The sequence below is a fragment of the Vanellus vanellus genome, assembly GCF_965231255.1.
Source record: "Vanellus vanellus genome assembly, chromosome: 1".
NCBI classification, from domain to species: Eukaryota; Metazoa; Chordata; class Aves; order Charadriiformes; family Charadriidae; genus Vanellus; species Vanellus vanellus.
Window position 1 is genome coordinate 56,237,611 of NC_138905.1, and position 230,316 is coordinate 56,467,926.

Below are 230,316 nucleotides of genomic sequence, written 5' to 3' on the forward strand. Positions count from 1 at the left end.
TGTCACCCCACAGCTCCCCAGCAGCTCTGCAATTCCCAGCCCTCCCACCTTTCTGGTCCTCTGCCCCAGGAGCCATCGGCCAGCGAATGCTCACTTGGGCAGCACTTAACCCCTCGCTCCACCGCCCCCGGAGCCCCATGCAGCAGGCGAGCTACTCTCCTCGCATGCCGCCGGCACGCCGGGCTCCACTTCAGCTTGAACGCTGGGAAAAGCAAAGGGCATAATTTTAGGAGAAGCGTGTGAAATGTGTTCTGGCAGATCAGCCGAAGAGCTCTCCAGCGAAAGGAAAGCATTAACATTTGCAAAAGGTCCTTGCAACAAAGCAAAAAAAATTCCCAGCAGGCAAATCCAGTGGTGTCCAGCAACCAGATGTGGGGATGTACAAGCTCCGGGATGCAGATGGGGATGGGACAGGTCCACTGGTTTGGGAATGATCTGGGATTGTCCCGGGAAGGAAACATCCCTGGGCAGGAGTGTTACGCTAGTGGGATGAAATGGTGGAGGCAATCGGAGTGGGAGGGACCGCCGGCTCCTGGCTGAGATCGACATCACACAGAGGTGCAAGGAGATGGGTTTAGATTTGCTTGGGACAGGATCTCCCCCAGGTCCGAGCTCCTTTTCTCCGGCCAGCCCCTCTCCCCCACATGATGGATTCGCAAAGAAAGGAGGAAAAAAAAAAACACCCTGAAGCCTGAAGCCTGTGATTCATCCTTACTATATTTGCACTTATTATTAGAAAGACGAAAATATAGCCAGAGCTGGAATTACAGATTTAGTAAGCAGGACTGCCTATTTCAGCATATACTGCTTTTCCCAATAACTCTGATGCTCCAGGAGACCAACTTACACCCTCACTGGCATTAAGGCATTGCCCCACACAGTCTGGTGATACATCTGGGTGGATATATTAAGCAAGCAAGTCCTTCAGGGATGGCAGTGTTTGGGTTCCTGGTGGTGCCCGCTCAGCACACCGCACCACCGGCCGGCACTCACAAACCTCTGCCTCAAAATTCACCTCACCCAGATTTTGGAGATATATCAGTCCATGAAAGCCATAGGCAGGAGAGATTTGTTTGCTCTCTGCTTTACAAACCTTCTCCAAGCCTGGCAGGGAGCCTGTGCCAAGGGGGAAGGCAGAGAGACCCTGAGCTTGCTGGCTCCTTGCAGTAACTCGCCCCATTGCCCTGAGCCCCGAGCTTTTTATGAACAAATTATTAAAAATAATACCCACAAAGGCTGAGTGCCACCTTCTTGAACCCAGGGGTCTTGGCGACCATGCCCGGCCCTGCCGCCAGCCCTTGTCCCTGTGCGTGACTGGTGGGCTCTGCACCCATCAGGGAGGGAAAGGGGCTGATGTCTCCCCACGACACCTCTCTACGCCACCCCATGCAAGGAGATCTGCTGCCCTCTGTGAGCCAGGGCAACTTGCCCGAAGGCCACAGCATCCTCCTGCACAGGTTTTTCCTCCCCCCTGAACTGCTAAGTTGTGGTCAAGCAGCCAGGGTATCTGCTGCAGTCTGCTTGCTTGGCTTAAGACCTTTTGGTTTGCTAAGAAACCGAGTTCATTCAATACTGTGCTGTCTGTGAAAGGCATTTTCCGAGGCTTAATAAAGCAGCAGCCAGCTGTGTGAAGCAAATGAACTTCCCAGTACCAGGTGTGGTTGCTGGTCTCCCGCATCTTGCTCGCAAAGCATCAGTGTGCTGAGCCTGCTCCAGGCGCAAAAGCTCTCAGGTACACCAGCGTGGAGGGGCTGGGAAGGAAGCACCAAATCTCCACCACCAACCTGGAAATCCAGGTGCGTTTCCCTGTGAGATGCCAATGGAATTCCAGGAGCAGCTCAGGCCGGGGAGGTGAGCAGGACCCCGGCATCTGTCCCTCTGGCCACCGCAGCCCACACAGGGATGTGACCCCAATGGGATGAGCAGTGCAGCAACATGGACATCTCGGCAGCAGTGTGGTGACCCTCATGGCCAAAGTTTGCAGGGAACATGTCCTTGCATGATGCTTTCCTCCTTTTGTTGGCAGTAAGGGAGAGCCACTGCTTGGGGTGGTGGATTTTGGGATTGCTCTGTCCCCAAGGAAGGAAAGGGAGTGTGCAAGGCAGCTGGCTCTTGGGACTGCGAGTGGCAGGAGGCTCTGAGCAGAGGAGCCCACGACGTGATCGTGTTTGCTGTGAGAGGCACCGGGGGAGTCCACCTTTGGGATTGCAAAATACTGGGTGACCCCAACCGCTCACCGGAGAGGTGATGGCACCCCTATTTCTGTCCCTGGCCTCCTTGGGAACATGTGGGAGGTATTTTTATCCTTCTGCCAGCTCCCTTAGTCACCGGCGCTTGCTTTAAATGGGTCAAGAGGGAATAAAGACGCCGCAGCCCTTGCTCCCTCACTGCCTGTCTTGGAGCACATTTACCAGCAGCAGCGGCTCTCCCTCCTCTCGCTCTCCATCCCAGTCAAGTGCTGCCATGGACCCGGAGACCCAGGAGAGATCTCCGCCACTCGGGCAGTGTCGGCTGCAATTAATTCCTCATTAAAAGCCTGGTGGCAAGGCAGCCTCGCTGCAGAGGTGCTGCACATCAGGACAGCACAGGCTCTCTCCCTGGATGGCGGGGAGGAAGCTGGCTGCCCTGACGGTGGCAGAGGCAGTATGCCGGGGCGGATGGATGCGCGGGGGAAAAGGGCAGCAGGAAAACTGCATCCATCCAGAGTCCACAGACATGTGGGTACAGGGTGGCAAGTGTGGCCCCACTGAGTCATTTCAGGAAAGGGATGAGGTGCGCTGGGAGAGCCCACAAGATTTGCATCTCTTGCCAGCAAGGCTGTACCAGTATTTGACATCAATGACCCCAAAACGACAGTGACCATCCTGGGACATGGTGCCACTCATTGCTGCAAGTCCTGGTGTGCTCTGCCACATGCTCTTGCACACCTTGTGATCATCGTGCCAGCACGGCTCAGGTTAGCCTGCCTGGGCACCATGTTTCACTGGCTACACCTCCCATTTCCACCTGGGAACCACAGGAAACCTTGGAGGTTTGGAGCCAGGGGTCTGCCTGAGTATATCCTCCTGCCATGGCTCCAGCCCCCCTGCCCTGGCAGAAGCCCGGCTGGCTCTGCGAGCAGTGCACCCCTCTTCTAGTGGCGGTACTAGCTGATCACCAGGGCAGGGGATTTTAAAGGGTTGGCTCGTGAAGGGTGACAACAGAGCTCCACATCTGCCCGCACTTGGCGTTTTGAGGATGCGATTTCCACAGCAGTTGCCGTTGCGGCTGACACCCGGTTTGGAGGGGACAGACCCAGCCTCCAAGGTGACCTCAAGAGATGAGCAAGGGGTGAGCTGCAGCACCCAGGGGAGATTTGGGCCTAATCCTTGTGACATCTTATTCCCAGAGAGAGAAAAAAACAGCAGGAGACAAGCCGGGTGCAGGGAGGGGGGGGGCAGGGAACGATGGCTGACAGAACCAGGCAGTCGCCTCCATCACGTTTAAGGGAGTTCATTTTCCTCCTGTCTCCTCAGATCTGTCCTCCCACTGCGCTTGCACAGAGCCACGCAGCATGGCCGCCCCAGGGAAGAGGCAAGGGGAGGGGGACCGGCTTGTCGGGAGACATCCCGGAGAGGAGCCACAGCTCCAGGCACATCGTGTGGATGGGGGTGCATCCCCCGGTGTGAGCTGGATGGACAGCGGGGGGATGGCAGCCTGCCCGAGACCCCTGCCGCATGCAGGGGATGTGGGATGGGTGCTGGCAGCCCGGCTCACCCACTCTGGTGGGAAAGCATCTTTGCTGTAGGAGGAGACTGCAAAGTCCTCCCAGGCCACCAGCAGCCGTCCCGGTGGGCCCCGGGAACAGTGCTACCCTCAGGCACCTCAAGGAAGGAGCCAGGCCTGCAGAAAGCCAAAAACTGGCATAAAGATGGTGAGATTAAAACAAAAACAAAAGGGAAAAAGGAAAGTTTTGGGACTTTTCTTATTTCATCTCCAGCTCCTGAGCCTCGAGGCTACGCTCGTTTTACCTTTGCAAGTCTTTTCTCTGTGAGCTGGAGGACTAGAAACCCATTTATTGCTAACGAAGGCAGAGCCCCCGGGGCACTTGTGTGGGTGGGGAACCTGGCAGGGCTTTTTGGGCTCCAGCCCCTTTGTTTTCTAAAGCCACTGGAGCCCCCTCGCATGGCCGGGGAGGGGGAAGTGGCACGAGAGCAGCAGTGCGGGCAGTGCGGCTTGCGGAGGCATCCGTCCCCCGAGGTAAAGCCGGTGCAACGGGAAAATGTCTCTGGCGATGATGTGGAGGACGGCAGAAGGGCCGTTCAGGTGTTGCTAATTTTTAAGACTGAGCTTTTTTTGTCTTTGCAATACGACTGCTCGGCACGGCATGACATTTCCCTGGCGCTGCAGTCCCGGCTGCCCCTTCTCCCACCGGTCCTGACGCTCGCCGAGGGCAGGCTCATGGTGGACACGCAGCCAGCAAGCTCTTGTTCTGGGCTGAAGGACAACCTGGAAATGTGAGCTAAACACCTAAACATGAGCTCCGTGCTAAAACATCCTCTGCTGCTCCAAAGAGCCCTTTGGTATGAGGCATCTCTGAGGCACATACGACTTTCCCGCTGCAGGCTGGTGCAACTGTCTGGGGTTTCCCCTTTCACCTAAAGCATTGGAAATATTTTAGATAGAGCAGCCTCGAGCTGTCAGCCCTCCCCATGAAACAGGGGCTCCAGTCTTCACTCAGGAGGGGCAGACTCCAGAGAGCTCTCACATTTCCAAATGCTTAGCGCTCTGCATCCTCCACAACTCCCAAAGTCAGGAGCCTGAAGTCTCATCTCAGGCTCCTAAACACCAAAGGGAACAGAAATCAGGAGGTGCTTCTGGCTGGGCTGTGCTCAGCGACATGCCTGGGATAACGTGGCAGCTCTGGGGCACAGCAGGAAGCTGTTTTCTGAGCCAGCTTTGCTCTGCCCAGGGTCAGGTTCCCCCTTCCCACCTCCCCGGCAGGATCCCAGGGAAGGGATCCTCCTGGGGAGCTCCTCTCCCGGTGCCCAGCCTGGTGCACGTCAGCCTCTCCTTCCCCAGGGATGCCAGGGCCCGCTGCTCCATCCACGCCGGCTGCTCCATCCTTAAAAAGGATGTTAGCTGGGAGGTTTTATACCTATTTCAGATCTGGCCCGAGACTGCTCTACCCCGGCGGTAGAGGGGAAACTCGCCAAGTGCTTACTTTTTACTTGGTGGATGGCAAGTGCTTACTATTTCTCCTCGCATTTGCAATTACCGCCGTTGGTTGTGACAAATATGGGCAAGCTTTTAAAATTAGCAGGGCAGTCGCAACCCTGCATTTACGCCCCTTGCTCCAGCAGCCCCAGCCTTGCAAATAAGCCCATTGCCAGCCAGGGCGTGAGCATCATCATCCTCTGCCTGCGAAAGGCCGATGGCGCACCCCAAAACACAGCATGGGGAACAGACAGCGAAGGGAGAGACCAATGCCAGCGTCACCAGGCGACCGCAGGGGGTGTCTGTGGGCTCTCGTCACAAGACAAATGTCCATCAGTGAGATCCCTGTTTGGGGGGACATCGGGGACATCTCTTTCTGCAGCAACTATTAGACTGTGAACTAGTCCTCCAAGAGGAGTGATGGGTGAGGATTAACACCTGCCCTTCACAAGGCCCTAGGAGACTCAAACGCAGCTCTCCCCCCGGGGTCGCACACCCTCCCTGCCTGCGGTACGTGAGCCAGCGCACGGGCGGCTTCACTGTCCCCTCCGCCTGCGCCCCGCTGGAGGGGTCCCACGTGCGCAGGCGCGTGCCCTGACCGCCTCAGCTGCCGCGCTCAGGAGGTTGCAGAAGTGAGAGCAGACCTGTCACATCCTCCGCCCTGAGCCCGCTCTGCTGCTTTGGCACGTTTTTAATGATGCTTGGCTTGCTCCAGCCTGAGATACTCCCATAGCCACATATGTCTCACTGCCTGGGTTTTCAGTTTTTCTCCTGTTCTTCTTAATTTAGTCCTATTCCTCCCATTGCACATTTTCCCTCTTGCCCTCCCTTGGAGCTGCAGGTAGGTACTGAGCCCTTCGTCTGGTCTCGGCACTTTGCAAACCTCGCATAGATCTTCTGAAATAACTTGTGGGGAGTCAGTCTCTTGCCTTCTTTTCCTTCCCTCCTTTTCCCCAAGATTTTCCACTGATCCTCCTGCATCCCTGGTCATGGGAGCTTCTGCTGCCACTCATTCCCCAGTCCCTTGCTACCCTGGGTGGGGGACGATGGCCTTCAAGATGTGGTTCATCTCAAAGATGCAGTTCATCTCAAAGCCGCTCACTAATGTGCTCTCCTCTCACCTCTAGACCACGCTGAGCAGTGCCAGCCTTCCCCCTTCCTCACATTATATGGGATTTTTTAATCCCCAGAAATATTTGCTTAAACTGACTGTCATCCTGCCAGCTCACAATGGCCTTATGCTCTGTACGGTGGCTCACATGTGTCAAGGGATGGTCCCTTGCCACCTGATGAGACAGGGAGGCAGGAGGGATGCAGGATCTCTGAGATGCAGGGATGACCCAGCCTCAATACTAAGGCTCTTCTGCTGTCATTAGAAATGGTGGCAACACTGGCAACAAGAAAACTGCATTTTAAAATGAGTTCCAGGAAGGTATAGTGAACATTTTGCATTTATCCGGTGCACAGCAACGAGGAGTGGGATGGAAGGGGTGGCTGAGGCTCAGCAGCAGGGACTTTACACCCCTGGCTATCACAGATGATGTGCACATACATGGGTTCAAGGGAAGCCCAGACAAGCTCAGGAAGGAGAAATCCTTTGAGAGTACCAAACCCAAGAGACAACCCCTGGGTCAGGAGTCCTCCAGCCCCAGGCTGCTGGAGGTGAGGAGATGGCTTGGGAAAGTCTCATTAAAGGCTTGCCCTCCTACTATCTCCTCCTCATCTCCCTTTGGTCATGGTCAGAGATGCTTCCTGGGGCTGGACAACCCCTTGGTCTGACCCTTCCTGCTTTCTGAGGGGCTCAAAGCCACAATGGCTTCAGCTGGCATCCCTGGGTGACAAACACAGGACTTGTTTCACCCAGAGCTCTGCTGCTGGTGGCATCTGCCCTTGTCCCCGGGCTGGGATTTGGGAGGCAGAAAGAAAATGCCATATTCAGTGGGAACACCAAGGTGACCCCCGATCGCTGCAGCGAGGCTCCTGCTGGCACGGCGCAGGGATGGTTCCTGCCGGGGGGGGGGGGGGGGGGGGGGGGGAAGCGACACACTTGTTTTTGAGCCTCCCAAAAGGCAGGGGCTTATTGCACAGCAAAATGTCAGCGGGTTAATGACAGGAGACCAGAAGCAAATCCCTGACGCTAATAGGATTGGGCCGTCTTCAGCAGGTCTCACTCACAAAGGCGGATCAGGCCAAAATGAAGCTGGCTCTGGAGCCCGAAGGCTCCCAGTGGGCGAGGGAGCTCTGCCTGCAGCCAGCCCTCTGCCTCCTCTCTAATCCAGGAAAAAGAGACATCAAAGGGCGAGCACATCCTCCCCAGGACCGCTCTCAGGAAGCCAAGGGCAAACAGAGCCCACAGTCTGCCAATGGAGAGGGGAAGAGGCAGCTCGGCACGTGCCGGAGGAAGGTGTCCCAAAGGTGGCACAATGCTCCGTGCGGAGGCGGTGCGAGGGGGGCAGCACATTCGCACCTCCGCGTTTTCTTTAGCTTCTCGCTCACCCTCCTCCTCTGCCATGTGAAAAGCAAACCTGATCTGCTGGGACCCCACTTCCCTTCCCTGGTATTAGTTAAGGACCTTTCCTGCCCAGTTCTGCTCACAAGCCTTCCCTGATGCATGCCCGAAGCCCCTCTTTCTCAGGACACATCCCTGATTGCTTTTTCACAACTTTGCACCTCAAGGAAGGGCAGGAGCGGAAAGTCTGGGGACAGCCTTTGCTGGGAAAGGGTTATTGTGAGAGGAAGAGGATGCTGTGCCCCTCCACCTCCCCTTCCGAGGAACCTGTCCCCCAGCACTGGGCAGAGCAGGCGGAGGAGTAGGTGGATGTGCTCCTGCTGCCAACATCCCACTAGCCATCCTCTGTTTCCATGTTGGAACGTTGTCCTTGAAGAAGAAAAGGAGATTTCATCTGCTTGCTGGGAGGTTTGCAGGCGCCGGGCAGCACTGCTCAGATGCCAGCCGGTCGTCTTGGCCATCCTCCCCCACACACGGGCAGATCGGCTGCTCCGGTCACTCTGGCCACCTTGCTCCCCCATCCACAGCACATCCACTCAACCTGTCTCTGAGATGGCCACCAGCACAGGGCCATGCAGCAAACCCCTGCACCCCTCTGCTACGCATTGACACATGCATGCACTGCTCCACCAGGCGCTTACATGCGTGCACGTGCCCATGCACGTGCTGCCCCGCACCCATGCATACACACGCACTCCACCATGTGCACCCACATCCCCCACTGCATACTCAGACACGCACACACCCCACACACACTCTTTCACATGGCTGCATCCCATTCCATAGATTGTATTCCCCGTGTCCGCTCCAGCTTGTCGGTACTTACATCCCGCTACAGCCGCACGCTGCCCAGCCTCCGGTGCTGGGCGGAGGGTGATGAACCCCCTTACATCCCCTGGTGCCCGGGGATGGGGAGGGGCAGCTGGTTTGCATGGAAGCATCCCACCGTGCCGGCCATGCGGTGCTGCCCTGTAGGCTCCAAGCCTCCCACGGCACCTGAGCGTACCTGGCAGCCGGCCGGCACCTGTGCCAGAGCCCGCACTTGGCACGGCCACCCTTCCCGAGGAGAGGCTCTGCCCGCTGCTGCCGGTCTGCCGCCGGGACGGCGCACTGCATGCTGCTCCCGGCCATATGGCCTCATCTCGCTGACCCTGCCTTGGCCGACGGAACAGGCACCCTAAATCTGCTCCCCCCCCCAGCAAATGCCAACAGTTCACTCTGCCGCCACCGCCATCTCGGGTTCTGAAGCGCGGGGGGGAAAGCGCTGGGTCCCTTTTGCTGTCACAGCCTGTTTTTTATTGCTCCACAGTTGGCAAAAGCACAGAATCGTAGAATCGTCTGAGTTGGAAGGGACCCCTGGGGGCCCACGAGCTGCTGGGTACCGCCTGCCTGTGCAGGGGGAGCGTTTACCAGTGCAGCCCCAGCCACCGGCACGGTCTCTGGGATTCATCCTAAATGCAAAGGCCATATGCAGCCAGCCCCACTGGGACCCTGGGGGTCACAGCCAATGCTTGGGGGCGTCCGCGGCTGTATCTGGGGGCACGGCTGCCCTCTAACAGCGGCAGCTGGGGGGAGCTCGGGCTGCCAGCCGGAGCCTGCTCGCCCGTACCATAGCATAAATGAAAAATAAGCCCTTGCTTTGAGCTGATTTTCTCCTGATTCCTCTGGATGTCATTTGGGTTAGAATCCAGCCGCCTTTGGGAAGCTGGGAGCTTGCAAATCTCGACTTTTGAATGTTTGCAATTATGATCATAATGGTAAAGGCACATATGCTTCTGTGTTTTCTATAAGCCGTTATGAGGCACAATTGCTCTTTTACAGCCATTTTACAGCCGGAGCATCAAGCACAGGCAGGGGAATAAAACCCTTGTGCACATTAGGCTGGAAATAGGGTGGCTGGGGGCCGCTACGGGCCCTGCCGCCACCGCGTCCCTGTGTCCCCCCACCAGTGCATTTAACTCTCCTCTGCTTTAGCTCTCTGTCACCGACACAAGAAGCCCACGCTCTCCTTTGGGTTCCTTCATCCATTAAGCCCATAAGGATGTGCGGAGGGGAGCAGCATCTTACTGCACATTAGCCCAGCACCCGACCCTGGGGATCCCTTATCCCAGTCCCAGACAGTGGGTCCAGGAAAACTCAGGGCATCCCAGTGGGATGTTGATGTCCAAACAAATTTCCCCCATAGTGAAGACAAATGCAAGGAGATCCTCTTCTCCAGTTCACCAGCTTCAGCAGCCAAAGTTTTGGAGGGGAGCAGGTTTCTCTGGAGTGTCCTGGGGGATGGATGGTGGGAGGGACAGGGGAGACCAGCACCCCACGTACCCCCAGGGACTGTGGCAGGAGCTCTGCTTCTCCTCTGCCTCCAGGCAGGGGATGGCATTGCAGTGCGTGCTGGAAGCTCTTCCTGACAGCCTTCCTTTGCCTTCAGCTCTTCCCAGCTGACAATGTCAGGCGTTAGCTGCTGATTTGCAAGCAGCAAAACCCACCCCAGCAGTGCTCCTCGGCACACTAGAAGGAGGTGTTGGCTGGCAGAAGCCCTCCTGCCCTGGCACAGCCCTTCAACATGGGGCATCCACCCCATACCCACATCCTTTCCTCCGTTCACCCCTTGGCCTGGGGGTCAGCTCAGTGCTGCATGCCAAAAATCACTTTTTGAGGCAAATGTCTCTGATTTCTCAGCTCTAGGAGGGGTTCCCTGGGTAGCTTTGGGGCTCCAACCACCCACCGCTGGCTTTGCCGGGGCTCTGATTGCACCCCAAAGCCTCCCACACTCAGGGAGGCTCCTGTGGCTTTGCTTCTCCTCAGTGATGGTGATGGCTCTTTCCTCCTCCTCTTCCTCCTCAGTGGGCAGGGGTCTGGCAGTTCTGCCTGGCTTTTAACCCCACGATCTGTGGAGATCTGGGTCTGTTGGGCTCTCTGGCCACAACAGATCGCTGTGGCCTGCCAGAAACGATCTGTTTATAGTGTCAGCGCTCAGCGTATCCCTCCCCACTCAGCTTTGAACCACCCGTATCCTATTTCTGCAGGCACAGAGACACCCTTCTGTAGTTTGGGTGGCGTTGTCACCGCAGGGGATATTTCCATGGCATCCTCCAAGGCTCATGGCCAAAGCCTAATGGAGCTCCTCTCCGAAATCCCCATACCCAGAAGAGCCCGTGGACATCTCAAGCACCTCCTTTGCTTTGTCTCCGGAGGTCCCTGCCAACCTGAATTTTCCTACAGGTCCTGCCACTGATTCCTGGGGATGTGAGAGGTGTGGGTGCCAAGCTATAGGATTTCCCTTGCATAGCTCCCTCTCTTTTGGGATGCGGCTAGTGGCTGGGGCGCTTATTTGACAAAGATGAGCTGACGGCTCAGCAGGGCTGATGGCTGCAGCCCCTGGTGCCAGCATCGCACAGAGCCAGCCCCTGCAGGGTCTTGCCCTGCATGCCGGGGACGTGCCGGAGGGGTGCTCCTCCACCCGCGCCCTTGGGTTCCGTTTCCTTCTGGGTTGATGCATGCAGCTAATGCCTGCGAGCAGCTTTCCCTCCCTCCCTCCCTCCCTCTTCCTCCCAGAGACCCTTCAAATCAGCTGCTTCACACTCAGTGAACATCCTCTCCCCCTTAAAACTGTTTCTTTTCTCCCAGGTCATGCCAGGCAACCATTTTCCAGCAAAGTCCCCGATTTTGGCCAGTTTTTCGTTCAGCCTGCTAACAGCCTGCTAAAGCCTCCGGGCTTCTGGGGCGGCTCTGCTCGCACGCACGTGGGGAGCGATCGCCCACTGCCTGGAAAATGATTGCTGGCATTACCTGGGCAGCCACCAAACTTTGCTTGCGCAGCTTCTCTCAAGGCCAACGCTGCTTATGGCTATTAGCGCTAACGACCCCCATGCCTGCAACTTCCAGCCGATGGGGCCTTTCATCAGAGAGCCCCTCCGAGATTTGGGGAAAGCATGGCTTTTGGAGACACGCAGTTTTCTTCCACCTCACTGGCTTTTTATCTCTTTCGGGAAGCTCTGGAGGCTGCAAGCTACCTTAGCTAATGGATCTCTATTAGGTTGTGGCACTGGGGGCCGATCAGATGTGTCCCAGGCTCCAGCTGCTCTCCTTATCCATGTTTTCAATGTCTTTGGGTTTTGCCAGCCTCCAGATGGGAAGCGGCCGGGGGCCTGCAGGGCCCAGGCTTGGTGACCGGGGAGAGGATATTTTATCCCCTAAATCAATCCCGCAGCAAAACACAGCAGTGTTTCACCCTCACTTGGGGGGCGAAGCTGTTTGTTCAAAGCTCTGGCCCGAAACATCACATCAACATGATGCACGGGGAGGATGATGACAACACTTTTCATCCCCCTGTGTGGCACATGGCCACGGCACTCTCCCATCCGAGCAGCTCGCGACGGCCAACTCTAGCCCCACGTGCCCACAGGAGGCTGTGCAAAGCCCTCAGCTGTGACAGTTGGCTCTGCAGGAGCTCCACATTGGTGTGAGACCCTCAACCTGCCACCTGTGGTGGGGCAGGTTAGGGACAGGTCCTGGGGAAAGGCTGGTTCGTCGGCCTTCAGCGTTGGGCCGAAGGAGGCACCGGTCGGAGGGAACTGAGCCTCCCCGACCCGTTTAATCTCACCTCCATCATAACAATGTCTATTTGTATCACTGCTTGCCCAGGGGCTGGGGTCTGCTGTGCTGGCACTGTGCAGCGCAGAGGCAGCCCCATCCCCCAAGCTGGGGTACCAACAGGGCATGTGCTGAGTGCAGGGACAGGATGAGGCTGTATCCAGCCTTGCTCTGCCGGACCATGGAGCGGATTTCCTGCCCTTTCCTGCAGCAGGATGCAGAACTATCCGGAGATGACGAGGCTGCAGCCACAGCTCACACATGTCGCTGCCCCTTGCCCAGACCACCCTCGTCCTGGGCTGCACAACGTGCCAGCGCTGGGTGAGGGGCTCGATGGTGCCTCAGTTTCCCCCATCCTGTTCTTTCCACAACAGTCCCAGAACAGGAAAAGCAAATCCTGCCCTTATGGGGAGAGGACCAGGCAGGGATGATTAATACCGTCCTTATGGGTGGCACCAGTCAGAGAGCAGAGCAGTGGGTGCACGTCACCCAGAGAGGCCCAGACTTTGAAGCCCAAACAAGGGGCCAGACAGTGGCTTGCTAAAAATCATCCTGGCTCTGGCAAGGACACATTTCGGGGGGTGCCCCAGTAGCCCCCCACTTCACCCATCCTGCAGCTCCCCCTGTACACAGCTCCCTGTGGAGGATGCTCTGATGGTCACACCGGGCTGCGGCTGCTGCTCTCCTCCTTTCCCCCCGTGGCCCCGAGCTGTGGGGCTGCAGGAGGGCACCCTACTACCACGGGGGCTGTGGATCCCCCCGCACATACCCGTCCTGCACTCCAAAGTGCCAGCCTGCCGCCCCGCACCTCCCATCCGGAAGGGTCTCGCAGCCGGGGCGAGGGGGAGGAGTGCTTAGGGGGCAGCGTGGGGCGGGTGCCACGCGTGTCCGGCCGCCCGCGGCGGCAGCCCGACGGGGAGGGCGGGCGTCCTGCCGCCCGGTGGCGGCGGGGAGCCTGGCAGAGGACTCGGTGAAGGACCTTCTCCGGTTTCCTCGGGAGGCTGGCAGGCGGCGGGGGAGCCGAGCCCCCCGCGCCTCGCTGGCCGCGCCGGCTCCTTCCCCCCGCCCTCCTCCTCCTCCTCCTTCTTCTCCTCCTCCTCCCGCTCCTCCCGTCCTGCTCCAAAGGGCTTTCGCTGCTTTTCTCTTTTCCTTTCCTCCCCTCTCTCCTCCGCCGAGCGCGGTGCCGGGAGGCGCGGGCAGAGGAGCGGGGATGGGGCGGCCGCCAGCCCCCCGCCCGCCCGCCCGCTCCCGCCGCCCGCCGCCGCCGCCGCGTCCCCTCCCCGGCCGGCGGGAGGCGGCGGCTCTCCCCCGCCGTCCTCCTCGCCTCCTGCTCTGAATTTCTGCCCGTCGGCCGATCTGGGGAGAAGCGGGAAGGGGGTACGTCCCCTCGCACTTCCCCCCCCCCCCCCCTAAGTTATTTCCCCCCCCTTTTTGCCTTTCCTCCATCACCCCCCCCTCCCATCCCGTTTCTCCTCCGCGGGAGATCTTCGGCGGCCATGCGGCAGGTCCCGGGCGAGCGGCTCTAACTCGCCCTCTCGCCCGGATGGCCCCCCGGAGCCGCGGGCGGATGGAGCCGAGCTACGTCGTGGGTATCTGCTGCCTGGTACTGCTGGAGCCGGGCCGGGTGTGGAGCGGGGAGCCCAGCACCGGGGCGCCCGGTGAGAGCGGGAACGGCAGCCAGGCACCGCCGGCGGAGACCACGGCCCCCGCGCCCACCGGGGCAGCACCAGCTGGGGGGGACCGCTGCCGCGGTTATTACGACGTGATGGGGCAGTGGGACCCGCCGTTCAACTGCAACGCCGGCATCTACCAGTACTGCTGCGGGACCTGCGGGTACCGCTTCTGCTGCCAGTTCAAGCCCGGGCGGCTGGACCAGAGCGGCTGCTCCAACTACGACACCCCCAATTGGGTCAACACGGGCCAGCCGCCTGCCCGAGTGGATGAGACTCCCGAGGACCCCACTCGCGACAAGACCAACATGATCGTCTACATCATCTGCGGCGTGGTGGCCATCATGGTGCTGGTGGGCATCTTCACCAAGCTGGGCCTGGAGAAGGCACAGGGTCCCCAGACGGAGATGACCGTCTCCAGGTAAAGGGGTCCGGGTCATCCCACTTGCCCCACTCAGTCCCCCCATGGGTGGCAGCCCATGTCCCCAGCCCCTTGCATAGGGTGAGCCCCGGCTTCACCCTGGAGCTGCCAAAAGGATGAGGTGATCCCCAAAATCCCCATCCCGGCATGCCGAGACACTGGGGGAGGGGGTGGGGATTAGCTGCAGCCCCCCAACCTCTCCCAGCAGGGAGGGCTGCCAGCCGGGACAGCCTCCAAGAGAAGGGGTGATCGTACACTCATCCGCTCTCAAAATGACCTGCTGCATCCATGGAGGAGGCCTGTCCCAGGCTCAGGAGAGCCATCCCCACCGGCAAGTGGGGTGGGTGATGTGTCAGCTATAGGACGTGCCTCGCCCCCAAAAAAGCGGTGGTTCCCAACGCGCGGGGGAGGCGAGACAGGGTCTGACTGTGCGTGGAGTGACTCGGGACGCAGTCCCCTTGGGTCAGCCTCGTCGGCAGTGCAGGGGGAGAGGAGACGGCAAAGACAGCTCCGCCGTGACTGCTGCGCCTCCTCGGTGTGTGAGTGCACGCGTGTGTGTGCGCGTGTGTGCATGGGTGAGCACAGGCGCCAGCCTCTCTGCGCTGGGGTGGGACATCACCCTTGCGGTGGGCGGACATGAGGCTGCATATCCCCCGAGGCTCAGCCTCCAGCGGAATTGGGCAGCCTCCCCCTGGCCCCCCGTGCCCTGCGGCTCCAGCCCCTGGGCTTTTCGGACCCCTCCCAGGGCTAACCACAGAGCTGGCAGGGGGAAGGTTTGGGGTGTTAGGCACACCTCGCCATTGGGGACCCCCTGTGCCTTCCCCTGCTCCTGCCCAGTTCCCATGGCCATCAGTGCATCTTCCCCTCTCCCTCCCGCACCAGTGCTGGCTCCAGTTACACGCTTGTCACCTTCGCTTTCTGCCCATCCCCCTCACCCCCCCCCCCCCCCGCCCCTTGCTGCACCCCCTCCCACCCTTCCAGCACTGAGGTGTCACGAGTGGTCTGGCCTCAGCCCTGTAGGGTGCACCTCCGGCTTCCCCAGGGGCAGCGGACTCGTGTGCCCAACGCTGGGGCACACGGGGACAGGCAGGAAGGGCAGGTGACACCCCACCCCACCCCCAGCCGGGGGTGGGGCGTGGCAGGGTGTGGCAGGGCGTGGCAGGGCAAGGCAGGACCAGCGGGCAAAGCCAGGCAAGGGAGGGCAGGACTGGTGGCTCTGGTCCTGGCCACAGCTCTGCCACCTCGCTTTCCCCTTGGTGTCATGTTGTACAGCGCGTCCGCTTAGGTAGATTTTTTTTTTTCCTCTCCCTCCTTTTTTTTTTTCTTTTATTTTTTTATACCAATCACATTCAATGAGTTTAACACTTCGGAGCGGCTGCCAGCAGCTCCCGCCTCCCCCGGCGCAGCTTTTGCCCCTGCGGCTCTGACTCAGAGCTGTCCCCTCCTCAGCCTCCCCCCGGTGCACGTGCAAATGCACACGGGTGCACACGCGTGTGCACGCACACACACAGGCGCATACACATGCGCGCACACACACAGAGGAGCGGAGCCAGGGCAGGTTCACCAAAGTGGTTGTGTCGTGGTTGTGCCATGGTGGCCCCAAATCAAAGGGGGAGGGATGGAGAAGGCGCCTAACAGAGAGGGGCCGGGGGCTGAGCCGAATCCAGCACCTCACGGAGAGCAGCGGTGTGCACGCTCTGCTTCGCGTCCTCCCAGCGAGGACGTTGAGCCTGGCAATAAACCCATTTATATGCCATTTTGATCAGGGATTTTAGCTTCCAAAAAATAAAAAAAAAAAAAAAGGAAAAGCAGGGCTGGAGGAAATTATTTCACAGGGACAATGAGAGAGCTGCTCTGATTGCATCCCCCCCCCTCCCCCCCAGCACAGACACCCTCTCTCCTTCCCCTGGGGTGTCCACCTCCTCATGCCTGCCTGGGGCTTGGGTGGCTGCTGGGTGCTGCACCCCAACTCTGGACCTGCTGCACTCCATTCCCAGACCCATCCTACTCCTTGCACCCACTCGGGGGGAGCAGAGGCTTACTCCCCTGCTTGGAGGGGGGTGGTAGCTGGGCATAGATGGGGGTCACAGGACCCTTCTGAGCCACGCGAGGCAGTTTTGGGAGGACCCATGCTGTAGCCCCCGCCTTGGCTGGGTGCCGCTGGGCGCCTGCGCCTCCCCAACGTGTCGCCTGAGGAAGCGCTGGCACCTTGACAGGATCAATACGGCCTCCGCCAGCCTCCCTGCCTCCCCGCTCCCCTTCCACTCCCCCGCCGACGCATCTTTTTTTGGTGTGTGCATCATCCTCCTCCCCTCTCCCCTGGGAAGGAGATACTGTGCTTGGGGAGAGCTCAGTCCCCGAGAAGCCCAGACCTGGGTCCTCATCCCCTACTAGTGGGTCTCGCCTTCTTCCATCACCAGCCGCTGGCGGGACCGCTGCCACTCACCAGGGGTTGTTTTCTGCGGGTAGCATCAATTCTGTGCCGTTGGAGCCGTGTTACCCCATGTCCCCCCTCCCTCTTGCTCAGGCAAGTCTGAATTTTCCCAGTGAGTTTGGGGAGATGGGTGCCTTTTCTCCCCAAAGCCACCCATCTTTCAGGCGCTGGCATACAGGTGGGGAGAAGGCGAATTTTCCTCGCCCGCCTTTGTGGGACAAAATCAGAAGGGCATCTCCATCATTGCAGAAGCTAGGAGAGGGCTTGCCGTCTCTCCCATGCCCCATGTCCTTCTGTGTAAGTCGTGAGCATCTCCATTTCCACGGGGACATCATCTGGCAGGGAGCAGCTTTGCCGCACGGCAAGCCAAGGCAGGGCAGGAGTGGTGCATCGGGTACGAGCCCTGGGCACCAGGCAAGGCACCAGCCCGTCATGGCCTCCTGTGTGCTGGGCTGATGGAGGTGTGCTCAGGGCTGGGTATGTGGCACGAGTATCCAAAAAGGGATGCTGTCACCTCCATCTCGCTGTGTGCCTGGTTAGACCGGGCAATAGACAGCTGGGCTATTTCTAGCTGTCTCACCCCTGTACCCACACGCAGCACAAGGCATGAGCACTGCCACTTCGCCTCCCTCCCGGCGCCTCAGGTAGGAGCTTCTCATTTGCTCCTCGGGCACCGCATCGTGGCCTTGGGCCAGCTCCCTGTTGCACGGCCGGCTTGGTTTCCATTCCCATCCCTCCCTCCCGCCGGGGTTTTTCCGCTCCTTGGAGCGCTGCCTGCTGCCCTGGGACACCTCCCGCTGCCACTGCTTGCAGGCTTCCCTCTTAGGGGGGAAGATCAACCACCTCTGCGCCTCCAGACGTCATTTGTCATGGTCCTGGTCCTGGGCTGAGCCCAGGAAGTGCAATCGGGCATAGGAACCCCACCAGCTCCCCTCAGATGCAGACACCTGAGCCCTTGTCCAGCTTGTCCTGAGACCCCAAAGCCTTGGCCACCTCCAACACGGCTTTTCCTCCCAGCTTTGGCTGCTGGTTCACCCAGGGGAGCGGGCGCCCGAGCGGCTGCAGCTACCTGGTGTGTGTCCCCCCACTCCCCATCCGCCTTCCTCCCTCAAGGCCTTATGGCGGCTCCCGCAAACCCCTCTCCTTCCTGCTCGGCTCACGCTTGGCACCCGTCCCCGGCACTCGCTCAGCCTGGCCAAACCCTGCGTTGAGTCAGAAACACCTGCCTGTGTTTTTCTTCAGGCCCCAGATCTCCGGGGACGTCGGGTCCCTGCTGGCCGCCAGAATCTGGCTGCGCCCATCACATGAGAGCAGACGTCTCCCCGAAACCCTCCTTGGAGGAAATTTCAAGTTGTGGCTGGGGTGAACATCCGTATGGGAAGAGTTGGATGAGGAGCAGCCTCCTGGGGGGCAGCGGGATGCTGGAGAGGGGCAAAACAGCCAGCGGGAGCAGGCGCCCTGGCAGCCGCAGCAGCCAAACCCCAATGCTGGCTTTTCATTCTGTGGGTCCCCCTGCACTGTTTGGGGTCTCAAAACCTGGCCCTGCTGCATGTCGGATTGTGCCGAGTGTTTCTCTGGCATCGCCCCAGTCCACAGCTGTGCCTGTGGTCGATGCCCACGTTAGCACGCAGCAGCGAAGACCTAGAAAAGGTGCTTGCAGGCATCACAGCGAATCGTCATGTGCCACCCAGGCTCTCTGGGGGACAAGAGAGGGGACCGAGCTCCAGCAGGGAGGGAGACCTGGACGCCCGTCCCAGACCGGACGCAATGTTTGTTCAGCCAGGTGGGCTCACTCCCAAAGCCCAGTGCTTTCCCCAGGCTCCATCTCCCCCTTCTACAAGTCATTTTGCAAAGGCACCTTGCTACCCCCAAGCCTTCCTGACCATCCCTGAGCATCCCAGCCCTGCCAGTTGGATGTCCCATGGTGCCTGCGCTGCTCAGTTGCACAGATGGGCACCCCTTGCCCCGAGGAGATGCACTGTAGGCCATGGGAAATGTCCGTCCCCTCCCTGGGAGGGGATGGCAACACTCTCCCTGGGTGCGGAGGTGACATGGCCGGCCAGGGTGCCAGCCCACCCGCAGCCACAGTGTGCCACGTTTCTCCTCCACCACCACGCCTCTGCTCCAAACCTCACCACCCCACTCGGCCAGCGGCTGCCACCTTCTTCTTCCCCTCCAAGGGTTCACTCCAGCTCAGGGCAATGTCATTTCGCCTGTCACTCCATCATCTCTTCTCTCCTCTCCTCGGGCGGCTGCGCTCCTGTCTCCTCCCATCGCTTCCTGTCCCCTTGCCCAGGGCTTGCAGCCACTCTCCTGTTGGGTGTGCTGGGCGTAGAGCTTGGGCCTCCCAAAAGTGGGTCAGCCCCCAGTCTGGGGTGCTCTGCCAGGCCCTGGGTCCTGCTCCCACACGGGCACCTCCATTTCATGCACCGGCAGCTTCCCCGGGGATGGCTCGGGTGCACCGAGAGCTGTGTGCCGGCTCCTGCCACGGAACTGTCAGCCTCCGTCCTCACCACTCCCAGATCTGCTGCTTTGCTCGGTCTCGGGGCTCATGCCAGGCTGGTTTGGGAGGCCTTGGTTGCACCCAGTGGCACAACCAGGCTTGCCATGGAGGTGGCTGAGTGCCCACACAGGTGAGGCTGTGCTCCGGTGAGCCAGGCGGTAGCTGGGAGCAGGATCTTGCCTCAATGACCTTCACACATGGCCCCGTGTGCTCAGCATCCATGGCCATGGTAGTGGATGGAGATCTCACTGGTGCCGCTCGTTAGTGTTTTGCTGCAGATGATCAGTGAAGGTTTAAAGCTGCATCTGCCCCATGTTCCTCACCTCCATCTGTACCCTGGAGCTGTCTCTGTGCAACGGACCACCAGGTGACCTAGGGAGATGTGGTCTGACCATCCCTGAACCCCACCCAGACATGGGACCAGGCTGGAGCTCATAAAACCCCCCCAAAAATGTACAGTGAGACAGCAGCTCCTCAACATGGTGTCACCCTCCAAGTCCACCTCCCTTGCACCCCACCACCTGGGGACGGGCAGGGAGGTGCAGCCCTGGGGGCCATGCTGGCAGCCCTGGCGAGAGACGTGGCTCGTGGTGCAAGGGAGGGAGGTGAGTGAATCTGGGTGTTGCCAGCGCTGAGGGCTCGTGTGTGCCTCCCACCTTAGCAAAATCACTCATTAAGAGCTGCTCACCCCGTTACTGTTAATTGTTATCATCCGCACCCCAGGCGGTCAGCGTGGAGGGCAGGCTTATGTGAAAGATCGCTGATGGATTTATCTGGAGAGGAAAAGTCACAGATAAAAGATTGTTCAAGCTTCATAAATAGACCCGAGGGAAAGAAAAAAAAAAACCAAAACAAAACAAAACAAAAAAAACAGGTCAAATCACATTGAACTTCCTGGTGAAACAAGCCTGTTTGAGCATTGCCCCCCCCCGGGGACATGGGAGAGCAGGCAGTGGCCCATGGGGAGGGGGCCAGGGAGCAATGCACCCCAGGGAAGGTGGGTGCTGACGGGGCGGCAGCTCCCTGGCTTGACAGCCCGTGCCCATGGCCTTGGGGGACCTGCTCCCACCCCAGCCCTGCTCAGGCATAGCCCACTGCCTGCCTGGGCTTACACCCAGAGCTTCTCTGGGTGCAGTACCCATGGCCAAAGGAGCCTGGCTGGGCCCAGAGCTGGGGTCAATTGGCTGCAGGAGGTCTCCTGCGGGGTCTGTGGGGTTTGAGTAGCTCCAGTCTGGAAGTGCCATAGCCTCCCCAGGCAGCCTGGTCCAGCGTTTGATTGCCCTCGCAGGAAAAAAGGTTATTTCTTCTGTTTCAACAGAATTTCCCGTGTTTCAATTTGCACCCATCGCGTCTTGTCAGCCTGGTGCTGTCCTCATTGCACCCTCCCTTCAGATGCTCACCTACATTGATAAGATCCCCCTGAGCCTTCTCTTCTCCAGGCTGAACAGTCTCAGCTTTCTCAGCCTCTCATAGGAGAGACACTCCAGTTCCTTCATCATCTTTGTGACCCTTTTCTGGACTCTCTCCAGTACATCCATGTTTCTCCTGTACTGGGGTGCCCAGAGCTGGACCCAGCATTCCAGGTGTGGTCTCACCAGTGCCGAGCAGAGGGGAATGATCAGCTCCCTTGGACCTGCTGGCAACGCTTTGCCTAGTGCAGGACAGGAGATCATTTGCCGCCTTTAACCCAAGGACACATTGCTGGTTCATGGTCAGCTTGGTGTCCACCAGTACCCCTAGGCCCTTTTCTGCCAAGCTGCCTTCCAGCTTGCCAGTCCCCAGTATGTATAGGTGCCGGGAGTTGTTCCTCCCTCATTTCCCTTCATGATGTTCCTCTTGGCCCACTTGGAGATTAAGTGATCCCAGGGGGGTTGTTACGCAAAGCTCCCCAAGAATGATGTGAAATGAACCCAAAGGGCAAGTGACCCTCCCATGTAGCTTTGCTCTTGCCATTGCCCTGTGATGTTGACTGGATACAAACTGGAAGGGAAAGTGTCCCAGGAACAGTCCTTGGGCCCCCCATGGGCATAACGCATTGCTTTCCCTGTTGTCCTTGCTGTCTTCCATGGCAATTCCCTGCACCAGGTTTGCTGAGCTTTTAAATGCTCTGGAGCTATGAGCTGACACATCCACCAAGTCAGGATTATTCCCCCCTCCTTCCTCTCCAATTTGCATTTATGCATGTTGAGTTTAATCTGCTGTTTTATCGTCCAGCCACTTGCTAACCATGAGCTCCTGCCGCAGCTCCTGCTGTGCGTCTATGAGCCAGCCAGAGTCTTCAAGGTGCAAGGTGTGCTGATCATAAGCCGGGGATTTAGGAGCCAGAAAAAAGCCCCAAATGGACTTCTCTGAGCCCTTGCAGTCATGCAGGGCTGGTGTCTGCAGGGGGGGAGTGGTGGGCCTCCTCCCCACGAACGCCTGCGCCAGCAGGACCATCCAGTCCTGCCCCGGGACTTGCTGCCCAAGGCCACAATGCTGCATGGGCATGCCCTGCTCCAGCACTGCTGGTATGCCCCACTCCAGCATTGCTGGTATGTCCCGCTCTGGCACTGCCGGTGCGCCACAGTGGGACTGCAGCATCTCCGTCCATGAATGTTAAACGAAACAAGGCTTTATCTTATGTAATGGTGTTTAATGTTTAATGCCGTTCCTTACAAGGAGGGTGTTGCGCACAGACAGCACGTGCACCGGAGGCTGCTGCTAGTTCATCGTCCTCCCCAAAGAGGTGCAAGCGGCCTCTCTAAGCCCTTCCTCGGGGTCTTCTCCACTTTGAAGGGACTCAAGTGGAGGTGTTGCCTCCTCTCCCTCCCTCCTCCAGGCTCTCGCTCTGGGGGAGCATCCCCGAGCTGTTGCTCCAGCTGCCATCAATTCAGCATCCTCCAGCTCGGTTTGTCGTACCCTTGCAGCCATACATCTCCCTTGCCACCTTCACCCACTGACACTCTCGATCCGAGGAGGGCTCATCCCCAGCCAGACCCCAATTTACTGTTGGGAGTGGCTCACCAGCCCCCCTGCAAAAGCTGGGTTGGGAGCCTGGGTGCACTCCTTGCTCCCAGCAGCCGTTTCCTAGCCCCAGGCTGCCTCCGAACAGAGGGGTTCAGGGCTGGGATGCATTGGTGGGGCTGGGGGAGCAGGGTATCACCCTAACAGCCCTTCCTCCCCTCCCCAGGACGCTGACAGACCTGCTGAAGCAGCCGGGCCATGGCCCCTCCGAGCACGTGGATGGCCTCATGGGGGGTGTGCAGGTCCCGCTGGGTGAGGGGCTGACCCGGGGGCCCCCCAGGAACGGCACAGGTAAGGCGCTGGGGTGGTGGGGGTGAATAAAGGCAGCGAGGAGGGCGCTGCCTGTGGCTGAGCCCCCTGCCCAACTGCCTCTGCCCCCCGCCCACCTGCCTCTGCCCCCCCCTTCCCAGACAAGCCACCCTTGAACAACGCGGTGGCCATCGCCCCGTCGCTGGGGCGGCCCCACAGCCACGGCAAGCGCTTGCCACTGGCTGGCGGCTTGGCCCTGCCGGCTCCCGCCTACACTACCTACGCCACCCTCAAGGCTGCAGGTGAGTTCCACTGCCGCGCGGGCCGGAATGGCGGCCGGGGGAGGGCAGGGGGATGCGCACCGCAGACCCCACGGGCGGGTGGGGAGGGATGGGGGGCTCGCAGAGGGGCATGGGTGGGACGAGTACCCCAGTGCCACAGGGCTCCCCGGGCAGTTGCTCATGGCAGAGGCTATGCAGCTCTCCCACTGCCAGCCAATCAGCGCCCAGGATCCCCCATGCAGCCACTGCACTCCTCAGCCAATCAGCGCCCAGGATCCCCCATGCAGCCACTGCACTCCTCATCCAATCAGAGCTCAGGGTCCTCTATGGACGCACTGCACTCCCCAGCCAATCAGAGCCCAGGATCTCCCAAAACCCTACAGCATGCCCCTACCCAATCCATGGCCAGGATTCCCTGCTGCACTCCCCAGCCAATCCATGGCCAAGATCCCCCCCACTCCCCAGCCAATCAGCACCCAGGATCCCTCCAGCAGGCCCCTCAGCCTCCCCAGCCAATCTCCACCCCCACCCCCCTGTGCCTCGCCCCATGCCAGCTGAGGGGTGTGCCCCACGGGGGTGACACCGCACCCCTGTCCCCACAGAGAGCGCCCCTGAGGACTTCTACAGGCGGTTCGGGGGGCCGGAGGTGCCCCCCGCCGGCGCCCTGCCCTTCCCACCCGCCGAGGCCCCAGCCCTGCCCGAGGGCTGCCCCCCGCCCAAGGCCAAGGGCCCCAAGCTGCCGGGGGGGCCAGCCTTCGCAGGGGGCTGGGAGGGGGTCCCCCCCCGTGGCCCCCGCCGGCCTGGCCTGGCCGCCCTGCGTTCTGAGGGGCCACCCGAGGCCTTCGGGCCTGCCACCCCGCTGTACGGCCAGCCCCCTCGGCACCTCGCCACCAACAGCAAGACCGAGGTCACCGTCTGACAGCCGGCCGGCGCCATCGGGGACCGGGGCTGGGGCTGCCCGCTCACCCGAGCACGGCCCACCAGAGCAAAGCATCATCGGTCCTAACGTAAACCACGACGGCTGGCCATGGTGGGAGATGCACCGTCCTTCTTCTCCCGGGGATGGGGGCTGCTGGATGTACTTCACCATCGAGGAGGCACTGTGGGCCAGGAGGCCATCCCTCTCATTTGGGCAACAAGTTTCAGCTGTTCTCAGCCCGCCCCATGAAGAGGCTGAGCCAGGGCCACATAGGTGGAGCAGGGGGTGGGGGGCTGATGCCGGACAGACCACAGTCCCCAAGGATGTGGGGGGGGGACACCACACATCTTGCTGGGGCCAGTCACCCCCACCTAGCCCCTGCGAGCAGGTAGGGGAAGAGCAACGGACTCAAAGCACCATCCTGGCGCTGCTGGCAGAGCCCAAGCAGCCTCTTTCCCTCCCCAGCCTCCCCTTCCCCACTACCCCAGCCTCCACCTTGTCAATAAATAATACATTAAACTGTATGGCCTTGGTATGGATTGGCTGGGGGTCCCCATGCTGCTCCCAAAAGCCCAGCCCCTTCCCCACAGGCAGCAGGGTGCCAAGCCCACTCCTCCACAGGATCTGGGGGACCTCCTCCATGGGGGACGTGGTGGGAATACAGCGTCCAGGGCCAACTGCAAAACCCTTCGAGCAGCTACACAAAAAAACAAACAGATCTTCTCTGCCTGAAGTTTAATGGTTCTGACAGTTTTACCAGGGGGAGCAGAGAAACAAAGAGAGGGAGCAGAAGGACATTGTTCCAAGCAAGGTCAGGTAAAATGCTTTCCTCCTATATAGATGCTCCTAAAATTGCAGGCTGCTGGCCCAGCTCTACCTTGCGTGGCTCTGCTCAAGCCATCAGCCTCTTGGGTTGCTTCCAAATGAGCACAGAGACACCACACTTGCTCCACCAAGGGACGATCTTTCACTGCAAGCCGTATAGCTCAATTTTCCCGGTTATCCGGACAAAGGATTTCAGCTTCCCAAAACACTTATGTGGTTAGATATCTTGGAAGAACATTTCAGGCTCACCTATGCTTAAGAGCACCTGCTGGGTGAGATGAAGAGAGTGGAGATAAACAGGTCAGGCGGGAGGTGGTGGTAACGTTCGCCTTTATTAGGTAACAGATGCTCACAAGCCCTGGAACAGGGTTTTCAGACAGCAGATATGTTCTCTGGGGAACCCCCCCACCACCAGGTGCACCTCATTTCACAAAGCATCCCTACTTCAAACTCCATGTGGATAAATAGACTTTCTTCACATAATCCATAAACCAATTTCCTTCCACCCGCAAACAAAAAAGTTACAGTATATACACACACATATAAAAAAAGTTGTAGGGACAGATAGGCAGCAAATTTATGAACAGTGTAGAAAAAACAGGGCAAAGATCCCTTGCCCTGGAGGAGAGAGGGGTACCAGCAACGCTAGGACCTTCCGTGGATCATGCCATTAGCCACCAGGGTTTCAGCCCTGCAGCCTCCCACCCCCTGCCCAGCCGGTCCTCCCTGCAGCCCAGCTCCCAGGACTCAGTCCACCGTTAACGACAAAGTGAAGCCTCAGCATCTCCATTTTCCAAAAGTCTTGCTTCCTCTTTTACTAAAGCACAAAGCTTCCCACGTGTTGGATGCCAATCTGGGGAAACACGAAATAACTGGGAGGTTGCTACAGGTAAGGAGTTTCTGTATTTTAGGAAAAACCCACGACCAGAAAGTCAGTGCAAGAACCATTAAAGAGGATAAAAAGTACAAGGATGCGATCTGCTCCCTGAAATAGGATCACTGATAAGCTAGGAAACTTGGGATGGGCAACCAAAACCCACCCAAACCCAAGAGCTGTTCTGCATGCTTAGGGTACTTGCTCATCGCAGACATGGGAGAGCAACCTCTGCCCCTCAAAGGATGAGCTCTCCTCCAATTACACAGACTGCTGGCCATTGAGCCTGGGGGTTCACCAGCTATTCCCCAAATAAAGCAGGGGAGGGAGGGAAGTGTCTTCTGGTCCCCATGCTTTTGTTTACAGCTATGGCAAAGGGTCACTGCGAATGGGATTTTCTAGGGCACAGCTTTCTCCTGGTCCAAGTTTCCAACTTGTTGAAGCCAGGCAACTCTAGTGCTAGCATTACTTGTGTTCAGTTCCTGCAGCACATGAAATCCCCAAAAGACCCCATGCAGAGCGAGACAAGAAGCCTCCATCCTTTTCCCCTCAGTTTGGAAGGAGCTCAAGCTCTCATGCCCCCCTGCAAAAGCTGGACACACATAGAAGCTTCTTGCAAAACAGCTCAAGTTCCAATTTTGCAGGAGCCGGTCAGGCTGTATGGGCCTGACTGGGACAGGACAGGATTGGGCTGATGCCTGTATCTAAGTGCTTCTAGCTGCTGACACGGAGCACACACCAGCTACACGCAGGGAGAAACAGCGATGCCTGCCCACCAAAGGCTCGTTTCCACATTTACACCTGTGAGAGGGCAACTGCTTCACACTTCTTTGGAGAGATGCAACAGGAAAGGCAGAGAGAAAGAGGGCAAACCGTTCCCTCCCTGTCCCCGATCCGCCTCCCCCTCTTGGAAAGTCACAGGCGATTCAACACCTGCAAGTCAAACTGCTCTCAATAGCCATGGTAACAGAGCTGGGAGACTCACACCCTGAGCCAGTGCCTCCCAGTCCCTGCAGGAGCTCAGGAGCTGTTGAGCAGTTGGAAAAGGGAAGGAGAAACACCTAAGACAAGTTCTGGGACTGGGAATTGAGTAAAATAAAAAACTGTTTCTAAAAATTGTTTCTGCATTAACAAAAAGGCACCAGAGAAGCAGTCACCCATCACGCAGGTTGCTGCAAGTCCACCTCTGCTGCCACCCGGCACCAGATGACCAGGGACTCACCAGCCTTCCATGAGGCTCTGCTTGTTGTAGGCTGCCCCAAACCCAACCCCCTGCCAAAAAAAAAAAAAAAAACAAAACAAACAGAGGCAGCCCTGATCACAGGAAGGAAATGCATGAAGTGAAGAAGGGAAATCTGCTGCATCGTTCCCTACGTATTTGTAAAGCCACAAACACTCCTATAAAAAACCTTTATAAAAACTGTAGAGAAATTTGCTGGGCAGTACTGGCCCCAAGCAATACTCCCAGAGCACCTCTGTAAGTTGGGTCTAGGGGGCTCCAGTTTCCTGACAGACAACTCTAGGAAAGCTGGTGCCTTCCCCCTCTCTCCCAGGAATGGCCCCAGACCCCAGCAGCCCCGTGGGGCAAGGCTTGAGCAGATTCTCTGCCCTCCCCAGAGGTTTCTTTCTGCAGAGGTGTTTGGGAAGGGAACAAGATGCCCCTGAAGACAGACATGGGATGTGCTGCTTCTCTATGCCTTGGGCTTGTGGGCTTCTCCCCCCAGCAGGGACGGGGGCTCTGGGTGGGGCAGCACTTCCCGACAGCCCCAGGCACAGTCGCAAAAACCACAATTAGACAGATTTCTGCTGCAGCGCCCGAGAATAAGTGAGGGGGCTAATAAAGCTAAACCTGGGGCAAGTTAAAAAAACAAAACAAAACAAAAACAAACCCCTCCCTCCCTCTCCCACCCCATCGCAATCCCACTGGCACAGCCCTAACCTAGCATGTTTTTTTTGTTTTAAGCTCAAGAAGGGAAGTCCAGGCTGACTGTCGACCGGGCTGTCTTTGCACAAGGCGGCCCCACACCAGCGTTAGGAGGCAGCAATGGCTGTGCCCCCGCTCAGCTTGACGATCATCTGCTGGCAGTCATTGCAGGACCGCTTGTCCCCCACCTTCTCCAGGGTGCGGGCGGCCTCAGCCAGCAGGACCGCTCGCTGGCCTGGGGAGGAGAGGAAGGAGAGGGGGAGATGGCGACAGGCTAACAGGATGGCTGTGGCTCGCTCCCTCTGGCCCGGCAGGGTGTCCAGTTCACCTATGCGCAAAGAGGAGAGAGAAACCTTATGATGAAGCTACCACCTGCATGATGAAACCCCACCATGCAGGCCCTTGACTGGCACCAGTTAGCACAGGCATCCCTGGCTGGTGTCCCCCAGGACGTGCCAAGAGCAAGGGGCACCCTGCAGAGCCCCAGACAGCTGCTTTACGCTGGCAGGGGAGAACGGTCTGAGCTGGAATCAGGCAGGAGCTGGCTATCCTGTCTTCTACATAGACGGTCCCTTTAACTTCACTTCCTAGGGCTCATCCCACCCCCACACACATCTGCCCATTTTCTTAACCCCCTCAAAGCACTTTATAGCCAGCACCATGTCTCTTTACTACGTGACATTAGGATTCCTGGCTTCTGCCTTTGCATCAACCACCCTGAACTCCAGCCTGCCAAGTTTTGCTCACACGTGGCTGCATGAAGGCAAACATTTTCCAACCTATTTGCCAACACCTCCAGTCCAGAGCTGGCAGCTCACTTCAACCAACTTGTACAGTGCATCATCACGAGCTATAGGCTGATGGGAGCTCGTTATCCTGAGCCTCAGACATGGGGAAGATGCTGTCGGCTGCAGCTATGCCCCCCCCCCCCCTTGCCCGAGCACTGCCCCCTCCCAGCCCCATGGGCTGTGGGTCACTGCCCAGGCCCCCGGACAGACCTTGCTTGCTGCTCTGGGGCGTGCGTCGCCTCAAGCTGTGCTCCAGCAGCTGGTGGGTACGGGTAGGGCTGGCACCCGCCATCAGGCGCACGGTGGCCTCGTGGAGGAAGACCTGGAAGGGAAGGCAGGACCGGGGGTGAGAGGTGAGCTGGCTCGGGGGCGATGCTGCAGCTGAACTCATGTCATCCCTCAGCCACCACATTTTGAGAGCGGAGTGCTGATGTCTCTGACAACAACAGAGACCCACTTCTCCTCCCTCACCTTACCACCTGTCTCTGGGGGATTTGCAGGTCAGGGCAACCATGAAGAGGAAAAAAAAAAAAAAAAAAAAAGCATTTATTTGACACATAACTCTGAGTGGCCCAGAAAGGTGGAAGAACGAGAGCAGGACCAGGGTGGAAAACGGGAGAGCAAACCCCGGTGCTGTGGCCTAGGCAGGCGTCTCACTCCAGGCTGCTGGTGCAGCAATCTGGTAACAGCATCCAACTTTGAAATCCAGAGTTTGGACAATAGCAGGACTACTCTCTTGTGCAAGTATTAGACTACACTTCCTCTAAAGAGGTTTAAAACTAGATAGACTAAACAGAACAGAAGGGTGGGGGGAAACCCCCAGAGAATCACCTGGTGCTCTACAGGTGCAGAAGGCATCTGACCCCCCAGCTACCCACAGAGCCAACATGGCTGAGGAAGCCTCCCTGGAGGGACCAACCCCATTTGAAGCCATGTTAAGGGACAGGATGCTATGGTATTTCCTTGGCAATACAGACATGCTGATGGTTTTCTAGGTAGAAACTGAGGTGGACACCTCCCTACACGCACCGGACTCCCATGGAGAGCCTCCCTTATCACCCACCGAGAGAAAGCATGGAGGTTGCTAGTGGCAGACCATCCCACCCAAAGTGTCCAAACCGCTCAAGCCCACACACCCCCTATGTTTCCAAGGGCCGCAGCTTTCCCATCAATCCCCCCCGGCCCCGGGAAGGGGCTATAGCTAAGCCAGAGGTGGAGTGAGCAGAGGAGCCAAGCCATCACCTTGCGATATGCGGGCCTGAAGCCGTGGGCCAGCTTGCGCAGGCTGCCGAGGTCGCGCTGGAAGCCCGTCAGCTCGGGGGCCGAGGCATGGTAGGTCTCACCCAGGGCCTGGCTGGCGTTCGCCTGCTTCTGCCACAGGCTGGTGCGGAGAGAGAGCAGCAAGTCACAGGCCAGCAGCTGGATCATCTGCAAGAGCCAGGGGGGCCCAGGCACACACGCTTATTAACACAACCCATCAGGCGAGTAACAGGCCATTTGCTACACAGCTGCCGACATGGCCCGTGGGAGGGCGGCCGTGGCACCTCCTGCCTACCCAGGGGGGCTCCCCAAGCCCTCCCAGCTGAGTTGCCCCCATCACGATGCACCCAAGGAAGAAGGACCTCGCCTTTTGCCCAAGCAGTGTCTCCAGGGCCCGGCACCGAGAGGTCCAGCCTAAGGAACAAGCACCAGGCTGTGCCCACGGAGCGGCTGTCTCCTCCGGGAGAGACGACACCTCCACAAGGATGACCCTGACCCCACCCCAGACAAGACATGCCAAGGGGATATTGCACCCGCAATGCCCCAGCGTTCTACAAAGGCTCTCTGGCCCAATCGGTGATAATAACTAGTGGGAAACAGCAAAGACTGCCTTGCTACCTGCAGAGAAAAATACAGGCAGTCTTGACAGAGCCCACAGCGGCCGCCCAAATCCCTTTTCCCCATCTGCTGCTGCCCCCTAGCATCGCTCGCCGTCCTATTTGCTCTTAGGGGACTGTACCCGCTCTGCCGAAGCGGAGAGTGCCTCTGTACTGCACTGCAGAAACATTGCACAGTTACTGCCACAACATGCAATGCAACTACAATGCACTACAGCTGCCACCCAGGAGCGACAGAAGGGACTAGAACTGTGTCCCATACGCTATGCAGGGAAGCTCCGGCTTTAGGTAATCCTGGAAAGAAGAGAAACAAGCCCCACACAAACGCAGGAATAGCACGGCACAGTCCCACTTTTGCGGTAGAGGGTTCAAACGCTCCTGAGGGCTGCCCAAAACACAGGAGACTTGACTTAATGAGGTCCTGCTTTACAGGTGTCAGCAACTTAATTTGGAGGACGGAGAGATGGATGCTTTCCATAGGCCAAATTCGAAGTGGTCAAAGCACCAGAAAGGGGTGACAGCTACTGGCAGAAGAGGAGCGAGAGCTCAGCTATCTGAGACCATGCCCAGGGAAATGATATTGTACTTGCAGCTCTGCTCTTTCATACAGCAGAGGCAGGAAGATGCCAATGCCCTTTGCAAGGAAAGGGAGAAAGTTTCCCCTCTACTCCCATCAGACACAGGATGGATGGGGAATGCAGATACAATGGGGAAGTGACACGCCTGCAGCAAGACCAACTTTACACCCAAGACAGACTATGTGTTATCCTGGGGTTTATAGCTCTTACGTTGTTGAGGACGGTGCTGGAGACGCCGCTGGTCATGTTGAGACTATTCCATAAGTGACTGCTGGCCCTCTCGCAGTGACCCAGGGAGCTCTGCTGTCCATCTGCCTTCCCAGACAGCGAGGCTTGCATGGCTTTACACACGTAGAAGGTGGCTTTCACCAGGGCATTCCTGAAAGAGAAAGCAAGTGCTGCTTTCAAGCAGTACCATGTCATGCTGCCACAGGGCAGCGCCAGGAGCTGAGCTCAAGCAGCAACTGGCATCAGCCTTCATTTTTCCATCTTCAGGAGCAGAGATATAATTTCTTAAGAGAGAAAAGATGAAAATTGTTCCTCACCTACACAGACTGCACAGAGAAATGGAAGGAAACTGGCTAAGAAGCTTTAATGCAAAAGAACCAAGATGGTCACACTAGCCTTTTCATTAGTGTGCGAGTTCTGTTGTTTGATTTTGGAAGGCAGGAGGCTGTGCACTTAGAACAAAGCTGGAAGACATCCCTAAAGAAGCAATTCTGACACTTCCAGTCCACAAATCTAGTATCAGCCTGCAAGCCTTGATCTACACATCAATTTCTGAGCACGGTGCATTACTGCATCCCAGAACACAAGAGACGTGCGACTCTAGAGCACAGGTAGGGGTAGCCCACAGGACAGGATTTGGTGGAAGAGCTGCTCCTGTTTAGAAGGAGCAGGGGTTTGAAAGTCGTACAAGGCCTACGCACTCTGACATCTCCAGGGATTTTGGCATGCGCTCCACTTCTGCGAAATGCGACCTCACAGCTGCGTCGTCCCCTCTGAGCCAACCGATTGCCATAGCCACTGCTGCTGACCACCATCGGCACACCACATCGGGGCCTGTGAAACAGAATCACAAGCTGCAACCCAGGAGAAGACACCCAGCTCTTTCCCACTCGGAGAAGCAGGCAGGTGTCACGTGTCCTTGCCAATGCCTTCTGCCAAGCTCGACGCTAACGAGCCCAAACTGATCCCATGGGAATGCAGCTGTCTGGTTGAATGCTGAAATGCGCTGCAGGAACACAAAGGGACTTGCAAACACCCTGCATCTGACTGCAGAGTTTTGGGTGCCGAGTTTGTACCTTGTCAACAAGAACTTACTCCATCTACTTGTCCAGAAATCTGTTGAATTCCTTCCTGACAAGGATGTCCACTCACCAACCCAAAGAAACAACTTTCTTTGTATAAACTGTGCCTTGGCACTAATCACCAGCAAGCTCGTAATTAAAACATCAGGTTCCCCGTAGCACCTCCTTCATTATTTAACATCCCCTCAAAAACTGCCCAAAGTCTATCCAGGGCAAAAGGACATAGGTCTGCTACTCTGAGCTGCTTTTAAATTTCATGACAATATTGACCCAAATACAGGCTTCCCCCTATACAAAAAAATAATCCCTTGAAAAAGAAGTATCTAGTTTCCCTTCTATGTTTGCTCTACGCATTTTTAGGTACAGCACAGTCTGTGTCTACAGCTCCAGCAGCATCCCAGTGAGCTGCCAGGTGCTGTCTGTACCAACACCAAGCAAGACAAATACTCCAGCAGCCTGCTACCAGCCAAGCCCAGATGAGCGCATAGCTCAGAGGGAGTCTACAGCTCCTGTTAACCCACTAAAAATACACCCCAAGGGACCAAATCAAGCGCCTCCCAATAGATGCCCAGACCTTGTCTATAGCAGAGGTTGTAGGTCTCTGGAGATTGAGGAATATACATGACAGCTGCTGTGAAAGTGAGGTCAACCTGTATTTGGTCCAATAGGTAATTAAGTGGAAAAAAAAACGCAACTTCCAGTACCTCAACTGCAACACTGCTATGCTGGTTTTATACAATGCACCCTTCCTCTCCCTTTGCATTGCCAGGAGCAACCTCTCAGGTGAGGGCACAGAGTTCACCTTGGCATGTGCCCAACAATACAAATAACAGCAGTCCCACCCGGACAGCATTACAACACACAGCTGAATTTACGAGCCTTCCCAACCACCCTCTTCCAGTCGGCGCCACCATACCACACTGTGGTGTGCCGCTTCTCATCAATCAAATCTCACTCCAAGCACCGCATTTCTCCTTGCCTGGAGTTTGAGAGATGGCAGGGAGCAAGGGTACACGTATCAGCAGTAGTTCCTGCAGCTGGGAGAGCTTCGGTTCTGCCAGACTTACCCAGGGCGGACTTGAGCACAGAACTGCTGGCAAAGGGTGGGGCTCCACTTCCCATGGAGTCCAAGAAAGAGTTGAGCAATTTCAGGTACTCCATGGCACCGGAGAACTCGCTGAAACAAGAAGCAAGGTACACCTTCGCTATGCTGTCAAACAGGAGATACGAAAGCCTAAAGGCATTTTTCGTCAGTAACAAGGCATTTTTAAACAATGTTGATCCATTAAGCCAGGAGAAAGTTCAAGCTCTACAAGTAACACAACACTACCAGACCGAAGAGATCTCCTCGAGAGCAGAAGCGCACAGACAGATGCTGAGGGAGGAGCAGCCTCACATCTCCCCATGCAAGGAGACCAGTACAGAACTAGAGTCGACCCCCAGCCATCTCACCTCACATACAGAGATACTGGACGTGACGCATGCTACACATTGATTACAGGGTCCTTTTCTATCACTGCCTCCAGAAGAGGCTGAACAACATTTCTGTGACTATTTGCATATATGCAAATACACATGAATGCAAGTGATAACACGTTCACAGTGTTGGTCAGAGAAAGCAGCATAGGCAGCAACAATCTGACTTCCTGGGGCATGCTACAGAGGAAGATCCATGAGCTCCTATCCCCGGGGGCAGGGGAAGGCTTGCTGTGTTACTAAAGCCAGTCCTTCCCACCAGGGCACAACCTTCCACAAGTATACTGACTATCCACCTCGCTTATACAAATCCTGCTACCTTCTCTCATCATCAACAGCAGCCTCTGATCACAAGCATCTGTACTGTGCAAGCAACTAGACTGAACTGCTGCTCACCCTCTGCAACAAAGCTAGAAAACAGACGTGAGATTGAAAATAAAGCTAAACGTGTACTATTTTCCTTACGTAGGTAGGGAAACTGGGTTATCTTCCCATGCGAGGCTTTTACCCACACTTTTTGGGGACAGGATCCTTACAGAGCTTCTCATGTATTTGTAGAGCATTTGCCTGGCACCAGCTTATCTGGAGATCAGCTAGAAACAGCGCAGAATTGCTGGCAAAGGCTGGGGCTCTGCTTCCTAGGGAGTCCAGGAAAGAGCTGGATCCGGTTCAGTAGAAAATGCCGCTCCAGTTCCCACCTACTGGCCCCTTTCATTTGATCACAGAGCTTAGAGGCCAATGACCATTTCGGCCAACATCACCTCTCCCCCTCTTGCCACGCGTCAGTTTGATTTTTCACTGCTGGTAAACGTGGCACTTCAGTTAAAGGACCGCTCTCATGCATAAGGCGGCAAGCCAGTGAGGTCACTCTCCAACCTGCCGGACCTTCACGCTCTTAGAACTGTGGACATAGGTTCTGGTCTATAGAAGTGTAAGGTGCACACTAATTTTCCTGTTCCTAATCATTAAATTTTGTCAGTAGAGAAAGCGCCATCCATCCTGTTCAGGAATCAACCAGAAATCCTTGTCACACCCGTTGACAGTCAAAGTTTCACCTTTGACTTCAGAGTTTTTAATAGGAAGAGGGAGAGCTCACCCATGTAATAAGCTGCGGTGGTCAGACCAATGTTGTCATTTCAAGTCCTTAATAAGGACTAATCGCTCAATTTGCCCCAGTGCACTCAGTCAACGGTTTTGAGCTCTCCCTCAGAGCCTGAAGTTGCGGCAAGCAGTCCCCAGCACAACACATAAGCTTACCATGGCTCCTCCTCCTCTTGTCCTGCTATCTCTTTCCTAGTCTGAGGCTTCACGAGTGAATCCACCGCTCGCTCTAGCAGGTTCTCACAGAACGCCTGATGAACTTGTGCAATAGGATCCGCTAGAGAGGAAGAAAAAAAACCCAAAACATTTCACTTGCATACAGTGATAAACATCTCCCAATACAACCAAAAAGGACAGTCAAAATGTAGGAGCAAGAAGAGCAGTAGAGGTAAATTCTTGAGGAATTAATGCAAAGATTTCTAAACACTAAGTTTTCAGGGCCTTTTTAACCCTTTAATCTATTTAACAAAGCTGCAGCCCTTGGCCAAACATCCCTCTGGCACTCCAGCCACAAACCTTGATTACCCCCGAAGTCACCCTCCCCAAGACATTCAGGGCCACATCCAGGTTGTGTTCCAGCATATAAAGACACAAGCAGGACGACACACAACAGTATCCAAAGGGAAGCAAGCCAGCTTCTGCAGGCTGAGGAGACATCTCTCAGCTCCACAGCCCCTCTCGCCCATCAAGACCACAAGCAGGGCAGACAGAGAAGAGTAAGCTCTCAAACAAGAGACCCGCTTTTGTCCCAGAGGTGGAGAGACCACCAGGCTTGAAGCACTGGGAAGTCACGCACTTGGGACACAAGCAGCTCTCACCAGGGTTCCTTTGGGTGCAGTACAGGCTCTCCTTCGCAGCAGACTTCACTGTCCAGCTTCGCTCCACAAAAAACTTCTGTCCCAGGGGGTGGCACAACCAACGCAACGAATCAGGAATGGCACTCCGCTCCGAGCTGCACAGGCTTTGAGCCTGACTTAGAAAGTAGCTCTGGGGAAAGGAGAGGCTAAGATTGAGAACAGCACCCAGGGAAAGAGACACACCACCGAAGACAAAGGTCATACCATAATTACAGCTCATATCATAATTGCAAGCCACATTGTAATTGCAGCGCTAGCAGATGCCCTGAGCTATGGAAATGCCAGCTTGCAGACCTTCCTAGAGTTTTGCTTGGAGGTGTGATGGGAGAGGAGACAACTCACCGCCAGGAAGCCAAGCTTGCCTCCACAGCGAGTCTTCAAGCCAACCGCAGCCGTCAGGTGGATTTCTGCCATTGTGCTGGGTGGGATCTTTTCTTCTGCACACTCAGCCAGATTCACAGCACACAGGGCCATGTGCAAGCCTGAGTAAGCTGAGCTGGAGGGAAGTTTACCTGCACCAGGAGGGAAAGGAAAAGGGTTAATTTTGAATGCAGTAGTACCAGCTACTAAATACTTCCATGATTTGCAGGGCTACTATCCTAAAGAGACAAGAAGAACCTGCTGACGTGAGAAGTTTACATTATTGTATGCCTATGATTCAGGGAACAGAACAACCCTGAGTCTTCCCTCCACAGATACCAAGGCTGGCATCCACAGCTTTGCTTCTGCGAGACAGCCTTGTATAGCTAAACCAGTTAGGATAAAATCATCAGCAAATTTTGTCTCACTATATTCATCGCTATCTTAAAACTGAACTCCTTTGCAGTCCACACCTGTACCTACACAGACAGTATTAAGGACAAGTACTTATCCCTGGTGGCATAGCAGCAATTCACACAGCATGATTAGGCAGAAGGAAGTTTAGCTTGGATTTCTGATGTGCTTGGAGCCTATTAATGTTGCAAATTGGTTTGCCAAGAAAGTGGCAAAAACAACCATTCACAAGGAACATTCAAGCACTTCCTTAGTACATGTGCACACACCCAGGTTTTCAAAGCATATCAACACCAACTGGCAATCTGTGCTCTACACAGCTTCCGAAATTTAAATTCTTCCAGCAATTAACCCCAGCCCCTGCTCCCACATCACTTTACCAAGCGATAGGGATGAAACAAGCCCTTAAGAGCAGCAAAAAGTGACTGGACTCAATCAACTGCTGTATGGGACTCTCAGCCACTTCAGCAGGCTCAGGAACACGTAACTCAATATACTGCTGTTGCTTTGACTGTTCTTACAGAGCTCTTTCATTGCACAAACCTGTTGTGTTTTAGTAAGCAGCTCCTGAAATTTGTCAGGCTAATTCCTAACAGCAACCCTCCTAGAAGAAGGAGGCCATAGTGGTCTCCCTGTATCCCCCAGGATCAGCTATGAGCCTCCTCATTCGGCAAAACGAGGACAGCAGATCTGCCACCTCTGCTCCTACCTGTTATGTGGAGCTGATGGAGCTTGTGATACGCTAGAGCTGCATCCCGAGCACTGGTTTTGGCCTCGTCCTCGAAGCCTGCAGTGGCCTCCCTTGCCCGCCACTGATGAGAAGTCCTCTTCAGCAGCCACCGCACCAGCGCCAGCTTCTGCAGGCTGTAGCGGATCACGTTCCAGGACAGGCTGCAGGCCAAGTCCAGGCGGGAAGCCGGCAGCGCTCGGCCGAGGACTGACAGGCAAGTCTGCAGGTTTGACGCAGCTGCAGTAAAATCCCCCTGCAAATAACATGGCAAAAGGTTCAACAACAAAAAGCACCATCACAGAGACACTTTGGGACCTCTTTGGCACTGGGAGCAAGACAAACTCATGTGCAAGCTAGGACAAGACCTTTACTGGGACTATGTTGACTTTACTCAGCTAAACGTGAAGGCAATTTACACCAGCTTCAAATCTGGCCCTACACATCTCCTTCCACACATAGTTCAGACCCTGCACTGCCTGGGAGACACATTTGCACTAGGTGAAAGGGGCTTCCTGCCTTCTCAAACAACATGGAAGTTTCATGGTCCCCATATCAAAAGCTAAATGTTGCCTCAACAGTGGAGAAGACTTCCAAGAAGCTGAAGGACAGCAGACAGACACAGCAGAGGCCAAATTCTGGACAAAACCCAAGACCTTGCTGCCAAAGACTGCTACAAGATGCAGCAACAAGGAACAAGGACAGAAGTTAGAAGCCTCTTCCAACGCTGACGTCCATGCCTCGCTAATTTTGGCTGAGGGAGGATGGCAATCTGCTCAAGACAACCTCGCACCAGCTCCTTTGAAATCAGACAGGATAATCCACTCAAGGAACACCTTGCTCTTGCAAGTGCCGAGCCATTGCCTCACTAGGCCACATTTACCCACTCCCCCTCCTAGAAGATGCGTTTGATGCAAAATGACAAGGCAACTTTACCCGTGCCAAATCCAGGTCTGCTTGCTTGCGATGCCTCCAGAATGTGACTGATGACCTTGAGTGCAGCCGAGTCACCGGCTCTCCATGCACAAGGAGCTTTATGAACACGCTCAGTACAATCACTCCATTCACAAGCCACAGGATCAGCGTGGGCATCATCCAGCCAAACCAACCACCTGCATCTGCAATGGGCATCCCAGAAGGAAAGTTAAAAAGTTAATCTGGACTCTGAAAGCCTAGTAACAGGATGAGCACAGACCCAAAAGGATGTCTCGCTACGGTTGCCACATGTGGTATCAACTTTTGCAAAGACTACATTTCAATCAGGAAACACCTGTATCAACAGTTCTCCATCTAACTCCAAGCTACAACATTCCCAACCAAAGAAAAACGGTTATTTTTACAAGACTGATTTATAAAAACTGAGTCAGCTCTTAAAAAAATCAGAATACAAAGCACTCCAGGAAAACTATCCAATGCACCCGCAGGTATTCAATACCTCAGTGTCATTTTTCCTGTCTTAATTAAGTTGACAAAGCAACACTGAGGAAGCATACTTACCAGTCAGGGAAATGACAGCATGCCTACAGAATCCCCTGCCCTCCCCTAAGCTACAGTACTCTAAACTATGAATATTATGGAATAAGCATATTGAACAAGCCAGTGGCAAGACCCTATAGCAACTGCATTTCTGAAGTAATTCTTCACCTATTACTTCAATAATAAGGTTTTTTTAAAAAAAAAAAACACTCACCTTAAAAACAAATATAAAGTGAACATGCCTCAAAGACCAGTGAGGACAGGAGGACCCCTTACTCTGAACTACTTTTCAAGGGTCTATCCCAAAAGCCCAGGCTGTTGGGCTACCAGCAGGTGCCCCCTCTACCGCAGCATGCTGAGCAAAGGCTGGTTTTGCTCAAGAACAACGCGGGATGTGGATGTAAACTGGAACTGTGTCAAAGCACTCAGGACTGGCTCTCCTCCCACGCCCAGCCCTGCGGTTACCACCCCTCCCCAACCATTAAACAAAGGTCGCACAACTCCCTGAACACACAAACCGATCCTACTAGATTACACCAACTGTCCACCTCGTGACCTGCAGCTGTCACAGCTGGAGATGGTCTTTAGGGAGAGCATGTAAGCCTGTCCCCTTTCTGTGGTCCAAACTATTCCAGTTCGTTACCTGACTCAATGGTCAGCACGTTCCTGCCAGAGCCATGGCGCACCAGGCTGTCAGGGTCCGGGGTTCCTCGGGCGTCCAGGAGGGATGTCAGAGGATTGAAGGAAAGGCAAAGGAATGTGAGAGCACAGAGGAGTATTCGAGAGCGATCCACCATACCAAGGGCCACAGGAGGAGAGTCAGGCTCATCTTTAACCTTCAAAGGAATACAAGTGAAAAGTAAGAGGAGAAAAAAATTGCTTACCATTCCGTAGAAAAAAAATGCTTAAGCCAAGGGAGGGGTAGGGAAGAAGGAGAAACAGAAAAGCAAATTTTAAAACATGTTAAGATCAAGATCAGCAAGAACTCCAGTGAAGCTTTCCTAGCTTAGTAAGATAAGACTGAAGTATTTGAGTGCCTACACCTTCCTTTTGCTCCCAGTCATTTCAGTTATCACTAACTGGATCCCTGGTTTAGGCTAGGATTAACCTTTAGTGCCCTTACTCTTTTGAGAATCTCCCAGAAGATCCACTACTTCGGCGATATCCACAAAACAAACCTGTCAGCTGAAGACAGCTAACAGCCTTCTGCTACTGTGGTTACTTATGGTCTTGTTAATCACAGCTGATGTCATCATCCATTTCCAAGTTCCCCTGCTTTGTTCACTGGACATATATATCCCTGGAAAGCCAAGGGCTCTTTGGGTCATGAACATGCACTGTAACTCCACAGAGACTCTACAGGGGCTGAAGGCTAAGTACAGTTCTTCTAGCAGCTAAGGTATGGCTCAGATAATCCAGCTCAGGAAGTAGTCTCAACCATTTAAGAAAAGATAACACACACCCCTGCGCCTTCCTCGTCCTTACAAAGGACCTCTGATCCCTACAGATCTGCTTGCCAGATATCCGCTGGTTCCACTCTTGAGAATTAGGAGAATTTAAGTTCTGGCCCTTACATATCCCTGAAGTAGATGCCTTGAATTTGACAACTGAAGTCACAAATACCTTTGCATCATCAAGCAGTGGGCTTCCTGGCTCTGAATCAATGGAATAGGGAGAGAAGCCAGCCTGGGACCCTGAGTCAGAGGCTGGAGGAGACATCAGCAGCACGTTCTGGTTGAAGTCATCTATCTTCAGATCCACATCATTGTCAACCAGACTGCTTAGGTCAATGCCCTTCAACAGCTCTGCAAAAATCAGAGAGCATTATGTACATGTTTCTCGATCCTGCATCCTGCCAGTGTCGCTCAGATTGGCTCTGTCACTCGGAGTAACACTGGCCACTATTGATGCAACGTGCATGTTATCTACCTCTGTTAAGGATAAGAAACTGCAAGAAGCATCCTACGTTCACACTGACTGCCTCCCCCTGGCTGCACAGTCTCCACAACTTACTGTTTTTTTGGTTAGCCAGCTTCAGAACCATGTTCTCCTGCCTCAGCTTATGGTTGGCCTGCTGTAGGTATTTAATGTAATCAATAGCTTTTCTCAGGACTCCGGACTTGTGCATCTGCAAGGAATTAAGACATACAGAAAGCAGTTTATATGAACAGCGTCAAAGGGTTACTCCTGCTTCTAGGGATACCACAACACTTTGTGTCATGTGGTGATATAAAGAAAACAGTGTAAAGGACCACTCAGCAGCTGCAGAGAAACTAATAGCAGGGCAGACTCGGGGCAAGGTGTCAGACTTTGAAAGACACACAAGGACTGGGTTCTCTCAAAGATCTTGTAAAAATATTACAATGGAAACAGATTAACATCCAAATTACAACAGAGTTCACATTTGGGTTTCAGCCAGAAATAGTCCTTTGAAAGCACCATAGTTTTGAAATGAAGTGGCTCTCTTCTGGGATGGAACAAGCTGCTGTTTGTTAACCATCGTTCACTGTTTAATTCTGAGATAAGTGGTTCTCTCTGTGCCTCAGTACCTTGGCCATCCCTATGAAAATATTTGCTTCCAGCAGAGATTACAAACATAAGCCCAAGGAACTATGAAGCCACTGCACATTACCAACACTTCTAAAATGAAAGCTTCCAGTTCCACCCAGCAACAGGAGGCGACTTCACTAGTGCACGTATTTGTATGGAGACCATGCAAGGTATCAAAAATACTATTCCCTGCTCTGCCAGCACAAGGTGAAGTGAATAGGATAACCCTGAAGACATGGTGCAAGAAAGCTTTTATTACTTGAGCGAGCAGGAGTTTTTACAACTCGTATCTGAAGGAAACACATTGGAGAGCTCTGTAAATCCTCATCCCTGCTGCAGTCACACAGAAAAGGAAACATAAATTAAGCAAGCTCTGGTTTGGCAGTTATCAAAGCATCCACTTGGATATTCTACCTAGAAAGTCCGTTTAAGTTACACCTAACATAAGTACAAACGCACAAGGTATAGCTTATTTTCAAGAAGCAATACCACTAGCATAGTAAAATAATCATTTTACAGGTGACCTTTCCTGAATACAGTTGCCCAGCTTTCCATCGCACAAGGGTTACTCAACAGTCTTATCCCAATACATATCCCAATGCGCATACAGTCACAGGTACCCAACCGCTTCATTTGGTAGAGCAATGAGCACCTGAACACAAACTATTTATGACACTAGATTTGTTCTTATTCCACATCTTTACCTTGGCATCTGTCCCCATCACAAGGTCCTTCAGCTCAATGATCTTGTCATTTATGGATGACCGGTAACGCTTTTCAATGATGTTGTGAGTTGTTCTCCTCTCTCCTTCTTTAGGTGGTTCTGGTTGCTTGACACCCCCAGGAACTTGTTTGATAGGCACCTTTTCTTGCCCCACCATCACCGGCATTGTGGTCAAAATGGTCCCATTGCTCCCAACGAGGGTCTACAAAGACCATGCGCAACAAGTGTCACAAGCAGTCAGCCAATTTACGTAAGGTTTATGATGGTCAAAGAAAAAGGAGTAAACAACGGAATTATCAGGGAAAGTTGGTACAGCTCAGAAAAAGAAGAGGCACGCCAATTTCCTCCCATCTTCCTTGGCTGGTACGGGCATTGGCACAGCAGCACAGGAAAAGTTTGCCACTCTGCCTCCAACATTGGTCAAGGCAGACTAAGATCTCTTGTTCTCCAAGAGCATCACCACTCTTCCACTGATACCATGTTCTTTTCATCCACTAAACAGAGAAACAGACCAAGGCTCTTTGTTGCTCCTACAGTCCTTACACCCCAATTGTCCAAATCCACCTTTTCCGTGGACAAGTCATCAAATCAGCAACAAGCAATGCTATTTCCAAGCTGGTAACAGCAATGTTAGAAAAGATCCAACTATGGAAAAACAAACCTTGGCTTGAGTGATGCAGTTGATTCAAATTTGATTAAATGGGGGGGGGGAGAAACTTAACCTATAAAAATGCCTTAAGATGAGGAACTAAGGCAATGAGTGATATACACTGGCATGAAAAGCTCAAACTCGGGCATCTAGGTGTACAGCAGACCACTCACACCAAACTAAAGCAGTATATACTCTGCAATCAAAGACGACGAATCCCACAAGAACAGTTGTACAAAAGGGCTTCTAAGACAGTTGGAGTAAAGAAGGTTTAGCCTGCCTAACCCAGCAAAATAAGGCTGAGAAGAGTACACATGTTCTCTAAAGCACACCAAGGATCAGGGAAGTGGTTACGGAGAGGAACAGTTATTTCTGTCCAAAGCCAGACTAACATAAATAAGAATAAACTAGCCGTGAGCAACTTTAGGAACATTTTCCACTCTGAAAGTCTTCTAATTGGGATATTATAAATTAATTTAGTTCCACTTCAAGGTGTAACTGGAAAATAAGGGAATTCAACTCCTACAAATTTCCTTGGCTAATTTCCACCAAATTTCAATGTGTTCAAAATGCTTCAGATTGTATCTCACACGGACACAATCACATAAGCCTCTGTGTGAAAGCGTCACCTAAAAGCAAGCAGATTAATTGAAGATTTTAGCGTGGCTGCTAACAAGCACATAAGAAGCCTACCGTGCTATGCAAAAGAAGTCAAAACTTAAATCCAGACTTGCAAGTTTATCTTTGCCCCAGTAAATACTTGAACAGAGATATCTGTTCAGAACGTACAAGATTGTAATAAACGCATCTTTGGGGGCAGAAGTTTCACCGAGTTGATAAGAAGTGGAGGCCATGAAGCACAGCTGCCATGTCCAATGATTATACTGAATCCTCACCACAAATGCCCTCTGAGAAGTAGCTCAATTATTTTTCACATTCAACATACTGCTAATTAGACACTGCTGAAAGGAGAAAGTAAGTTCCACAGGTATTCTGAGCGAGTTAGCTTTCAGTTTCAAGTATCTTCCAGAGGTTAAAAACCGGGTGGAATTTTTAGGTCATATTCCTCTCCTTGTAATACCAGAAAAAGGTAAATAGAAACGTGCCCTTGGTCTTTGCTTACTGACCATGGGAGGCTGCCAAAAAAGTACAATCTGTGTGTTTAGCCTTGGCAGAAACAGGGTATTACTCCCTCTGGATAAGTCTAGAGCAGCCCTCAAAACCCCTCCTGTTTGCACCACTGCAGAATACTAAAGCCCAAAACTCTTCCTTGTGTTAAGAGGAAAGGATGTCAGTGAGGAGAGGGAAAGAAGAAGAACATCCATACGGTACCTGCAGAGCTGTGGTCTGAATGGGAGCAGTGAGTGCAGTCAACGCTGGGTTCTGTACTGCAGCCATAACGGGATTACCGTCCGCTTTCAGGGTTGTCAAGACAAGGGAGTCCGTTTTTATGATCTGAGGTTGGACCAGAACCTAGGGTGAAAAGGGTTACAGGTGAAGGGGAGAGTCGGCACATATTGCTCTGCTGATCTCAGTAGCCAGAGGTAAGCGATGACAGAGTTGTAACTTTACATCGCAGTAGATAGCAAGAGAGAACGGCGAGTGTTTCCTTCACCATCCACCACCAGGATGGCTTCTGTCAGCCCCTGATGCAAACTCTGACCATGAGACAGTCTGAACAGTGCTGGAGGGAAGGGAGCAGAGGAACCACCGGGACACTGGTTTTCAAATCAGTCATCAGAAGTAAACAAGTAGGTAAAAATACAAAAGAGCTGATGGAAAAGCTCCCTCCCCCTCTCCAATTACACCTATAATTAGCTCTCTACATTAACTGGTTGAGTACTCAGTCTAACATGGCTAGGACAGCCTGCTTTGGCAGATACCTGTAGTAGCGTTCCCCTCCTCCAGTTTCACCGAAAGGATCTGTACCATGAGCATCAAGCAGATCAAAACCAACTGGAAGTTATTTTGCCATAACACAGCTTGCTCTTAGTTTTTCAAATACCTCGTTGACTCTCAAATACAGAGAGCACTATAAATAGCACAGTACAACTGAACCAGAGCAACTTTGTCATATTGAGGGAGTTCCCCCAGCCATAAATGTTTTTATCTAATACAAAGATACACAAGATTTTTTCACTCTTGTGTATGTTTTAAAACAAAATCACATGACACCGTAGCAGCAAAAAGATCAAAGAAACTGTGGCAGAAGAATTTGAAGAAAACATTCTGGTATTAGCTGGCCCTTATAAGACATGGTAGAAGTGGTGGACTTGCAAAGAAGCAGGTAGAAGTCAAAGAAAGCTCATTCAAGTAAGGTTTCCAATTCAGTCTGGCAGCACTGAGTTACAAAAATATTTTAGACCGAGTTTAGTTATGCAGGTGTTTTAGTGAAAACGGTTTCTGAACGTTGCCTGCTACTTGGAAGTCACATCATGGCCCACAACAGGAGTTCTCACGCATGACTCGCATGAAGTAAAATGCTTCTGGAACACAGGCTGGCTAGAAAGACCTCTCACATGAAAACATTTGTGCCAAAGCAATTCTAGGCAGGACCGCCAGCCCTACAAGCTTCACCACCTTTCCCTGGCAAGCCAAGAGACCAGACCCGCAAAGGCAATTTCTTCTGCTGCTGGATCCCTGTATTACTCCGCCTTTTTACTTACTGGAACTTGCTGGACCTGTGGTGCAGTGACCGTCTGGACTGTGGCTGGCGTTAAGGTCTGTATGGTGCCGTTGGCAGCCTGCGTTAGCACTCGCTGGGCCTGCACAGTCTGCACTTGCTGCTGGATGGTAACTGGCTGAACCTGGGAGGACGTCACCAGGCTCTGGACTTGAGGCTGGAGAACTGAAAAGCAGAAGAGATGTCAGGAATAGCACAGAGACACAGGTCTCCCTTCTGAAGCCTGCAAACGCTCATAGCTTCACTCCTCTTCTATCCAATGCTTCTCAGTAGGCAGCATTCATTTAACACATCCCACACGTTGGGAAGCTTCCAGCTCCTTTGGTGCCTGCTGCAAGAGGACGCTGCACCTAGAATAGCAGCTTTCCAGGAGGCACAGAGATAATAAAGTCAAAAACCTTTGGTCTGAGAGCACAGGACTCGTTACTTCAGTGACATTACGCAGTACATCCAACCAGCACTTGCCCACTCCTGCCGATCTTGGTGGACCTTAGGATCCTATTTATCATGTAAAGAATCAACACCTGCTGAAGAGGATGAAGACAACCGGCATTCACAAAGGAAGATCCGGTCATCGTTAAATATCCCTACAAGTGTCTCTACTCAGGACAAGTACTGCACTTCAGAGTTGGGTAGTTAAAATGTGCCTTCGTTCCGGACTGTCATATGGGACAGACTGGAGCTTCAGGACTGGATCTGCCTACTGCACCCATCAGTGGGAGGACAGCGTTGAGCACAACCATTTTTTAGACATACTTTTCTCAAGCCTTCCAAGATCCATAGGAGAGAAGGCCATAATAGAAGACAGATGACAACTATCGCAAGAGGTTACAAGAAGACTTAAGATCTCGTTTATGACAGTTTCTCACACCGCCCCAACTCCAACGCCGCACAGGCAGGAGAAGGGACACCCCACAGGCAACACCACAAGAAAAGGATGGTCAGGCTTGTGGAGTCTGAGGATGCTTTTGGAGTCTGAACACCAACACCATTTATTACAAGCGCACCAGGCACACCCGCAGCCTGAGGACCCTGACCACTACCTTGGAAACTCGTGGCCGCGTTCTGGTAGATCACTGGCTGCTGGATAATCCTGGTCTGGGGAGCAGAGCTGAATGTCGGCGTGATCATCACGGCCTGCTGCTGGAGCTGAGGCTGGAGCGGGGGCCGGGGCTGAAGGAGAGGGGCCGATCGCGGAGGGGCCGGAGGTGTTGCTTGCGCCGCTTTGACTGGCAGGGTCTGGAGCTGGGGGGAGGCAGGGGGCGCTGGGAAGGGCTGGAGCTGCACTTGGCCGTACGGCCGCTGCAACTGCGGCTCCAGGGTCCCACTGCTGCTGCCACCACTGCCGCTGCTGCTGCCCTGGAAAGTGCCACACAATTGATCCGAAAACAGATCTGGGAAGTCCCCTGCCTGGTTACTGACGAACTGCAGCATCTCTGTAAAACAGAAGAGAAGGCGTTCAACACTGTTTTCTTGCCCATATACTTTTTCACCCGCCATTAGGTCAGGACTCGAATGCTGGCGTGCATGCACAGAAGGGAGCTCTGAATCCTTCAAAACCTCCAGAGAAAATATCACACCAACCTATCATCTCCAGAGAGACACCCAAGAGGTGGCCAGCAGCAGGGTGCTGCTGCTCTTCAGGGGGAAAGGCAGGACCCTCCTACAAGACCTTCCCAGACTGTAAGGTCCAAGCAAAGACTAGAACTCAAAGCCATCTCCAACACATTTAAAATCAGAGTCTCATTCCAGCACTGCTCCAATCTAATCCTTGCAGAAGGAAGAAGCCAAGCACCTCCGCAATTCCAGCACTAACCGTTCTCCCACCCAACTTTTGGGGTGCTTTCAAACCCCCTATCCTTCCTGCCCCATTAAGCATCTGGAAAATAAAGAAATGGGAAAATAATTCATCTTAACTTCGTTTTGCTTTCAAGTGTTCCAGAAACTGGGAAAAACAACTAAGGAAAACAACACTTCATAGGATTGTAGCAGGAGAAATCCATATATGTGTTTAAACCACCAGAATAACTTTTTGGGTTTTTTTTGCCTATTTATCCCCTGCCTGCAATCACTGCACAGCAGTTCCTCTCCATCCCACCTTCTCCAAGATTTTATCAGCCCACATCAAGAGGCTCCTACCGCAACGCTATAGCTCTCCACCAGAGAAGAAAAAATTTCACAACCAAGAGATCATTGTTCATAAGCAAAGCTTCCTCTTCCCTCCGTCTAATCCAATTTAATCCAATTATGCACCTTAAGCTACCCGAACGCTTCCCCCAATCTGTGTGCGGGCGGTGGCATGAGGAGTCAGACATCCTTCCCAAACCCAGGATCTGCCCATGCCACACAGGCTCTTCCATGGTTTTCTGAAAGTCTTCTTTTGATTTATATTCTGGAAGCAGGAAGAAGAAACATAATGGAGGGCATATAATCAAATAATAAATTTGGGTTTAGAAAGTAGAAAATAGATTTCTGATCTATAGAAAAAAATATAGCAAAGGGCTCCTTACACCAGGAGCGCTCTCATCCACAAACCCAAAGGATGATGCTGCTGTGGTTTATGAAGGGGGTTCAAAGAAGCAAACTTTTCATGAAATGTTGCTGTGGAAATTGTCCCAGCGATAAAAGAGCTATCAATCTTCTCCGAAATGCCACCCACACACAATCCAATTAATTTGTCTGACACTCCCGAGACAGAGCAAAGGGATCATCCTCCAAGCTTGTTGCTCCCTTAAGAAATGTTTTACCAGATTTCTACGGTATTTCTATGATATTACGCCTCTTCTCTTCCCGCAGCAATCTCTCCACACCCTCACACATATTTAAGCATCGACCATGACCATTGCTCTCGAGAACTCAAGTCTGTTGGACAGAAGAGCCTGGGAGATGTGTCCTCCTGACCTATTTATAACCCAGCACTAAGTGGGGACACGCGGTTCCCCCGGCACAGAGCAGCGGCCACCCTCAGGGACCAGCTGGACCAAACCTTTGTCTCCGCTTTTAACTAGATGAATGAAAGATTTTTTTATTTTTTTATTTTTTTATGCAATGCCTCAGTAAACTTTCACAAAACATTCCCAGAGCAAGGAGGGCTGTTTAAAGATTAACACTTCTGCATAACATTTAGATGGATATTAAGCAGCTTTTCACTCTCCAACCGACTGCAGCTAAGACCATCCCAAATAACCCCCAACACTATAAAACTTGATAATCCCAACTACGTACTTCTCGGGCTCTTCATTCGATAGCACTGCCATTTCACTACTGCAAGTGGGGAATAAACATAAATTGGATGAGATTTGCTCTAGAAGAGCAAATTCCAGTGTTAAGAGCCAAATTTCAAGTACTGTGTTTTAAAGAACATTGCGTTTGACACAGCAGATTTAGTATCTTATTAAAAAAACCCTACTCTTGCTCTCAAAAGTTAAATCACATCTTTATCACAGACTTAACTTCGACTAAATGCAAAAAGTCTGAAGATTAAAGAATTAGATCAAACCCACCTCTTTTAAAGCGCCCAAGAGCTTCCCTAGTAGCAAGACAAGAAAAATAAAAAGCAGGAGAAACAGCAACGCCCAAACCCCAAAACTCTGCCTTTTAAAGCACCTTCACCTACACAGAGAACAGAGCAAGCATCTACGCTGACCGGGCAAAAGCTCGGGTGCTTTTGGAGGACAGCTCTGGGTGATAAACTCATCGTCACCAGACCACCCGCACCCCGGGTACCGAAGAGGCCACAGCCCCAAACACGGAGCGAGACATTACGGTGGAAAACTATCCCGGCCCAGCCCAAGGCTAAAAAATGTCAACAAGGCGTTACGAAACCGAGCCCACTGAGGAGGACTTCTGCTGCCTGTATCAGCCCAGCGCCCAGACCCCTGGCAGATAGGCAACGGCTGGGGCCGGGGCCGCCTCTGCCAGGCGATGGCTCAGAGCCTGCACAGCGGCTGCTCTCAGAAACACAAAGGTCCTGAGATCCCAAACTTGACAGGAACAACCCCTCCACCCCAAACCCAGATGTGCTTCGCAGCCACGACCCATTCGGACCTCGCTCTCCGGCGCTGCCCAGCCAGCAGCAAGGTGCCAGCAGAGGAGCTCCAGGGCAGGAAGCAGACGCCTTCGGCTCAGCGTCAGGAACCCCTGGACCACTGTCACACCCCGTCCTGCAGAAAGGCCCCGGTGAGCACCGACATCCCAGAGCAGTCAGTGTGCATCCTCCACCATGGAAAATCTAAAGCCATGTGGGAGGTGGTGAGGGGTCCCTCAGCCAGAATGGGAGAACGCCGAGACCCGCCAACAAGGAGACTTAAAAACTAAATCAAAAAACCCATGTGGAATTTCAAACCCCGAGATGAATCCATGTTGGAGCACAAAAAAAAAAAAAAAAAGGCAGGATTGTCATATGCCTCCCCCGCCCCCAGGAAAAGGCGAAGCTCCTTCTCCGAAGTTACTCATCGCTCTGAATCACACCTCCCTGGGCACACCTCAGTTCAGAGCCGGCTCCGGCTCCATCACAATTCGTCTCTGTTTCCGCGTGGATCCCAAGAAGTCATTACGTGGTGCTTAAACACGAGCAAACACCACTTTCGATTAGCACCGGCAACTTTATGAGTGATAACTAAGCCCTGTATGTTCTCACAAGGTATATTCTTCTTTTGCATACGATAAAGAAAAAATAAGGTATAAATCTTGCCCCTAGCTACACTGCAAATCAATCGCAATTAGAAACGTAAAAGCACTAGTTTAATTTTATCTCCCAACTGCTAAACAAGGATGCTTCAGGCACCACCTCCCAAAGCCGGGCTGTGTTTGGGATTGCAGAGCAGGGCAGCTCAGCCAGGTCCCCATCCCCAGCCTATGGCAGGGCTCATCAAGAAATTACATTTTTAATGGGTTTTCAGCAGCCGTTTGGGAAATACTAAATGAGGTGTCATGCACGGGCACTTTTTTTTTTGCTGCGCATCAGCGGAAAAAGGGGATTTTCTCGTGGGCCTGAGCGCTGGTGTCGATGCCGTGAAGTTTTAGGGTGACATGGGAGGGGTACAAAAAAAGGGGGGGTAGGATTTAAGCAGTTACACCTGTTTTAGTGGAGGAGGGCAAGGAGGCACGGCCACCTCCCACAGGCACGAGTGGCAGCAGAGCTCCGGCAATCCCTTATCATTGACTGTAAGAGAACCACGAGGAAACACGAGGGGAACCCCGAGCAGCGCTGTCTGCCCCATGAGTCTGAGGCAGGAGCAGAGGGACAAGCTAATTGCTCTCTCCAACCCTCTCCCGTGCCGGCAGCGGCCACGCGTGGGAGGAAAGGCTCGACGGCTGCGGGGGCTCGGACCCCCCACCCCACCCCCACGCAGCTTCTTGTAGTAACTGCTTCGACGCCCCCCCCCCGGGGTGGGTCAGCCCCACGAAAGCCGCTCAAAAGCGGTCCTCAGGCGGGGCTGGCCATCAGCTGCCCGCGCCGTGCGGGGAAACACGCGTGGCCGCTCACCAGGCGAGCCCTGCCCGCCGGGACGCGCCCCGCACCCCGCTTTTCACCCACCTGGGACGGGGGGGGGATTCCCCGCTCACCCCCTACAACGCGCTAAAAACCCACATCGCGTGGGAACCGCACCCCCACGCAGCAGGGCCAAGCCGGTGCGGCCACCCTGCGCTCCCACTCCCCACGCGGGGGCGGGGGGACAACACCACCCCACGCAGAGGGACCCACGAACCACCCCACCCCCCGGGCACCAACCAGCACCCCCAGACCCACGCGGGGAGGCACGACACCTTCCCCCGCCGCGCGTGGGGGAACCCACACGAGGAGCGGCCTCCCCCACCCCCGCCCCCCCTCTTCCTCCTTCCCCTCCCTTTCCGCGGCGCCCACCGTCGATGTCGCCCAGGGTGAGCTCGTCGCCCAGCTCGGTCAGGCTCTCCATGTTCTCCACGCCCAGCTCGCCGCCCTCCATTGCGCAGGGGCCCGCCGCGCCCGGGCACACCGGCGCATGAACCCCCGCCGCTGCCGCCGCCACTGCCGCCGCCTCGGGCGCTCAAGCGGAGGCTGCCGGCGATCGCCGCCGACCCCGCGCCATCTTGGGCCGCCCCGGCCGGCCGGCGGCCCCGCCCCCACCTGCCCGCCGCCGCCACGGCGGCGGCGCGCGCAACCCCCGCGGCTTGTTGTCAATGAGACCAGGTCGCCGCCGGCCAATCGGCGGCCGCGGCGGCGCGTGGTGTGATGGCGCGTCAGCGATCAGCAGCTGCGATTAGCATAGGCCGCCCCACCCCGCGCTCCCCCGCCCTCCTGATTAGAATATTCATGAGGGGGCGGTGCCGGCGCCGGCGGGGAGCGCAGCGGTGCGGTGCGGAGCGCGGCGGACACGCGTGGGACCGGGACGAGCGGTGCCGGCTCCCACTCCGCCCACAGAAAACCCGTTAAGGGCAGAGCTGGCGCTCCTGGGCCGCCTGAAGCGGGGGGAAGGCCGAGCGGAAGGCGGCTGTGGAGGTTGGAGGAAGGGGTTTGTCCTCCCCACCATTAGCGTCTCCATCCCTCCGCAGCTCCCCACAGACCCTCACCTCCGGAGGGGCCAGACCCGACGCCCGCTCCCGCCAGGAACAGCAGCAAGAGCCAGGATTCTTTTACTTAAAAAATAAAATAAAATAAAATAACGTCAATTTTATTCAAGAAAATCAAAACACGCACCCATTGCCACCCTCCCGCCGGACAGACCTGGGTCTGCAGTTAAAAATTCAGGACATTTCCCCTTTCCCGAAGGCTGCGGTGCTCCCAGCCCGGCACAGAGCACCTGCTTCTCGGGGACAGCCCCTCTGCAAGTGGCTCCTGTGGCATGAGTTCATCAGCAACCATGAGAAACGGCTGCTGTGCCAGGTTTGGGGACCACCTCCTCACCTCCGCTCCCACCGCAGCCCAGACGCCCCACAGAGGGTCGCAGCCTGTAGCTGGGTGGCCCCCTGTGAAGAGGGTTTGGGGGACTAAATTAGAGAAGATCAGCCCCACGCCAGAGGGACGGGTGCAGGACAGTGTAGGGTGCAGGACAGGCTCACAGGGGTTCAGGGCAGGTTCCCTCGCACCTCCAGCATCAGCAGTGCTTGCATTACAGGCACCCATCAGCTGCAAAGAAGGTCAAGATCTGAACTCCCTCCCACCCTGCAGCAGGCGCCCAGGAGAACAGGATGCTGTTGGGCCGGGAACAGGCGCCGTCGGCATTTTCGACTATGGCTGTCTGATGAAACACATGTTGCTTGGTAAAACAGCCGCTGGCAAGAGGGGAGGGCTGATGTGGCAGAGGTAGCAGCTGGGCAGAGACAAGGTGTAACTGGGTGAGGGGTGCCAATGGGATCACTGACTTATAAAAAAAACAACAACAACAACAAAAAACCAACTCCAAAACTGAGAGAAGCAGCATTGCTCATGAGGCTGTTTGGTGTGATGAGCTCCCCAGCCCACCCACGACGGAGGAGGCACGTTCAGCGTGGGGCACCCTGTGCTGCGGAGGGGAGGGCTCCCACGGGGCTCAGCCGCAGCGTGTCCCCCTCACCCTACCCCACCACGGGTGGCAGCGCCCCGACCAGCCAAGGAGGCAGCCCCGCTGCCTTCCCGTCTGTGCTTTGGCTCTGGGGATGGGGTGCCCCACTTCAGCTCCCCACAGCCCCGTTGGGGCAACTCCCTGGCACCGCCACCCAGCCCCCGCCGAATGAAAGGGAAAGGCAACAAAACAAAACCCATGGCACAAATGGAAAGGGGACAGCTGGGCACCGGCCCCAGGCTGCCAAGAGGGAGTGAGCCGCTCCGCATCCCGGCAGCATCACCCCCGCCGTGAGGTGCAAGCCCCCGCACGCTACAACTCTGACTGCGAGCGGGAGATGCGCGGACCCTTGCGGATCTCCTTCCGCTTCTCCTCCTTCTTCCTTCGCTTCTCCTCTTCCCGCAGCGCCTTCTGGAAGGTGTCGGCACTGGGAAAAAACTGCAGGGTGACAGTGGGGAGGTCAGCCTGGGGGAGCCCCCTCAGCCTCCCAGAGGCACAACCTCCCCCCCAAATCCACTGGAGCCACCATGTAAACCCCCCAGGGAGTTCAATGTTGGATGTGGAACATGAATGGGGTCCCAACATTCCCATGGGGCAGGTGGCCACAGGAGGGGGGAGATGGCACCCAAAACCAACCGCAGCCCAGCTGGGGAATTCAATGCATACTTTTCAGTCCAGCTTCCTCCGTGCTGGGGGTTTTTGGCCGTTCCCCACCAAGCCACCCATTCCCTTCCCCAGCCAGCTGTCTGGAGCTGCAACTGGGATGGGAAAGCCCATGGGGCGAGGTGGCAGCATCGCCATCTTACCTCAGAGTGGTCCGTTTTAAAGGGATTGCGGTAATCAGGTGATTTCTCGCTGATTCCCAGCTCCTGAGCCATCTGTGGAGCAAAGTGGAGACCACGTCGGGGAGCAGCGCCTCCCACCCTGTGACCAGGGTCCCCTCCTCCCCACTCGCCCCCTCCACACTCTTCCCCCATCCCTCAGCCCAAGAACAACCCTCAGACATGGGGTACACTCCCCCTGCCCTCCTTTTACCCCCAAAACCTCACTCCCCAGCCCCGGCAGTGGAGAGGGGACGCGGCGGCGGGGGACTGGGAACCGTACCAGCCCCAGGACCTGGGAGTGGGGTCCCTGCTCGAACACGCCTGTCAGGTTGCAGAAGCCGATGCCCCAGCGGATGAGGCTGTTCCAGTTGGAGTTGCGGTCGAAGTAGTGGTGCACGATCTTGGGGAAGCGCAGGACAACGTCCCCGAAGAAGGCAGTGTTCTCCACCACATGGGAGTACGCTGTGGGGACAGTCACCTGCCCCGTCGGCACACTGGTACATGTCCCATCCCACTGGTGCACATCCCATCCCACTGGTGCCTATGTCCCTGCTGGGAGGCTGGGGGCAAATGGGTAGGCTCCCCAGTACAAATTGGTCAGAGAGGCAGCAATAAGGTCCCTGACAGACAGGGACCAGCCCAGGTCTGGCCTGGGTATATGGGGGTTTCGGACCTACCCCGGTGCCGGTCCCAGGAGGAACGTCAGCGGTGCACCAGAGCACTGGAAAAGGGAAAGGGGGTAAGGATTGGAGCAGACCTACCATCCTTTATCTTCTCATCGTGAGGGAAAGGCCCATCAGGAGGCACGTCGGCAGCGATGAGCACAGCCCGGGAGTCCTCCAGCACCTGCCAGAGCCCTCAGTTACTGCCCCGTCCTGCCAGACATTCCCTGTACCCCAGGGGTACTGCCCTAGCCACCCCGCTTTGAAGCCCCACAGCATCCTCCCTTCAGGTCTTAAATCCCACCTGCTCGCCCAGCTCTTCTCTTTGATCCTGTGGAGCCCCTCTGGCCCTCCCTGCTTCGCCTGCCCACCCTCCATGGCCCCAGAGCACACCAAGCCCAGAAGGTGGCCCATGCTGTGACTCACTTTGAAGAGTCCCTTGAGCATGATGTCAATGATTTTGTACTGCTGGTTGACGTCATTGAGCTCGATCAGGTTCTTCAGCGCATTCATCTGGTCCTTGCGCTTCACCTCAAACAGCTTCTTATCTGCACCACCGTCAAGGGTGCCACTGAGAGGTTCCCACCACGGTCCCATTCTCCCCCTCCGCCAGGCACCCAGCACCATCCCAGCCCCCCCAGATCTCCACAGGGTGCCTGAGGGCCAGGGGGGGCCGTGCCTGAGCCAGGATGAGATGCAGGTTTCCAGTGAGCCCCTTTGCCCAGACACGCCAGCAGGGCGCTTAACAATGCTGGGGGGTCGTGGGGAGCTTTCTACTTGCCAGCCCCTGCTCTGGCTGACAGGCTGGAGGATGAGCGTGAACTCCTACCTTCCCCATATGTGTCTCCACAAGCACACGTATTAAATATCTTTTCATAATTTGCCTGTTCACCAGGGGATGCTGCCATGTGCAAGGAAGGGTTTGCATTAGCCCACCTCCTCATGGAGATAAACGCCCGTGGCACAGATACTGAGTGCCGCAAGCCCAGCAGTCCTCTCCCATCATCCCAGCCAGTGACCCTGAAGCACTGAGACCTGCAGAGGTGCTCTGCAGCCTGGCTGACCACACTGCTCCCGAAAGTGGACCAGGAGACGTGCTTAGTGCCCAGTGTGGTGGAGCAGAAAGGAAAAGCAGCGTACCTGGGAGAACGCCAGGCACCGCCAGAAAACCCACCTCCGCTCTTGCACCAAGCTGGGCACTTAGCACACCCAGGAGCTCATCTAAAGCCCTTCTACAGAAGAGCAAAGAGACAATGGCCCAGCAGTTCTGGGTCCTCTCTCTTCCACTCCCTTGTGCCACCTTCTGTGGTCTCTGACCTTTTCCCTGCGTGAGCTCCCTCCAGCCCCAGCAGGCACGAGCACATACATAGGACATGAGAGGCAGGCTGCTGAGAAGGATACAGATTTCCAGCCCAGAGTCCACCCTCTGTTTTTCCATGTCTGCAAAGCCATCCCGGGACAGCAGCAGTGCCAGCAGGAACGGGCAGAGGAAGAGAAAATCCATGTCAGCCACCACAGCCTGGAACAAAATAGACCAACAAAACCAATGACCAGCAAGGAGACTGACCAAAGGCAGAAGTCACATGAGCCTCTCGGGACCAGGGTCCTTGCCCACCTCTCCCTTAGCCCCGCACGAGGTTTGAGGGAGACAGTGGCAAGAACAGGGCCCTCCTCTCCCCCTCCTCTCTACCTGCCTCCGCTGCCAGCTGAGCACCTGCTGGACCCCCAGGGATCTGACTGAGCACCAATCCAGCAGGAAAATTAAGTCCTACCCCTTCTACCAAAAATAACAGCTTGCTTTTTGCTGGGTTTGTGAGTTAGAGCAGACCAGTGAGCGAAGCAGCAGGGCCAAAGGGAGGAGGAGGAGGAGAATCACTGAGAGGCTGAAGTCCACCTCTCCTTCAAGCACCAGGCTTGACCAGCTCAGCCTCCTCGCTCCAGCTCTTGGGGTGCTGGTGCCTGGACCCTTTCCCTCACTACAAGTGGGGTGCCAGCTGCAGGCCCCACACTGAAAAGCAGCATTTGGGTGACCTGGTGGTAATTCCCCCAAGTGCGTCTCTGCAGGAATGCCTCTCCGAGATGGTCGGGCAGAGCTGGTCCTGGCCACAAGGGTCCCTCAGACAGAGCCAACGCACAGAAGAGAGGCTAGAGGAGAAGGTCCTTGAGAACGAGGACCCTGGTCCCTGGGACAGCCTAGACCTCAAAAAAGAGAGCAGTACCTCGGCCTCCAGATGGCAGAACTCGAGGCCGCCTGTCCGCAGGGACGAGGTTTCAGTGGAGCTGAGCAGCGGCCACCAGCAATTATGCAAGCATCAGCAGCTCCTTCAGAGGCATCCCCTGAGCCGCCTCCTGCTCCCGAGGGAAAGGCAGATGTGTAAGGCCACCAGAGCTGCCCTCACCCTGCCGCCCTACTCCCCTCCCCAGCCCGAGCCCCTCTCTGCGATGCCCTAACAACTGGAACACAAACAAATCATCCCTTCTTCACAACAAACCTAGGGTTTTTTTTCCCTTGTTGTTTTTCTTTTTTTTTTTTTAAACAAATACAATTTGTTCAATGTCAGGCCCACGAATGAGGCAAAGCAGGCAGCACCGGCAGCTCCCCCAGCCCTGTGAGGAGAAGCAGCGGCTCCCACCACGTGCCTCTTGCCGAGGCTGAGCCAAGGCCCTCGCAGCCCCAGCGCTGGCAGGGGAATGGCGTCAGGCCAGCATGAGAAACCCTCCATGTTATTCTGCTCTTGTGCTTTGCAAAAGGCAGCACTCCTGGAAGGGAACGGATCAGAGTAACTACAACTGGCGTTACAGGGGAGGACACGGCTGCCCCCGGTGTGGGCTCAGCATCATGCCCCCCGCGTTTCGGATGCAACGCGGAGCTGGGACAGCAGCATAAGCCTCCCATGCTGGGCCTGGGGTCTGTCCCCTCTGCCCACTCTGGTGCGAGGCTTCAGGCCTATTCCAGCCACCCTGAAGGCCGCAAAGCATGCCGACAAGCCGAGGCCGTAAGGAGAAATTCTCTAGCCTGGGCAAGCAGATGCTCTGCTGGACCCACCAGCTTGGTTGGCTTCCAAGAGGCTGCTTCACCTTGCCAAAAACCAGGAACTGAGGGCCCGAGGCCTGGCTCAGCAAGGGGGCGAGGATCCCCCCTCTGCAGAACCCCCCACAGCTGCTCACTCCCTCCCTGGGTCTCGCAGAGGGAGAAGAGTAGCAACTCAAAAGCACAAACTATGGCTGCCCTGAGACCCGGGCTCCTGTTTGCCCCTTGGGTCGGACATGCAGCCGTATAGACCAGGCTGGCTATTTGCCGTGCTGCTCAAGGAGAATCGAAGAGAGAGCTTGGAGGCAGTCTGTGGTCTCCGGACGGGGCTGAAAGGCAAACAGCAGAAATGCTGCCCACAACAGCTCTGCCACAGCAGTCCCAGCACGCCTTGTCAGGGCAGGGGCTCCCACATCCCCCACCCAGGAGCCAGGTGGTCAGAGGATGCCCTGCGGCCACTCCAAGGGGGACGACGTTGAGCTGCAAAAAATCCCACTCAGGTAGCAGCAGAGCGACGCATAGCTCTCGGCCGCAGTGGTTGCCGGCCAGCTGGCTGCTGCAGCAGAAAGCCCACCAGCCTGCCTGGCTGCCCCTGGCTCTTGGAACAGAGACTGGCTTTTCCAGAGACACGACAGCAGATGCTGCAGTATAGATGGTTAGTGTTTTCAATTAAAATGTTTTTAATGACTTTACAAATTCTCCTGCAGCAGCCCTAGAGATTGTGCCATGGGACAAGGTCAGAAGAGGACCGGAGAACCACACCATACCAGAAGCCCATCACCATTTTGTCTGACCCCTTCCCTGCTGACGCTCATTCTCACATCGAAGCTACCGACCACCATCATCCACAGGGCTGAAACACCTCAGTAAAAATGAACCAGGAGCCAGTTGTTACCCTCACCCATAGGGAAAGTGAGGCTGCTGGTGCCGTGTGGGACCAGCTCGAGCTTATTTCCCTTTGCTGTCCTATCCATTTCACTCCGCTTTTATAGTGGAGGATGTTCCCTCCTCTCCAGGCTGGGCTGTGTAAGCACAGGGATGCCAAAGCTTCTTGCAGATGTTCCTCCATGCTTTTCCCGTGAACCCTCTCTCGTGTCTTCACATCCACTGAGGGACAAGATGAGACAGAAACACCACAGAGCTGCTCCTCTCTTCCCTCCCTCAACTGATGTCTGTCAAAGCCGGCTCTGCTCAGTGCTCCTAGACCAGTTTGGGGAGCCAGGGCCTGGCCGGATACTACAGATGGGAAGGAGTTTCCACCAATATTCCCTCGCAGCCCCAGCCAGCTGGTTGCTTCAGCAGAAAGCCCACCAGTCTGTCTCGCTGTCTCCCATCCTCTTAATTTAGATGTGTTTTTCCAAAGACACGACAACAGATGCTGTGTTATAGATGGTTAGTACTTTCCATTAAAATGTTTTTAATGACTTTATAAATTCTCCTGTAGGAGCCCCATCTGAACTGAACATCCTTGGGATTTATTCACTTAATGAACACACAGGGCAGAGCCACGCTGCCATGCTTCGGCTCCTGGGAGGGATTTTCGCAGGAACTCCCTCTCCCCTCTGCAGGGCACTGAAATGTAGGGGGAAAAGCATCATAAGCCAGCTCATCCCAGGAGCACACTGTGGCAAAACAAGGAATGAAAACTCCCCGCCCCACGAATCCATCCCTGAACCGCTCCTCCGTCAACTGGATGAGGATTAATCTCCTGTCACAGCCAAACCAAAAGCTTCAGAAGTGAAACACAGGCTGCTCAAACGACTTCTGATAGGGCATTTCTATACAGGGCTTGCAGGATCAGGTGCTTCAGTGAAACAACAACAGCTGGTTTACATCTGCTCAGCTCACAAGTCCCGTAACCACCAAAACCAGATCTCAGGTATCGTAGGGAGGGGGTTAGGCAGCTCCGACCGACGCCAGCGAGCTGCTGTGATTTCCACCAGGGACGGATCCCTCCCAGCCCACCTCCGTGCCTCCCATCCCGCGGGAGGGGGTCAGCAGCACCCCGAGGGGCTCGGGCGGGTGGGGGCGCAGCGAGATGGGGATTCTCTTTCAAGCACCGCTGAAAGGAACGGCACTAATCGCAGAGGGACGGAGGCGTGGAAATCCGATTAGCCGACACTACCCCGGCCGCGCTGTGGGAAACCCACCCGGAGCCCCGTCGACTCAAGCGGACGCAGCAGGCAGCACACGAGGGGATGCAAACCCACGGGGCGGTACGGCCGCCTCCCCGCTGCTGCCGCCGGTCTTGCTCCTCGCACCGGCTCCAACACGAGCGAGGAGGAGCGGGGAGCAGGCGGTGATGGCAGAGCCCTCCGGCCAAGGGCAAAGCCCTTTAACCGGCGGGCCAGCGAGGCACCCCCTGGGCCGCGCTGCCCGCCCCGCTCGGCGGCCCCGCGGGCTGCACCGTGTTCCCTCCCTCCGGCAGCAGCCAGCGGTAGAGGGGGGGCAGGGCCGCAGCGACCACCCGCCCGTTCCCCCGGAGCAGCCCCCGGGGCTGCCCCCGCCTCCACCCTTCCCTCCTGCCCCGCCACGGCCGGACAGCCCCCACTGAGACACCCCTGGGGAGGGTGCCCGGTTCCCCCGTCCCTCTCCCCGCAGGCTGCCCCGCCGGGCGGCGCGCCGCGGCCGCCCCCCCTTACCTGCGGGCCGGGTACCGTAGCCGTGGATCGGCACTCACGCCCGCCGCGCTGCCATGCTGCCGCCGCCGCCGCTTCCCAGCCCCGCCCCGCCGTGTCACTTCCTGAGCTCCCGCCCCGCCCCGGCACCGGCACCGGCCCCGCCGGGGACATCCCGCGGGTCGGGGAGCCGCGGTCGGGGCTGGAGGGAGCCGAGCCCTGCGCCCACCGCGGCTCCTCCCGTTGCGCTGCCCCGGCGACCGGAGGGTTTCCCCCACGGCTCTGCGAGGGAAGGGACCTCGTTAATTAAAGCCCCGACGAGAAAGGGGTTTGAAGGCAACGGGCAACCGGGGGATGGGAGGGGGTGGAGCTGTAGCCTGTGGGATCATCCCTTGTGCAAAGCATTTGACACTGTCCCACACGATATCCTGGTCTCTAAATTGGGGAGACATGGATTCAACAGGTGGACCACTCAGTGGATAAGGAACTAGCTGGACGGTCACGCTGAAAGAGTTGTAGTCAATGGCTCAATGTCCAGTTACGAGTAATGTTCCTCAGGGGTCAGTACTGGGGCTGGTGTTGTTCAACATCTTTGTTGGTGACATGGACAGTAGGATTGAGTGCACCCTCAGCAAGTTTGCCGATGATACCAAGCTGTGTGGTGAGGTAGACAGGCTGGACAGGAGGGATGCCATCCAGAGGGACCTGGACAGGCTGAAGAGGTGGGCCCGAAGTTCAACAAGGACAAGTGCAAGGTCCTGTATATGTGTTGGGGCAATCCCATGTACAAATACAGACTTGGTGGAGAATGAATCAAGAGCAGCCCTAAGGAGAAGGACTTAGGGGTGCTGTTTGATGAAAAGCTCAACATGTGCCAGCAATGCACAATCGCAGCCCAGGCAGCCAACCGTATCCTGGGCTGCATCAGAAGTGTGGCCAGCAGGTCAAGGGAGGTGATCCTGCCCCTTCTACTCTGCTGAGACCCCACCTGGAGTACTGCCTCCAGTTCTGGAGCCCCCAACATTGAAAAGACATGGACCTGTTGGAGCAGGTCCAGAGGAGGGACACAAAGATGATCCGAGGGCTGGAGCACCTCTCCTATGAGGACAGGCTGAGAGAGTTGGGATTGTTCAGCCTGGAGAAGAGAAGGCTCCGGGAAGACCTTATAGTGGCCTTCCAGTATCTAAAAGGGGCCTACAGGAAAGCTGGGGAGGGACTTTTTACAAAGGCATGTACTGATAGAACAAGGGGGAATGGCTTTAAACTGGAAGAGGGTTGATTTAGATTAGATATTAGGAAGAAATTTTTCACTGTGAGGAACAGGTTGCCCAGAGAAGTTGTGGAAGCTCCATTTCTGGAGGTGTTGTAGGCCAGGCTGGACGTGGCTTTGAGCAACCTGGTCTAGTGGGAGGTGACCCTGCCTATGGCAGGGAGGTTGGAACTAGATGATTTTCAAGGTCCCTTCCAACCTAAACCATTCTATGATTCTATGATCCATGAACTGAAAGAAGTCTCCTTGCCCCAGTGGGACAAGCAACACATCTGCTTCCCCAGGGGTCCTGGCTGAGCCCCTCCAACACCCCTGCCAGCCCAGAGGAAAGGGGCCATCCCGCAACACCACCAGCTAAGGCAGGGAAGCAGAGCACCTCTTCCATAGCACCTGCCACCCACGCATGACATTGCCTTCACCAGTCCAGTCTGTATTTTGATAACTGAAGAGCATCAACCAAGCTTCATCCCACCCAGAAAAGGAAACGAGGAGCCATTTCAGTAACTGGGCTTTATAAATTATTTTCAACAAATGCTTTTCTGAAAATGAGCTACAAATTACTCCCTCCATTCATCTTTTCTCTACTACTCACTGGGAATAAATGACAGGATGGGGTCTCCTGTTCCATTCTTGCCTTTTTCCTCTGCTGCGTGCACCATATCTTCTCATTTCAGTCTCCAATGTGTGAGAGGGACACTGCCACACCTCCCAGACATCTGTCATTGACAGCATGAGCGGAAATCAAATAGAAGGCATATCTGAAACTCCAGCATGGCACTGGAATTCCTACAGCTGACACTTTGCTGACAGGAGGTTTTCATTACTAAACCACCCCTCCCCCAAGCCATGGAACACCCCCCAACATGTGTGAGAAACACCAGTGGGGGTGAACCTGAAGAAAATCCTTTCTTGACAAAACTGATGTCAAAGCTTCTTTCTGACCACAGGATTTTGTCTTCCATGTTCATGACTACCCTATTCAGGTAGCCACCACTGCTGCTCTTTGACCATATCCAAAACCCTTCCTAATAACCAAGATTTGAAGGTTTTTTCATATATGGAAAACCCCCAAATGAGGAGCCATGTAACATGACCTTCTTTCCACCTTCCCTCACCTCCATACAGACAAGTGAAGGCCATGGAGAGGACCTTCATGGGGCTGGATGGTCTCCATCTGAACAACTTGTGCTCTGAGCGTCCCACCACAGAGCGGTAGTATCACACTGGGGGTAAGCACAAGGACATGCTACTCCCCACAGATAACAAACACCTCACCCAGCACATACCCTGCACATGGCTGATGACAATGTTCCACAATGGAGAAAGTCCCCACCCCAACAGGAAATCGCTGCTGGGGCCACTTCCATCACTGCTACCTGTCTGAGGCAATGCGGCGTGATGAAAACAGGAAGGCAAAAAGCAGACAGTTTGAGAAATAAACAAATACTGCATCAGGCTCCCTCTTTCTCCAAAAGTAACCTGGGAGCAGGCCCTGCCTCCCATCCACGGAGAAGAGGAGGATTCAGTTCTCAGGAGAGGGGTCTTAAGGCCAAGCAGAACACAATTTGGTAACTCCACTCAGCAGTTTCCGAATGCTCACTGTACTTTGAAAGTGCTCGAGTCATCTTTGGGTTTCCACGACTTCACAGGCATACTGGTGCTAGTTATCACACAGACAGAGGTTAAGTGATTGTTCATCCTCCAAAGAAGTCAATACAGGGATCGTTACTGCTTTGAAGTCACAGGCTCCCTGGCCTGCTCCCCTTTCATCAGACACCTCTGCCATACAGATGAATGCAATTCCAGCAGAGACCCATCTTTCATCCCAAATGTCTCCTCATTTCCCAAATGTCTTCTCAAATTTGGGGATGATGACATCCTTCATCCCAAAGTTAGCCAAGTGTAGCAACCACTCAGGGTTTTCCCACTTCTTGTTGCCTTCAGCTAGAACAAGGAAAGCATTAAGTATCCCTTCCACCTCTGTTATGCCTACCACCCTCACATCACCTATCAAAGGCCCAGCAAAGGATACACAATGTCCTGATGTTTCACACAAGTGCTCCTCTCTCCTAGGAGGCGATCCAGCAAGGTCTGAATGGTCCCCAACTGCACTGGCTCCACCTGGCAATGACTGCTCTGAATCTGAGCAGTCAGAAGCAAGAATGACTTCCAGACCAACAGGAAACTGTTTGGCTTGTTCCTTCATACCTACCCCCCCTCATCTCCACACAGAGCAATGAGACCTTCAAACTTTGCTCTGGGGGGAATCAAGGGGCCGCACAATATGACAACACAGTTTAGGCAGCTGCTGGCATCACTCTCTTTCCAATTTCACTGTACATCCCTCAAGGCAGCAGGCCAACCTAGCAGCTGCAGGATTCTTCTTCATCTTACTATAACCTCCTCAAAGGAAGTTTATGGCTCCCCATCAAAGGCTAAAGCAATTCCCCAGGGATTCCCTTTTAATTTTCCAAGGCAGTCACCGCTCTCTTACCTGACAAAGGAAGAGGTGAAGAGCACGAGATGTGGCCTCAGGCAGCTCTGCTAAGTTGGCTTCTGCTGCCTCCTGGAGAATCTGACTAATTTCTTTTTGAGAAATAATATTGCTGCTCTGATATCTCAGAAACTTGAACAAAGGAAAAAATAGAGGCATTAAACAGTGAAAGACCCACAGATTCCAACAGTGACTCATCTCCTGGAAAGACCTCTTCTATGTAATGGGATGCCACAGCACCTTAACCACAGGCCTGATTTTTATATCACTTCTAATAGAACCAGTGCAAATATCCGTTTTGACAGTGCTCTGATTTATAACCAGACTTATTTTGGTTTAGGTCAGGAAGGAAATTAAATGAACCAAGTAACCTTTAAAAAGTGAAATAAGAATAACAAAGATTTACAGACCAACATGTATTTGGAGGGGTAAGGTCCACATTAATAACCGCCCTCTCAGCTACTGCCATGAGGGCTTTATCGTGAGTATTTCTGCAGGGTAGGACCACATCCCCGTTCTTGCTCGCAGGTACCTTGCTGTACCCAGGTACAGCAGGGTAGTAGATTGCGGTAACTCCCTGGCCTGAAAAGTCAGGTCTGTAAGGTCAAAGACGAGGAGACAAGCTGTGATGCCAAGCAAAGCTCTGCTCTCCAGAGAGCCACAGCATGCTCCCTGACTGGAAACAGCAGTTGCATGTTCTCTGTAGGTTTCCCCTCTCATCCCTAGGGGTCCAAGATGATATAAATAAATGCTACAAACACCAGAAGAACAGGATGTGCTCACTAACAGCAGTCAGTTTCTGCTGGGTGTGGAAGGGAAGTTCATTTGAAAGTATCATTATTATAGGGCACAAATATAGTGACAGACAAAGCCACAGCAGTATCTGAGATTGCGTGTGCGTAGGGGGTAAGTTCCAATAACCGATCCACATGCACTGTACCAACATACTGGAAAAAAAATTGAGAACACTCCGCCCTTCCCTTGCTCACCAAAGTCATCAGCCTGAGAACTTCTGGCTGCAGAAAGGACTTCTGGCCCCCACTGAGCAGTGTGAAGAGCAGGAATCGGTGCCAGGGCTGCGAAGCAACATGTAGAGCTGGGAGAGAAGGAGAAGTCAATCAGACAGCTTTAAAATTGGCCAAGTGACAGGCTGGACCCGGATAAGGACAGTCTTCAATACTGACCCCAAGTTTTCTCTTCTAGACCCCACACTGTGAAACACCAAGGGGATATTTTGCTCTGTTCTTATTTGCTTTTTAGTCTGTCACTCTTTGGGCAAGACTTTAGTCATGAGGACAAAAGCTTAATAGCTTTTCAAAGCAGAAAATACATTTTGTCCATCTTTGTGCTGGTACAGGAAGAGAAACCTTCTCTTGGGGTGCATGTCATAAAATAGCAAGGGGATATCTTTAGCCCAGGGTTTTAAAAATAATACCCTCTGGTTTCAATACGAGGACAAGTTTCCTGACCACAGGTTTTATATAGCTGCAGAATACTCTTTGGGGAATGAAGACCTATAGCATTAGCTGCACAAATCAAGCCTGGATCTGCATCAGAGAGCGTACTATGGGGACCAGACAGGCTGATGGCAGTAATGCAAACAATCAGTAGAGAAAATGTTCTTAATAAGAGGTATATATGATAAACAAAGGTAAGGCTCAAGGACACTGGCTGTGACAGTGCGAAGTCTCTCACTGAATGCTAAAGTTAAGTGTTATTACCTTGTATTTATTGCAGGTTAGGATGTATTTAATGCATGGGATGGACAATTGCAACAGGTCAGCTGATACAGCTTGTTACAGCATGGCAACTCACCAGAGTTTCAGAAAGGTCCCTTTTCCACTGGCGGTCAAGTAACCTTCCTATTGCCACTACAAGAATCTTTTCTATGGGAAAACAACACTAAAAAATCGTGTTAAATGTTTGGGGTTATCTTTGAGCTGGTGGAAATGAGAAGGTGCCAGCACTGTGCACTGAGCCTGCTCTACACATCTGGAAAAATCTCTGGACCGAGAGAGGGTTTTAGAAAGCCTCAAATGAGGCAACACCTAGAGGCAGAGTCCAGGCCACACTCTGCAGTGTTCTCGCATCTTTCAGTCAAACGTAGCTATGATTCTCATTCTGCTTGGAATAAGGAGACTCCTGTTATCGGCGGTGTGAACTTCTGCACCACAGCAAGAATTTAGGCAGCCAAAGTGACAGGTTCAGCTGTTGCTGAAGCAGCATTTCATTAGCATAATCCCAAATCAGCGGAACCTCCCCATAGCACGCCATCTTTTTTTTTTTTTTTTTAAACCCAGCCTTTTAATAGTCTCCCTTCAGCTACTGGCTGTCATTCATCTGCAGTATTACATCTTCATTCAACCACTTCCTCTCTCCCACCAGCGTCCCTTTTGTCTGGTGCTCATTCACTCCAAACCCTTCTCTCTTAGTTTTTAAATGACTGAATTGAACAGGTCAGGGTACAGTGAACTTTCTGTCTGTTTTAAGATCCGAGCCAGCAACTGGACTTTGTGGCAGGAGGCTGACAATAAGCAGAAGGCTCCATTCTTCCCTTCGGCTGCACAACGCTGCCGTATTATGTTATATTGCTAACATGGTACACATTAGGTCTGACGTGGACTCCGGAAACCAAGGTCTGCATCTGCCCCTAGAAATCTAGAATTTCCAAATTCTATTCCCTAGGGCTGCCTAGTACGCTGTTCTCCCTTCCTTTCTCTCAGGGACAAACTGTGACCAACATCGCCTGTGTGGAAGACACACCACATTCAGATCCTCCCTCCCCTATATTTATGGTCTAAAGGTTTGCTACAATTTGCCTGGAAGTGAAAGACTATTCCTATAATCTTTCCATTCCTAAACCTTTCACTTTTACCATATCATGGGGTGGCGAATGACTTTTTTCCTTCTGGAAAGCGTCTTGCTGTCCAGAGCCAAAGTGAGGGCTCATGCTTGCAGGGGAGCCAGGCACTGTGATTTCATCCCACAAAGCATATGATTAATTTTAGGCACACAAATAATTTTCCTCATTGGGCATAAACTCATTAAGCATCTGCTCCAGGGTGCTACTGGATGGAGATCAAAGAGCTCAGAATCACTGCAGGAGGGAAACCCAGGAGAAGAAAGGGCAGGAAGACTTTACCAACATCCTGGTTCTTCACATATAGGTATTCCACTAAGGTTTCCAGGCAGGCAACCACGGCTTGAGAGAGCAGCAAGTCCTTCTGGAATACCAAGAGGGAGAAAAGAAGAAGAAGGAAAAAAAAAAAAGTCAACAGCTATTGCAAGAGGAAAATTCATAAAGTGGCAGGATCTGAAGAGCATACAGCACAGGAAAATAACAACTTTCATCTCCTTCACAGGATGCGACGTGCTGCAAATTATCTGTCACGTCAAGGAACCAGACAAAGGCACAACTACTCATTCTGAGACTAAAAAAAAAATTAAGCAGCAGCCTCCAAAGAATAAAGATGGGAACCCAGCATCACTCAAGAGAGAGAAATGTAAACTGATGTACTGTCCCCTGGAGCCCAATACCATTTGAGCAAGCTAAATGTACACTGAGGTACTACCCCCCAAAGCACATTGCCAGGGGTGTGGGGAAGGGACTTTTCCCACCTCTGTCCCTACGGGTGTGGCACCCCTGCAGAGCAGGAGATCGGAAAACAGAGACTGTTGTTAGTACACAGAATTTCAGCTATCCAGTTCAGCAGCAGGGAGTACCACATAGCTTGATTTACCTTCTTTCTCACTGCGCCATGCTGCAGCAAGAGCATTTTCCCTCCTCCTCATCACATGTCTGCAATGAGTGGAAAATGCAGGCAGAAGATATACAAAAATAAAAGCAGCCCCTGAAGTTCTGCAACAGGGTGGTTTCTCCTCAGGTTAGTGTACCTACTTGAATCTCAACACTAGCGTTGTTCCAAAAGTCATATTTTATATACCTGCAACTGGACGTGCACCAAAAGGTTCTGCAGACTGACAACAAGTGCGAAGACCTGCCACATGGCAAGGGGGTGCAAGGCAGCGTCCTGCAGTGATGATGGCTGTGGTTGTGTCGCACCTTCAGCTGTGTTTTGGCCAACGATAACCAGCAGAGAGGAGGAGAAGTTCTGTCGCAGGACAGCTCTCAGGAACTGCATGATGCTCACTAGAGAGGGACCTGCTTATTAGTGTGTGTCAGTGTTTTCGTCTCCCCTGCCCTGTGTGTTGGTGCCTGTGCAATAGCATGGGAGAAGTGAGGAGAGAAAATATGAACTTAAGGGCCCACCAGAGTTGCCCAGCTGACAGCTGCAGGCAGGAATGGCAACATGAGTTCCCATGTTCGTCTCCTCTCTGTGAGACACTATCCCAGTTCTTGCTCAGTTCCAGATGTCACTACCAACCTCCAAAGAGGATTTGTGCAAATACAGCAGAACTCCAGACAGTTCCCTTTTGCCCTTTCTTACCACCAGTTACGTACTCCCAAAGCCAAATGGACCAAACCTTCCAGATTCCCACCAGCACCTGCATCTTCCCATCCCACAGTCACCAGTTCTTCCTTGTTGCCTGTAACATGGTACTAGAAGCTGCTTCCAGTCAAACCCCTGTAGCAGATGCAAAATACCTAACAGAAGGATTGGCTTCTTCTTCCTGAAGATGACTGCGTTCAGGACTTCTGTTAGGTCTAAAGAAAGTGTCTGGTGAACCTAGAGGAGAATTAAATATAAAAGAATAAATGGTGCTGGTTTGGACCAGGTAAAAAGCTCCCTTACATACTTTCAGTCCTTAGATACTACCCATGATGACCATTGAAAAACAAGGGAACGGCAACAGTGTTTCAGAAGTTTATCCCAGAAGAGAGGGTCACATAATTGGGCTCTCAAGTTTCACCCATCACCAGTTGCCAGCCCCTCAAAGCTTCCAAACCATAGTGCAACTCATTTGCCTGTCTCGCTCTCACTGCTCCCTGCAGGCTCTCTGGCACATGGCTGGCAGACTGACAAGCACATGGACTAGCAGGAACAGCCATCACCAAACATGGCTGTACCCTAGCCATGCAGTCAGTCAGCAAGACTGTGGAGCCAGGCACTCAAAAGCCAGCAGCGACAAGAAGAATCTGGCCCTGCCTGCTGGAGCTGGGAAGCCTGCAAAGAGCCCTGGGCTGGGAACTATGAGATGGGTGAAGGAGGCAGAGGAGGTTAGGAAGTTGTAAACTAGGGGAAATAGGAAAGGTGGGCTTGAGAGGGCAGTCTGCAAAACACTGTTTCCATCACAGAGCAGCCATCCAGCAGCAATGGCATGAAGGCTCACAAGAGCCCCAGAAGGGTTCAAGCTCTTCAGTAAGGCAGAGAGTTGGCATGGGAGGGCAGGCGTAAGGACTGCAGGGCTGATTCCTTCAACCATCTTCTGAAGAGAAAAATGGTCAATAGGAGAGCTAGGAGTACCTCCAGCAACAGGGTGTCAGTGGTTACTTGTCTAAGAACTGACGAGCCAAAGCCTTTAACAGCCTACCATCCGTGACACATGTCTATCCACAGGGTTTTGCTAAAGCCAGTAGCAGTAACACAGTTAAGATGCAAGCTTGCTATGGCCCGACAAGTCCTCACTATTAACACCAGCCTGAGATGAATGTGGGCAACTCACATTTCTTGAAGCCATTGTTCCCCTCTAAAAAACTGCAGGCTTAGGGACACAGCCTGGCATCAGCTCACATTCACAGCCACAAAGGCCAAAGACTCTCTACAAGGGCCTCCAGGATGCTTTGTGCAGCTTCAGCAATACTGCAGCAGAAAGCAGCAAGAGAAGTGAGTCTTCCTCTTATCCCCTCTCATTCTCCCTCACCAGAAGATGACAAACACTGAAGCTTAGAAATGCTGAAGCATCCTTGAAACAACCACATCCGTATCCTGGGCTGCATCAGAAGTGTGGCCAGCAGGTCAAGGGAGGTGATCCTGCCCCTCTACTCCACTCTCGTGAGACCCCATCTGGAGTACTGCGTCCAGCTCTGGAGTCCCCAACATAAGAAGGACATGGACCTGTTGGTGCGCGTCCAGAGGAGGGCCACAAGGATGACCTGAAGGCTGGAGCCCCTCTCCTATGAGGAGAGGCTGAGAGAGTTGGGGCTGTTCAGCCTGGAGAAGAGAAGGCTCTGGGAAGATCTTATTGGGGCCTTCCAGTACCTAAAGGGGGCCTACAGGAGAGCTGGGAAAGGACTTTTTACTAGGGCATGTAGCGACAGGATGAGGGGGAATGGCTTTAAACTGGAAGAGGGCAGGTTTAGATTAAACATTAGGAAGAAATTTCACTTTGAGGGTGTTGAGGCACTGGAACAGGTTGCCCAGAGAAGTTGTTGAGGCCCCATCCCTGGAGGTGTTTAAGGTCAGGCTGGATGTGGCCTTGGGCAATCTGGTCTAGTGGGAGGAGTGGGAGGCTGGAAATCAATGATCTTCAAGGTCCCTTTCAACCTAAACCATTCTGTGATTCTATGAAACACTTCCATTTGCCACCTGCATCTCAAGTTTCTTTCCCCATCTCTGGTGTAAGAAGGATTCTGGATTGCAGGTCACAGCACAACAAGCCAGTAAAGTACTTCCTCAGGACTTCCTCAACCAAGAAAGAAAGGAAGGTAATTGTGCTAGGTGACTCCCTTCTGAGGGGAACAGAGGGCCCTATCTGTAGACCGGACCCATCCCACAGGGAAGTCAGCTGCCTTCCTGGGGCCAGAATTAAGGACATAAGGAGAAAACTCACTTCCCTGGTTAAGACATCAGATTACTACCCACTACTGATATTTCAGGTAGGTGGTGATGAGGTAGGTACCAGAAGTCTAAGGGCAATGAAGAATGACTTCAGGGCCCTGGGACGGCTGGTTAAGGGATCGGGAGCACAAATAGTGTTCTCCTCTATCCCACCATTTGCAGGGGTTGACCAGGGGATAAATAGGAGGAGTCAGGAAATTAACTCCTGGCTCCGAGACTGGTGTATCCGGCAGAACTTTGGCTTTTTTGATCATGGGCTCATCTACAGGAAACCAGGCATGCTGGCAACAGGTGGGGGAAGCCTAACCCGAAGGGGAAGAAAGATCCTGGGACAAGAGCTAGCAGGGCTCATCTACAGGGCTTTAAACTAGGTTTGAAGGGGGACGGGGATGAGACCAGGATTACAAAAGTGGTGCCTGGGAGAAGCGTACCAGTGCTTCTGGGTAAAAGTGTTAGCAAGGTCTTGCAGCCTGTCCCAGTGGTGGTGGGGGATGGTGAATTGTGTGACAGCCAAGGCACGAGGGGTAGTGATAATTTGGTAGCTACAGTAGTGCCTGAGTATGATCAGGTGCGAATTAGGGCTTGTCCCCCCAAGAAAGTGGCAGGGCAATCAGCCCAGCTGAAGTGCATCTATACTAATGCACGCAGCATGGGAAATAAACAGGAGGAGCTGGAGGCCATTGTACAGCAAGGAAACTATGATATAGTCGCCATCACAGAAACGTGGTGGGAGGACACACACAAGTGGAGTGCTGTAATGGATGGCTACCAACTCTTCAAAAAGGATAGGCAAGGAAGAAGAGGTGGTGGGGTGGCCCTCTATGTTAGGGGCAGTTTTGAATGCCAGAAACTTAACAGTGTGGATGACAACACTGAGTGTGTATGGATAAAAATTAAGGGGAAGGCCAATAAGGCAGACATCGTGATGGGAGTTTGTTATAGACCTCCTAATCAGGATGTAGAAGCCGATGAAGTATTCTACAAGCAGCTGGCAGAGGTCTCACAATCATCTGCCCTTGTTCTTGTGGGGGACTTCAACTTCCCAGACGTCTGCTGGAAATACAATGCAGCAGAGAGGGAACAGTCATGGAGGTTCCTGGAGTGTGTGGAAGACAACTTCCTAACACAGCTGGTGAAGGAACCAACTAGGGGAAGTGCCCTACTGGACCTACTGTTTGTTAACAGAGAAGGTCTTGTGGAGGATGTAAAGGTTGGAGGTCGCCTTGGGCACAGTGATCACGAAATGATAGAATTTTCAATTCTTGATCACGTAAGGCGGGGAGCCAGCAGAACTGCCACCTTGGATTTCCGAAGGGCAGACTTTAGCCTGTTTAGGAGCATGGTCGAGAGTGTCCCTTGGGAGGCAGTTTTGAAGAGCAAAGGTGCCCAGGAAGGCTGGGCATACTTCAAGCAGGTGCTCTTAAAAGCTCAGGAGAAGGCCATCCCCTTGTCTCGAAAAACGAGCAGACGGGGAAGACGACCAGCCTGGCTAAATAGAGAACTTTGGCTGGACCTCAGGAAAAAAAGAAAAGTTTACATTCTCTGGAAAAGGGGGTTGGTCAGAGACCACTTGGCCAAGCTGGACATTCACAAGTCCATGGGCCCTGATGGCATGCATCCGCGAGTGCTGAGAGAGCTGGCGGATGTTATTGCTAGACCACTCTCCATCGTCTTTGAACGGTCATGGAGAACAGGAGAGGTGCCTGAGGACTGGAGGAAGGCCGACATCACTCCAATCTTCAAAAAAGGCAAGAAGGAGGACCCAGGGAACTACAGACCGGTTAGTCTCACCTCTGTCCCTGGGAAGGTATTGGAGCGACTCATTCTGGATGTCATCTCCAATCACGTTGAGGAACAGGAAGTTATTGGAAGTGGTCAACATGGATTTACCAAGGGTAAATCGTGCTTGACCAATCTGATAGCTTTCTATGATGTTATAACTGGTTGGCTGGATGAGGGGAAAGTCGTGGATGTCATCTACCTTGACTTTAGCAAGGCTTTTGACACTGTCTCCCATGACATCCTCATTAGGAAGCTGAGGAAGTATGGGCTAGATGAGGTGACAGTGAGGTGGATTGAGAGTTGGCTGCGGGACAGGACTCAGAGGGTTGTGATCAGCGGCACAGAGTCTAGTTGGAGGCCTGTAACCAGTGGTGTCCCCCAGGGGTCAATACTTGGTCCTATTTTGTTTAATATATTCATTAATGACCTGGATGAGGGGACAGAGTGTATCCTCAGCAAGTTTGCTGATGATACCAAACTGGGTGGGGTGGCTGACACCCCAGAGGGCTGTGCTGCCATCCAGCGTGACCTGGACAGGCTGGAGAGCTGGGCAGAGAAGAACCTAATGAGGTTCAACAAAACCAAGTGCAAAGTCCTGCACTTGGGGAGGAAGAATGCTAGGCACCAGTACAGGTTAGGGGCGGACCTGCTGGGAGATAGCTTGGAGGAGAAGGATCTGGGGGTTGTGGTAGACAGTAAATTATCCATGGCCCAGCAATGTGCCCTTGTCGCCAAAAAGGCCAATGGAATCCTGGGCTGCATAGGGAAGAGTGTGGCCAGTAGGTCGAGGGAGGTCATTCTCCCCCTCTACTCGGCACTGGTGAGGCCACAACTGGAATACTGTGGCCAGTTTTGGGCTCCCCAGTTCAAGAGGGACAGGGAACTGCTGGAGCGAGTCCAGCGAAGGGCAACTAAGATGATTAAGGGCTTGGAGCACCTCCCTTATGAGGAAAGGCTGAGAGAGCTGGGACTCTTTAGCCTGGAGAAGAGAAGGCTGAGGGGAGACCTTATTATGGCATACAAGTATCTAAAGGGTGGGTTGAAGAAGGATGGAGCCAGGCTCTTTTCATTGGTTCCAAGTGACAGGACGAGGGGCAATGGGCACAAGTTAGAACACAGGAAGTTCCGTTCAAATACACGGAAACAGTTCTTTACGGTGAGGGTGACAGAGCACTGGAACAGGCTGCCCAGGGAGGTTGTGGAGTCCCCTTCCCTGGAGATTTTCAAGACCCGCCTGGATGCAGTCCTGAGTAATGTGCTCTAGGCAATCCTGCTTTAGCAGGGGAGTTGGACTAGATGATCTCTAGAGGTCCCTTCCAACTCTGATGATTCTGTGATTCTGTGAAGTACCAACGAAGCCAGACAACAGGCTTATAAACTACTAAATGATTGCACTTCAAGGATCAATATGAGCTAAGAGAGTCAATCCCACAAGTTGAAAGTCAACACTAGCTGCTAGAACTGAATCCCTTTTGGGACTGGCACAACACTGACCACCCAGGCCCAGCCCTGACTTGGAAATGGAGAAGGTAAATTGTGCTCACCCATTAATAGAGCAGAGACAGGCAGGTCTTGCTATGCATTCACACAGCTGACAGTCCATACAAGTCCCGTGCTCTAAGACCTAAGCAGAGGCAGCACACCTGTGAAGTAACTGGTGCCAACTTGGTCTGGTTTGGCCTTTTGGAAAAAGCCTTCCTTCAGCATTAGAAAACCAATCCTTGGCTCTTTGTACAGATGCATGCATATTCTTACTGTGATTTTATCATCCACGAATAGATGCACCGACTCCCAAAGAACACACTCTGCTGGGCAGAGCTCACAACTCATGACATGCTGTTTAACTCCATATCAAGAGAGGGAGAGAGGCCTGGGTAGATACTTCAAATGGAAACGTTATCCCCTTGTGTTGTCATTAGAAAGTGCTTCCCTCAAAGTTGTAATTCAACTTTCAGCTGACAACTCCAACTTAGCTCTCTTGTCGGACTGCAAAACGTCAAATAAAATGACAGCTATCCACATTCATATGAGCGTCCTAATACTGAGTACTCACTTGCCAACAATAGATTTGGATTGTGACTGTTCCACTATTGATCAGATCATTTTAGTACCAAAAAAGCACTTTACAACATGGGAGCTATGTCTCCCACTCCCAGCCTTCCTTTGAGAAAGGCCTTAAAATGTATTTTGCTCTGTCCTGAAGAGGAAAGTGATTTGGATAAGGAGGGCTGGGTATGCACTTTTCCCCCCAGGATTTCTGCCCCTCTCTAACTCTCCAATGATTTGGGTTTCAGCCTTCAACAACACTCTAGCTTCCAGTCCTGCTGCAGAAGTGCAGCAAGGAATAACTTGTCGACTATAACGAAAGAGCAACCAAGGCAAGCAGATTCCAGGACAAATCAAACCACTTTCCTCTGCTAATAAAGATTTATTTTTTTTTTTTAAGGTTTATCCATAACCTGGACCGGAACACTAGAGTGGTTCTAACCTCAGTATTGTAGCGATGCTGATAAAGTAAGAGGGATGCAACCAACAGCCACCCAGAGCACAGCAAGGCATCCTCAGATGACAGGTAAGCAGGTTCAGTGGGAGGGGACCACAACCAGGTGCACTCCAAAACCTTCTGCAGGAGCTCTAGCAAGGACACATTGGAGAGCAGTACAGCCACAGCTGTGTGGGAGAAACATAATCAGAGAGGCTGATGGAATGACACAGGTTAAACCAGCTTGACAAGCAGAAGAGAAGTACAGAGCACACCCCTACTGCACTGAGGCAGCCCCAGCCGCCACAGCTCATCAGGGTAAGGCTGTCCGCTATGCTGGTATTCATCTCCCACAGCACAAGTGACCACTCAGCCAGCTAATAAAATGACTAGCTTTCAGCTAACACAGCTGGAAGGTTGGTTAGAGCTGTTGTCTATTATTGTTTAATTTTTTGAACTATGAGAATACCAGGACATTTCAAACAAGGCACTGCTGTGTTTTATGAACAAGAAAAATACTGTGGTTCTGACTCTCAGCAGCCAATTCCTGAATCATCAGAAGGCAGCAAAACCAAACCAAACCAAAACAAAACCCTCAACCTAAAACACTCCATCCCAAATACAAAATGGTCTTTGTTAACTGTAATGCTGTGTCTAGAAGGGGAAAAATCCAACTTACCTGCTGAGACAGTTAGAACACAGTCTCTGATGGCCAAACTACAACCTTGCTGAGATTAACTTAGCAATCAATACAATCTTGCCTCACCTCTCTGTTGACTACAAGGTGTTGTCTGATGAAGGCTGCAGTACAGAAAATTCAAGGATGGCTGCAGGAGGTCAGTGTCCCTCGGCCTGCATTTCCCACAGAGATTACTGACTGGAAACAAAAGAACATGCATAACAGACACCAACATAACAGAGCACCTGAGCACAAGAAAGAAGTCAGTCAGAAGGGAGAGAATTCAGACAAGAGCGATACAACCTGAAGTGAAAATAAACAGAGCATGGTACTGACAAAGCAATAGGCATCTGCCCTAGAGTGTTTGCTTTAGACCAAACAGTGCAGTGGAGGATGATAATGGGGAGGGGGGAATAGAACAGGGTATGGGCACATATAACATTGGGCAGTAATGAATCCAAGAGCAACAGACTATAAGTCACCTGTTTCCACAGAGTGAGTTTGATCCTAATACTAGGTCAAGCATAAACAGCCATGTGCCTGTCTCACATAGTGACCAGACTGGGGAGTGGAGAGCTGTACTCCTCCACTCTCACCAACTCTGCTCACACTAGAAATAAACGCGCCATGTTTGTTGTAAGCACCAAACCTTTATGAACAACGTTTAGCAAGAGTTTGGGAGGGAAATCCAGGATGGCAGGGCTCAGCAAAACTGTCATAGGAGATATTTTGAAAAGCTTAAAGTCTGAGTAAGTAGTTCTCAAAAAACACACATCAATACGCCTCCCCACACCCCTTCTGTCTACGAGCTGGTTTCACGTAGGCCTTATCAGAGGAGTGTGCTCTGCACATTCACCCCTGAAGAACATAGCCTGGGGAGCCAAGCAGGGAATGAGGGAGGTGGCTGGGGCAGGGGGAGAGTTGTGTTGAAAAATACAGAGCAGAAAGCAAGAGCAGAAGGAGCTTGTGACTCTTGGGAGCAGCTGAGCTATGTTCTGAAATCACAGCAGCTAAAAAGGGCTGGTATAAAGAGGACATGCTTCTTCCACAACCCCAGTTCCCCTGGCTAATGAATGACTGAGAAATACTGCTTCTTTACAAGGACAACATAAGCAGCCCCAAGACATGGAACATTTCAAATTGACGGGGGACAGTCCTTCAAAGTCTGCTGGAGAGATCAATTTGTCAGAGCAGGGAACAGATGAGAGGATGGATCAGCTGAAGTTTGCTCTGGTATCTGTTCTTTTTTCACAGCCTGCATGATCCTCCAATAGCCACGTAAGAAGGGAGAAGTCACCAAGTAAGGATCACCAGACGAGACAGCAGGTCACAGTACAGCGAGTAAACAAACACAGCCCAATCTTCTATGTCCCTGGGGTGGAGTGCGCAAGTCCTGCAGCTGGTTGGGACCCATATACTCTGGACTCATGCTCCTAGGAGTGCCCAGGTTCACTAGACTGCTGGTCCCTGATGGCTGGTTCACAGGACAACCCTGTGTCCTGAACCCCACAGGAGTGTGTTAGCAAGTGTGGACAGGGAAGGATGTTTCAGAAAGCACAGCAGCAATACCAACATGTGCCAAGCGAACAACAGTCACAGACCCTGAAATCATGTCACAGCCAGGAGAACACTTTGGCCACCTTGTGAGGTTTCAGACAACAAATGTATTGTAAAAGCAGGAGGCAGAGAAGCTGGGGTTTATTCCTGGTTTTTGTACAGGACCAGGCTGGACGGGACTTTGAGCAACCTGGTCTAGTGGGAGGTGTCCCTGCCCATGGCAGGGGGGTTGGAACTAGATGATCTTTAAGGTCCCTTCCAACCTAAACCATTCTACGATTCTATGATTTGTTGACTGAACTGGTAACCAGGGCTCTTTACAATGCTCTAGCTATCAAAGTATCTCAAAACAACCATAACTGTAATGCAAGGTACACCTTCTCTCAAAGGACAAAGAGCCAGCCCCTAATTAACTTATTGGAACACTTAAGAAACACAGATCAAAGCCCCCTGGGAGAAGATGGATGCACCAACTCACCCTGGTGAAGCAGTTTGAAGTCTGTGCTGTCCAGCTCCCTGACACCGTTGCTTCGCAGCTGCACCAGGAAAAGGAGGCTCAGCAAAACAGGCAGGTTCCTGTTAGCTAAAGAAGGGCACAGACAGCTTAGCTTGTCAGTGAACTCTAAACTGTTGTACCTTAAAGTGTGCCAAGAATTGTTAATTTTCCAGCTCAGGAATGAGTGTGGGTTAGGAGAGGAAGTATTCCCCCTTTACACGCACAAACACACATGTTCCCAACTTAATTCTCATCTCTACAGTGCCCTCTGGATCAGGCCCCCTTTCTGCCACTGTGGGTTGGCCTGAGTTACACACTGGATCCTGCCAACATCATTCTAGGAACAGCTGGAAAAGAGGAGGAAAAAGGAGGCTAGGGTCTTTTACACACTTAGTGAACCATGTAAGGGGCATGGTCACCACACACTCAAATTGACACCTTTAATAAGCCAGAAGTCACCAGCCCTTTACAGACTACCCTCTTCCCATCTACTTGACCACCACTGGAGGCCTGTGCTTTGACAGCAGCGCAGCGCCTCAGAGCTCTCAGCAGCACAGCATTTGTTCTCCAGCATCTTGTGAGGCCAGAAAATGTTGTCCATCTGGCCCCACAGGGCAGAGCAGAGACAGTAGAGGCGAGTGCCCCCCACACCAGGTCTGTATATGAGGAGAATGGAGCTGGTCAGACCACAAACTCCGCAGGGCAACCCCCTCCCTAGTATATTCACTGTTCTGCAGCACTGTAAACAGTGCTTTGCATTGGATACAGCCATACCTACAGCAAGCAACTATCGCCTCCAGAAAATGTCTTCACAAAGGCTCAGGAGTTTTCAGTTTTGAGGAGGAAACATTAACGAGTGTCTTTAATGTGAACGTATTCTTGATGGACTCCCACTGTTGGGCTTTCTTGTTGTCTAAGAGCAGGCTACTGTTTGAACAGGAATGCAGATCCTCTGGACTTACCTGTCCCAGACCTCACAGAGAGCTGCCTGTGTGCTGGGAGACAAGGAAGTCGTGTCTCCAGAGCACATCTGGTGTTTGACTTTCTGGATGGGGCTGCCAGTAACTCAGCTAACGAGTTCAAGATGCAGCATGAAGAGGAGCTGGGGATATTAGACACAGCAGAAGGGCTCTAATCTTGCAAAAGCCACTCTAGCCCAGTGTCCATCACCAGTGGTTTGGAGGAATAGGTCTGACTGCCACACCAGGAAACAATCTACCTCCCCACAGCACCTGGCACCCCTAGATCAGTGACAGAGGGACACCACAACTCCAAATGTATACAATTCCAAACAAGATCAGATCTGGCAGATGCCAACATTCCTTCTTTATCCATAACCTTGTAGCCTCATGCCCTACCACGCTCCTGCTTTCAGCCCCACTCTTCTCCAGTCTACCGACTTTCCTGAAGGTAAGCCAAAAACACTTTCCCTCTTGTTGCTTCCATCCCAACTGCTGCACAACAAAACACCCCAAACAGAGCAGGGCTGTTACAAGTGTCAGCGTCCCCCTCAGGAACAACCAAAAGCTGTGCTGGGCCCCTATCCCAGGGGAGCCAAGGACATCCTAGCACTGCTCCCTTTTTTAGTTCAAGCTCAAGGACCGCTTTGCACAGCACCGTTCATGACGGAACAACAGTTCCAACTCTGCAGCCAGGGCTAGTAAGGAAAACAGAGGGATTTCCTCCAGTCACAACCCTGCTAAAACTTTGAGAGATTTAATACAATTATGAGACCTGGTGATACCACAGTTCCTGTTTGGAGATCAATATCATGAATGATTCAAACAATCTCTGCTCCCAGTCCCTGTACCCTGGGAACCGAGTGTACTCAGGCACACCAAGCTGTTTTGCACAGAAAAGAGGCAAAAAGGAGGGTGTCCTTCAGTCACCAGTTTAGCCCCTGTTCAAGCTGGGAGATTTATCAGCACAGCTCTCCACTTGAACACTTACAACAGTTTAAGAAAGCCTTGCCTTTGTTTAACAATCACAGTTTGAAGCCAGAACAACCTAAATCAGAAACAGACTCTCTAACTTCAAAATAAGAATCACTGGAGAAGGAAACTAAATCAGCACAATTCTGTCCATAAATTTCCTCATGCAGGTAAGTACTGAAGCTACATCAGCAGTTCAAAAATGCTTTATCCCAGACTGCATCACTTCAGCCATCTACCCTGCTAGTTGATCTTACAGCAAGACCACGTCACAGAGGGGAGTCACCTTGTAAAGAGGCTGAGCTGCTCTCTACCAGCAGCTGCTGCAGAATCTGTAGGAACTGACTCCGGAGGAGGTCACAGACAAGGACATCCTCATTTCTTTCCAGGAAGGTCCTTAGAGTCATCAACACCTTCCAAGCCACCTCCACAGAGCTTGAGCAGACCAGGTCCTGCAAGCGAAGAAGTACACACATTACCTTTCTGCCCTGATTAGGCAGAATTCACTGCTATTTAATACCATTATGCTAATCTGGTGCCTTGGGAAACAGCCTAATAAAGTACCATTCAGATTAAGTATGTCCTGATTAAATAGAGAACTGAATAAAGCAGATGGACTCTCATCTGATAGGCACCTCTGGCTAATATCCCGTTTAAAGGATGCTATGTAACTCCCATCCAGCACACAAGTGTAGGGGTAACATACATATATGGTCAAAGGTTTAGACAAGTGAGATCCTAAAGCCAGGGTGCTATTTCCAAGAATACAGAGCCTCTGGCACTTCTGGTCTGCTTGTTGTTTTGAAAAATCAGGTTGCATATTAAAGATGATTACCTAAAATCAAGCTTATGAGTCAGTCCATAGTTACTCATTTTCAAAAGGCTGGCAGCCTTGTATCTGCAGTAGCAACATAACAGCTAAACTGCATGAAACGTACATAAACCAGACAAGCAATCACTCAGTCATGGAAAATGGAAGAGTCGTGTACACAGCACTCAGCCCACAAGACTGCTTCTTGACTACAGAGCTCTGTCTGGAGTCTCTGAGCTGAATCCCGCAGCCAGTAGCCTTAACTCAGGCATACTTTTGTTGTTAAGGTGTTTAAATTCACCTGCACAGCATGTACAGATGCAGTTCCACAAAGATCAGGCAGAAAACGCCTGATAGTGCTGAAATAATATGATCATCTCAACATGTATTATGTCAGAACTACCTTTCCTCTCCTCCCCCAGTAGTCCTGGCTACTGCATTGCAAATGGTACAGCTGAAAGAGGTAAACAGAAAACTGGTCTCAGCAAGCAAGCCTACAGCTGGCCAGGACAGCCTACTACCTTTTCCAGCTGCCTTCCCCTATCACACAGTAGTCATGCAGACTGGGATAATGGAGAAGGAATAGCTGTGGGACCCCATAGCCAAGGAAAAGAGTTAAGATAAGAACAGGCTGCCCATGCCAGAAAAAACTCTAGTTCTGAGCCTGGTTCCTGCCCATATCTGGGACCTTCAGGAATAAGGAGCAGGGAGTTGTCTGCACAATCAGCTCTGCTGACATAGATCTACTCCATATGACATTCAGGAATACATTCCTGAATCTAATTGTCAGTCAGCCTATCTCCATTCTCTGAGAGAGCAGCTCAGATCTGGAACGCAGCGAAGACAAGTGGGACAATGTGTGATCACGATCACATTCACCCCCAGATGAACACACACAGCACAAAATGGCACAAACCACGGGCCACAGCCTTCCTGGTCCTGGTAAATGCATCACTGTGTTAACATCCTCCTCCCTACTCAGGAGCTCAAGGTCTCAGATGAAGCCGCTAACCATCTGTTCTATCTAATCCAGACAATTATTAAAAGCAGATAAGCAAATAAATCATCCTTGGAAGGACATTCATTTTTATTTCACTGTACCATGCAGAGGCCATTCCACCTTACCAGTCCATTCTCAGGCTGAGGTTATTCACCTCATAACTTTTGTTTACATCTGACAGTATATTTATCCCAAGATATTGCACTGTTTTATTAGCCCATCTAAATTCAGATTGATTATGCTCTTCCCCAGCTGAAAGGTGAATTGTCAAAGCCTGTGATTTATTACAACTCACTTTAAAGACCACGACAGAGCTAAATTAATTTATTTCTGCAAGAGCACATGGCAAGATGGAAAAGGGAAAGAAGGAATGCTGTATCATTCAGGGAAGGAGCCACTGTCTCTCTTTTGCTTATTGATAGACCTGTGATGTATACATCTGCTTTAGTTTATGGAATGATAGGTTCCAGAACTACTGCCAAAGGTAACAGCGTAGGCAAGTCTCATGGCACACTTCATCTCCTTAATTTGTACTGATATGTCATCTCATTGATCACGTTTACTAATGCTCTGCAATGGTATCGAATGCCTGGATGTTGTTACCTAACTGCGAAAGAACTGCCCTATGCAAGAGCCCTCTTGTCAGTCATTTCAGTAATCTGCAATATTAAAATTTACTACATAGTGTCTTAGAGCATATCAAATACATGCCTGTCTGCAATACCTTATGGGTGCCCACTCAGAATCAAACCTTGCTTCTTCACTGTCTGCTGACATGGGTTTCTGTTCTCAATGGTACATCGTTTGAATTTCTCTACCAGGCTGGAGAAGAAAGGACAGCTTGCCCTTACAGGCCAATCTCATGCTCTTGTGTGGAAATGTTAACAAGCTTTTACTGTGTGACTGGCTGAACAGCCATGGGACGAGTGACTACTGATGGGGAGGGGTGACAGGACAGCTGGGAGAGGTGGAAGTGAGAGAAGGCCTCTGAGCATCCATCAGGATCTGGATTCTGTCATTATTACATAGGTTAACAGAGCTCATTATGCCAGCTAAAGGCAAACACACTAGTCCTGCTATTTCAAGGTCCCTTTCTGCCCTGCACGGATTAATTTTCCCTGTCCCAAAATTATTATTTTATCTTTTAAGAGCAATAAAACATGCTATTTGCAGTCCTGAAAACTCAAGAGTACTGCAAAAATCTCTGACAAGACTCCAGTTAAAAGCAAACAAAATTAAAACCCCGAGCAAACAGAAAGCCATGCCCTCAAAACCTGTTCTCTGCATGCTGCTTTTTTGAAGTTCTTTGTTCCCCATACCCTTCTCATCTATCAGTAGTAAACCATTGCTCCCAAATTATCAAAACAGCTTCTTGAAAGGCTGCCACAGAAGAAGCTGGAGTACTCAGCTGTGTATCTGGATAGAGAAAGGAATGGGGTTTTTCATGGCATACATCAGCAGCACCCTTCAGATCCCTCCCTAGCCAACTCTCAAAAGATCCCTTTCTATCACAATAGATGGATGACAGAGAAAGAGCTAACACACATACGCAGTTCCATTTTCCATACCAGGCTCCCCTGGGAGGCGGAAGTCTGCATATATCCACATGGGCCCTTCTAGCAGAATCCTTGGCCTCATAACAGCACTAAGAACTTTAAGAACCAAAAAGTCCCCTAAATTAGGACCAGGATAGCAGCCTGTCCTTGTGAAAGTCACATACCAGTAAAATAAGTAGAATGCTGGAATTGCTCTTCAGAATGGGAAGTAACGGGTTAGCACTGCTCAGCTGATGAGACCTGCCAAAATCAGCTTCTTCAGTTTCAGTTTGCTTGCAGTCTCCCCAGGAAAACCAGAGTTGGAGGACTTGGTGCCCAAATCTCCCCGTAAGTTCAGGGTAGTGCAGGAAGAATTTCAGCAGGAGAGGACAATGGACGTAGACAAAGCTCAGATCTGGAAGATTACTCAGGATCCTCTTTATGGCACACAATGACCTCTGGTAAGTGTGTGGGAGGGAAAAGGGGGGGGGGGAGAGAACAAAATAATCACTAGATATTGAATATCAAAAAGCTGAAGTGATGAGAGTTTACTGTGAGAAACAGTCACACTGCCTTTTAAGTAGACAATCAAATATATCAGTTAAACATCATTTTGTAAAGCCTATTTGCATCACAAAGGCTATGAAACTTGTAGGCTTTATACAGTGCTCAAAGCTGCGCAGCAGCAGCAAAGAGCCATATGGGAACACTAGAAAGCCTGCTGCAGAGGCTGTAGATGTGTTCAGGAGACTGAAGCTATAAAATTTATTATATTCTGTATGTGAATTCACAGCCTATCCAACGTATTTACACTTCCCACACATACATAAGTTTATTCAGTCAAATCTACACTCCCCAGTGGCTTTTCACAGTTAACTTTCCAGAGTGTAGATGCACTGCACACTCTTCACTCATTCACTGCTCACCACCTATGTCAAAATACTTTCTGCAAGAGGGCTGATGTGAGTGGGGGGAAACCTTAGTTTCAACAAAAAGGGTCCAAGAGGTAGGCATGAAATCTTTTACCGCATCCAGGGTTTTCTCTTTGTCCTGACTGACAGCAAGCAGATAAAGAGCAGCTCTGAGTATATACGGAGGGGGACAGTCTCCGTGGTCCTGTGCTGATAGGAGGAAATTTCTTACGGCTAAAAATAATTCTGCTTCTGGGACAAACCTGCATTCAAGGAGATTGGAGTGGAAACAGTAACATTAGGCATGCCTTACCTACCAATACAGGGTATGTAATGGCCACAAAACCACTTGCCTTGTATACTCTTCACTCACCTGTCCCCAAGGGTGTAGGCAAAGTATAAGAGTAGTACAAAGCAGTGTTGGTGGCTGCAAAGAGACTGATCCAAAGGGAAAGGCTCAGGGGTTTCAGCCAGGAGAAGAAGGCTTTCAGCAACGGTGTAGTTTAATTGAGGCAGACCCTTTTGCAGGAGCTCAGATATCTCTTGCTCTGGAAATAAAACTAATGTGAGCAAGCAGGCAATGACGAGGAATGTCTACGACAAAGCAGAGTGGAACATGGGGATGGAAGCATCTGCCTGCCCTAACTCAAGCACATCAAATTAGGGAAGTTCCTGATGTAAGAAATATCAAAGCAAATCTACTACCCCACAGTTTGCATACAGCAAGCGCACCTCTATGATTTGGCATAAATAGATGTGTCAGACCTGGTTTAATGGAGCTGGCTTTGAGGATGAAAACACACTTCTGTTTGAGGTTCCCAGCTCTTTGTTGATGCTGCCTTTATGGAGACCAACCACTGCCAGTGGGAAAAGTGGCTTTTGTGATGTGGAAACTTTCATCTCATTTATTTGGGACTTACCTATTACGGAAAGTTACAGTATAGACAGGAAAGCTTTATAGAGTATGCCAGAGGGAAAAATGACCTTAATCTGCAGATATACATGAATATGTGGCAAGTAGTATTGTTTCAATTAAGCCATGCACAGTTGCGCCACCATGTAGACAAAACCATAGGTAGATGAAACACATTATTTCAGGTAGGGTTCCAAACTTTTCAAAAGGCAGTCTCTGAGTGTTATCTCCTTGCTGGACGTGCTTTAAAAAAAAAAAAAAAAAAAAAAAAAAAAAAAAGGAAAAAAATTCTCTAAATAGAGTTTATGTGTGTCCTCCCTTCCCTCCTCCTATGTCTTTTTCTTTTTTTAATTATTTTTGCACCTATTGCCTAAATAGAGGGTGGCGGGGCCTCAAACTATATAAAGTAATTTGTCTCTTTCCCCAAACTTGCCCTCCTGAGAAGAAGTTCTCTCCTTCTCTGTGGCAGAGTAAAGGCTCAGGCACAAGCTGCAGAGGAAGCTGGAACAGGCCTGATTCAAGGCAGGATTACTGTGAGGAAGAGCAGAAAGATACAGTGAAGAAGGCTAGAAATACCCTTTTCATACTTCTAATATTACATGCTGTCTGCCAGAACTTCTCTTTACTGAATGATCACATGAAAGCACCTGCCCCATCACAGTAAGACTCCAGGAAGCCAACCTGGGCTTCCAGGAAAATGAGGAGCTCCCAGAGGACAGTCATCTCACAGATGTGGCGGGCACACTAGCGATGATGACAGTGAAGGTGTTCACATACCTTGGGACAATAGGACTACAGTGGGGTACTCTTACAATCATCACAACCTGTATTCACATAACACTGCACAGAATGGGAGGTGTATGAGGACGGCTCCCAATACCTGATTCAACTGGCTAACACAAGTAAGGAGATTTTGGAGCAATGGTGTTTCCAGGGATGAACAATGAAGAATGCCAAAATGTTAACTAAAAAGGTGAGAACAGCTCTGTTTCCAGGTATTTCTCCCTCTCTCCAATTGATTTCCTTGCAGAATAGGACATAACCAAATATCTTTGCACTGTAACACACCATCCTTAGTGCCCCACGCTACTGTATTCAGAGGCCTTGATCACTCTCCCCACACACTATTCACAGGCACAAACATCCCTGCTCTAACTTCCACAGCAGTAACCTGGACTAGGGGTGCAGTGCATTTTGTTTACTCTTTTAATGAGATGCAGTCACAGGAAAGAGGAGGTAAAACATCTCTACAGATCCACAGAGAGTCTCCCCAGGTGCTCCTCAAGCTAGAAATCCTAGCCTTTGCTACAGAAGACTCTTTGCAATGTCTGCTGTTGAAGTCTTCCTCCTCCCTCCCATTTCTCATACATTATCACACCACGAGGAACAAAGATAGTGGTAATATGTGCCCAGGAAGCCAGAGCTCAGATGGAACTGATGCTACTGTTACTTCTTTTCAAAACACCCCCTGATTTGACTACTCCAAAGTCAGGCTGCTTTATCTCTGTCTGCGCAGCTCACGACAGAGCATAGAATTCTCACAATACTGTGTAAATCCACCCGCCCCCTACCCAACTGCTTCTCCTTTCTCCCACATCCAGCTTTTCCACTGTCATTTACCATTTACATTTTGCAATAAGATACAACCACTCTTGAGTCTTTTGGCCTCCCGTCTTGCCTAATCAGATGCATTAGACAAGGCATGATCTGCTTTCCCATCTGCAATTTTTTTTACTCACAATACACACATCACAATACCTTTGTACAGAGCAAAACCTGGCCTTCAGCTCCAGTGTCAGTCGGATAAAGGAGGAAGATGCTAGACAGAAAGCAAGACAGAAATGTCGAAGGAGCACAGAACACGTACAATAAGGGAAAAGAGTAGGCAGGTCCCACAACCATCCCCACACATCTCCACACAAGCCTGGTGAACAGGACAAGCCATTTCAGTAAGAATACATTTGCTAGGCCTTCTCTCCCAAAGCAAACTACTCTGAGTTTGGTTTGGAGGGGAGACTTATTTATCTTCTCAGTAGGAGAAGGGAAGATTTGCCAGCTTCACATGTTTAGGATAGAGGAATTCCATACATCACCTCTCTGCTGTGCAAAGAGTAAGGAAAACACAGAGTAAATAGGATCTCTACATAGTAAAATCCCACCAATAATTTCAGCATAAACCCTTTCTACAGGAACAGTCAATTCTGAATACTTCAGAGGAAAGAGTAAAGCTGACACAACTTACCTATCTAATATAAATCTGTCCCATCGCCATTGCTAGACCAAATAACTTTTTCATGCTGCTGAACATGACTGTACACGCTATTCTTACTCATATAAACATGTAATACAATCATCCACATAAAGTCTTGTTAAGCTCATTGCCTCAGTAATATGCAGTAGCAGCAAGTTCCATCAGTTAAGAGCACAGAGAACATGATCCCACACTACCCCCATACCCAGCTTTTCGGAGAACTTATTCCGCATGTTTGGCACCACTGTAAAGAGGGTATTAAGTGTTGAGATGAAAACCTCCATCACTGATGGGCTGACAGCCCTTTCCAGGTAGCTCTGTGGAAAGAATAAAAGATCAGGTGCGTGATACGCAATAAACACTGAAAGCAGCAGCTTTCTCCCAGCCTCCTGCCCACCCAGAAAGTTAGATTTCTAAATCCAAGCAAATGGAGGAACAGTTCTACCAAAATGCCTGGCAGCAAGTACCCAGGCTTACAGAGCACTTTGAAAGCAACAAACACTCCACTCTGCCAATGTTATGAGCTGTGCTACTAACTCTGCAAGACATTACATCAAGCAAGAAACTTCTTCCTGATGCCAGCTGGCAACCAGTTAGGACTTAAGGCACAGCAACTGACATTACTGCCCATATTGCCCTGGACATAACTGCTCTTACAGGTCAGATGGCTAATTTTCCAGCATGGCATACAATATAGGACATAAGCTTAAGTGCAGCTGACTTCAGTAACTCTTAACACCTGTGCTTCAGCACTTTATTCAGTAGTGGCAAACACTGGCATTTAAGGTCTCTACAGAGTCCAGCCCTAAACTGTTTAGAACAGAATGACTCAACTCACTCTTGTAGAAGGTCACTGGGCAATTTTCTCACAGTTCATTAATTTTTACCCAAGTTCAATGAGCAAGAAACAGCACGCTGATTCCAGCTTTGCCAAACTGGACATGCACTGCACCCTCCCTTCAGGGAGGAGAACAGCAATGCCACTGCAGCTGCCTACCAAGAGACTGGTTAAAAAAAATACAAAACAAAACATCTCTAATCTCCTAACAACTGCAAAAATCCACACACCTGAACCTGCTGCAAAGCACAAGCAAAATTTACTCAACATTGAGAACCACAACCAGAGTCCCATTGTTTTGACAATTCTGCTCAAAGTGTCTTAGTGACAGGTCTGTATGGAGCACTAAAGCACATGCGACTCTCCACTGTTGCTTTTTAAACCGTGTCCCTGGCCATACTGAGGGACAATGCTTAGTACTGTCTTTGTTGTGTCAACTGGGCAGCCTCCTCAATACCTTCTGGAAAGAAGTATGAAAACAAAATTGCAGACGAAAATACCTCCACTTTCTGGGACACAGGAAAGTTTGGAAAAAGTGGCAAAAGGGGAACATTTCAGGCACTCTAATTTTCTGCCACAGCCAGAGCTGCCATGGATTAGACAACATGGCAGGCAGGCTATGGGGATTGCACAGTCTGAAGAAAGATACTGCCATCTACATGGTATCTTTATGAATGTCTCCACCCTGAGACCGTACACTCTCATTTTGCATGAACTGTATAATGCCACATTTGGCTCTGGAGAGGTGGCAAATACCACAGCTGTTCTTGGTTTACTCTATATGCTCTTTTCCTGAAAAAAATCTTGTGCAGCTCACTCTTGGTGCTTGAAAGCACCTTTCCAAGTACCCAAAGAATAGACCAAGTTCAAAAGAAACCCTACCATGACCATGGGGATGCAGAGACTGTCACAAATCCTCAACAAGAACTCAGAGAAGTTGCTCAGAGTGTCCTTGCTCTTGGAGTTGGGGGCAGTGAAAGCATTCTCCTGGGCCATGGGGTCACTCTGGAATTCCACTGCTAACCTACACAAACACAAAGCAGATACCAGAGGAGAGAGGACTCTGCCTCACTCTGTAAAGAAAGTCAGGAAATACTACATTTCCATCACAACTTTCACCATTAAGGACCCCACAAACACTTGATGGGTTGGAAACACAGGAATCTGGCAATCAGAGTTACCTCTTGAGTAAAGCTATTAAAAGTCAGCAATGTTGCAGAACAGTACAAGTGGCAAAGAAAGACTTAGCTGCTGTGAAGAAAGCACCTGCTGTGGGAAGCCCTAGTGTGGCAAGACTAAAGGCTCTCAGTCAGGCCAGAGTGCCTGGAGCACAATACCTCATGAAAATCAGCCAGGGGATCATTCAGTTGATGTAAAAACCATGACAGAACCCAAGTGCCCTGTAACACCACCCCAAGACACTGGGTCAGTGCAGACAGGGACAACTGCTTCTGACTGAATTATCTCAGCCAAACCAAATGCAAGTGATGGAAGGCAAAATAACTAAGTTGGCCAGACTTCCCTAAAAACAGATCCGTTTTCATACACCACTGCTGTACAGCTAAGGGTGAAAGACAGCTGTCATCCAGAAAAACAGGAAAAGTTGGTGCCTCGAAACCCCCTTGCAGTAACAGGTCACAGACATGAGCAAATCCAAGGCCAGCATCTGGACCAAATACACATTTGTTACATGGTTAATCCCCTCCAGCAGTGACACCACACACTCCAGGGCACAGAAATATGGTTTCATACAACCATTCTTACATTGTCATCAGTTTTGGCTACTTTTCAGGCAGCTCCTCAAAGGCCAAAGACATGAAATAAACTTATAGGTCCCAGGCAAATTTCTTGGGAGACACATAAAGGTATCACAAAATTTTCACTATCACTACATATCCTTCCTTCTTTTGTTTCACTGACAAGTGCCATGCATTGAACTCACCTGTGATATTTCATTGGTGGTCTTGGGTAGAGGAACTCACTCACCAGGACAGAAGGACAGACATACATGGACACACACACCACCCACCCACCCACCTTCCTGATTTGTCCTCACCTGCAAGCATTTCTGAAACTTTCGAGGGCGTTAAGCAAAAACTGGCCCTGTCTCTGAGGAACTCTGCTGAGATTTCTGTTGGCTGGGCGACTCTGAGATCCTGAGAATAGGAAATCACCCTGTTAAAGAACAGAAGTCTTTAAAATCTTATGTTCACTGTTGGAAAAAAATAGCTTTCCTCTCTGATACCAGCAGCAGGAGGAACAACAGATTTCCCTTCACTCACTTCTTTTACATAACTGGTTTTTTACTATTGAGATTTCCCCAGGGAGGGCAGAGTTAGAGAGCTTCTGTGCTCTTCCTAGGTAGGACAGAGTTACTGAGCTACTAGTTCTGCACTGCCCTGTCTTTGTAGTCTGTATTGCCACAGTTTGCTCTAATCTGAGCTTTAAACAGCTCGGCTAATGGAGCTTCAAACCCTTCTGGGAAATCTTGGTATCTTTTTAAATTTTGTTTCTTCCAATTATGCTTCAGACAACACTGAACAGTTCCTCTCCTTGCCCAGCACTGAAACCTTTTGGCTCAGATTTGTAAGCAACTATCCATGTAGTAGCTCATGCTCCCACACAGCATCCTACTGAGTTCAGCCAGAAGCCAACTGCAGCATCAGAGTTAATCCTTTGCCCAAACTGGGAACCACTTGGAGCTCAAAGTCTGCCTTTAGGCCTTAACCTGTTGAGGTGGTTTTCTCCAAATACTACCAGAGGTGGGCATGATAAAACATTGGTGCCTGGCAGTTCAGAACTACTCCTCCTTCTGCATTTGACGGTGAGATACCTTAGTAGAGGTACAATCATTTCCCCTTTTCTCCCATTAAACACAGCCTGGATGTCCTTACTAGCTGCCTAATTTCCTTCCTGTGAAGCTCCTTATTCTGAATGGGACTCAAGCTCTGTGTGTATGCAAACAGACTGACCAACATCTGCATATGGGGCAGAAAGCAGTTCTGCATTCTCCAGGCAGAGCAGACAGACATCTGGTATCACAGAACTTGGGTCTAAAGGTAGTTCAGCAGGCATTTGGAGCTCTGGTACTCCAGCAAGATGCTCTTGCCACTATAAACACACAATCTAAACCTACATGGCTCTAAACCTAGAGCAAGAAGGCTCAGTCCTTGTCTTTTCACTAGGGCTCTCTCCTCAGAAATGCACAGGTCCCAGCAGCACATCACACTAACTACGTATTCCAGGAACAGGGAAAGATTTGCAGTTCAAAGAGTGTCTAACAGCTCCCTTGCTGAGGCATCACAGTGCACATATGATGACCCTCTTGGTCTGAAGTCACAGCAAGAGACATTCATTGACCAAAAAATAGACTGACACAGCCTATAAGGTGGGGGCCTGAAGCAGGGGAAGTTTAAATTACTTCAAAGTACTGGACACATAAAGAGAGCAGCATGCTCAAGTGGTGCCCCACAAATCTTCATTGATTTAGAAAGACAACATTCACCAGCATCCATTTTCAGCTACTTCAAAGACAAAGATTGGTACCATCTCGAGGCATGAGGATCAAAGGAAACACCAGAGAACCCAACAGCCATAGGGGAAGGGGACAGAACATATATACGATATCCAAATAGTGTGCTAGGTGGATCATCCCTGTCCTGCTTGGTCCTACCAACAAGTAACAACAACTTTTGATTTACCACTTGCCACTTGCTACTCTGTGTTGGGGAAAGGTCAGCACATCGCTTCAGCACTGCCTCCAACAGCTTCTGCAGCTCTTCATATGGGACTGGAGGGGAGCTCAGATGGTCCTTCCTGAACAAGCAGAGAGAAAAACAGCATGCAAATACCCTGCTGGGGACATTCCACCTGGGAAGGCAACACCAGCAGAAACAACTGCTCTTCCAACAGCAATATGCCATTGCCACTTCTCTCCAGCACAGCATGCTAAGGTCACAGTATCTGAACAGTGCCTTCATCCAGATGTGTGCCCAAACACACCCTTACTGCATTCACTGTCCACTCCCCCTGCAGTCAGGAAGCACATGACTGTACAGAATCTCACGCCTGCTCTTATCTATCTGGATGGGGCACAGAGTGACAAAGTCACAGCAGCCACAGTACAAGCCTGCCTGGGATGCTAGGTCCTTGCTGCAGTGGCTTGCTGCCTACCACAGCTTCATTGCCCTGGCAGCCTTTTGAGGTGGGTGGGAAGCTAGCTCTGCTGTACCCACGCCTGTCTCAGCTAGAAGTCCCACTGCAGAGCACGCTCACCCACACAGCCACAGGGGAGCTGCAGAGACCAACATGGTATCAACAGATCTATCTGAACAAAAGCCTGCAAATACTTTCCTGCCTACCTCAGGAAAGCCGCCACAGCTCTCACAGCCTCCACTACCACCTCCAGCACTGGGCAGTTCACCGTCTCCATCAAAACATGAATGGCTTCTATACATACACCTCGGTTTGTGAATAATTTGATGTCCACTGGTTGCCTGCAAAGAGGAAACAAAGTAAACACGGAGAATATTGTGACAGTTAAGTAACTGTTGTGCCCCCTCCTTATTTCACCAAATGGACAGCTGAGCCACGTGGTTCCAGCCATGCTTTTCAGTATTCAGAGCCAGCTGCTCTCAAGGATGTAGTCTCAAACTTCACCAGGTGGAGAGTTTGCTACAAAGAGTGAACTTTAGCAGGTCTGGAGCCCTGCTATGATGAATAAAACCCACAGCTTGGATAACGGTGTGACTACACCGGCAAAAACTGACATGAAAAGCACAAGAAAAACAGGCTTTGCAAAACACACTGATCTCTCTGCCTAGGACTATGCTGAGGCCATCTGCACTGGCATTTGTGGGTTCATCTGGCAACTCATATTTCTGAGTAAACAAGCAAACACGACCATCCTAGAACAAGGACAATGCCATGAGAATAGCTTCTCTCGCAGTCCTATAGCACTTCTAATGCCAGATGTTGCCAGAAGGACAGAGACTTTCATGAACTTGAAAAGTAATCAGAAAAATAAACACAGTCCAACTTTTTTGACAATTCTTCTTGCTAGTGAGCATTTTGGTTGTCTGATCACCTTGTGGCCCAACACCTTTGAGATTCAGCACGAGAGCATGGAGAGATGACAAGCCATTAATCCCATTATTGGAGAGAGCTGCGTAAATGGCAGACTGTGCTCATTTGGCTCCTGGCAAGTCAGGTACAGTAGGGAAGGCAGGGGAAAGACAGGAAGCTAAATGAGGACAAGAGGTGCTAACAGCCTGCCAGAGGGCCTTTCTGAAGCAAAGCAAGAAGAGCAGCACAGCATGACAGGAGCCAAACTTGGGAGCCAAAAGTATTCCCTGTTATTCAGCAAGCCAGGAGCACATGGTCCCATGCACAAATGGGAGAGGAACATGAACTTCAGCAGATAGCCCAGCTACAGGGCAAAAAGCAAACAGAGGCAGAATCACTCAGTGGGATGAAACCCAGCTTGGCAGTCACCTCACGTTCTGCCGTGAGAAAAAGCTGTGAGGCAGGCAAGGCAGAGAAAAGGCTTTGTAGAACTTGGGCACCAGGATCTGACCCAAGCCATAAGTGGTGTGCTGAACTTCCAAGTCATTTCCACTTATACTGTAATTCTATTAATCCCCTGTATTTCCCTTCTTTAATTGCTGACCTTCTGAAGTAAACCACATCAGGAAAAAAAAAGTCTTCACTGACTCATGCAAGGAGGAAGGGATGGAGGAGTATTGCTGACTCATTCAAGAGGCACAAACCCACTTGCAATATGGTGCACTTTGATGTCTTCGGGGCCTGGGAGAAAAGTGTCAAGGACAGTACTCTTGTAGCTTCCTGCAGCCTCTCATCTTTGGGCCCCAAACTATGCCTGCCACTGGTTGTGCTGGGAGAGACAAGGGGCACTCCAGGGAGAGCAACCCACCATTCCTGTCATAGGGAGCAGTACAAGGGGAGCAGTAAGCAGTACGTCCTGCCTGGACAACACCACAGTGTGAGGCTCGCTTACACAAGAGAATCCAGATGCAAGGAAAAAACAAGAGGAGAGGTTTCAGGATAAGACCCCTTTCCCACTATGAGACAGTTTTAAATAAAACATCATTTCTAAGGCAAAGCTCAGAGAAACAGAATGTGTGTGCTAGAAAATGAGAGTAATTGCACAGAGCGTTCTCTTTGTTTTACAAGTATAAATGCTGTAATTAGTGTTTCCCACATCCTGGTTTCTCTTTTTGACAGATCCTACACTGGCATCATTACACTATTCTAGCACTGCTGCTTTTCCTTCTCCTTTTTACCCTGCCACTTGCTACAAAATTGACTATGACATTTCCAAAATTCAGCTCAAGGGCTCTCTTGGGGGAACTAAGTGGCAAAACCAAGACTCTGTCACTAGCATGACAGGACAGGAACAAGATCATAGAGGCAAGAACAGGAAGCACAGAAGAAAAACAAGCCAGGGTATGTTATTCCTTAGCAGAAAACAAGAGGCAAAAAGTGACAGAAGCCATTAATATTTCAGCCTAGAATTTGTTTTTGCTGTTTGAATTTCGCTCAGATACAAGACTAGAAGCCATGGAATTTGCATGCTCCGTTTTGTCACAAAGGCGCACTTAGCAGGAACTGGCCTGTTCATATACGCCTGGACCTTCCTGCCCTTCCCTCCTGCTCTACCTACAGATGAAAGGAGATTTCACCTCCCCAATCCACAAGGAAGCAGAAAAAAGTGGATATACTGGTGGATACAGGTGCAAAGATGACAAGCTTGGAGGTTCAGAAACAACCATCAGGCCCTTCTTCACAAGAATAAGGGAGATGCATTTGTCCAGCAACATCTTTCAACCACAAAGGTTCTGGGCGTGTAGATATTTAGTCTCAGACAAAAAACTCAAAAAGTAAAAGCACCACAGCCTCCATTTTGGGCCACCAAACTCTGCCTGTGCAAGCCTGATGGGGGTACTCCCTTACCGTTTCAGTATTTCAGTGAAGAGCAGGAGCCCTTGTTTGTGCAACTCCACATTGTTCAGCTGCAGGACATGTTGGAGACTCCTCACCAGAGATTCAATGCCTGCACATGTTCAAGAGAAGTCACAGAGAGTGATTTTAACACCCCAAATTCCAGGATGGAAGCAAAATTAATTTTTAAAAGTAAGGAAGATTTGAACAATTATTCTTCTGAGCCACTGACAGAAACAACTGCCCAAAACTGCTGAGTGTTCACTTAGCTCCCTGATAATAGGCCCCAACCTACACTGCTGGAGGTAAGTCCAGAAGAGTGGAAGCCTTTCTTCCTAAATCCACCCTTGGCATGTCCACATAAATACTTAATAGTAACTTAGGTAGTGTCAGTCATGATAACTGGTTATTACAACGAATGCACACTCATCAGGAACTCATTAGGACCATGACACTGTAAATTCAAGCTACACTGGACATCACAAACACGTCTGATAGGTACTTATTTTCTGTCCTTTATCCATCCTGACTGGAAATTGTGATTGTGTGTGAAGCGTTGAAATTCAGCTAGAGGCACAACAAATGCCCACAGTATTACCGCAGTCACTCTGTCAGAAAGGCTGATGACTCACCATAGACTGTGTGACACTTTGAGAAGAATAGGCGCTCTTCAGTTAAGAGGAGCAGGCAGCAATACACTGACCAGATGAGAATTTCACTGTTGCACGAGAGACACTCAAACAGGAATTCTGCAAACACACACATACAAAAAGAAGGTCACCCTGGTTAGAGGCAGTCTGCTCACACCGTGGCACAGCTGCTCCTAGAACAGAGCAGAAGAAGGAGGAGGAAATGAGGAAGCATAGCAACAGCCGGGGGAGAATGGTTGTGTTATGAAATGGCAGGAATGGAGAATGGAGTGGATGCTTGGGGGTATGCTAGTCTTCAAAACAAGGTGACTAGAGAGCAGAGTCCTGCAGGCAGGCATCTTCCCAGCACAAACTCAGCAGGCAGGAGCTGAATTGTGGCTCTAGCCTTTGGCACAAATGAAAAGCCACAAAGCAAGCTTTCCCACAGATGCAGTGATCTTTTTTTTCCTCAGAACTTTTACGTGTCCCAAAGAATTTGTAAAATGAAAGCATTTCTGTCTTTTGGGATTACAGAGAAATAATAAACCATCTCCCACAGCCACATTCTAAAGCTAAATCCTAGACCAAATTGTGTGCAACCTTACAGTATTTAGTGGGGTAAGATGGAACCCAAGTCTGTTTAGGCTTGTATCTAAGGTGATCCGGCAAGAAGGACCTTGACCTCAAGGACTTGTCCAAATTCTTGCTGCGGAAACTCCATTCTGCCTGTTGACAGCTGCTTCTATACTTTCAGTTGAAAATTTACTCTCCCCTTCTAATCCTAAAATCACATTAGCCGTTTTTACTGGTATAAAATGGTCACCACACATGTTACACCATCAGTGGATTTCATGGAGCCAAACATTCCTAAAACTAACAGCCAGGGAGTGCTTTGATATTGGGAGATGAACAGTAAGATGCTACTGCATCTCTTCACCTGGGACGTCAGCATGGATAAAAGCAGGAGCATATCTGTTGGGAGAGTGAACCAGCACTGCAGCAACACAGTGAGAACTTGCTGCCTGTAACATCTCATCTCTGGTCAACAAAAGCTGATGGGAAACAAACATCAAAATGAGAGAGGAAGTCAGCTATGCAGATATGAGTAGGAAACAGTTTCCTCTACATTTTAAAATGTAAAATATAAATGAAGATCTCTCTTTTGGCATGTATTTAATGGATTAAACTTGCTAAAGTAAGATAAGACACTGGACCAAATATACTCAAAAAAATGCAAAATGAGAACCACAACAGAGAATATTATGAGTATGAACAGCTCTGCCCCCACGCTTAGTCATGTTGGCACTACAAGTGCTGTATCAGACCTCAAGTGTGAGTGAGTAAAATCAGCTGAGGCCAGGAACAAAATTTCCCCCCTCCAGGATGCAGGAATGAGGTGATCAATGGGGGTGTCCCCATTTCCCACTGCAGCCTCTATTGCTGGTGTTGGCAACAGCATACTCAAGTGCCTCAGATAAAGATTCAATACAGGCCAGCAAATTCTTTACATCTACCGATAATTCACTACCACTTCAGAAATCACCTTTTTGAGAACAAGTGGCAATGGATTTTCCCCTTCTAAAAATTCAGGGTTCTCAGACTCCTCTTCTGTCTTTGAATTATTCATAAGAATGGACACAAAATGGTCAGATTTCAGCAGCTCCTTTAGCAAACCTGTAAAAAATGGAAGGAAGAGTGAGCACCATTATGGGTATAACAAGGATTTTATTAACACAGGAGTATTTACAGCCTAAGATTTGTTGCCAACTTCCTCCCCTTTCCTGCACTCCTAACAAAGGCCCTCACTTCCAGTTTAGGAAGCTTCTTCTCACTGTGTCCCCAGATATTGCCATGAGCCCCATGTCTTGCAGCTCCTTGGTGCTGATGCTTTTTGTGGGGTCTGATCTGCTCCCCGTTCCTTCTCAGAGACATGCATGTGCACTGGTACATGATCTCAGAGCACTCTACTTGCACTGTCTTCTGTGCTCCTGTACCCACCCCTAATTTTTTTCTTGGGAAAGCTCTTGACCTGCATTTTTCTCCAAGCTACAGTCAGCGACCCAACAATAACTAGACATTTTCCCTGGAACACTTCCTAGAGAACTGACATTTATCTTCCCTTTCTACTTTCACAGGCTCTTACTGAAACAGCTGTGTTTAGCTAAAGGATATCCACATACACAAAAAAGCCCTCAGTATAAAAGTATAGAGCACTGCTACAGGTATTGATGCAAATCATCAGTACCTGTCAGTACAAATTCACAAGGGGTATCATCTGAGCTATGGAATTCTACTTGCAAAGGAATCATCATTCATTTCTAGCAGCTGCGTAGATGATCTGAGGAGCAATCCAGTACCTGCTTACCTCCTACAAGAAAAAGGAATTCCCTGGATGGTTTACAAACAAGCAATGTCAGAAAGGCTGAAATTGTGCTTGCCAGCAACAGCTGATACGTGCAGCTGGAAGCATAAATGCAAGAAAGCACCACTTCCACATTAGCTTTCTAACCTAAAGAACATTGTGACCCACATCTGAAGACCATATTTGCTAGACTCCATCCCACTACTCTACAAAACCCACCTGTCCAGGCATAGTGTTTGCATTTGGACACTTTGAGGTATGGTCTGTTCCTAGGATGAAACATCAAACTGAGACAGGCCAGGCCACAGTGCAAGCTCTGAAGAGACTCTTTTAAGATTAGTCAGTGCTAGGCAAACATGGGCCTCAAGGGACTACAGAGGAGGAGCTCAGCAGCAGGTCTGGGCCATTTGATTGCTATGGAGTAGCAGAAAGGATTGACTGCTTCAGAAACGCAGCAAAAAGTTCATTTAGGGAACAACTGACATTAGAACATCTACACCAGCCAAGGATTTCTTCCTCATTCTCTAAGCCTTGCCGTGCACCTTGCAGTTTCTCTCAGCAATGCCTTACCCAAACAATTAACCTGCAACTCCTTTGTCTGTGCACGCCCCAAGGTATTCAAAAAGAGACCACACAGCTTTTCTTCGAAGTGTGCTGAGAGCCGTTCTGTGCCAACAGAAGAGGAGTACAGCTTGCCATACAAGTAGCAGACAACAGCCTTTATACCTTCATTTGGGTATGTCAAGCCCATCAGCAGATGATCCACTAAATTACCTAGTACGAGGAACAGAAATAGCAAACATTCACACCAATGAACTGACTTTTTAAAAGCACCAACCTATTTCCCTTGAAAACTTGCAAAACCCCACTGGACAGACTGGTGTATGCAGATTAATGAATGACACAATTAAGTGATGTGCTCACTACCATCTGCCCCTCTGAGCAGAGGTACAGTAATAAATGGCTCGAGGAGCTTGCTGTTCACCATATGAAGATCCATTATCCCAGTTACTTCTACATACAGCTAAGCTTGCTCACCAGACCCCCAGGGGCTGGACCAAGGAAAGAAAAACTAAACTTATGTTGCCTGTGATGCAGATGCACAAACTGTTTCACAGAGGCTGGTTTTGCCAGGCTGGCTAAGAGCACAATGACAAGCCTGCTATTAAGGTACTGACTCGCAACCCAGGAGGCCTGAATGCCACTCCGACTTCTGGACAGGCTTCTTGTGTGACCTTCACAAATTCACACGGGGGATGGGGAAGTGCATGCATGTGTATGTATATTCAGGCTGTGAACACCACCCTTCAATGAGGCATGACACATTACTCACTGTGTTCTACCACCAGTATATCAGCAAAGCCTGGGATGGCATCCACCAGCTTGCCCAAGAGAGTGAATGTGGGCAGGCTGCCTCTCATGGTAGTCGCTTTGCACAGCTGTAGAGGAGACAGAGAAAGAAAATGTTTCAATAGTGAGGACACAGTCCAAAGGCAGAAGTGCACATCAACCAGCAAGATCTCCATGGTGCATAATGCTCCAGAACAGCATCTTATCCTAAGCTGGCTCCTCTTCACCATTTAGGATAAACCACAGGAAAACCCTGAACACACCACTAAGTCTCAAAAATATCTTTTAACTAATCCAAGAAATCTCTTGCTTGTTGCTCCTTTTCCTCTCTCTCCCCTCCAGCTCCTATGTGAGTGGATGAACCAGTTGAACTTCTCCCCACTTTCGCTACTTCCCAATATTTTGTTCCCCATAGGACCATCGCAAACTTAGGAAAGTTCCTCATATCACTGAAATGGTAAGGGAGGAAAAGAAGAATCTGAGGAAGCCACACAGCTTCACAAGAGCATCATGAAGCCATATGGCTGCAAGGCATCATGGGAACAATAGGAAAACTGCAGAGTAGACACCAACACTGCCAAAATCACAGCAGGGGAGCTGGCACTAGGATATCCCACTGCAGCAGAGTCTGCATCCCAGCACAGTAGCTGCAGTCTTGCAGGGCCACTCATTCCCATCTCCTCAACCTCTGAAGGATTGAAAGGAAGGGCAAGGAATTCATATTCACTGACCTCTTTTTGGCTTTCATCCAAAATGCAGCGTAAGTACTGTTCTGACTTCAGCTCCGCTACAAGCCGTACCAGAACTACACAGAAGAAATAGGATCAGTAATTCACACCCAAGAGCGCTCACAATCCATCTTCCACAGTGCTTTAGCAGACCAGTGAGCAAGGAGCTTAGAAATTAAGTGAGCACAGAGGTGCTGAGAGAGCAGGATAACATCGTCATTCCCGGTGCTATTACTTCTGATAGCCCAGCCTGAGCTCTCTGCAGCAACATTACAGCAGTCCTGTTCTAGCTGCACTACAAACCATGCATGGAAATGAACTGCAAGCCACAAACTAACCATCAGGACACCAAGTAAACATAAGGAACCAGAAAGGGAAGGAAACAAAGGCCTAACTTAAAAGCATAAAAATTTCTGGTAATTGAATATGGCAGGCTTCCTGCACTATGAAAATTGGCCTTTAAAAACATGTTTCCAGAGAAGACACCAGAACTGCAACTGCTGAGTATCCTTAGATGCAATCTGAGAGCTCCTCCTCCAGCTACTATTGTCTCTGAGGTAACAGTGCAGTCTATCAGCCACTCCTCCCCACTGCACTTATGCCATATACCTTGCCAGAAAGCAAGGCCCCAGTCACCTTTCTGGTACTGTTCACCTCCTCAGCCCCATGTAAAGGCTGTTATTTTTGTTTCACTGCAACTTTAAGAACTCTGTCCACTCTACCCTAATAAAAGGAATCAACGAGAAGCTCTGTTTACCAGGCACTGGGTGCACATCACCTGGGGTTTCCTGAACAAAATCACAAGGGAGTTGCCTGATGCTGGCAGGCTGCCTCTGCCTCCATGTGTATACCAGTGCACCAGTTTCAGGAAGCAAAGTTCATCTTCTGGTATTTTTAGAACCTGGGAACCTGAATGTTCAGCAGACAATAGCCCCCTTACTGAGACAATGTGCAGAACATTGTTCCATAGGATTTGGTAAGGCTGTCTTGGGTGTATCTTGCTGTGATGCCATGATTCCGTGAAAAACACTCTTTTGATTTGTATTCTAGGAAACCATCATAAAAAAAAATACTAGAGACTTTTAGGTTCACCATCTCTTTGTATATCCAGGGCAACACTGGAGGTTTATCTAGGAGACCTACTTTAGCTAAAGAGCTACGCATCTTAGCAGAGGCGTATCTCGAGACAGGTGATTTATAGATCATTTAATGGCCCTCCTTTGCCCTGAACTCTCAGAATCTCTAAAAACTTTCAAAAGTTAAGTAACACTAAGTTAAAATTCCTCTGTTTGAGAGGAATTTGTTTGAGAGTCTCAACAGACTGGTAAAATGACAGAAAGAATTCTCACCTTTTCAACACCATTTCAAGCAAGTGCCTGAAAACTGAAACCCCTCTGGAAGGAGCTGCTCACACCTCCTTTCGTCTTTCTTGGCTGGACAGGAGGAAATCATTGCATTGCTAGTATCACTAGACTCAGCAGAGATGCCCAAGGTTAACTGGACTGCAGATTCCTTTGTTAGCCCTGCAGGCGTTTACTTCAGATTTCAAATGAAGGAGTGCTCACAGAGAGGAATCTGCAGCCTCTACATGTAAATCCCAAATACTCTCTGACCTGAGGAGAAACCAGTAGATCCCAAAGCTCACTGAAGCCTACAGGAAGATTTCCATTTGCTTTGAGACTTCAGTCAGGTTCAAAGATGCCAAAGATGAGGCATCGTTTAGCAGTGTAACACATCTAACGCAAAATTCATGGCACACACAGAACCTGTGAGAGAAATGCTAAATATTTAAATTTGCACACACCCCCAAATACTGGAACAGCCTGCTTGTCATTGTTGCATTGATAGAAAATAGATGCTCTTCCCAATTCAAGGTGTATAGAAACTGAGCATCTCACTATAGTTATCAGCCAAGATGGAGCCTCCCTTCACAAACTGTCAGTAACTGAGACATGGAATCTGCCTCTCACCTTCTATGAACAGGTCCAGGGCACTGCTGTCTTCCACAGTATGCAACATCCCTAAAAGGTAAACCACAATCAGTCATGACACTCATTGCTGCTTGTGATCATCAGCGCTGCAATGCTGCCTTGTAAACAGAGCTGCAAATTTTTTTCAGAATTGTTTTGTTTTCCCCACTTCACATGACACCAGCCTGACTTTGTCAGTGAAAGATGGATACTCTCAGGGAGTATCGTAAAAGGCGCCTCCATAAGCAGGACACAGGGACGTGAAGGCATTTGGTTCTCTTGCAAATTTTTTATGTACTTCATAGTTGAAGTCAATGGCTCCACCTATGTAAGTAAATACGTAATTGCTACCATCGCCATACCTCACTGCATGTATCCAACATTATACATCTGAAACAACACTCCAGAATGACAGAAGTTAGAGCCCAGCTGAGAGTTGTCCTTTCTATCTCCCATTCACACCAATTACCATGAACAGTCTTCTCCCTCCACAGTACTGAAAATCCTGAGACCAAATCTGAACACCAGGTTTAAAGCATATGGAAACTATTCCAACGTTAAATTGAACCTAAAGGCACCACTTCACCACAACACTTCACTTGTGCAACAAGAGTGTAAGATTGGATATATAAAAATAAGCCTCTGTCTCACTCTACTACATCACAACAGATGAGAAACTCTACCTCCCAGCTCCTTCCAACTTCAGGCACCTACACCATCAGGCATCTGGTTCAGACTCCTGCTTCTGCCACACCAAACCACTTGTTTCAACATATCCAATCAAATTACCTCACCTCCGGAGACCCCATGACCTCTCAGAAATTTGACCAACTAAAGCAATGTTATGACATTGCAGGTGAAGAAATTACTTATTTCCTGCATCATCTGCCCAATATTCAGTAACTTCCTAACACTTTGGAAAAGATTTGCATACAGCATTAGTGAACATTACAATATTAGCTGTACAAAATTCAGGCTTACCTAAAATTCACCATCTTCTCATACATAATACTCCACACCTACACCTCTGTCCTCTTAACCCTATCCCTGCTGTATTTGCTTATCCCAATATTCTCTCTCCAAAAATAAATGTACTTTCCTGAATTTACTATTAATACTTCCTCCACAGCATTGCTCAAACCTTTGGGGGTCCCTCTTACACTCTTGCACCAAATGATCTTTGGTTCATTAAAGCTTTATCCAAAATGTACATGTCATTGTTTGTAGCTCCAAGCTTAGACTGGGATTCCAACTGTTCTAGGAGTTATATCAAGTACAGTAAAATCCCAAAGCTGTCCCCAAACCATCCAATCGGAAAGCTTCTTAAAGAGAGAGAAAATTATTATTTAAAAGCAGACAAGAGCATTGAAATGCAAGCACAGGTCCCTTGTCTTCTGGAGTATTTCGTGTTAGGGTCATACAGTGTACGAATGCACAGACCAAACTGGCCATCAGCACTACTCCCTCCAAATCTGTATAGGATTATCTGTGCAGACAGCACTCAATAAAAATTTGTGCAATGGAGAGAATTAAACCTGCACAAAGTTCTGTTTCTAACAAAGCTGCTTCTAGAACATGCACAACACAGTTTGTGCTGGGAAACCAACTGGGAAAACACTGTTTGAATTATTCAGTGCGTCAAGGCAGGGGAAGGAGCTTATAAGTCACTTTCCTCCAAAGAACAAGAATTATCTGTGATGTGCAAATGAGATCATGTAATTAAAGGAATCCAGTATATCTGCTCTTTGAAGGCACTCGCATTTGTACCCTCCACCTTTCTCTTCCTGCCTTACTGTTTCCTCATTTAGACCATTATTTCTTCTCCATCAAGATTTTAGACATTTCAAAGACCTTTCCCACAGCACTGCTATGCAAACAGAAACTGGTGAGAGACGTTCAAGATCATAGACTGTTACGGGAAAGGCACTTTCTGACATCCCGCTGAACACTATTCTGCTGTGAGGCTGACCCACCAGAAAGAAGCAGGTATTACAGTCCTATAGCTACAAGGACTTCTACAAATGTAAAGTGAGGTGTGAAAAAAAACCACTACGTAGATTTGTATTTTGCGTACTTGATATTAAATCCTGCAACACCTTTTTAAGCTCACACTTTCATTTCTTATGAATTCTCATATAATGCCACAGTTCAGCAAGATGAGAAACCACTGAGGCATGAGACCAGAACGGGCACTCCCTGTTTGCCAGAAAGACTTTACAGATACGTCAAGATACTTTGGGAAATTACAAGAGCTTTCTGAACATGCCAATCCTGCGCTTTGGGGAATAAGAAAATTAATTAACCTATTCTAAATCAAATGACAGGCAGTGTTCCACAGGGAGTAGTAAGTGGAAGTACGGAATTAGGTACCACGATACTCTTTTGCTTTTTTTTTTTTCTTCAAGTGTGGAGAAGCTTCACATGTATACACCTATTCAAATAAAGGCAACTGCCTTCTCCCTGCTGCTGTGCTAGGCCACAGCAGCGCTCTTACCAAAGAGAGTTCCTATCAAATGAAGGCAGACCCTCTCGTCCGGAGCCAGCAGCTGGACGACGGGCAGCGCCTGCCAGGTCAGGGCATCGTGGAGCCGGGAGAGGACGTGCTTCTTGCGCACCAGCTACGGATCAGAGACAACAACCCGTTAGCACTTCGGCCCCAGCCACCCCGCTGCTCCCACCACCCGGGGGGGGGGGGGGGGGGGGGGCAAGAAGAGGCGCCAAGACGATACAGCTGGCCAGGCCCCAGCCCCAAATTCAGCGTAGGAGAGGTGGCAGCCAGGGCGGCAGGGCTGGGACGGCTGAGGGGGAGGCCGCCGTGGCAGCCGTGAGGGGGCCAAGGCCTCACGGCCGGCCGGCGGAGGCCAGCTCTCTGCGGGACAGGGCGGCGGTGGCGGGGCAGAGGCGCTGCCCACCGAGACGCTGCCGTCGCCCAGGGTCTCCACGGCGCAGGCGAGGCAGAGCGGCGGGCGGAGCGGCAGTGCCCAGCGCGCCCCGTGCCCGCCGGCGGGCCGCACGCAGCCCGCCGCCATGGCCCAACCGCCGCCCGCTGCAGCCTTGCGCATGCGTGTGGACGCTGCCCGTAGCGGATGGGGGGAGGTGCGTCCAGGCGTCACGGAACCGGGGCCGGGGGTCGGACGCCCCGCCCCTCCGGCCCCGCCCCCGAGCTCGCGGCCGCCTGACTTCCGGCGGCGACGCAGCGCTCTGTAGCGTGCCCCTCTCCTTCCCCTCAACGCAGCCGGGCCGAGAGGAGCGACTGGGCCGCGTCGCGTCGCCCTGCCCAGGCCGCGGCCATGGTGAGCGGGGCCGGTTGCCGGTCTCCTTCTTCTCTTTCCTTTCCTCAGGGGCCGCCGGGGCGGACGCTGCTTCCCCGGCGGCTGCGGGGCGGGGAGCACGTGGAGGCGGGTTGCGGGCCTCCTGCTCGGCGCGCTGCCCCGGAGGGAGGATGCCCGGGGCGGGGGAGACTGGCGGTGCTAGGGGCACCGATTGATGGGGGACCCCCTCTCCTGGCCCCGTTGTGCCTCCCGCGGGGAGGCGGGAGCATGTACTCGGCCGGCGAGAGAGCGGCCGGGGCAGGGCTGTAGCGGCGTGCGAGGGCGGGCAGGCGGCGGAGCACCGCGGTGTGGGGCCGCCCCGGTCGGGTGCCGGGAGCGCCGGCGTCGGCTGCAGCCGTAGGAGCTGAAGGAGTTGCCGTTCTGCCAGTGCCGGTTGTTAATGCCGCTTGTGACTTGTTCCGCTACGCCATTGATGTTAATATTTAGGAGCTACTTGTAACTTGCTGAAATCTGTGCTCTTCTCGGGTTTTCTGTAAAATTCATGTCTGAGCTTGTTCCTTCATTTTCTGTAGTATCCGTGTTAGCAAATGCCTGAAAACTGCCCTGTAAGTTCACTGCTACTAGTTTGTAGGAGCTAAATTGGCTCTCTGTGTGAGTATAGATACCATCTACTTTGAATGTGAGAAGAATCCCTTTATTTTATAACTAAAATGCAGTGGGATTTTTAGTGGATGTGGAGAGCAACTGAGAATAGTGATTTGACTCCAGTAGTCAATACGTATGGTGGATGTGATGCCTATGTAGTGTTGTTCAGAACAAAGCCCTCTTTGCTCCTGTTGTAATACTCTCTATTTTTTTTCTTTCTCTAGAGTGAGGCAGAAGTGAATCCCAAAGCTTACCCCCTGGCTGATGCACAGCTCACCAAAACGCTACTGGATCTTGTGCAGCAATCTTGCAACTACAAGCAGCTACGCAAGGGAGCCAATGAAGGTGAGACCCATGCGTTGCGAAGTGTGCTAAAAATCATAGCAAGGATTTTGTGAGAAGCTGTGGCTAGAGATCATCTCTTCTCTGTAGCAGTGGGCCACTAATGTTACATAGACCTGGATATTGTGAGCATCCCTCTCCTTCCTCCTCCTTCTAGCCTGCTTAAGCAATATTCAGGGACGGAGTTAAGCTGTAATATTTTCAACATTTATATACACTTCTGGTAGATGTTCTGGTGTGTGTCCTGTGATCACGTGGCACTAGCATTACCAGATGCCTAGCCAGTTTAGAATCATAAAAAGCTTTGGGTTTGAGGGGGCCTCTGGAGGTCTGTCAGACTTTCTCAGACACTGGTTTCCTTCGCAGTTGGATCAGGTTGCTTGGGGCTTTGCGTAGTCAAACTTCTAAAAAAACAATCTGTAAGGATAGAAACTCTGTGATCTCTCAGGATCCACGTCCTATGGTTTAAACCCCTCTCATAAAGTGTGTGTGTGTGTAATTCCAGCATGTCCCCAGAATCTCACTGAGGCAACAGTCACAGTCTGCAAATTGTCCTTTTTCCTATGCACTCACAGGGACAGTCTGTCTCCATCTTTTCTGCAGTCCCCTTGAAGAAGTAGAAGACAGCAGCTGTGTTCCCCCTCACTCCCACCTCTCTTCTCCAGGCTAAACAAACGCAGCTCCCTCAGTCTTCTTCATCCCTGGTGTGCCTGTGCCCCAGCCCCCTGCCTGTCGTCAGCCCTGGGCTGGCCTCGCTCCTTTGTGACTCTCCCCTGTGCTCAAGGGCAGCACTGGGCATAGTACCCCTGTGGATAACCCCTTCCCTGGCCCTGTAGCTGCTATTTTCCTTTGGCCTGTCCTCATGCTACCACTAGATCTCCTTCTTGCTCATGCCAATTTCAACATCTCCTGATGTTGTTTTTCATTAGATGTGCTTTCCAGAAGGACCTAGACTTACTCTTCAGTTTCTTTTACAGCCACCAAAACGCTGAACCGAGGGATAGCAGAGTTTATTGTGATGGCAGCAGATGCTGAGCCCTTGGAGATCATCCTGCACCTCCCCCTTCTCTGCGAGGACAAGAATGTACCTTATGTGTTTGTACGCTCCAAGCAAGCCCTGGGCCGGGCATGTGGTGTTTCCCGGCCTGTCATCGCCTGCTCCATCACTATCAAGGAAGGATCACAGCTAAAGCCTCAGATCCAGTCTGTCCAGCAAGCTATAGAAAGACTGTTGGTCTAAATGCCCATGAGTTAAAGTGTGTCTGGAATAGGAAAGTTGAAGTCGGGGGGAATTAATGTCTAGCTTCGGTTGAGATGATTACCATTTTGTTATCAGTGTTTCATTTCAAAATACCACATTTTGTTTAACAATGGCTTAATTCTTAGTACTTCTCCTCTCCCCCCCTCTTTTCTATTATTCCACCCCAACACATTCATTCTCATTGTATTACTTCTTGAAAAGTGATTGTACAATTGTATTTCCTGTTTGTTTAAAAGAAAGAAAAAAAAATCCCCCCTTATCTCCAAGCCTGCCTGCTCAGGGCTTTTTTAACCCACCCATTAGCTTACTCTACGTTGCAGTATTTCTGCTAAGCTTCACCCTCTAACAGGTGTAAGTAACTCTGGTTTCTGAATGGTTTTAGTCTATTGAGGATCTGGCGTGTCGGTTCCCTGCATGCTGTGTGTATGCAGACTGCTGGAGTTGTTTTAAGTGATGGAGTGGTATAGACCATGTATAAAGCAGGCAGCAGCTACTGTGTAGCAGCAGATGGAGCCAAGATCAGTACACATAGCACAACCCTTTTTCTTCTTGAAACCATGCAAGAGACTTCTGTAAGAGGTGCACGGGGAGCAGAAATCATATGGCAGTGCACAAGGGGAAATCTCTTATCTCGCTTATTTTTAAATACTGAGTTTTTAAGAAAAATAAAATTGCTGACAAAGCTAAATACAATTGTCATTCCCTTGGGGAATCCTTTGCCACTAACTGAAATGTTCCTACTTGTAAAGCTAAACTGCTCAGAGATTGCCTAAAGGCTATTGCAGTGTAATAGTTCATACTCCTTCAGTTTTCTTTGTGTGGACTGTATCAACGAGCTTGGATTTCTAGGGTATTTAACTACAAAACACATGGTAGAGAGAAGCCTGCTGTGGCTGACAAGCAGGCTATGTAAATGCTTTTAGGGAAGCTGTTGTACTGTAGTCACCTGAGTAAAGATAAATCCTTTAAGTCATCACCAAGGTAACAGAGAACAGGTAATTTTTCAGATAAAACAACTTGTGTCTCAAGAAGAGAATGTCAGATAATCTGTTCTGGAAGAGCGTGAAGCACCACCAGCATTCTGGATTAGTGGTGGTTTTATGGAGCTAGCCTTAAATGCATATTGTATAATAAATCCACATACTGCTCTAAGCAGAAGAGTCTAAGCCTCTGTGTTGGAATGAGTCGTATCAAACCTGTCTTCCATTGCAGGATGCCAAAGCAAAGCTAGCACTGAAAGACCAACATGTACAACAGCAGAAGGGAAAACGCATTCTCCTGTAATGTTTCCACAGAGGCACTAACTTTCATACCTTTAGTAAGTACATCCCAAGCAGATGAAATCAGCTCACAAAAGACTCAAGACAAATCATGTCTGTGTATTTTTGTAAATGGCTGATAACTAATGTCCTTAATGAGGTAAACTTAATACAAAGATTTTAGAGTCATTTGTACAAAGTTTAGAAATGCTGCTGTTCCCTTCTGATGCTGACTGTTGAACTAGTTGTGTTTAAAACCGCAGCTTTGCAAAGGACTTGCCCTATTGTACCATGCCAAGACAGCTGATCTAAGATTAAGCACATAAGGAGGAAAAAAAAAAAGGATTCTTGAGCAAGCAAAACTGTCTTGGTTTTCTGCTCTTAAGCCTTCCACCACCATCCCTGTTGAACTTCTGCTTAATGCAGTAGCCTACTTTTAACAACAACAACAACAAAAAGGCAGGAGGAAGATCTAATAACCTAGACAAAACATGCCATGATCATCCAAAACCTGGAATATATTGGGCCTGGGGGTTAGCAAGCCAAGACAGAAGTTAACAAGGGCATTTGGGGAATGAAAATTCACAGAATTAAGGACAGGATAGTCTCACTATTGTGTTCAAGTCTTGCATAAAGCATTTCACTAACTTCTTTTGCAAAAGGGCAAAATAAATTGATTGCTTAGACAACTCTTTATTAAAAATAACTGCTATAATGCAGGCTGGTTGAAACTATAACGGACTAAGTTGTAGCTTCAATATTGCAGAGCTCAACATGGGCTAGCTGCTCTTCTGAGAGGAGCTGTGGAGGTGGAAGTGAGCAGCATGCTAGCACAGCCAGGGCGGTCACGGTGCCAAGACAGCATTCACAGCTGGCTCCGATATGTGTGCCACACTACAGCACAGGCACAACCTTAATATATGACTTAATTCTTTAATAAGTTGCCCAATAGTTTGTGTGCCAAACACAGGAACTCCTAAAAACACCACAAAGATCAAACTGGATACCTTGTGTATCCCATATTTGCATCCCATAGAAAGTTACAGTTTAGCTAAACAATTAGTGCTGTTTTCTAGAAAAAGGCAACAACTACTGGGTTTAATCATCTTGTGCTGCAAGACAAGTAGGGTGTGCCTGGCATGGAAGTTTAAAAACCAAAACATAGACAGGTGCAGATGCCGCCTCCAGAAGTATGATTAGAAAAATAAAAATACTGGAAGTAACAACGGCTACTCTCCACAGCTTGGTTTTTTTTATTATTATTTTTAAAGCACAGATTTGAGAAAAGAAGCCTGCACAATAGTCTAACTCATACTCGCTACAGAGGTGGAAAAGCTTGATGCCATCTCAGTCATTTAATTGGGGTAAGTGCTTCCAGCCTTCCAGGGAACATGACTTTTTTTTTTTTTTTTTTTTTTTTTTCCCTTTTTTAAACCAGCTTTTGCTATTACCATTTAAAAATGGAATACCTGGCTGTGCAGCTTTGTGAAGTGCTGGCTTTTTACCCAAAGGATTGGCTACTGCTTCCCAGTAATGTTTTTCTCCTTTATGATCTGCTGGTGATCTTTATAATGCCAATGATGGAAAAGAACCCAATTTGATTACAAGTACTGATACTGACTGGCTGTTCTGGAGAGTAGGAGAGTAATACACCACATTTATACCCTCTGTTAGTACACAGACTTGACCTGCTGCTTGAATTTGTGTGGTGCCATTAACACAGATCATTCTGTTTTCTTACTCACATTGAAATGAGTTTTGCTGTCTTTATGATGCAAGCAAAGATGGTATAGCCAGTGTTGCAAAGTAAGAAGTCCAAAATAACTTTTATTAAGAAACCAGGAAGGCACAACTGTGTTTACTTGCAGCGGGTGACCTGAGTTAGCAGGGAATTTAACTCTGCCTTTGGGTACTGTGAACAGAATCCAACTTTGCAGAGATATTTCACAACTAAGAGTAAAAATTTTCTCCACTGCTAGATTCAGCAACATTTAGTCGCCTTCTCCTCTGTAGCAAGATTAAACTGACACAGCATCCACATAAACCAACCAAACTTTAAGCAGATGGAAGTCAACCAGAACCTTCTGCTCCTTCTTAGTGCTCATTAAAGTATTCAGTCAGCGCGTCCATGAGCTCCTGCTTCTTCCCCCCACCCTTCAGCCCATAAAGCCTGCATGCATCCTTCAGAACAGGTACAGTGAGCTTGCCTAGAGTCCCCTTCTGCACGTGGCTCCGCAGCTCATCTTTTGAGATTTCTACCTTGAGCTTCTTCTCAGTTTGACCATCAGAAGCTAGAAAGATAAATTTTAGATCACCAAGATTTTTAAAAGTTTCTTAATAGAAAGACATCAACGTTTCTTACGCATACCACAGTTAATGCCTGTTAGCATATGGTACTTTTACAGCTACCTACACACTCACGGTCTGGGGTTCCATATTTTGTTTTATGAAGTAGGTGTCACTCACTATATAAGTCACATAGTATATTTCATTGATATGAGTGATCTCAAACTCAAGTATGAAACTTCGTGTTCTGATGGAAAGACTACCCCCAAATGAAAGTTTTAAGGGATTTTCATCTACAGGAGAATGCAACTATTCCACAGGGAGTTTCGCTAACTGACACTCCCACTTCATGCAGAGTTTCATAGGCTCCCAAACTACACATGTACTTCAGCGTTATTTAGACAGTTAGCCTTAAAGATGCCCATCTCGGACTCGCTAACAGCCTGTGCATAAAAGTCTGCTTCCTCACCAAGAACACAAACTGAAAGCATGAATGATTTTACTACTGTTGTAAAAAACACAAAGTTATTAATAATGATAAAATAATAATAAATATATATTTTGCAGTAATTCAACCACATTGCTTCCTATACTTCTTTATGTTTTCACTATGCAGTTTCTCATTCCAGCAGTTCTCTAGCGGGATACCACAATATCGTCTAAGAATCACCGCTAGATATAAGTTGTGGAGATGAGTAAAGAGTTATTGCACAAGCAGCTTCTTTAAACTATGAGACAAACTGAAAATAGAGAAGCCTCTAAACAAACACAGACACCAGTTACTTACCTTGTTTTCGCTTTACAGCCTTCCCATCAGGATTGTAGTCAGGGGGATAAACCAGCTGCTTAAACTCCTCCACCAGGTAGCCCAGCCTGCGGTTCATCTCTTCAGCCTTTGGCACTGGCAAAAGAGAAAGATTTGCCCTCTCAAAAAGCAAGCGATCACAGGAAAGCCTAAATGAGGCCATCACCAGATACAGTTGTGCTTCTGTAATAACTAGCATGCAAGTGTCTTGCAAGCATGCAAAATGCAAAGACCTATGTTACGGTATTCACAAATGAGAAATTTACAGCTCTTGGTAACACCGAGTGTTTGTATTATATGTATGTAATGGACTGCGACATATCCCAGAACAGGAAATATATATGCAGAACAAAACTGACACAGTGGAAGTGATACAAAAGATCTCCTAGCTGGTTGCACTGTTACCCTGGTCTAATCTCGGACATTTAAAATACTACAGGTTAGTATCTAAGGTTGAGGGTAGTTTGAGGCAGAACAGCTTGTTTCTGTCATGTATTTGTACAATAGCTAGCACAGAGACCTAGATTATTTGTTAGGTATCACTTCAGAAGAGACAAATAGTTACTCTAATGCTATTCCTGGAGTACAAAATAATTTTAAAAAAGAAACTTCCCCCTCAGGAAAAGGTTTCTATCCTTTGACAAGATAGTCTTATATAAAAACTCTCACAGCCACAAGGTGGCATCATTGCCTCCTAACAGAATAATTAAATAATTCTACCCATTTATCAGACTGAAATATTAATTAGACTCTTGAGGAGAGGAATGTCAGAGAAAACATTTGTCACCATAGAAAAAAGGTGATTCAATTTTAATTTTGGAGGGTAAAGTGATCAATTTTTCCTTTATCTTAAAAGTGATGGCATTAGAAAGTAAGGTTTCAGTATTTCAGAATGGGCACATCCAAAATTCGACATATTGGAACTGCACACAACTGAAATATTTTTTAAAAGACATTTGCTTTTGTAGTAACACATCTCTAACTTAGAACAAAGTCAAGAGCCCTTTACCCCACTTCCCTTCGCGCCCACTAATAATTCTCACTTGTAAGATCCTCAGCTTGTTCTGGTTCCATCATATCCAGCGCCAAAGCCTCCAGATTCCTGAAGTGTTGCTGCAATACTGGGTTCTCGAAGCTGTCAGGCCTGTCAAGTATCCCCCAAAATGTCAATGCATGCTGCCAAGACGACAGACAAGACACATAAGATCTGCCACCAATCTGTCTCAAACTTCCCTCTTTCCCACTTAACAATCCATCTCCCCATAAGAACTGCTTTTCCTCTTTTCAGTTTACCTGCTGAATCACTATCCCGTCATGCATCAGCCAAATTAGAAAGCTCTGCGAGACAAATGGAAACAGTGGCATTCTACTTTAATACCAGTTATGCTACTTTCCACATACCTAGAAAAAAATTTCCCATAAAAGCACTTCATAAAATTTATCCTATCTATAATGAAAAAAGCCTAACTATTCTCTCTAAAGTGCTGTAATTTAAACGATCCAGGTCTGATCTGCAATAGATGGGCAGAACCACAATAAAATGTGATTGCTCCGCAACAAATGACAACAGCCCAGAGAACAAGAACAATTCTATGAAGAACTCCAGAACGTGCTACATACTGCATGTCGTGCCTGGGTATTCAGAATAATTAAGAACAAAGTTTGGACAAAGCTACTGCTAAGGGAAGCAATTTGCATCAAAATGCATCAAAATCCCATCTTGTGGACACCACAGCTGAACAACGTATGCAACAGAGCAAGCAACAGTGTTGTTTTCTTCCCCGTGCCACCTCCCAACATGCAGACTATTTATCTCCACGTACCTGTATTTGAATCGGAGTTTTTGAATTATTTCCTTCATTTTGTCTACCTGCTCTTGACTGGCTGGAACCTTTTCTGTAAAATCAACATTCCGTTTGTCATCTGCATATGGTAGGAAAATGATGTGGAAACCTACACAGAAGAGACAGAGCACAGAACTGTTATGCATAACCATCGCCTCAAAACAATTTATGGCAAAGACTAAGATGCTTATTAGCTAGGTCTAATGACTCCCCAAACTAGCTCCTGTTTTGCTGTAAACAATAGCAATCTGTAATACCTCCTAGTGTGCACAGCATGACACTCAATCCTAATCCCAATGTATATAACCTGCATCACTAATGGCTTTTTGAAAGAAATTCAAACCAAAAGCATAGCTAAGAGCTGGAAAACTTGTCGCCCGCTTTTTATACAGGAGATTAATTTGTGCACCTTCCCCATCTCTCACTGGATGTGAGCTTGAAAAAGGCTTGTTTGAAAATTAAGTTAATGCCCACATTTTATTTCTGAAATGCTTTACATTGTACGCAAGCAGCGTTAGTCCCATACTTTACATCACTCCCAAAAGATGATTTTCCAGTTAAGAGGTGAGAAAATGCCTTTGCTCCCTGATCATTCCCTACTCAGCCGCTACAGTGCGAGGGTTGGTATGTGAGATTACTTATTTAAGGCTTAAATATGTATCCAAGGATACAAAAACATTTAGGGAAAGACATTCCATCTAGTCAGCAAACAAAAAAAGGCTGTTAAGTTTCAGGTCAGTTACTTGAATCTGCTAAAAAATGGTAGGAAGTGGGAAAATACTGTAGCTGTGTTACATCTGAGCACGCACTGATTCAACTGGAGTTTTAAAAGCAGATTCACCATCAGGTGCCTACAATGACAAAACTGAAGAAAAGGGATGTTGGAAAGCACTCTCCCCAGTTTTAAGGGGAGAAGCACCAAGAATATTTCTATGCAATACAGGAGGTGATTATGCTGGCTGCATCCAATCATGCACGGAAAGGCAGCACCTCTTCCCATACCTGGAGGGGCTATCTGCACTTTCTGCTCATCCACCTCTTCCTCCTGGGGAACCAGGGCCACGAAGCGAGGGGGAGTGTTCCGGCGGGCGGTGTATCTGCACAGTGCCATCACTTCCTTCTCCAAGCATTTCATCAATAATGCATTAAATAGCGTTGTACTCCCTGCAAAGTAAAGACTGCATTGGTCAGGTTGACAGTTTTGCTCCTTTGTTCAGGACTGCAACCCTAAATATTACAGTTTCAGTACCTGTGATTTCTTTCAGATGCTTGCAATAGTTCAGAGGTAAAAAGCAACTTTTGGAAGGGTAAGCCCTTGAAAATTACAATGTTAGTGTCTCTCCTGACCAGTGCAGTGAGAGTTCTGGTGAAAGAAATGAAATCACTAGTATCTGAGGAATGAAACATGGCTGAAAATTGGAAACAGGTATCTACAAAGCCTCTTTCTGGTCTGGTGGGACATCATAGTAGCAACACATCATAGGACCTTTTGCAGAAGTAACACACAAAGAATTCAGATGGCAATATTCCTCGAGGCACATGTTTGCTTTGTATTTTACCAGATATGGTGGTCAGGAAAAGAACGACATATAAGTAAGGTGTTTGATTCAGGAAACTACTAAGCTGGAGAAGCTAGGGTAAAGGTTCTGCTTTAGTCAGACACTGCAAAGCATCTGGTCATAACTCAGCCCTCTTTATCCACCGGTGGATTGAGGAGCTGGAGTTTTTTCTTTACTATCCAGTTTGGGATGGATTAATACTATATTTCTAGATAAGCAGACTTGCATATACACATAAAAGGGGGAGAAAAAGCAGTCCTAAGGATCCACTCCTCTCTTTACAAGCCCATAAAGTGCTTTTAATTCAACCATATTTCCTGAGTATTGTGTTTCCACTTCTAGATGATATGGACTTAAAAAACAGCAATTATCTTCACTGGCTTAAAGTTTGGTTTTCGGTTTTGGTTTGGCTGTTTTTGTTGGTTTTTTTTTTTTTTTTTTAACCACCTTTGCCTTCTTGTTAGGTTCTAGGATCCTTGACTTTCATGAATGACAAAACTAAATATTTTTGGGACTACGTCTGCATAGTTTTATTAGCTGCTTGTCATTGATGGATGAAACATGAAGCCAAATCAGCTCTTTTGCTACAGAAGAAAAACAAGAATTAACTGCAGCTGAGGGGGCAGCAACAGTTAATTCTATACTTTTTAACATTACCAAGTTTTTAAGATCAACAAAGATTTTACACCCAGTGATCCCCACTCAAACACACTATGAATCAGCTGGTTACCCTAATGCAAGATGGTGAATCTTTTCTTACCATCTTTACTTACCACTTATTAGGGACTCCTCAGGATACATGAACTGGGATGGCTTGATATGGTGGTGCTGTTTTAGCATTGAAAGCGGTTTGAAGCCAATCAGAAACAAGCCTGGAGAATCAAACCGTTTTATTTCTTCTATTTCCTCTTTCTCCAGAACAATCTGGCGGTTTCCATACATCTAAACCAGGGAAGAGCAGATAGTAGTGCTGACAGCATAAAAACAATTGCTGGGGGTGGGGGGGCAACAGCATCCTGGCCTGTATCAGGAATAGTGTGGTGAGCAGGACTAGGGAAGTGGTTGTCCCGCTGTACTCGGTACTGGTGAGGCCGCAGCTTGAACGCTGTGCTCAGTTTTGGGCCCCTCACTACAATAAAGACATTGAGGTGCTGGAGCGTGTCCAGAGAAGTGCAACAAAGCTGATGAGGGGTCTAGAGCACAAGTCCTATGAGGAGTGGCTGAGGGAACTGGGGTTGTTTAGTTTGGAGAAAAGGAGGCTGAGGGGAGACTTTATTGGTCTCTACAACTACCTGAAAGGAGGTTGTAGAGAGGTGGGGGTTGGTCTCTTCTCCCAAGTAACAAGTGCTACGACAAGAGGAAACGGCCTCAAGTTGCGCCAGGGCAAGTTTAGATTGGATACTAGGAAAAATTTCTTCACAGAAAGGGTTATCAAACATTGGAACAGGCTGCCCAGGGAAGCAGTCGAATCACCATCCCTGGAGGTATTTAAAAGATGGGTAGACATGGTGCTTTGGGACATGGTTTAGTGGCGGTTTTGGCAGTTAGGTTAATGGTTGGACCCGATGATCTTAAAGGTCCCTTCCAACCTAGATGATTCTATGATTCCCCCCCAACATCACAGAGACAGGAAAAAGCAGACACATAATTAATACATTACCTGAGCCCTTTTTGTGTCACTAGGCAGGAGCAAGCTGCCTGTTTTTCCATTAAACATCCTTGTTTTTGTTTTAACTGGTTCATTAGTTTCCCGATAAAGCTTCACAGGATATGGCTTATGAGCTTTTTGAAGAAGGTTGTAAACACCAACAGAAAGCGACAGATCTTTGTTCAGATACAGATTTAACCTGTGTAAAAAAGCAGATACAAACCTGAGACTTCCAAAAGATTACTTTTGCAAACAAAAGCAATATCCTCAGATAACTTCTTTTCTCTGATATCCTCCTAGTCCCCTCCCCCAAAATTACATGTATCTCTAGAAACATACTATTACTTGAGTCATAATCTCACTTGTATAAAAACATTCTTGCAATGCTGTCACTTCTGGTCATAAAAATTATTTAAACAGATAATTTTCCATATGTCTTTCACCTTTTTTTCACTCTGAAGGGCAGTTATGCTCAAGCAGAGCACAGGACAAGTTCACATTTGGGCACCCTACTTGTGCTTAATGCAATGTGACCTCTGAATTCACACAGCTGTTCATGCAAAAGGCAAAATTCCCCAAAAGAACCCCATCAATGCAAATAATACCACGATTTAAGAAAAAAAAAAATAATCAGAAGTTAGAGAAAAAATGAGAAGTAAAGGTTTAAAATTGGAGGTAATCTTCAGGTTCTGAGAGCAGAACAGTGAATTACTGTGAATGTTACTTCCTCTCCTCTAAAAGGTATCACTGGTATGGGATTCTTCCTCCTCAGTTATTAGAAAACTTGAGGAACATTCCCAGAAGAAGAAATACAGCTGTGAGCAGGAGCAAGAATGCCAGAAACAACAACTTAGGTTGGGATTTTTTTTAAATATATATTAAAAAACCACTAGGCTGTGAAGTTCATTCCCTTACTTCCACATCATTCTGCCACGAACTCACTCATTAAAAAAACCTGTTACGGAGTAAACGCTTCCAAAAATACTTTCTATCTGCTTTGTCAAGATTCCTTTAATCTGTCTGTAAGTATCTCTAATCTTTCAGTAGGAGATCAAAAATATCAAGGCTGTGTGAATCCACACCAAGTGCCGAGACAGACTGGCTGGATAGAACTATTTAATAGGCCAAAATACCTACCGGTCACATTGAGGTGAAATTTTTCTAAGCTAACACTAGTAAGAAAAGCTTTGTTTCAATCAGATTTCACTATAAACTAACCATTTTACATGAGGGAAAAAGGAGGCCTAGCTTCACTCTCCACTCTTCTCATCCACGAAGGACAAATGTCCTTAGAAGCTACGGAAGAAACACCGATCTTGGACTACAGAATTAAGATTGAGGAATGTAAGCACGGATGCCTTTATAGACCAGTCATTCCAGAAGAGGGAATTGAGATGCAGCCTAAAAATAACATCAGGTGCCTCCATTGAATGAAATATCATAACTAGGCACAAACCTGACTAAAGTCCGTTTCTTTGTCTCCTTTGCTCGTACTTTCTTCATGAGATGTTCCAGTTTCCCTGACTCCTCAGGTTGGATCCCAAGGTCCTCATCCTCTGCTGTGTTTATGATATCCCTGTAGAACAAAGAAATATCGAACCCTCCAGGCTTCTTCAAGTGCATCAAATCCAGGATGATACCTAGAAATAAAGAGATAGGAGGAAGATCACAGAAACTGCTTTTTTCTTACATTGGCACGTTTCTCAGCACTCTCAGATTTCTCTATCTAAGCAAAGAATTTAAGCAAGAATAAGCTCCAAATTGTCACCTGCACCAAATGTGAAAGTTTCTAGGGAAAGAGGCAAAAGACATTCAACTTCAGTCAAAACAACATAGCACAGAAAATGTTCGTGCCCTAATTAAGAATCTGGACAACATCGTGTATAAAACAGCTCTGACAAGCTCCTATAAAACATCATCTTACCTCAGGCATAGCAGGAAGTAATGAGTTCAGAATTTCCCCCTTCCCAGTTAAAAGGGCTAAATGGATTAAGGAAGCCTCATAGCTTCTAGATCCAGCCCATCTGCTAAACTCCAAAAACACTGGTTACCTCAGCTACATAGTTGAACTAACAAAGCATTTGCTCTCTAGTCTCTGACCTCAGGTTGCTGTTCTTCAGCTAATTCGAAATGGAGCCATTAAAGCATTCTTCCTTTTCTGCTAACTTAGTGTTATTATTCCCTTCCTGGAAAATGGCGGAGTAATGAAATAAAGTAGAGCTTGTTTTCCACTGTCCTCTCAGGTCCTGATTTACACTATCAGAGTAGAAAAAGAGATCCTAGAAAATAACTGTAAGTTGTTGGATACCAGATTGGATAAACAGATTTTCTAATTTAGATTAGATATCAAATTTCTAATTTAGAAAGCTTCAGAATGATTCCGCAGTTCTGATGATTTTACATTCTTTTTCCATCACAAACTTGCAATGCAGTTAACATCTGCTGCAAGGATACATGACTTTTATTCTGCCTGAAATTAAAGGGGAAAATAATGACCTGTGTCTCTCAGATCACCAGCTCTGGTCCTAGCCAGCTTGGCTTTAGCACTGTCATTGGCATGAGGGTCATCCTCGTTGGTGAAGAGCATGATCCTTTTGTGGCTCAGTCTGACTCGGACATCACTGAAGAGATTAGAGCAGGCCCAGAGTGCTTCACCCAGTGAATAGTCAGCATTGTGGCCAAAAGTCTCACGGAAAAGCGCGTGTCCTTCACCTCCCCTGTATTGGTCCAGCTCTAGAACACGCTTTGCACCTAAGGGGAATAACAGCATTCACATGCATTAGAAATACTGAAAGAAGTACTGCAAACTCTTCTAAATATGCATCGAAGATTCCTTGCAGCCATCCGAGTAATGTTCCCTGGCATCTCTGTGGTGGTGCCCTTCCAACACCTGGATGAGAAAATTGTTCAACGCAGCCTAACATTTGCAATATTGCAAGCCAGTTACCACTTGAAAGCACCTACAAGGGCCAAGAGGACACAAAGTGCCCTGGCACCAGTGCAGGGCTCTTCCTTTTGGGGGAAGGAAACAGGCAGGGATCAAAGTATCACAAACCCTCTACACTGAAAGAACAAGTGCTCAGCAGGAAAGGCAGCAACTGCACCTGCTGCAGAGGCATGGCAGACTGCCACGCCACCAGAGAAAGAAGAGGAGCCTGAAATACATCCTGTGTCTCCATGGCGCGGTGGGAAGGTGGAGAATTCCTACTGCTCCCTTGCTCCTCATGTCAGACAGAATCAATCGAGAGGTCAAATGCAGCCCATAGATCACCACATGGAGCATAGCAACATTCAGGGCAGGTGTCGACAGCCTTTTTAAAACTCTGCAGATTACTTGAGCCCAACTATCACTCCTTTTCCCACCTCTCCAAGAGCAGATTCTCTGTTTTCTCCCGTAACTCTACAAAGGGAGACAAGCTTTCATTTTTCAGCTACTGCATTCAGCAGAGCGTCTTCCTTTGTCCTTCACTCAAATTCTATAGCACTTTTGAAATCTCATCTGAAAAAGTCTTCCCCCTCCATTTACTATTTTACTTTCATCTCCTTAGCTGTCATCTAATTAACAACATAAGTGTTCATAATTATGTACTACATGATAACTAACTATAGCATTTCTCCCTTCTCCAGAGGACACTGCTATCCAGAGGCAGCAGATTCTCTTCCTTTTTAAGAACGCTCAGTTTTCATCTACAATGTCTTTATCAGCATGGCGAAGCTACTGCCTCTAACGCAGGGAAAAGGGCAAGCAGGGAAGGAGGAGGAAAAAGGATGAGCAAGAAGCCTAAGGCACTTGCTGCCAGAAAAGGGAGAAGAACCTTGGGCAGTCTTGTTAGGTCCCTGTCGTAATTAATTCTGAAACTAGGACAAGGCACAGTTCTTTCAGGAGAACCCCATGTGTTATTAAACCTGCACCTTCTAGCTAAGAAAATTAAATCAAACCTCCACAGAGATAAAGGTTGCTATTAAAAGCTAGTAGACAAAATCCCCCTCCAAGACCTTCTGCTGTCAGAGAATTTGTCACCACTAGCACGCATTCTTTGCACTCCTCCTCCTGCTTTTTCCAGTTCAGCAACTGGCACTCATTATCAAGTAGATGCTAGGTAATTCTAAGAAATTCTAAGAAAATGGAATAGCTAAATTCAAGAATTTCAAAACTTATTATGAAAATAAGAGATGGAACACCCCAAAACAGGTTAACATATTGGACAACCTGTTCTAGCTGACCCTGTTTGAGCAGAAGGGTTGGACAAGATGACCTCCAGAAATCCCATCCAACCTCAGCCATTCTGTGATATTCTCCATCAGCTGGAATCCATGGTGCCTTAGCATGTACACGCACTTTTCTGAACTGCAGCAGACACATGATGGGCTTTCAAGAGCTCTGTTGAGATCCTCTTAGGTTTAGCAGACTGCAAGTGAACCACCACGTTAAAATAGAAGAAAAGAAATAGGAAAGGGATCTGAACCAACTATAACAGAAAAATCTAAGCTCCCACTAAGTTTCTAAGCTTTCAATAAATTTCTAAATCTATCCTCCCCACACATCTCAGTAATAGGAACTTTGTTGTTTATCTGATAGCTGTTTTCAGAGAGACCAGTTACTGACAATGCTACTACACAGACTTCCTTACTCCGTCTTTCCACATAACCTTCATATCACCTTACTGTCTTTACCTGGATTGTCCAGCTCCTGAAGAACATAGATGTGCTTGAAATCTGCTGAGTTCTTGTTCTTTTCTGTACCATAAAACACGACACTTAACAGGTCCCTGTCACTACTAATAATTTTGCTGGTATACACATTCCGGATGCACTGAAAGAAAAACCACACACAGGTCAAAACACGAAGAAAATCAGTTGCAGTAATGGTGCAAAAGTTTTGTCTTTGGCAATCAGCAGTTTATACAAGCAGACTCTAGCAAACAGAAGAACTGTTACAAATGCTTTAAGCTAAATTTCACCAGAAGGAAGAATTTGGAATCTTGTTTTTCATGAGTTTTTTTTTCAGTACACAACCTTAGCTATTTATCATTACCATTCCCTTTCTACGAGCAATAAACAAAATAAATGTCTCTCAAACACACCACCCTGAATGCAGATTGATCACTCATTCTATAAACATTTCCCTCACCGAAATCTGGGCATGGCCCATCAGGCAATGGACCTTTCCAAACCTGCAGCCATCCAGCAACCCGAGTTGCTCCAGTTTCACCACAGCCTTACACGACCAGACAAGGCCGAGCGACAACTCGGTGGCCATACCCATGGTAGAGCCGAAGGCCGTCCCAGGCGTGTTTGCAAAGCACCCCGCGGCTCTGCGAAGCACCCTGCGGCTCCCCGCGCTGCCCTACCTGGATAGTCATGTCAAAGGGCGTCACTCCGTCCCCGTCGGACTCAAACATGGCCTTGGTGCCATCCACTAAGAAAATGAGGCTGTCCCGACCTGAGAACCTGTAGTCCGCTAAGGAACGGGGAAGGGGAAACAAGTTTTAGCAGCGGCCCCTCCCCCTCCGCCCACTGACCCCCGAGGGCAGCGGGCCGCGGGCTGCCCTCCGTGAGGGGGAGGTGGGCCCTTACCGACCGCCTCGGCCCCCTCCTCCTCCTGCTGCAGCTCCTCCTCCTCCTCCTCCGCCCCCTCTCTCCGGTAGTAGGACACCCAGTCCGACATGGCGCCCACCGCCACGCCAGGCCCAACGCCGGTGGAGACGGGAGAGGGGCGGCCCGTGTCTGCACCGTGCGGCGCGAGCCGGCCCCGCCCGCTCTTTCCGCGCAACCAACCACCGCGGCCGCGTCCCGCGCGGCCAGGCTTGCAACTCAGTAGGGGCCCCGCCTCCAATAGTATTCTGACCAATGGCGAGGGAGGAAGGGCGCCGCGCCCTGCCCCTCCCACGGGAAGCCACCGCCCCTCCCGCCTGGATTGGTTGCGGAGGGGAAAAGAAAGGCGGAAGCTCTGTCCGCCCTGCGCGTGGCGCCGGCTCTCCAGCCAATGACAGGGGCACTTCCTCCATCCCCGCCCACCCGCCTCTAGCTCCGCCCCCACAGAGCCCTCCCCCCGCCCCTCACCCCTCGTCCCAGGCCGGAACCGCTGCGCCGCATAACGGCGCAGTGACGGGGCAGCCCGGCCGGTCGCCGGTTTCCGCGCATGCGCAGGGGCAGCGTCGCCCCTTCCCTTCTTCTGTCACCTCACGGTTGGTGCCGTTAACACCCGGGAGCGGCGGCGGGACCGGTACCGGGGCAGCAGCCGCCCTTTCCTCTTCCCCTCCGCTTTCCGACGCCCGGCGGGGCGGCGGGTGTCTGCCAGGGCTCCGGGTGCCGCCCGGCGGCCGTGCCCGCAGCCCCATGGAGGAGCCGCTGGCCCTGCACCCCGTGAAGCTCTATGTGTACGACTTGTCCAAGGGCATGGCCCGGCGCCTCAGCCCCCTCATGCTGGGTAAGAGCACGGCGGGGCCCGGCCCGGCCCTCCCTCCGTCGTCTCTGGGGGCTCGTGTTCCTCCACCGCCCCAGACTGCCGCGGCCCGGCCTCGTCGCGCCGGAAAACGAGGCCGAAATCGCTCCCTTCAGCCCCGGGGGTGGCTTCTGCCTCCCCGTGTGGCTCTTCCCGAGGGAGCGGCCCGCTGGGGAAGGGCTCCCTGAGGACGCGGGCGGCGCTCGGTGGCTGCGGGCAGTGGGCCGCGGCGGTGGCCGGCGGCTGGAGCACGGCTCTGGGGTGTGTGCGGGCCTGGCCTGGGGGCCCGAGGAGCGGGAACAGCGTGGGTTTGAGCTGCATCCCTGTCTGCCTTATCAGCGGGACGAGCTTTGTCAGTAAGGCAGCATCAGGTGAAGGGGGTCCAAATTCTCCCCCCCCCCCTCCCCCCCATCTCTCCTTTGCTGCTTCGTTGGTGTTATTTACTAAAGGCTAATTGAAAGTATTACTTAGCCCCTGCAGTGAGAGAAAGCTTGGTTCCTGACTGCTGTGACACCTCGGCAGGAAGGCTGAGCTGGAGGAAAGCCTGCTGTTTACAAGGGGATTGAATTCAAACGGCTCCATGTTGTGGTGAGGCTGGACTGGGCGATGCGTTGCACGGCTTGTGATGTGCCACCTTCACCTTCCAGAGAGTTTTTAAAAGTTTTTTGTATGTCTTAGCAAGAACATGTGTGCTTCCAGCCCGACCTTGGACTGGGGATATGCGAAGGAAACTTAGGTTTTTCTTGAAGTTTAGGAAGCGCGAATTAGGAACGCGATGAGAGAGTGGTTTATACCTGTTATGTGTAGACTCTGGCCTGTGTCAGACCAGCAGTCTGTGTGAGATGAGACTTCTCAACAGGCTCAGTGTCTGAACAGATGGCTCCGTGTAATCTTGTTTTACAGTTTGTTGGCATTGACTTCGCTCATCTGTCCTATGAGGAGATTCTGTGCTTTCCTGCAAGCTTAAAATGAAAATCCAAATAATTCTTAGCATGGGGTTTTATACACATCAACAATAGGCTTGCAAAGATGAGAAGAAAATGTTCTAGAGATCGGATGTGATACGGTCTGTTAGCCAGACAGCAGTAACAACTTTGGGAGATGTGTGTTTCCCACACTGGATAACCTCAAAACTTCTTGTGTGGTCAAAATCGCTTCTGTTGTAGCCTGCAGGGAAGTAACTTTTCACCTGTTAGTTCATAATAGCTATGTTTTATCTTGTGCAAAGAGTTATAAATCTTGAGATACAGATTACATGTGTGCATGATTTACCTGTGTTTGAGGTGAGCAGATTTTAACCAGTCTTATTTCAAAGTGTTGGTCCAAGCAAAGACTTGTACAGAAATAGGTTGTCACTGCATGTATCTCCATGCCAAAATCTAAACGTAGATCAAGCAAAGGCTTTTTAGCTCTCTTGTTGCTCACAAAGTCAATTTTGGGATCTTGTAGCTTTCTGAATTTCCACACAAAGCCACTTAGTGTGTGACTTCATTTTTGTTGCTTTTTATGCTATTCAAACAACAACTTAAAAACTTTGCGCTTGAGATACAGTTTGGTGCTAAGTTTCTACAAGTCTGAGTAATGAAATGGAAAACTTAAAAATCTGAAGACGTCTCTCACTAGTGTGGAAAGTGTTGCTCGCTAGTACTGCCTGGTAACTAGCTGAGTTCAGACATGTTTGTGGAACAGGGCCAACTAGGCCTGCATGGTGACAGAGACAAGGCAGACTGCAGAATATTTGGGTTACGTGAAGCCAGTGACTGGATTGTCTGTAAAGCAAATCATTGTTTGTTCCTTTTTTCATTCGAATTAAGTATCTTGCGTGCATTTTCACTTAGCTCCTTCTTTTAGAAACCTCCCCACGAGCAAAGCTATGGAGCGAATACTCCTCTTGCCTCATCTACACTCATTTTGTCCTTGAAGAACAACAAAAACTGTTGCTACTTCTCTGTACATCAACTTTCAGATGGTCCACAGCTATTTTTCCTTTTTTTTTTTTTTTGGTCGGTGATGTTCATAAACTGTATGTCATCGAGGAAAGTCACAGAAATTGAAGAGGAAACTATTTCTTAGATGATTTAGTGTTAAATATTTGTCATCTCTACTTATGGCATTCTTTCCATAGATGCCAAGTTTTATTGAAACTATGCTTTTGCTTTGAGTGGTAATTCTGTAACATTGCCTATATTAAAATACATGTGTGTTAGAGACAAGAAACAAATACAATAATTAGTTGTACCAAAATCAGTTCCTAGCATGCTCAAAAACAGAAACTCATGTCCCTCTGCCAGAGGAGGATGAATCCCTTCTTATGGGGCTGACCACTGTGAAAACATCACCACATGGTGTCTTCAGTTGTGCTAATAGGATCCAGAAGTATTATGGATTATGTCAGTACAGCATTCAAGGATCAGCTCTCACTAGTAAATGTTATCCTAACTTTTTCAGTGTCAGTTCTCTCCCGTGTTGTTAAATGATGAACCTGGAAGGCAGAGCTATACAGCACTGTTCATAGGAGGCTTTAGAGTAACTTAGTCATGCCCCTTGGGCACATCTTTACTTTTCTTGTCAACTCTACTCTTTTTCTACCCAGACTACTTCTGTTCTTCTTACTTTTCTGTGAGTTTCCTATGTTTTTTCAGTGAATATTTCTATTCTAAAGTATACGTGACCAAATATTGTAGTTCAATTGCCTTTGATATCAGGAGTGGGGTGTTTAATTTTTGTGTGCTGTTGCTATACATGCGTCTTCTCTACAGGTACTGTTCTCCCTCTCTCCCCCATTCTCAGTCTGTGAAACTACATTTCTCTGTCCAGCTACATGATCTAATAATAATAATATGTGTTAACCTGAATGCAATGAGATTTTTTCAGAAAATATAATCCACCTGATCCTATGGAGAAAGGAAAACAGAACAGTTCAGCTTGTGGTGCTGTTTTTGAAGTATGTGTCCAAAGGCAGAGAAATCTTTAAGGGAGATTAAAATCCTGTTGCATCATGGGCCTAAAGAAAAATGTCTTGCAGCTCTCAAAGTTCTCCTGTCCTGTAACGGAGGTTATTGCTCATGTGACTCACAGAACAGGGGGGAGCCTAGTTTACCACAGCAACTTTGTCTGAGTGTAGTATAAATTAATGGTGAGTTGACTGGGAGTATGTATCAGTTGAAACTTTTAAGTAATGCATTCAGCTGTAGGAACTTAAGAGCCCAGAAGGAATCAAAGCAAAAGGTAACTGCTGAAAGGAGGTACCTTCTCCTTTTTTCCTTTTTTTTCAGACCCAGTGCATTACTCTGCCTCTCTTCCACCCGTTCTGAAGAGTTTTGAATTGCTCCCACGTGAGATTCCATCAGCTTTGCTCCAGAGCATTTGCTAGGGATTTAATGAAAATCAAGTGCGTTACCCTCCCCCAATCTAGCCTACTTCTTGGTCTCTCTAAGCACCTCAAGGCGAAGGGAACTGAAGCAGGCTTCTCCATCTGTTAGGTTTTTTGCTTCCGTTGAGCACCCTGAGCAGCACATAGGAAAAAGTGTTTGACTAATTAGGATAATTTTCAAGTCAAAAAGGGCAGGAATCTTAATGGATTCGCCTAAGGAAATTGCAACAATATGCAAAGCAATGCACTGCTAGAAATACACACTCTGGTTGACCAAATTGTATTGCTTCCAGTTCCATGGGAGACCAGTCCACTACTTTTTTGGGGTCTTTTAGGGACTTCTGGGGCTTGCATATCCATTGCAGAGGACAGGTATGCTGTTAAAAATACTAAGCTTTGTATTATTTCTTTACCGTTCAGGAACAGTGGTGTTCTTGTGCTGAGGGATGGATGTCTTAAGCTCTAAATAGGGTAAACTGAGTGCCCATCTCCGTATGTAATTCCTTCATGTCTCAGAACTCTTCTGCCCTTCAGTCTAATAATTTGGATTAATATACAAATGCCACTTTCATTTGATATTTAAAATGCACAGGAATAAACTACATAGTGCGGCCCTCAAGATTAACAAATTAACTTTGCCAGTAAAATAGATTGGCGAGCATCTAATCTCCCTTCTGCTTGGCCTTCCTGATAAATCCAAGCATGGAAGTAATCCTGTTTGATTGTGTACTGAAACGATACAGGCTTGCTTCTTTCAAAAGACCCTTGTATCTTAACAATGATGGTCTCCTGAATCAGTTGTACAACAAACAAATCTAACTACATCATTCTCCACATTCCTATGACTAAGCTGAGGGTCTAATGCATTTGAATGTTGTATTTTTCTCATAGGTTTCTGGCTTATGTAAGCACCATGAAAGTATTTGAGCTATGAATGTTATAAAAGAAAACAAACAAACAAACAAACAAAAAAACAGCAAATAAAAAAACTTGTTTACTTGCCAGAGGATACTCTGCCTCATTCGAACAATTTGAATCTTTGAGATGCTTAAGCACACAAATCTATGCTGAACTGGCATCCTCTCCCGAGTTCCAGTGAGTATTTTCAGGAAAGATCCATATAAGCACCTCAGCAAGTAAAAAAAAAAAAAAAAAAAAAAAAAAAAAAGGCGCCTTAAAGATCAGGTATGTGATCAGGTTTCCAAAGATTGACAAGCTATAACCCTAAATTCCAACAGATATAACGCAGTAACTTTCATGTCCACGTTCATGGCTTGTGACAAATGCAAGGTAGCTTGGCTTGCATTAACTCATAATGGAAGCAGATCAAATTAAGCTGAATTGCTTCACATTTACTTCAGGCTGAGTTTGCACCCAGGCAATTACTGTGGGACAGCCGATACCTGGTAACTTGACCATGTGCACTAACTGTTGTATTTTTAAGTGTGTACATTTAAATTTGCAAGACCCTTTCCAGCTCAACAGCCCTCTGTCCCTTGAAATACTTAAACTCTTTAGGCATCTTGATGTTCCTCTGTTTTAGCTGGGTGAACAGTAGATGCCCAAAAGATTATCAGCCCATCAGACCATTCCTGTTCAGCATTATATGCGTGTGCATCATTTGGATTAGCTTTCCTGTAGGTATTGAGTGAAGGGTAATGCCTGCAATTTAAAGGCTTTTGCTGCTCAAATGGAAATTAGTGGGGAATCAGACTTTTCCATATAGTTAAAGATAGTCTCAGGTTATGAGTAAACGTGTTGGGTTTGGTGGCAGGATGAGCATATCATTCTGCCCACATTCCAGTGTGCTATGGGAGTTTGGAGTGTTGTGGCAAGGAGTGGAAGAGCATGAAATGTGATGATGTCTGCCAGTATCCCAGATGGTATTTGCAATCTCTTCTTCTAGACCACTCAGTTGACTACGGGATGTAAGCTCTATTGCACTGTGGGATTATTTGAGGAGGCTCAAACCTTTTATTTTTTTATTTTAAGTTGGACAGTGCTGACAGTGGCTTTGTTGGAAGGTGTCGCTGCAAGGCCTGGATACAACTTGTGCCTCAGCACAGCTGCAGCAATACTGTACTCATGCTCTCGCTTGGGCAGCTGGCTGTGGAAACAACAGTGCTGATCCTTGCTTGGTCATACTGTTGGGGCTGGTATGTGTATCAAGCCTTCAGAGGCTGTGAGCAATATATTTTGTATATAGTGGACAATGTCCAGCAGAAGGCAAGACATAACTCCTTAGTGCAGGCTGCCCTGATTGCTTTACGTGAGCTCGTCAGGAGCAGCAGTAGTTGTGAGCTATCGCCTGTTCTGTGCGATGTCTGAATTTGAGAGAAGGGCAAGAAAGGTCATAGAGGAGTATCACCAACAGAGGCAAAACTTCAGGAGGAAGATAATGGTGTCCATGAAGAACCTCTTACATGATGTAAGAGACAAACAACATTGAGATTCTTGCTGAGCAGCAGGAAAGGGGGCTCCCCAAATTCCTCAGAAGCTACTGGCCATTGACATATTTCTCTGCCAGTCAGTTTGGAGTTGAGATGACAACAGCCAGCTGTGCAGCATGGGAAACTGCAGCAGTGTACCAAAAGTTCTTGGTCTTGGATGTTTCTGGGTGATGCATATGTAGCCAGTAATGGCAGGTTTCTTAAGCGAGGGATTCCCCAATGGTATTTACGTTGGAGAGGCTTGCACTGCCTCAGACCAAGCACAGTCCACCAGTGGCAGAAAGGGATTATATTTTGTCTGCAGCAGGCTGGAGAGCTACCATGGATGCCTTATTGTCATCAGTGCTGCAGATCTGGCATGTTTTCCACAATGCCAGCCTGGTTAATGTCTTATAGGAGCCAAGCAAAAATAGCAGGTCAGCAGCTCCATTAAGATCATCAAACCAGTGCTTGGCACAAACTGACCTAGCTGAGCAGCCTCAGACAGACCTGCCTATGAAGATAAGCAGCTTCACTTGCCAAGAGCTGTTCTGTTATTGCCCTGGCAGTTACTGCCTGCTGTTGGCTACAGATTTTGTGTGTAGCAGCCAGAGAGGAGCCCCACAGGGTTGGACTGCAGTCTAATGCAAAGTCCCTTTCCTGAATTCTGTTTGGGGTTTGTTTTGGTTTTTTTGTTTGTTTTTTTTCATACAATCAGAGAATTGCATTGGTGGAAAGGGACCTCTGGCAGTCCTGCCTAAGGTAGATCTGGCGAGAGCAGATTCTTCGGGAGGGGGGCCCTGGCCAGCTGAGTTCTGAGTATCTCCAAGGATGGAAATCCCGCATGCTTTCTGGACCTCTGCCCCAGTGTTTGACCACCTTCATGGTAATTTTTTTTCTTCTCTTACCGAGATGGGAATTTCCCACTTTCCAGCTAGCATCTGTTGCCTTTCACTGTGCACCTCTGAGTAGAACAAGGCTCTCTTTCCTCCATACCCATGAGGTAGTCGTAGACAGCAATAAGGACTTTTGGCCTTCTCTTCTTGAGGCTGAACACAGCAGTTGTCTCAGCTGCTTTTCAATACAGCAAATGCTTCAGCCCAGTATGTCAGTGTCTTTTGTACTGGGAGGGGGGGGGGGGGGGGGTTGAAAAGTGGACACAGCACTCCAGATGTGGTCTCACAAGTGTCAAATAGGGGGAAAGAGTCACCTTCCTTGAGCTGCTGGCTGCAGTCTTGCTAGAGCAGCCCAATGTATGGTAGCCTTTGCAGCAATGATCTTTTCAAGTAGGTGTTGTAATTGTTCGAGCAGGTTCCTGACAGCACCTGTGACATTGTCAGCATCTGCTATAACTTTAATCTGCACACAGAATCTAGGTGCAAAGTGGCAACTTTGTGCAAAGTCTTTCATTATTGTTTGCTGGAAATGTGTGCGAAAGTAAATATTGAGATGTTCTTTTTCCGTTTAGTAGACAAAAGGTCACGTACAATTCTAGCTTGTGCTGCCTTTGAAATTGTTTGTTTCTCTGCCCTGAAGGATAAAGTTCAAGTTTCCAGTGATTTGTTGTGAACAAATGTGTAATAATTTATTAACAGTTATGCAGAACTTTACTGCTTGCATGGCTTTGCAGAGTTCGAGCCTATTGTGGGCCAGGTGCTAAAGTTAGGACAGTGCCTACCCTACCTCACATGTTGCTGGTGAGCCTGCAGTGTCACTGGTTTCTGGCAGCTCTAGAGCGCAAGGAGAAAGCTCTGATGGGGAAGATATGGAACAAGGGCCAGAGGATCAAGTAGCACAACAGGGTGGGGACACACTAAAGGGTAGCAAATGCTGAGGTGTTGCAAGACTGCTTTGCTTCTCTCATCATTGGTACTATATTTTGGCCTTCATCCTACTCCATGCCTATGTTTCTGTGCGACGGGTTGACAGTGAATATGCTTGCTGCCTGGCTGTGATCCGTGGTAGTGACAGATCAGTCCACCTACTTCAAAACTGCGTGTGCTCGCTTTGACTGATGTCTCTATTGTCACAACAGCCTTTTCCCTGCCTCCACTCTTATACAACCCTCGTCTGAAGCAGGTATCTGTCTCTCGGCCTATTTTATTTCGGACTCGAGCAAAAAAAAAAATATGGTAGTGATTGTTTATTCCTTGCTTGGACACATTAACATCTATTTATCGGAACTCTTGAAGGATTATCCTCATCAGTTTTGTTCCTCTGTTTTATCCAGTTATGATGATGACAGAAAGTTGTTTTTGCCCAAGAGAAAGAATACTGGAAGAACTACTGCTGCTTGGTAGTATCATGTTCTCTCCTGGCACTCAGAGACCAAAGCAGCCCTGACAGAGAAGAGGGGATAAATACCCAAAGACCCTCTACCTATAGAAAGGGAAAGACGATGCCTCTGCCTCCCACAGCCATGAGTGCCACGGCACTGATCTAATTAAGAACCATCAGAGAATGTCTGACAAGTGGAACTGGGACAATGTACCCCATCACTGCTACCACACTGGGTATCTTGGAAGAACCTGAACACCAATAGAAGAAGAGTGGCCCCTAAAGTTTCAGCAGAGAAGCCAGCATCCTGGAGGCTGAGGGATGAAATATTGCTCTCTCAGACTGCTCTTTAGCTTTAGGCCCCTGATACACTAACTGGGGCCCAGTGTGTGATGTTCTGCCTCCTCTTTGGGAATTGGGGAAGGGCAGCAGCATGCAACTGAGCTGAGCTTCGTTTTTACCAAACTTTTTTTTTTAATGAGTGGAATAATTTATTCTTATTCTGAGCATTTGATTCCAGCCTTTGAAAAGAAGTCGCAGGGCACTTTCAGCATCATAAGCTGTGTGAATTGGTGGAATAGTTGCTAGTGACAGGCAAGGCTGACAGTGTGTTGAGGGATGCAGCCAAATCCTAAGTTAAGGCAGAGGCCCTCAAAATATCTAAGAAAAGACTGAATGTCACGAGCACTTGAATAAAAAATTAAAAAACAAACAAACAAAAAAAAACCACAAAAACAACCACAAACCACAGGTCTGAGCCTGTGTTTAAGGGAGGAGGATAGTATCTAGACTGTGGCTGGCTTTAGGAGGCCTGAGTCTGGTCTGATGCAAACACATGTCCAAACCAGAGCAAAGCCTGTGGCCAAAAGTTAACCCAGCAGTGCTTTCTGAACAAACTTTTGCTGGAGCAGTGCTTCTCGTGTTCAGGTGGCTTTTTATCATGTCTGCAGTGTTTCTGGTCTAGCTCTGGGAAACCTGCAGATAGCTTTAGCAGATCATTGCATTCTGGTATCTAAAAGTTGAACAATAACAACAAAACTTCTTGGAAGAAGGTGCTGCTTGGATGTAAAGGACATTTGTGGGGGAAGTGGTCTGCTGGGGGAGGGCACTGATAGATGGAGGCTGACCAAAATGATCAGGAGCCTGCTGCAGCAAGCAGAAGCTAGAGCAGAGGAGCACTCAGTCTACTGCATATGTTCAAGAAAATACCAAATGTGGGTGTGCACACAGATTTTCTGTTCTAAATCCACTTTTCTGGGTGTTGTGCACCTTGTTTGGCAAAATAAAGTTATAGTGCATCTGTCATAGCATGCTGTTGCTGCCTACAAGTTTACAAAGGGGTACGATCCCAGGGACCAAGCTCTTAGGTTATGATAGATAAAGTAATTGACCCTGGAGCAGTAACAGCTGGTGACCCTTTGAAGAGAGGCTTGATCTTGAGATCAATCTTGAGATCCTACCATGATAGGTTTAAGTTTCCCACTTCCAGGGAACTGCAAAAGCATTTCAGAAGCAACTTTTTCTCTAATACGCAGTTATATTATCAGTTTAGTGCCTGAAGCAAATCTTTGCTGTTGCTCTTTTCTACGAAATGCACAATTTAATTTTATAACTTGTGTAAATTTCAAACCTGCACTTCTGTTCCCCAATCCCGACTTAAGCTGTTAGTTTTTAAAGGCAGGGAGAGGAAGCCATGGAATAGATTATAGAGACTATCACCACAGATCATAGTTTCGAGTAAGATCTGTCATGGGTTACTGACAAAAAAAAACTGAATACTCCGTGCTGGCTAACTGCCTGCAATTGTGAAGTCAGTATAAAACTGAACTCTTCTGGTCCTGGCTGAAGACTTATTTTAGGAAAAGGTTTCTTTTCTTGGTGTGTAGACAAAAGTCCAAGGAAGGTGAGTACTGGCAGGATAGGATGGTGTTGCCAGCTCTGCATGCAGGAGGAAAAAAGTACAGCGGTAGTGTGGATGGAGTAGTTCATTTGAAAGAAAGACATTTTGTTTCTTTAGAAGCAACTCTGGGATGAAATCTTTGGGATTACTGTGGTGGTGAGATAATAGGCATGGTTCCTTAGTGACTGACAGAAAGTAGGCTGAAATCTGGAATATACATTGCTAATAACTCTTCTTTTCTCTGCATACAGGGAAACAGCTGGATGGCATCTGGTAAGTGACTAGATTTAAATTGCATAATGTGTGTTAAACACTGTGTGGTGTAGGAAGTATTTTCAATAGGAGATTATATATGCATCGGGTCTTAAGAACATTTTGGTGCTGAAGAGAGACCAAGGAACACTGGCTGACACCCCAGAGGGCTGTGCTGCCATCCAGCGTGACCTGGACAGGCTGGAGAGCTGGGCAGAGAAGAACCTAATGAGGTTCAACAAAACCAAGTGCAAGGTCCTGCACCTGGGGAGGAAGAATGCTAGGCACCAGTACAGGTTAGGGGCTGACCTGCTGGGAGATAGCTTGGAGGAGAAGGATCTGGGGGTTGTGGTAGACAGTAAATTATCCATGGCCCAGCAATGTGCCCTTGTCGCCAAAAAGGCCAATGGAATCCTGGGCTGCATAGGGAAAAGTGTGGCCAGTAGGTCGAGGGAGGTCATTCTCCCCCTCTACTCGGCACTGGTGAGGCCACAACTGGAATACTGTGTCCAGTTTTGGGCTCCCCAGTTCAAGAGGGACAGGGAACTGCTGGAGCGAGTCCAGCGAAGGGCAACTAAGATGATTAAGGGCTTGGAGCACCTCCCTTATGAGGAAAGGCTGAGAGAGCTGGGACTCTTTAGCCTGGAGAAGAGAAGGCTGAGGGGAGACCTGATTATGGCATACAAGTATCTAAAGGGTGGGTTGAAGAAGGATGGAGCCAGGCTCTTTTCATTGGTTCCAAGTGACAGGACGAGGGGCAATGGGCACAAGTTAGAACACAGGAAGTTCCGTTCAAATACACGGAAACAGTTCTTTACGGTGAGGGTGACAGAGCACTGGAACAGGCTGCCCAGGGAGGTTGTGGAGTCCCCTTCCCTGGAGATTTTCAAGACCCGCCTGGATGCAGTCCTGAGTAATGTGCTCTAGGCAATCCTGCTTTAGCAGGAGAGTTGGACTAGATGATCTCTAGAGGTCCCTTCCAACTCTGATAATTCTGTGATTCTGTGATTCTGTGAACTTTCTGTTCTTGAATACAGATTGACAGTAAGATGATGTACGGTCAGGTGCTGGTTAAACCTCTCCATTCAAAGCAGTGGACCCCATGAAAAAAAGTGTTGATAGTAGTCATTGCATTTTAGTGCACTTGTACCCATTTTCAAGGGTAGGATATTCTCCTTGTCCCAAGCATATTGTCTTCTAACTGCAGGCATGACTAAACAGGGGAGTAAAAGAGTAGGTGGGAAGAAGGTATTACAGAGTCAGGCCTTCTTGCACTTAAGAGCTGTGGCTATATTTGGTTACAAAACACCCCCCAATTTGCTATATATAATATCCAGCATTTGAAAGAAAAAAAAAAAAAGGGGGGGGGGGGGAGGGGGGCAAAAAACCCAGTCTCTTGTCTATCCATCTTCCTTCTCTATCGATCCACCTCCAGTGATTGTCTGACCTTCTTCTCGAGTCAGTGTCTATCAGACATGCACTATTTCTGTCAACATGGTAGGAGGGCTAGCTCTGTCCCTCTATCTCTGTGAGTACACTGTCAACCCTTTGGCTGAAAGAGGCTGCTGGAGATCTCATGCTGGTGTCAAAGTCACTTTATTCCCATGTTCCTTCATGCCTGGGCACCTAGCTAAGCCTGTTCTTTCCCAACCATGTACAGAGTTACAGTAGGCTTGATAATCATTGTTTCCATATCCGTTCATGTTCCAGCGGATCCTGGTCCTACTCACAGAAACACATTGACTTTTTCTTTGTTATTCACTTCGTGATGTTCTTGAGCACATAAATTGACCAGTGATTTATGTGCTAGGTTAAATATTTCCTTTGCTTCACCAATTTTTTGTTCTCTGTGGCAGGCACACCTCCATAATAGTCCATAAGGATGAGTTCTTCTATGGCAGTGGAGGAATCTCCAGCTGTGCACCTGTAAGTTAAACTTATTTTTCTGATAAGGTAATTTTGTGATAAGGTTACCTGATTAGAATTGCTTGTGTCACTGTCCTTTAGAAAAGCAGCAAGAGGCTTCTGAATTCAGCCAGATGTGGCTATTTGCCATGGTTGCCCAGGGCATCTGAAAAAAGGGAGCGTGGACAGTGGGTTTAAGGCCAACTAAATACAGGCTGGGGGTTGCTTCTGCTGGTAGAGTCTATCTATCCAAGAAACCTTCTGCAGCTGCATTGCCAGAGTGACACCTTGTCTAATTTTGTATGGATAGGTTTTATGTGCAGACTTGGCAACTCGAGGCATCCTTTTTAAGATTTTAAAAAAATAAAAAAAAAATATCATAGTGCTTTGTCAGACCTCTCAGTTCTTGGAGAGGCAAAACTGATGGGCCAGTCTTCTAAAGCAGAATTTTGCCATAGTTTAGCACTTTCATCACAAGGAGCCATGTATACAGAGCCATGTATACAAGCTGAAACATAAGTTGCATGTTACCTGTCATTGTCTCACTGGAGAACAGAGAAGGCCAGTAGGGCTTTTGGCTTGACGAACATACCAAAAGTTCCTCCTGTGCCTGGACAAGCCACAATAGCTCTATTCACTACAGTCCTGCAAAAGAATTCTGTTTTGTCCATTTAACATTGTCTCCTGTCTGTTAATTTTTACAGGGAGGGACACTTCTTGGCCCGCCAGACTCAGTTGTTGACCTGGGAAACACTGAAGTTACAGAAGAAATTTTTCTAGAATATCTTTCCTCTTTGGGGGAATCTATGTTCCGGTAAGTAGCACCTTGCACTATAAAGTCTGTATAACAGAAAATTACTTAGGGGAAGGGGTGCAGAACGGAGGAAGGTATTATGAAACCAATCCTGCTCACAAAGCTTTGTCTGCTTAGTGTGTTATTTGGTACTCTCCAAATACAAGACTGGAACTGGTGCACTGATACCCAAAGAGCTACCAGCTAGGCAATCCTCTGGTGTGCCAGCCTTGAGCTAGGCTGGGAAAGCGTCCTGCCAGGAAGTCTTTCACACTGTTTTTCATAAAATGGAGTAAAGCCTCAAATGCCTTTGAGAGAATCACCAGGGAAAACGAAGGCACTGTATGAAATATTTCAGTAAATAGTGCTTTGCCCCATGAGTCATAGGTGAAGTGCTGTGGTAAAGCTGCCAACTTTCAGATGAGTGAAAGCAAGGTCTTGACTGTTAAAGAGTCTAGTCTGCTTCTCAAAAGAATAGGAAACAGTAGCATTTAGTCTTCTGGCCAGATTTCAATGTCGATAATTATTGTGATTTCTCTTTATTCCTTCTGTGGTTTTAATTGAAGAAACCTGACCTCCTTATCCTCCAAAAAACACTTGTATAAAGTCAGTGATGCAGAGAGATGTCATTTTCTACCCTGATTCACTTGAATTTCAAGGTGACCTGATGTCTGTATTTTACCTATTTGCCTTAGAACTCTTTGTGGGGAAAAAAGTGCTAATGTTCCTCATTAGTGGTCTAAGTTTTTCTGCTTGTTAGATTTATTGCTGAGTCTGTCTTTCTACATTTTAATTCCTTTCCTGTTGCACAGAGGAGAGTCTTATAACCTCTTTGAACATAACTGCAACACCTTCAGTAATGAAGTGGCACAGTTCCTAACAGGAAGAAAAATCCCTTCTTACATCACTGACCTTCCATCTGAAGTTCTTGCCACGTGAGTATGAGTGCCGCTGCTCTCTGTAGTGTATGGCTTCATGCTAACACTTAAACATTTGACAGAGCCAGTGGTACCAGTTTCTGCTGGCTCTTTCTGAGAACCAGCATAGGATTAAGAGGAAGATGCTATTTGCTTTACTTCAACGCTTACAACACTGTACAACAAGTGCTGACTGGCACTGGCATTACTAAGGAGACAGGAGAAGGTGGTTGTTCAGCCTTTAACTTAAACTGCGTATTTTGTGATGGTCTCTTATATGTGACCAGCCAAGTATAGAAAGCTTCAGAAAATGATGCAAGTTTCTTTTTTGTCTTAGGAAACCAGTATCTGGTAAAGGTCACTTCTCTTGCTCTAAGCACTGTAATTGCAGCGGAGATATCAGCTTTGCTTGTGAAGAGGCAGGGGAGATGTAATTCTAAAATGAATGCTGCAGTTCTAAAGCTAGGACTGGATGGAAAAAGAGGATATGAAAAAGAGGAAATGAAGAATTCCTGCCTGGTAGTTCAGCTCAATTTTTTTTTTTAACTCTCAGCTAGTGAGGATCCCAGTGGGATGTTTTGAGCTCCATCATTTAGGTCTTATTTCTCATAACAATGGTATAACATTATTTGGGAGACACATGTCTTCTGGGCTCTTATCGCTTTAGATATCTCAAAATCGGATAAAGTCTATAGCAGCGTGAGTCATATTGAAAGATAAACCAGGTGCTACAGATTGCAACAGAAATTATTCTGTGAATGTTGAACCATTGTCTTATGAGGGAGCTAGAGGCTATTCTTATAGCAGTCTTTAATACTGATGTGATACTTAATGGAGCTCTGCAGTTGCATAACAGGGATTTTGTTTGCACATGTAAGTAGACTGAATTACTAAAAGCCCGTTTTAGACACAGTATTACCACATTAGCAGTCTGGGCATGTCAGGACTCAGAACTAGCTTATATAAAATCATGTTTAAGATTCTTATTTATTGAAGAGTAAACTCTCTTTAATAGCTTAAATCAGTTTGCTTTAGTTAGTAGTGGAAGTCTGTTCTTCAAATTCTCTTCTTGGTTTGACTGCACTCTAGGAAGTGAGTCCACTTCAGTAGTAAGTGGGAAAAGTCATTCATCAAGTAAGCTATTTGAGATGTTTATCTCTTTACCTTCTCAGACCTTTTGGACAAGCTTTAAGGCCCCTCCTGGACTCCATCCAGATCCAGCCACCCGGAGGAAATACCTTCAGCAGACACAATGGACAGAGCTAACAGGAGTGACCAGTGTGCCCAGCCTCACCAGGCCTCTTCCTTTTTAAACATGAATCTACCAGATTTCTATTTTATAATTTCCCATCAGAATTAACTCTACAGAAGTTACGAGGCAAGATTTAAAATTTCCTAGGGAGAGGATTTATCAGGGTGCATGTAAGACAATGCTACCAAAAAGATTGCCATAATTTCTAATAGTATTAAACTAATTTATAAAGGCTGTCTTGTCCCAGTAGGCTGACACTTTCTAAGTAACTCCCGTGCTGGTAAGTGGGAATTTGTTCCATGAGTATTCAAGGGCCCATTTGGAGTAAATAAGGGGATGTCCTAGCCATCCCTTGCAGGCTTGCCTCTCTTTCTCCTGTCACTGCCTATATTTTGGGGGTATTTGCTGAAGTCTGTAGCAAAAAGACAAAGGAAGTATTGGTAGCCTAGGAAGTGAAGGTGTCCCAGGATTAGTCTTCTGCATATTTCATTGACATTATATTATTTACTCAGGGGAAACGCATCTGATTAGAGTATTTGCAGTGGCACAGCTGTGTTTGAAAGGTGATCAAGCTGAATTGTCTGTCAGTGTCACACTCAAAAGTTGAAACTTTCGATGGGACTAGGTGTGGGTGGGAGGAAGACTGGAACTGAAGGTTACCAAGAGCCTTGTAATGCTGGATCTGAGTGTTACAGGAAAGAACCAGCTGAAAGAACAGAATCTCATGAGCAGAAGTGGTGGAGACATTTTACTTTCACCTGAAATTTGAAATTAAATGTTTCCTTTTCTCACATGTAAGCTTATCAGCAGATAGGCAGAACCTTGTTAACTATTTACTTTTGCATAAGAGCTGATTTTTATTTTTTTTTTTTTTTTTAAAACCAAGCCAGAGTTACAGCACAGGAAGACAGGAATAGCATGGCAACTACACCGTAATATAAGGTGGACCAACTCTGCCTTTAGTTTCTAGTTGCAGATACAGTTGGGGTTCCAACTTTCTTTGATTCTGCTGTCCTTTCCAAAGCAGTCAGGCACATCACAGGAAGGGCTCTGCTTAAGTGTAAGAGAAATAGGTGGTAGGTCTCCTCAAATGTAAAGAAAATGAGGAAGAGTAAAACTAAGCTTTTCTTTGGAACAATTGAGTTTATTGGGATATGTGCAGAAGCAGTCCTGTCGTTAGATTGACATTAGATTGTATCAATACACCATATTCTAGATTAAGATTCTTATAGCTTTGCAATTATTTGCAGTGGAAAAAGATCAGGGAATGAAAGGATAGGCACACTGATTTCTTTTCGTGCATGCATATACACTATTTTCCTGAACAATTTTGTAGCGGTTATATTTAGGAAGGAACACAAGAAAGACATTGGACAAACCCCAAAACATTGCTGATGCTCCATAAATGGGGATTGTGCATTCCAGATGCTGCTGAAAAAGCATCTATGCAAATGTATAAACCTTTGTCTAGTGCTTTGTTGTGAGAAGTATCGCTGCAAGTTCAGTCCTGCATCTCAAACTTCCTGCACTGGAAACTCCTTGCATACCTAAAGGAGATGTCTTTCCTCTGCTGGGCTCTTTCTCCCAGAATAATACAATTTGGTAAATTTCTCGCACTGTTGCTCAGCGTGGACTATAATGGTTCATATTTCTGAGGGGATGGAATAGAGGAAAACTGCAGTTTAGTCACTCTGTCAAATACTCTGTTGCCCCACACCAAGTGGAAATAGGGTACCATCAGTCCATTTTGCAGTTTTGTGTGTACCTGCTCTCAGTGCACAGCTGTGGCCCTTGCAGCCTGATATCTTTTTTTTATTTTTTCCTTGTCATTCTCTGCTTGTGCCATCAACTTCTTAAGCGTTTCATTTGGTGGACTGGACTTAGAGACAACTGTAGCAGTTAGTACAGATCAGTTTATACAAAAGCTTTCAATCTTTCCCCATCAAAATGTCCTGTTTGCAGATAGCATTCTATAATAAATGATTTATGAATGCCTTTTGGTGCTCCTGGAGGAAGGATTGGTGTTTGTTTTCTGCTAAGCCATAGCTTAGTTTTCCTGTTTTGTATGTATATCCTCTCCAGTCTTTTCCCATAGTCAGTTCTATGAAAAGTAACCAGTCTCTCATCTTAATAACACATGTGACTGTGCCACAAAATGCTGTAGCATGTTAGAGAATCTTGGATCTTCCTCAGTTGAAGAGGTATACTCAAGCTGATGCAGTGTAGCCCAACATCTAGGTATGGTAGTTTGGTACCTGCAAGCAGCACAGCTGTGGTTGCTTGTCTTTCAGCAAACTCGCTCCAGATGCAGCTGCCTGCGGTGGAAGCACTGATGCCACGGTTTCTGTCCCACACTCTTGCACAATGAGGATATCCCTTGTGTGTCTGCCACTTTAGCGGTCCTGAGCCTGGTTTCTGCTTGGCTGTCTACTTCAGGACTTTTTGCATCCTCTCAGGAGGCAGGAAAGAAAAGGAAGATGTTTACCCCGTGCATTTTGCAATCTGTCTTTTCGCCTCCTGAGCAGCCCCTTTGCAGAAATAATGCTGCTACTTTAAGTTCACTGGGTAAAATTCCACATGGCCATATAGTGTTTGTAATAGCCAAGGAGCTCCCAGAGGGTCTCCTGGGCTCGGGGCCTACTCTGTGTTTCCTGGCAAAAGAACTGCAGGAGGAAATCGTGTTTGCTTGGTCTTACTGGGTATGGAGACCCCTGTAGGCCTCTTAGGAACCCCATTTTCTCCAAAGATGGTTATGTGTAAATTGCAGGACTGTGGCCCCAACATTCCACCCAGCCATACCTACTCATAGGAATATAAACTAGACTGAGAAGTGTATGTAAGTGTATATAGGTGACAAACTTCAGCCAGCTGATTGACAAAGGGGCAGGGAAACTGAACTCCTGAGAGGGAACAGAACCTGTTTGCCCACTCTTACTATTCTGTCTTGTATTGCTGGGGTTCCCCTGTGCCATTTTAAAGGTGTTAATAACATCTTTAGGCGGAAAGTGATGTTTTGATTTATTTGTGTTTTTTTTTTCTATTACAATAAAAAGAAATACACTGAGTTTGCCTGTTTGAATGTATGTGTCCGCACAGCTGCCCAGCAAATGCAGCTGACCAGAAGTCATCATCTTCACTGTGGTCCCAGCTGGAAAGTGCAAGAGGAGAAAATGTCCAAGCAGTTTGTCCCAAGTAGCAGTGGCTACTGCCCTTTGCTAGAACTGGTCACAGGCAATATTCTTATTTAAGTCTGGGAAAATTTTCCTTTTGTAAGCACCATGGTATCTTATCAAGACCTCGCTCCTGAGGCTTGACACAGCTTGGGTGAGGTGAATGAGGGCTGGACAGTAGGTGTTCTGTCAGCACAGGTTTTGTGCAGCCCTTGCTCATCTAAGTGTGCAAGAATGAAACATCTAATGTCTGCTGTTGAAGAAGAGGCCCAACAGAGCTGAAACATAGGAGAAGGCTCTAAGTTTTTCCTGATTGTCTTGATGCTACTGCTTTCAGAAGGAAAAAAGTAGCTTTAAGAAGTGGACTCCATGCCTGGGTTCCTCTGGAGCTGCAGAGGGGATATTGGTGAGGATTATGTAGCACTGCCCATCACGCCTCTGCCGGTGGGCTGTTAAAGAGCAGGAGAAAATACCTGGTTCTGGGGAAGAAATGAATTCTACTTGGTTCAGCCTTCTGAATGCATATCGATAAACCGCACAGTTTGCTATTTGTGTAACAGTGTGCATCAGTGTAATATAGAAGGGGCCTTTAACAAAAATTCACAATTGTGGTTATTTTGGGCTGTGTTATTCAGATGTGGTACTGGTTTGCTATCAAGTACCAGTACTAGCCCCACATGAAATACCTGGGAACACATATAAAAGGAAAACCTTGACCTTGATGGCAGCCCTAGACAGAGTGTAAGTCAGTGTTCTCAGCCACTTACCTTCTAAACTTCAAACAAAATATTTGCCCTTGCTGCTGGTAACAGAGATTTTATTCATGATGACAGCTGCTGCTTATCTGAGCAGCAATCAGGGGACCGTACCAAGAGTGGTTTAAGTGCAAAGTATTAAATAACAGAAACAGCCGCAGCAGCCCTGTTCTCAGAGCTAACCCAGATGAAGGAACAAGCACAGCTGTGCGCAGCTGTGCACTTCATCCAAAAGACAAACTCATACTCTCAGGGAAACCAAGATGGCACAAGTCTGGGTGATACAGACTGATACCAAATGGCAGTCAGGGTGCTGGGAGAGGTGTTTTGATGTGAATAGAGTTTCTAAAGCAGCGTGACAAATAATCTGGAGAAAGCACGGCAGGTAGTTCAAGTTGGGAAAGCTGTCCTGGTAGCTTAAACCCGATGGCACTGTAGGAGTGCAAAAATGTGAACGCTGAGCTGTATTTTACCAGCCTTCCCAATTCTGGGAAGTGCCCCGAGGTGGCACTGCTGCCTTGCAGTGCAGGGGTGCACCTGAGCCGGGGGAGAGCAGCTCCTCCTTTTGGGATGTCCAGAGTAATGTCAATGCAAGAGGCAAGGAGGAAGGTCTCTCCCAAACAAGAAAGCTGCAGGTAGGAGCAGCCAGGAGATGAGACCGTAGGGCAGCTTGGGCTCGGACAAGAACCAAGTGCCGCTACAGGGGTGCAACAGGAGTGAGCGGGCAGGTTTTTCCTAACCCCAAGCCTCCTTCATCCAGACATGGGAAGTCTCATCCTTGTACCATGTCGTGGCTTATGAAAAATAAAGGCTTGCATTCCTGAATCCCCAGGAGTTCACCGTGTATCAGACCCCACAGCTGTCTTTTGAGAGTCCTGGGTGTTAGCTTGCGGCTCTGCTGCATGGGAGATCTTTGGCTTCTGGTAGTCAAGCAACCCAAATCCATGAAGGCAACTCCATTCACTCTTCAGCACACCATGGTAGACACACTTCTGTAGTATTCATATTCTGGAGGATGCATCCACACATTAACTGCTGAGAGATATATGTAATCACACCTAGACAAGCCCTATAAATGGGCATAACCGTAAACTGAACTAAAAATTTGGCACCCAATTGCACTGTAAGCAGTTGGGTGCTGAGAAACTGTTCTAGGAGCTTCAATGCATCTGAGAAAAGACTCCAGCTTTCCAGAGGTGGGAGCTCGTAACCAGGCTCTGATCCAGAAGGCCCCAGAGGCTTTGATTTTGCGGGAACATCACTACCAGGACAAATACCACTTGTAATACCCATCCAAGACTGCCTGACTCACCGTATTACAGAGGCAACTCAAAGAAACAGCGTGGAAATAGCTGTCCTGGTGACATTAACTGCTGGACACCATGAATGTCCCCGTCTCCTCCTCCCCCCCAGCCAAATAGCTGAGGATGTTTTGCTAAACCTCGTCCAAAGCAATGGCACAGGGGTAAATTATTAACGTTGTTCCTGTACACACACACATACACACAGCCCTTTCATTGAGAGGGGAGCAAGAAAATCAAAACCATGAGCAAAACTCCCCAGAACCTGCGAACCCCTCCGAACGCTGGAACCTGGCGGAGAACTGGGAATAGGTGGTTTGCACGATGTCCTGGGAAGCAAATAATTTGCCAGAAAAAGAGAAAGCCCGCGGATGGGGGCGCCGCGCCGTCCTCCCCCGGGCAGCCGCCGCACGGACGTGCGGCGGCTGCCCGGGGGAGGGCGGCGCGGCCGTCGCCATCGCCTCCTCCGGGGCGGTCCCGCCTCCCGTTGGCAGAAACCGGGATGGCGGCATCGGCGGCGGCGGAGCGGGGTCGTGTGCTGTGCCTTTTCGACGTGGACGGGACCCTGACACCGGCCCGGCAGGTAGCGGGGCGGGAGACGGGACGGACGGATGGACATTGCGGGGGGGGGGAGGGGACTGGGGGGGAAGGGAGGGAAAGAGGACAGCATGGCGGAGCTTGCCCTCACCCGCGGCTTCCCCTGCAGAAAATCGAGCCGGAGGTGGACGCCTTCCTGCGGGAGCTGCGGGAGAGGGTGCTCATCGGCGTGGTGGGAGGCTCCGACTACGCCAAAATAGCCGAGCAGCTGGGGGACGGCGACGAAGGTGCGATGCGGCCCCCACCAGGTGTCCGTGTGTCTGTCCCCCCACGCACCCCTTCCGCGGGGGTCGCTCTGCATCCTAAATCCGCCCCCAAGCCCTGCCCCGGTGAGGACCACTCTCTCCCTTTTGCGGAGAGCAGGGAGGGATGGATGCTCCAACCCAACCCGGGCTGCCGGCTCCGGATTTGGGTTTGTACGGGCTTCGTCTGGGTTTGTACCAGCTTTGTCTGGGTTCTGACAGCCCCCCCCCCACAAGCCCCTTCTAAATTTTGCCCCCGTGGTGGGGTCTCCGAGGGGACGGGGGGGGGGGGGGGTGGGGGGGTGGGTCCTCATCGTGTTCAAACAGGGCCGGGGGGAGGGGGGTAGAGGAGGGAGTGGGAGGGTGAGGGGGCAACCTCCGCTCCCTCCACCTTGTTTTCCTTCTCTGGCATGGATGCCAAGCACAGATGAGCTCCCAGCACTGTCTCCTTAGTGGAGGGAGGCCAAGAAATTCCCGGCAGAGGCCGATTGCTGAGTCGGCATCGGTGTGTGTCCAGGTTGCAGGAGAGGCTGGAGTTAGATAACCAGTGTCTGCATCACCCCACCAGCCTGGCGGAGGGGAGGGGAGGAGAGCAAGCAGAGTAACACGCACGTGGTTGAAAGCCTGACATTTTGGAGCCCTTATCTTTGTCCTGCCACTGATTCAGCCCGTGACCTCAGTCAGGTCGTTTCCGCCTGCGTGCGTCAGCTCCCCACCTGTGAGACGAAGATAATCTCCTCGCCCACTTTGCGGAGAGCGAGGAGGGTCAGTGGCCCTTTGTGGAGCACGGGAGATGTGGAAAGTGCAGTACTAAGAAACCAGGAGGATGGTTCACTTAGCCCTGAGCCCAGTCCTTCTGGCCCCTTTTCCCAGGCGGTACTCATTTCTACCTCTTTTGTTTCCTCCCCCCTCAGTCATCGATAAGTTTGACTACGTCTTCGCTGAGAACGGCACAGTGCAATATAAGAACGGGCAGCTGGTCTCCAAGCAGGTAGGTCCAGCTCCCCTTGCATCCATGGCTCTCCTTCCCCATGCCCTACACACCATGAGGAGACACGTCTGGCACCAGGCAGATGGGCAGCCTCTTCTCCCCAAATACCAGATCTGAATGTCCCACTCCTCCAGGTCATGTCCTCGGGTAGGCTTCACGGGTGGTCAAGCACCTTCCTCACTCCCCCTTCTCTTCCCGCAGGCCATTCAGGACCACTTGGGGGAAGAGCTGCTGCAGGATCTGATCAACTTCTGTCTCAACTACATGGCACTGCTGAAGCTGCCCAAGAAACGGTAATGGCCCAAGTCCATGCAAATGGCAGTTGTATCACTGATTTCTAGGGAGCTCTGGGCTCCAGAGCTCTCCTAAGAACTGCTGAGCTATGGAGCGTGTCTTGCTCCAGGCTTTATCTTAGCATCTAGAGGCCCTGTGTAGGATCACTGTCCCCCTGAGCTGGGCACTGTGGGCAAATAATGGAGGGTCTTTGTTCTGGAGAGTCTGCACTATATTTTAACATAATGCCTGCTCTTTTGCCCCTCGGATTTTCTTCCCTGAGCAGCAGGGCACAGCCACTGCGTGCATCTCATTTAGGACAATGGTACCAGCTTGTTACTGGTCAGGGCATCAGGCATCATTGGTCGTATGAGTTCCCAAACAGTTAAACAATGGCTCTTAAGAAGAGAGGTCCAGTGCCTGAGCACACGGTTTCACACTGTTTCTAACCCAGTGTCGCTTGGTGCCAGGGGTAATAGGGCTGTCCCTGCTCTGCCCCCAGCCGCGCGTTCCTGTCTGCTTCCCCCCATGAGATCCAGCAGTCACAGGGTGAGCTGGGTCGGTACACCTCCTCTGAAGGAAGACTAGGCCACTGCCAGGAAAGAAAAGGGTAGTTTTCCATTGGATCAGCTTGCCTTGTTAACACAGAAAGGAGACAAGAGGGACCAGATGGCAGGAAGGTGGAAGGGGAGAGCAGGAGGACCTCTTTCAGAGGCCTCCTGCAGTTAAACCAGCTTGGGTGCAGTGTCAAACCACCCTTCAGACCACGGTTTCACAAACGCTTGAAGCTGGCATGAGCCAGCAGGACTGTTGAAAGCAGCAGCAGCTCTGCCCTCCCCTCGCCCCGGCTGGTTTGTTCCTGCTCTCCCCTTGTGTATTTTTTTTACGGTGAAGCTGAGCTGGCGAGCTGTCTGGTTGAAATTAGGCTGGTAAAAGCTGCTAAACTGTGATCCAGGTTAGTTGCCTGATGTGAGTCACCATGTGGCAATACGAGCACTGGTGAGAGGGGCCAGGGTGGCTCCTTGCAACAGGACTGCCAGCTGAACGTGCCCCCGAAAGTGTGGGCTGGGACCCAGAACCCTCAAGGCTGTTTGGTTGCCTCATTGCTGTCTGGTTGCCCAACAGCCCGGCGAAGTTTCACCTCCCAGTTGCCTCTGTGGATTTAGGCTTATGGGATTTCTAGCAAAGCAAGGACTTTAACCCACATCTCCCGAGTCTTGGCCTGAGGCATGAGCCACCAAACCCTTGGTGCTGCAGAGATGCTGCTCCCGGGCTGCAGGCATGGCCGCCCGTGTGTGCGGTCCCTGTGACGTCCTTCACTGTGGTAGGAGACAGGAGGTGGAGAGTCTTCCTCCAGACTGAGAGTGGTAAGTGCTTTATCACAGAGAAATGGCAGGCAGGGCTGGCAGGGACGTTAGAGGGTTAACGAGCTCAGGGCTCCTCAGCTGGACAGGGAAGGGATCCCCCTACTCCAGCTAGGTTTCCACAAGAGTTTCAATCTATTTTCACATTGGCGGTGCTGCTATCCCCTGTTGTTTCTGCCCCTCCTATGGACCAGTGCTGGTACCTGTCTGACCTCTCTTTGAGCTATTCCAAGGTGATAAGCAAACAGAACTGGCTGGGTTTGCAGCAAAAAGAAAAGAAGGAAGCAGGTTTTTGCTGGTTTAGTGCTTTGAACCATCCCACCAAGGAAGCTACAGAGTAGTGATCCCAGTGCAAGGTGAGGGTGGCAAGCAGGAACTGGGTCCTGTCTGTGCAAGCTTAGGTAAGAGTTGCAGTCAAAGGTGCAGGGGACAAACAGGAGGTGCAAAGGCCCTCCTGATTTGTGTCCCAGGAGGAGGTGCTGATTGCTCATCAGCCTGCTGCCGGACAACAGCGGTGAGTTACGCTCCCCTGTTCCATCCTACTGCCCCAAGGTACTGCCAGCTTCACCCAACCCACCCAACATTTCTTTAAAGCCTCCAAGGGTGGAGATGCCACAGTCTCATCAGGTAATTGGTCCAGTCCAGGCAATAGCTGTCATTGCAGTCGTGACAACATTAGAAAATGTTTCCTATCATCTCACCTAAGCTCATTGCTTCCAGCCTGTCGCCAGGGCACAACAAGATCTGTTTATTCCTCTTCTCTAACAGTCTCTTCTTATGAAACTATGAGCCCCTTGGAGACCTTAAGCAGAGTTGTTGAAGCCTGGTCTCTGCCTGCTTCAGCAGGGCTCTTGGGCAACCTTAGAAGCTCTTGTACACCTGAAGCGTGAGCACCCATGAGTGGGCATGGCTGATCTCCTCCTGTGTGTCCTTGCAGATGCTGAAGCTTCACCGTGCAGCCATTCCCCTGGAAAGGTCTGTTTTTCTCACCCTGCCCCAGTAACCTTGTGCCCTTGCCCACCCACAGAGGAACCTTCATTGAGTTTCGCAACGGGATGCTGAACATCTCCCCCATCGGACGGAGCTGCACACCAGAGGAGCGAATCGAGTTCTCCGAGCTGGACAAGGTATACCGGCCAGGCTCGGGCTCGCCCTCCCCTTTGTTGGTTTTGCACCACCACAGATCTCAGGTCTTACTTGCTTCCCCCCACCCCGAGGAGAAGAGCCCATCACCAAGCTGTGCACCAGGCCAACATGTGCAGCAAGGTAGAGACAGGACTGGGGGTCAGAAAACCTAAGGAGAGACATAGATGAAAGGAACAATTTTACTTCATTGGGGACCACTGATGCGATGGGGTGGCCAGCAGGATTCCTTGTGCTGTGGGAGAGCCCCAGGGAATAAGGTGCTTATTTAACAGGGTGTTTTCTTGTTTACAGTAACCATAGATGGCCCAGCAGCTGTCTTCTCTCTCCTACTCTCCCAGCCCCAATAGAACTGGAACTGATGGGTTTTCCAGACTGGTAGGGCTAAGGCGGATCTGCTGGGCAGATCTCCGGAGCACTTGCCCCATGCTCATAGCAGTTTCTGCCTGGGGGAGCTTTCTTGGGGTTGAGGCGTCAGTCGGACTTTGCAAGACTTTTTAAGCAAAGCTGGAGACTTTGGGTTAAGAACTGGGCTTCTGTAAAAAACAAAGCAGTTGCATTTCATTGCCAAGGAAGGGCTGGGATCTGCTCTTCTCCAGAGCCCCCTGGAGCTGCCCTGAGCTGTTGGCTTTTTATGCAGACACTGGACAGGACTGGTGACAGCTAAATGGCATTACACTGGGGCTTGGGGCAGGTGGGAAGGGGAAATGCAATAAGCCAGAGTTGCCAAGTAGACAGCTTATGGTGGATTCTAGTAGACTGTCAATGTCTAATTATTCAAACCCTCCTTCCTTCCCTGTCCTCCTTCTCCTCCGTAGAAAGAGCGGATCCGAGAGAAGTTTGTGGCAGCCTTGCAGAGGGAGTTTGCCGGCAAAGGCCTGCGTTTCTCTCGAGGTGAGCAGAGGGGGCTTCCCTGGCTTTGCCTTGGCCTCTTTATCACATTCCCCATAAAATGGTGGGAAGGGAAGTGGGAATCCTGGCTGTTCCCTCCAGGGGCTTGGAGACCCCGGGAAGAGCACAAGGAGCTTGTAGTCCTGGAGAGCAGCCGCAGGGGTGTCACATTCACATCCACAGTGGGGCGACGGCAGAGAATAAACTGTGCTGCAGATTTGCCTCCCTGGGAATCAGCCAGACAGGCGGGTTTCTGTCCCGTGACATTATCCCTGCCTGATTTTCACTTAGCTCTGCGGAACCCACCCCTGCCCAGGAGGTCTGTTCCGGCCCAAGCGCTAGCAGCAGGGTGGCCGGCAGAGCTCCAGGCCCATGTGCTCCTCTCTAGGAATGAGACAGGAGCCTCGTGCGTGTCTCGGCTCTGTGGTTTTCTTGGGGGGGTTGGCTTCGAGGGAAACACCTTTCTTCCTGGAGTTCGCAGCTCCATGCCATGGGCTTTTGCAGGGCTGCTTCTTGGGGTGGCTCTTACAGCCAGCTTACCGAAGACGAGGAACCGAAGGAGAGCCTTGAGAAATCTGGGGGTCTGGCCAGCACAGGCGGATAAAATGAGGGTGTGTAAGTGGTAGGGCTGAAGCAGAGCAGATGGGTATGTGTGAGATAAGAAGCTGCCATGTGGCAGCCTAGCCAATGGGCAAGGGGGTGACAAGGTTGGGAGGGGGCAGGTGACACCCCACTCTTGCACCCAGCGTGGACTGGTACTGAGGGTCTGTCCCTCTGGTCCTCCAAGGGCTTTCCCTCCTGAGAGCCTCCCCTCCCCTTGTCCTGACGGGCATCCTGTGCTGCCCACAACACTGACACACACCGTTTGTCACAGCAGAGAAAGACAAGGTCCCCGCCGCCATGTCCCAGCAGGCATGGGGGACAGGAGCAGAACAATGGGCCTTTCTCCTCTGACTTTGGGAAGCCGCCATGAAGAGCCTGGGCCTGTTGTGTAAAAGCATGAAGACAAGGGGGACTGTGGGCCCCCCGGCTCCTCCACAAAGAAAACCTGGGTTGTCTCAGGTCAAGCATCTTAAAACAGGGACACGTGGAAACAGGGCTCTTCTGCCAAGCTGGCTCCATGTGCCTTGTCCGAGGCTGTGGAGGATGCAAGCCCTAAGAGATGGTAGGAGATCTCCCTGCAGTCCCCCAGACCAGTGCTCTGCCTAGGTGAGGGACAGTGCTGGCTGTCCTCCACACCACCTCTTTTCCCTTTGATTTCCTACCCTCTCCAGCTGGCATCGGGAGCCCCTTGGTGCTGCCCAGCTCTGTTTAAAGGCCAGAAGGCAGTGAAATGCAGCGTTTTTCACAGGTAAATGGCTTTTGGTACAAAACCAGGAAGGATTTTAACAAGGGCAGACAAGTTTAGCTCCTGTGCTGATGCTGGCTCCTGCTGCGAGCCTGGGGGCATCCCCATCCCTGAGCTTGTATGGCACTTGCTCCCATCCATATTGCAGAGGGCTGCTTGGGGCAGCCTGTGAATCTTCTGCCCTGAGCTGGACACACAGGCTCCATTACAGGTTCCTCAGGTTCTGAGGAGGGTTGGTTTGGGACCCCCAAACCAACGGAAACACCTCAACTAGTCAGGGAGAAGAGCATGGCATCAGGACACACAGGTTTGAAGAGCCCGGGGCGATGGATGCCTCTTCTGTAGCAGGGGCCATCCCCTGTGGGTACCTGTCCACTTACCCCCTTCCTAAGAGAGGTGGGGTTATGATTTTTGAAGAAGGAGAGTGTGAAACTCTAGGATTGCTGGTGGCCCACTAGATTGCCGAGAGAAGCAGAGGGGCCCACTTGAAACCAACAAGAGCAGAGACTTGATGGGGAGAGTCACATCCCAGCTCAAATCCCCATTTCTCCAGCTCTGAGGAACATACACGTGCCCTAAGTTGCAGGCTTTGTTTTGGGAGGAGCATGTCACCTGTGTCAGTGCTGGGACAAGGGACTGCCTCCACAGCCTGTGCATGCAGCAGGGCTGCTCGGAGGATGGGAAAGGTGTTGCCTCTGTGCACCTGCAAAAGGCAGCACGGTGCTGGTCTAAACTCTGCCTGGTGTAAGAGCAAGGGCTGGGACGTTCATCAGCCCTCCGTGGCTGTAGGTGTCCATGTGTATGCGTGTGCACGCACTCTGGGAAAGCTCCTTTACCTCCATACATTTGCCCCATCCACCTTGGTGCACCTCCAGATGTTGGCAACCTGTGCTTGACTCTTGTGGCAGGAGGTGGCAGGCTAGGGTCGTGCCCCGATTGTATTGATGGGTTCGTGGTACTGCCGTGGCAAGGTCCTTGGTCCTTGATCAGTGTGCAGAGCCTGCTCAGGGCCCGCTGTGCGGCCAGACAGGATCCCTGAGTTCTCATGGGGTTTGCTTTGCATGTGCAGGGTGCCAGCAGCCCCCAGTCCCTGCAGGGTTAAGGAGCGTTGGAGCAGTGGTTTTAGAAGGGCCAGTGACATCCACGCAGGAGCCTAGGAGAGAGCTTGGTGCCGGCCTCCAAGGACATTGTCCCCCTCTGGGACACAGAATGTGCTGATGCTATCTGCAAGGTGTAACCCCAAATCTCCCCCAACAGTTATCTCTTGGGACTTCCCACCCTCCCCCTGCAGCCCGCTGGTTCCTGCTTGCATGCCTGCCTGCAGGCAGGGGAGCCGTGCTGATGTCACCCCAGCTGTGCTGATGTCACTCCAGCCTGTTGTTATAGGAACAGCATCTGCCGCTGTCCTAGCCGCGTGCAGGAGAGGCACACCAAGGCAGAGCTGGTGTCTGGCTGCTGTTTTGGGGGGGAGCTCCCTACACCTATCCAGCCCTCTCCCCTCCTCCCACCCATCCTGGGGCAGGGGGACACCCTGCCAGCTCCCACCGACACTGCCCGATGCCCTCCCTTCTGCTGGCAGGTGGCATGATCAGCTTTGACGTCTTCCCGGAGGGCTGGGACAAGCGCTATTGCCTCAACGTGCTCGATGATGAGAGATTTGACACCATCCACTTCTTTGGGAACGAGACAACCCCTGTGAGTATGCCCCGCTCACCCCACGTATGGCTGCCTTTCTCCTTTGGCCTGGCAAGCCTGCATGGAGCTGCTCCATCACACTGACACAGACCTCTAGCTGTGCGAGGGCGAGAGGTGCTCTCGTGCAGTGGGTGTTTGTGGTGGGCTAGTGATGGCAGCAGGCCCGCTGGGTTGGGGGGAAACCACCCTGGATTCACTGTGCTGGGGAGCAGGTCTACCTCAGCATCGCTTGCCTGCCCCCGGCACCCTCAGGAGGGGGGCGGCCACTCCTGCAGCTACAGGATCCAAAACACAAGCCCCCAGTACTTAGGAGAGGGCTTTTCAACAGCAGGAACAGCTTCACCTTCCCTTTGGAGCAGTGGAGGATGATGCTTCCTTGCTGCTGTAGACCAGCTTGGCCACCCACTTGCCTCTTTCCAGATGACGGGCAACTTCTGCCCCCACAAATATGCCCACCCCACCCCCTCCACAGGCAGGGCAGGGGTTAACCCCAGGCTCCTGGACAAGCTTTGCTGGTCTAGTACCTTCCCCGTCCTTTCTGCCTCCTCCCCTGGCACTGAAGAGGGGAGGCAAGAGGGACAGAGCAAGGATCTCAGCCCAGCCTCTTCTGCCTCCCTGGGCCAGCAAAGCCCTGGCAGACCCTTCCCAGCAGATCCCTGCTTGCCCAGCCGCCGGCTCCCACCACTGCTTCTTACAGGACAGAGCAAGATGCGGATTCATGGATGAGGATGCTCTGGCGAGACCCAGCTAATGTTTTCCCCATTTTCTGTTCCCCTGCAGGGAGGGAATGATTATGAAATCTATGACGATCCCCGCACAGTGGGACACAGCGTCCAGTCCCCCCAGGACACGGTCCAGCGATGCCGCGAAATCTTCTTTCCAGAGAGAGCAAACGAGTGCTGACTGCCAGGTCCCTGCAGCCCTGCCCCGGCCCCACCCTCTCCCCCTGCCAGGAAAAGCACCTTCATTTGAGGAATCTGCTCAGGGTAGACCCAAAAAAAAACCACTTTCCAGATCGGGTTGGGATGTAACACGTGAGTGCGGGTGGGTGTGCAGTAGAAGGCCTTCACTGAGCAGCCCTTTGGCACTCCCCATCTATGGCTGGGGCTTGTGGGACCAGACCCTCCTCACCTCCAGCAAAACTTCTCTCTGGACAGTTCAGCCGTGGTGGGAGGTGATGCAGATGCTGTCATGGTTGGAAAGCGTTTGAAAGGGCCAGTCACAAGAGCGTGTGCGCGTCCATCCTGTGCTCCCTCCCCTCTTGTCTTCTTTTTCACTCTGTTTCTCTTAACGCTTTTTGCACGAGGGAACATGCGTCTCACCTTTCTCTCCCCCCTTGCGCCTTGGCCAGGGAGGATGGGGCTGTGGAGGCCCCAGGCGCTCTCACCAGAGCTGCTCCGAAGCAAGGTGATAGGAAGGCTGTTTGCTCCAAGCCGGTAGTAGGAAGGGGTAGCTGTGACCCCCACTTGTTGCAGCATCGTGAGTCCTAATGGAGAGGATCACCATGTCCTTCACCTTGGTGCCACACCGTGCCAGTCCCTACAAGCAACCTGGGAATGAGTTTTAAAATTACTCTGCTCCTGCTCAGAGCTTTGCTCAGGTGCAGGAAGAAACTAATTCTCTCTTTAGCTTACAAAAAAAAAAAAAAAAAAGGCTACCGTGGGTTTATTTTCCATGTGCTGCAGAAGTTGTCAAATCAGACCTTGCCTGGCGTGCTGGAGGACCCCGGGTGTCTGGTGTGTGCAAAGTACCCTGCGCTCCAGAGCCACTGGGGGCAGAAGCTTCCCAACAGTCTTCCCACCTGTGTGTTTGTTAGGCATCACAGATGTGTCAGTGTAAAACTTTACCCAGGGCGTTCATAATGGACCGAGTCCCATTCCTTCCCGGTGCTCAGCTTTCCATCATACTGCCAGAGATCTTTTCAGAGAAGGCCAACACCGGCCAGACCTGGTTTCTAGTGCCAATGGAGGTACACACTCAACAGTGCCCTCCCAGCTTGCTTTTCTACCCCATCTCATCCCACACACTTGGTTTACATGGTCACCTTTAGGGATGCAAGTTCTCCAGTGCAGCTGTCACATGTCCCCCTGCTCCTCTCTTCTCCTGGGTCTTCATTGTGGGTTGCAAAACCACATCTCTCCTTTGGTCCTTGACCTCCTTCCTCACATTGCCTCTTTATTCCCAGCTGTTAGGCTGGGGTGTGTGACCGCACCAGTGATGCTGGTCACAACTTGCGTTTCAGCAGGGGTTCAGGGATCTGCTCCAGCGAGATTTCCTGCTTATAGCTCCCCAGGACATATATGCCTGGTGTTTGTGGACCTGGAGGGTGCCAGAGGTTCCTGCAAAAGCTCACCACATTGCTCCCTGGGACCCTTTCTCAGGACATCCATGCTGGTATGACACTACCCCATCTCTTGGTCTTGTTTTCCCTCCTTTTTTTCTCCTGTCCCTGCTTTCCTTGTCGTTGCTGTTCATCTCCCACCTTGCAGCTAGACTGCAGAGAGAAGTTTCTCAGCTGGCTACTGCCACTTAACCAAGGGGCCAAGTTCCTCAGGTGAGATATGCTGGTGCTTTTAGACCCAGGGCAGGGCTCCCATGTTGCCATGGGCAGAGTCCTGAGTGGACCTTAGCACTGCTGCCTGGCCGCAGGGGCAGGGTTGCCGTGTGACCAGCACTGGTGGGGTGCTGTCTCCTCCACCTAACTGCACCTCTTAACTCTACAACGCATCAGGTCTGTAATGCATCACATTTGCATGAGCACAGCAGTCTGCCCAGCATCTGGAAATCCCCAACAAATGCACAAATCCCTCTTTCTACCCAGAGAAAATTTCTGCATGGGAGAAGAGGACCTGTTGGGGAAGCCTGGAAGCAGGGTACCCTTTTCACAGGCCACTGTTTTTGGCCCTCCACTGCAACCTTCATGGAGGAATTGTATGTTTTGTGGTTCCTCCGTCTCTGTTTCACTGTGGATCAGGTTATGTGTGGGTTTGGGGGGGGTATTTTTCCTGTAAGTCTATTCAAAGTCAGCAGGATCTCTAGAGAGCTTTGTGGTGGGTCAAGAGCGGGGCCTGGCCTTGAAGGCACGAGGCACCATGGTGGCCGTGGAGGCCGAGATGCCTTGTATATTTGAAGGTAAGGGCGGGCTCTGTCTGAGGCTGCTCCTGACGACAGCACGTCCCTTGTTTAGGGTCGGGGGAGTTGCAGGGTGAGCAGGGCAGAGGCAGGGATGACCTTTGAGGCACCAGCCATCGCTTTCTCTGCTCAGGAGCTCATGTGTGCATGGGTGAGATCAAGTTCAGGAATGTTCCCCGTTCCTGTCTCTGTCTTACACCAAGCTTGGGTTAGTTGAGGGCACCTCCCACTAGGAGACCCTGTCCTGCTGGAAGGAGGAGGAGGAGGATGGCGTCAGAAGTAGCTGGGGCAGCCTCAGGGTCTCAGGGCCACTAAGAGCCCTGCCTGCCCTGTGTTTTGCAGTCAGGGATGAGGCACAGCTCTGGGGCTGGAGCCCTACACCTTGGGCACAGTGCACTCCTGTCCCTGAGATCCCTTTGCCATGATGTTCCTCTGCCAGTGGGTGCCCATGGCGTGAGTGAGGGTTTCTTCCCGTGTGTGTGAGCAACACAGGTGGACCCTGTGTTGGAGACTGTGGTGCCGTATGGCTCCGTATCTGTGCGAGACGGGCAGCTCCTGTCTGGCTGATACCAACTGTTAAATAAGAAATATATTTAAATACATATATATGTATATTTAAAAAAAAGAAATTAAAATCAATCATATTAAAGCTACAACATGCAGTGGTTGGAGGCAGCGTGTGCTCTGTGCTGGGCTCTGCTGGGGTGAAACACAACCAGACGGCAGACAGCTGCACTTTGAAATCCCTGCAGCAGTGGGGGACCAGCCCCAGTCCTGGTCACCCCTCCTGGTGGGCAGCAGCCTCCCATCCCAGGCTCAGGGTCTGCTCCCCCCAAGCAAGGCTGGAGCACTCCAGGAGCCCCCAGGACATGCTATGCAGAGGTGGGTGAATCCATCCTGACATCTTGATAAATCCCTGGGTGCTCCAGGTTCTTTACCCGGGAGAGCCACCAGCATCCCCACTGCAACACACGCACACAGGGATGAGCCGGGATGGGCAGGGATCATGGGAAAGTCACTTTTAATGGTTTATTGCCAATGCTACAAAGGTTGACACACGGTCAGACAGGCGGAAACTACACCGGAGTTGTAAAAACACCAACAAGTCTAGGGTTTTAGTTTATTTCCCAAAAAAAGAGAGAGGAAAAAAAGAATCAAACAAAGTTTGCCTTGGCCAAGCTGACTGTGTCCCAGGGATGCCTGGGGCCTGAGCTGGCGTCGCCGCAGCCTCTGGATGAGCCAAACTTCAGGTTGGCAGTGAGATGGGCTGCGGGGTCTTGGGGCAGTCCCCACACCAGCCTGGGCTGGGGCAGTGCGTGGTGGTCCTCCCGAATCCACAGGGCCCCAGCTGTCCTGTGTGGCACTAGCCTTGCACCCCTCCTCTCCCAGCTTATGGCAGACCCCTGTCCCCACTGCAAAAGCAGTGGCAAGAAAGGTGAAAAACGCCCCTCTCCATCAGCGCTGAGGACCAACAGCGCTGACAGCTCCCACCAAGTGGGTACCTGGGGACCCGGCCGCTATCGCATGACCCGCTTGGGGGGCTGCTTGCCCTGTTTTGAAATAAACCCCTTAAGATGCTGATAGTCTCCGGAGCATCGGTGCAGGCATCGTTTCCCTGGGGTCAGTTCAGGCCCAGGTTGGTGCACATCATCCCTGTTCCACCGCCCTCTGCTCCTTCCCTCCCGGGGCCGCAGGAGCCTGCCTGGCCAGGGTATGGTGGAGAAGACCAAAAACAAAGTTTGTGCTTTGTATACGAGACCCTGCCTACACCGAGGGGGCTGGGGAGGAGGTGGCTGCGCCGAGGCTATCCAAACCCCTCAGCCCCTCGCCCCCCCTGGCAAGCTACGGACATGCACACACACGCACGCACGCACGCACGCACACACACGTGGGAAAGGGGGGGGTTCCCTTGGGGGCTGGGGGGGACAAGGGGAGGAAGAGGAGAAGGCGGCCATCTCCCCAAAACCATGTCAGCACCGAGCCAAGAAAAGTGCGTTACCAGCCCGATGGGGAGCACAGATGTGTCAAGTGCACCCCCAGCCCCCCCGGGCACAATGCCGAGCACCCCCAGCACCCTGCCAGCAGTCATTTGCCCCTTAAAACTAATTATTTTTTCTTTCTGTAAGCCATTCACCTCCCCATGGCACTGCTGACCTGAAATCTTTTGATGGAGGGAGGTGGCTCAGGTGGGTGCCATGAGCTGCCAGCGATGGGGATGGGTCTCAGCCACCCGGTCCCCGCACAGTGATACAACCACCCCACATTGCCCCATTTCCCCCAAGCCCCACAGCATGCCCCGCTGCTGCCGTGCTGCAGGCAGCAGGACCAAGTAGGGTGCCCATCTTGGCAGAGTGGGGTTCAGGAGGACAAGCCAAAACCCCCGCAACCCTCTTCCGCTCTCAGCACCTGCTGCAGCCCAGGACAGCTGAAGAGTCAGGGGGTAGGACTGGTTCCCCTGCGCCCCATGGCCCTGGGGGCAAGGAAGGGGACACAGGGCTTGGGGCTGCCCCCAGAGCTGGGGGGTGGCAGGGGAGGGCTCTGCTTCCCCCGTCCCCCTCAACAGACACTTACAAACACAGAGAAAGGAAACTGTAACCTTATAAAAGACACCGAACGCAAACGCCTGTGTGTTTGGGGGCAGCCCCGGGCCCGTTGCCGCCTCAGCTCCCCCCGCGTCCCCCGCAAACGGCCGAGCAGGCTTGCTGTGTGGGGCTGAGCGGCTGGCGTCCCTCCCTTGGCGCCTAGGAGCCGATGATCTGGCCGGACCACGTCTCGTGCTTCGTGTGGGGCGCCAGGTTGGTGAGGACCACCTCCACCGCCTGGAACTTCTGATTCTTGGGAGGGATGGGGCAGACCTTGTATGTCACCTCATCCCCCTCCACTGGGACGTACTCCCCCTCGATACTGCAGGAGAGGAGAGGAGAGGTGGTGGGGCTGGGGCCAAGGGCCAGACCCCTACCCTGGACCACCCAGCACCAAGGAAGACACCCGAACCACCAGCTGCGCCTTGGGAAAGAAAACCCACCAGCAAGGCTGGGGTAGAGGACAGACAGAGCCCCAACCCCACACCACCCCAGCCCATGGGTCTCCAGCCCCATGGTGATGGCAGCACTCCCCAGGGGTGTCCCAGCACTGTGCAACCCCCTGACTTACTCAGACACGTGGACGAAAATGTCCTCTGTGCCGTTCTCGGGGGTGATAAACCCATGACCCTGGGAGCGAGAGAACTGCTTGCAGACGCCCTTGAAGATGGGGCCAGCGGAGGCACGTGCTGTCCTGCAGGAGGAAAAGGGACAGAGATGTTTCAACAGTGGCACTCACCCAGGGGGCAGCACGGGGAGAGATTTGCTATGAAAACATGGCGTTCTCTGGGAGAGTACATGGCACCCACCCAGAGTGGGTGCGGTGATGTCGGGCGCTGCGATGGCGACATGCACCAGGCGTAAAGGGTTTTGCAGGCACTGCTGGTGACCACAGTCCCTTCTTGGCTCAGCTGGACAGTGCCAACTCCGCTCACTGCATGCCGAGTACTTACGCCGAGTAGGTCCTGGTCCTCTTGGTGGGGAGAGGGCTGGGCAGGTCCCGCAGCAGGAGGTTGCCCCGCTCCCAGATGCGGCTGCCCTCCCGCTGGAAGGGGAAGGTGGGCCACACCGGTGACTTGGGGGAGTGCAGAGGCGGCACCGCCGGTGGGGCGCTGGGGTCCGATGACATGGTGGGACCGGTGGGTTCCTCCGTTTTGGGGACAGGCGGGCGGGCGGCAGGAGAAACGGCACCCGGGCACGTGGGTCTGCTGCCTGAGACCTGGGGAGCAAAGCGGGGAAGGTTGGTTACAGGTCCCCCCACGGGCAGTTTGCTGTCAGGGATTGCCCACTCTGCTCCCAGCCCCATTTCTGTGCGGGCAGGCAGCGTGCCACTGGCATTCAGTACTGGGCACCAACCCTTGGCACTGGGAAGCCTGTCCAGAAAGTTGCAGCAAATCAATCCCGAGGGAAGGAAAGAGCCTGGTTTGCTGCTGCATCTTTCATTTTCCAGTATAATCCCACATATTAGAGATGAAGTCGCTAAATTGGCAGGTGCCCTGGGAGAAGGAGGAGCTGAACACGGGCTGCCACAGGCAGAGACCATTTTGGCAAGGATGCCCACACTGCGCCATCATGCCTGGTCCCCCAGCCCTGGCCTCTGAGATCTCCCCCAGCTCGGGTTTTCTGCTAAAAGCGTGACGGAAAAAGCCTGAGACAACAGGTAGGTCAAGGCCAGGGGTCTGAGGTCTTCCCACCACTGGAGGTTGCCTCAGTGCTATGGGATTTAGGACCCAACCCTAGCCCCAGCCAGCAACTCGCTGCCCGCCTGGGCACATCCCTATGAGGAAGGGACACCGGGAAGCTATTTTGGGGCCACGGGCAGTACACACACACCTCTGGCACCTCAAACGAGCCATGGCACAAGCACAACCTCCTGCCACTGCGGTCATTGGGATCCAGTTTTTGGCTGGCATCATGCGGATTGCAAGGAGTTAAAGCCCCAAGGGGCAGAAACCCACAACCTTTGGCTGCAGGAGGATAGCCAGGTCGCCTGCCAAAGAGCAGGAGCCAGACTAAGTGTGGGCACAGCTGTCCTCACCAAACCACCTCCAGCATGAAACTGGGGGGGTGGAGGGGTGGGGAGTTGTGCATTTTTAGGCCTCACAGCGAAATGCTCTGGTGCGTGATCAGCACCGTGGCCGCTCGCTCAGAGACTTTGCCAATTTCTCTTCCCATCAGTTGCTGCATCTGATGCCACGTGCCTCTGTTTCAGAGTGCCCCTTGCCAGAAGCTGCTTGGGGGCACCACTCTCTGGGGGCGCTGGGTGGGGACTCATCCACTTCCATCACCCTTCAGGCTTGAGGGTTTTCCCATCACCCAGAGCTGAGAAGCCTGACAACCCTTGGAGTTACCGTCCCCTTCCCTGCCACCCCCTCCAGCCCTTCTTGCCCCGCTGGGGCATGCAACATCTTTTGGGATGACACCTGCACGCACCGGGAAACCCAGAGAATATTTAATTTGGTTTCTGACTCATCCGTGGCCCCTTGAGAAGCAGAGGCCCTGGGGGGATGTGCAAAAGGGGGTCACCTCCGCTCCCAAATTAGCAGGCACCAAGGACATGGGAAAAGGTTTCTAGAGCAGCTGAAGTTTCGGGGAGAGACCAGGCAACTCCTGTTCCCCTCACCCACCTCTGCTTGCTTCCCCTGCCAGGGGGCCTGCCTATCACCAAGCCCTGACCACTGCCAGTCCCACCTTGGTGCCCATCCCCACCTTAGCTGTTTCCTAAGAGCTGCCCCCTCTCAGCCCTGCAAAGCTTCACCCCGAGGTCCAGGCGGCAGAGGCCACACTGTAATCCCACCCCACAGCCTCCTGCCCTCCGAGACAACTTCCAGCTGCAGTGGCAAACCCGTCCAAAAGGTCTCTCCCATCCACCCCTGCACCAAACCCTTCATGCGCTTCAGTGGCTCCTCTCTGCCGTGAAGCAAGCAGAGTGCATGCGTCTGCCTTCTGCTCCACAGCCCACTCCACTCTGGGGCTGCATCTCCTGCCCCCATTCCCAGGCTCTGCATCTCCTTCCCCTATGCCTGGGCTCACCACCTCCTCCCCCCATGCCCAAGATGCCCAGAGAGGCTCAGGAAGCACCCAAGCAAGACACCCAAAAGCCAGGGCAGCCACCAAGCTGCTTCTCTGCTCCCATCTGTGCCCCTCGTCTGACTGCTCTGCCTGTGCTGGTGAGCAGCCTGGGAGCTTTTGGGCAGCAAAAAGCGATGTAGTCTCCAAGCATCACTGCAGGATCCAGCACCTTCCCAGGAGGTGTCAGGGCTGGACCAGCGGGATGACTTGGGGGAGGCGGCCCTCAGTTCTCTGCCACATCATGGAGCCGCCACTATGAAAATGGCTTCACCGCCACTTCACGCGCACTTTCGCTGACAAGGCTTTTCAGTTCCCCCACCAGATTAGGGACAATGGAGGGTATTTAACCTGAATAACGTTGCTTGGAGCAAACTATTAGTATGCTGAGGGGGTCGGTTGGCACCAGGAGAAAGAGCTTCCTCCGGCGAGTCCAAAATGGAAGTTTCCCAGAGGCAAAATAAAAATAAGAGGCAAAGGGGAAGGGGCGTGCAAGAGAGGGAGCCTTGCAGGGACAAAATGGCGTGGGCAGATGAAGTGGCAACAGAGAGTGGGTTTGCCTCAGCTTCACCTGTGGGACCAGCCCAGGCCGGGGTGCCCTGGAAGGCCTCCTGCTTCGGGGGACAAGCAGTGGTGGGGAGCGGGAGCATGCTGGGCATTGCTGGGGGTGAGGAGGCAGCCAGCCCGCTCCCAAGGCCCAAGGGCAGCAGCGGAGGGTGCCCTCCCAGGTCTGCCATTTGCCCCCAGGAGCTAAGCTTGCCCCATGTGGGAGAACAAGCCGGGCACAACCACCCCTGGGCACTTTGGGGGGCTGCTGCTGGCCCACAGGGATATGGGGGAGAGCCCTGGCATGGGGTGGCAGCTCAGCAGGATGAGCACGGGGACAGGGCACAGCGAGGATGTGGGACCCTCATCCTCAGGGGTGTGCAGACCCCCACGGACACATCCCTCTGCAGCCTTTGCTAACCGAGGCATCCCACCTAACTCCTGCCAGGAGCTGGGGCCGGAGCAGAGACCCCCATCCATCGCATGGCCGTGCCAAGGCTGGCTCCCACAGCCAGCAGCACTCTGCCCTGCTCCACTGCCTGGCTTGAGCACCCCAAATTTATGGGTCAGCCTTGGGGCCTGGTGGCTGAATGCTCGGCATTGCCAGTGCCGGTGAAACTGAGGCTGAGTGGGAGCTCTGGCACCATGGGAGGCTCCGGGGCAGTATCCTGTCTCCCACCTCATTTAAATCCCTGCAGCAAACAAAGGGACCGAGGAAATTAAACTCATGGCAAAAGCGGGCTGAGAGGAGGGGAGAGGCAAGCGTGTCCTCGCCAGTGTCTTCTCCCCTCCCAGCCCAGCCAGAGACCAGGGAAAGCTTCTCCCATCCTCCTGTCCTTCTCCTTCCCTCTCTCTGCTCCACCCCACCATCCTCTCCTCAGCCCTGAAACGACCTTTCTCCATAATGCAGCTCCAGCAGGCAACAAGGAGGCAGCATCTGGGAGGACAGGAAGATTTTTCCCCCCTCTCCTCCATCATCAGTGGTTAGCCTAACCCCCCCCAAGGCTGACAGCATCTCTCCCCACCCCAGGTCCCTCCTGGCCTCGCAGACGTCACCCATGACACCATGTCCACCCTATGCACGTATACGGTGCAGGGATGAAATCCGGGTTACTTGAGGAGGGGAGCAGAGGCTGCAGCAGCCCGGCTGTGCCGGGGGGCATGGGAAGCCTCTCCAGCATAACCTCCCCCTCCTCCCACAACCACTGCAGGACTTCCACAATGCTTCTCCCCATCTCCCCTCGGTGGTTTTGCTCTGAAGATCCCCTGGGGTGACAGTCCTCTGAGGCAAGGACACGCATAAGCAGCACCAAGCCCAGCGCTCCCTGGAAGGATGCTCTTCATAAAAAACACCCCCCGCCCTGTCCATCTCTCCCCTTCCCCAAAGAAACCATCTCAGATCGAAACCCCAGAGCCCTCTGGTGACAGGGTTTCCTTCGGCAGCGGCAGACGGATTTACTTTTATATTTTTCGGAGGGCAGGCTTCCGAGCCGAGCTGACAATCGGCAGCACTCGCAGGCGAATGCATGAAAACCCAGGCCAATTAAGGCAGACAGGCAGTAGACACATCAGCTTTTATCTCGAGATCCAAGTACCCCATTCATCACCAGCCACTGAAAGGTCTGCGGTTTATCAAATAAAATCACTGTCTCTCTCCCTCTCTTTAAAGCCAAACACATTGACTTGGGTGCTGACGCTGACCTTGTTTAACTAAACATTCTTTCAAGGTCCCCCAAAGGGGGGAAGGAGTCTTTTGAAGAGGCACCAGCCTCTGTCTGCCACTCCCCGTTCATTAGCGGCAGCGAAGAAAAACCCCTCTACGCGTCCCTCGGCCATGCGGGGGAATACATATTTAATTGGCTTAATCGCCCTCGGCGAGACGGCCCTCCCGCGTGGTGTTTCTTTGTGCTCCTTCCCATCCATCAGGACCCCTAGGCTCCCCAGGATGGATGGGTGGATGGATGGATGGACGGGCGGCCGCTCTGCCAGCAGCTGTCACGCTCCGACTGCAGGACGTGACCCTTCGGCTGGCTCACTGTCTCCTTTATGGGCTATTTCCTTTCACACTGCCACATCCCTTTGCAAATCCCCGGGGCTCGGATGTTGTCTGCCACAATGCTTGGGTCTCTCGAGTGCTGCCGCTCCCCCCACCCCAGCCGAGGAGCTGGAGGTTATTTTCCCTCTGCTGCCTTTATCAGCAAGCTCCCGCGCGGGCTCTTCCCTGCTGCTCGCCATCACGTTTTCTCCATCCCTTGTGAGTGGCAGTGGCTCCAGTTTAGGAGTCAGGTTTACCTCCCAGCTCCTTCCACCCCAGTAGCAAAAAGGTCTCAGTATGTCAAAAAGACACCCCCATCTCCGCAGCTGGCTGCCAGCAGCCATCTCCTCACCCCAGGGAGCAGGGAAAGTGTTGTTCCGGCCCACCGCCATCCTCGGGGAGGCTGATGCCCCCCCAGACCCAGCCTGTCTAGACACAGGCTGAAACAGAGAAGAGATACTCCCTCCCAGACACAGGAGCGTGTCACCAGAGCTCGATGCAAAAACAAAAATCCCATTTTTCAGCTGTTTTGGCACACGCAGGCACCGAGGGACCCACCAACAACGCGGTGGCCAGCAGAGACCCCAAATTGGCATCTCCCAGTGGGGCTGCTGTGGAGGGCAGGAACCAGCTGGGGAACAGGGATGGCTCCAGGCAAGGGTTACCACAAGCAGGGCCACCACAGCGTTCGCTGGGCTACGTTTCTCCATCCTCCCTTCCTTGGAGGAGGCTCACAGCCTCGGCGTCTGGCAGGTTTTTATAAATGCTGTCTCTGTCCGATGCTAATGAAAGTCTCTCCCTGCCCCCCCCCTCCCGTTTTTTTTTTGGTTAACGGATCGTGCCATTAAGAGTTAAATACCAAGCCAAGCAAATTCCATGCCTACCCTGGGTGTTAAAACCCCCTTTGCTGAGACAAATTACTACAGGAAAAAATAAACCAGGCGGTTTTGGGGGAATACACACTGACAGCGTCCCCTCCCCAGCTAAGCCAATCACGCTCACAACTCCAGGGATCTTTGCTGAGATAGTCTCGCCTACGATACAGCCTGCTTAGCGCTAAAATATGAATGTCACCTTTATGGATCGATTATAAAAAGCTCCCTTAGTCAGTGCAGGGCTGCCCAGGTCTCAGGGAGGCCAGGGGGGAGAGCAAGCAGGCTGCCAGACGCAAAGGGGAAGCAAAGGGAGAAGCCATCATGGAGGCTTCATTTACCTTTTAAGCATATATGCATAATCATCACTCCCAAATATCAAATTTGTGGGATTTGGTTGTTTTGTTGTGTTTTTTTGTTGTTTGTTTGTTGTTGTTTTTTTTTTTAATTAGAATAGTGTCTGTTCCAAGACCTGGCACAAATGTCCTCGTCCGCGTCCTTCCCTCCTCCTTTGTGGATCTAACTTGCCATCTGCAGGAATGATTAGTGCAGCCAGTCCCAAAGAAACCCCAGTTCAAGCCCTCATCGTTATCAGCCCGCTTTAATATGATGGATTTTTTTTTCACAAATCGCCTCCCCCTCACCTGGCAATTGGAGAGCTGGGTCCCAGCTGATCTCAGCCCTCCATGGCAAAGCCCCCGGTTATTTGCCCCCCAGCCAAACCAGACACGCAACAACAACGCCGCCGCCACCACCACCACCCCCCCCAGAGGAGTTATTGTTCCTCAGGCTGGTGGGGAATAACCAAACTGGAGGAGGGAAATCGTGCTTTACCCTCGCACCTCGCCGCCGTCGAAAGGAAAAAGCAGCTTAGAGAGAAAAAAGGCTGTGCGTGAAGTTTAACCTCCAGCTCACAATAGCCCGGGCAAAGCTGGATAGCCATTGTGCGTTCCCCCCCTTACCTCTTCAGCAGCGACGGGCTCCCTGGAGCTGCGCTCTGCAGAGCATCAGTGCTCGGCGGGGCCGAAGGCTCCTCGGCTGCTTTGCGAGGAGCAGCAGTCTCGCCTGCAGCCCGGTTATTTGAGGGGCTTTCTCTGCCTGCCTGCCTGCCCGCCTGCCTGCCGGCTGCCTGCTGCTGATGGATCCGCGGTATCTGATGTGTGTATGATGCGCGCCTCGCACACACACCACACACGCACGCATCCGCACGCCTTCCCCTGACGTCAGGGCCAGGCCAGGGGGAGCGGGCAGGTGGGAGGGATCAGCCTGGTCATTTCTGAGCTAAGGCTTAAAGGAGCGAGTCCGTATGGAGGGCTGGAGGGGACAAGGGTGGGCCTTGGTAGGGGGCTGCATCGGTCCGGTTACACAAAGTGGCGCACATCAGTGGCACGGCCGGACGCGACGGGGCAGCCCCACGGGCTGCAGGGACCACGGGATGGGGAGTGAGAAGACCCCAGAGGAGAAGATGGGGCCAGGAGGCCAGGTCTGGACTAGAAGGAGTCCCCCCCTGACGGGTGAAACCTCTCCTCTGACACCCTGAGTCCTGCTGGGGCGGCTGCAGCTCCCCAGCCCCCATGGGTGCCACGGTCACCCTGGGCACAGCAGAGAGGGGGGGACACATGCCACAAATCCACCCCATCATCCCACTCCCTGGCTCCGGGCTCCCAGCCGTCACAAACCCAGGTGGCTTTCTAAGGGTTTCATTTGCAGCAGTGCACTATGCCAACCCCCCCGACCCCAAAAGATCTTTCCTTTCTGTTTTCCCCTGTGCCAGTGTGACCATGCTCAGGAGAGCCATCTCCGCGGGCAAAGGGAACGTCATAAATCGGCCCGAGACTTTCTCTCTTGGGGGCGCAGGGTGATGCAACGAGGACAGGAATCAATCGTTTGCTGTGTCCGCTGGGGAATAGGGCGAGGAGTAATGGGGTTTAAATTGCAAGGAGCAAGATTGATGCTAGACATTAGGAAACGCTTTCTAACAGAACAGACAGTTAATTACTCAAGTAGATTGCCTGGGGAAGCACCGGAGTCTCCATCACTGGAGGTTTTTAAGAACAGCCCAGACGGGCATCCTTTGGGGGGAATGTAGGTGGTATTCACCTCATTTTGGAGCAGAAGGGTGGACCACACTGGCATCTTACCATGCAGGTACCTGTGATCCTGGAATAAAATTTGCGAGAACCCCAAACAACTGTGGCGCGGTGTCAGCGGTGCAGGGAGCTGTCACAGGCATCGTGTGACATGGAGTGGTTGTGGGGTACTTTTGGTTTCTTAAATGTGACTCTTTCCTTGAGTCATTCTAAGTAGCTGAATGTGATGGTGCACACCAGACCTGTTCCACCAATGAACCCCAGGGCTGCAGGGTGGCATACAAATTGTGTTGGAAGCCACGAGGCGTGGCACAGTCAGGAGACAGGGTCATGACTGCTCCACCTGTCTGTATCCATCCATCCAGGTAGCTGGGTGTTGATCCATGGCTGTCCCAGGGGCTTTGGAAGAGGGTCCGGATGTCCAAGCAGTTGTGTCTCTCCTGTCAATGAACGGTGGTCCTGAAAAAGGCCCAGTGGACACAAGAGACTGAGCCCAAGGCAAGAACTCCAACAAGCACTGAAACCCCAAGTGCTGGTTGATTCTGCCATTTGGCCATCATGGTCCGCTTGTGGCTTTTCAAAGCAGTTTTCTGTGACAAAACAGGAGCCCCATTCACCCCCCTAACAGACACCACAAGGCTTATCTCCCCGGTCTACCCTTCATAACCTTGTGAAAGAACGGGATGAAAAACCCAGCCAGCTCTCAATCTCCAGTCCAAGTTTCTCCTGAGATGGCCCATATTCTCCTGGGGGACAGCTCTACACATCCAGCCCAGGAGGGCCTTGAGCTGGAAACAGCTGGAGGTCAGAAGAGCACTGGGAACAAGTGGTATGGGCATGCCCTCTTCTTCCCCAGGCATTCATGTAACATTGGTACGTTGAGTATCACAAATACCTGTACTTCCCTGCCTGATTTTTGGTACACCAGGGTTAGCCACGTGCCCAGCTGCACATGTTAAACCATAAAAACAGAAGAGAGGAGATGAGTGTCAGAACCTGACTCTCCCACGCAGTCACTAAAGGCTTTTGACAGAAAAGGCACGGGGAACTCGAAGTATGTTTGACTGGAAGGTGGCTCTGGGCATGCGCTGCAGCAGAGGAGGGAGACAGTCTAAAGCATGCAAAAATGATAAAAGGAGAAGAGGGGAAGCTTTGATCAAGCAGAGAGTGGGAGTGGGAGTGCCGGAGATGCCTGCAGAGACAGAAGCAAAGGCAGGAGCATGGAGGACTTTGTACGTGAGAAGATGCATAATTCCTTTGGAGTCAATCAAAGGAGGGCCAAACCAGTCTAGATGCAAATTACCACTCACCCCCTCCTACATCCCTGAGCCAGTTTTCTGCAACAGCCATGGGGATGGAGGGGCAGAGGAGATCTTAAACAAAAGAATTTGGGACTTCCTTTCATTTTCCTCCCAGTTTCTGAGTCTTCAGGTAACTTCAAATATTATTTTCCAGTTTTCCTGTACAATCGTGAGGATGAGAAATGTCTGGGATTTTCTCTGATTGACAGGAAGACCCTTGTGCAATCCCTGGATTCCAGCAGCTGAACCTTCAAAAAAACCAGCAACCAAGAACCACACTCCCAAATGTTGGAAAAGCCCCAATACTGCTGAGAGAGACTCTAGAGACATTAGGGTTATGTATGAAAAGGTGTGTATAGGCACTGCAGATTTGTGGATATCCATTGTGTCGGTACTACTGGGACAAAAAGACACCAGTTGGCAAAATGAGGCTGTTCACACAACCTCCAACATCAAGATACCTTAGCTGCAACGTTAAACATAGTGTAACTCTGAGCGCTTTCAATAGCTCAGTTGAGACACTACCCATGTTTTACAGGGCAAAGTTTGACTTTGATTTATATTTTTATGTTGGAGACAAAATTCCTCGAGGGAGAAAACCTAGGTGGTAATAGAGCAACATCTGTTACGTACACAAAGGCCTGAGCACATACCTTCGGATCATGGAGGGTTACCTGCAGAGGGTGAGACTGGAAATCATGTCCCACAGCCTGTTACTGGTGGAGGCTGAAAAATTGCCTGTCAGACTCAGCTCTGGTGGCGTTTGTAGTCTGGTATCTTAAGGCGATGAAGCTCATCCTACTGCGTGATTGCCAGCTTTCTCTCCACACATTTCAAGTCAGTTTCCCCAGAGTAGTATTAAAGTACCTGTAAGTTTCAGCAAAATATGTAGCTGCATAAAGAAGAGGGATCCTGTTGTCCTTACCTAGGAACAGCCTGCAGCATTCAGCCCTTGTTGGCGGTCATAGAGCTGGTACAGGAGAGAGATATTCTGTACGTCCCACCCCAGACAAGTTTGCTTGGTGCCTCCACTTTATGAGACACCAAAGACCCAAACATAAGACAGAAGCCAGTACAAAGCCAGGTCTCACTGCTCACACAGCTAGTTTTTGGGGGCTGTGGATCAGGCTGAAAGGAGATGCCTCTGCTTCGTATGGGGCACCCAACTGCCCTCTATGGGGCATAGCTATTTGAAGCATCAAAAATGTTAACTCAAGGATGGGATAGAAGTGGAGGTGTGATATGACTGTTCAAATCCACTTCTCTCCATCTCCCATGTTCTCCAAGGGATTCAGCCTACTATTCCCCCCAACCCCTGCCCCTATTTAACATTACAGTGCTTATATACAAAAGCATCCAGAGTGATGATCACCAGACAGATATCACCTTGCCAATATCAACAGTGTCTAATTTCTACCTCCTCATGTGATACCAAGGCTATTTCTGTCATCAGAAGAGGGACAGGGTCAGGAACTTTTCTCTCTTCTGAATAAGTAGCTAGAGATACCCGCAAAACCTGCACTCCAGCTAAAGGTCAAACCTCACACTGCCAGACCTGCGTGAGGCCAGGACAGAACAGCAAGGGATGTGGCACGTGTGCCAGCAAAACTGTGCCGCGCCAAGATTAGCGCAGCTGCAACTGTAGCGCAGGAGAAAAGAGCCTTTGTAAGGCTCCCTGAAGTAGGACGAGAAGAGCAAGAAACCCTGGGGATTTGGGTTGAGGTGTTCTGATAGACCGGTGTCTGCTGCATTGGCAGCAGTGCTCCTTGCTGAGATGGTAGATGCTGCTCCAAGAAAAATGCTGCTCTTCTCAGGTGACAGAGGAAAACTTGTTCCTGGGCACTCCATTTAATACAAACACGCCGAACATATGCAGACCAGCCATGTTTATTTAAAAAAAAAGAAAAAACCACCCAACAGATCCTGGTGAAACAGGAGTAATTGCGAAGAGATCAGAAACTCCTTGGCCAAGACAGGTATCTCGTTAATGAGGCCTAACCACAGTATTTGCAACCTCATTTTCCCCCTCCTGCTCCAAGACAGCTCAACATCTAATGGTTTCTTATCCAAAACACTCATTACTGTCCCACTACGCGCTGCTGGGGGGTGTGAGGGATGACATACTTAGCCTTTGCATCAAAGCCATTATGCTGACAATGCAGTTTTGACTGTCAGCCAGAGATATTTGGCTTTCCTGGCACATCTTTTTTTAAACACACTTCAAACAACCTCCCTTCATTTTTCCTAACAAATTTCAGACATTAGCACATCCCTGTTTTCCACTGTCCCTCATGCTGCTTACCTTCCTGCAGAACGCGCCAAGGCCTGCAAAATCATACCATAGGGATTTTTTTTTTTTTTTTGTAATTAACACTCAAAATAAATTATTCCAGCTCTACGTGATGCCGATTTGTACCTGATAATAACCTTGACCTAAGTATTCAGAAGTCACTGCTGTGAAGAACACCTTCCAGGTGCAAGGACAGTTTTGTTATATAGGTAGGCAAACAGTTGAAGTATCAGCTCTCAGAGAGATGTAAACTCTGAACCCTGCTGTCCTGTCAGGACTGAAGCTTAAAAACGATAAAGGAACGGACAGTAACTGCAATTATGGATTGTTTCAGGTGAACCAACAGCAGCGACACAGGAATACACCGGGCAGGGGAGAACAGCAGGTATTCACGGAGCAGCCCTGCGCAGGGCACCCGGTTGCTGAGGGCCTTTCGACGTTTATGTTGACCAAAACCACCCCCCTCACGGGGACCACCAGAAACCGGGTCGAGCCCCGCACAGGTAACGGCAGCTAACGGGCAACGCCCCCACCCCCGCACTGAGGAGGGACAAAATGGCCGCCGCGAGGCGGGGCAAGGCTCCGCCCCCACGTCCCGTGAGCTATCCGTCCCACGTCAATCAGTGTCTGAGCCCGCCCCCTGAGGGCGATTGGCTGAGGTGTCGGAAGTTGTCGTAAGGCTGGGGAGCGCGCGGTGGGGCTCGGCGTGCAGCAGGTGGGTGAGGGAGCGGCTGCGGCCCCGGTCTCGTCGGGTCGGGCGGGCTTTCTTGCTCCCGGCCTGCCCGCCGCGCTCTTCCTGGTCTACTGGGCGGCGCGGCTGTTGGTGCGCTCCTCCCGCTCCCTACCACGGCGGCTCCTTGGCCGACCACCCCCAACAGCAGTTGCGTGGCCGCCTTCAACCCCCTCCCCTGCCCCCCCCCCCCCCCAGCGGCCGTTGAGCGGCCGCCTTCAGCCCCCTCTTAGTCCCCCCGTCCTGCCCCCACTCCCCTTCCCCCTCCTTCCCTATTTTGGGATAGCCAGGGTGCTGCCCTACTAAGCTCCCTGCAAGACGTTGGGGGGGTTCCCCTGGCCCGTCCCGCGTCAGTCACTGGGGGTCTTAGTTTCCCCTGCAGTGCTCCAGTTCCTGAGGCTGTTGGTGTCTTCTCTCTCTCCTCAGAGACGCTCCCCGCCACCATGTTTGTCCTGGTAGAGATGACTGACACAGTAAGAATTCCTCCCTGGCAGTTTGAAAGGAAACTGAATGAATCCATTGTGGAAGAGCTAAACAAGAAATTAGCCAATAAGGTAAAGCTGGGGGTCGTGCACAGGTTGATGTAGGCATCGTATAATATCCCTCAACATGTCTTTCTTTTACTTGTTCCTAACGAGGTGTGTGGGTGAGGTATCAAAATAGTTTAGATGTGAACGCCACCCTCAGATACTGAAATGTCAGAGACTGTAAACAAAGAGCCATGTATGATCTCAAAGAGGACTTTTTTCTAATGGCTAATGCTGTAATGGGAAGATACTGGGATGCCAGATAGGGCAGAGAAGCATGGAAGTGAGAGTAACTACTGGTTTGTGTGTAGAGTAGCAATCTGAAATGCAGCCTGAAAAACGGATGCAGACTAATCCATCCAGTGGGGGAAGTTTTAAAAAGACAATGTAAATACCTGTAGAACAGTAATACTGGTAGAGAAATTCAGATGTTAATAGCTGACTTGGTCTGTGCTTAGTACTTGAAATACAGAGTGGCAGTAAGAAGTTGGTCTTTGGTGCAGGGTATAAAAAAGTGTTATGTCGTAGGCCAGGAGGTCACAGTTTCCCTGTGCAGCCTCTGGGACTGTGATTAGCATACAGCTTTCAGTGGGAGGCAGGTGCAAAACTCAAAATTAAGCTTGTGAATGGAGCTCAAAAAATTAACCTGAAGTGATTGTGCAGATTATACAGACAGGGTATGAAAAGCAAGACTCTTCCCTCGTCCACTGAGAACTAGTAGGTGCCTTAGATTTTGTAGGCTGTGAAGGTGTCTCAGAAGTGGTAGAGCAACCAAGAGTTCTCCTCGTTTCTGCCCAGATCTAATATAATTTAAGATAAAGGCAAGGCTAGAGGCTTCTGAGAGTATAACTCTAGCAAAAAGTATGTTTAGCCTTTGGACAAGCTGTGGGGCTGGTGAATAATGTCATAGAATCATAGAATTGTCTAGGTTGGAAGAGACCCTTGGGATCATCAAGTCCAACCATCTACCCTACTCTACAAAGTTCTCCCCTACACCATATCCCCCAACACCACATCTAAACATCTCTTAAACACATCCAGGGATGGTGACTCAACCACCTCTCTGGGCAGTCTATTCCAGTGCCCGACCACTCTTTCTGTGAAAAATTCTTTCCTAATGTTCAGTCTAAATCTACCCTGTTGGAGCTTGAAGCCATTCCCTCTTGTTCTGTCATTTTGTCAAATGTCTGTGGGCAACTGTTTACTATCTTGGCAGGTGAAGTTCTCTCACCACTGACAATTACCCCAAGGGTTTCTGTTTGTTGCGATGCTCTTTCCAGTGCCAATGAAAACACATTCTCCCATAACACTTGAGTAAGTTAGGAGTTCCCCTACAATGCAGTGTGGTTAGGTCTGGGGCTGTTGAAGGACTGTACCAAAACAGCCTCCCTCCCATCCTGCCACCCTTCTGTTGCCTTCTTTTGAAAAGGTGTGCACAGTGTATAACTTTGATGGCTTGCTTGATTTAACCTGGTGGTTTGCTTGATTTATTGCTTTTTAATTGCTTGATTTATTGCTTTTTAATTATTTTTTTTCTTTGAACAGGTTGTATACAATGTTGGCCTTTGCATCTGTCTGTATGATATCACAAAGCTGGAAGATTCATACATATTCCCTGGAGATGGTGCATCACACACCAAAGGTATATTTTTCTCCTCAGTTGTATAGTTTTGCAGAAAGTTAGTGATCTGGATCTGTAAACTGAGCTCAATTGTTAGGGAAAGAAAATTTAAAGGAATTCACTGAAGTTCATAGCCTTAACTCTGTTCCTGTTAGGAGGGCAAATGGAACATTTAATGTCTCTCTCCTTTCCATTTTTTGGGTACAAGTACAGCTTTAAATAGCCAGTCCTGTCTGCCTCCTCCAGCAGTCCATTTCTGTCCTACAATTAGAGCTGTACGTATGGGATAAGGAAGGGGTTAATTTAATTTAAAATTATTGGAAATCTGCACATAGAAAATAAGTTGTATTAATTGTTCTGAATTTGTCTAGTGTTTTTTTTTTTTTTTTTCCTTTTGAAGCTTACTTTCTGTAGCTAGAATGTTGAAACTTGTTTCTAAATATAACATTCGCACAGCATTTGATGCTGTTTTCCTAGCTGGAAGTTTTGCTACATTTTTGTTTCAGACTTAGACAGATCTGGTTCAGCATACGTTTCTAGTCACCTTTTTTTTAACAGGAAATGACTAATTTCTTTACTTTGACTTTTGGCAAATCCACCTGAGTAAAACTTGGAAGTAAATGCGTAAAAGCAAATTTCATATATTTTTTAAAGTTAAAATAAATTTCTTTAAACTGGAAAGAGGTGCATTTTTTTCTAGCATCCATTTTCAATGTGGAAGCGTAGCTTGAGCAAATGAAATGTTTCCCATTAGAAGGGAACTGGACTGACTGTATGTGGTTCCCCTTGTCTAAATTTTAACTCCAACAAAACTCGCTCTCTACAAATAAAAGCTTCTCTAATACTGAAGGAGAATGGCAGGCTTTCCTGCTTGCTTTAATCTTCATTCAGCTTCTTAACTCTGAATTCCTCCTTGAACTGAAACAAGAGAATATATTCCCTCTGAGATTAGAAAAAAGTCTCATTCTTTCAGAATCTGGGGTAGCACTTTAATATATCCTGCTGTGTCTGGTAATAACTCTTTCTCTAATGTACTGCCTGATTTTTATGTAAAAGAGGAGCACAGAGTATGGACAGCTAAAGTGATGTTAAATTGCTCATTAGAATTGTTTGGCTAAGATTGTCTTAGTATAGCTTTCTTATAAATTACATTAGAATCACAGAATGGTCAGGGTTGGAAGGGACCTCTGGAGATCATCTAGTCAAACCCCCCCACCAGAGCAGGGTCACCTACAGCAGGTTGCACAGGACGGCGTCCAGGCGGGTTTTGAATGTCTCCAGAGTGGGAGACTCCACCACCTCTCTGGGCAGCCTGTTCCAGTGCTCTGCCACCCTCAAAGTAAAGAAGTCCCTCCTCAGGTTAAGGTGGAACTTCCTATATTCAAGTTTGTGCCCATTACTTCTTGTCCTATCACTGGGCACCACTGAAAAAAGACTGTTCCCACCTACCTGGCACCCTCCCTTTAAGTATTTAAAAGTATTGATAAGATCCTCCCTCAGTCTTCTTTTCTCCAGACTAAGAAAATTCAAGTCCCTCAGCCTTTCCTCATAAGAGAGATGTTCCAATCCCGTAATCATCTTTGTAGCCCTTCATTTTATTTAGCCTCAATGAAAAATGCAGTTATGTTAAAGAATCTTATTTACTTTGATAATATTTTATATAAAATATTTCATTTAAAGAAAATACAGCATTGCTGAAAAAAATAGAAGGAGCAGAAATATTATGAGAAAGTATAATTACAACTGATATTCTTGGCCTTGAAGCATTGTGCGGGAGTGGTCACATCATAACTAAAACACAGGTTCTGCTCCAGGTTCTCCATTTATAGTTTTATTCTGTGAACTTAAACTCTCGCAAGCTTGAAGAGCAGAGAACAGGAGGTTGCTGATCGACAGCTGTCATAATTCATACAAAACAGTTAGGAATTGGGAAATTATTCCCATTTTTCTATCTAATCAGTGCCTGTAAGGAAATTGTAAAAGAAGCTGGGTTAAGTATTTCAGAGGGCAGATAGGATGTGGGATTTTGTTTTAATGGCTGCCACCCTGCGGAAGGAATATAGTTTACTATCATGGACATAACATTAATGATCTATTTTCTTTTAAGTGCATTTCCGCTATGTGGTCTTCCATCCCTTCCTGGATGAGATTCTGATTGGACAGATTAAAAGCTGCAGTCAGGATGGCGTTCACGGTAAACCACAACTTCTAACATTAGGGACGCAGGAGCTGCAGAGCTCTTGGGTCTTTTGAGATACTGTGATTTTGGGTTGTATAGTGTGCCTGTAGGCTGGTTAAAGACTGTTGCTGGCCTCTAGCACTGCTCTGATCTGAGGGTGGTGGGTAGTTTGAGCCTGTCAGCTTCCCCTGCCCTTGATGTTTTTGTCTGCACTCCGCTTTCCTTTTGTCATTCATGTGCATGCCCAAGAACAGGCAAGACCATCTGGAGCATAGACAGAGTTCATTTTCTTGCTTCAGTTAACAGAACTTCTTTTTTAAAGAGGTAGTATCAGCTCATGTTGGTCTGATGTACCTTCCCCATAGTTCCGTCCAAATTCTTGATCGTTTGCTGTACCTGAAAACTTGTCAGGGAAATGTCTTTGTGAGCACAAAGTGCTGTCAGGTTCATGGAATATATAATTGATGAATTGCTTTCCTTTCTTGTAGGAGTATTCCATGCAAGCAAGCGCCTCTGCTCAGTTGTTAAGTTAGGACAATAAGATTATTTTGGGTGCATTTGTTGCTGAATTTGGGCATGTCCATGCTCTGATAAAATTCAACATCATGAAATCTCACGAGGGAGATGGGGGCTGTTCTAACTTTATGTTGGTCTTTATTTAACATGTTATATCTGTGATTTGTAAGCTGTCACAGACCTCTGTAGCATCTGACTCATTTCTTGGAACACTTTCATCTCCAGCCCTGCTCCAAACAGCCTTTTCCTTTCCCAGCGGGCATGAAGACTGTGCCCTCTGTTGCTGTATGTACTTTCAGCTGGGTGGTTGCTTTGCTGCCAACTGAAATTGAGCGTTGTGGCTCAAAGAATAATTCCTGCATGATCTCAGACGTCCTTCCTGAAAGAGGAAGGAGAATGAGTCTAGAAATGCATTTTAGGAATTGCTCTGGTACATCATTTTCGAAGAAGCGTTCAGTCTTAATCAAATTATTTTCTCCACAGTTTCTCTTGGATTCTTTGATGATATTGTCATTCCACCAGAATCCCTGCAGCAGCCAGCTAAGTTGTATCCTTTGATCACCTTTGATAACTTTACTACTTCATTTCAAAAGATTGTGCAGTGCTGGCCCAAAAGGCATTCACTACTGCAACAATGAAGGTGCTCAGTGGCAGAAGCTAAGCTGTTGTGTTGGGCAAGTCCCGCAGACTGTTATCGCAGCTAGACAGGCCTCACGCTTATTAGGTTTTGCAGGATCATTGTGCTCGCTGATAGAAATGAATGGCAGTGTCGCCCAAACAACCGCATTGTAATCCCTGCCTCTAGTCTTGGCTGCTGCTGAAGACGAAATGCCGGTTTTCCCACATCATGTAATGTCTAGATACATGGTGTGTCTAATGTACTTATTTGTGGTAGGTGAGGTCTTCTTGGGTTTGAGGGGTTTTGTTTGATTTGGGTTTTTTTTTTGTCTTTTTTCGGGGGGGGGGGGGGGGGGGGGGGGGCGGCGGGGAGAGTAACCCCAAGTCTGCCCAGCAGCATACACCTTGAAGCAGGAAAATCAGAAAGAAGACAGGGTTCCTGGGCTGTGCAGATGATGACCTGGGATAGTGCACTGCAGTTTGAGAAATAATTGTGAAAAGGCTTTGAATTGAGTCTATTCCCAAAACTGTCAGAAAGAGATCTGTCAGGCGGAATACTGATTGTTTCCTTCCTTAGCGCTTGGTGTGGCCAGCGATGAAGCAGAGCAGGTGTGGGTGTGGGAATATGAGACAGAAGAAGGGGCCCATGACCTTTACATGGACATTGGGGAGGAGATCCGCTTCCGAGTCGTGGATGAAACATTTGTTGATACATCACCGACAGGTCCGAGCTCTGCAGAGGCCTCCACTTCCAATGCCACAGAAGAAGTCCAGAAGAAAGAGGCACCCTACACTCTTGTGGTAACTATGTGCACAATTCATAGAGCTTTGTGAACATTGTGGTTTATTCTGTGTCTAAAATAGCGACCCTTTCCCAAGGAACTGATTGCTTTAAGCTGACTGTGAAGCAAACAGAGTCACAAAATGAAAGGAGCGGGAAAAGGGAGAAACGAGATTGTTCTCGTGGTCGCTCTGTGTTTGCTGTGTGTTTTCATTGGAACACATTGTGGTGGGTGGTGGAGTTCCCACTGGGAGGCTGATTTAAAGCAGACTGCGCATGCCGGATCTGCAGGTGAGAGTGAGCATACAAGTTGCACAGAGCTGGGAGAACTACATCAGGGTTTACACAGCAGCTAACAATCTTTCCCATGCAGTGTTTTGGCATAAGACCCACCTGAGTACAATGCAAGAGACAGATGGATCTAAACCAGTGAAAGCTGTGTTTTCTCACAGCTGGAGTACGTTGGGACAGTCAAGAGGTGGAATGGGCAAGTGCTTGATTTTTCAAGTGTTGAAGGTTTGGTATAGTGTTGACAAGGTTTAAAGGAGTCTGGTCAAGTGCTGGGGCAAGCTCATAGGAAAAAAAAAAGTGAATACCTCATCCATAACTCAGGTGGGAGAGATTCTATATATTTATGTGTATACTCCTGTGTTCTCTATGCAGTTCATAATTGTACTCTTTCTTCTCTCTGTGAACAGGGATCAATCAGTGAACCAGGCCTGGGCCTCCTGTCGTGGTGGACAAACAGTTAGCTGCAATCACAGCCTGCTCCACAGAAAGTCTTTCCGGTGGATGTTTGGGGGATTATGGGATCCTGCTGGTGCTCATTGCTCCTCTGAGGCTGAATGAGAAATTAGACCTGCCATTCTCTGTTTCCCCTTCAGCTTCCAACCTGCCAGATCGAGACAGTCGCTTTCAAGAAATGTCTTCACTGATCTGTAGAAGTGAATTTACAGGCACAAAAAAGCCTTGAGCGCAGCAGCAACAAACTCAGCTGGAGCTTTGGTCTCCTGCCCTGGAGGGAAAACTGGGGAGGTCTTTACTTGCCTGAATTAAGAAGAGAGTCGACTTCAGTGAGTGAAAGCGAGAGAGAATGCTTGTCAAGATGGATCATTCCCTTGGGCTGAGAGCTTAATCTCAGAGGGGTAGAAACCTGCCGTTCTTTTGACAGGAAACAGAGAAGAAACAGCAAAAGAGTAGAGTTAATAGAGGTGCGGCACTCTGTGGACCTGGAAAATGCTGCTGCTGGGAGGGTGGGGGAGGTGGGGGTAGTGTTCCGCTGAGAATGGGAACTTAACCCATGGATGAAGTCAGTCAAAGAGAACTGGAATGACAGTGGTTTACCCAAAAAGTGGCTTAGGCTCTGTGAAGATGACCACTGTGAAAGGGTACAGGCTGCTTATTGTGCGGGATTGGAAATACTTTACTGGGTGGGCTGTATTTATGTAGAATGAGCTAAACTTTGCAGGAGTTTGACTGAAAATACATAATTATGAACTGAAATGGACCAAGGCTGCTTTGAGCAAGTTAAATACTTGTTTGTGGGGAGTGTGTTTAGACCAGAAATGGAATAAATAGTAAAAACCACACAGCCTGCCTTCCTGTACAATTTGTGGGGAAACTATTAGCTTCCTGCCTAGCAGGAAGGAATAAGTTGCCTCCTGCAGTTTAGCTACTTGGATTTCAAGGCAGGCAGTGTTGAGACCAACACTTTGCTCTGCTCTAACAGCCAATAACAAACAATTGCCATCACCCTCCCTGACAGCAGTGAAAGGAAAGGGGGGGAACAAAACAGTGAGTAAAATCTATGCAGGGCCCATTGCCAAGTGAGTGATGTTGCACATAATTACAAAGCCAGCCACGTTTGGCAGGAAGGGACTATAATAATTCCCTGGGATAGCGGGTCTGCTTAACCTCCAACTGTGACAACAAAGCCTGAGTCACCAGCGCCCTCCCTGCAGTGTTGTTAGAACCCCTTAATTCTGAACTGTTATTCCTGGTGCATTGCCCTAATTAAAAGAGAGCTTAGAATTCTTTAGGTTCACATAGTAACTGAGGTCCATCTGCGTAGACAATAAGCTTTACTGAGTGCTGTCTATAGAGCAGTAGTGCTCAGACATGCAATCATCTAGATGTGGTGGAAACAAACCAGTTGTGAAACACCCCCAGCTGTTTGTAGAGGTGGAAATTTGGGTGAAGCAAGTTAGAGCCTCAACAGCCAGAGAGGCTTCCACAGCACCTGTTCTGGGGTAGTGCCTTAGGGGGAGAAAACACTCCAGGTACCTCCAAGTAGCTGTTGCCCTCAAGTGCCTTTTACAGAGTCAGAGCTCCCAGGAGTGTAGCAAGGTGGTGGCTGCATCTAAGGAGATGCTCCTCAACATCAGTCTCCTGCTGCGGAGAAGGTAAGTGGTGCTTGAGGGAACTAGTTTACTGCACAACACTGGGAAAGCATGTAAATCACTTGCTCCTTAGAAGTTTGTCATTGTTGCAGTAGTGTCACTGTTGGGACATGTAGTTGGGAAGGCAGTGACAGTTGTGAGTACAGCCTGCACTAGGGCAATGTTAAGGGACAGACAGTGCGAGACAGCTGTGAAGGCTCTATTTTTACCATGTGTTTTTGCGGACAGCAATGATTTACAGAATAAGAACTAGGCAGGTACCATCTTGTGTCTCCAAGAAGTTCTTTCCCACCCTCCCAGCAACAGTGACAGGGGAAGCAGGGGCTGAAGAGCAGGATTATAAATATAACAACAACACAAGGCAGAAGAGATGGTCACATTCTTTATTTTCATTTTATGTCTTTAGCCATCAGTAAAGTGAATGGGCAGAAAACAACCAACTGAGCAGACAAACCCACCTTAGCCGGTTATTTCCAAATATAAATAACTGTGGGACAACCGAAATTGAGCCAAAATAGAAAAAAGGAGCTGGGGAATTTAAAAGACAAAAAGTAAGCCTAGCTGCACTCCCTTTTCATAGTGTCAGTGAAGAGGAAGTGCCATAACAAAAAGGAAGCTATGGTTAACATTTGATCAGACATTTATTCCAACAGTAGGCATGGAATTGCACTTTCATGAAAATGCCAAAGCTGAATCGAGTCCAGTGCGCTGGGGACATTGTGCGCACTTAGCTTGATTTCTGCTGCAGCTCCTTCATTCTGTTCAGGGCACTGCCAGCCTGGAACCACTCTATCTGCGACTCGTTGAAGGTGTGGTTCAGCATGATTGTTTCTTGGCTCCCATTGGGATGCTTGATGATGCATTTCAGAGGCTAAAGGAAGAAGACAGTTTTTATTTCCCCCCCTCTTCTCTTTCAAGGAAGCAAGTTAACTGAAGCTTCTCACAGGAAAATTACAAAATGTTTTTAAAGGGTTGAAAATGGAATATTATAGCTCAGGGCGGGTCTTAACATAGAAGATGCAGTTCCTTCCCTAAAGAGAACTCATGGTTAACAAGTCCAAGAATTCAGAACGTTGTACCTGGGATTCTTGAAACAATTCAGAATAATGCAATCTGGTTCCGACTTGCTCTCTAACCCCCCAGACCACTGGTCCAGTGTCTCATCTGGCCAGCAAGCCGCACTGCCCATGGGTACCTGCACAGCTTCAGGCCCCGAGCACACAGCTCCACGCTGTTCATGGTCAGTGACACATCTCTGCCACACCCTTCACCCCCCCATCCCGCCCCCCCCCCCCCACCCCCCCCACCCCGAGTGCAATGTCAAGAAATCCCGTTACCTTTCCAGGTGCGAAGTCTGCCAGCCCCACAATGCTTAGCTTGTCTACAGGATGAATCTTGTTGTAGTCCGCTGGATCAGCAAAAGTGAGAGGCAGTAGACCTTGCTTCTTCAGGTTGGTTTCTGTGGAGAACAAACCACCAAGCATGCTTATAACAACACATGGCAGGGGATCAGAATTGCCTTCTGGCTGCCCAGTGCTTCTCAGAGTAGTATATTCCAGCAACAATCACTATCTTTGTAGCAAAATCAGCATATCCACTGTTTGTGGCGTATCTAACTAGGTATGTAACAGGATTCCTCACAAGAGGGGCCATGGGATCTGTCAGCAGATAGGGTTCCTGTCCGTAGGTGTTGAGCCCCAGGGCAAGGTGAACATGGCGTCCACCCAAACCAAATACATCCTGTTTACACACATCACAGGGGAAGCACGACTCACCGTGGATCCTGGCAAAGCTCTTGGTGATGATGACCCTGCCCCCCAAGTGACGTGGCTCCAATGCAGCGTGCTCCCGGCTTGATCCCTCACCATAGTTTTCATCCCCAATAACTGCCCACTTGACACCCATTTTCTGTGACAAAAGAAAATTATTTACATCTCTTCAGTCACTCAAGTGAGGAATTAATAATAAATATTCATTCACACATCTAATTTCAGTGCTACACCACTGACATTGCTGTGCTATGACACCTTCTCCCAGAATGCTCCCTTTGGTTCTGAGGAAGAACAGAAATAAAGTGCTTCACAGCAGTTAGGCACTGCCATCCTTCATTAACGAGAGCTGAGGAGGATTGTCCTCAAGACCCAGAGCAAACCCTCACTGCCACCTTTCCCTTCCATGGTCCTATGCCAGAGCAGCATTCACAGCAGCCATGATCCCTGCCCTACTGGAAGCAATACAGGGAACTTTAACTTCTGTCTATTGGAAGAACCAATCTGAGATCACCATCAAGATGGCCAGAAGGTGAAAGGACATTTCTTGAGGTTCTAAGCCAAGTGTTAAAGAATGAAGGGGACAAGATCAGAATTTATTTAAACATTAGACTAGTCACAGATTAAACACTCCAAGAGGCGAGATTTAGTTGCAGTCTGATGACACTCGTGCCTTGCAAGGTGTGCAGTGTCTAGAGGAGTTCTTCCCCTTTCATCTATGATTTCTGGTCCCCTCTGGGTCACACAGTCCTCCTCCCTCTTCCCCATAGCCAGCAGGGAGAGAATCTCCTACAGGAGCTGCCATCAGAGCAAGTCCCAAGAAAAAGCCTCATCGCTGAGTGAATTCACAGCTGCTGTTACTTGAGAGCAGGAGGGCAAGATCCTCAGTCTTGGCACAGAGTGCCAAGTAAACATCCTCTTAAAATAGATGCGTCAGGGGAAAGTCTCACCTTGTAGTAACGGGCTGTGTCTGGGACTGGCCCAAACTCCTGAGTTAATGCATTCCTCACAGAGTTGGCTTTGCCATTTTCAATGTTGATGGCACCGATGAGCAGGTTGTTGGAGATATTGTCCAGATGGCCACGGAATTTGAGCCACGGTCCGGCTGCAGAAATATGGTCAGTGGTGCATTTCCCTTTTACCTAAAGGGTAGTAAAAGAGAAGAATGTCTTAGGATGGATGGGTGACTTGACCCTTCCTCAGCACTTTTTATTGTGAAGGATCCTCACATCTATTTTTAAAGGCACAAACCCAAGACAATTGCATCTGTTACAGAATCAAGACACTCTAAGGCAGAACACAGTGGTAATTCTGCATGTTTTGGGCAGGAAGAACATCCCCGTTCCAAGGGGAAATTACAAAAATAAGCTTAGCCATGACACCTCCTGCCATGCCCTCACTTCCCTCAGCACCAGGTTCTTCAGGTACAAAAAGCAATTAAGTCTTTCCTGCTACAGCTCAGCCTCCCTGCTGGGGGAGTTCAGCAAGATGCCAAGTGTTTCCTCTAAGCGTTCCATCTGCACATAAGCCTTCTCAGCTTGTAAGAACAGAATTCCCAACCAGACATAATGGCCTTCCAACAGGTAAGCCCCAGAGTGCTTGCAAAGGAATTATCTGTGTCAAAAACTCAGGCACAGCTCAGTATGGCCCTTAGGAATACCTGCAACTCTCTGCCACTGAGAATCAGCAATGTTCCTGAAGGTCAATTACTAAGGAATTGCATTGCAAAACACATCACTGTATTAACTGAAGTTTTCATCCTGTTAACTCATCCACAGGCAGTGAGGAGAAACCCATGTCTTCATTAAGAGACTGAAATGCAACATTTATTGTGAAGTAATTTCTCTTTCTATAAAATGGGAAGAGAACACACATACTGATGGATAAGTTCCTAATGATCTCATTTAAGACAAAATGCATCTTAGAACAGTGAGGTATTAGAAACGCTAATTAAAGAACCCATCCACCTTTCCGCTGCAGATTATAAATGGGAGAAATTCTGCAGCCTTCATGGTATGGGTAGGATTGTATTACATGGTATAACAAACTTCATTTTTCATGGTATTAGCTAACCACTAGCCCCAAGGAGAAAGGTCTCTTAGTTATAATAGAAGTCTCAGAAGGAAACATCTGGAAGGAAGATTCTTGCTTCACTTTCCATACCAATGTGGTTGCAGGGTAGGGAATCACAGATAGCTCAAAGGCACATCCAAAGCTTCTAGCAGTTGATGTGCAAACCCCTGTTCGAGCAGTCCTGTCATAGCCGGTGTTGCCCCGCTTTGCTCCTGACCTTGATGAGGATCAGCATGTCTTCTAGATCCTTGCCATCCCACTTATCGAAGGGCTCAAGAAGCTGAAGGCGCTGGCTGGTGGGGCTCACATCCACATGCTGCCCACTGCCATCCTTGGGAGGGTACTGATAAGTGTCCTGGCCTGGGTCAAACTCCTTCCAAAGAAGAAAGGAAAATCATCAGCCTCAGCCATCACCAACAGCACACGAAGAGAACAAGCCCATATAGGCAACCACACCCATTCTAGCTTTAACACTAAGGCCAGTGCATGAAAGTTCCCTTACTACATATAAAATACCACTAGTGACAGGCCTCCCCTCCCTCTGTCTCCAGACCCAGCAGTTACCAGCTTGGGCAGCTCATCTGCATCAGGTGCTTCTAGTTTAAACTTCTTCCCATCTGCTCCTGTCAGGTAATCTGTCTCAGGGTTAAATTTTAGAGTGCCAGCAATGGACAGGGCTGTGACAATCTGAAAGAAAAAATTACAGATTTAAAGGAATATTCTACCCCCTGCCTTCATTTGAAAGTCCCATGCCTAACAGTCTCAAAGCCAGCAGCCAAGCCACAAACCAAGCTACACCAGTCTCTTCTGCACTTGCAGAGGAACTAGCTCCCAAGACACCCTGAACAGCCCCCCTCTGGCTGTCTCTTACCTCCGGAGAGGTCACAAACGCATGAGTCTCTGGATTGGCATCATTGCGACCTGTGAAATTCCGGTTGTATGACGTAACTATTGTGTTTTTCTCTCCTTTCTTGATGTCCTTCCTGTGAAAGAAACAAACACGGTCCTCAAATCCAAAGGGAATATTGCTTCTAGATGTCTCACTGCTAAAATCCCCCAGCTTAGTTTTGGTAGCAATCGCTCTCTTTTGGAAACGTGAATCGGTGCCTGGACACGTTTTCCTCCCTTAAGCATGGACTCAAAACCAAGGGCAGTGCAAAACCAACCCAGACACTGGTTCCTGGAGTAGTTTTTATAGCTTATGTTGTGCACTGTTGAACTGTCTAAACAGTAATCAACTAAGTACATTGCCTTTGGACATCCCACCATTAGCGATGACAAAGCCACATGAGAATATGTCTCCCATCTCTTCTATTGGGAATTTTCCTCCCTGCCACTCCAATGCTTGAAGTTGGACCAATTCACTTTTCCTATTTTAAAAAGATCATACAAACTCTAGTCCACCCTCTCACAGATACATTTTTTGCCTACTGTCAGAAGGCTACAGGTGTGGCCATACTTGTGGCCATTTTGCCGCTTCATTCATCTAAAGGCTCAATATAAATCTTTCATTTCTTTTCCTCCAGTGCATATCAGACAGCTATGGCCAACGTTTTTTTAAGCGTTTATTTTTAATTCCCAGTGTGTTATATTTACAATCAAATTTGGCTTCACGGAGCACTTTAGGAGCTAAAAGATACAAAGCTAGAGTGAGGTCTGTCTTTCACTTTACCTGTCCCACTGGCCAATGCATGGCCCACAAGCGTTGGCAAGAACCAGCCCTCCAACATCTCGCAGGATTTGCGCCTAGGGGCAGAGAACAACTTTGTTACTAGTAGAAAGTCTGGAATACATTTTTGGGGTTGCTCTTTCAGGGGAAGAGGACACCTGCCTTCTAACATAAAGTACCAAGCCTGAGAAAATTCCCCTCCTAGTTTCACTTGCAAGTTTTGAGGCACTTTTATAAATACATGGGATTTGATCCCAGTAAAGCTGTAAGTTAACACTGGAGAAGAGCACAAGATGACTTGCCACAATGTTCCCATTCTCTACCTACTTCAAACTGAGCAATCCAGCTAGTTGCAGATATTTGACTGAAGGGCAGTGTCTGGTCTGATTTAATATCCTACACGTTTCCTGTCTGTGCAAGGAGAGAATTGGTGAAAAGTGCAGGCAAGTGTGTGTGTCTACTCAGTCCGTTCAGCAAACAATTCAATTAAGAGGGCAGCTGGTAAGGAAAGATATGACTGCAGACTTGACTGGAGGAGGCATTAAACACTGGCTGCACATATCCACATGCCACACTGTGACAGCATCTAACATTTACTAAATCTTAGGACTAATTAAAACATAATTTTCTGCACAGAAAAGGGGAGAAAGTAGGTGATGGTTCCTCTACAGAAACACTCCTTTTAAATCAAATATGTTTTGCTGTAAGTTTAGTCTAAAATGGGAACCACCTTCCAACAAAGGGCTTGCTCACATCCTAAACTGTTCTTAAAGGAGAAAACTGGATTACAGGTGGGTGCTAGCCCTTCAGCAGCCATGGTCATCCACAGAATCCCAGGAGCATGAGGCATCCCTTGCTATACATGTTGTTATCTCTTCAGGGCCCCAGTTCCTGATAACTGTCTCAGCTCTGTCCGGTTCCAATTCTATTCTTATACACCCAGGTAGTAAAGATATCAGGTCAAAACACTGTCAAGGTGACAGCAGGACCCGCAGGCTAGTTACTACATCAGTAATTGCATCTCTAGTGGTAAGTGAAGACAAACTTTCAGAGGTTTTCATTAGTTACCTCCAGACTCCTAAGTACTGTCTGGAAGAGAGTTTAACACAGTTTGGAAGTGTAAAGAGCAGCCGTACTCACATAACCGTCTCTTTCAATGGTGGCACGGATCTGCTCTGAGCCTGGTGTGATTGTGAACTTAGATTTGCACTTCAATCCATGCGCTAGTGCCTGTTTTGCCACTGCTGCAGAACGTCCCATGTCCTCATAGCTGGAGTTGGTGCAGCTGCCAATCAAGCCTGTGGTGTTTGACAGAAACAGGGAGGTGGTTACTGCAGCCCTGGTTCTAGGAAATTTCTCCCTGACCCATCTCTCAGTAGAAGAAACAAGGGACAACCACCTTTTCTGTTGACAAGGAATCTGAAACAGTTTTAGGAACTAATACTGCCAAACGTCCCAGCAACACACTGTGGTCACAAGCAATCCCTCATCCAGCTATGGAGGTTGCACAGTCAGAACACACTACCTGGTCACTAGTCTGGTTATTGTTTTACAAGAGCCATGTGTCACCTACTTGCACTTTGGTTAAGCAAATTACCTCAGAGGTATTGTTCCACAAAGACAGAAAAGGCTTCAAATCAAGATGGCAAGAAACGGAGGAAATGATGAAAAGAAAGTATCCTTTGTTACAGTACAAAGACCACATGAGGACGTACTGTATCATCCTGACAGCATTCTGGTGCTAACCAGCAAAAAATAAATTCTCTTTCAATTACAGCTGCTCTTGATTACTATTTGTAACACCATTGAATGATACATTTCCCACCTGGGATGTGGCCTTTACAATGTATTTGCATTCTTTTCATTCCCTGCAATAAGCAACACTTGAGAAGCGAGCCAACAGGTTACCATCCCACAAATGAGTATATAAATATCCAAGCCTGCTCTGTAGGAAAGCAAGTACTAACTTTACTATACCCTGAGAGCTCAACAGCCAACAGCTAGGATGACTGACACTCATGCTCCTGACAGATCTTTGCAACACACAAATCCATGCAACAGACTTTTAACAAAGGTGCTCTTCAACAGGTAATGTTCCTGTCAACCCAATCATTCAAAAGTTTCCAAGAAGGAAAAAAAAACTTGTCCGCCTCTTGAGATTAGAAACCCTCCAACTATCCCAGATATCATCCCACACACCTGGCCCAGGCAGTCACTACTCTGCGCAGCAAATTCATATGGCCATGAACAGATGACACTGCAGCAAAGTCAAAGGACATACAGCAGTAATTAAAGGATTAGATCCCAAGCTATGTGACCAACCGCTTATTCCAAGACAGCAACATTTATGCCACAAAGATGATGACAGAGGAAAGAGAAAATGATACCCACCAACTCTGATATCAACAGGCCAGCCCTCCTTTTCTGCCACAGCACCAATATCTGACACAGGGTGCGCCAGGTCTGGTGTGAAAGGTCCATTGATATGCGGTTTCAGCTTTAAGAAACAGTGACAAAGTCAGAAATTACAGTAGCCAAGAAAACCCCCAAAACATAGCAGCAAATAGATTCCTTTCATAGCTCTATCTGGAAGCTGTTTAAATAGGATTCTCCTACATGAACACCAGAGCAGGAGCGGTCAGTGAAGCAGACCTGAGTGTTTTTCATATGTTCTAGCACAGCACCAGGGGTGTTGCATCAACCTCCCAGCTTGGTTCTCACTGACACAAAGCGGAGTCACATCACAACATCCAAGATGGCAAGCAGGAAGGAAGCCTTACCTCACTAAGGTTGATTTCTATCACCTGGTCATACTGACAACCAGAATCCGGTACCAAGTGTTGTTGGAATTCATCCGCCAGTGCAGCTATGTCTGGAATAAGAAAGGAGGGAGATCTGAAAAGTGCAGCAAATATGAGGAAAAGAAAAAGCTTGGAATAGCTGAACACAGGGGGTCCACCATATACTTCCCCAGCCACTTCATCTATAGACTACCTGCTTGTATCAGATGACCTGTGGGACCATGCAAGGTCAGAAGCCACATCAGACACCACTGTAAGAAGATGCCGCTCCCAGAATACACCTTCACTTGAACCCACGCTCTTACCCACTTCAACCCCTAAACCCTCTTACCAGCTCGCCCAGTCTTGCCCAAGTATTTCTTCATCCGTGCGTTGTAAGGGAAGACCGATGTGGTAGCTCCGATTTCAGCCCCCATGTTACAGATTGTTGCCATTCCTAGAGAAGGTGTGGGAGAAGAGACCATAGGGTGAATGAGAAAGTCCAAGCGCATCCAATTCTCCAAAAGTGGAAAAGACATGGAAAAGACAGCAAAGCCACAGAAACCAAATTCCACAGCAGAGAGGACACACTGACTACGTAATGGCTGGCTCAGCCCTTAACTTTTCTGATCAATACAGTGCCTGCAACCAGACTTTTCTGCAAGGAAGGAGCTGAAAGCTACACTGATTCTTGCAGATACTGGAAGGGATGACAGGGAACCCCCTGTCTGCACTGAGCACCAAATATATTTACAGCAGTGAGCAGCGGCTCTGCTACCTGCAGTGAGTGTCCTGTCCCTCCCTACTATTTCATTTATCTTTACTGGAAAAGCCAGAAAATTGTGAGAAATTTAATGGGTTGAATAAAAAGCTTTCAGTGATGGAACACAATAAAAAAAACCCACATTTGCTCATGGCTCTGTGATCACCCATGCCTTTCAAGGACACAGCAATGAAGTTGTAGAAGCTGCTGGTTTACATTTAATGAACTAGAAGCAGATATCACAGGTCAAGTTCCTCTGATTTCACAGAAGAATAATCTCAAATTGCTCTCAGTTTTTAAAAGCAAATATTCCCAGTTGTAGCCAAGCCATGCAAATGGAGAGGAGAAGTCCAGCTTGAAGGCTGTACTTCAAGCCAAAGGAAGGGACACTTCTCATAATTTGGTCCTAACTAGCACCATTACAGACAACTGCAATTTTTGCTTGTTCAAATTCAGCACCCAAGTGCCACAATTAGCTACTGTAAGACTGCATGTTACAGACTGCTGCTTTCTGGTCTCCCCTCTGCCCTGCTTTTCTAAAAGGTTTTTCTTTAGCAGCTGTCACACATGTACCCCCTTCAACCTGTTTCTCTCCTCTATCCACAGCCTATTTTAGGCTGAAATGAAAATGTCATCCTTTATCTCTGACATCTCCACCCTCTAAGCATACACCGGAATACCTCCACCCTTACTCTTATCTTGATGCACCATCTTACAGGATTCTTCACAATTAACCACTCAGCGTTCTCAAAGTCACAAGAAGATTTAATGGAGAGAGGTCACTTTTTCACCAAGAGGGAGTGCTATCTTGTTACACCACTTTCACCCACTATCCCAGTTTGCTGTGTAGTAATCGCCTGGCCAGGCTAAGGGAGAACATTTAGTACTTCTTGCCTGATTCCCTTCCCAGCTTCTACAGACAACTCAACACTCAGCTCCAACAGCAATCTGCTCAGATAAGAGATCTGCGTTGTCTTACCAGTGCAAGAGATTGAATCCACACCAGGCCCGTGGTATTCGATGATGGCACCTGTCCCACCCTTGACAGTGAGGATGCCAGCCACTTTTAGGATCACATCTTTAGGAGAACTCCAGCCTGAAAGCTTGCCAGTCAGTTTTACACCAATAACCTGAGCAACATTAATGGGAAAAAAAAAAAAAATTAATACTGACACCACTTCCTTTCAGCAGTGAAAACAATTCCTTGGATTTTTTCTTAAGAATCTGGGTGGTCACAATACCAAAAAGGAGAAAATCCTGAAGCATCAGAACATGTGCACAAGGGCTGAAACCACTGACAGGGCCAACTGAAGGGAGGTCATTCCCCACCTATCACTCTCAGTCCCCGAATAAAAAGGCTGGAAATGGAAACTCAGAACTACCAATGAATCATAGACCAGCTGTTTGAGCCAGTGTGTGATTACAAACAAGACTGTAATGGTATATAGTGCCTGAAAAATCAATGTTTCTTATACATCTTGTATCTCGCCCTTCACATAGAAGATAAGTATTTGTTCTGCTCCTACCTTTGGGCATTTGAGCTCCCAAGGGATTCCTGCCATGACATCTACGGCATCAGCTCCACCCACACCAATGCAGATTCCTCCCAAGCCACCTCCGTTGGGGGTGTGTGAATCTGTACCAATCAGCATAACCCCAGGGTAGGAGTAGTTCTCCAGAATGATCTGAAAACAAAAATGGATTGTTTGCTTGCTGGTTTGGTGGGAAAGAAGGGGGAAAGACAGCAAGAAAGAAAACAAGAATTTAGATCAGTTTGTATTTGCAGATTTCAGTAGCAAGAAAATAATTGAATTTGGTTTGGATTGGAAATTCACTTCTGAAATTTACTTCTCCCCTTGTGGAGAATGTAATAACAGAATGAGATACCAAGTCTAAGTCCCAGGATCCTTGCTTATACCAGGACAGTCAGAAAACTTAGAAAGTTGTCTCAATTTTTTCACTGGAAGACTCCTTCCTTCCAATTTAGACTTTTGCTAAGGTGCCACCTTTGTTAGGGCTCAAGAGTCTGTTCCTCAGTCTCCGCACACTTAATCAACTGCTGAGCAAGTCAGTTCACCTATCCAATGCTAGCAAGACCTTTCATAGTCTTTATTGTCCTGTCACAGTAGAATACAAACAGGCTCCTCCAATCCATGCTGCCAGCTAAAAATTACTCCCATAGAAGAATCCCTCACAAATACACCAAGAGGCTGCCCTTCCCTTATTGCTACTATTGATTCCACATAAGACTCTTCAACTATTAACAAATCCATGAAACAGTTATTTAATGAAAAATGATGAGTTTTCTACAGTAGCAACACAGTTGAGAACTCAAGCTAATGAACTTTTCACTGCATATGTGCCATATCAACATTATGGACAGCCCTTCTGGGAAGCACAGAACTCACAGCACATGCATCACAGAACAGCTTGGACAGAACTAAGGTGGCCCTTTATTGACAAGACCAAGGCTTTGCTTCTAGCACTTTCAGCTTTATTTGCTTTTAGCTCACATAAATGTACTTGTGTGAGAAAGGTCACTTTGCCAGAGCTGGACTCTGAAGCTATACAACATGACCAATTTTCTCCAGTCAGAGAAACTCAGCCACAAGAAAGCTGGTAACCACGGCATGGAGCTATGTTGCCACATGACAGATGTTACGAGTGGTTTCAGAGCAGAAATGACCTGAGGTGTTCCCATAACCTTTTGGAGAGTTCACCCGTTCTATTCCCTTTCTCTGTTGCGTCACACCAAGCTAAGGTAACCTTAGTAACTCATTTTGTAGCTAAGAAAACATAGCAGGGAGCTCTTGACTGTACCTAGTCACAAGTTCCCTGCTGACAGGATGCTTACCAGTCACCCATTCTCCTCTCCGCTCCTTTTGCTCCCACTTCAATTTTTACTGCCTGCGACTCAGAGGAACAATGAAAAATGTCTGCTGGACCCACAAAGCAAATCAACCAAGAGCAAGTTCGGGAAATCCTGCCAGAGGTGCTGGTTTTAAAAACCAAAAGGCCTCATTAAATGGTAAGTTGTCTTGGGAAAGTCATATTTGTTTAAGATGCAAGTGCTATAACAAGAGAATCTCAGACTTGGAAACTGTTGGAAACTGTTTTGCATTTTATTCAAATTCACAGAGCAACTTGTTATGTGTGGCCATTCTTGAGTACTTAAAGCAAGCTGCTCTGTTTGGTGTCTTCATATATGCTCCTGGGTTTTTTACGGAACCAAATGCATACAAAATAAACCTAAAAAAAAGTATGTTCCCAAAACTGCTTTCCTTACCATCAAAAGCAATTCACATTAGCCCATGGCATCACCTTACTGTCCCAATCGTACCAAGAAGAGCCAGCCCACAAGCAGTTAAGATATTTCAAGCTTCTGTGATTCACATGGCATGCTGTTGGCACTACCTAATCACGCATCAGGTTACAGTTTGTCCAAAATAACCTTTAAGAAAAAACACTGTTGTCAAGATAACAGAGAGAGCAAGTAAGAAACCTCACCCGCCTCAAGGAAAGCAAGTTGTTTCCCTAAGCTGGTGACATTCTCTACGGGTTTGCACTTGAGCTCTCTCTTCACCATAAGGTAAAAGAGCCACTGCATGTTCAAAGATTGCAAACACATACACACACTTTACCTGGTGAATGATTCCTGACCCAGGTTTCCAGAATCCTACTCCGTACTTGGCACCAGCTGTTGCTAGAAAGTTGTACACCTCCTGGTTTATGTCCTGTTCACACGGGGAAATGCATAGCATAAGTAACACATTTTGTTCTTCCATACATCAAGAGCTCATTCAAACACATTCCCTTCCCTCCCATGCCTGTCCAGTTTACTCCACAATTTTGTAACAGCTAGAGGGAGGTGCACACCACTCTCAAAACCAAAAGGGACTGTTTGCCAGTCAGTTGTAACAGGCCATTTAATTTCATCCAACTTGTAGCTCTACCAAAGCATCTTTTTTATTTTCCAATTCCAAACAGCACAAGGGAAATAGCACAATTAAAGGAAAACCCTGCCAATAAAGCATTTAAAATGCTCTGCTCATTTCTTGTATTCTCAGGTGTTTGGGTTTTTTTTTAACCTGTTTCCCTCTCTTCTTCTAGCCCCTCCTTCCTTCTCTACCAGCTGTTCCTTTTGCTTTACAGATGCTTTGCAAGCATTTCAAATCCCCTAGATAAGCATTTTGGCTTTATTTTTACAGATTAAGAAATGGAACTGGAAGTTACTTGCTGCCAGAGGAGCTGGTGGGTGTCATTTCTCAATCTACGAAGTCCCCTGTTTAAGACTCACACAATGCTGCCTTTCTTGCTGCATTATCACTGCTATTGGTGTAGGTCACACCGTGAAAATTGCTTGTAAGAATAACCACGGTTGCCAAGGAAGCATAACACTATTATGTCCTGATAGTTGTTGGCAAAGGAATGGCAAAGTAGATAAGATAAGCGCTAGGAGGAGAGAGTTTCTTTAAACTGTTCTCATGCAGCTACGCTTCAGAATAAAGAGAAAGGGGAAAACAGAGATAATGGAAGAATTGTCTCAGCACACATTTGCTGAAGTTTCCCATGAGGCAGCAGCAGTTCTTTAAGCCTCATTTTCCACTGGGAGTCGGGTCACTTCACTCTGTTTGTGCATCCTTCCCCCAGTAAAGCATGCTGATGTGCCAGGAGCAGATCCAAACCACTCTCTGGCCTGCCAGCATTCATTGTGTGCCAACTGGCAGGAGCAGAAGCAGAACCCAGTCAGAAGAAGGCAGGACCTTTACTTGCTCTGCTCAGAGCGGATGGCAAAGGAGGCACTCTGCTCAGCTCAGGGCTGCAGCAGAATATAATTACACTACAGAAAACAAATGCAGGAATAGAGGAAAGGGGAAAAACAGGAGGTGAAGGGAAGAACAGAAACCATCTTATTTAGTAGTCCCAAATTCTTAATTCTACAACTTGGGCACAACTTAGGACTGAGATAACCAGACCAAGAACTCCCCAAATTCACTCCTGAGTAGTATAAGTTGCTTTACTGTGGCCTGAAAGAGGAAGCCACAGATGCAGTTACTTCAACATCAGGAGTTTCTGAGAACAGATATAGACTGAAATCTTAAAAAGCAGCCGACACCCCCCCACAACCCTCCCAACCTGTTTACTGTGTGAAAATTTTGGTATCAACATCTAAGGCACAATTTCTCCTGGCTCTGACAGTGGACTTTGGCTAGGTCCACTTGGAGTAACAAGATTTCCCCCACCTCCCTGCTACGCTAAGAGCATGTTCTTCCTTGGCAGATGCATTGTGGTATGTAGGACAGAGGTGAATGTGTCTATATTTAACAGAAGCCCCTACAGAGGAATACGCAGTAAAACAGTGAGCGGGAAATTTTAAAAAGGCAGTGAATCAGCAGTTAGACAAACACCACATTGAAATTCCCAAATAAAAAATTACATCCTCCATGCTTCTATACACATTCATACCTAGCCTTGCTCACCCTGAAAGCTGCATATGCTTCAGTTAGTGTTCCTCAGCCAATCGCTAGCAAATGGTTTGGGAAATGAAAGTAGTTATTCACTCCCCCCCCTTCCTCCCAGCCCAGGCTACACCAGCACAATGCAGACACAAGTTAAGAAAGCTTTTCACACTGCCATATTGCAGCATAAAGAACATAAGTCTCTAGAGTAACCCATCTTGCTTTTTTCCCCCCCTTTGAAATAGATTTTTTTCTCTTCCCAAAATATCTTATCACTCTCCAGAACACGCATATGATCTGGGCTTCCATCATTAACTATTAAGACTAGCTTTTCCTAAACTCGTGGTCCTTTAAACCATGTAATGGATGAATCTCAGTTGAAAAACTCTGAAAGATCCATTTACTGTTTCTTTGCTGCATCTGACCTGTCTACAGAGCTGACCACCACAGGCAATCTGTTACTATATCCAATTCATGGCTGTCTTTCTGGGGGTGGGGGGTAATAAAAAAAATCTCTTCCTTCGACTGGAAAGAGACTTTCAAACAGACAGAAATTAAGTCTCTGCAACAGTGACCTTGGCTCTTCGAAGATCCTTTTCACCACCTGACTGGGCTTCGATGAGGTGATCACAGTGGATGGTGGAAGGCACAGCCACTTTTGGCAGCCCACTGCTGATGAACTGTAGCATTGCCATCTGAGCAGTGGCATCCTGCATTGCCACGCGATCTGGCCGTAAGCGCAGATAGGTCTTGCCTCGCTCAATCTCCTGTTTTGCTGGGTCATCCAGGTGTCCATATACAATCTTCTCAGACAAGGTCAGGGGACGGTCAAGCCTGGGGAGAAGAATTTTAGTATCTGCATCTTGTGTACTTCAACATTTGCCCTTTTAAGCATGTAACAGAACGCTTCCCTATACCACTCAGGCTGTTAAGACCTATTAACACACAGAAACCTGCATGGTCTTCTTACAGCACTAAAATACCAACTGGCAGCTGGCTAAAACAAGGGCTCAGGCCAGAAAGTTCAAAAGTATATGGATCGATGTCACTTTATAATTTTTTATAATCTTCCTACACAGTAAAAGAAACATTGAGTCTGCTCATTTCTTGACTCGTAACTTAGGACGGCAAATGTGGAGGCGAGACAGAGATCAGACTCAATTCACAAATACCAGATCCCACAGCAAGCAAGTACAGCTAAGCGGAGTTTCATGACCTCAGACCTTTCATCTTGCAGCTGTATCAGTTGAGGAACCTATTTATGTCAGTGTTGAGATCTTCTGAGAAATAACTAAGTAGACACAATGACTTGAAATGAGAGCTACCGCATTTAACAAAGGATGCAAAGACTGAAGGACATGCCATACAAACCACTGCTGAGGTAAATGGAGCAGGAATGACAACTTAGCAGCCACACAAGCCTCTATCAGCAGATTAAGGTCACTACGTTTACACGTGCTATGAATTCCTAGCCCTCCTTTCTGTGCCTAACGCCTACAGTGGAACACAGGAGAACATTCACTGTCTTAACACAGCGCAGAGGAGCATTAGCCTATAATGACCACTGCCCACATGCTGCTTCCCCAGAAAGGAGCATGGGCCAATATGAAAGCTCCTCAAAGACGGCATTAAACAAAGAGGACAGAGCCCTTTTCCAGCACCTCCTCTGCACTGGCCTGGTTCTCTGCATGTTCCAGTGCTTCACTGTAAACTTCAGCCCTTCCCACAGTGCCCCACCACTCCGTGGAGACACTACAACTCATATTTCACTACATTTGCAACTGCCACTGCTCAAAGCTCCTCTCCCTAGTAAATATTCCCTATGCCAGGGCGCCATGACATTTTCTTCCTCCTCTCACGTCACTGCAGAGCTAAATTCTGCACATTGACCCCTCACCTCCTCCACTCTTACCTCTTACGGACAATGTTGATGTTCTTCTCCAGCTTTTCATAATTTATGTGTTCATTAGGCTCAAAGTGGCTCATGGCCACCTTGGCCCGCTGGCACAGGACAGGAGCAACATGGTAGCGTCGTATCCCACTATTCAAGGCATGCTGGAAAAAGCAGAGTATTAACACTGGGAACCTTGCAGAGAGAATTCCTATAACATATCAATAAACCAACCGCTTTTCAATTGTTAGTCCTGGGTTTTTACAAGCTGAGAAATAGAAAAATTGCAAAGGTTTTTAAAGGCACCCAATGAACATTTGATCATACAATACTGTGTATTATGTTAAACAGTGAGACACCAGGTTACCCAGAGCTACCAGGGTAGCATTTACCAAATTATTTTACATTTCAATTTATAGCATCAGATGCCTTACACTTTCAGTGAGAAATCTGCTTTCAGGCAATGATGAAATAATTCTTAAGCAAACACCAGTTTGCTATACTCCTGACATATTACAGCTATGGTGGAGAAGAACCTATGCAGTTTCCAAAGCAAGCTAACCCTAGCTTTGTATTTGCTCACTGGTATTGAGTTTATAGTGAAGGACTGGCAGGTGACACAGCATGGGACTGAGTAGATACCCATCTGTTCCACCATCACGTAGTAAGTTCCCTATACAGGGTCCTTGCATACCATTAAAAAACTTATATTTTCACATAAGGTAAGCTGTGTTTCAATGGTAGCTAGAGTGACTTCAATGTACATGCCTGGTCTATGATAGAACACAGAGCAGGAGAGAGGCAAGTTGTGGAACAAACGCGAGCTTCGCCAACGTGGCTGTGCAGCTCCACATGCCATTTATCTTCCCTCTCAGAGGCATCTTCACCTTTCCCCTAAGAACAACCTTGCACTTGCCCCACAGGTGAGTTAACAGCAGGACAGATCAACTATACTGCGGGCTGAACACATCAGCAGAAAATGCTATTACAAAAAAAAAAAAAAACAACAAAAAACAAACCACCAAACAAATTTTGTTTGGCAGCCTCCATAGGGAAACAGTTGCCTGGAATAAGGGAGAAGAACAGGCTATGGTGAGGCACCTTTACAGCACCTGACCTAGAAAAGGCAGGTCAGTGCCCAGGTTAAAGGGCTTTCATGCAGCTTTGAAAACTGAGTCAGAGGGCAGCCTCCATAAAAACTTCCAAGGATTTGGCATATGCATTTCCTACACCCTTTGAAAGTCTCAGTCATTGGCACTAGAAGTCTGGAAACAGACTGAAGACGAGTTCAGAGTTCTTTTTGCTCCAGTATTACACTTTAATCTTAATCTTGTTCTTTCTATTCATCCTCTAGTGTTACAAGGTTTTGATAAATACAGGTTAATAAACATAGCAGTACTGCACTAAATATAATTTTGTATGTATGACTGTAAATCAGCAAATATTCCTTGCACAGAACACAATCACAGTACCAGCCACTGGTTTTGTGCTATCAAAAATGCTGGTCAATTCTTTAGATCCATTCAAGCATTTTTTACTTTTTACTTGGGAACAGGTTTCGCCAGTTTTCTTGTTACCAGCATTGAAAACATTAGCCGAAATAATCACGATCAATGAGATGACATCATTAATTTTTATCCAAATCTCTTGTTTTATTGTCCTTTTGATAGCATTTGTTAGTATCTTACACAAAAAAAAGTTTGGGAAATCTAAGCAACACCATAATAACCAGCACACTAGCAATAAGGGTGTAGTTTGCTTTTTTACCGAACAATCCTAAGCTATTAGATATACAGCTTTCAGTAGGAGCAATACAGACCTACAGCAGCTGCGCACCGTTGTCATTAAAAAAAAAATCTGAAGTAAGTGAACATGGCGGTAGAAGAGAGGGCATTGCTCCTCTAGGAGTGCAAATGAAATCCAGTCATCAAATTTCACTGTGCTGCACTTTAGTTTAGAACTTCCAGAAGGTACCACAGGTGTCAGAGGTGAGACTTTTCCTTCCTCCACCGGCAAAAAAAAAAACCAACCACAAACCAAACCAAACACCACCCAGCTTTTCATTGTTTAACAAACATAAGCTGCTCTTTACCAAGTAGCCAAGTAATTTCTGTGTTTGGTCTGCCTATTTTTTTTTTTTCTCCTCACAAGGTATCCATTATCTTGTGAAAGTCTCCAACTGCTGGAGTGGCTGGAAAAAACACTGAGTGATTTCATCAATGTTCATGGAAAAATCATCTCTTCCCCAGATCAGGAAAGGTATTTTGGTTTAATACAGTATTTCCTTCTTTCCCCAAAAAAATCTAATCCTGCAACACAACCGATTAATGGAGTTCTTCCTTGTCACCCAGTAAACTGAAAGCTAAATAGCACCATAATTCAGAGTACAGAAGAACAGATTTGCAAATTCAAGTAATGGCAGAGGCTTCATAGCATTCTAGTCTTGCCTGGGACCAAAGCTGATTATGATAAAAATCTGAAGCAGGGCCCTCCAAAGAGAGGCGCAAAGAAACTTTTCAGATAAAATCTTTTCAGTTTGAACATACATTTCTACCATCTTTCTACCTTATGAAATGGCACAATGAAATGTATTTTTTTTTCAAATACGATATAAATATTCAAATGATAATCACAGAAGTAGCAATACAAAGTAGTTGACTCCTGCTTGACCACACCTTCAGGCTACTAGAAGTTGGAAAGGAAAGAAATGAGCATGTCTGAGGTAAAAGATCCTGTCTGGACACAGAGAGAAGTCTGGAAAACTGAAGGTCTGGTTCTGAGATGGCCAGTAAGACTGGGGAAAAACAATCACCAAGGCCAATCAGTTTCAGAAGACTAAAGAATCATTTTTGTCTAATAAGACTTTTAGAAGGCACCTTTCCTCATCCCTACAGATCTAAGAGCACTGGCCAAGTTTCCAACGCTCACCACGATTCAGCCTAAAAAAAGCAGTGTGGTATAATCAAATTGTAAATGCAGTCTAATTTTCTAGGCCCACCTCCAAAGAGCAACCAAAATTAGTGTTCTGAAGATCAGTTTAGCTCTAGGCAACACTGCATTTTGCCAGCACACACAAAGCTTCCCATGTGCAATTTCAGCTCTTACCTCCACGGTCTTCAATAAAACCCTGATACTTCAGATGGTTTAGAGTTTTACAGTACTACTCTTTCAGTCAATCGTTAGCAAACATGGCTCAAGAAATGGGATGCTACTAAAAGCATCTCTCAGAGAGGCCTGAAAAAGAACTTGACCCTTTGAGGCTAATGGAAGAATTGTACTTTAAACAGGACAGCCAGCCCAAACCAGCCTAATTCCAATTCATTTCCCACAGAGGTAGGCTTCCTCCACAGTTCAAATTCCAAAACAGTTCTAGGACAGGAAATGAGTAGAAGCAATGTTGATAACATATGCCATGCTCAATGCTGGCACCATCACACCAACTGGCAAGGTGATCCATGTATTGTTAATATCTAGGCTGCTACACATGCAAAAAAAAAAAAAAAAAATCGCCTCCTAAAGAGATCACCTAGAAGCATATTTGATTACCATCACAAATCTAGTCCTTCACAGGGGAAAAAAAAACAAGTACCTTGAGCCTGATAATAGAAGACAGCCTCCCAGAATACTAAATTCCCTGTATTCACTATGCTAGAACCACCTGTTTCACATTATACAATATTAATTTTAGCAAATGACTGCTTTTTCTCATGTGATGTCACACCACAAAATGAGAATCAATTCATTAACCTAAAAGAACTTGCCTTCATTTTATGAGTAGTCATTTCTGTTCAAAGTACAAATTCAAAAACTATTTAACAATTAAAAAGGAATATACCAAGCTAATTAAAACAGTGCTATTCTGTAACTTTTGCTTAATTAAAAAAAGCTATGCCTGACTAAAACACCTACCTCTAAAGTAAAGAAGTGATATAAAACACAAATTAAGCTTCACAAAGTACTTTCAGAATCCTAGAAGCCGTGTTCTTATTTCAGCTCCCTAAGAAAAGGGCCAAGGTCACAAATGGCAAACTGAGAAGTTAAATTGCCTGACTTCATCACATGCTTTATTAAAGGGAGCACAGCCTTCTTTATACCTGTTAGCAGCCCTAAAAAAAGGAAAATTGCATCCTGCTATTTGCCTTCCAGGCTTTAAAAAAATCATTAAATCTTTACTATTGAGTACACATTAAACACAATTATGTCTCAAGTAAGAGAATCTCTGTGGTGAGTTCACATTACAGGCAGATATGATTTTTAGAGGTCACAACAGGCAAGACTGTGAGAATCGCTACCACTACCTTGGAAAGAAAAGGCGGTTTATGCGCCTGTCCAGACTCTTTTTCGCTCTTCCTAGATCCCATTTATACTATAGACTTTGGCATCTGTTCCACCCAAGGGGCCCGGTTTTTATTAAAAGCAGGACTTTTGAAACAAAGTCACCAAAAGATAGAGAGCCTTTACACTCAGTTGCACAACGAGGAGTCACCTTGTGCTGCTGTAGCTGATAAGAGGAAGAAACAGAAGCCGAGAGGAAGAGACAAGCACGCCCCCGGGAAAGGCTTTTTATTTCGCCGTTAAGGCCCATGCCCTCAGCCTCACCGCCCCGTCGGGCGCCCCGCCGGACCCGGGGTTTGACAGCGACCCCGGCCCGCCCAGGCAGGGTCCGGCCAGGACGGGGGAGGCGGCGGGGCCAGGCCGCGTCCCCACCGCCCCGTTCACCTTGCCCTCACCTTGAGGGACAGCCGGGCCCGGCGGCGGGAGCCGCTCTGCCCCGGGGCTCGGGAAGCGGCCGCGCTGCCGCCGCCGCGGCCTCCCCACCATCGCCATGGAAACGGGGCGCTGGGCCGCGCCGGGGACACGTTGACCTACACGCGGAGGCGGGGACAGGCGGGGACGGCCCGGCCCGGCCCGGCCCGGCGATTGCGCGCGCGCGCCCGCCCGCCCGGCGGGTAACGGTCCTCGCCCCGCCGCGGCTCCCGCCCGCCGCCACCAGCACCATCAACGCCCACCACTGCCCCGCTCACCCGCAGCCGAGCCGCCAGGACGCAGTACGGCGCCATTTTGTTCACTGACAAAGATGAAGTCGCGCCCCGATGGCGTCACGCCGCCCCTTTCACACCTCCGGCGCGCGGGCGGGGGCGCTGCGGGGGCGGGGTCTCACAGGTCCTGGCAGGGAGGTATATGCGCCAAGAAGATGACCACCAGCCAAGGCGCGGGTCTTCCCTGGACGGGAGAAGGTTAACGGCGGAGCGTTTCCGTGAACAGAGTTTTATCGTGAGGCCTCCGTGCGACCGCGCTCCGGTGTTTCCGTTGGGAGCGGCGCTTTGGCAGGCGCTGCCCTCACCCCAGCCAGGACCTGGGGTGGTGGGGCGTGCGGGTCGGAGGTGAGCGCGCGGGGCAGCAGCGCCAGGCGGGTGTCGCGTTGCCATGGCCAAACATCACCCGGACCTCATCTTCTGCCGCAAGCAGGCGGGCGTTGGTGAGTCCCGGGGGGGGGTCCCCCTTACTGCCGCGAGACGAGGCGGGGGCAGGGTGGGGCGCGGGGGTGCCGTTAGCGTCCGTTAGGCGCGCGCGCGTAGCCGTTAGGCCTGGCGGGGGGGAGGGGCGCCCGCCTCGCTCCTCCCTCCCTCCCTATTTTATTTCGCTTTTATTTTGATGTTCTGCCGTGTTTTATGGGTTCCTCCCCTGCAGTGGGAGCGGAGGCTCGGTAAGGAAGGCTCTTGGTCCTAACCCTGTTCCGGGTGCTTCCGCTGGGGCCCGTCCCGAGGTGCACCTGGGCCTCTCTCAGTAGACCTGAATGGCTTTAACGCCTGTGTTACAGCAGCCTCTTCTTCCTCAGGTGTTGGGGAGCAGGTGAAGTTGATGGCTGTACACAGAAAAATATGATTTTGATGTTCTTCACTCCTGTTGCGTTGGCCGTACCAGTGTAGCCAGGACAACGAGCTGAAGGTCTCAGCCAGCACTGGGAGTGTCCTGGCTGCAAGATAAGATTGTTTCCAGGTTATGCTTGTATACAGGCATAGCTTTGTTTTCGTCACTTGGGTCAAAATTTGCCCTGCCAAGTCTTAAAGAAGTCTTATACAAGATTAGAAGTTGAGATATCTCTGCCAGTTTTTTTTCGCTCCTTGATAAAGCAAATTTAACATGCAATTTTCTGAAAGAACCCTAAACACAAAATATTATATTCAGCTGCACTGTCTGTAGGAAACTTCTTTTTAGAATAGTTAATGCAGCTAACAGTCTATCTGTGTTGAAAATTCATTTCCAGCCTGATGAATCCCTTGACCCTCAAATTTCAAATGAATTACTATTTACTTATTTAGGCATCTGGTCTTTAGAACTTTATGGCATTTATCCAAGTTACTGACATAATTGTTGTGAGTTTCCTAGACAAGTGACAAGAATTCTAAGACACATTTAACTCTGTGCTCTGAAGTGAAGAAGGTATTTGGGCTGCCTTAAATTAAGTAGACACTTGATTATTTTTTTTTTTGTCTCATTAAAAGCAGTGTAAAAACTGTCCAAAAACTCACGTATAGGATTTCCTTTTGTTAGGTGCATTGGGTATGTTTGAAATGGTATAATGAATGTAGGTTCTCTTACTGTCAGTGGATCTCATTGCGTCTTCTCAGTGCATCCAAACTTCGATTTTGGTAATTGTCTCCAGGAGGATATATGTTGTTTATCAAAAATACGTTTGTATTTATGCTCAACTGTTTCTGTGGTTTAGTTTTGTTTTGTTTTGTTTGTGGTTTTTTTTAAAAGACTGCTCAGTGCAGAAGATAATTATTTGACATTCAAGCTCCCGGTTCTGTCTCAAATAATTTTTTTTCTTCTTTTTCTTACTACAGCAATCGGAAGACTCTGTGAAAAATGTAAGTATAGCTTCTACATATAGTTGCTTGAGAACACGGTTAGAGTGCAAGGTTTGGATTTAGGGATTTGATTCAGTTTTGCTTTAACCACAAACTTGGTATCACTCTCTGACATGGGAACAGTTACTTGTGTATTGCAAGTGTAAATCAATGAATACTTACAAAGTTACATGCTCATAACGATTGTTGCACAAATGCATGCTGTTCTAGAGTATATGCTACCAGGATTTTCAATAATTGAGGCTACAGTGACTTTTTGATTGATTCTTTGTAATCTGTAATACAAAAAAATCAGCCCGATTATTTAAAAGCAGGGAAAAAATGCATTTTTGGAGTCTGAGTTCCCTCACACCTTGAGAAAGGTTCCCTTCAGCATCTAGGAGAATAGGAAGTGGTTGTGGTGGGGGAACATCTGGAGTTAGAACAGAAAAAAAAAAACATGGAATCAAATGCCAGTGGCTCAGCTCTAGAAGAAAGAGTATGATCTGTCATTAGATCCTCGTAGGGGAATAGAACAAATACAATGACTAGTTTGTGACTCAAAAATAGTATGAAAATAAGCAAAGTCTGAAGCAACAAGATTGTTTTCAGGAGCACTAGGCAGTGAAACAGGTTGAGGGCCGTCGTGCTGGAGATTTAAGAGCAGGTTAGATGGGCTGTTTGTGGGAGTCAGGATTAGAAGTCAAGATTACCTTGCGAACTGGTAATAGGATATGAAGCCTTTCATCCCTAGGTCAGTGTTTTGGATAAGGTCCAGCACAGCAGAGACTGTCAGTAGCGTCTAATGGCAGCTTGCCTGTATGATATGAATACTTGAGTTTCACTCAGTTCCTTGTGAGAAAGGAAGAGCAACTTTTGTGAAATGGCTGTTTATGCTAGTTTGCCCTTTCTTTGGCCTTCTCACAGATGAAGGATTAAAAGGACTACGGGTACAATCTCTTATCTCATCTCTTTGAGGATAGTAACTCCAGACTTTTGTTGATGTGGCACTGTGGGAGAAGCTTACACTGCTGCTTCTGTGTAGGTAAGGACGCTAGTCCTGTCAGTCCAGCATTTTTTCACAAGTCAGAAATTCAGGAAAAGTTCTAGAGCAAAAGTAATAGTATGATCTAAGCAGGTGTTTGCTAATCACAGAAGTGACTTTGGGTTTCTTCTCTGATTGCGAATGCACAATTAAAAAAAAAAAAAAGAAGAAAAAAAGAACTCAAATATTGCAGGCTACTGGCCCTTGTTCTTCTCAAATCCGTGTGCAAATACGAAGTTGCACCCTGTGCCTGCAAGATGAATTTCTGCAGTTCAATTTCATTGGTTTTGAGTGTACAGGCAAGTTCTTTGACTAGGAAGCTTTTCCTCTTCGATGTGGGGGTGGAGAAAAAGATGTTCTGTAACCAAAGGCTCTGCTGTATTTGCAGGTGATGGCAAATGCGTCATCTGTGACTCCTATGTGCGGCCCTGCACTCTTGTGCGCATATGTGATGAGTGTAACTACGGCTCGTACCAAGGGCGTTGTGTGATCTGCGGGGGTCCAGGAGTATCTGATGCCTACTACTGCAAGGAGTGTACCATCCAGGAAAAAGATGTATGTTGTCATTCAGTCTCTTGTTGAATTGGTTATGTCTTTATTTAGTAGCCGTGCTTATCTTTAAGGGGCTTGTAGCTAATGAAATTAGTGTTGGGACATGGGATGCTTGGGTTCCACTACCAATATTGGCACTGGTTTTTATTACCTTGTACCTTTCTTTCCCCGTTGGTAGTTCCCTGTTTTTGCAAAGCATTTTGAAGTATCATAGCATTTTGGGGTTTCATCACTCTCTTCATCCCAAAGCATCTTTGACTACTTTGCACTGCATATTCACAGTTCAATTCCTCCCCACACTGTTTGTTACAGCTTGAAGTTGTTATCTCGCTAGATCTCTCAGCCTAGGTGTTATCAGGGTCAGAGATATTACAGACACTGCAAAGGCTGTGGTAGGAGCAGCTCTTTGCTAGAAGTCCATTATCAGCCACTGACCAAGGACATGTGCGGTACTGTGAGGCCTATGGAATCACCACCTGTGTTTTCCTTTGGATTACAACATAAAGTTAGATCTTAGTGTCCTGTGTCTGCACTACTAATTGTGTTTTACAAGTTTAAAGTTTCTTGTATAATTTCAGTGGAATATGATTTAATTTTTTTACTCTTTTCTGGAACGGCCTATGTTGTAGACACCTCCTTTTCTGCCAACACTTTTTGGTGCAATGTACCCTTATTTCTGTAGTCAGTGCTGTTTAATCTTCTTGTGCTGAAAGATAGCCACTGCACATGTGAAATGAGGCAGCTGTTCACCCCTAAGATATTTGTTAATCTCTAGCACAATGACTGCAGGATGTGAAGAACTGCAAATGAAGTGGTAGAAAGACCTTAGGGAGAAGCAAGAACATGATGCTTACACTTGCAGTATGCCCAGAATACGGACCTGATAGCTGCGAGAGTGTCTGTTAAAGGCTGGTTGGGTTTTGGTGCTTTGCAAATGCCATTTCAAGCACATCCTAATGACAGTGGAGAACATGCTGAGAGAATGGTTCAGATTGACTTAGAAGAACATGCTCAGCTGAGTGAGTTGCTGGTTTAATTCTCTGCAGTGCCTATGTTTTCTCTAGAGGCCTGCAGCTCAGCTCAGTTCAGGACAGGGGCAGGTCCTTATCTGAATTTAGTCATTAGATTTGACAGGACCATAATTTTTCTTAGTATCTAAATGTGGATGTAAGTGCTGTGATGGTGGTGCTGCCTCCTACTTTGTAAATGGTGTGAGAAACAGTAATTTTGTTCACTTGCCTTTGGAACCAAGACACCTAGCTTGATAAGTCACGAGTAAAGTAGGCTTGGTTTTATTTTTACCAATTCGTACTGATTACCAACAGGTATTTTTCATAACCTAAGTTCACCTGTAGCTTATCGTGGCTGGTTCAGGTGTGAAATAGCCAGCTGCTCTGCAAGGGAGGATTGTAGAAAATGTACAGCTGGAGGAACAGGAGAATGACAGGTCAGAACTGAGGTATTTTGACAGCTGGGGGAGGGCTGCTGTGGGTGAAGACAGTTGCTCTGTACCAGCAAACTCACCTGTTAGGGATTAATGCAGATGTGAAGTTGCAGATCTGAAGCAGCAGATTTGACATGATTGATTTGCAGGACTGAAAAGTTCCGGCACAGGTGTAGAGTGCCGTGAACAAGAAAAGTTAAGTGTGCTGCCTATCACAATTGTGGTAGCTGGTGCTGATGTGAATAAGAAAAGCAGATGGACAGAGCTCTATACCTGAAGGTCTAACACTCCAAGGTTTCAGTCACAGCCTCAGAGAAAGACTGAAAAAGATAGTGAAGCAGGAAAGCAAATACTAAAATGGAGGGAGGAGGTGGAACACTGTTGGGCACGAGGTAAAGAGCCTGGTTACTCTTGGTTTGTTTGTTCTGATGGAGGGAGGAATGAGGTATTGTTTCACCCCACTTCTATCTGTGGATAAGGGCCAAAATCCTGCCTTTTCACGTAGGACAGCTACGAATTGCAAAAAGTAATCTTTTCCTGGGGACAGGAGCATGCACATGTGCTGCCGCCTTAGGAGGAGGTGGAAGAATGAACAGAGCCCTGCAATAATGCTGTCAAGATTGTCACAGGCTCCCTGGATCGTGGGAGGCAAGGCTTGGAAGAGTCCTACTATTGAGGCTCAAAATCAAATAAGGAGACAGTAGCAAGAGATGGGTTATGGCAGGTATATGGGGGAGGGATGATTTCTTTTCCCTACCTCTCCTGTTATTTCTACCATGCAGCCTCTCCCCACCAGGCTGCATCTCCTGCTCAGGAGCAGGTATCAGTGAGACAGCTTGGGTGCAGTTTCTACAGCGGCTAACATCTGCCCAGAGGCTTTCTAAATCTAATCCTCTCTGGCTTACACAGCAGCCAGGGACACGTGTTCCTCTGCCTGCTGGGCCGCTCACAGCTGCTGTTACCAGCCACATTTTGCCCTCAATAGTTACGCACATGCCGGCCTCAGGTGGCCCATGGACAAATCTTCCCTGGTACACTGAGAGATACGTCTGTCTGATTTGTGTTTGTAACCACACCACTGAGGTGGGTCTCCCCTCCCTCCCCTTCTTGCTTTTCTTGTGGCTTTTTTCTCACCATCTACTGGAATTCAGGTACAAGAACTTACCCGTGTAGCTGCTGTGAATAGTTGTCCTCTCCCAAGATGACCATACAGCCTCTGCAGCAATCAGTCCAGGATGCAGGAAATCTGAGATTCAATTCTGCTGTCACAGCTGAGAGGGGTCCCTAAACATGAGAATGGCTTGGTGACATCTAAAGCAACAAGATTCTTTTTGGCTAAGGAGGGGAAAGGTTATTCCTCTAGGCCTTATAAATCCTGCGTATCCTAATTTAGAAAGAATCCAGTCTTGAGGCACTGAGCATCCTTTTCATTAAACTGCTGATGTTATATCAGCTGTTTCCCATCTTCGACCTGAGGAAGAGAATGTCCTAGAGTATGTTAAAAAAGCGTCTGTCCTCTTCTCTGTCCCAGTCTGTTGCTGGTGGTAACCAGAATTGGAGGGCAGTTTGTCTGCACAGGTGTTTGAAATGTGTGTTGAGGACAGGGTGAGGAGCGTGGGAACTGAAAACCTTCTAGGACTATGTAAGCGATGGTGGTGTTCTGTTTGCCCATCTCCTAACTTACATCCTCTTTTCTTGTTACAGAGAGACGGTTGCCCTAAGATCGTCAACCTGGGCAGTTCCAAGACAGATCTCTTCTACGAAAGGAAAAAGTATGGCTTCAAGAAGAGGTGATACTGTCCGTACGTGGCTACACCTCCTGTCGGGTTGGCAAGAGGGTCTTGAAACATCTCTGGACTTTACTGTTATTGAAAACCAGTTGATTATTTTTTTTCTAAAGCAGTACAAATTCAGTAGTATACTTAGGCTTTGAGAAGTAACAGACTGAGTGGGGACTGAAACCTGATCAGAACTGACTATCAGAAAGAGCAAATGAGGATTACTGTCTCTTGCCTTTTCAGAAGCTCTGCTAGTAGCTGCCCCAGCTCACTGTAAAAATCCTGGTGGGCAAGTATTTACACGTGGAGGAGACCAGCTCAGTAAAAAGCAAGTGCCATTTCTGGTGTGGTGAAAGACCTTGCTGTTGTTCTTACCAGGCCTCCTCTCAATTGTCTGAATTTGCCCCCCACGTCACTATTGAAGAACAGAGCACCTATCCCATGTATCTGCTCCCCCCCACCTTCTTCCAGTATATTTCCATGCTGCCCTGTTTTGTAAGGAACCTGCTTATGGCTGGTGCCTTCCTAGGGAGAGCACAGCTTTTCCATGTTTTCTTTGACAGATTAATCCAAGGCTCTTTCTTGTAACCATTTCTGTAGGATGCATACCAATAAAGCTTCTTCTTTTGTTTTATGGTTTGGGGTTTTTTTGGTATTTTTTTATAACAAGGATTTCTCTCTGGTTCATTCTGTGCCTAGCCTGTCTGGAGCTTTCTGGGGACACGCAGGATTAGCCCAGCTAGAACTACACAATGGGTTATCTGGTTTCTGACAGTGCCTGCTTATGGCCATGTGACCTTGCTGCAAGGAGCTTCAGGGAATGGCTATCGCTTTTGTCTGCCTGTGATCCCAGCTGCTGATCATTTTGTCCCATAGCATTAGGATCGCTGAGCTTGTAACCCTTATCCTAGCTAATACGGCTGTGGATGTTGTTTCACCATGCAAACATCCAATCCCTTTCTAAAACCTACTAAGCTATTTGACTCGCTATCCTGTTCTTGTGAATAAGTTAAAGCCTTCCCTGCTGTAACTGGAAACCAACTATTGTGTTCTAGGCTATTAGCCGTATGCATGCTGAAAACCAGAGGCTGCTTGTTTGTCAAATACCAGTACAGGCTAAATGCAGTCTGTTGGCTCAGCAGAGATCTGGGAACGGGCACCTTTATGCGGAGGCAGAACTGAGTTCCCTACTACTGTATGCACTCCTCAGATGGTTAAATTAGGGTCCTAGCTCAGTGTGCCCTGTAAAGTCTTTGCAGTCTGAGCAGAACGTGTGCTACAGTAACAGGATTCTCTTCGCACAGTCTCAGGGTACAAAGCCTGTATCATGCCCCTTCTGGGATTTCAGTTGTTCCCCTGAGGCTAGTTCTGATTCCTTTAACTTCTCTCTGATTTAAATGCCTCTTCTACCTGCTCCAGCCATTTAGGTGTTTAGGATAAGAGTGGAAACAAGCAGACAGGTTGTGATTGTCCTTCCCTTAAAAGTCATTTCTTCTTGCTGCAGCCGGCTCTAGCTATGACTGGTCCTACAGCCATCTCAGCTGCTCCTCTCTCACCTCCCCCCAGCTATTAATTCTGTCAGGATTCTCTTCCAAGCTTTTTGCAGTCCTTAGAGCATCTGTATGCCTTCTTCCCCGCACCACGGTTCCCTTACATGGCTTCTGGTTAATTTTTACTAATGTGGGTGCCATTTGCCAAGATGTTCAGAGCAAACTGGTTTGCTGGTACAGGAATTCTACCTAAATAAGCAGCTACCTCTTGTTTCTGACTGGGAAGCCCGTGTCAGGGCCATTATCAGCCATTTTAAATTTTGTATTTCTTTAAAAGCAGGGCATGACATGCAGATTTTTTTTTTGTACCTGGAACTTTATCGCTTCAACCAGAATTTATCACTTGCTCTCAGTCAGGCCGCCCAAATTATCGCACTAGGAATGCAGGAGGTTTGTATGTTGTTTTTTTTTCCCGGAAGTTTCTAAGATAACAGAAGTTGTTCAGTGAAGGTAGAGGGAAATGAGGTTTGAATTATTTCTTTTGTCTCGCAATTGTTGCCCTTGGCACAGGGACCCCTAGATGATCTAATTTTAGAGCAGCCCTTGTTCCCCATCATTTAGCAGGATCAGTGAGGCAGGGGTTGCTATAGAGACACGAGTGTCCCCATCCCTTCCCCCACCCCCAAAAACGGCTGAGCGTACTTACTTTCTTGGCAGTCCCGGTGCCCTCACTGCTGGGTATATTGGTCTGTGTTCTGGCAGCAATGAGAGTTAAGCTGCCATTTCTAGTTGTTCTGAGTCACTGGGCAGGTGGAGAGAGGGAGGGCTTTTTACCCTTTGCCTCGTTTGCTCAGACAGCTCCGGGGAGAATGCCAAATGCTGGTGGTGCTCAGATCAGTTCAGTGCCGCTGCCTTTCTGGTACTTTCAGAGCACAGACGGGACATTGCCCTGAAGCTGCTAATTCAGACAAGGGTAATGGATACAGTCGGATAGCCCAGAAAAACTCAGCCTTGCCTGCATTATAATGATTTCTGTTCGCCAGCAAATTGAAACCCAGGCATGGCCCCTAGAGAAATGCAATATTTCTTACCTAAATAGATTTTAAAGTACTCGTCCAGTAGAAGGAGATTTCCTGGCAGTACTGGAGACCAGAGCACATGCTAAAAGGGCGAGCTTCCCTGCAGGGGGGGTAAATGAGACCAGACTGTTCTACTACTGTGCACCTGCCAAGCTCTGGAAGGGCTTCATCAGAACCTTGGAGTCTGAAGTAGCTGGATTCGGGGACTCCCTGGCTGCCAGCTGCAAAGCACTTGCTTGACAACTGCAAGGAAGGGTGGCAGGGAGGGCTGCATCTCTGCAGCAGCTGAACCCCCATGGTGCAGGCTGCAAATCTTAATTGCATGGAGCTAAATGTGTCTTCCTGCCATTACTTTTCTAGGTAGGGTTATCTCTTTTTTTTCTTCATTTTTTTCTCCCTTTTTTAAATCAAAAGGATGTTATGTAATAAGTGAAAAAAATCATTTTATTTCAAATATTTACACAGGGGTGGGGACAGACATGGGACCTCTAGGCCTATTAAGTAATTGGCCTCTTAGTTGCCAGTACTAACAAGGCATTGCAGCGTTCTGAAATATAGATGTTCCCTGTCACATGCCTCTTCAGACCAACTACCAGCCACAGTGTCACAACCTACAGCCAAGCTCAGCAAATAGCTCCCTAACACACCTCTGGTCTTTTGAATCATCTAGACCTTGTCTTGACAAAGCCCTTGAGCCCGAAGCGTTACCTTTCTTTAAAAATAAAAAAAAAAAAATACACAAAAACCAAAACCCAAAGGTAGGCAAAGGCCTTGAGTCTGCCCGTCAGCTTTCCCTGCGGGGAGTTGCAAAGATTAAATCCTGCTTCTGAAACCCCATCTGCACAGGGGCTGTTATTTTCTCATTACAGGGATCAGCTGGAGATGTTGTTTGCCCGTTTCAATAGCAGGAAAGAATTTTTCATTTCCTTGAGGTCATCATGTGACTTGAATGTAAAGAGGATTCAGGGTATGGCAGTGTTAATTATGCCTGATTATAACCTGACTGCCCTTCCTTGGCATTAAATAACCCAGCAAAACGAGCTCTGTCCCAGCAGCCTGGCAATTCCTTTCCCTCCCTGCGCGCACGTGATTCGGTAGCTTTGCTTTGACGTAATAACCAAATGGCCAAGAATGCATGAGCAGATACTGTGACAGAATTCCTCTGCCTGCATGCGTACCAGGGCGACATGATAATTAAAAGAGCACGGTCAAGGCGCAAGTATTTTAAAGAGCCCTAATGTGTAACACCCTCTCAGTAACACCTTATTAAAACAACAATAGAATTTTAGAAATGCAATTGCCTTTTTTTTTTTTCTTAATGATGCTAAAAATAGTGCAGTCATTTTAATTTCCTGATCTCTGGCTGGCAGCATGATTTTGTTTCCAGCAAAGCAAAGGAGTATTAGAAAAAAGAAACAAAAACAAAAAAAAAGAGTTCTTTTGTAACTGAATTTCTTTTTAAACTAGGAGTGATGAAAATAAGGCTGCTCATAATAGCTCTCATAAATCTTCCCCTTCTCTTCCTCTCCCTTCCCCTGCAGAAAAAAAAAAAACAAACCAACCAACTTCAGAAGTTGTTGGGTTGTGGATTTTTTTTTAAATCAGTGGGAAAATGAGCAAAGATGGCTGCTGTGGCCAGGGAGGAGAGCACGGACAGATTGGTGCTGGGTGGCTTCAAAAGAAGTCCACTTCAGTGGCAAAGGCAGTGCCTAAGGTAAAGGGTTCCTGGGCAAGGAATGACAAACTAAACCTGGAAAGATGCTGAGGATCTTTGTGGAAACAGTGAACTTTGTGGAAACAGAGGAACTTTGTATTTTTGCACTTGGGAGACGGCTGCTACGAACCAGAGGGACATGGAGCAACTCCGGAAGCGCCTGGGGTCTTTGTCTCTTTTGAAGATGGGGGACGAATTAAACATTCACACGTAACTGTATTATTGAGAAGATCCGATTCCAAGATGGAATCCACCGTGGGATTTTTCTCGGGAATTCTTCAGGACTGAGACAAACAGGACACTTCACAAACTGGCCAAGCTGCCCCTGCTGCGACAGGGGCTGCCATAGCCCTTTGGTCCCCGAGACCGGTTCTCCCTCCCTGGTCTGCTTGTGCCAATGCTGAGGAACACTCCTGGGAGTGCCTGGAAGCACGGATCTCGGTGTCCCTTCCACTTGTTCAGAGCACCGCTCAGATCAAAAGCTGCCCCACCCATGGAAAGCCCTTCGCGAGTGGTGCCTGTCCGAGGTGATGGCCTCAGGGATGCTCATCCCTACCGCTGCCCTTCCCCAGGGCAGCACGCAACCCCCGCCTTGCGTCCCGGTTCTCCCGGAGACCCCGAATACCCCGCGGTGCGGGATCAGGACGGCCAAGCAGGGGCAGGCCGCGGCCGCCATGGCGACTACAGCTCCCGGCAGTACCCGCGCTGCGCCCGGCACCACCCCCCGCGCACACCCCCCTCGGCTCACTGGCTAAGGCAGCGCGCGAATCCGGAGGCGACTTCGGGCCCCGCCAGCCAATGGGAAGGCTGTTGCTAACACGCCGCAGTTATTTTTAGCACGGCCGCCGCTCGCGCACCTTGCGGGTCCCTCGCCTCCGCTGCGGCCGGGCCGGGCCGGGACGGCCCGGCGCTGAAGGCGGAGGTGCACAGGTGCACAGGCGTGTGGTGACAAATTAGTCCGGCTGAGAGCGGGGTGCCAGCAGAGCTGAGGCCCCGGGGGGCCGCAGGGGCGGTTGTGCCTGTCCCTGCCCTCCCTGTGGCGGCACCGGCTAGGCCTCGCTCGGCCTACCCCCCTTGTCCCCTGAGGCGGTGTTACCGGGCGGGGGGTCCCGAGGGAGTGGCAGCCAGGGAAGGAGCCGGGGTTCCCCCTTCTGAGCGCTTCACCCCCAAACCCTTTCGCCCTCGCCGGTAGCAGGCGCTTGGGGCTTCCAGCACGGAAGGTTTCCAAAGCTTCGCTGGGGTTGTGCCGGGGCCTTGTCCCCTCAGGAGGCCGAATTCCCTGGGGTCCGGCCGTGCCACGGAGCCGCGGCCTGACAGCACCAGCCCCCCTCCCCGGCCTGCTCCGGCAGCGGCTGACAAGCACCCGTGGTGCGCGGAGGCGAGGAAAATGCCGGCCGGTTCCTTCCCTTCCCCGCTCCCCTTCGATCACCTCGCTGTGCCCCCGCCGTCCCCCCACCCCACCGCCTCAGTCTAAGCCGCTTGGGGAAATCCTCAGGTCAATCCTCATCCCCGCTAAACCCCCTGCCTCTTCCTTTCCTCTGGCGCCGGCGGTCGGGGCGCTCCCCACTGCCACGCGGCTGGCAGAGCCCCCCGCTGCGTGGAACGGGGAGGAGGGAGGGGGGCGGGGAAGGGGAGAAAAAAAGAGAATTAAATCCTTCCCCCCCCCCCCCCCCCCGTCCCCGGGGGGCTGCGGGCGGCGGGGCCAAGCGAACGGCTAGGGGAGGGGGAAGTAGTCCCGGCCCGCCCTCCGCGGCCGCATCACGCTGGGCGGGAGCGCGGATCCCTGCGCGGGGTTGCTAAGGGTGAAAGTTTGCCGTGAGTTGGCTCACTTGGGGCCAGGGCGCGGGTGGCTCCGGGCCGGCGGGGCAAGGAGAGGCGGCGGAGACACAGGCACCGACCACCCGCACCCCCCCACATCTCCGGGCGTTCCGCACCACCTCCGGCCCGCGCCGTCAGCCCACCGGGCCCGCCCCGCGGAGGAACCGCACCGCCGGGGATAAGGCGAGGGAGGGGACAGGACAGGGCAGAGACCCGCACGCACCGCCCGGGCTCCGCCGGCAGCGCCCACGGCCCCCGACAGCCGCCGTCCCTGGAGCCGAGAACGAAGTAAGCGGGGCCGGGGGTGCTTCCCTCTTACCCCCCACCCCTTCTCCGGCCTGCCCCCCCCCCCTGGGGTGGGGTGTAATTTATCCGTCTGTGGAGCCGACCGTGCGGCTGCTGCCGCGGGCGGGGGGGGGAGGGAATTTAATGGAGGTGTCGAGGGAGGGGGTGTGTGAAAGTCATTGGGCCGGTGATGCTTCGCGGTGCCCCGGTTCACCATTTTGCGTCCGTCCCCCCCCCCCCCCGTCTGATGGGGGGACGGGGTGCGGCTCGGCCCCGAAAAGGATCGGCTGGGCCCGGGGGAGGCGGTGGCACCCTGGGGCTGCCGGGGGTGGGTTAGGGGTGCCGGCGGGGTGTTTGCTTTCCCGCACGGCTGATCAAGCCCCCGCCGACTGCGGGGTTGGGGGGAGAGCCCGGTGACAACAAAGGCGCTGCCGGGGCTGGGCTGGGCGCCGCCGGACCCTCTCTCGGCGGAGGAGCCTTGTCGCCGACGGGCGGGGTGGGGAGAGCCCGGCCGAGGTGCCCTTCGCGGGCACGGCAGCCCCTGGGAAGGGGTCATGTGGCTGCAGGGAAAGGTTGGGGCCCGGGTTTTCTTCGGGGCGTGGTGTCAGTGTGGCCTGTTGCCCCCCACCCACCCCCGATCCTCCAGGCCTCGGGGGCCCGCCGGGTGCTTGGGGCCAGGAGCTCGCCCTTAGGGGTAGACCTCCCCCACCCCTTCGTCGAAGGGCTCTTTTGGGGACCGTGTTTGCGACCCCGCGTTCCCCACCGGAGGGACGGGGGGAAGACATGGGGTATATGACCACCCCCCACCCCCCGGGCTCCGTCCCGCAGGCGGGGGGGGGTAGGCTCCCGGGGGACGGGACGACGACGTGCCTCCCCGTCCCCGCCGAGAAGGGAGGGGAAGGGAAGAAGGGGGCGGCTGCCCGGCGGTCCCCAGCGCCGGGCAGTGGGGCGTGTTCCCCTGCCGTGGGCAGCGCCGGGCCGCCATGGCGCATGTGCCGTGGAAAATTTTGTGGCCTGCCCTGCTGAGGGACGCGCCGGGCCGGGCCCGGCCGCGGGGCGCGACGGGAGGTGTAGTCCGGGGGCGAAGTAGGTCGCGGGGCGGGGAGGGGGCGTGAGGACTACAACTCCCGGTGTGCCCCCCGGCGGCGGGGTTGGGGGCGGGGGGGGGTGTGCTGTCCGGCCGGGTCACCAGAAATGGCCGCCCTCCTGGGGAGGGGGCGGCCGGGCGCCTGCCTTGGGTGGGTTCCTGCGGGGCCGCTCGCCTCGAGTGTGGGGAGCTCCTCCGCCGCCCGTGGGTGGGAAGGGGTCCCGTGTTCCGGCCGGGTGGGGCCGCTGGTCGTCGTGGCCGCCCCCCTTTTAAAGCCGCTGGTGAGGGTGAGGCGGCAGCCAGCCGGTTCCCGAAGGGGGGGGGGGTGCTGGGGAGCTCGCAAGGTCACCGCCGTGTTTGCGCAGGCAGGAGGAAAAGGGCATCGTTCCCGTGTTTGCTCTCCTCTGATGCAAGGGGTTATTTGGCCTCCTCTTTCTCCCTCAGCGCCTCGGGGGGGTCTGAGGGGGCTCCTGCCGCTCCCTCCGCAGAGCAGAGGAACAGCCCTTTGTTCCCTGCCGGCACCTCGGTGTTCTGCCCACGGTACAGTACGCCTTCGCTTTGGAGATCCTCTCCGTGCGGGCAAGCTTCTCTGTATGGAAGGCTTGTCAGAATACCTTTTATAGTTGATATATTTAGTTGTTTCTTGTGTCGGAGCTATGCTGCTTCAGCTGTTTGGGTTTTTTAATTGTTTGGGGGGTTTTGTTTGTTTGTTTTTTAATTTTATTACCATGTTATCACATTTTGGTGCAGTAGAAAGAGATTGAGGGGGTCCTGCTGGAGCACATTTTACCATGTCAACAACCTGAGGAGTTGGTGGTATCTCTGACTTCTTGTGCGTTCTGCAAGTGTCAGTTATAGGCAGCTAACTTGGCAGCTGTTGGTATTATTAGACTTAACTCCTCTTTTTCATAGTCAAAGTACAGAGTATTCCCCTCTTAGGAAGGGGGAGTGCTTCTTAAAGAAAAGAAAAAAAAGGAGACAATGATTTATAATTGTATCTCCTCGCTGCCTTCTGCAGAAGGTTGATGAGGATGTGGGCTCCTCAAAGTATATGGAGGCATTTGTGTTGCAAATAGGGTGGTAATAAATTTTGGTCTCTGCTCCTTTCCCAATCTGTAATTTCTGATTTCTTAATAGATTTTGGATCTGGATTAGAATTTATCACACAAATTAAGAGACTTGCAAAAGTGGCTGTTCTCTTCCTGCTTAATTTGCTGGGATCCCAAGCTGTCTTCTCCCTCCGACGCCTTAAAACCCAAGGAGTGAGAGGGCTCCGTGTAATCCCCTCTTGAAGTAGTGTGGGCTGTATAAGCTCTTGCTAACACTTAGATGTGTGCTTTTGGGGGTCTGCTTCATGCCATTTTCTCTGGAAAGGGCTCTGTCTCTGTGGCAAGACTCCTGCTTTCTGAAAATGGCTTCTCCTTGCTGTTCTCTGAAAAACTCTGGTTGCTTATTTCTTTGGTGTTGATCTGTTTGAACTTGGTCAGGTCTCAGTGACCTACCAAAAGTTGTTACACTACAGTAATTCCTTAAAGCAGGTTTTAAAGGTGAGACTTCTTTCCTGCTTTTCCATCCCCTCATTCTTGTATTTTTTTCTTGTTGCTTAGTCAAACCCGAAGGGGATTCTCCTTCCAGAACTGACCACCTTATTGGCAGACTTGAGGTGTGGGATCTGCTTCTGGTTACCATCACCCTGAAGCCAAGCCTCTCTGAGCACAGACTAGTACAGAAAAAGCATAGAAACAACGCCCCCCCCCCTTTTTTTTTTTTTTTTTTTTTGCAGTAAAGCCTCAAAATACTTGAGGGTTTCTTTAAAATTTATTTAATCCTTGTCTGCTGAACTAGACCAAGCAAACAAGTCTGGTCAGTTTATTCTTTCTCCTGACCTAGGCCAGTGTGGATACCTGGTTGTGCTGCCGGGGTTCCCGGTTTTTCAGGGGAATGCTGACACTGTATGTTTGTACTCCATCCCCACCCCCAAATAATTGGCACAAGTCATAAACATTGGCTTGAGTGCTGCGTGAGAGCATCCCCGAAGCCCATTTTAGGAAGATGGTTGAACATGGTGTGTCTGAGCAAGGTGAGGGCAGCTGAAAACAGAGCGGCCTCTGACTAAGCTGCCAATTAAAAACTGGATATTCTGGAGGTGCGGAGGCTACTGGAAGTGTGCTTCCTCTTAAAATGTCTGTGGGATTTGTTTTCTTTGGATGGGCAACAGAGTGCAGTGCAGACCTACCTGGTGGGGTTTTTTTTTTTGTACTCAGACAAACATTGTTTGCAAGTCTGTGTATAATGGGAGAGTTGAGTGTTGTGGTTTTGCATTGTGCTTTTGTGGGCTCTCTCCATTTCAGAGACTTCCTCATGAGGGAGGGAGGGAAGGAAGGAGGATTACTTCAGTCTCTGGCAAGCAATTTGAGTTTTTATAAAGTAGGTACCTGATCCTGGCAGAGCTCATCTTCTGTCTGCCCAGGGATAAGTGATGTGAACTGTATTGGATGGGCTGTCAGCACATGTGTGTTTTGTGACCCTGCGCATGTTTCCTGCCACCTTTTCCCCCCAGCTGAATTAAACTGGGATTTTTTAGGCTTGTAGCTAGGCAGAGCCTCAACTGGGTACACTTAATAAGATACATGCCTGCCAGTCAAGGAGATAGTAAACATGGACTGGCAGCTGGTGCCTCAGCACCCTCCCTCGCTCCTTCTCATCCCTTCTGTGCTCTGTGCCAGCAGGACGTGGCACCCAGCACGACCACCCGGCCTCCTGGAGGAGAGGCTGGCCCTGCTGTCCTGAGCACAAGTGGGTCTCTGCACAAGCTGCTGAGTGAGTCATGAGGCTGTTCAGGTGGTGTGCTTATGTTCTGGAGAGGCTGGTGCAGGTGAGCTGTGCTGGAACCAGCTGAGTGCCAGGGCAGAGAGAGGCATGTTAGATGTGCTGAAATAGCTCTGCCAGAGCAGACAGTTGGCCTGCTGGGTTTCGGCAGCGGTACTTGGCAGTGAGGTAAGTATAATATACACGCCTATGTGCGGGTAGTAGCTACGCCCTTACTTCTTCTGTAAAGGAGCAGGGAGACTCCTCCTTACTGGCATCTCTCTGTTTTTAGGGCCAGTAGATGTGGGGTGATTCTCCTAGAGAGCATCACTGCTTGTTAGTGTTTGTGCAAACTGCTCATGTTAACAAAAAAGCATGTCTGTTTATCTCAATGGGTGGAGAGTAGTTGTGTTCTCTTGTCTTCATTCATCCTTTTCTCTCTTTCCCTAGGTCTGTTTGGAGCCAAATCTTGTCTATGTGTGTGTCATTTTGTCTCTTTTAATACACTGCCCTGACTTGCTTGCTGCGAAGGGAGTATGCATCTGGAGATCAAAGTTGCTCTTAACTTCATCATCTCATACTTGTACAACAAGCTTCCTCGGAGGCGGGCAGACCTGTTTGGTGAGGAGCTAGAGCGCCTGCTGAAGAAGAAATATGAGGGTCACTGGTACCCGGAAAAGCCTCTGAAGGGATCTGGCTATCGCTGTGTTCATATAGGGGAGACAGTGGATCCAGTGGTGGAGCTGGCGGCCAAGCGGAGTGGGCTGGCTGTGGAGGATGTGCGTGCCAATGTGCCAGAAGAGCTAAGTGTCTGGATCGATCCTTTTGAGGTTTCCTATCAGATTGGTGAGAAGGGCTCTGTTAAGGTCCTCTACCTGGATGACAGCGAGGGCTGCAGCGCCACTGAGCTGGACAAAGAAATCAAGAGCAGCTTCAACCCTGACGCCCAAGTATTTGTCCCCATTGGCAGCCAGGACAACTCGCTATCCAACTCTCCGTCCCCCTCCTTTGGCCAGTCGCCTAGCCCTACCTTCATCCCTCGCTCTGCCCAGCCCATCACTTTCACCACTGCCACCTTTGCTGCCACAAAGTTTGGCTCTACCAAGATGAAGAAGGGTGGGGGAGCTGGAGGAGGGGGCAGTGGAGCAGGGGCTGGGCAGCAGCCGAGGATGGTCAGGTCTCCCACCACCAACCTGCTGAAGCACAAGGGCCTCTCCCTGTCTATGCACTCTCTGAACTTCGTCGGGAGCGCTGGGAGCCAAGCCCCGCAGTCGCAGCTCTCCCCCAACGCCAAGGAGTTTGTTTACAGCGGTGGGTCACCAGGAGCCAGCAGTCTCTTCTTTGATGGTGTTGCCAGTGAGAGCCAGGCCAGCAGCATCCCGCCGGCATCGCAGTTCAACACTGGCACGGGTGGTACCTTTGATATGGCTCAGGTCTTCGGTGGCAGCACCAACAGCCTCTTTTTGGAGAAGTCTCCCTTTGTGGAAGGACTCAGCTACAACCTGAATGCCATGCAGTATCCCAGCCAGTCGTTCCAGCCTGTCGTCCTGGCCAACTGAACACAAGGAAGGAGAGTATTGTGGGGTGGGGAGGGAGGGTGGGGGTGGGGGGAAACAAGAACAAAACAAACAATAAAGAGGGAGAGAAAAGAAAAATAGAAATATACAGAAAATATTCAAATCTTATAAATATAGCTTCTTGGGAAAAGAGAGAGCCCAGTGTTGTTGCGCTGTGCTGGCAACGCTCCTGAAGCACTGACTTGTTTTTTAACTCAGTCCCTGTGCTTTTTTCCTACTCACTTTTTTACTCCTTAGATGAGTCTTGGGATTTTTTCGGTTTGTGTTTCCCCCTTCCCCCACCCTACCCCAGGACTGGCGCAACCATAGGTCACGATGCTCTTGATTCCCTGCACCATCACCCCCAGCGCTGGACACAGGGTCCTTTCACCTGGGTGTAGGGATATCTTCTTCGTACCACCTCGCTGGAGGCTGGAGGAGGGATGGGGAGAGGATGAGTCACTATTGGTGGAGAGACACACACTGTCGTTGCGTGCTAGCCAGAAATGGGTGGGTGAGCTTGCTTTTTCTGTTACAGCTCTGCGTGTAGACGGAGAGCATCTACTGTGCCCACAGGCATAGACCGTTGTCCTCTTGTTGCTCCAGCCTGGGCTGGTGTCAGCTGTTCTGTCTGTGTGCTGAAAAGCACTAACTCCTTGACCACCTCCCAGCACGTAGCAGGGAGGGCAGAGCATTACTGTGAAATGGCTTCTTCCCGCTCCATTCCTCATCTGCACTTCCAGCCGTGGCTACAGGACAGGGCTTTGACCTGAGTGACTCTGGTTGCTGTCCCCTTCAGCACGTGAGCAAGGAGGCCTTTCCGTGCCCTCTCAGGGCCATCGGGTCAGTCCAGGTGACAACATTGTGGTGTAGAAACACCACCCACCTGTCCCTGCAGCTGGGGGAGGTGGTGCTGAGCCAGGCAGCCCCGCTTGGATCCTGCCCCTGCTTCCTGGACCTTCTCCCCAGCAGCAGGGACCAGCATCCACCTGGGGTGGCCTTGGAGGTCTGAGTTCTCATTCCCTGCTGTGAATTTGTCTTGCCTCAGAGAGGGAATTCTTCTTTTTTAGTTGGAGACAGCACTACTTTTGAGAAAGAGAAAGGGCTATGTTGTTGAAGCTGTTCTCTTGAGTGGTAGCATAAGGGTTTGTGCTGAAAGGCCAGGTATGTACCTGACTAAATCACCTCCCCTGCCCTTCTGGAGGAGTGGGAGGAGGTGGCTGATCTAAACTCATCATTCCAGCCAGATCACGTCAGTGTGGATGGTGGCAGGCTTAGCGCAGAGCGGGGATGGGCACTCCAAAGGCAAGCGGCTGTCCCAGCATGTAAATGTACGGTGCCTCCCCACCACAGGGCTGGGATCTGGGAACCCCCCTTGCAGCTTTCCTTGGGACGATGTGCTGCAGTCGGGTGGTAGTGGCTTTTCAGCTAGGTTGCTTCTGCATCAGGGGCTCCAAAACCCACCTTCATGGGAAGCCGAAGGAGCGCTGCTTCTTGCTCAGGTAGGGTGGAGGCTCTCTAGGTGGGAAGGAGGTCTCCTTGGCAGCTGTTGTGGGAGTATGGAAGCATACAAAGAGGAGAGATACAGAGATGATGAGACTCCAGTCTTTGAAGTTCTCAGTTTAAAAGAAAAAATAAGCTTTTTGCTGCCTCGCAAACTTGAGGTTTGCTTTTGTTTTAATGATGTCTCTGGAGCACCCTCTGAAACCCACTTTTCTTGTATCTGTCGAACCAATGTGCTCTTTCAAGACATCCCTGTTTCGGGGAGATGGGCTTGAACTTATGCTTGTCCTGCTCCCTTTCCTCAAGCTGAGATGAAGGCACTCTAGCCCTCTTGTAGTTGTGTTGCCAATGAGCCTTTGCAGAGGTAGCGGGCTGTCCCAGGGAGACTGCTGCTGGCTGGAGCTCTTTAAGGAGAGTTTCCAGCACACCCTTCTCCTTGCTGTGTGACTGGGGGAGACCCAGTCTCAACCTCACGCCCAGCGTGGGTTCCCAAGCAGGCTGCTTGCCATTGAGCAATGACCAACATGGTGTGTGGGTGAGGAGAGCGGAGCCCAGCTAGCTTCCCCCAAACTGGTGCCCTTAACCCTGTGAGATTCCAAACTAGGACGAGTTGCTGAGGAATGGCGGAACTGTTGGGTTTCCCTATTTTTTTTTTTTTTTTTTTTTTTTTTTTTTTTTTTTGGAACCCACCCTTACTTAGGGACGTTACCACTGCCACCCTATCCTTCTCCCCAGGAGTGTGCTGCTGAGTGCCAGCCCACTTGCCACACTGGACTGAGGGATGCTCAGCCCGCGATCGCGGGACCCGGTCCAATTGCCCCCACACTGTCCCCACATCTGATAAAGCCACCTGTGAGCCGCTGCTGTGGGACAGCGTGTTCTCCTCTGGCACAGGGAGGGAGGGGAGAGGTGGGGATGCCACCCCCTGGCCACCTGCTTATGTGTGTGAAGCTTTGATGCCGCTTTGCCCTGCCACACGTATTATACCTGCTTTAAAAATTAGTGGTGTGAGTGGAAGGAGGAAAAGAGGAGGGACCAACCTCTTTGTATCTTAAAAGGAAAAAAGTGTGCTTCAGAAACGTTCCTCCAGCATCAGGCAGCAATGGAAACTAACGGCCTTTTCGGGTCTTTTCTAGTCTTGGATGTAGGCGTTCAGCTTCAATTTTATTTTTTAAAAACCTGCACTAATTTACCTGGTTTCTTAGGAAGAGAAGAGAGAAATTTTTTTTTTAACTTTTATTTTTTATGGGTTTGTGTTCTTTTTGTTGATGTCCGTTTGTATTGAATAATTTGCTACATTTGTAAAATGTAAGAGGTATATATAATATATGTATATTTCTAACGTAAAAAAAACTGTAATTTTTTTCTTTTCGAGATTTTTTCTTAAAAAGAGGAGAGAAGAAAATATTTTTTCAGGAAAAAAACTTTAAAAAAAAAAGAAGCGGTGAAGATTCCTTTCTCCCCACTCAGCCTCCCTCCTTTCCCTCCCGCCCCTCTCCGAGGAGTGAATCGACAGTTGCCTTGTGGGAGAGGAGTGAAAGAGGACAGAAGTCTGTATGTCTCCGAGCGGAGGGTTTCTGTGTATGCTCTGCTTGGGTTTCTTTCCGAGAAGGGAGCTACTGAGAGGGGGAACCAGGGGGTTGCTGTCTTTTTCTTTTTTTTTTTTTTTCTTTCTTTTTTTTTTTTCTTTAGCGAAGGAGGAATACAATCAGAGTTTTGTATTCAGAATGTTGTGCAATATTTTGGAACGGGACATTGGTGTGTCTAGAGATTTAGTTAAAAACAAAACAAAACAAAAAAAAAAAACACAAAAAGGTTGATCAAATCTGTACAGTTTCTATTGTTCCAGATTTTTTTAAGTTTGTATTAAAAGCATGATATAATAACCTGTTGTCATGTGGTGTGTGCTCAGTGGGGTGACAACACCTCTGCTGTGCCTGTTCCCGGGCAAGGAGGGATGCGGCTGCCTTCCCTGCCTGCCTGTGGATGAACCGGCACTTGCCGTCGTCTTCTTGCAGGTACGGTCGCTGGTTTGCAGTGTGCTTGGTGGAGGTTTAGGAATAGCCCAGCGATGCCCAGGCTTGTGCAAGATGGCATGGGCAGCTGTCTCCCTGACCTCTGACACTGCTCAGAATAGCACTGGCATAGGAAAAAGTGGCAGTGGTGTGCCTGGCCTTCCCTGGGCCGTGCCATGATTCAGCTCTGTAGAAGGAGGGGGCGGGAGGCTTTGCCTTTGGTGCTTGGTGCCTCGGAGGCCTTCAGTCAATCAGCAGACTTCCTAAAATACCTGGCTTCTGTGGCAGCTTGTTGTCCGCAGCCCTCACCTGCGGGCCTGGGCTGGAATCTGCCTGGTGTCATTGCATGGGGTAGATGGACCCTTCCCAGGCAGTGGTTTTTGTGGAGGAGGGTGCTGTGGGGGTGTTGATTTCTCTCCCCTCTGTGCAGATCAGTTTGGGTTTACCCTGGGGCATCTGGGGTACTTGCTAAGGAAAGGGAACCTTCAAGGTGTGTGTGCAGGGCCATGCCCTCCCTACTGGGAATGTTCATCCAAGGTGACTTCTCATAGCAGGGTGGGCTTGAGGCTGGATTTGAAAACAAGCAGTGATGATGAAGGTCTAATTTTGTTTCCCTTTTCTTTCTAACCTCTCGTTGCTCAGCTTTAATGAGAGCTGCTGCTTTTTAGCAAAATGAGATGAGATGGCTCCTCTGTGCTGAGGAAGATGCTGAAATGCCTGTCCCACTTGAAGTGTGCTGGATGGCTGTGTGACCCAGCTTTCCCCAGCCCCACTGCTCTTCTGCTGCCTCCTCGAGGGGTGGCTCACAGCTCCCTGTGCCGCCTCCTTAAAAAGCTGTTGAAGGGAGCTGCTCTGAACATACTTGAGGAAACCAAATGTGGAGCTGGTACTGGCTGCTGGCTCCTGCTAGCATCCTTACCCATGCCCCCTCCACCCCTCTAGCCTGAATTTCTTCCTGGAAGCGCTTGCACTGGCTTTGCCCTTGCCTTTGCGAGCCCTGGGAGCTGGGCTGCTGCTCACACCGGCTGTGCACCACGTGACTGTCACGCTCTGCTAAGCAACAAAACTATTTTTTCCCCTTTGTGTCTCAAACCCCTTGTAATCATTTATCTAAAGCAGGCACAAACTTTTGCCCTTAGACATGTTTCTGGAAATGGAAAATCGAGGGCGAGTATGTGCCTTCCTGATCCTTGCCCTGCATTTGCTTGGCTGTGACGCAGGGAGGCACAGAGCCTTTCCCTTTTTGGGCACAGGTACGCCGAGCAGTAGGGCCTGGAGTTAGTTTACAGCTGATAGCTGCACAGCCTGGACAGGGATTAGGGAAAAGGCTTAGTATAGCCTTGTTCCTCCCAAGGGATTTGTTCCTGTGCTGTTTTGGGGAGCCTGAAGGGTGTGGGGAGGTGAAATGCCCCTCTGCCTGCCTTGAAGCAGCAGGGGAGGGGAGCCCAGCAGGGCATGAGGACAGGGATCTGCCCTCTGTCAGCTTTCAGAGAGGAAAGGAGGTGCCAGAGCCCTGTGCTTGGCCGGTGTGGGGTGGTGCTTGGGTGTGGGAATGTTTGGCAGGCGTTTGGGCAGTGACTGAGTTGGTCCCCACATAGGGTGCTCCAGCAAGGCATGGCAACAAGATGGGACTTGTCTCCCGAAACCTCCAAAGCGAGGGGCGTGGGGGTGTTGTTTAGACACTCGTCACAGGGGACTCCGTTATTAAGAGGGAAACTTGCAACTTGAGTCACCGAGCAGGCGGACTTCCACCTGAAAGGAGGAGACAGCTTGGGTAGAAAATGCCACTCTTCAGCCTTGGGCTTTTCAGTTTGTGACAGCAGCAGCTTCTGACATGAATTGGGTTGTTCTGGGAGAGGGAGGGGGCTGAAGCCTGGAGAAAAACCTTATGTAAGCGTGAAAAGCCGTCTGCAAGGCAGCCTTGCCATGGACTGTATTAAATACAGGCGAAGCAAAACGGCCTGAGTTTGCTCCAGCAGGAGAAGCATCTCCCGCTGCCCCACAGCCTCCCAGAGACTTGGGACTATAGGGATTGAATAACACATGGCGCAGATAGCGGGTGTCCCTCCTGCGCCCCACTGCCTGCCGGTGTGCTAGGACTGGTAGGTGGAAAAACACCGCTGGTGGGGGGGCCGGGACCCGCCGAGTCCTTGGCACCCCCAAGGATAGCTCCTGCCAACACCACCTGCTCCCCGTTCACGTGTCTGCGGCCCCGGGTGCTGTCCCCAGCCCTGGCTGGTGCGAGGGGTGAGGCGGACGCCACAGTCGCAGAAGGACGGGCCATCTCTTCCCACCCCATGTGTGTCCTCCGCTGGAGCGCAGGTGCCAGCCCAGGGGCAGGCTGTGGCCAAGGTTAGCCGCCTCCCAAACCTTGTGCTTTTTCCTTCGGTTTCTATGGCCGGGCTCCAATTCAAACATGGCTGGGAACACACTTGCCCTGGCCCTTGCACAGCTCTTCTTCTACTGGCACCCTGGCAGCTGCCACCTGCATCATCACCTCCAGAAACCCGGTCTGCTTTTTATAAAGCTGTCACCCCCCGGCCCCAAGGCACCTTGGTGACAGCTAAGCCCCATCCAGTAGGCACGGTGCTTTTGGGTCCTACCAGTCAGTGAAGTGCCAATTTGCATGATGGCCAATTTGTGTGTGGCCATTGCCAGCGGCAAAAGTGACTCCACCGAGGTAAGTGCCTATGCCCGGAGGGACATGTGATTTTTTTCCCCCCAAGAAGCCCTCAGAGGCACAGCAGGAGGTTAGGAAAAGATCTCTGCGAGGAAAGTTCAGGGTCAAATTTTGCTTTTTCTTGAGGAGGGGCAGGGAAATGGTGCAGGTGGAGCCATGGGGGAACTTGCTCCCTCTTCACCAAACACCGAGGAGGCGAGTGTGGTCCCCGTGTTATTCTGCAGTTGCTGAGACATAGCTGAGGGTTGGGTTTTTTTGCTTATTTTTGTTAGCCTGGTGCAGCCTGCCACGCTGCCGGCACAGCCTGACTGCTGAAGGAAGCAGATCCCTGGGAGGGATCGTGTCCCTCCCACTCGGCAGGGTGTTTCCATCAAGGACAAAGTTTTCCTTCAAGTGAATCAGCCAGAAACTGCTTGCAGAAGGTGCAGCTGGGGCTTCCATCAGGGGAAAAAAAAAATAAACCCAAAATAATCCACACAAGGTGGTGCGTAGGGAGGGCAACGGGCAGTGTTGCTGCAGCAAGACACGCTTCTTCCATGGGCCTCACTTTGCCCGCAGAGCTTGATGAATTCAGGCAAGGACCAAGTCCAGCTTCCCTCAGCAACAGGCGCTTTTGCATTTCCTGATCTTCCTGCGGTCGGGTTCAGTGTCAGCATGTGCTGCTCCGGGCTCCCACAGAGGCACGAGCAACGTCGCAGCAGGCCCTGGCTGCCTTTCCAAAAATCTACCAAGGTCACCCCCATCCCTGCCTCTGCCCAGCATCACTGCGTGGCACCCGGCTGCAGCGGGGAGGACGCACCAGCATCAGCCGCAGAGCCTGCTGCCTGCTGAAGCAGCAGTGCTCACACAACGCATGGGGCCAGTGATAGGCACGTAGGAGAAAAACTGGGGGTGAACCTGAAGGTACCTCACCTGCTGGAGGAGCTCTGAGGTTTGCATCCTTGCGGGGGACAGAGCAGCAGCATGGCGGGGGAGCAGCAGAGATGTCTGGAAGACCGCAAACATGAACCGAGGGAGGACCAAGAGGAGCAGAGGGAAGGAGGACAGCACCCCGGGGACATCTGAGGTGTTTACACACAAGCACAGACATCGCAGGGAGGCTGCAACTCTCCCCCTCACCACCCAGTGAAATGGTGTGTGTTCCTGGTGACCCAACATGGGCGGCAACTGCGTAAGCCTCCTTCCCGGCCGGCACAGCCCAGCATAACCTCCCTGTCCCCACCTGCTTGTCACTCTCACGCACGATTATCTTCCGACTCTTCCTCTGGACTGGTCCTGACATGGTCGTTCCCCTCTGGGGACATGGCCAGCTCTTGCAGGGCGCCCATGAGTCACAGTGCTGTCATTGCCTCCAGCACAAGACGTGGAGACGCCGAGGCTCGGGGATGGGCTGTGGTTTCACCACGTTCATGGGGAGCACAAGCACTGGGGCCAGCCATCGGTCTCCCCTGCCACCTCGTGCTGATCCCGACAGCGCCGTGAGCTGTTCCAAATAGGAAAGGAGATGATGCAGAGGGATGGGATGGAGACACGCCAGGGGAGGACAGCTTATCCCTCACAGCCACGACATCCCTCAGCCATCCCGAGGGAGGGAAAGGGCTTGACAAACCCAGACAAAAATAGGATCCAGCAAAATAAATCCAGAAAGGACACAGGTGGGCTGTGACGCACTGAGGCAGAGCCGAAGGTGCCCAGCACTGCCGAGGAGAGCAGTCTCGCTGTGTAAGCAGTCGCTCTTGGAGAGGGCATTGAATGCTATAACCTACAGCCTAAGTGCTACCACATCAACACAGGGAACCACAAATTGCTGATTTTTGGAAACATAAGCAAAGGAACTTTCCTATGTTCCAGATTGTAAATCACAGCATAGATCAAGTGAGTCAAATCATGCAAGAGAGACCTCACTTGGTCCTTCAAACTAGAAACTTGGCCATTGAAACTAACTGGTTGGTACAAAGCCAGCTAAGAAAGATTATTTTATTCTGATAAGAGTTTATTTTTAATCTTGGAATCATTCTCTTCTCCAAAGGCACAGTGCTCTTTGAAAAAGATTATTGTCCTCCATGGAGATGCTTATTATGGGAATTTTTTGACCAACCAGCGCACATAAGTAGAAACTTTCCCAAAGCCAATGGTTACAGAGGTGATAGTGGGGACTTCAATAGCCCCATAGCAAGTAGAGGGTAATACAACATCTAACCAACACATACTACATCAAAGTATTATTAGACTGGTATTTATTGCAGGAGAAAGCCATTGACCGCATCTCTTTGTCATACAGATATTCAGCACACAGACAACATCACATCTGAGGAGATTTTCCTACTTTATATTTTTAAGAAAAAACTCCAGGCTTCCCAGTGTGCCCCTTAAAATGCTATGACAAGACCTGAGTCCATCCAACCTTGGCCCCAGTGTTCTATATAGTGGGGTGCCTGAGACCAAAGTGCTGGCTGCTCTAAGCACACAGAGTGACTGCCAAGAGCTGCTGCAGGGACCCGTGGGTCTTCCAGCAGCACCCAACCAATCTCTGCCCCCCTGTTACTGCACTTTCCTGGAAAGTGGGATAAACTGGTTGAACAAGGTTGTCTGAGGACCACAACAGGAATCTGCAAAGCATCACTAGGAAGTGGAGGTCTGTGTTAGTAACTGTGTGCTGACCCTTCCCTTGCCTAGCCAGTAGAGCTTCATAGTCCAGAACCGGTTGGGGCTGGACATCCTTTAACATACCTGGGGTGTCCTGCGAAGTTGCGCAACTGTCTGCCCCAGAGCTGCTCTGCTCACGTAGGGCTGCACAAGAGCTGGTGGGTGTTGCACATTACCATGAGGAAGCCACAAAAGTAAGATGACAGCACCCCACTGGAGAAGCCCGTATTGCCTCAGTGGTGCAGCAAAGCCTCCCTGCGAATGGCTGAAGGTGCCTTTTGGCTTCCACGGCCTGCAAGGTGAAAGGAGCAGGGGGGTCACTGTGTTTGCCTGGTTGAAAAAACCCATTGATTTTATCCAGTGGGGCTTGTTGACCTTGAGATACTTGGGTACAGGGATCTGGCTGTGATCTCACAAAAGAAATCCCCTCCCCAGGTATTTTTCTGTGATACAACTCTGCTGAGGAAGGTACGATTAGCAAGGGGACCCCCATTTACTTCACTGTCTTTAATTTTGCCCCCTCTCCCTGCAAGGTCTCCATCTCAGGCTGTGCCACTGCCCTGCCAGCCAAATGCACAGGGACGTCTTCCTCTCCCCCAATGCCTGGCAAGGCTGTTGGTCACCCTCTTCACCTGAAGATATTGGTGGAGCAATTAGTAACTGCTGCTTCTGAAAGGAGCTACATTATTTCCTTCTGGAGATAATTGTCACTTGGCAGGATCTTACTCATCTTGTGGTGGCAGTGTCTGGCTTTCCAGGCTCTGCCACTGGCAAAGCAGGCTGTGGGGCCATGGCTCTCCAACTTGCAGCCACTCCGAAGCCTCCTGCCCAGGGGCACAGCCAGCTTTGCTCCTGCCTGGAGCCTGCCCTGCCAAAGCATTTGCTTGTGCTGGGTGAATGCTGGCCTCTTCACACCTTGCCAAAAAAAGCAGGTCGGACCTCAGGGAGTTAAACGCTCACTCTGGCCCACACCTGAGTCTGTCTGCTCTCCCTTGCGGATGCGCTTCACCAATCAGGCTAGGAAGGAAGGTGAACAAATAGAGAAGGAAACATCTCTGTAATGTTTGCTGTTACATGCATCTGCTGCCAGAAGCTATAGGAAGACCCCAAGAGTGTGGAAGTGTTTCCCAGCTCTCTGGCTATGAGACCATGGGTGCTGGTATTCCCCAGGCGGGAGCTCATCCACCTGGGGAACTTGGAAAGTCTCCTTCTCTTGAGCCCCAGTCTTCTCTTTTTCCTCACCTCTCTATCTTTCTTGCTCCAATGGATTATTTTCTCTAAATGCTGTGGTCGGATCCTGCGAGAAAACAGCAGCCAGCAGCAGAGTGCAAGGCAGAATCCTGCCACCAGTGAGCAGCAATATGTCTCCCTGTGATACCTTTGCCTCCTGCTGGACCCATCCCCCCTGTGCCGTTCACCTGCGATCAGCCTGCTTCCCTTTTTTTCCCCAGCAATAGCTCCTCCTGGTCTTCTCCACTTCCCACACGTGCCCTACCTGGCTGGTAACGGCTGACCTCCATGCAGCCAAACAGCATTTACAAAAATGTCTGCATGGCATGTAGCTGTGGGACCTCGCTGCTGCATTGCAGCGCAGGGGCTTCAAGCACAGCGGGAGCACTGGCTGCACACTGGCACATCTTGGAGCAGTTGGCTTGGCTGTCAGAGGCGTCCCAGCTCTGTTAGGGCTGCTGCAATAGCCCAATTAGTAGTTCAGGTGTTGCCACAGTCTTTGGCTACGGCCCAGGACCTAATGACAGAGCAGGTGGCAGATGCGAGGATTGCAGAAGCCTGGCTGGAGATGAGGGGAGCTTGTTCTGAACAGCTTGTTGAGACCAGTCTCTGCTGACCAGCTGGGGTGATGGGTTTTGCAAGGTGGATTCTTGCTTTGTGGAAGTCTCCAAAACACCCTTCTGCCTTTGAAGGATGCTGCAGCTGCATTTGGCTCTGCCCCCCTCCCAGGATGTCCAAAATTACCCTGGGATTACTGGGGTGACCATACCCATGACCACTGGTTTACAGCAGGAGGAAAACTCATTAAACCACAGAGGTGTTTAATCAGAAGCAAAGTGGCAATGTGGCATTGACACACCATGCATGTTGATGCAATATGATGACAGAAGGGCATAAATGTCATTGTCTGATGAAAGACGCCTTTGTCTTGCCAAATTCCTGTGCTTCGTGTCTACCACAAATGGCCTGAGGCACTTGGGAACTACTGACCCCAAAGCAAAGCTATGGAGGGAAGCTGGGAGGGAGGAGAAGAGAGGCTGAAGAGCAGCAGTGGAAACTAGAAGTGCATGGGCAGCGCAGTGAAGAACGTGCAACTTGACACGCAGCAAGAGCGTGAGGAGATTTTTCCAAGCACGTTGAAGAACTGGTTGAAAAGAGGCTTAGAGCTATGACCAAAGAAGCTGTTGATGCAGTTTGACTCCCGCTGTGCTTACAGAAGCAGGAGTTGGTATATTCTTTGTAGGCAAACAGGATTATGTCAAACCACCTAATGCCATCACTCAGTTCGCTTACTAATGGAAACATTGAGTATGGGCTAATTGCTCAAGCCAAAAGGGAGGCAGGTTTTTGTGATCACCATGCTGTGTTATCTACGAGTACAAACTGCTCCTGCGGTGCTCTGTATAAAGCAGCAGTATAGATGCAGCTGTGCTTGCTTAGGCACACGGAGGAGTCAGGGTACACGGACCTTCTGAATCTTCTCTGACC

The 230,316-nt window shown here is 49.8% G+C and overlaps 12 protein-coding genes across 13 annotated transcripts; 7 read left to right on the forward strand and 5 right to left on the reverse strand.

Moving 5' to 3' along the window:
• Positions 1–13,841: 13,841 nt before the first annotated feature.
• Positions 13,842–24,296, forward strand: SHISA8 (shisa family member 8; the record flags this gene model as incomplete). Its single annotated transcript, XM_082492811.1, has 4 exons — positions 13,842–14,389; positions 22,496–22,620; positions 22,740–22,880; positions 23,462–24,296. The coding sequence occupies 4 exons, from the start codon at positions 13,842–13,844 to the stop codon at positions 23,776–23,778; spliced, it is 1,131 nt and encodes a 376-aa protein (XP_082348937.1). The 3' UTR covers positions 23,779–24,296.
• A 3,163-nt stretch (positions 24,297–27,459) lies between these two features.
• On the reverse strand, positions 27,460–51,028 carry SREBF2 (sterol regulatory element binding transcription factor 2). The gene is made up of 19 exons (XM_082483340.1): positions 50,838–51,028; positions 46,015–46,407; positions 44,955–45,136; positions 43,621–43,761; positions 41,620–41,841; positions 40,379–40,493; positions 39,989–40,170; positions 39,009–39,201; positions 37,826–38,007; positions 36,872–37,145; positions 35,731–35,900; positions 35,350–35,518; positions 34,688–34,808; positions 33,022–33,131; positions 31,574–31,706; positions 30,855–31,023; positions 29,432–29,617; positions 28,400–28,511; positions 27,460–27,729 (listed from the first exon to the last, which is right to left on the reverse strand). The coding sequence occupies exons 1-19, from the start codon at positions 50,917–50,919 to the stop codon at positions 27,509–27,511; spliced, it is 3,357 nt and encodes a 1,118-aa protein (XP_082339466.1). The 5' UTR covers positions 50,920–51,028; the 3' UTR covers positions 27,460–27,508.
• A 559-nt stretch (positions 51,029–51,587) lies between these two features.
• On the reverse strand, positions 51,588–104,347 carry LOC309681866 (coiled-coil domain-containing protein 134-like; the record flags this gene model as incomplete). 2 transcript variants are annotated; one of them, XM_082495834.1, is made up of 35 exons in its annotated part: positions 51,588–52,932; positions 53,301–53,372; positions 53,599–53,780; positions 54,080–54,164; positions 54,407–54,528; positions 55,382–55,499; positions 63,394–63,525; positions 64,383–64,489; positions 66,536–66,617; positions 67,338–67,543; positions 68,000–68,081; positions 74,404–74,585; positions 75,164–75,274; positions 77,112–77,216; positions 79,347–79,512; positions 82,592–82,864; positions 83,433–83,580; positions 83,691–83,865; positions 84,664–84,761; positions 85,989–86,049; positions 86,687–86,798; positions 88,202–88,343; positions 89,376–89,494; positions 91,021–91,135; positions 91,681–91,815; positions 94,292–94,391; positions 94,912–95,028; positions 95,846–95,960; positions 96,452–96,582; positions 97,841–98,044; positions 98,604–98,709; positions 99,352–99,425; positions 101,319–101,369; positions 103,813–103,936; positions 104,231–104,347. In XM_082495834.1, the coding sequence occupies 35 exons, from the start codon at positions 104,345–104,347 to the stop codon at positions 52,807–52,809; spliced, it is 4,395 nt and encodes a 1,464-aa protein (XP_082351960.1). In that variant the 3' UTR covers positions 51,588–52,806. The 2 variants fall into 2 exon arrangements, with proteins under 2 accessions (XP_082351960.1, XP_082351961.1); XM_082495835.1 differs by lacking the exons at positions 63,394–63,525; positions 64,383–64,489; positions 66,536–66,617; ... (24 more) ...; positions 103,813–103,936; positions 104,231–104,347 and adding an exon at positions 59,654–59,716.
• Positions 104,348–104,487: 140 nt separating this feature from the next.
• On the forward strand, positions 104,488–107,990 carry SNU13 (small nuclear ribonucleoprotein 13). The gene is made up of 3 exons (XM_082486225.1): positions 104,488–104,611; positions 105,460–105,580; positions 106,555–107,990. The coding sequence occupies exons 1-3, from the start codon at positions 104,609–104,611 to the stop codon at positions 106,815–106,817; spliced, it is 387 nt and encodes a 128-aa protein (XP_082342351.1). The 5' UTR covers positions 104,488–104,608; the 3' UTR covers positions 106,818–107,990.
• Positions 107,991–109,907: 1,917 nt separating this feature from the next.
• On the reverse strand, positions 109,908–121,993 carry XRCC6 (X-ray repair cross complementing 6). Its single transcript, XM_082482130.1, has 12 exons — positions 121,817–121,993; positions 121,591–121,700; positions 120,914–121,052; positions 118,736–118,990; positions 117,696–117,879; positions 116,252–116,438; positions 115,365–115,533; positions 114,035–114,196; positions 113,012–113,141; positions 112,232–112,332; positions 111,171–111,284; positions 109,908–110,388 (listed from the first exon to the last, which is right to left on the reverse strand). Exons 1-12 carry the CDS (start codon positions 121,905–121,907, stop codon positions 110,192–110,194), a joined length of 1,839 nt encoding a protein of 612 aa, XP_082338256.1. The 5' UTR covers positions 121,908–121,993; the 3' UTR covers positions 109,908–110,191.
• Positions 121,994–122,381: 388 nt separating this feature from the next.
• DESI1 (desumoylating isopeptidase 1) lies at positions 122,382–138,358 on the forward strand (the record flags this gene model as incomplete). Its single annotated transcript, XM_082496415.1, is given in 7 exon segments — positions 122,382–122,409; positions 122,412–122,669; positions 132,915–132,936; positions 134,772–134,841; positions 135,525–135,634; positions 136,426–136,548; positions 137,703–138,358. Coding segments are annotated over 7 exon segments (705 nt in total). The 3' UTR covers positions 137,797–138,358.
• Positions 138,359–143,379: 5,021 nt separating this feature from the next.
• Positions 143,380–155,334, forward strand: PMM1 (phosphomannomutase 1; the record flags this gene model as incomplete). The annotated part of the gene is given in 10 exon segments (XM_082498254.1): positions 143,380–143,436; positions 143,438–143,476; positions 143,478–143,591; positions 143,715–143,832; positions 144,762–144,838; positions 145,040–145,131; positions 147,503–147,602; positions 148,437–148,512; positions 151,437–151,552; positions 152,333–155,334. Coding segments are annotated over 10 exon segments (912 nt in total). The 3' UTR covers positions 152,456–155,334.
• Positions 155,335–157,425: 2,091 nt separating this feature from the next.
• Positions 157,426–158,395, reverse strand: CSDC2 (cold shock domain containing C2; the record flags this gene model as incomplete). Its single annotated transcript, XM_082489342.1, has 3 exons — positions 157,426–157,588; positions 157,838–157,960; positions 158,220–158,395. The coding sequence occupies 3 exons, from the start codon at positions 158,393–158,395 to the stop codon at positions 157,426–157,428; spliced, it is 462 nt and encodes a 153-aa protein (XP_082345468.1).
• An 11,736-nt stretch (positions 158,396–170,131) lies between these two features.
• On the forward strand, positions 170,132–178,268 carry POLR3H (RNA polymerase III subunit H). Its single transcript, XM_082484514.1, has 7 exons — positions 170,132–170,184; positions 170,626–170,753; positions 172,272–172,368; positions 174,455–174,541; positions 175,526–175,589; positions 176,254–176,461; positions 177,140–178,268. Exons 2-7 carry the CDS (start codon positions 170,643–170,645, stop codon positions 177,191–177,193), a joined length of 621 nt encoding a protein of 206 aa, XP_082340640.1. The 5' UTR covers positions 170,132–170,184; positions 170,626–170,642; the 3' UTR covers positions 177,194–178,268.
• Positions 178,269–179,209: 941 nt separating this feature from the next.
• Positions 179,210–200,306, reverse strand: ACO2 (aconitase 2). Its single transcript, XM_082493376.1, has 18 exons — positions 200,269–200,306; positions 195,266–195,408; positions 193,929–194,187; positions 191,536–191,628; positions 189,421–189,579; positions 188,874–189,024; positions 187,484–187,588; positions 187,132–187,223; positions 186,743–186,848; positions 185,492–185,649; positions 184,355–184,428; positions 183,554–183,665; positions 183,247–183,369; positions 182,900–183,055; positions 181,560–181,751; positions 180,616–180,748; positions 180,178–180,299; positions 179,210–179,711 (listed from the first exon to the last, which is right to left on the reverse strand). The coding sequence occupies exons 1-18, from the start codon at positions 200,302–200,304 to the stop codon at positions 179,568–179,570; spliced, it is 2,358 nt and encodes a 785-aa protein (XP_082349502.1). The 5' UTR covers positions 200,305–200,306; the 3' UTR covers positions 179,210–179,567.
• A 311-nt stretch (positions 200,307–200,617) lies between these two features.
• PHF5A (PHD finger protein 5A) lies at positions 200,618–207,551 on the forward strand. The gene is made up of 4 exons (XM_082498283.1): positions 200,618–200,723; positions 202,096–202,119; positions 203,532–203,698; positions 206,844–207,551. Exons 1-4 carry the CDS (start codon positions 200,672–200,674, stop codon positions 206,931–206,933), a joined length of 333 nt encoding a protein of 110 aa, XP_082354409.1. The 5' UTR covers positions 200,618–200,671; the 3' UTR covers positions 206,934–207,551.
• Positions 207,552–213,044: 5,493 nt separating this feature from the next.
• On the forward strand, positions 213,045–222,143 carry TOB2 (transducer of ERBB2, 2). Its single transcript, XM_082499171.1, has 2 exons — positions 213,045–213,306; positions 217,649–222,143. The coding sequence occupies exon 2, from the start codon at positions 217,735–217,737 to the stop codon at positions 218,755–218,757; it is 1,023 nt and encodes a 340-aa protein (XP_082355297.1). The 5' UTR covers positions 213,045–213,306; positions 217,649–217,734; the 3' UTR covers positions 218,758–222,143.
• Positions 222,144–230,316: the final 8,173 nt, after the last annotated feature.

Coding starts and splice junctions, on each gene's coding strand:
- SREBF2 (XM_082483340.1), bottom strand. CDS start 50,919: ATGGAGGGCGGCGAGCTGGGCGTGGAGAACATGGAGAGCCTGACCGAG. Junction 45,137..46,014: donor CGCGGCCACGAGTTTCCAAG/GTAGTGGTCAGG, acceptor TCTGCTTTTCAG/TTCTCCAGCCTCAAGTCCAG. Junction 38,008..39,008: donor CGTGCTGACCATTGAGTCAG/GTAACGAACTGG, acceptor TGCCCATTGCAG/ATGCAGGTGGTTGGTTTGGC.
- XRCC6 (XM_082482130.1), bottom strand. CDS start 121,907: ATGTCGGACTGGGTGTCCTACTACCGGAGAGAGGGGGCGGAGGAGGAG. Junction 117,880..118,735: donor TGGTGATCTGAGAGACACAG/GTCATTATTTTC, acceptor CTTTATTTCTAG/GTATCATCCTGGATTTGATG. Junction 114,197..115,364: donor TGAGGAGTCCCTAATAAGTG/GTAAGTAAAGAT, acceptor TTTACTTTGCAG/GGAGTACAACGCTATTTAAT.
- PHF5A (XM_082498283.1), top strand. CDS start 200,672: ATGGCCAAACATCACCCGGACCTCATCTTCTGCCGCAAGCAGGCGGGC. Junction 202,120..203,531: donor CGGAAGACTCTGTGAAAAAT/GTAAGTATAGCT, acceptor CTGTATTTGCAG/GTGATGGCAAATGCGTCATC. Junction 203,699..206,843: donor GTACCATCCAGGAAAAAGAT/GTATGTTGTCAT, acceptor TTCTTGTTACAG/AGAGACGGTTGCCCTAAGAT.
- TOB2 (XM_082499171.1), top strand. CDS start 217,735: ATGCATCTGGAGATCAAAGTTGCTCTTAACTTCATCATCTCATACTTG.
- SNU13 (XM_082486225.1), top strand. Junction 105,581..106,554: donor ACGCAAGGGAGCCAATGAAG/GTGAGACCCATG, acceptor TTTCTTTTACAG/CCACCAAAACGCTGAACCGA.
- POLR3H (XM_082484514.1), top strand. CDS start 170,643: ATGTTTGTCCTGGTAGAGATGACTGACACAGTAAGAATTCCTCCCTGG. Junction 174,542..175,525: donor CAGTCAGGATGGCGTTCACG/GTAAACCACAAC, acceptor TTTTCTCCACAG/TTTCTCTTGGATTCTTTGAT. Junction 176,462..177,139: donor AGGCACCCTACACTCTTGTG/GTAACTATGTGC, acceptor CTCTGTGAACAG/GGATCAATCAGTGAACCAGG.
- ACO2 (XM_082493376.1), bottom strand. CDS start 200,304: ATGGCGCCGTACTGCGTCCTGGCGGCTCGGCTGCGG. Junction 189,025..189,420: donor GGGAGCTCAAATGCCCAAAG/GTAGGAGCAGAA, acceptor AATGTTGCTCAG/GTTATTGGTGTAAAACTGAC. Junction 179,712..180,177: donor CAGACTTCGCACCTGGAAAG/GTAACGGGATTT, acceptor TTCTTCCTTTAG/CCTCTGAAATGCATCATCAA.